Source organism: Talpa europaea (assembly GCF_964194135.1).
Source record: "Talpa europaea genome assembly, chromosome: 6".
NCBI lineage: Eukaryota > Metazoa > Chordata > Mammalia > Eulipotyphla > Talpidae > Talpa > Talpa europaea.
In genome coordinates this window covers 53929890-54180803 of record NC_140072.1, presented here as the reverse complement: position 1 = coordinate 54180803, position 250914 = coordinate 53929890, and the positions used below count along the sequence as shown (strand labels likewise).

Below are 250914 nucleotides of genomic sequence, written 5' to 3'. Positions count from 1 at the left end.
CATGCTGGCAACAGTTACCACAGTCACTCTTCCTTCTACTTGTTACAAAAGGAAAAGTCTCTGAACCCCAAGAGTATCAAGTTCAATAGTGGCCAGAAGCAGAGAGCTCCACTTTCCTGTGCACCACAAGATCCAGTCCATCTTAGCCACCTGCCCCTGGTACTCTTGGCCTTGGCTCCCAGAAACAATGAAATGACTTATTTTCTACAATTCTGTGTTTACAATATTTCTTTAACAACCATTGCATTTTATATAAATTATAATTTATATAAATTTGTATTATATTTTATAATTTAAAATGTTTATTAAGGGCCTCCCTGGTGGCTCAGGGGGTTAACCACCGCACTATGAAGCAATCCGCAGCCTCTGCAGCACGAGTTCAATCCCTAGGCCAGCCAGGGAGAAACCCACATGGCGAGGCAGACCTCTCCTGTCTTGCCCACTGCTCCCCTCAGCAGTGTGGTTCAGTCAATCTGCCTGTTCTGTTCCCCACTCTGTCTCTGGTGAATCCTCTCACCTCCTGCACCTTTGGCCTATAGCCCAGTTCTTGTATGCATAAATAAATAAATCTTTAAAAAAATTTTAAAACATTTTAAAAATTAAAAAAAAATAAAATGTTTAATAAGATTATGTATGCTATGAGAGGTCTCCAGAGAACTATGTAAAAATACCACTTCTATTTCATTTACCTACCTAACATGGGCTAGGAAGCAAAGAAACCGGTTCGATCCCCGGCTGCTCCCCTGCCACCGGAGAAGGGTCCCACATGGCGCGCAGACCTCTCCTGCCGCCTGCTGCTCCCCTCAGCAGTGTACTTCGGTCCTTCTGCCTGCTCTGCTCCCCGCTCTGGCTCTGATGAATTCTCTCACCCTCCCGCGCTTCTGACTGTACCCAGTGCTTGTATAAATAAATAATTAAATAAATATTAATCTTAAAAAAAAAAAAATACCAGTTCTAGATGCAGGTTGCTTATGTTCAATTCCCAGCTTATGTTCAATTAGTAGCTACATAAACATAACATTTCTGTACCTCAATTTCTCATCTGTCAACTGGGAACAATCAGTGAAGAGATATCAGAGTCACTGTGAGGATGGGCCAAGATAATCCATGTAAAACACTCAGGACAATGCCTCATATTTAGCAAGCACTCAACAAAAGTTAGCTAATAACAGTGTTACATTCGTATTTTGTCATCATAATGACCACACAGAGAGGCAAGCCAGGGAAAACAGTGACAAGGAAACCAAGGGTACCAGAACAGAACAACTTCCCTGAAGTTACATGGAAGAGAAGGAATGGAGCCAAAACTGCAACCAAAGCCTGAACCAGAGACCTCTGTGCTTTCTACTATCCTTCACTGTTACTACATGTCTCCAGGCTTCTAAAGCCATGTTCTTCCTCTAGATCACACCATCTTCAGAGATTCAAAAATATTTAGATATAAGAATGGTCTTAAAACTCACTAGTCACACAGGCATATACAGTCACCTAACTGCTTGGAGGTTGTTTCTTCTTAATATGGGAATATCTGCCAAATCTGTTTAGCGTTATGAGCTCAAGTAGATAAAGCACATAAAAGCACTTTGTAAAAAGATCAGAAGCCGTTAGAAGCACAAAGAATTACCTGACACAACACATAGCATGTAAGTCTTAAAAGGTCTAGATAATAAATTTCTAAGGAATTACACACAGGAAAAAGAACTAGGAAGAAAAGGGGTGCTTGATTATGCCTTGAAATATGGGTTGTTTCTGGCTATGCAGAGAGGAAAGTCCTATGAACACTGTAAGTTATAAATGAAGTATGAATAGAGACCAAAATAATTTTGTTTGACTAGGGAATATTGAAGAAGATTAGCTTGGCTGAAGTGGAGAATTCTAGTGGTGTTCTATCTAACTATAAGTCTTTTAAAGCAGAACCCACAACTTTTCCTTTATGATCCCATTACTCTTAGCTCCAAGTCAAATATTTATTAAAATGAAAATAATACTGAAATTACTAGAAGGTAAGTATGATGAGGAGTTTAACATTAGCGAGAGGTAGAAGGACTTGATCCAGTAACAAAGGAAGCCAGTTTCTTCCTGAACAGGAGAATGGCATAGTGCAAAGTATTTCAGGAAGATTAAAGTAGTGGCAGAGCAGGGCAGAGTGGAAGCAAGAGCACGTTGGTAACCCAGGGGTAACAACAGCAAACAGGCTACCACAACAAAGAGCAAGGGGTGAGAAGGGACTGAACCCGGCTAATGAAAGAGAAGAGGAAAGGGGTCAATGCAGAGACATACAAAAGCCCTGAGGAGGCCTCGTGATAATCAGGCCTGGGGAATGAGGCAGCAGGGCTGCATGGGCTCCAGAGATGAACAGACCTGGGTACAGCTCTGGTTCTTCTATTTCCTCGCTTGTATTACTCTGGATAACGTATTTAACTTTCAGAGCCCCAATTACCTCAACAGAAAAGAGGGGGAAATAATGCCTGCCTCACAAGGATATTGTGAGTGTTAAATAAAATTGAAATAAAATATTTAGTGCAGCACCCACCAAAGAATATATGCTCAACAAACTGTAGATATCATCTTCATCACTGAGAGAGTATATCATTGATAACTTACACGCCATACAGTAGGGACTCAAATGTTGCACAAGTAAATGGATGCATGTGTGTATGAACAAGTAAATGAATGAATAAATTCTGGAGTTTTCAAATACGCATAAAGGAAAAATGATGATTGAAAGCATTAACAGAATGGGGAAGAAAATGGGAGAAAACTGAACATGTTAGGAGAGCAAAGTATTGTTCTTAAGGCCTCTGGAACAAATTTAACTATGTACAATAACACAGGCATTTCACTGTATTCATTATATCCTTCCAAATGAATTGTGATGCAGACAGAACAGATTTCATTTATCTCCATTCTACATGTGATAGAACTGGGTCTCAAAGTCAAATGACCAACCTGAGTTTCACAGTGAAAAAAACGCAGGGAGGCATCCACTGGTAAGTGCTCCTTCAACAGCATCCATGGGCCCCACCCACATCACATAGGACAATTCTGAGTTTTAGGTTCCCTCAGCCAGGGAGTAAAGAGATACTTGCTGAATTTCCAAACTATTTTTCTCCCCCGGTGATATTTAAAATACTGCTAAAATGTCTAGGAAAATGGGGAAAGTAAGAGAAATCTTACTTTAGCAGACTAACCAGTCTGCTAAACTGGTTACAAATGGTCTTGGAGAATACTTCAGAAAATGATAGGGAAACAAACTGTTGAGAATTAAAGAGGAACAAGTGAGGAAGAAGTCTCTGACACCCAGCCTGCACCATTTCTATGTACCTTTTACCTCAGCATCCATTGAGCCCCTGGTCACCTCGTCTCACCTAAACTAACCTCGATCCTGAGCTAACCAAACTGCTTTCCCTGACCCCCTTCAAAAAGAATTGGTTTGAAAGCTAGGCAATCTGAGGCCTCCCTAGTGGCGCAAGGGTTAAGACGCAGCACGATGAAACTATCCACAGCCACTGCAGCATGAGTTTGAACCCTGGCTAGGGAGCTGACCTGCATAGCACAGCAGACCTCTCCTTTCTTGGCAGTATCCACACACAACTGAACTGCATCAGGCACCAGGTAGAGTAGTTTGGTTGCAAAGAGATAAAAGGAGACAATAGTAATTAGCAAGATTCAGATTTTTTTTTTTTACCCTAAGACTAAGGCTAAAGTTGTAAATCTCTGAAAGCACTAGTAGGGAAGAGGTAAATCCCTCAGAAGTCAGGAAGGGAGAAGGTCTGCTCACTGAATGGAGGCTGGGGGACTGGAATCTTGGAAGGTTAGATTCCAGATACACAAAGGAATCCAGAAAGACATTACACAGCCTTTGTTCCTAGGTCCCACTCCAGTATCTGCCCTACCAATCTCATACAGATAGGGTCTACACCATAAATGGACTTTCTTTACCTTTCTAGTTAATTGTCCCCAGAAATGTCTGCAGCCCACCTGCAATCTGAATGAAGCTCTACTGCCTCCCCTCCTCCAGGAATACCCAGCAATTCCAGGCACACCTCCAGTGGGCCCAGACTTCCAAAGGCCAGAAAGGCTGCCTATACAGTATGTCTCACTTATCCTCAATAAAGTAACTTTTGCAGAAATGCAAGAGGCACTTGCTTGCAGCTCTGTACTCAAAAACTGCAACCCTCCCAGTGTTAGCAGGAGTTCTACTTAATAGTTCCTTGGAAGTTCTGCGGGTTCCTCTCCATGAATTACCCAGCAAGTCCCTAGCACTAGGACCCTGCAGACAGGGAACCTTGAGCCTGCGCTCTAAAGCTAGAGATGCACCATTTCACAACTTCAGCAAAAGCCAAAGCAGCCAACAAAGCCACAGTCGCCTCAGCTGTGCTAGGTTCTGCCTTTTGGGCAGCTCACCGGCCACTCCCCAGAAACAGAGCATTCTGTCCTTTCTCTTTTTAAATCCACGTCATCATCTGATCATAATGAAAAGCAATCTCAAGTCACCACGCAAAGGCGTATCCATGGCAACCTCAAGAGGAAGGACACGGAAATGATGCTCCAGTGGCTGCAGCAGGAAAAGGTAAGTCCGTTTCTCTTCCATCCATGCCATCCCACCATTCTCCCCTTTCACTCAAGCCAGGTGTGCACCTTACCTGCAAATTCTACCTATCATACAACAGGGAAAATACAAAAAGTGTTAATAATCTATCTCATTACATAAGGTTATAGATCTGCCGAGTCCCATAACTGGCAGAAAAAAAATTTCTTTCTGGTAGGGACAAGATCTCTTTTCTTATCCACTGTCTCAGCTGACAGTCTCAGCATGCAATAACTGACAAATCACCACCACTCACTTGTCTTTCTAGTCAGAATGTTGGGAAATCAATCAAGAATCTGAGAGTTCTCTACGTAGTTGCAGAAAGCCAACAGCAACACTGGCTCCTCCGCTCTGCCCACCCATGCCCCTACGGTGCCACAGACTGGCTGGGTAAGACTCTCTCCTTTAGCAGCCCTCGACTCCTACCCCTCAAGGTCCAGAAATTGGGAATTGGGATTAAATTCCTGCCTGCTCTGATGCCTCAGGGGAAGGAATGCCATCTCTGCTGAGATAGGAGATTCATCAAATATAAGTACTAACAATCCTCCATGCCTCAATTTCCTCTTCCATAAAATAGGAATAATAACAATCTTTCTAACAGGGTTGTTGTAAAATCACGTGAAAATGCCTGAAAAGCACTTAGAATGCTGGTGAGGCACTCAATAAATGTCAGCCATTATTATTATGAGGAGTATGGCGAGGCCTACAGTGCAGGCCTTAAGTTCAAAGGATACTCAACATTCTTAGAGTCAGTTTCAAAACTATTCTCTTTCCCTTTCCTCTGGACAGTTGTTTCAAGCGACTGTTCCTGTCTGAGCCCACACCAGCATCCTCACCCCTCAACAGAAAAGAAGCCTATTAGATAGAAAATGCCTTTGAAATTTAGATATATCTGCAACCTGTCATTGCCTCCTTCTTCCAACATTCTTTCTATCATTTCTCTTCAAAGGAAACGATTTGCCCTTCTTTCAAGGACAACCCTTCTATACTCTTCTGAGGACTTAATTTAGCAATCATCTTTTCTCTTGTGTCTTCAACTGCACCCCCTCCAATGGCTCCAACACATCAATAGATAACCATGCTCAAGACTCTTCTATTCTAGGAAAGGTTGTCTCTAGTCTCTCATCTCCAAGCTGCTACCATTCCAGTCCTCCCTTCTCTGCCAGACTACACAAAATGAGTACCCCCTTGCTTCCTATCCTCACTTTCCAGTCACTGCGCAATCCATCAGGCTCCTATCCCTACCACTCCACTGAAGTTGAGCACACTAAAAAAGTAAAAACACCCCAGTGACCACAATCTCCTAATTGCTAATCTCCGTGTGTATTTTCTAAGCTCATCCTACTTGACCTCTCTGTAGCAATGAGGCTACTGATACTCTTCCTAGACCTCTTTCCTCTTCTAGCTTCCTGGACAACATTCTCTCTTACTTGCACACCAGCCCTCTCCTCTGTCATCTTCAGCCCTCTATAAGCATGACTGGACTCTACCATTCCCACAGCATCAATTACCACCTACACCTACCACCCTGAGCACAAGCTTCCTCCTGTACCTCATGTCCACAATTCCACTGACCTGCTCAGTGCCACAGACTTCATCTTACCTCCCGTGCAAATTCAACAAAACCCAAAATATGCTTGTTATCTTTCCCCTGAAAAATGTTCCTCTTCTATATTCTCTCTTTACCACTGGCACACGATTCAGTAAACTGATCATGAGTCAACATCAACTGTCCTCTCTCCCTCTCTCAACAACCAATTAATAAGTCAAGTTAATTCTGTCTCTGCAGTTTCTCCCAGATTATCTTTCCCTCTCCATCACCACTGACCTAGTCCGGAGCACAGCCCTAAACCATGCCAAGGTTATGACAAGAAGTCTCCTAATGTCCCTGATCCAGATTCTCCCCCTGAGTCTATTACTACAGGTAGTTTCCAAAGTCCCCTCTCTGCCTAAAAGACTCTCAAAATCTCTTACCATAGCACTGCAGGCCATTAAAAATTCGGCCTTGTTATGAATCTAGTCTCATCAATCCTCTCTCCTTTGATCCCAAAATTCCAGTCACTTCAATCTACTATTTCCCACTTATGCCTCTGCAAATGTTACAAATGTCACCAGGGTCATTCTCACTCCTTAGCTTCAAGGCTTAGCTCAATGACCACCTCCTTCCTTGAGATCCTCCTGACAATCTCCATGTAGATATCACTCATCATTCTCTCCTCTGCCCTCACATAGCACTGGACATAACTCTACCCCAATATCACATTTTATTTAAAATACTGTCTCCCTTATCCCATCATGAATTCCTTCAGGGCAGAGAGTTCTTAATCCATCTCCATATCCTAAGCACTAAACACAGAAGACACTCAATGCTGAACAGACACATGTACCAACACCAGGCTCTAGGGATTTGACTCTGAAAGCTTTCCCAAAGAGTAGCCTCACCCTTAAAACCCACCACGAGGAAGAGTAACAGTCATATACCCACACTCACATAGACAAAGTACAGGATGACGCCTGTAGACTCTAGGAAGTGGAAATCTTTTCAATAAATGGCTTTAGTGAGGTTTTGGTGGTGATATGGGTCCAGTTTCTGTTTCAATGAAGGCCTTGTGGGATATGTAGGAGCTTCAGGGGATTAGATAGATCCTCCATGAGTCAAGTGCAACTAATACTAGCCAGAATTTAAAAAAAAATTATAGGAAGCCAAATTCAGAGACTCAAGGAGGGTCAGTACCCTAACACAGATTTGAATCAGTTGCTGCTCAGGACTTACTTCCTCAGGAACACTGAGGAGTTCTCAACTCCTTTGGAATAGGACAAATTACCCAAGTCCCCACAGTACCACCCAGTAACTGTAGACAAGTCAAGCAACCTGGGAACCCCCTACTATAATCCCTCTAACCTATAACTCCAGACAGTCACCAGCAATGATAGAGCTGGCAGAGTAAAATCTAGAGTGGCAACTGTCAAGGGTGTTATGAGTCTCCCTATCATTCTGTTGTTTTTTTAAAGATTTATTTTATTTATTTATGCATACAAGAACTGGGGTATAGGCCAGTGGTGTGGGAGGTGAGAGGACTCACCAGAGACAGAGAGGGGAACAGAACAGGTGGATTGACTGACTTACACTACTGAGGGGAGTAGCGGGAGAGAAAGGAGAGGTCTGCTGCACCATGTGGGTCAGCTCCCTAGCCAGGGATCGAGCTCGTGCTGCAGTGGCTGTAGATAGCTTCATAGTGCTGCGACTTAGCCCCCTGTGCCACCAGAAAGCCCCTCTCCTGATTATTTTGACTCCTTCCTAACAACATCTCTTCCTTTCTACCCTCATGTTCAGTCAGACCCCACTTATCAATTCTTTCTTAGTATTGTCTCCTACTTCCTTCTCCATTACAACTGTCATCACTTTGCTCTGCCATTTAATAGCTCTGAGAATTATGGCATTCATTTACTTTAGCCTCTTTGGTACCTCATTTATAAAACAGGGTAACAGTTGCTCTGCCTACCTCACAGGAATACTAAAACAAATTAAGTCATATCTGGGAAAGGTTCTGGAATCTGTAAAATGTTATGCATGAACAATTCTATTAGCATCAATCTAAGTACTCTATTATTGAAATATGAAGTATAACTTACTCCCTATAGCTCTCCTTCCCCACCTGGAACCATTATACACCACAGTAAGACAATTACCCTTTCTAAAATATTGCTTTGCCAGTATATTTACCTTCCCCAAATCTTTTACTGACATACCATTTATTTTTTTAATCAAAGGATCTGATATATGCATGCACCACCATCACCTGTTTAGGATGTTTTCCCCTATCTTGCAAACCCTACCTACCCTTCAAAATCCAGTAAAGCCCCACTATATTCTACAGAAAGAGTAAATTTAAAAGAGAGAGATTTGTGGACCTCCCTGGTAGCGCAAGGGGTTAAGATGCAACCTATGAAGCTATCCACAGCCACTGCAGCATGAGTTTGATCCCAGGCCAGGGAGCTACCCATATGGCGCAGCAGACCTCTCCTGACTCGCCCGCTGCTCCCCTTAGCAGTGTATTTCAGTTAGTCTTTTTGTTCTGTTCCCCACTCTGTCTCTGGTGAATCCTCTCTCCCTCCACCCCACACCTCTGGCCTGTACCCCAGTTTCTGTGTGCATAAATCTTAAAAAAAAAAAAAAGACAGATTTGAGGGGCTTCCCTGGTGGCACAAGGCATAAGTCTCAGCACTATGAAGCTACTGGTAGCCACTGCAGCAGGAGTTCGATCCCCAGCCAGGAAGCTACCCACATGGCACAGCAGACCTCTCCTGTTGCCATGCTGCTCCCCTCAGCAGTGTATTTCAGTCTATCCACCTGTTCTGTTCCCCACTCTGTCTCTGGTGAATCCTCTCACCCCACAACACACACTTCTAGCCTATACCTCAGCTTTTGTATGCATAAATAAATCTTTTTAAAATATAAACAAAAGAGATTTGAAACAATGTCATGGAAGAATTAAAGATCTTCATTTTGGAAAACACTCGTGACAGCTGTCATTTAATACTTTGAGTACCCTTTTTAAAGAGGGATTACACTTTTTTTCCCCATTTGATTCCAACAAGATGGAAGTTGCAGAAATATATATTTCAGCAAGATGAAGTGTTTTCTTACTGAGTTATCCCAAAGTGAAATGGGATTCTTTACATGTAATAAATTCCCCATTATTAAAAATGCTCAAGTTCTAAGTGGCCATTTGGTAAGACTATGACGGAATTCAACTATCCCAAGGCATTTTAGATCTGAAAGGAATCTTAGACATCTTCTAGTTCAGCCTCCAGTTTTCTAGGCCTGGACAGATGAGGTGACTTGACTCAAGGCAGCAGAGTTTGTTCTCCAGAGCAGAGAGCAAAATACCATTCCTGTCAATTGAGTGATCTAAAACCTTGCTACTCAAAGTATAGTCTATGGACCAGCAGCATAGCATCAACTGGGAACTTGTCAGAAATGTAGAACCAACCAGAATTCCCAACTATATTAAAATTTCAAAGCACTGACTAACACTGTCCCTTCCAAACTTTGAGTGTCTAACTCTGGATCTGCATTTCCCAAACTGTTTCAAATGTTAAACAGAGGCTGCACCTGGAAAAATAGTATTTCCTGTTCAAATGTGGCGAACTGTTCAAGTCATATTTAAAATGGGAAATTCAAGGTAAATATGGGCCTCCCGGTGGCGCAGCGGTTGAGCGCTGGGTTGCGAAGCTGCCCGCAGCCTCTGCAGCGCCGGTTCGATCCCCAGCTGCTCCCCGGCCACCGGAGGAGGGTCCCACATGGCGCGCAGACCTCTCCTGCCGCCCGCTGCTCCCCTCAGCAGTGTACTTCGGTCCTTCTGCCTGCTCTGCTCCCCGCTCTAGCTCTGGTGAATTCTCTCACCCTCCCGCGCCTCTGACTGTACCCAGTGCTTATATAAATAAATAAATAAATCTTAAAAAAAAACAAAACAAAAAACAAAAAAAAAAAAAAAGAAATTCAAGGTAAATATAATTAAAATGCTGAAAGCTCTAAAATACTGGTAAATGAAAATTTAACCCTGAATTTTTCAAACATCTTTGAGTACAAAATGCCTTAAAAAAAAAAAAAAAAGGCATTACATCTTTTAAGACCCCGTGGTTCAGGCTTTCGCAATACATCAAGTAAAGAATATTCAATCTTGGGCCTCCCCGGTGGCGCAGTGGTTGAGTGCTGGGTTGCAAAGCTGCCCGATCTCCGGCTGCTCCCAGGCCACTGAAGGAGGGTCCCACATGGCGCGCAGACCTCTCCTGCCGCCCGCTGCTCCCCTCAGCAGTGTACTTCGGTCCTTCTGCCTGTTCTGCTCCCCGCCCTGGCTCTGGTGAATTCTTGCACCCTCCCGCGCTTCTGACTGTGCCCAGGGCATGTATAAACAAAACAAACAAACAGATAAAATAAATAAATAAAACATGCCTCTATTAAAAAAAAAAAAAAGAATATTCAATCTTGATCTCATAGATTTTTGACTCTTAGTACTTTAGGTACACTGGGTTAGTAAGTGGTCCATATGAGCTTGCAATAAATGAGATTGTTTCTAAATCACCACCTCTTTGAAAAGAGCAGAGTTCCTCATTCGTGTGATTTACCTGTGGTTGGGTCTAAAGACAAGAGAGATGCACAGGGTGACTTCTCCGGGGTTATTCGGCCAGTTAGGGCGGACCCCGGGGTAGGCGACACAGACACCCCAACCCACGTCCAGGCCTCCATATATGAGTCCGCTATGCTTTTTTTCATCTGACACAAACTTCTCAAACATGTATGTGCCCGCAGGAAACCTGTGGCCTCGGTATGGATACAGGGGTACCTCGGAAGCTACCAGGAAAGGAGGGGGACCTTGCAGATCTGAGGTGATTCGAAGGCGCAATCACTCTAACCCCGGGAGAACACTGTCAGGCTGAAGAGCTCAGGTGGGTCCGACTGGCCCAGACCCAGGCGGGCACCCACCCGCGCCGTGGTCCACCCCTGCCGTCCCCCGCCCAGCGCACCGGGGTCCATACCGCGCCCCGGGCTCCAGGCCGGAACCGCGCCTACAAGCTGGGGCGGAGGCGGGGGGCAGGGTCGTCGCCTCCATACCTTGTCAGGGACTCCGTGGCCGGCTTCGGCCCCACAGGCGACCGACGCCCAAGACCTGGCCGGTTCCGCCCCGCCCGCCCCGCCCGCGTGGGCTGCCCGGCGCGCCGCCCGACCCCTCCAGGGCCACCCCAAATCCTCTAGCGCCTGAGTCCCAGCGGCACTCTGGGTGCAGAGAACACGTTACTCTTTTCCGAAAGCCAGCCGCGTCAAAAAACTGCGCGCTTAGTGCGGCTGAGACACATCGATCAGGCACAGAGCCGGACACCTAGAGCGAGGCGTGCGCGTGCGCACTGTGCCGAGGACGCCCATTAGGACCATAGAAGAGCGGTGCGTCGTCGCCAGCGCCCTCTGCCGGCGGCGGGAAGACAGCGCAGAGGGCCTGGAGGACGCTGCCGCTCGTCAACCGAATGGTCCCCGGAGGGACGCGGGTCTTCAGTGCTGAGCAGCTACTTAATTCAGATCTCGTCGGTTAGCTTCAGGAAGAAGTTAAATTTTGCTGCTATTCAGTGTTATTCATCATATGAGGATACAGACATTCTCTTGCCCTTCGAATGGAAACGTAAAAAAACACAAATTTACATAATGAAATTTAAAAAAATTAAAAGAACAGTTAATACCCTCTCCACTTCTAGCAATACAGAGTACTAAATATCACCATTGATGTTTTGAAAATCACACACACGCACATACACACACACACACACCCCTATTTGCATAGCCTGAGTGGACTGATAGGAGAGTAAAGGAATTTCTAAGAAACTAGAGATGCTATGGAATTGGGATGATGAATCCCAGATGATGGAGTCAGTGTTGCTAAACCACCCCCCGGTGCGTGGCTCCTGGGTTTAAAAGGCCATAAGTAAAGACAGAAGATGAAATCTGGGTTTGTGTAGACCAGGTTGGAACAGAAGACTGTTCCACAAGCACATAAAGCAAGGTTAGTCAAAGAATAACACCCCCAGAAGTGAACTTTATAATAACAGTGCCTCACAGACACAAACAGGACAAAAGTCGATTTCCTCTTTCCTTATGAGTAGAGCTGTTGTGTCACAACTCAGGTGTACTTTGAAATAGCCTCCCCTCCCTCTGTGAAGGACAAGGCGCGACTAAAGAAGGCAGGCCACTCCATATTGGTAGGTGGCAGTTTTAATAAACAAGGAAACTTACACAGAGGCTTTATCTTGGATGGTTGCAAAACAAGTAGTTATCTGTATCTACCCACCAAATCTTAAAAGTTTATATAGAGACTACCTGGGTCTAATGCACTGTCCAGATGGTCTTAGCAACACATTTTATCCTAGAAATGTGTCCTTGGTTAGCTTCTGGGAACTGAGTAAGCAAGCAGAACTTACACTGGGGTTGCGGTACAGGTGTTATTTGTGGGTGAGGAGCCTCTAAGTGCCCGGGTCCAACAGTCAGCTTAGCAGGTGGCCATATTCTTTTGATTGCCTTCCTCAATAGCAGTGGGGTTTAAATCCTCTCTGATAATTCAAAATAATAAACTTATACTCACACAAGCTACCATAAACTGCTTGTCTGCAAAGATTATAGATTTTGGAATTTTCAGTCACATTACATAAAATAAATGTTTAATATGTCGTTAAAAACAAAAGGTCCTCCGATTCCTGAGTCGGATTTGTTTCTCTTTCTTTGACTGATGAACCCACCACCAGGGGCAATGAGAATACTCATACCAACTCTGGCAAGTCCCCCACCACTGGGCATCAACAAAAGAACCATTGAGAACTTCAAAAAGGAAGCAGCCAAGATGGGCAAAGGCTCCTTCAAGTACACCTGGGTGGTGGACAAGCTGAAGGCAGAGCAGGGCCTCACCATCGACATCTCCCTATGAATGTTTAGGACCAACAAATACTCTATCACCATCACCAATGCCCTCGGCCACAGGGACTTCAACAGGAAGACAATCACCAGCACAGCCCAGGCAGCACAGCCCAGGCAGCACAGCCCAGGCAGAACTCATCCATGGATGAGTTCAACGTGGGCAGTTCTAAAAATAGGCAGACCCTGAAATATGCACTGCTGGCCTACACTCTGGGCTTGAAGAAGCTGGTGATGGCCATCAACCAAATGAACTCTACCAAGGTCCCCTACAGCACCATGAGATTCCATCAACTAAAAAAGAGTTTTGTTGATGGCATAAAAGAAAACACTGAAGAATATCACCTAAGAGAATGCCTTATATTGTTCATATTTTGAGCAGTATGGGGAAATTGAAGTGATTGAAATCCTGAGTGACCAGGGCAATGACAGGAGAGGCTTTGCTTTCATAATCTTTGATGGCCATGAGGCCATAGAAAAGATTGTCATTCGGACATGTCATACTGTGAATAGCCAAGCTGTAAAGTAAGGAAACCCTATCACAGCAAAAGACGACTAGTGCTTCATCCACTCATAACAGTCCAAGTGGTTCTGGAAACTTTGGTGGTGGCTGTGGTGGTAGTTTGGTGGCTGTGAAAGCTTCAGTTGTAGAGGAAATGTCAGAAGTTAAAGTGGCTTTGATAGTAGCTGCATGGGGAGTGGGGAGAGGATGTGGTTGCAGTGGGAACGGCTATAATGGATTGGGTAACCATGGAAGCAATTTTGGAGGTGATGGAAGCTACAGTGATTTTTAGCAATTATAACAATCAATCTTCCATTTTTTAAAAAAATATTTTTGGGGGATATAGAAGTACTCGGGTGTAGGCCAGAAGAATAGGGGGTGAGAGGTACAGGGGGTGAGAGGATTCACCAGAGACAGAGGAGCAAAGCAGGTGGATTTACTGAAATACACTGTTAAGGGGAGCAGCTGGCGATACAGGAGAGGTCTGCTGCACCAGGTGGGTTAGCTCCCTGGCCCTGGATTGAACTCAGGTAGCATTATGATAGCACGGAGACTAGGCCATCAGGAAGGCCCCCAATATTCCAATTTTGCATGCATGTCTGGAGACAGACACTCTGGTCCCCATGCTGATGGGTGTCAATACTTTACCAAACCATGAAACCAAAGCGACAGTGGTGACTCCAGCAGCAGCAGTAGATACAGTAGTGACAGGAGGCTTTAATTACTGCCTGGAAACAAAGCTGAACTTGAGCAGAGAGCCAGAGTCACAACAAGGAAGCTACACGTTTAGAACAGGTTTGTCAATTCAGTCATACACAGTGGTGGCAGGACCAGTCTACAAAGAAGACATGTTTTAGATAACACTCGTGTGTATGGGAAAAACTCCAGGGCTGTATTTGTAACTCCTTGTATAATAGGTTATTTTAGTTTCTTTTCTGTGGAAGGTGTGAAGCATTACAACAAGGATTTTAATGTAGATTTTTTTAGAGGGTACCCATGCTGCTGATTGTTATATGTAATAGTCTGATCATGATGGTGAACATCTTTTTAAAAATAAAATAATACTATATCTGATTTGTGAAATTAATGAAAAACAATATAATAAATATTGGGTTAGGAAGTCTTAAATGCAAAGGGATCAATTAATATTAAAGGCTTCTAAGATCTATGTATTGCTTGACAGAATAAATATATTGACTACATATATTTATTTAATAAGCCAGTTGAAACTTTTAGATTAATTAAAAAAGCAGATTAAAACTTTCAGACTAACCACCAAAGATCAGAAATAAATTGTATACTTTCAAAATAAGGAGAGTTTAAAACTGGAAATATGAGTTTAAAAATGAAAAAATTACCCCACTGCACCCTAAGATGCTTTCAATCAACCTTATTTATGAACACAGTAAAAGGTTCTAAAGAAAAGCACATGTACACAAAAGCAACATTATGACCAAGTTGATTTTATTGCAGAGATGCAAAGTTGGCTTAATACTAGAAAAGGTATTAGGGTTTTTTAGAAAAGGAAATCAGGGCCTCCCTGGTGGCGCAGCAGTTGAGCGCTGGGTAGCGAAGCGGCCGCAGCCTCTGCAGCACCAGTTCGATCCCCGGTTGCTCCCCGGCCACTGGAGGAGGGTTCCGCATGGCCCTTACAGACCTCTCCTGCCGCCCGCTGCCCCCCTCAGCAGTGTACCTCTGTCCCTATGCCTGCTCTGCTCCCCGCTCTGGTGAATTCTCTCACCCTCCCGCGCTTCTGACTGTACCCAGTGCTTGTTTAAATAAATAAATAAATAAATAAATCTTTTTTAAAAAAAGAAAAGGAAATCAAAGTTATAATAGTCAAAAGGTAAGAAATATAACTGTTATTATTCTTAGATAACGTGGTTTTCTGTGTAGAAAAACCACAAGAATTTACAGATAACATATTAGATAGAATTAGATAACAAAGTTGTTTGATATAAGATAAACTTACAAATTTTAAAATACAATTTATAATACCATAAAAATGCATACCTAGAATTAAATATAGTAAATATTATAAAAGATCTTTATGGCTAAAATTACTTAAAATTTGTAAATATATTAAGAATATTTTAAAAATACACATGGCAGAAAGACAGGTAAAGACACTTGAAAGAGATATGTGGGAAGAATCTCATTGGGAGGCTGTTTCTGGTCTGTCAGAGACAATACAATAGCTGCTGTTATCTTGACTTCTGGGGGATTCGGTGGTATGTTTTGAATTTTGATTCTCTTCTTCTGCCCCAGCTCTCTGGAACTTGCCTTACACCTTTATTGTGATTCCCTGCCAGAGGACACCTAAGACTTGTGGCAAGATTTCAGCCCTTAGCAGCTTCAGGTCCTGCTTTAGGCCAAGTCTGTTTTACTGGGCATTTGCGCATGAAGTGATGGATAACTTTTGGAGTTTTATTAGGAAACTGTTGTTTTAAATCCTTCCTTTTCTCTCTCTATGCATACCAATTCTATTAAAAATCTTTCACAAGATGTTTTTTAAAGATTTATTTATTGATGCATCCAAGAACTGGGGTGTAAGCCAGAGGTGCAGGGGGTGTGAAGATTCACCAGAGAGAGTGGGGAGCAGAACAGGAGGATCTACTGAAATACACTGCTGAGGGGAGCAGCAGACAAGACAGGAGAGGTCTGCTGCACCATGTGGGTTGCTCCCTGGCTAGCTGGGGATCTAACTCATGCCATTATGTGAAAGTTGATAGACAAACAAAGATGCCAAAAAAGAATCAATAGACCCATATTTCCAGAGTTCACTGGTGTTATTGCTTGATTCATCACCCAGGAAGACTTGGTTTGATAGAAAGTTGGACTGATTTATCTGCAGGCTCAGTTACAGTACCAGTTGGAAGACAACACCCTGTGAAACTGGGATGCTGTTGTACAGCATGTGGTATATTCCTTAATTCAGAGGGTGCTGTGTGATGCTATCTCCCCCCAAATCAGGAAGCATGGGTCTAGGAACCAAGGGGTACAGGTGGGTGTTTTTCTTTTACTGTAACACTAGTGAAGAAGTCTAACTCCCTGTCACCACCATCTGGGACTCAATAGGTTTGGAAATCCTTGCATTCAAAGGATGAATATTTCCATTGGAGAATGGACAAGAAAGAAGAAACTGAAACTGTCACTGGCCTAATAAATCTGACCCAACAGGAAGAAGAAATGATCATTCTACTGGACAAAGTGATTGATCCTTGAAGAAACAAACAAAAGGCATAATCAGAGTAAGGGCTGGGAGTTTGGGTGAGGGTGGCAAGTTAAGGCCAGAGTCAGAGAGAGGCTCAGCCCATCTGATCTAGCTTTGTTAGTTGGACTGAAGCATTCCAGAGGCTTTGGGCCACATGAGGATCCTGACCAGCTTCACTGGGAAGAGTTATCAAACAGGAACTGCTAAAATATCTTCCAGAAATGCCCTCCAGCTCCTTTGCCAAGCTCAAATAGAGGACTGGGATCATTCCTTGTTTGGCATCCTGTGGAGACATTGGGGGGAACGGGTTGGTGGAGTCATACCAGAAAGGCTTTAGCCTGCTGGAGACACACCAAGAAGTGGCATTTCACCCCAGTATCTTCAGGCTGAGTCTGCTCTCCCCTACCTACCTTAATAAAGAAGCTGCAGAGCCAGAAGATGAAGCGGTACATATAAGAAAAATTCTTCATAATGTCTGTGTATACAACACCTGGATCCACACTGTTCACAGTCACACCTAAGAGGATGAGCCACACAGAGTGCAACGTGAATTGAGAGGAGGCCATTGGGAGAAAGGACGTGTGGTTCTAAAGTGTGCAATATGGGAAGGATCCTACCAGGTCTGTGGGGTAGAAACTACTAGAGACTTAGAGGAGGTGGGGGGAGGGGGGCGGCAGTCAGTGCTCTATAACCTGCAGGAATGTTGGGAAACAAGGTAGTAAGGACACACAAGATTTGAAAGTGTTGGATGAATTGTGGGAGGAGCATGATGGATGTTATGAGAATTGGAGAATACTGAGAGGAGGAGGATGTTGTGGGTGATAAGAGAATGAGAAGAGGTTAAAAAAGAGATATGAAGACAAAGTTGAGAGAAATATAGAGTGCACAGATGATAAATGGAGATTGCAGCCACTTGGGGGATCTAGAGGGTATTTATGGCCTTGACATGTGGGAGGAGATGTGAAGGGTTGGGATTAGAGGATTAAGGAGTGTCAGAGTCAGGTACCTGTCCCTTGAAGTCTCCGGGCGAGCTCCCCAGTGAATGAGACCAAAAGCAGTTTACTGCAGTCGTAGTTCTGGTTGAAGGCCAAGGGGGCACCGGCCCCTGTCAGGTGCTCCTCATCAATGTACCCACATGCATGCCGAAAGGAAGACACATTCACCACCCGGGCTGACCCTGCCCGCTGTAGGGCCCCTGGGTGGAGAGAGGATCATACTCCTTCATCCAAGTTCTGGTGTAAACGCTCATGTCCATCCCCACCCTGCTTCCCCTGGAGACTCCAGGAAAGGAGAACCATCCAGGGCTTTCAGGAGAGGGTCAGTAGATAGCCGACCCAGGAAACCAGACCAGGTGCAAGAGAGTGAGACTTAATTTTCATTCTCTGCTTTTCCAATGCCCTTCCACCTCTTTTAACCTTTGGAATTTTACCTTTTCTCCCACTTGCCAGCTGGAGCTGATTTAAACAACCCTTGTTTATGTTTTACCTCACTGATGGCCAAGTAGAGGAAGGAGAGGCTATTTTATTTGGACATTCAATAGTTTACTTATTCACCCCACAACAAAATGACAATCAATAGAACATGTTAAATCTTATTTTTAATGAGCACCTATCTATATTTTAAAATCTAAATTATATAAAGAAAACTAGTAATCACATGTGAGTTTACAGTATTGTTTTCAAAATGTAAAACTATTTTGAGACCTACGTTCAAGAATCATAAGTGAAAAATTAGCAGATGGTATTTAGTAAGTTTGTCGGAGAAAAAAGTATTCACAAAGAGAACAGTGGAGCCCAAGGTTGCAGACATGGTGATATAAAGCCCAAAGTGGCTTACAGCTTAATTAGAGACTGGTCTCACAAAGCTATGTCAGTGCAGGAACAGAGAAACCCTGTAAATGGAAGTGGCTGGGAAGGCAGAGGTGTCAGACAGGATCCACAGCATGGGTGATGTCTGGGCTGAGTCTTGGCAGATGAACTAAAGGTAGCCAGGCTAAAGGAATGGGAAAGGATATTGCAGATGAAGGAAACTTCACGTGCAAATGATAAATGGAGATTGCACAAGGGATCTTAATCTCCCAGCCAGAGGGAGGGAAAAGAAAAAGATTACGGTCCAAAAGCTACAGATAATTCCTGGGTTATGGAAGGGTAGAAAGTGTGGCTCTCAGTCTGTAGGGGGCCTTGTAGGTGGAAAGAAGGGGTTTAGAGCTTATCCTATCAGGAGACAGTACCTTCAAAGGATTTTTTTTCCTTTTTATTTAAAGATTTATTTATTTATTTCATACAAGAACCGGGGCACAGGCCAGACGCGCAGGAGGGTGAGAGGACTCACCAGAGACAGAGTGGGGAACAGAACAGGCAGACTGACGAAATACACCGCTGAGGGGAGCAGCGGGCAAGACAGGAGAGGTCTGCAGCGCCATGTGGGACCCTCGCTGGCTGGCCGGGATCTAACCAGTGCTGCAGAGACTGCAGACAGCTTCACAGCGCTGCCCTCAACCACCTGTGCCACCATGGGAGGCCCACCTTCAAAGGATTTTAAGCAAGAAAGTGATATGATGAAAGATGATTTCTAGAAGTGGTGGAAGGGAGATTAGAGAAGGGGAGACAGGAGAAAACACAGTTTTAGGAACAGTTTACTAAGCAAAGTATAGATAGAGTGTCAGCATGATACAGTTGGGGGAACGGGGGGGCAATCATTCATATTTACAAAAGTATGGAGTTTTGCCTTGCTTGTTCACTGTCTAATTACTTACAGTAATTGCCTCCCAGGAGAGGATAACTGATTTACAGGGAGCAAAAAGGACATTTCCCCCAACATATTCCCTATTGTACTCTTTCAGTTTTGTACTTTGGGTTTTTTCTTTAAAGATTTATTTATGGGCCTCCCCCGTGGCGCAGCGGTTGAGCGCTGGGTTGCGAAGCTGCCCGCAGCCTCTGCAGTGCCGGTTCCATCCCCGGCTGCTCCCTGGCCACCGGCCACCGGAGGAGGGTCCCACATGACGCCCTCTCCTGCCGCCCGCTGCTCCCCTCAGCAGTGTACCTCGGTCCCTCTGCCTGTTCTGCTCCCTGCTCTGGCTCTGGTGAATTCTCTCACCCTCCCGCGCTTCTGACTGTACCCAGTGCTTATATGTATGTATGTATAAATCAATTAATAAATAAATCTTTTTAAAAAAATCTTTAAAAAAAAAGATTTATTTATTTATGCATACAAGAGATGGGGTGTAGGCCAGAGATACGGGGGATGAGGGGGGTGAGAGGATTCACCAGAGACAGAGTGGGGAGCAGAACAGGCGGATTGACTGAAATACACTGCTGAGGGGAGCAGGGAGCGAGACAGGGGAGGTCTGCTGTGCCATATGGGTCAGCTCCCTGGCCAAGGATTGCACTTGCGCTGCAGTGGCTGCTGATTGCTTCATAGTGCTGAGACTTAATCCCTTGTGCCATCAGGGAGGCCCTACTTTGGATATCTATTAACAATGTTATTACTCTATAGAAAAAATTTGTAAGAGGACAAGTGTCTGCCACCCACTCTCCCCACCCCCAACCCCACTCCAAGTCAAAGTTCTACCCAAACCACCTTAATTAAAAAGAATTAAAAAGTCAGGAAGTTGGGGGCCTCCCCGGTGGTGCAGTGGTTAAGCTCTGGGTTGCGAAGCTGCCAGCAGCTTCTGCACCGCTGGTTCTGCACCGCTTGTTCGATTCCCAGCTGGTCCCACATGGTGCGCATACCTCTCCTGCTGCCCACTGCTCCCCTCAGCAGTGTACTTCGGTCCTTCTGCCTGCTCTGCTCCCCGCTCTGGCTCTGGTGAATTCTCTCACCCTCCCGAGCTTCTGACTGTGCCCAGTGTTTAAATAAATAAATAAATCTTTAAAAAAAAGTCAGGAAGTTGGGCCTCCCTGGTGGCCTAGGGGTTAAGTCTCAGCTCTATCACCACTACAGCCTGAGTTTGAGTTTTCCCTTCCAGAGAGCTAACCCACATATAGAAAAGCAGACCTCTCCTTTCTCGACCCCTGCTCCCCTCAGCAGAGTATTTCAGTAGATCTTCCTGTACTGCTCTCCACTCTATTTCTGGTGAATCCTCCCACCCCTGGCATGGTATAATTGTCTATCTCTCTCCTGTATGCTAAGCTCTTTGAGAGCAGGAAGTCATGTTCTTGGAGGTGAGCTGTCTCTCTGAGGAGGCTTTTGAGATGGCTGACTAGTCTAACTAGAACTCAGCTGTGGAAAGGAGAGGTGGGATCTTTTTTTTTTTTAAGATTTATTTATTCAAGAATTGGGGTACAGGCCAGATGCACAGGAGGGTGAGAGAATTCACCAGAGACAGAGAAGGGAACAGAACAAGCAGACTGACGAAACACACTGCTGAGGGGAGCAGTGGGTGCGACAGGAGAGGTCTGCCACGCCATGTGGTACCCTCGCCAGCCGGCTGGGATCAAACCGGCACTGCAGAGGCTGCAGACAGCTTCACAGCGCAGCGCTAAACTGCCTGCGCCACCAGGGAGGCCCAGGAGAGGTGGGATCTTATATTCCCTTGCTGATTGTGTTTTGGCTTGACTAACTCCATTACCAACCTCCTACTCCTGATTTATGCCACGTGATTTCTCCACCATGTACAACAAAAGTACACTAGGTTATCACTCACCAAGCAGCTGAGTGAAGACAGTAAGTCACAAAAATACCAGGGTTATGGAGAAGCAGGGACAACACAGAAGGTAGACACCTGTCCTCCCTTACCTTGGAGTAGATTTGTGAGCAGAAAAGGCCCCATGTAGTTGGTCGCAAACGTGAGTTCAAGACCCTCTGGGGTAAGTGTCTTGGGTAATCCTGGGAGGAGATTACAACACAGATGGTAGGTGATAGAGGGAGATAAGGTCTGGGGGGAGGTCATATACTGAGGTTCAGTAGAAATGCTACAGGAACATATATGCAAAGGTGGGGGCAATGAAGTGTGAGGCTATAACTTGAGACAGGTTTTTCAGGGTAGTGTATGAATTAGAGTGTTTCAACAGGATGAATGAGTTAGGTTTTGGGAATGCCTGTTTTGGGGTCCCTGAGCTAGAATTAGAGGCTCCTAAAATGTGTTTGGAGAAGCATGGGAAGGCACGTACCAGAAACTGCAGCATTGTTAACCAACAGGTGTATCTCACGATGCTCCTGCAGAAGCCACTTGACAAAGCTCCGGATAGAGGTCATAGAGCTCATGTCCACCTTGCCAAGCAGAACACGGCTGTTGCCCCTTGTGGCTGCTCGGATCTCAGCCAGGGCTCGCTGTCCACGCTCACGACTGCGACAGGCAAGGATCACACAGGCCCCTCGGCGTGCCAGCTCCAGGGACACAGCCTTTCCCAGGCCTGTGGGAGGGCAGTCTGGGGCATGAGTTGCTCAGTGGAATAGAGGGAGGGACAGGATGCTTAGAATGACCTTCTTCCCTGCCCTCCCTGTTGAGACTATTGGGAGCTGAGCCCCTGGCGAGGTGACCAGATGGGAGAAACACTCACCACTGTTGGCCCCCGTCACTACTGCAGTCTTCCCTCTCAGATCTGTGGAGCAGCGCTGAAGGTTCCAAAGAGGAGTCTTACTCCAGAACCACACACATAGTCTTTGCAGGAGGAAAGCAATGGTGAGAACATAGCCAGCTCCCCGGCCTAAGGTGCTAAACTGAGACCACCGAGACATAGTAGAGACTGCTGCCCTGGAAAAGCTGCAATGGAGTAAGAAGTGGTAGGTGCTTGTCAGAGTTGAGGACAGGCTACTAGGTAGGAGTGGGGTTGTAATTTAAGGAGGCACCCACTCTCAGGCTTGCTCAAGCACCCTGTTTGAATTCAATGATTTAAGTTCCTCCTTAAATCATTTGACCTAGTTGAGGGATTGCCTCACCTTAGCTGCTAACCTTAGTGAAAAAGCTAGTAAATATGAGATTCCCTCAGTTCTGCACAGGCCCAAATTTATTTCCAAGTGAAACTTGTATTTGCGCTGTAAGGCAAACTGATAGAGCTCCAGGAATTGGTGAAGCTCCAAATAAAACTTCTTGGGGGATGCAGTTGAGGAGTGGGATGGAAGGGCACCAGGTTGTGCCCTGACCACATGGCCTTTTCCAGCATTATCTCCTCTCTCACCCCACCTGCAGCTCTCTGGTCAGGGCTTGCTCATGGGACTCTGAGCTGAGGTGGTGGAGCTGTCTGGAGGGACCACGGTGGGTACAATAAGAACCTGAGGTCGAGAGTCTCCCCCACCCAGCATCAAATTGTCTCAAGCCACAGGAAAAATGGGAGAAAATTCATAGATGCCATTGCCATAAAGAGCATTCTATGACTTGTCCTTTTCTCTCTTTTTAAAAAATTGTTAAAGATTTATTTATTTATGCATACAAGAACTGGGGTATAGACCAGAGGTGGGTGTGTGTGTGAGAGGATTCACCAGAGAGAGTGGGGAGTAGAACAGGCAGATCTACAGAAATACGCTGCTGAGGGGAGCAGTGGGTGAGACAGGAGAGGTCTGCTGTGCCATGTGGGTTGCTCCCTGGCTGGCCCAGGATCTAACTCATGCTGCCGTGGCTGGCAATAGCTTGATAGCACTGTGTCTTTAACCCCTGCGCCACCAGAAAGGCCCTGACTTGTCCTTTTCTTAAGCTCCCAATTTGGCTTCATACTTTATATTATTTATTCCTGAATCTTGGCTCAACTCCTAGGGCTTAACCTATTGGCCTCAAGCTAGTGGGCATTTTGCATTGCCTTTCTACTTCCTCTTTTTTTTTTTTTTGGAAATTTAATTTTTTTTATGATTTATTTATTTATACAAGATCGGGGTACAGACCAGATGCACGGGAGGGTGAGAGGATTCACCAGAGACAGAATGGGGAACAGAACAGGCAGACTGACTGAAATACACTGCTGAGAGGAGCAGCGGGCGAGACAGGAGAGGTCTGCTGTGCCATGTGGGACCCTCGCCAGCCGGCCGGGATGGAACCAGCACGGCAGAGGCTGTGGACAGCTTCACAGCGCTGTGCTCAACTGCCTGCGCCACCAGGGGAGGCCCTACTTCCTCATTTTTATAGTAATTGGTTATGTACTTCTATTTGAGTGAACATGATGATGAGTACCTCTCCACTCAACTCCATTCATACTATCATAGATCACTCACTATGCTAAAATTCAACAGCAGAAGAAATACCAAGAAGAGGTCATCCCAGCATTAAGAGATATTCCTATTAGTAAAGCAAATGTTTTCTTGCAGCCAAAGAACTTTATTACACCACAAACTGAATTGTATGTAGACTAACACCAGGAATTTGCTATAAGTTTTTGACATAATTTTTGACCACAATTATTTCAACTCTCTTATTAATAAAACAGTATAGAAACTTTTTTTAGAAAGTTGGATTTCTCTTAAAGTTCCATTAATATAAATGTTCACAATTATTAGTCATTAATGAACAGAATAAATTACTGCATTACCATATAAAAGCCTTCAAAAAACAAAAAATATCTGTTGGAAATGATATGGCCTCAGCTTCAAGCCATCTAATTCCTCATGTATTTGGATCACTTTGTGCTTAAGCAGAGCTGTCTTCTTCCTCCACACCCCACAGGCATCCCTTAAGTCTGCTCCTTTGTGGAGTGGAGGATGGTTCTCAGGAAGGCCTCTGCTGGGGAACAGCCTTGGTCTAAAGCCAGTTCTCCTAAGGGTGGTAATGGGGTTACTCTCTGGAGTCAATGTCAGTCTTCTTGGCCTGCAGGACAACTCATTTATGGTTCAGTAAGAGTAGACACATTTGGAAGAAACTGACAGAGACATCAAGCCAATTCTTAAGGCAACTGAGGAGTTTATTTCTAGCAAGCAGACAGAAGGAAGGTGGGATTCCCCCTGCCTGAGGTTCAGGGCTCAGAATCGGGCAGGTGCTTGTGTGGGAAGTGACCACACTTTGGGGGTTGAGTCTCTCATTATCTGTGCCACAGTCACCAGGGGCTTTGGGGCAACTGCCGGGATGGGCTGCTGCTCATTGGGAAGAGGGGGGCTGCCTTCTTTGCCCTCCTGCTGGGGTTCAGCAGAGTTGAGCAGCACCTGAGTGGTTGGGTTCCACACGCTCACACCAGGAGCCAGCTTCATTACTTCTGGCAGAAGCATAGGCTTCCACATCACCTGAGACGTGGCCTCGAGGATCGGAGGCGCAGGATAAGGCCACCTGTGAGGATCCTGGTCCTCCTGGTGCCCAGGGTCCCGGCCCTGCGGAGGTATGTGGGCGCGGTCCGCCCACAGCTCGCCCAGCAACTCAGCCTCCCCATCCAAGCCTCTAAGCCACTTGGCACCTGGCCACACTTTGGGGCTGCGGCTTTGGGCCCCGTCTGTGAGCGCCGGGTGCGTGGCAAGAAAACGGAGGCCGGGGGTGGGGAAAGGCAGTTTAGACCCGACGCCTGGCAACGGTAGGTCTAAGCTTGAAGTGGAGAACTGGCGTTTTGGACCGCGGTCCAAGGTGCAGAAAGGAACGTCCAGCGAGAAAGGGAGGAGGGCTTGAGGCTCAGCCGGGCTTTCGGTGTTCCTGCTCCGCGGGCGCCCGCGGGAGGCTTCCAGAGGGCGCGCCTCGCAGTCAGGGATCAGAACCTCGGAAGTTGGGCGCACCCAGTGGCGCGGCAATCGCGCGGGGTCCAGGCGCGCCAAGGCTGCCCTGCGACCCCCTCTGTGGTGAAGGCCGCTCGGCCGCCTGTCGGCGCGCGGGGGCCGCGGCTGCGGGAAGTACGCGCTGGGGCTGAGCGCGTTGGAGCCGCCCACAGAGGGGCTGGACGCCGACCCGCCGGAGGCGGCACCCGGCACCTCCCCCTTTTTGTGCTCCTGCAGGTCCCCAGTGGCGCCGGTCCCGGATGCGCAAAAGTACAGGTCCTTGAGAGAGAACTGGGGGCTGAGGGCCTGTGCCCTCGCGGCGGAGGCCTGGCGGCTAGCTACCCGGGACAGGTCCAGAGAAGGCCGGGGGCTGCCCGCGGGAGTCGGCTCCACCGACTGTGGGAGGGTCGCCGTCAAAGACCGGTCAGAGGGCTGGAGACCTTTGACTAGGTCGTCCAGCTCTTCTAAAGAACCTCCGGGCTCTGCCTCCTCAAACAGCTCCGGAGTGGGTGGAGGGCCCGTGCTGATTGTCAGCTCGGGGGAAGGCTCTGGAGAGCCTTGACCCATCCACGATCTTGCTAAAGGGGTGTTGTCCATGCTCTCTCGGTCCTGGAGAAATGCAAGAGGGTGAATGGCAAAACAGCAGAAAGGGGAAAAGGAGGAGGAGTCCAGAGAGATCCAGAGGGAAACTTAGAGCCCGGGGCGGGGGTTGCGGAGGGAGCTGGGGGCTGGCTTACTTCGCCTGGGAAGGTCTGTTCCAGTCCGGGCGAGGTCGGTGTGCGCAGCACCGGCACGGATCCCTGAGCCCAGGCGTCTGTCGTGCACACCGAGGGCTCCTCGTCCTCAGCCCACGTGGGGTCCTCGGCCACTGCACGTTCTCCCTCGTCCCGGCCCAGGAAGCGCCACTCGATGATCTGCAGCATGGCCTCCCTGGCCTGGTTGATGGTGAACGGAATGCACTGCGGAGGCGAGAGAGAGTCTCAGCTCAGCAGAGAGGGCTCGGGAAGAGCGGGAGATGGGTCTGAAGAATCCAGATTCAGGCGCACCTGCCGTTTCAGGTAGACTTTGAAGGCGGAGTCCATGACTCGCGTCAACAACTCGTCCAAGATGTCCACCACCACGCCTTCGCCCTCCTCAAGAGCTGTGAGCGCTATCCACTCCGCTTCGTTGAGCCTCCCAGGCACAATGTCCACCTGCGGCACCGGCACGGTAGGCGGCCTCGACTTCTCTGCTTTGGATCGGGTCACCCCGCGGTCTCGGGCCTGCCTCTCCTGCCTCTGTGGGAAAGGAATGCCAAGGAAGTCAATCAGGGCAGGAAACCGAAGTGTGAACGGGAGAAGCAACTACAAGCTAGAAGAAAGCTTTCTCAATTAGTCCAGTAGGAAGGAAAGTCTTTTGAAAGAGACAAATTATTAAGAGCCTACCATGTGACACATACTTTTTAGGTTTGACCTATCTAATTTAATGTCCATATAGTCCGCTAAGCCCATTTTGTATTCAAACAAACTGAAACTTGACAGAAGTCAGCCATTACTGGCTTGGGTCACACAGTAAATCCAGGCTATTTATAGCTCTAACTCACAAACCTTGTTTTTACACTAGTTGAAAGTGTTCAAAGTTCTTGAGAGTTCAAAGAATTAGAGAATGAGGAGTCATTAAAAGATGCTGGAATTGGGCCTCCCCGGTGGCGCAGCGATTGAGCGCTGAGTTGCGAAGCTGCCCGCAGCCTCTGCGGCGCCGGTTCGATCCCCGGCTGCTCCCCAGCCACCGGAGGAGGGTCCCACATGGCGCGCAGACCTCTCCTGCCGCCCGCTGCTCCCCTCAGCAGTGTCCTTCGGTCCTTCTGCCTGTTCTGCTCCCCGCTCTGGCTCTGGTGAATTCTCTCACCCTCCCGCGCTTCTGACTGTACCCAGTGCATGTATAAACAAAAACAAACAAATAAATAAATAAACAAACATGCCTCTATTAAAAAAAAAAGATTTCTTTAAAAAAAAAAAGATGCTGGAATTATTGTTGTTTACAGTCTCTTTTCCTCCCCAGTCAAAATCAACATACACCTCATTTCAATACACACACGTTCTGAAGTGCAAATAAAAACACCCAACATATTCCCTGGTTGGATATTGAAAACATGTCTAACAAAAAGAACAGATGGCTAATTGAGTGCTAGTTACATGATGGCTAATTATATATATGTATAAATTCTAGATGGATTAAAGGATTAACATACCAATAAAACAAAAATACAAACAAAAAATTACAAATAGGAAAAATAGGTTAAATTGTCATATAATTTCTGGATGAGAAAGCCACTGCCTAAAAATAAAAGCAATGTGAGAAATAAATAGGTAGATAGGTGTAAACATATAGACCAAATTTTCCTGTACTTACATTTTAAAAATCCTAATTACAAGCTGATATTAGTTACCACTTACTGATATACTTAAAATGTGCCTAATTTACATATTTTAAAAACATTGTAAATATCACAAATATTGACTCAATTCCTACATTTTTTAGACTGTATTCTATTTTTATCCCCATTTTACAGAATCTTCCCAGAACCATCCAACAAGGAAGTAGTGGAGTCATAATTCATAAGCAGATATGGCTGACTCCAGAACCTGACTTTATCCTTCCTCCCAAACAAAATATATTTGTGACAAAGATAAAAGAGTAAATATCTCTAAGTATATAAAAAATTCATATGATAAAAATCATAAGATAAAAGCAAAGGGCATAACATTTTACAAAAGTGAAACCGTAGATGACTAATGAACATTTGAAAAAATGTCCAACATTCAAAACTATCAATTCCAGTTTTATAAATACACCCAAAGTCATATTATATGATGACTAAAGGTAATACTTAGGAATACTTTGTAATGGCATAAGAAAATAATGTGAAGGGCCTCCCCTGGTGGTGCAGTGGTTGAGTGCTGGGCTGCGAAGCTGCCCGCAGCCTCTGCAGTGCCAGTTCGATCCCTGGCCACTGGCGAGAGTCCCACGTGGCGCGGCAGACCTCTTCCTCAATCTGCCTGTTCTGCTCCCCGCTCTGGCTCTGGTGAATTCTCTCACCCTCCCACGCTTCTGACTGTACCCAGTGCTTGTAAATAAATACATAAATCTTTAAAAAAAAAGAAAAGAAAAGAAAAGAAAGAAAGAAAAGAATGTGAAGAAAAGGAAAACAACAAAATTGTAATATGGATATGTTTCCTATTTGCTTCACTTCTCTATTTTATAAGTGCTTTACAATGAATCTGTTTCCTATCATAATCAAGAAAAATACACTTAGAACAAAAAAGTATAGTCCCCCAAAATTCATTTTAGGGACATTGGAATTTACTAGTAGATTCTTGAGAGCCTCTTCAACCTGGTTTCCCTCAACCTGGTTTCTTCCAAAATTTACCTACAAACACAATCTTCCCAAACTTTTGCCTCCCCACCCCAACTTTATTACCTCATACCTAATGTTCCACTAAATTAATTCTTCCTCATATCTGATGTTTCCTAAACCTCATACTGAACCCCAGTTCCCTTAAATCTCATTTTTCCTCACTGCTGGTGAGAACAGGCCCAGTGGCAAGCCCAGGGGATGGCCCAGAGCCCAGTAAAGGTTTGGCCAGAGTAGGGCAGATTGGACAAGAGAGGCAAGTAGGTTTCTTGGCCTTCCCCTCCCAGGTTCTCATGTGACATCCATGATAGCAAGCTAGACGTGGCCTAACCAGAGGGACCAGAAATATTGTTCTACAAAGACCCTTCAAACGTTTTCTTCTAAAGTTTCTTGGTTTTTAAACAATTTGACTTTCAAATGTAGTCTCAGAATTGTTGTTTCTCAGAATCTATTTCTTCCTTCTGAAATTCTCAAAATAGATCATTTGTCTCGTAGTACTCTCCCAATACCTGACCAATTCTGATTTATTCATTTAAACGGGCTTATATGCATTAGCTATATCCAAAGTCTTGTCCTGGGACTGCACCACCCATTTGATCCTTTCCTTCAGGTCAAAGCATGAGTGACACGAAGTAGGCGTAGGTTTTCTGCCCCAGTACCAAAGAAGCTTCCAAGGTCACCCTGAATGACTGCGAGCTTCGGGTGGCGCGGGGCTGCACTACGGTTGCCGACACCGCCCTGAACGACTGATCCCGGTCCTTGTGCACCCACAGCTGAGCTGAAGCTCACCGAGCCTTCGTGAGCCATCGCGGTAGCTGTAGCTCCAATCTACGCCCGGGTCTCAGCAGTTTTCCAGCGGGCTGTGTCTGCCGCCGCCTAACGGTCGCCCCAGCAACCGCGCCGCCCGCCGACGGCTAGTACCGCCCATAGTTGCCTCAGCAACCCCGCCGCGCGCTGCACGTTCGGGTGGTTCGCCCCGCCCAATGACCGTGCGTACGTGCGTCGTCTCTAGGGTGGCGGCGGATTCAGAGGGACCGAACCATCCCCGAATCAGGCAAGCCGACCTAGGGCTACTAGTGTGACCTCTCACCCGGGCTGGGTCTTCGGGGAGTGGAGCCGAGCCGAGGGAGGAAGGAGTCGGGACTACCCTGCCTCATCCCTCCTTGGCTCGGTCGCTTGGAGCCACCGGGTGCTGTGCGGTCACCATGCCTCTTCTGGGATTATCCCATCGCCCATGACTAAGCCCGGGAGCTCCCTTCTGCTCCGCGAGAACCTCCCCATTGCATGCGATCCCTGCCCCCCCCCCCCCAGTCACCGTCCTCAGGGTCCCCATCACCTCATGACCCAGTCTGCGAGGTGTACCTTCCCACCCCCTCAGGAATCTCGGCTGTTGTCTGTTTCGCCCTCGCCTGCTCATTCCAGCATCTCTCCCCTAGGATGTTCCGCCGAGAGCGCTGCATCCCTCTTCGAGGCTCGGCTGCCGCCCTGTGCAACAACCTCAGTGTGCTGCCGCTGCCAGAGCGCAACCTCACACATTTTGGGGTAGTGCATGGACCCAGCGCCCAGCTTCTCAGCGCATCCCCCGAGGGTGTGTCCTTAGCCCAGCGCCAGCTGCACGCTAAGGAGGGAGCTGGAGTGAGCCCCCCACTAATCACCCAGGTGAGGCAGAGTTGGGACTGGTGTTGCTGAACCCAGCACTAACCACTGTTCTGTGTTCCAAATATCAAGGAGTAGGCCTTCCCTAATCCTCTGAACTTTCATTCTTCTGAGTCCTCTTGTCCTCTGCTCAAACCATTTCTTCCTACTCCACCCTACCTCCTCCAGGTCCACTGGTGTGTACTCCCTTTCCGAGTATTGCTGGTACTCACCTCACATCGCGGAATACAGGTAAGAAAATGTCCTCCCTGCCCACCCCCCACTACAGGCTTTTCAACTCTTTAAGGGCCCTAGGCCCTTCTCCCACTTGCCTCTAAACACTTCCAAGCACTACAAAAGTGCCCAGCCCACTTTTCCCGATTTCTCATTTTCATTCCAATTTCCCACTTCCCAAGTGCCATCTGTAATGTCTGCCGCTTTACTAGCTCTGAGACCTTGGGCAGTTTAGTTAGCTCCTCAGAGCCTCGGTGTCCTCTATAAAATGGGAATAAATGTAGTGCCTCCCTCGCAGAGTTGTTCTGATTTAGTGGGCTAAGACTAACGTGAGTATGTAACGTACTCAGCACAGAGCTCAGCAAAGGTCAACTAGGTTGTCACCTCATCCTTTCCCTCATTTTTCAGATGTATGAGTCTGATGGCTCCGTCATGGTCTTTTGGCATGCACTGGACTCTGGAGATGCCTCTCCAGGTATCTGCAGGACTGAGTGTGATGAGGGTAGGAGTTGGCGGGGGCTGAGGGAGGCACATTTCTGATAGTTTTCCCCTTTCATACTCAGTACAAGCTGTGTTTGCCAGAGGAATTGCTGCCAGTGGCCACTTCATCTGTGTGGGTGAGGGGGCCAATACCAGGCATTGGTGGGTGCTGGGGTGTAGGGGTATGGGCTTTAACTGGGAGGATGCTGAACATCTGAACACAGTGTGCAGGGTTAGATGGAAGAGTAGGAGTGAAGAGAGGTCTGAGAGATTCCAAAAAGCTATGGAGGGGTTCAGAAGGGCAGGGTGGAAATGGATAAGGGTAATGAATAGAGGAGCAGGGCTGTCAGAGTGGTGAGTGGTGCGTTTGTTACTAAGATGCCTAGGATGGAAAAAGTGCAGAGTGCCTGGAGACCTGGGAGGATCAGGAAGCCTTCAGTGGGGGCCCTGGTTCTACAGGAACATGGTCAGGCTTGGTACTGGTGTTTGACATCCCACCCAAGGGTCCCAACATTATACTGAGTGAAGAACTGGCTGAGCATCAGACACCAATCACAGACATTGCCACCGAGACTGCACAGGGCCAGGTGAGTGGATTCCCTCAACCGTTCCAATAAGCTGGAAACCTTTCTTACCCTGGGAGGCAGGGGACCTGAATTTGAGTCTTAGCTCTTCCACTAAGCAGTTAGATGACTTTGGGCAAAGGCAGCACTCTCCTAGGCTCCAGCAATCTCAGGTCCAGTGATGAAACCAGAGATACTTTACAATTACATGGCATTTAATAGTTCACTAATACTTTTCAATACTGGTGTGCATTGAGGAGCTCTGACAGAAGATTTCCAAGATGCTTTCCAGCTCTGACTTGTGCAGCTTCCTTCTCTGAACTTGGACAAGTCCTACCTTTTCCAGCCCACCCTCTCCAGAAAACCTTCCCCAATTCCAGCTCCCACTGATCTCCCTAGCAGAACCCTGAATTGGCACTGCCCTCAGTGACAACTCTTGTCTCCCCAATTGGATTGCAAATCTCTGGAGAACTGAGTATGTATCTTTTAATTTGTATCCTTCACTGCACCTGGCCCAGAGTGGGGACCCATGGGTTTTGTAACCCTGGGGTTGGAGTTATCCAGAGACCCACTCTAGTCATGACTGTGACCTGCTCACTGCAAAGCCTCCAAAAGATCATAACACCATGACTTCATCCATGCAGTGAGGACAACTCTGTTGCTCTCTGAACACATGGTGTGTATAGTGCAGGGGCTGGGGAACGTGTGATGACATGAAACTCTAAGGAAAACACAAAAAGCATTTGTGCTCCCTGAAGGAACCTCAGGCCTACAACCAGGATGCCATCCCTGTCTCTGGAGAGGCAAAAATGCAAAAAGGCAAAAATGCTGCCTCCTTCCCCCTCCCACCCTGTAAACAGGACCTAGCAGAGGAGAAAGGGAAGGTGATCTTGCCTTTTCTCTTAGGACTGTGTGGCTGACATGGTGACAGCCGATGACTCAGGCTTGCTGTGTGTCTGGCGGTCAGGCCCGGAATTCAAATTATTGACCCGAATTCCAGGATTTGGGTAAGTGAGGCAGAAGGGGCTGAGGCTTTCCTAAGGTGGCCTCAGAATGGGAAGTGGGCTTGGGTCTGGGGAAACTAAAGTGGGTATCCCCCTTGCAGGGTCCCGTGTCCCTCGGTGCAGCTGTGGCAGGGGACTGTAGCAGCGGGCTATGGGAACGGGCAGGTACGCCTGTACGAGGCCAGTACAGGGGTGCTACATGTCCAGATCAACGCCCATGCTCGAGCCATCAGTGCCCTGGACCTGGCTCCCGAAGTGGGCAAGGTCAGTCTCCTCCATCCCCACATACCCTTGTTCCTGGTCTGGGAGGTTGAGAGGAAATTCACACACGTGTCTCTACCACTCAGTGTAGCCCTGCCCGGGCACTCCCACCTGTGCCAATCCCGTTGGCATGCTCCAGATCTCACTCATCCTCCTTGTCTTTTTTTTATAGCTACTCTCAGCAGCTGAAGACACCTTTGTACACATCTGGAAGCTGAGCAGAAACCCAGAGAGTGGCTCCATTGAGGTGTGCGTGGTGAGAGGAGCAGAGTCGGGGGGTGCCCAAGCAAGCTGCAGCAGTTCCTGAGCAGCCCTTCTCTCCCCTAGGTGGAACACTGCCATGGTGAGTGTGTAGCCGACACCCAGGTGTGTGGTGCCCGGTTCTGTGACCCCTCAGGCAGCTCCTTTGCTGTGACTGGCTATGACCTCGCTGAGATCCTGAGATTCAGCAGTGTGTGAAAGAAAAGTCACCCTCCTTTTTCCCTGTGCTATTTATAAAGTATGTCCTCCACCCAGTCCTTGTCTGGTTGTTCAGTATCACAGTCATACTTCATAATGGGTGAAACAAGCTCCAGGGAAGAGGGGATAGGGCAGATCCCCAGACCAAGCAGAGAGGCAACCTACTGGCAAGAACCAGGTAAAGGCTGCAGTTAAATAACTTTAATGGTGATGTGGGAGTCACAAGGGAGGTCCATTCCCTCCTAGGGCTCTTCATCCATCCTCAAAGCTGGTTAGTGCAGGGAGGTAGGGCAGGATTGGTTCCAGTTTTCTCCCAGGAAGGGTTTGGGGGATCCCAGCCAGCCCCAGGAATGAGTCCCTCAGCACCATGGCAACCATAACTTAAGAGGGCCTTCTGTTCCCTTTCTCAGTCTCCCCCCAGTCCAGCAGAGGAAGGGGAGGCCAAGATGGCCAACCTGCTACAGACAGTGCCATATCCAGAGCCCAACTGCACGTAGGCTATCTCCTCTTCTGGCCAGATCCTGTTGCCACCACCTGTCTCATACTGGTGACTGGAGCCAAGTGCGGGGTGGCCCTTTGCTGCAGAGACCTCTGGACCGTGGGGATCGCTGTGGAGGCAGAGGGGCAGCCGAGCGGGACACCCCAGAGGAGTGGTCTGGGGGAACAGCATCCAGGGAGAATGTTCGGGGTCGCCCCCAGGGCAGGGGTTGGGTCCGGGCTGGGGCTGGGGCCACTGATGCAGGCGAGCAGGGGTTAGGCGGGGCAGGCTGGTCTGTAAACATTGCTAGCCAGGGTGGGGGCGTCTCCAGTCTCACACCCTCCCGCTGGGCCAGGATGTCTGTCACCGCTGCGATGTCATCCAGCGGCTCAATAGCTGTGGCACCAGGAAGGGGTTAAGGGAAGGGGGCGAGTCAGAGCTCAGGTCTCAGGCCTACCCAGCCCTGACCATCACCTGTCACTGTAATAGGAAAGCAAAGCCCGGATCTCAGCCGAGATTGTATTATCTTGTAGGAGCAGCCCTTCAACTGGACCTCCTGGAGCCCCGGGTTCTGATAAGACTATAGGATATAGGGTACAGGGTGGTCAGGCATGGGAAGGGTGTGGGCAGAAGTGGGTGAAGAAATCAAGAAAGAGGAGGAAAATGAAAGCAGTGCCAGGCAAGTGAAGCATCAGAGGAAGAGACAGGAATCCGCATGCAGAAAGGGAAACAGAAAAGAAGAAATTAGGAAGGATATTCATGAAATGAATCTGGCTTTGGGGGGGTTTTGTTTTGAACTTTGTTTAGAACTCTGAGAAGAGCTGGAGAAGAGAAAAAAAATACTACCTAACTGGGTGGGTCTTGGGTTCCCAGAGATTTTTCTTAACCCAAAGTGTGCTTTCTCTCTGTTTCCATTATCTGGGTCCTCCTGAAGCCCCCAGTCCCACTTCCCTTCAGGTTCCCAGAGGACACTTTCACTCACCCATTTCATGGTACAAGGACCCCTGCTTGGCCAGTGCTGGGGGTGGTTTCCGAGGAGCAGGGGTTTCAATTTTCATGATTTCATCGCAACACTGCTTCCACTGACCTGAGGAGAGAACAGTGATTGGGGATAGGGAGGGGAGAATTGAGTAAGAGCCAGGCTATCCTCTCTCCTGCAACATCCCCTTCCCCTCATTCTTGAAACAGAGGCCTTTTGTAAAAGGCCAGTGTGTGCGTGTTCCCCCACGCACATACAACCCCTTCCAGGGGGTCAACCCAGCCCCTTCCTCTTACTCATGTCAAAGAAAAGCTGCCACAGAGCCTCCATCCAGCTTTGTAGGGCTCCCCGACTCTCTGTCTGAAGGGTGTGTGTCACTTCATCCTCTGAATACTGGTTACTGATGCTCAGGGTGAAGGGCCGGCCTGCAGCCTGGTCCTGCTCCCCAGCCCGCACTCGAGTCTCCTGCAGGAGAATGAAGGGGTCTGCTTTCTCCTCGACCCTGGTCACAGAAGTCAACAGTGACATCAGGCAGACTTGATCCCCGGCCAGGGAGCTGATCCACATGGCGCAGCAGACCTCTCCTGTCTCGCCTGCGGCTCCCCTCAGCAGTGTATTTCAGTGGATCTGCCAATTCTGCTCCCTACTCTGTCTCTGGTGAATCCTCTTGCCGCCCCCGCCACACACACATACCTCTGGCCTGTACCCCAGTTCTTATATGCATAAATAAATCTTAAAAAAAAAAAAAAAGTCGGCAGGACAGCCAGCAAAAAGACTGGGGAACAAAGTGGGGTCACTGGACTTGGGTTTAGAAAATAAACCAGGAAAGAGGGAAGTAGGTGGAGAAGGAAATCTGAGGGGAAAGCTGAAAGGAGGATGAAAAATCCTAAATCGGGGGTGAACCTTCTTGGAGATTTGGCAATAAAAAGGATGATCCATTTCCAGTGATGCTAGTGAGGGGGAATATGGTCCCCAGCTGGCCCCACAGCTGTTGTGCTGTTAAGAGCAGGAGGTTCACTTTGATGGCTTTGAGCTCTGCACCCCCACCCCCAGGGCCCTAAAGGAGAGGCCCCCTCAGGCCCTGGCACTGGTGGTTTCACCACTAGGGGATCCATCACCTTGTTGATTGCAATAGTAAACAGCGGCTCTTCCCCAGTGTCTGCATCTTCAGGTCGCAGGTAACAGAAGAGGTTCGTGCCTTTCAGGACTCCATGCACACGAACCCAGTCCTGCAGCTCCCCAGCTTGCTGCATAAATGAATCATGGTTTTCCTAGGGGAATTACAGCCCCCAGTACCCTTCTTCCCAGGCCCACAGAGGATCTGCTCGTTTCTGCCCACCCTCTGTCTGATCTTTCTTGCCATACCCCTCCTTCCTCCACCCAGATCTTGATTTTTTATTAGTCCTACTCCTAGGTGATCTAGCTCTTCTCTGCTTTCTCCCTGTTCACTTCTGATTCACAGGGCCCCCTCACCTGTACCCTGAGGGTACCACTTGCAGTAGGCTGAGTCATGCAGAGAGGCTGAGCCACCAGGCGGCAACACACGCTACCATAAAGGGGCAGCCAGGCGGGGTTCTCTTCTGGGGGAGGAGGAAGTACAGCGTGAGGGTGAGGAATGAGAAGAGGACCATTCAACAGCTCCTCTTTTCTCTATCCATGGTCCCCCACGCACATACATACTCACCATGGCTGGCGAGGGTGAGGTCGTGTGTGCGGAACCCATCTTGCACTGCTGCCAGGGTGAGTGAGGTGTGAGCCAAGAGGTGGTAACGAGGGCCACTGTAGAACAGATGGAGAAATGGGCCTCAACTGAGTGAGGAGCATGTTGGAGAGCAGGAGCTGTAAGGGCCAAGAAGGCCTGCTGCATTGTCCAGGCTGCCCCATGGAAAACTAGCTTGCCTCCCCCATAGGGGTTGGGAACAGACATTTATTGAGTTCCTGCTGTAAGTGCCTGGCCCTCTGGTTTATATATATTAGCCCTCTTATTCCCACGACAACCCTGTCAGGTTGGTGGCATTCTTCAGTTAATACATGAACAGCTTGAGGCTTAGAGAGGTTAAGATATTTTCCCATAGCTTATAACAGGTTGGTGGAGCTGGAATTTGAAAACATCTCTGTCTCCAAAATCAGCATTCTGTCCATTACTCTAGAGGTTCTCAAACTGCTCCTTAGAGACCCAATGGTTTCATATGGTGCCTCTAGGTGCCTTTAGGCACTAACTACCACAGGGCCCAGACTACCCTCCTCCAGCCAGGGTACTCTGTTCTATTCGCATAAGATATACCTGCTGCTGTAAAAAAGCTAAGACCCCTAGCTGTCCCTGCATTCCAGGTGGTCCTCTCAGTTGGCTCAGCACAGCTCTGGGGTACAGGCTAGAGTGCCTTCCATCTATGTGGCTACTGCTCATACTTGTCTGATTTCACATCCTGGCAGCAGTGCATGGATTCTCCATGCTCAGCAAGTTCACAGGTCACCTACAGCCAGATATAGGCAGCTGAGGGCAGTGGGGGCTCAGGGTCTTACCCAACGGCCGGGGTGGGGAGCAGGATGGGACTGCTCCCTGAACCTCCAGCATTCTCCAGTGATGCCCTGATGCGTCTCCCAGAGGAGCGGCCCAGAGAGCTGCTGAGTTTGGTGGCAAGCCTCTTGGGGGCTCCAGCCAGGGCCCCCTCTTCTTCCACGCAGGCCCCATATAGCTCTAGCCGCAGTTCAAAGTCCGGCCCTGCCCCATCACTGTAGGAGTGTGGGAGGAAGAAAGGAAGATGGTCCTGGGGAAGTCCAGAGAGGCAGGAAGGGTGTGGTACAAGTACAGAACAGTTCCACAGGACGGGCCCATCTCCCTCTCCTTCTCCCCACTCCCCTGTGGCTGCTGCACCTCAGGTTTGGAGCAGAGCAGAAAAAGGAAGGAGCTACAGGAATGAGGTACTCACAAGAGCACATTGTTTTGAAAGGAGATGTCGGTGAGGGTCCTGTCCACCAGGATCATCTCTGTGTCCTGAATGTGTTCCCCTAGCTGCAAGAGCAGGAACACAGCCCAGCGGTGCAGGTCTGGGGACAAAGACTAAACTGGTCAGGACGTAGCCCCACAGGAGTCTCCAACTTCAAGGTCACGCCCTTGAATTTGTCCCAGGGTGTGGAACTCACCGCCTTTGTTCTTGAAATACTCTGTGTCCTTCCACATGAGTGGAATCCGGAGGTCTAAGGAGCATAGAGGTAGGAACAGACGTTGAGACAGGGCAAGGGCTCGCTTGTGGCTGGGCAAGGGGTCCAGCAGCTGGGATAGTTGTGCTTCTTACCAGAGATGCAGACCCTGCCCCGGCAGGGGGAGCGCTCAGCAGGGGGTCCGCTGTCAGAAGGCCTGTAGGCAAATTATAATGTCCTAGACTGCACTCCCCCTTGTCCCAAGGGCTCGAGGGCACCCAGCCCCAGGTCCCAGCCAGATTGACAAAGCAGGGCTGAGGGACTGTTAAGGAGATTTGTTGATTAAACCCAGGAGGTGGCTGAGCTTGGGGACACTATAAACACATTATGACAGCTGATCATATACACAGTGCTCAGGGCTCCTCCCCATCTGAGCACCCTCCCTGTCCACCTCCCCAGACCCCTGGACAAGTGAGGCCTTGAGGGGACAGATGCCCACAGAGAGACTCCCTTTCAAGGGCTCTTCTCCATTAAAGCCCAGGCTTAGAGGAGTTTGCAGACTTTTCTTTCAACAAGGGAGGCTGCTCATCTCTGCTCTCTCATCACTTCTTTGACATAAAAGGGCACTGGGTCAGTCCGCAAAGCAAGTTGACCAGCTTTGATGAAAGGAAAAAATGCAAATAGGGAACATTTATGTTCCATTTGCCACAAGCCCCCATACTTCCCTCCCCCTTAGCTTTGATTTCTCCCTTACCCTCCTGGCTAGATATGCTAAGCCTTCCCAGTGTCCCACATTCCCCAGTCCCTCACTGCAGGGCTCCAAGCACCTTGCCTTCCTCCCCTCCCTGCCCATCATGAGGAGTGACAGCTTGTGTCCCCCTCCTAAGGTGACAGCCAGTTTATCCAAGCTAATTCATAATGCCACTAATGTAATTGGTGACTTAATAGGGCCTTAAACTAAATGATGTGATGCTGATGACAGTGTGTTTAGTTTTCAGGGTCTGGGGATGCACCTGCAGTCACACTATCTAGGCCATGTGGGGACTCAGGCAGGGCAGAGCACATGATGGCCAACTCCCAAGAGACACAAACTCATAGGAGAAGTTGTCCTCCTATCTGCTTGCCCTCCCTTTTCTGTCTTCCCATGGGGCTTCATGGGTAAGCTGTGGACTGCTCCCAGCATCTTCTTGTGTCAGCCTTCACTGATAAGCTGGGGGGGGGGGTGCACCATGCCAGTGAGGGCTGGGACTTTTCCCCTCTCAGCCTCCTGGGGTCACTCAGGCTACTCTGCTAGAAGTCAATTCTCCAATTGACCAATTCACACAATTCCGAGAATTGACCAATTTGCCAAGCATTTTCTCGAACATTTTAGTTTTACCACAGCTTCACCTCAACCACTTCACTGAGATTTAGCCAATCAGCAGTCCTTGTCAGTGTAGCTTATGTTTCACATTCAGAAGCTGAGCCCTTTTAGAACACACAAACTAGTTTATGTGAAGGGATAGGTTTTTCCTTAAGCAATTTGTTCATTTCCTTTATCAGTTCCTGCCTCTGATGGTGAACCCCAGAACTATGTCAGTCTGTGCTAAATTATCTTTCCAGAAACCAACCAGCCAGTCTCATCACAGGCTGGGCTTAGCAAATTAGCGCTTTTGCATTACTGCCCCTCAGACTCCCAGCAGTTCACCTGAAACACTGGCTTTCCTGAGTCCAGCCCTAGTGACTCGCCAGTGCACTCTGGGCAGCACACCATGTGGTGAGACACCAAGGTATCTTCCGGGCCCCAGATGGGGAGGTCATCTTCAGAGTAGTCCCTACTCTGTGGACACACACGCTACCACTTACCCCAGAAGGCCTTGCCACCCCTTTGCTTACCTCCGGCCTGTCTTCTCCAGCACCTGTGCCTCCTTACGCCGCTGCAGCTCACCCATGTAGCTGAGGATGCGGCTGTTGCACACCAATAGGCTCTTGGTAGCCTCCAGAGCCTGCTCACGCTGGGAGCAAGCTGCCAGCAGCTTGCAGGCCCCTTCCCTCATCCGAATCTCATGGTCTAGCTTTCTCTGCAGCTCTGTGTCCTAACCAGAGTGGGCAGAAGAATGAGAAGGAAATGTGAGTTAGGACAGCCGAAGCACCCTCCAGTTCCCAAATGGTTGTGGCCCATGAGAAATTGACGAGAAGCTTGTTTCAAGGCAACTCAGGAGCAAGGTTAACTCAACCACAGCTACTTAAGAATAACCAGTGAAACTTCATAAAAATACAGATGCCTTCATGCATTTGGTGGTGGAAATATAAATTCCCTCAGCCTCTTTTGGATGCAATTTAGAAAAATCTGTAGAAACTACAAATTCACCTATCCTTTGCTTCAACAGTCCAATATCTCAGAGTTTATTCTACAGTTTCAGGTATGAACAAAGCCATATGTACAAAAATATTCACTGCAGCATTGTTTTAAACACCAAGATTTAAAGTCTTTTAGTCTGCATTGGTTCAATAAGCTATAGCACATCTATAGTGTAGTACATTGCAGACTTTAAAGAGTGAGGTGTGCAGATATGAAACAATCTTCAAAACATATGAAGTGAGAAAAGCAGAACAGTACTATGGCATGCGACCACTTGTGCCTGACATGTACATGCATATACAACACAGAGATTCATAAAACAGTAGTGGTTACAGTCAGAAATGGAAAATAGATTTATGATACTTGATATATACCTTCCTTTACTATGTACTATTGAAAATTATCTTTCCTTAAAAAAAAAAAACTTCTGAGTTAAAAAAAAAATTACCAAAGGGCCTCCCTGGTGGCGCAGGGGTTAAAGTCTCAATGCTATCAAGCTGTCGCCAGCCACTGCAGCTGACCCACATGGTACAGCAGACCTCTCCTGTCTCACCCACTGCTCCCCTCAGTAGTGTATTTCAGTGTATCCACCTGTTCTGCTCCCCACTTTGTTTCTGGTGAATCCTCTCACCCCCTGCACCTCTGGCCTGTACCCCTGCCCTTGTATGCATAAATAAATAAAAAATTAAAATCTTTTTAAAAAATGATCAGGCCCCAAATCAGACTTGAATGCATTTTATTTTAATTCCCCAAGTGATTCTGAAGTGCAGCCAGGACTGAGGACCACCAACTAAAAGGAATGAAAACATAATAAAAGTCATCATGGGCTACCCCAAAGATTTAAGTGATGAGGAGGGGACATCTTGATAAGGGATAAGTAGAGAAGGGACATACCACCTGAAGAGTTCACCCCACACTGCACAAAACCCTGAACACCCCCCAAATTAGTGATTCAATACCTGCTAACCCTCTGAGCTTAAGAGGTGAGGAGAAAGGCAAGAAACGTGGACGGAAAGGCAGGTAAGTAGGAGGTCAGGAGTAAGGGGCTGAGCAGACTGTGCATAAGGGCCAAGGGGAGGCAGTGGAAGAGGCCCCAATATTCTCAGGAACATTCATTCAGAAAGAAGGCCTAGAGACAAGAGCACCAGTTTGACAAGATAAGTCTGTCCTACCAGTCTTGAGACACTGGGAAGAAACATTTTTAAAGCCCCGGGCATTTTACTCAACCTCACCAGGACTCAGTTTCTCCATCTACAAAATGAGGATGGAAAAAGTCCCTATTTCCTAGGGTTATGAGTGTTCAGCAAGACAGCAGTATAAAGCATTTAGCACAACATCCAGCACGTGGTAAGCACAAGTGGTAGGGGTGCTTATTTTAATGATGTTACTTTGCCCAACAAACACTGGACCATCTCTATGCTGGCCAAGGCTCTACATTTAAAATCCTGCTGGGAGGTGAGAGATGCAGACATTAATGGCTGCTCTCTAAGTGCAATGTCATGGCATAAACATACAGAAAACAGACGTTGTTCGTTTCTGGCTGAGGTGATGGGGAAGACTTCAGAGAGAAGGTGGAAGACTAGCATCATTACAGTGTACAGAGCAGTTCAAGAGAGAAGCCAAGTGGAGCCACTAAATTGGAAGACAGGAGTGAATGTGACCACCCAAAACTTGTCTTCTTCACATCAGCTCTCTTCTGCAGCCTGTCCTTGCTTCTGTCCTTGGTGGCTCTAGCCTTCAAGTCTCTAAGACCTGAACACCCCAAATTCCTGCTTCCAGAAGCTTGTCCAACCTTCCTGCAGATTCTTGCTTCACCATCTATTTTCTCATTCATTACCCCTCACCCCAGCTCTATCCACCTGCTTCCGTTCCTGACCTTTCAGAAATATGCCAAACCAGTTCCAATACTACCTCTACCAAGAAGCCCTCCTAGACTACAGCCCTCCCTTCTGCGTACACCTGTCTCTGCATCAGTGTCCCACCTGTACCAAGCTTAGCCACTTGCCAACCTTCATCCCATCCTACCTCCAACTTCTACCACAAACATCCCTAAATGAGTGAGGAGGGGGACAGAAAGGGGTCCTCAAGCCCCTCCTGCCCACCCTCTTAGTCCCGCCCCAGCACTCACGGATCCTTCCCTCTCCCTGTCCATTGCACGAGTGGCACCGATGCAGGTGGCGAGCCAGCCGGGTCTGGGGTGCCTTCTGCTCGCGCAGCCGCAGCCGCCCCCGCCGCTCCTGGCGGGCGTCGGTGACATCAGCTCCCAACTGCCGCGAGAGCAACCAAGGGGTTCCCGGGTGCGGACGACGGCCCCTCTGTGCGCCCGGCCAGATGAGGCGCTGGACTCTGGAGGCGCGACCACCGACACCCGGCAGCGGCGGGGCGGTGCCCCGGGACTCCCAGAGTCCGGGAAAGGAAAAAGGCTCCTGGTCTTGGGGCTGTGCTTGACTTCAGGAGGCGAGGAGGCCCCTCCTGCGTTGTGCTTGCCCCTCAGAGTGACCTCTCAGGAAGGGGATAACTGGACTAACTGGGGCAGTAGAGAAGTCGCTGGCCATGGAGAAAGCCCTGAAAGCGTAGGAATGCCGACCCAGAAGCCCGCACCCCACACACACACACACTCGGATTCCACCCCCACTGCAGGGCCTTCTGGCAAGAATCCAATCTCCCATGACCCCACAACAAGGAACACTCTAGAGAACCCCACTCCTGCCCTGCAGAGTGGGCAGAGCAGCTTTGAAATCCTGTAGCAGGCTCCAAATCACCATACCTTGCCCCATCGCCCCACTCCAGAGATAATTCCTTGTTGCCTCTTAACCCACACACCCCCTCTCCCCAGGCAGGCAGCAATTTCACCATGCTCTCCTGGGAAAGAGCCCAGAACTGGATGTCAGCCAGACCTGGGTCAGGGCTCAGGGGGCTGAAGGAGGATGAGTCACGGGCAGATGCTGCAGCACACATTAGGCGCTCTGTGGACATCCTTTCCCATCCCTCCCCTTCTCTTCTGTCCCTGACTTCCTGCTCTGCCTGTCATCACCCCTGTCCCTTCGGAATCTCCCCAGGGCTAAGTTCAAATCGTGGCTTAAAAGCTTAACTCGCTGTGAGAATTTAACCTCTGGAGCCTCAGTTTGTAAACCAGGGAATATTTCATCTCCTTCATAGCTTAGTTTGAGGATCAGTGGGAAAGTCTAACCTCAACTTGGGTTCAGCACAAATTTAAAAACAACCTTTCTCATTCTTACCTCCCATTTACTTGCAGCTTAAGTCACCTTCTCCAGAAAGGCTTTCAGATTTATTCTTCCATGACTACCACTCTTGCCAATCTCTGAAACATCAATGTCTCCCTTTTGGGGGGAAGAGGAATTGCTGAACAGCACCCGCATGGCTGAAGCACAGGCAACCAAAGTGAAATCTAAGCCCCCACCTGTACTACAGAACTTGGGCACACCTCCCATGAAGGAAAAATTACATGGAGGGAAGGTGCTTAATTTAAACATGTAAGTAACTAGACCGGCTCTATACAATAAAATCTTCTGCAGTGATAGGAATGTCCAGGGGTCCTCTAGCACTTGACACACAGCTACAGCAACTACGGTACAATATTTTTTTAATTTTATTTCACTTTAATTTCCTAAAATTTGAATTTTTAAAAAAAGATTTACTTATTTATGCATACAAGTACTGGGGTACAGGCCAGAGGTGTGGGGGGGAGGTGAAAGGATTTACCAGAGAGAGTGGGGAACAGAACAGGCAGATTGACTGACATACACTGCTGAGGGGGAACAGTAGGAGAGTCAGGAAAGGTCTGCTGAGCCATGTGGGTCACCTCCCCTGGGGATCAAACTCGTGCTGCAGTGGCTGCAGGTAGCTTCACAGTGCTGTGTCTTAATCCCTTGCACCACCAGGGAGGTCCCCCTAAAATTTGAATTTAAATAGTCACCTGTAACTATTAACATGGATGGAGAGGATTATGGATGGCAAATGGATTTTATCTCATGGGCCAACACTGGGTAATCTGTAGTGTTGGAGCCCCACTGGCTCATTGGGTACTTTTCTACACATTCGATAAAGGTGACCCTCTCCAGGCAAATAGCTAGATAAAAACAGCTCCTCTTGACGCAGCCCCAAAAGAGGCCAGGACTCCTGCCTTTGCTCAGCACCTTTGCGAAGGTCACAAAATGCACAATTTATGCCAAGGTTGTGCTGGAAAAGATTCTGAGGCCACATCTGGACTTGTTGGTGAAGAGTGCCACAGTTGACTAGTAATGTCTACTATGACCCAGGGAGGTGTGGCGGTCTAAGGGCCGCAGGACATGTGCAATAAATTGCCACTCCTGATCTGAACGTGTTACACTCCTGCCTTTGACCTCTCTCAACAGCAACCCCCTGCAAGGTCCAGGCAGTCATTTCCACAGCTACATCCATCTTCCCCACCTCAGCAAATGACCACAACACCCACACACCTGGAAATCATCTTGGAGTCCTCACTTTGCCTTAACCCCCATGTCCCATCTGTCAGCAACCGGCCAAATGTACCACCATCATTTGAAATTCAGCCCCTTCTCTGTCTCAACCATGAGCATTTTAACCACATAGCCAGGTTCACTCTCTTAATGCTGTAACAGCCTCCTATCTCTCCCATCTAGTGGCCCTAGATGGGCCACTCTCCCATGCTACCTCTCATGTCAACCCTCTTCGCTCCCACCCCCCAGCCTGCCTAGCCTGTTCTCCACAACATTCATCATTTAAAAACATGGTGAGGGCCTCCCTGGTGGCGCAAGGGGTTAAGACACAACCTATGAAGCTCTCCGCAGCCACTGCAGCACAAGTTCGATCCCTGGCCAGGGAGCTACCCACATGGCTCAGCAGACCTCGCCTGACTTACCCACTGCTCCCTGCAGCAGTGTATATCAGTCAGTCTGCCTGTTCTGTTCCCTACTCTGTCTCTGGTGAATCCCCTCACTCCCCACACCTCTGGCCTGTAGCCCAGTTCTTGTATGTATAAACAAATAAATTTTTTTAAAAGAATAAACAAATTAACAACTCTACCATTTCCAGGGCCAGTAGAAGATTTCCATTCTGCCCCAGAATCCCCTTTCCTTTCTCCAGTAGGTTCATACCCTTCCCTCAAACCTCTCTCACATCGACCTCCTCTCTTCTTTCCATCCCTTGCAGGAGCCCTCTGTTACAGAACACATAGACACACCCACCCCAGAGCTTCCATATATAGGTATAAAGACCCTATCACCAATATGATGCTCTGATTGGCAGCACTGAGCTTGGGTCCACACACAGCACCCACTGCAAGGCATTCAGAACCACACATCCCTCTCCCCACTTGGAGCATGCCCTCCCCCCTCAACCCCAGCTGGGAAGGGTAAGACAGAGGCAGGACTGGGACACATGCAAACGAGCTGATGTCCAGGGGTGGGGGGCGTTACCTCCAGGCTGAGCGCCATCTGCCGAATGTAGAGCATATTCAGGTCCTCCAGGATGTGCAATCTGTCCTGCATCTCTGTGCCCCCTAATGCCCCTTCCCTTGTTGAGCCCTCCAGAGGGGATGGGGGCGGGCAAGCTCTACTGTGCCCCACAATTCCTCCTCCCACTGCTCCCCTGGTCTTGAAAGAAGTGGGCAGTTCTGGAGCAGAGGCAGCCCTTGTCTCTGCACTGGTGGTAGACCCCTCTGGCTGCACACTTTCCTTGCCTACCGCTGTTCCAGGACCCTGCTGGGAGGCAGACCAGGCAAGAAAAGAAAGCGAGGTGAGGATGAGCCCAGCTCCAGGAAGGGAGGCCTGCTGCCGAGGGGACTTTGGGCACAGAGTGTCCAGTCTTGCTTTGGTGGCAGCTGTTCTCCCAGCTGTGGAAGAAAAAGGCCCTTTCATTCCGACTCTGGTCCCTGCCCAGCCCCCGCCCACATCCCTGGCGGAGTGGACAGAGAATCTGTGTGCCAGTATAGCGTGAGGGGCAGGCACAGCTGGAAGGGGGCAGGGAGGGGACGCCTCATGCAGGTTCCAGAGAGTCTTGGGGTTTGTCCTGAGGCTGAAGTTTTCTGAGAGGGGTTCTGGCTTAGTTGGAAGAAGAGGGATTGAGGTGAGGTCTTGAAGGGAGAGTGAAGCCTTCAGGAAGTGGGACAAAGGGGCAAATGAGGTCCAATCCCCAGAGCCACCTCTTCCAACTTGGAGCCCCCATCCAGCCCGCCCCGCCCTGGACTCACAATTACCTCGTTTTTTCCAGTGGCAGGGAGGAGAGGGAGGGAGAAGGCAGGGGTGTGCCTGTCTGCTGCTGCCCCCGCTCCCCTCTGCGGGCCCCTTCCCTTCCAGACAGGAAACCAGCCCCGATTCCCAGCCAGCTGCAGCTTTGCCTATCCCCTCCAGCCCAGGCTCACGAGTCACACTCCCCTCGGTCGCCGGCCGGGTCCTGCAGCTCCGCCCCGCTCCACCCGCGGGCCCCGGGGGCAGGGCTTATCCCGGGGGCCGCCCCCGCTCGCAGGCGCCTCCTCCGGGTCTCCCGGCCTCGCCCCTCTCTTCCCAGCCTGGGTCCCACGCGGAGTTGTGGTGCGGGGCCCGAAAAAGTCCACTCCTCCAAGGCCCGCTAGCTTCTGAGTCAGTGCAGGCCCGGGGCGCCGGGACGCGGGAGAGAAAGGGCCTTTGTTCTGCCCAGCTTGGGGGGAAAGGGCAGAAGCCAGGCCTGGAATCCCGGCCGGGAGGGAGCCGGGGGAGGGAGGAAGGCCCCCTCACTTAACCCTTTACAGACCCAGAGGGAAGGGGAAGTGCCCTTGGGGACAACCGCTCCGCCGCGGCTACTCAATCTCTCAGCCCCACAACTTTCAGCGCCTCCCAAGCCTCTTTAGGGAGTTACAGGTGGGGCTCGGCCCGCGCCGCGTGGGGTCGTCAGATGGGAGGCAGGACCCCTCTCTGGCCCTCGGGGAGGAGGCTGAAAGTGCAGGTGGGAGGAATAACCCCACTTCGTTCAAAGGGCGCGCCCATACACACAGCACCCCAGTCCTCCCTCGGGGCCACAGGAGCGCAGCAGGTGGCGAGGCTTCAGCCTAGGTAAGGCGCAACCTGCCCTAGCAGCCGGGATTGCTGGTGGAGTCTGACCCAGAAGGCTGAGACAGCTGTGGGACGGGCCCGGCCGCCGGAAAGGGCTCGGCGCCCAGGGCGAGAGTCCGAGCTCTCCGCTGGAGCCCGCCTACCTGCCCACCATCCTTTGCCAGGAGTGGCCGGGAAGCGGCCGGCGTCCAGGCATATTTTTGGAATAGGGCCTGAGGCCCCTTCAATTGAGGCCAACCCCGGGTTGTTCCAGGCGGAGGCAAGCCACCCCGACCGGGCCGGGGAACGGCTGGGGTGGCACGGGTCCGATCAACGCGCAGTCGGTCGGCGTCTTACTTTTTAAGTCCACCGCAACCGGTTCCTACCCGGGCCGCGGCGTCTCCGCCCCTCGGCGTGCGCAGGGCGGGGGCGGGAGGCCCGGGCGACCCGGGCAGCAGGAGCCCGGGCAGGGGGAGGCAGAGACGCGGGACACGCACCTCGGGCTGGTCGCAGAAGAGGCTGAGTCGGAAGCGGCCGCGTTTGAACTCCATCTCCAGGGCCGAGCCCCTGGCCACGGTGACCCGGCTCCGGTGGTTTCGCGCGAACATGCTGGAGGCTCCGCGCTGTGCCCGCGCCGTGCGCTCCGCGCCCCACCGGGCTCTTTGGTCTCCTTGGTTTCTGTCCTTCGACGATCCTCCGCCTGTCCGACCGGGAATCTCCCGCTGCTCGGTTCCCAAACTCCGCCTCCCGAGACGACACCTGGGCCGGGCAGGGCGCGGCACCCTGCTCCTCCACCCCCGCCAACGGCCCAGCTGGCCCAGCCAGTCCTCGGGGCGCCAAGCACCCCTGGCCGACAGCCCGACGGCCAGCGCACCCTACACCTCCGGAGGACTGAGGGGGCGCGCCGTCCCTTCCGGGCTGGGTCCCAAGCACCTCACCTGAACAAGGGGTGGCCCCAGAGAAGCCCCACCCCCCGACCGCCCCACCTGGCAAGTTCGACTACCTGGGCGCGGAAAATCCCGGGGCCAGGGGAACGCGTCTCCGCACACAGTGGCTCTAGCCGGGCCGTTCGGACCGCGCCCAACCTCATCGCCTGGCAGCTTCGGACTATTTCAACTTCCTACAGTCCCGAATGTCTGTGCTTCATGCCCCGTCTTCCCTAGGCTCCATTCCACGGGGACCCGCCCATCCCGAGTGGCCACAATTCTTGGGGCAGTGCTTTAGCACTTCTTGGAACCGGGTTCTGTCGCTTACTAACCGCGGGTCCTTGGTTCCGCCATTAACTTTGAGAGCTTCAGTTTTCTCTTCTGTTTAATGGGGAACAGTCATTTTCCCCACTCCTCAGGTTGCTGTGAGGATTACAGCCGAGAAGGAATGTAAAATACCCAGCATAGTGCCTGGCACAAGACAAGTGCCCCGCAAGTGACGCTACGGAGAAAAGGAGCAGGCGCCGCATTTTTTTGCCCTTGGATAGGGCGCCAGGGACCTCAGCTCCCTGCACCCAGCTGGACCTTAAGTGCCTTAAGAGTGCCAAATGGGAAAGAAAGAACGGGCAGAGGAATAGCTTGCTCACCACCCATGTGAGGTCTCCCAGGGCTTCAGAACTTTCTGGGGAGAACTTGAGCGATGGTGGGGCTCTATTTCTCTGGGCTGGATGAAGAGAAATAACAGCCTTTTGCTGTAGAGAATCTAGGTTAAATTTATTGCTCTGCTATTGCAAATTACTCAGTATGATTTTAGAAGCTCTGACTTCAGCAAAAGGGAAAATGTATTGGCTTAAGTACTAAAACGTACAAGAGTCTGGCTTTAGATGTGGTTCAAAAGCTTGCTCCAGGCATCCAGTGTCATGAGGATCCTGTCTCTTCCTATCATCTGGCTCTACTTTCTTCCACATTGGCTTCACTCTCCACAGCATAACAAGTTTGCTGCCAAAAAAATCTGCACCTATATCTTTACAGGCTTAAATTCAGCGGAAAAAGAATGCATCTGTTTCCTGACATGTCTGGGATTCACGATGGGTCACTTGGGTCATTTTTCTATCCCAAACCAATCTTTGTAGCCAGAGGGGTAACCAGACATGAACCAATCAACTGTGGCTAAAGAGACTTCTGTGTGCCAGTGGGCCAGGCCTGGGTCACTTGCCTATTTTGGCAAATCAACTGGAACACAGTGAGCTAGGAGAGAGAGCGAAGGGGAGGGAATGGTGGTTACCCAAAGACTGTTCAAGGTGTCACCACCAAATGGCATGGTGATGGATGCTAGACAGGAAAAACAACAAATATCCACCACATACAAAAATTTATATGGAGATGGGCGTTCTGCCATGAAAGGCAGATCAAAAGATTCTATAATACCTGTGATTGTTGAGATAAACCGCAATGGAGAGGAGAAAGGACAGAAAGAGGGGCCTCCCTGGTGGTGGTGCAAAGGGTTAAACACAGCTCTATGAAGCAATCCACAGTCTCTGCAGCAGGAGTTCCATCCCCAGCCAGCCAGGGAGCTACCCACATGGCACAGCAGACCTCTCCTGTCTCACCCTCTGCTCCTCTCAGCAGTGTATTTCAGTAGATCTGCCTGTTCTGCTCCCTGCTCTGTTTCTGGTGAATCCTCTCACCCCCCACACCTCTGGCCTGTACCCCAGTTCATGTATGCGTAAATAAATAAATCTTTTTTAAAAAAGAAAGAAAGGACAGAAAGGGAAAGGCATTGTTTCTTATTTTTTTTCAAGTATCTATATTTAGTCCTTTCCCAGCTCCCCAGGGAAAGACAATCTGTCCTATCCACTGTTTTATATCCAGAGCCTGGCACACAGGAAGTGCTCAATAAACATCTTTTGAAGTAAACAAACAAAGGAACTGCCCACAGGAAGTAGTAAGCAGGCTTGAGAGTATTTGACTGGGATGAACCACGCTGTTGAACTAAAACAGTTCAAATGCTTGATTTTAGCATTGGCTGCGGAAAGTTTCAGCGCTCTGTGCTCAACCGCCTGTGCCACCAGGGGATTCTGCCACCTACAGAATTCATCTTAAAGACCTCCCCTAAGAACACTTTACCAATGAAATCTTACCTGGAATATGTGATGGAAGTAGGGGCTGCAGACTCACACCTTGTCCTCCACATAAGCCCTCAAGTCCTCAGTGGAACCCAGGTTCTACAGAAGGGGTTGGAAACCCCTGACAAGAGGCAGAGGGATGGAAGGCATTTGAAAAGTAGACCAAAAATCTTGTCTGAGAATTTGTAGTTGTCTTGACTGAAGATTTTGAGAAAGGACTGATACTACTAAGCTGTATTTTAGAGATCATAATCTGGCAGTCTTTTGCATAAATCATTTGAAGGGGGGGTTTGTTTGTTTGTTTGTTTGTTTGCTTAGTTGAAGGAGTTTGTCACTGGGATTAGGGAAGCCAGCTGGCACTATTCTCAAATGAGTGTGGCTAAATAAGGGCCAAAATGTATGTAGATTTATATATATATGTAAAGATTTATTTATTTATGCATACAAGAACTGGGGAATAGGCTAGAGATGTGGGGGTGTGTGTGTGAGAGGATTCACCAGAGACAGTGGGGAACAGAACAGGCAGATTGACTGAAACACACTACTGAGGGGAGCAGTGGGTGAGACAGGAGAGGTCTGCTGTGTCATGTGGGTAGCTCCCTGTCCAGCCAGCGTCGAACTTGTGCTGCGGAGACTGTGGATAGCTTCTCAGGTTGCGTCTTTACCCCTTGTGCCACCAGGGAGGCCCCGATTTATATAATTTTTTAAATTGAATTCTTATCTGTAAACAAACATACAATTAAAAAAATATTCATTCTAGAAGGCTAAAGAGAAGCCAAGAGAGAAGCAAGAGAAGCAGAAAAAAAAATTCATTCTATTTTTAAACTAATAAATATAAATATTATTTAAAAGTTCAATGATGTCACAATTGAAGTTGGCCATGGTTAGAGTATTTATACAACAGAAATAGGTGGACACTATAAATGAGGACTGATCCCCTACCTCTCCTAACCAGGGAACTTTTGTTAACCATTCATCGGCATGCCATTCATTTGCTGCATAATCTTGCTGACTTTCCATTGCTTATGTCTGTATCTCTATGTCTATCTTATGTCTGTATCTCTATGTCTATCTTATGTCTGTATTCCAAACTATGAAGTAGATATTTGGGAGAGGGATTGTTGGTCACCCAGTGTTCAACTCATCTTCCTCTTCCTGCATAATCTCCTACTCCAAGGTATACTACCAATAATATACTGTTGGTAGGCTCATAAAGAGGCTCTATCCTCTTTATTGCAGATGGAGAAGGACATTCCATTTCCCTCTACTTCTTCACATCCCATGGGCAGTTATATGGCCTAGAAAAAAAACTGGAATGGTCCCAACTGGACTTTAAATCTTGAACAAGTGAAAACAAGACCCAGGGAGGAGTCATGATATAATCACTCATATGCTGCCCATGAGGAGTGGGTGGTGGTGAGAGCAGGGAAATCCTCATCAGCAAGTTTCTGTGGGGTGACTTTTGTAGGGCCAGCCATGTGTTTCTGCTGTCTGCTTCCTGTGGGTCCTACCCCTTATGCAGGCAAAGTAAAAGATGAGCCCAAGATATTTTGTAGTGCTAGGTAGTAAAAAAAAAAAAAAATGCTCTAAGTATGATGAAAACATGTCCAAATGACACAGAATCCATCTTTTTTTAAAAAAAAAATGTGTTTATTCATGCATACAAGAACCAGGGTACAGGCCAGATGCATGGGAAGGTGAGAGGATTCACCAGAGACAGAGCGGGGAGCAGAACAGGCAGACGACCGAAATACACTGCTGAGGGGATCAGCGGGTGAGACAGGAGAGGTCTGCCGCACAATATGGGATTCTCGCCAGCTGATCAAACCTGCACTGCAGAGGCTGCGGACAGCTTCACAGCTCTGTGCTCAACAGCCTGTGCCACCAAGGGAGGCCTACAGAATCCATCTTAAAGACCAAATCTAGGACAAAGTTGAGCATCAAAATAATGATGGTAATAGATTACAAACCACTGACTAAAACAGGAATCCGTACTGATGTAAATAAACACATAATGTAAATGAATATAAAGAGAAGAGAAAGTTTTACTAGTATATGTACATGGAATAATGAAAGTAGAAAAATCACCAGTTGGTAATTATTAGAGTTGATTTATACAGTATTCATTAACGAATATTACGATGGAGGGGTGAAAGCTTGATGGAGAACAGGATATCAGAGTATTTTCATAGTTTTTTCCAAGAAAAAACTTATAATTACAAAGGTAAAAATGGTGATTTTATAGTGGAGCAAACTGGCAGACACCACCTTGACCAGTGGCCAGCATCACAGTGGTGACATAGGCTGACATCACATGCTTCCTAAGGTGATACCTCAGAAGAACCCAGGAAGATCTTTCCTGCATGTAGTACTCCTGCTAAGAACTCATGAGTCTATAAACAAGGAAACATCAGTTGGATCCAGGTAGAGCAACATCCTACAGAATCAGAGACCTGTACTCTTCAAACTGTCAAGGTCACAAAAGACAGGGAAAGAGTTGGGAAATGTTTCAAATTAAAGTAAACCTCAGAAATGTGAACACTACCTGTTTTGAGGAAATATTCTGAAATATTTACAGGTGAAATGGCATCATGTCTGCAACTTGCTCTCAGGTTCATCAGAAAATGAACAATGATAATGGTGGAAGGTGGTAAATGGTAACAATTGAGGAATCTGATTTACAGAGATAAGCGAAGTCTTTTTACTCATTTTCTTTTAAAGTTTTATTTAGATATGCATACAAGAGCTGGGGTGTAGGCCAGAGGTGAGGGGGGCGGGGAGGTGAGAGGATTCACCAGAGACAGAGTGGGGAACAGAACATGCAGATCTACTGAAATACACTGCTGAGGGGAACAGTGGGAGAGACAGGAGGGGTCTGCTGCGCCATGTGGGTAGCTCTCTGGCTGGCCAGGGATTGAGTGCTACAGTGGCAGTGCATAGCTTCATAGTGCTGTGACTTAACCCCTTGTGCCAGCAGGGAGGCCCCTCTTCTTACTCTTCTTGCAACTGGTCTGTATGTTTGAAGTTATTTTCAACTAAATTATACATAGTTATTTGGCCTCTTTCAGAAGAACAAAATTCTTCCTTTCAATCTACAAACATGCTTGAGCCTCCTCTACTCTAAACAAATCAAAAGTAAAAACAAAACAAAATAATGAGGCCAGTGGCTCCCTGCTGTTGCCACTTCCTCCCTGCTGTGCATCAGGATGTTGAGGAAACATCACTGCACTGTCAGGAAGCTTCTGTTGAGGCTGGCTCTGCTACTCCCTAACCATGTGACTTTAGCCAAATCATTTAAACTCTTGAAGGCTCAGTTTCTTCATAAGGGTATACAGCATCTCCTTTCTGGAGCTGCCATGGGTGTCCAGGGAGAGAAGGTATATGAATGCAGGGTCATAACTGTAAGGTGTTCTCTTTAATTCCTGGTGATATAGAGTTATCACCTTTACCGGCTGCTAGAATGTGAACCCCTGCTAGGATATGTCCTTTTTTTGGAGCTCAGCCCACCCTTTGCTGACTTGTACCCTGCTGCTGAATCTGCTGATACACTCTGCCCTCGGATGCCTTTCTTGCTTCTCTTGACCTCTTCTCAACCCTGCCTGGCCCTTGTCTGTTTCTCTTCATCTACTTGCTCTTTCTGGTCATCTAGTCCCATCTCTTCAGGGAACCCCATTATTAAACTAATGACAGCCCCACTCATTCCTGTCTGCTTTGACTCTTCTCAGTATTCCCACCAGGCACTTTAAATTCACCTTGAGCAACACTAAATGATTCCCTTCTTATTTGCTTCTCTTCCTATGGTCTCTTATTTAAAACATTCCTTCTAGGGCCTCCCTGGTGGCACAAGGGGTTAAGCACCACACTATGAAGCAATCCGCAGCCTCTGCAGCATGAGTTCGATCCCCAGCTGGCCAGGGAGCAACCCATATGGTGCAGCGGACCTCTCCTGTCTAGCCCGCTGCTCCCTTCAACAGGGTATTTCAGTCAGTCTGCCTGTTCTGTTCCCCACTCTGTCTCTGGTGGATCCTCTCACCTCCCCACATCTCTGGCCTGTACCCCAACTCTTATATGCATAAATAAATAGACATTTAAAAAAACATTCCTTCTAAATGTGTGGCTAGACATGTAGAAGTTATTATTGTTGATTACTTATTGAACATCTCTACTATGTAGCAGATATTACCCTGGGGACTTTGCAGTCTTGATTTGCTTTATTCCTTGAAAGAGTTATGAGATCTCACTTCATCCCATCTTACAAAGTTGGAATCTGAAGTCCAGAGAGCATAAATAACTAAACTTAAGGCAACAGCTAGTAATGGCAGAACTGGGATTTGATAATAGGTTTATATGACTCCAAAATCTATTCTCAATCTTACTGACTATACTGCATTAACTTCTTCCTGAATTCCCACATAAAAATGTTCATTGATTCCTTTTAAATTTTTTACAAAATGTTTCTTGAGTCATTATCTCTTTTCTTTGTTCACTGCTCCTACCTTGTTCAGACACACATCATATGAATTTAAATATATGTATATAGGTGGTGCTCTTTTCTAATTAAAAATGTCATGTATAACTGACTGTAAGACAATTATTACAGATCTAAACAGTGGAAGTTTCCCAACTTCAACTTCTAATGATGACTACCATTAACCAAATAGTATATATTCCTCGATATTTTCATATATCTATATATTTATACTAATAACTCTCGGGACCCTCTTTTTTTTTTAAACAAAAACTGGGGTACACATCAGAGGCACAGGAAGGTGAGAGAATTCACCAGAGATAGAGCGGGGGACAGAACAGCCAAAAACGACTAAAGACACTGCTGAGGGAAGCAGCGAGCAAGATAGGAGAGGTCTGCTGTACCATGTGGGGTGCTCCCCTGCAGGCCAGGAATCCAACCCGTGCTGCGGAGGCTGCTGCGGAGGCTGCTGCGGATTGCTTCACAGCGCTGCGCTCAACCCGCTGCAATGCCACCAGGTAGGCCAGCGGCCTCCTTTCTTTTAATAGCAGCAAAGCTTCTCATTGTATGGAGATAAGGGATTATTTTGGTTTTTCATTAGAGGGACATTTAAATCATTTCCAGTGACACTGTTACAGGGCAGCCCCGATACAAAACGGGTTGCCTGACTCTGGGTCCTCACCCGTGCGCTTAAAGGGACTTATCAATACTCTACTGCAGGCACACACAAAAGGTTAATAAAAGGTTTATTTACAAGGGAAGGGCAAATGAGCAAATGTACAACTCAGGGAGAAAAGTGGGAGATAAAGTCTTAAAGATGTCCTACCCTATCCACTGATCTGGAATCCCAAATGGCTCTCTGAGAGCTGGCCGCGAGCCAGGAGCCATGAAGCCAGGAGGCAAGCTAGAGAGAGAGAGACCCCAAAGCCCACATGTTTGGTTTTTATTCCAAATCTGGCTGCTTAACTCCACTCTCAGGTCCCAGCAGCCTTCCCTTTGGTGGTGATGGGATTTGTCTTTCCCAATATCTTGATGGCTTTGGTCTGGAGTGGGGGTGGAGTCCATAAAGCCTGTATGGAGTTAGCTCAGGACATCCTTTCCCCCTAACAACACTACTACCCACTGGTATCTAAATTCCATGTCATAAATTAATTATCACTGACTTTTGTTAGTAACATGGTGTTGTAGATTATAAACATACACGGTAATTCATTTATCCATTTCTCTGTGGATGAGTTTAATTTAGGCTTAATACCATATCCCCTGCAACTTGGGCCATGGTTGTTAATTAAACTCTTCTGTCATTTTGCCAGCAATACAGGAGAGCCAAACCAAACTGTGAGCTTCTCAAAAACAGGAGAAAGCTTTCGTATTTTTCTTTGTAGCCTCATAACCTAGCGCAGGATTTGGTCCTGAGTATCCGTTCACCACGTTTGAATGTAATAATAATGGAATCGCCCGCCAAGATTTTTAGAGTAGGAAGGCGGAGCGAGCGGAAAGCCGGTCTCCTTTCGGCGGTCTCAGAGGGCCCGGAACTTTTGTTAGAAGGATCGCTGTTTCTCTCGGAAGATTTTAGCCGCAAAGCGTGCCCCGCACAAACATGGTTACCACGCACCGGAAGTAACCGGTTATTTTGCCGTAGTCAGTTCTTCCACCGAGCGGAAAAGGTATGTCCGCTTGTGTCTCGACCATTTCCAGCCCCTCTACCTTGCAGGACCCCATGAGTAAGCTGTGGCGGCGCGGGAGCACCTCTGGGGCTATGGAGGCCCCTGAGCCGGGTAAGTGAGGACCGATAAAGCAACTACGGCTTTTGCAGAAAAAGAGTCCCTTTCTTGCTGCTCGGAGCTCCCAGGGTACTTATCCACAGGTGGGAAGGAGAAGGGCGGGGCTGTTGTTATGGTAACAGCGAGTACTGCGGGAAGAGTGTGACACCCCCGCCCCCCTCAGGGATACTGGGTTCCTCAGGGCTACTTCTGCCGGCTTCTGCTGTACGCCAGGGTTGACAGGATCTCATTCTGCAGGGGAAGCGCTGGAGTTGAGTCTGACTGGTGCCCACAGCCACGGAGTGCACAAGAAAAAGCACAAGAAGCACAAAAAGAAACACAAGAAGAAACACCATCAGGAAGAGGAGGCTGGACCCACGCAGCCATCTCCTGCCAAACCGCAGCTCAAACTGAAAATCAAGCTGGGTGGGCAGGTCCTGGGCACCAAGAGGTGAGGCCAAGAGAGCAAAGATTTTATTTGGGGAAGGTTAGAAGCTGGCAGATAAAAGAAGCTGGCCGGACATTCTAAAATACACAGAATGGACACTTGTCAGGGCTCAGGTTAAGGCAACAAGAACCCAAGAGCATGTAGGGAACTATTTGTAACTACTGAGCAGGATAGAGACACTTGGTCAGCTTACAGAGTGGTGTTGCTTCTCTGCAGTGTTCCTACCTTCACTGTGATCCCTGAGGGACCTCGCTCCCCCTCCCCCCTTATGGTTGTGGACAATGAAGAGGAACCTATGGAGGGAGTCCCCCTTGAGCAGTACCGTGCCTGGCTGGGTGAGAAGGATTTGGAAGTGGGGGAACTGGGATTCTCCTTAAGGGAAGTGGGTTGGTGGGCCTCCCTGGTGGTGCAGGGGTTAAAGTTTCAGCACTCAAGCTATTGCCAGCCAGCTACTACAGCATGAATTCATGAGTTTGATCCCCTCATGAGTTTGGCATGAGTTCGATCTCTGGCCAGGGAGCTAACCCACATGGTGCAACAGACCTCTCCTGTCTCATCTCTGCTCTCCTCAGCAGTGTATTTCAGTGGATCCACCTGTTCTACTCCCCACTCTTTCTCTGAGGAATCCTCTCACCCCTGCACCTCTGGCCTATACCCCAGTTCTTCTGTGCATAAATAAATAAAACAAAACTTAAAAAAAAAAAAAAGGGAAGAAGGTTGGTTCTGAGGAGGGTAAGAATTTTGAGTGTCCCAGTATTACTTCACCAAGAGTGTGCCTCCTTTGAACAATTCTAGTTTTAGCTCTCCAACTTTCCTTTCCAGATGAAGACAGTAATCTATCCCCCTCCCCACTTCGGGACCTGTCTGGAAGCTTAGGGGGTCAGGAAGAAGAGGAGGAACAAAGGTGGCTGGATGCCCTGGAGAAGGGAGAGCTGGATGACAATGGAGATCTCAAGAAGGAGATCAATGAACGGCTACTCACTGCTCGACAGGTAAATTGTTTCATTCTTTATTAACTTGTAGAACACACATGGAGAACTAACCATGTCCCAAGAACTTCGATAGGCAGCTGATATTTGTGTGTGTGTGGTGGGGGAGAGGATTGGAGATTTTTAAGAAATAAATAATTTGTAAAAACTGTAATAAAAATAATCTGATGAAACAGAAAGTGGTAGAAAAGAGAAAACATTAGATAGGGTAGTTGAGGATAACCTCTCTGAAGAGATAACATTTCCAATATCAGAGGAACTTTTCAGGCAGAGAGACTAGCAGGCAGAAAAACACTGAGTGGAACATACCTCACAGGAAAAAGGAAAATAAGCATGACTAAGTCACAGGAAGTGATGTATATAAAGAAGTGATGTATTTGCTTTTCATTTTAGTAGATTTCTTTGGCTTCTTAGTGGGGGTAAAGGAGACCCACCAAGGCAGGAGAGAGCAAGGAGACCCACCAAGTCAGGTGAGAAGATGAAGTGAAGTTAAGGTGGCTTGAGCCACCATGAAGTTACCGAGATAGAGAAATCAGGTGGTTTCTGAATATATTTTGGAAATAGAGACCGTTGGGGATGAAGACAGGGAAGAAAAATCAAGAGTAACTCTTGATTTGGGCATGAGAACCTATCCAAATAATGCTATTCATTGAGATAAAAAGATTAAAAACAACAACCAAAAAATCTCAGAAGTGGTACAGTGTGGTATTCAGGAAAGGCAGGTGACATCACTCATGTTTTTCCCCTTGCTTAAGGGTCTAAAGCTGACTGTCTAGAGACTTGGGAGCAGTCACTAGTAGGACTCCTCCCTGGTTCCTCCAGACCCTGCTTTCCAAGTCCCCTCCTTACCTTTCTCGGGGACCTTCTTCTTCATTTTCTGTTACCACCCGGTCTGTCTTTCCCCAGCGAGCTCTGCTCCAGAAGGCTCGAAGTCAGCCTTCCCCAATGCTGCCATTGCCAGTTGCTGGAGGCTGTCCGGCCCCCGCCCTCACGGAGGAGATGCTGCTGAAGCGCGAGGAGCGAGCGAGGAAGCGAAGGCTGCAAGCGGCGCGGCGTGCAGAGGAGCACAAGAACCAGACTATCGAGCGCCTCACCAAGACCGCTGCGCCCAGCGGGCGGGGAGGCCGAGGGGCCTCAAGGGGTGAGCGACGGGGAGGGCGGACAGCCGCCCCGGCCCCCATGGTGCGCTACAGCAGCGGGGCACAGGGTTCCACCCTTTCCTTCCCACCCGGCGTCCCTGCCCCGGCGCCAGTGTCACAGCGACCAGCCCCGCTAGGCCCTCCTCCGCGATGCTCCGTCCCTGGCTGCCCGCACCCGCGCCGCTACGCCTGCTCCCGCACCGGCCAGGCACTCTGCAGCCTTCAGTGCTACCGCATCAACCTGCAGATGCGGCTGGGGGCGCCCGAGGGCCCGGGATCCCCCCTTTTAGCTACTTAACCCCTTGCCTAACCCGGACTCTGTGCCCTCCCCCTTACCCAGTTTTCAGTGTCTAACCCGCCCTATTAAATTTCAAAAAGTGCCTCAACTTGTTTGACTTGGGGAAATGGGCCAAATCCGCGGACACGCATATTGCCCCTGCCAGAGCTTGCGTCGACACCTCGGGCGGCCCATAGGCCGCCAGGAGACTGGCTGAGGAGCACCCGCGCTCGGCCGGCTTCAGGGACCCCGCCTCTTCTCGTCGGGCCCACGCGGCGTGGTCAGCCCTCGCTGTCAACGCGAAGACCGGACTCGAGCCAATCAACGGCAACTTTGCTCTTCTGGGCGGCCGCTCATTGGTTGCCAACCCAAAGCCTGTTCTGTTGTCCACATTGGCTATTGTCGCTGTCAGTCAGGGCCGTGGGTCGAGCCTCATCCCCCTCTTTGTCTGTGCGAGCTCCTGTTGTCCCGGAGAGTGGCGGGGGCGCTGCCGGCGATTGGCCACGGGGAGAATCCTCTGTTCCACTCCTATTGGCGGCTCCGTCGGAGGACGATGCTGATTGGCGGAGCAGAGCAGCCTCGGTGCTCGTTGGCAGAGCTCTCCCCGGATGGAAGCTCCGGCCGCGGAGTGATGGTGGCGGCAGCGAAGATGGGCCGGGCAGGGGCCATGGCGGTGGCGGCAGAGGTGGCAGGGGCGGGGCGGCTGGCGGTAGAGGAGGCTGTGGTCTTCAGGGGACTGTAAGTGGAGGAATGGCTCGGGCCAGCAGCGGGAACGGCAGCGAGGAGGCCTGGGGGGCACTTCGGGTGCCGCAACAGCAGGTATCCTAACAGCTCCGCAAGCCCATCGCGACAGCCATTTATTGCTCTTTCCCCTTTCCTTGTCCCTTCCTTTTGGAGGGTGGGGGCGGAACTCACGGAGCCAAAGGTACGGTGAAGTTCCTAAGCATGTCCCTTCCACTCTTTGTCTAAACTTTGTAAGGTAGATGCAGTTGACTGTGCCTGCAGCCTCCTAGACCCCCATCCCCTGGCTGCAGTGGAAGCTGGCGGTGGCTCGCCAGTGACCAGAGGCGTAGTGAGGCCCCAGGGAAGCTCCCTCTGTCGTGCAACAGTTATTTGTGATGTTTTTCTGTGTGCCTATTGTCACAACAGAGTCCGGCAGCGTCTTCTCTTGAGGGAGCAATTTGGAGAAGAGCTGGAACCCACACTCGCGCCCTGGATGCCATCCTTTATCATCCACAGCAATCCCATCTGGTTGGGAGCATTGCCCTGGGTCTCACACTGCCACTCTGCCCTAGGAAGCCTGAGACCCAGGGGTGGAAAGATGGAGCGTGGGGGTGGGAGATGATGAGAGCAGCTTAACTTAGGAAATTATCTTAAAGTCCATACCCATCGTCTAAGACTGGGGGATACCCCTGACCTTCTTGGCTTCTGCCAAAACAGTCCCTTAACAGAAAATACCCTGGGGGACTAGCTGTGTGGGCAATAGTTCTCCTGTATGCAGAGCTGATAGCTGCCTCTTTATATGTCCACACCGTGCATCTTGTTTTCTGGATGGATTCTTGCTATTGCAGGTGTTCTCCCATTTGGACAGCCCTTCAGATATTTGAACACTCCTCCCAGCATCACTCTCCCCTCTCCCCATAGAGCTCTCTGAGCTTCCCAGGGTGGGATTGTGTATGTGTATGTAGGGGGAGGGGATGAACAGTGCCCTGGGCAGGAGCCCCCCTTGGTTCTAAGTGCCTCCTTGCTCCCAGCTTCGAGAGCTGTGCCCAGGAGTGAACAACCAGCCCTACCTCTGTGAGAGTGGTCACTGCTGCGGGGAGACTGGCTGCTGCACCTACTACTATGAGCTCTGGTGTGAGTCTCCAAGGGGGCTGTTCACAGGTCCCTCTGCCCACCCTCCTTTGGACCTCAGAATTCCAGCCTTCAGAGACCCTTCTCTGCATGGGAGGTATCTAAGACACTCCCTCCTCACTCCCTGCAGGGTTCTGGCTGCTGTGGACTGTCCTCATCCTCTTTAGCTGCTGTTGCGCCTTCCGCCATCGAAGAGCCAAACTCCGACTGCAGCAGCAGCAGCGGCAGCGTGAGATCAACTTGTTGGCCTACCACGGGGCATGCCATGGGGCTGGCCCTGTTCCTACCGGTTCACTGCTTGACCTTCGTGAGTGACTTGAGGCTTTGGGCTCAACTGCCAGCAGGCTTTCCAAACCAAGTCAACCCCACATTCCCTTTCCAGACATTTCAAAACATACTTTTCCCTAATAGGAAAGAGACCACCACCCAACTCCTGGTTGCCTTCAACCAACGATGCCATTCTTTCCTGCAGGCCTCCTCAGCGCCTTCAAACCCCCAGCCTATGAGGACGTGGTTCACCGCCCGGGCACACCGCCGCCTCCTTACACTGCAGCCCCGGGCTGCCCCTTGACTGCTTCCAGCGAATGCACCTGCTGCTCCTCTGCTTTTAGCTGCCCTGCCCACTTCGAGGGAACAAATGTGGAAGGTGTTTCCTCCCACCAGACTGCCCCCCATCAGGAGGATGAGCCTGGGGCAGGGGTGAGCCCTGCCCCCACACCCCCCTCCTGCCGCTATCGCCACCTGACCGGTGACTCGGGTATCGAGCTCTGCCCTTGTCCCCACTCCAGCGAGGGTGAGCCAGTCAAGGAGGCTAGGGCTAATGTTACCCCACCAGATCTGGAGGACCACACCCCTTGTGCACTGCCCCTAACTCCTATACCCCAGGTCTCTCCTGTGGGGCTGGCTACTTCCAGTGACGGGGACATCCCATAAGGAGTTTGGGGAGGGTAGGTGGGTTACTTGCCTACCAAAAAGAGCCCTGATCCCAACACCTCGAGTTCTCGGTCTCTCCCCAAATTCCTAGAATCTGTCTAAAAGAGCTGGAGCTCTAATGAGAGGGGCAGTGTTTGGGGGGCTGTGCTAGCTCTATTCCCCCCCAAGATATACACAGGAGCCTTTGATCTCATTAAAGAGATGTGAACCAGCTACTTGTGGATTTGGGTGGACTAGTGCTCAACTCACTACACTGCACTTGACCTGACTGGGTTTGGAGGGGAAACATCTCCACTTTTGGGGGGGGTAATGGCCACTTTGCCTGCTTTTCTCTGAAGAACAAGAGACAGCCCTAAAACCTGGACAGAGCCAAGACCTTTTGGTGAGGCAAAGTGCCAGCAAAAGCAATAGTTTAGCATGGTTTCCCAATTTATTAGAAAAATAGACTCTGAATTCACATTCATCCCAGGGCTATGTGGGATGACAGTAACAAGACACCTGAGATGAGCTGAGGGTTTGAATTACTGGTATCTGAGGGTTGGAGCAGAAACTAAAGACCACCTAGTCCGGAGTGACACAAGGGACCCAGTACCTATCCTACCCCTTTAGTAGTCTTCAGCCATGGCCAGCAGGACAAGGCTGGTCCAGCCCTGGAAAGGGCGGCAGCCCATGCCCCGCCCATCCCGATCACTGTACTGCTCCCACAGGAATCCTGTGGCCTGGTATTGCCGCTTCACATTGCCCACCACATTGGCACGAAGCTCATTGTGCAACTTGGCAGCCCGGGCCTGGTGGGGACCCTCCAGATGTCCATAGTGGTGCAGTGCCCCCAAGGCTAGATAATTGATGTTGAGCCACACGGCACCCCGCCAGTAGGGAGGATCATGCTCTGAATTGCGCTGGCCATAAAAGGGGCTGGAAGCTGCAAGGGACCGTAAACCAAAGGGGCTCCAGAGATGGCGACTGTCAGCTAGAACATCCAGCAGGGGCCCAAGATGGGAAGAGTTGGGTTCCAGCAGCCGCAGCAGCAAGGGAAATATACTGACATAGCCCAAGGCATCCACATACTGCAAGCGAGGGTGGGGCCGGCCCACCACCCGCACCAGGCCCTGAGGGGGCTGAGGCTTCAGATGCACTGCTTTTGTGTGGTTCCCAAAGTCTGCAAAGACTCCCAGCTCCGGAGCCCAGTGCAGCTCATCCAGACTCTCCTCTGCCTCCAGTGAGGCAGCTAGCGGGCCCAGCTCTGCAGCTGCCTCAGCCTCTCCCAGATGAGATGCCAGCCGTGCCAGCACACGGGCACCCAGTGCCACCCAGCACCGCAGGTCCAAGTGCCGCTCAGTGGCTGAAGGGTGTGAAGCCCTGGGATAATCATCTAGACCCGAAGGCAGTGTTTTTGGGTTCAGAAGGGTTGGCAAGGCCGAATCCCGGCCCCGCCAGCGGTAAGATAGTGGCACTGGTCCTGCCTGGCTCTGATGGAGCCAGGAAAACCAGGCACGCAAACGGGGAAAAGCCCTGTGGAGGAAGGCCAAGTCAGCAGGGTCACCACCCTCCAGCATGTGAGCTATAGGCAAAAGAAGGGTTGGAGGGTTGGCATGGGCTGCCCGTTGCACCAGGAATTCTCGGGGCACCCGGGCTCGGGCTTCATCCCCCAGCACCTGCTCTCGCCCAATCCAGCCATCAGCATTAAGCAGCCCCAGCCAGTGTCCTAGGGCCTCTTGGGTGAGGCGGGGATCCCACCGCTGGATCACCAGCTGGTGAAAACCCTCATCCCAAAGGAAGCCTCGTGGGAAAAACGACCGTGAGGGGACCGCAGTGAATAGAGGGACAGGTGGAAAGAGGGCTGGGTCTGCCTTCAGCTCAGGCCCCTCAACCCCTGTATCCGGCAACACCAGACCCTGTCCATAGAAGTAGCCAATTCCGCCAAGGAGGCCACTGAGGGCAGTCTGTCCCAAAGCCTGCTCCTCAAGGCTCAGGCCCTTTTCCTTCAGCTGGAAGATCTTCTCAAAGCGCTCTCTGAAGGATGCAGCATGGCTCTCCAAGGCCTGGGTCAGTAAGCTGCCAGACAGTTGCGTCAGGGCTTGGCTTCCTCCTAATCGGGCACTGCCTGATTCAAACACCAACTCCATGGAATAGGGGACTTTCAGTGTCACCTGCTGAATTAAGAATTGCCCTTGTCCCTGTCCTTGCCCACTTTGGCCTCTGTCCTCCCACTTAAGAGATCCTGGCAAGCCGAGGTAGCGCTCAGGGGAGGCCCCTGGGGGCCGATGTTGAAACCAGCTATTTAGGCGACTCTTCACCATCTCTGTCAGCAAAGGAAGTCCTGGGTTGGAGGACCAGAAGACATTGTAGCTTGAAGGTGAGGGGGAAAAAAAGAAATATTATTCAAGAGGAAGTGATGGGAATTATAAAGAGAAATTCAAAGTGATCAGGAGTCAGGGTAAGAAGGTCTCAGCAATGCAGGGAACACAGAGCCTAATGAGAGTGGACTAACTGGTGGAAACAGGGTGGAGGTGGAATGAGGGAGACAAATTGGGCTAACTCAGTGTCTGTACCACCCCTACCATCAACTCATATACTCTTCCCCACTTACCTGCCATACTTGGGAGCAGTATCTCCTGGACTGGTTGGTGTCAAAAGTGTAAGTCGGAAATCACCAAGTTCAGTGGTGTGCCCACTGATGAACTTCAACTGCCCTTTGGCCACAACTTCTGGCACTAGGACTTCCTTGCCGTCTGTTACCACATAGAAGAACAGGGACACCAAAGGGAGAGCAGAGGTACCTGAGGCCTGGGTGACCAATGACAGACAAAAAAACAGCATTAGATTGGCAGTTTCTCTTGCGAATCAGCCTTAGTGAGGGAAAGGGACACTAGGCTGGGCAACTTGGTAAACAACATACATTTGGCGGTGCTGAGAGTCACCGAAGGTAAGCACCCAGTGGGATGACATAAAGAGCCTTGCATGGGGTTCCCTGGGGGAATAATAGAGTACTTTTTGCTATGTACTATGCTAAAAATGCCACATATTATTTAAGTTCATTCTTACAATCCTGTGAGTTAGGTGCTATTTTCATCTCCATTTTATATACAAGGAAACCAAGGCTTAGAGATAGTAAATAGAGACAGTCACAGGAAAGTGTTTAAAACAGGATTCAAACAAGCAGCCAGACTCAGAGCCCCTGCTGTTAACTCCCACTTCATATTGCATTTGCTGGCAGCAAAGGAAGGGTGGAGGGAGTCCAGGCTAGGGGAAGGGTGTCCTGAGGCCCTGACCTGAGATTCTACAGTCACTCTCCAGCTCCAGTCCCCTCCGTGCTGACCCCCAGGCCTCTTGACGAACTCAGTTGTGAGCCTCAAGGCCCCATCCTGGATGTGTTGCCGCCCGAAGGAGACACCGTCATGGAACTCCCAGCCATAGGGACCCACGCCGTCCCCCTGCTCACACGTGTGCCTGAGCTTAGGGGTCCCTGCGGTGGCGCCTTGCTGCGCCCACATCAGTCCTGGGGGTAAAATGGCCACGTAAGTCAAAGAGAGCATGGGATCTGGGGCTCCGAGAACTTCAGGGTCATCCCACTTATAACTCTCCTGATCCGCTCCTCCCCACCTAGCTCTGGCGTGAAGCTGGGGCGCCCAGATTAAAAGAGTCCGCCTGCCTGCCCGCCCCGGGGCCCGGTTACCAGTGAGAAGGGGCTGCGGGCTGCGGGTCTTCATGCCGAAGTAGACATGAGGACGGTAGGTGCCCCAGAAGAGGTCTGGGGCCACTGCGGGACTGGAGGAGTCAGGAGGCAGCGCCGGGGGCGCAGAGAGCAGCGTGACTGCCCGTCGTGCACGGTGCCAAGCCAGCAGCCAGCGCCCGGAGAGGCCCAGAGCCAGAGCCAGGACAACGGCTAGAGCCACTCCCCGGGTAGCGCCACGGGCCCCGCCGCCCCTCCCGTCCCGCCGCGCCGGGCCGCCCCGCCGCTCCGCAGTCCGCGGCGTGTCTGTCGGCACCGCGCGGCGCCGCCGCTCGCCCCGAGCCATCTTGGCAAGGAGGTCGGCGTCGCGGGGCTGGGACTCCTGCCTCGGATCCCGGGTTCGCACGCTGCTCCCCGCAGCCCGCTGATCTGTCAGCGGCACCTGCTAGCCTGTGCCTCCGTTCCGCTTCCGCCGGAAGTCCCGCCCCGCCACGTCATTGAAGCCCCGGCGCTCAGAATCGCTTCTCCCGCTTGGCATAGGCGCGGTCCCCCTGGCCGCTCTCACTGCCTTGGCGTCTGTGTGGCGTCCTCTCCGAGTTCACAGGCTAATAGAAAAATCTAACATGGGGCTCTTCAAACAGTACTATAGATTAAAGACCCGAGTTGCTATCTTGAGTGTTTTACATTTAATCGCGACGCCCCCCACCCCGCCCCGACCAGATAGCAAAAACCTATGCTTCAAAAACTTCAAGTAACTTGGTCCTGGTCAGAGATAGGAAGTGACTGACTTGTAATCCAGGTGTATTTAAATTAGACTGGACCATTTTGCCCATCTCCACACCTTCTCTCCTAGTAAAATGGAGGGGTACAGCAGTGGATCTTAGAAGAAATCCGAGATGTATTCCAGCACTATCTTTAAGCAACCCTGTGTCTCCACTCATTCTACTATTCCTTATCTAAATGAACCTTTGAAGAGCCATAATGGTGGAGAATGCCCTTAGAGACTGCGTATTTCCTCCTCTCCCCCACATTTTTTTTTAAAGATTTATTTATTCATGAATACAAGAACTGCAGTACAGGCCAGAGTTGCAGGGGGGTGAGAGGATTCACCAGAGACAGTGAGGAGCAGAACAGGCAGCTCTACTGAAATACACTGCTGAGGGGAGCAGCAAGTGTGACAGGAGAGGTCTGCTGTGCCATATGGGTAGCTCCCTGCCCAGCCAGGGGATTGAACTCGTGCTGCAGAGGCTGCAGATAGCTTCATGGTGTGGTGCTTAACCCCTTGCGCCACCAGGGAGGCCCCCCCACCCCCTTCTTTTCAACAGCTCATGAAGCAAAGGAGCATAGGGAAAGGATAGTTTATGTTCTGATCAGGGGATGCTGTAGGAAGGAGGTAACATCAGCATCTCAGGTTGACCTAGAAAAATTAACATATTTGATGGCAGTTCAGAAATGCAACTTAGAGGCCAGAGTTATTTTCATTTTTTTATAAGATTTATTTATTCATGCATAGAGGAACCGGGCAAAGGCCAGATGTGCAGGAGGGTGAGAGGATTCACCAGAGAGAGAGCAGGGAACAGAACAGGCAGACTGACCAAAACACACTAACGAGGGGAGCAGTGGGTGAGACAGGAGAGGTCTGCTGCACCATGTGGGTATCTCTGCATGGGGCCAGGATGGAATCTGCGCTGCAGAGGCTGGGGACAGTCTCACAGCGCTGCGCTCCAAGTTATTTATTTCTTAACAACAGGTCAGCATAAAATCTATTTGGCAAAATTCATAGCAGCCAGTGTCCATACACTGGACACTTGATTGCCTTGATTGCCTCACAGAGCATTCTGAAGTTCTCCTCCAAACCAGTGGCTATTAACCATTTTTGGGATCTACAAAAGGCCTCCACTTCACTAGGAAAGGCAATAGTCCAGTCCATCATGAAGTACAAATTCTTATCCTTTATAACTCTATTACCACACCTCCCATCCAAACTCAATACTAGTAAAAGTCTTATGCTGCATATTTGTTGGAGGCGGCCACCCTGCGTAGTGAGCAAAAGGGCCTTGACCCGAGTCTCTAAGGCATGTGAAAACACATGTGTCTCGGAGGAAAACCTCTGAGTGACAGGACTTGGTGTTGAGAGCCTGGAAAGTGACCTGCGTGAAGTCGGGCTTCTACATCTCCACAGCCTGAGAATAATAAAATGGAGAGATCCTGCGCAGTAAGCAGAAGGGCCTTGACCTGAGTCCCTAAGGCATGTGAAAACACATGTGTCTCGGAGGAAAACCTCTGGGTGACTGGACTTGGTGTTGAGAGCCTGGAAGTGAACTGTGTACATCTCCACAGATTGACAACAACAAAATAATGAGCGAACTTCCCAGGCTCAGGCTAGGAGGCGATAAGATTATGTGTGTGAGAACTAACCGCCTGATACCCTACTGTCTGAAGTAAATAGATAATAGTAAGAAAATAGACTAATCATTCATGCATGTTATCATTATGTGGTATGCTTTGATGTTACACCTGCTGCAATTAAAATAGTATATAATGAGCACTAAGACAATAAAGATTTACTGCATGCTGGACATGACAGTCCCCCATGTCTGATTTCCCTCACCGTCGCGGTTCAGGCTCGGACTCACTCAAGTCCACACATATTCAAGTCCTATTTCACTACAATCTAATTTGCAGTCCTACCCTTTACTAGTAGACCTTTTGTTTGTTCAATATCACCTTACCAAACTCAATGGTTAACTCTTTCTTGCCACCATTGCACTTGGTACACATCTCTGGTGGCACTTTTGACATACCTGAGTTTCATTATTTACCTTATATCCCAGTATACTAGCCAGTATACTAATCAGCATCTACAAACTGCCTTGTAGCATTTATAAGGTAGATGCTAAATATCCGTGATTCAAACAAATGTTTATTGCATGGTCTATACTAGACATCTCTGCAAGGTGCTGGGGACAGAGAAAACAGCACCAATTTCAATACTTATTCCATGTTTACAGCAATGATTAAACCATCCCCATTTTTACAGATGAGGAGAGTGGTAGTTAGGCCTGACCAAAGATTAACAGGCCAGTCAGTCAAAGTTGGGCAACTCAAATCTAGGTTGTCAGTATTCTTTCAACTGCAGCAAAAGGCCTCTTAGATAACAACACTTAAGTTCTCAATAATGTTCCAAGTATTTTGCACATAGCAATTCATTAAATACTCTAAAGTGTTATATGAGGTAGGTACCATTGTCGCCATTTTACAAATGAGGAAACAGGCAAGTAGTTTGCCCAAAGTTATTTGGCTTCTTTAGGAGAAAGCTGTGATTTTAACCGGAGTCACTTTGACCCTTAACTACCCGAAGGCAGTAAAGGAGTAGTGTTCTTTTTTAAACGAGTAAGGGGGAAAACATCCTTTTGAGCAGCCTTTTGAGTTGGGAAGTAGTACAGAAATGTGAGAGAGTCATGGGAAAATCTATTTGGCAAAATTCATAGCACCCAGTGTCCAGAGACCCTTGATTGCCTCACTGAGCATTCTGAAGTTCTCCAAACCAGTGGCTATTAACCATTTTTGGGATCTACAAAAGGCCTCTACTTCACTAGGAAAGGCAATGGATATGGGCAATAGTCCAATCCAAATAAAAGACATGGGTTCCAAAGCAGGGTTCTACATGGCAGAGTGAGAAACAATTCCATATTGCAACTGAGTACACAGATACACATATATACATATACTGTCTGTCTGTTCATAATTATATGCTTAAAACGTTTCTTAAAAAGAATACTTCCCATTTCATGAACTGATACTTTTTATTTTACTTTGTTTCTTTTCTTTTCCCTTTATTTATTTATTTTTTTAAGATTTATTTTGTATTTATACAAGAGCCGGGGTACGGGCCAGATGTGCGGGGGAGGGTAAGAGGAGTCACCAGAGACAGAGCAGGGAACAGAACAGGCAGACCAACGAAATACACTGCTGAGGGGAGCAGGGGGAGAGACAGGAGAGGTCTGCCCGCCATGTGGATTGCTCCGAGGCCTGCGGGGATCTAACCCACTCTGAAGAGGCTGCGGACAGTCCACAGCGCTGTGCTCAATAGCCTGTGCCACCAGGGAGGCCCTCCCTTTTTTTTTTAAAGGCTAACTTAACCCCCTAAATTGATTTCATGATCCATACCAATGGGTGGTAACCCTGTATGAAAAACTTTAGACATAGTGAAGAGTACTTTAGGCTCTGTTCTTTGAAACAAGCAGTAGTGAAAGATACACTTAACAAAGTGATACACTTAACAAAGATAAAATTAAGCAACAGTAAAAATGATTAGGAAAAAAAGAGACAAGATAAGAGAATACAATACAGAGTAAGCGCAAATGGAGAGAAAATTTCAGAAGTTTGTGTTTACCACAATATTCTGAGCTTAGTGACTGGATATTCAGGGAAAGGGCAGAACCAGAGATAATGTTACGGTTTCTAGCCCAGGTGGCTAAGCAGATGAAGCACCTTTAAAAGGTACAGAGAAGTCAGGGAGGGAGGTTTATGTCATACTGTCAATTCTATTTTGAGTAAAGAGTATTGGTGGAATTTGGAGGAATTGCTGAAAACCTCTGACTAAAGAAAAATAAAGAATTAAATCAGAGAGGTTAGTTCAAGTTATGACAGAAGAAAGACCAAAATAAAGACAAGAAAAAAGGTACGAGTAGTATAACTTTATGGTTAAAAGAAGAAAAAAGGACCAGAAAGGAAGAGAAGTTCCACAAAAGAGTGAATTGAGAGTGGCAGATGCTACTGGGATGGAGAGAAAACAGCAGTGGATTTAGCGGATAAAATTAAGAGCCACCTTGAGTGAGTTGTGAAAGAAGCAAATTCAAAAAGGTTAAGCAATGAACCTTTGGAAATGGAAACAGTGAAATAACGTTTGTCCAGATCCCTTCCTGATTTTGTCTTCCTCCAAAAACGATTCGCTTTGTAGTCACAGGGCTCCTGGAGGTTTTGCTGCTTCTACGTGGAACATACAGCTGATGGTCTGAGTGAGTAAGTTCTCAGTTAAGTGCCCTACTAGTTCCAGAATAAAACAGGCTTGTTGGGCTTTCTTTTGCGGTGTTAGCGCCCGTTACCAGCGCCCGGCTTGTCCTCGCTCCCTGCTGTGCCCCGTGACTGGATGTGGGAAGCGAAGGCAGTGAACATCTCCTGGGCGGAAAGGTGGGCGCCGCGCATAATCAAGCGATGCCCGTCTCCTGGGGAAAAAAACAAACGAGTCAGTCACCCAGGGCAGCGGGCTCAGGCTGAGGGAGCGGGGGCTGCCTACCACCCCTTCCCGCCGGACTCTCCACTGGAACCCACCGAACAGCACATCCACGCAAGGCTCGGAGCCGTCGTGCCTCACGTCCGCAATCACCGCGCAGTTGAGGTTGGTGGAGCGGACTTTCTCGCTACTCACTGCCTGGAGGAAGGTCCTGTGGTGGGAACAGGGCTTGAGCACCCGGCCGAGGGGGCTAGACCCCCGGCGGGCAGACAGCGAACTCCTTCCCGTCCCCACAGCAGCCCTCTCGTACCTCGTCGACTCCACGTTCTTCTCGAATGGGCAAAACTGAACCCGAACCTGCTTCACCGACCGTAGCCCGAGCCGAGCCAAGGCCGCCGCCATGATGGCCTCCGCCCCGGAAGGGCTCGCGCGGGCGGAAGTGACGCCTTCCCGGCGCTCCTGGGGCGGTCCGCAGCTGTCAGCCAGCAATGGCCGGTCCAAGCCGCCTGCCTGGACCTTCAGCCCGAGAGAAGGAAGGTCAGGCGGGAACGAGATGCTTTCGGCTCAGGGTATGGAGTGGCCCAAAGCGGTCAGTTAAATACTGTTAATGAACAGTCCTCTTGTGCCACGGTGAAGGCAATAAATAAAAAGTGCAAAAGCCTCTTGCATCTGACTGCAGTAACAAGCCGGTCTTCTGGAGCCTTTCCCCCTTTTTACTCACTTATGCCAGATCTTAGTGGGCGCCTCTTAAGTGCCGGTCCCTACCAGGTTACCCCACTCAGGGAACTGAGGGTAAAACATGTTGAACTCAGAATAACCAAAGCTTAAAACGTTTAGGGCCTACAGCCCAGTATTCAGAAATGACTGAAAATAGTAGAGGGGAGACAGCCTTTGGGACTGGTCCAGGTGTAGAAATGCCTGTTTCACTTCTGTGGTTCCTCATAAATTAACTAGGTGGTTTGCCTGGTTCCTGGATCATAAGAGAAGCATCTAGGCTCGCTGCTTTCTACTGATTTTCCTCCTCTCCTTTTCCGTAGGCTCCAACCCTGTAGCCTTCCTCCCAGTCTCTAGCACAGAGATATCTTCACTGATAAGGAACTAAGCTTAAGCCTCCCAGGTAGGCTGACCTCTGGGTTCCAGGCTGCGGTTTTGCCCTCTATTCAAGGCACTGAAGTGGAATCGGATTCTTAGTTTGTAAGTGCAGGCTCTTCGTAGCTTATGGGTATGCTTTCTTCCAAGCTCCCAATTGTAGACTTTTTCAATATGCATTTCCAAAGGTCTGGGCTTTTCCAACCAAAGATGGGAAGCTCTGACTTTCTGGCTGCTAATTGGGCTCCTTAGGATTCAGGACTGAGCCCCAAGCAGAAAAGAAAAGGCAGGTACCAACGAGGGCGCTGGTGCTGTCTCAGGGCCAGCCAGGCTTGCTGGTTTCCCACCAGGTAAGCCTCAAGGCTAGGTCCCCCTCCCCACAGTGTGCTTAGCAACTGAGCTGTCTGGGCTGGGGGTGCTCCAGATCGGAGAGGGGGCTCCAAGTTCTCCAGGCTGTTGAGGCTGCTGCTGGGCAATTCCATGGTTTGGACCTCATTACATGCACCTGGTAAAGCAGAGTAGAAGACAGGGGGAGGGAGAGGGGAAAATGCTGAAGCCACCTTAGTGATGAGGGTGGGAAAGTGGGGAACATAAAGTGAGAAAGGGGTAAAGAGCCTGGAATGGGAGGAGGGAGGGGCGTGACTCACAGCAACAAGGAGACCTCCGCTGGACTCCAGTCTTGGGCAGGGGCTGCTGCAATAGACACAGCAGGGCTCCATCCAACCTCTGGAAGATACTGAGCATGAGCAGTGTCTGGCGAAGTTCAGGGCACAGTTCCCATTGCTCCTCTTCTAGCAACTCCCGGACCACTCCAAAGTCTTTTCTGAGCTGCAGTGCTCCCTGCAGGCTAAAGGCCAAGGTACAATGTTGCCACCTGATCCTCCTGCTTTACCAAACTCCTCTGCTACACCTGTCCCCTTCTCCCAGTTCCACTCGTCCCCCTGCCACTGTCTCCTTTTCTTCCGACCTGAACCGGATCTCATGGTTGAGGATGTGATCAAGCCAGGCACCCAGGATGGCTGTCAGCGCCTGGCCCAGGGCAGGGGCCTGGGCTTGGGATGGCAATCCCTGCAATCCTTGTAACACAGGCTCCAGTACTGTGCGGACCACCAACCCAGCATACTCACTAGGAACACTGGGCAGTTCTGGAGTGAGAAGAGAAAGGACAGGATATGTTATGGGGTGCTCAGGGAGAGGGTAAAACTTTGGGAGGGGGGCAGAAAAGGTGAGGACAAGGATGGAGACAGAAAAGCCAAGGTTTGGAGGGGTTGGGGACACGATCACCCCACTGGGAAGCTGGGATATGGCATTACCAGGACAGAGATGATGCCGCCAGTACCGACCCCGGGGCATGTAGAGTTCAAAGCCATGTGTGGCTTGTTTATGACATTCTTGAAAAAAGAGATTTAGTGACTCTTCAGGCAGAAGCTGTGGAGACAGAAAGTAAGAGGGGCTTATCTATTTAGGGACTTGTCAAATTATGAAACTTCTAAATCTGGGCCATTTAACCTGGAATCTATAAACTCCAAAACAGAATTGTATGTATAATTGAAGGCCTGGATATTTTCTGAGGTGATATGCCATAGTTTTTATTGAGCTTTCCAAAGCATCTGACCCCAGGAAAAATATGGACAATTGCTCTAGGATTATAATGCTCTCCCCAGTTTGGCTCAGATGATGGAAATATTCTAGGTTAATTTTATTCTATAAGAATGGGGGGACCTCCCTGGTGGCTCAAGGGGTTAAGCACTGCACTGTGAAGCAATCCAAAGTTTCGAACCCGGCCAGGCAGGGAGCAACACACATGACGCAGCAGACCTCTCCTGACTTACCTGCTGCTCCCCTCAGCAGTGTATTTCAGTCAGTCTGCCTGTTCTGTTCCCTACTCTGTCTTTGGTGATTTCTCTCACCCCCTGCATCTCTGGCCTGTACCCCAACTCTTATATGCATAAATAAAAATGAATCTTTTTAAAAAAAAAAAAAGAATGTTGGAGGGCCTCCTCAGTGGCACAGCAGGTTGAGTGCAGCGCTGTGAAGCTGTCCACAGCTTCTGCAGCACGGGTTCGATTCCCGGCCAGTCAGGGAGATACCCACATGGCACAGCAAACATCTCCTGTCAAGCCTGCTGCCCCCCTCCGCGGTGTTTTCGGCCCATCTGCCAGTTCTGCTCCCCGCTCTGTGTCTGGTGAATTCTTTCACCCTCCCACGCCTCTGACCTGTACCCCAGTTCTTGTGTAAATAAATCTTTTTAAAAAATAAAAATTAAAAAAAAATGTTAATAGGGAAAAAAGAGACCATCACCCATATTAAAATTCAAAAACAGATGTTAGAAACTGTATGATCTGCTAGCTTAGTTAGCAATGACTAACTTTCTGAGATTAGGGAACCTTTGGAATGTACTTAACGCAATAGTCTTGACAGCCCCTTCCATTCTTTCAAAGCAATATAACTCAGAAAGCAAGAAAAGGCCAATGTGCTGGCTTTGTTTGTTTGTATGATAGGTTTTGTATTGGAGAGAGAGAGGACAGCAAAAAAGAGTGTCTCTGTATCCCATTTTGGAAGTGAGGAACCCTCAGCATTAGAACATGTGGCGGCAGCTCTGTAAAAAGGTGGCTGGCTGCCAGCCTAGAGAGTAAGACGCTTGAGGAAATCTAGCACGGAGGGACAGGGAAATGAGAAGCTCATGTGGCTCCTGATACATATCCTTCCAACAGCCCATCTAAGTGCAGACTCCCCTTCTTCTGAAAACTAGAATACCCTTCTCCTTCCATATTTATGCCAAGGCAATGATCATTTTGTCAACTGACATTTACTAGGAGAACCTCTGCGCTCAACATTGAGGAAATACAGGGCACACACTATGAGACAGTCATTCCCTGTCAGGCATAATCACCCAGCTAGGATGATTATGTACCCGATTCTTCTTTTTCATCCAGTGCCATATGTGGTGGAATGCTCCAGATGCACAAGGCACTCATGTGGAGGAGCAAGGTGTGTAGACTGATTTGCAGTGTTGGGTTCACATGGTAATCACACTCTTGCTCTTTCTTTTGTTCTGTTCTCACCACAACCACCAAGAGCTGGACCCTTCTCATACTATGTCTCCCTGATCACTATAGCTGGTCAAATTCTATCAAGGTCTTCATAATTACCCTCCTGCTCTTACAATGGCTTCCTATCACTCATGAGATAAAGCATGTTGTGTGGGCTGGTGTTTGGTGCCTCCCAAAATTTGATGCCAACCTGCCTATTCATCCACAATCTCCCCACCCCAAACACCAGTATGCACACACATTTAGTCTTCCTATTGCTCCCCCAAGGTACTATGAACTGCCACCTCCAGTAAATCCTTCTGTTTCTCTGAGGTTGCCCAGCTGTCAACTTGAGCCACAGGCCTTGTATGGAGCTTCTGTACCCACATGCCCCCCACTGTCTTCCCTCCTTAGAGTGCCTGGGAACATCATTCTCTGTCCTACTGATGAGGGGGTTACTCTGGAGTGTTCTGAGTTGAAGGAGGCAGCAGTAAACTGAGGTGGACATGCCCAATGGGAAGATACAGATACTGGTATAGAACTCTGGGAGCAGGAGCGCTAAAGTGTGGGGGTCTGCAGCACTGTGGATAAGCAGGAATGCAGAGAGAAAAGCAGTAGAGGAACAGGACTGAACTCTACAGCCATGCCCCTATTCAGATGAAAGAGGAGAAAATTGGATAGGAAGAGAAAAAAGAAAGACATCTCCCATAGTAGGAAAATCTGCAAGATGGGAGAGGGGGTTATAATTTATTCATCATAAATTAGAAGAAAATGTTAGAAGAAACAACCAGGAGTGGGACAGAAATCACAATGGAACAGAATTCAGAGGTGGGGGGGGGCAATTAAAGTGCTAGCTTTTCATTAAGAGCCTTTAAGACAATATTCCATTTTACTTTTGAACTATGTACATGTATTTAATAAAAATACAAATTACATGTTTTGAAAGGAGAAATGTATCAAAAGCTAGAAAGTAAAAGGAAAGAGTGAATCATTTATCTTGCCTTTTCTCTACAAAATTTACCTCAGAGTATCCAAATAATCAATGAGGGAAAGTTTCACTTTAAAGGAATTATCTAACTCAAAAGTGAAGAAGGAATGACAGAATTGGAATATCGCCACTTTGTAATCCTAAAGAAATAATAGAGGATGTAGGCAATGATCTTTGCCAGTGGCTGCTACCACAAAATGACAGCCTAGCATTATAGGGGATGGAGGGGAAAGGAAGGGGGAAGAGGAGATGAACTAGATCAGGAATTAACTGTTAAAGCCTCAGTAGTAGGGGGCCCTCCCTGGTGGGCAAAGGATTAAGATGCAGTACTATGAAGCTATCCCTTAGCCACTGCAGCATGAATTTGATCCCCAGCCAGGGAAGTGACCCACATGGCGCAGCAGATCTCTCCTGACTCGCCTGCTGCTCCCCTCAGCAGTGTATTTCAATCAATCTGCCTGTTCTGTTCCCCACTCTGTCTCTGATGGATCCTCTCACCCCCCACACCTCTGGCCTGTACCCTAGTTCTTGTATACATAAATAAATCTTAAAAAAAAAAAATGGGCCTCCCTGGTGGTGCAAGGGGTTATGAAGCAGTCTATGAAGCTGTCTGCAGCCTCTGCAGCATGAGTTCAATCCCCATCGTGCAGCAGACCTCTCCTGACTTGCCTGCTGCTCCCCTCAGCAGTGTACCTCAGTCAATCTGCCTGTTCTGTTCTCTACTCTGTCTCTGGTGAATCCTCCCACCCCCCTACACATCTGGCCGGTATCCCAGTTCTTGTATGCATAAATAAATAAATCTTAAAAAAAAAAAGGCTCAGTGGCAGGAATATGGGGGTGCTTATACTCTTCTACTTTTGTATATATAAAGGTTTTATACATGTCTGAAAATTTCCATAATAAAAAGTAGATAAAAGAAAAAAATGAACAGAGTAAAAAAAAAGATAAATTTAGCAGAGGCTCCAAGAAGAGTCCAAGTCACTAAGATATCCCACCACCATCCCCCTACCAAAGCTGGGCACTGTCAGGACCCCTGCACTTCTCACCTGGAACTGTGTGGTCAGTTTCTGGATCTCCAAGCCCAGCTGCTGCTCCACATCTGGGACCAAGCTTTCCTCTGAGGCCAGACTAGACAGAACTTCCGCATCATGCAACAGAGGCTTTAGCAGAAACAGGGAGTGAGGTCTGAGTCCAACCCAGGCTGCTCCACTCCCCACTCCCAAGCTACTCACAGGTAAGTCCTTCTGGGTCAGGAGCAGGAAGGAACCAGGGGCCCACACTGCCAGCTGCTGCTGAGCTCTGCCCCAAAACCAGAGCAAGGTGGTCTGCAGAGTACAGAGCCCGAGCGCAAGGGGTGTAGGACCTGGGGATGAGGGGGAAGCAGAGTAGCTGAGGAGGTCATAGAGCACACCTTTGGGAGAAGGTGGGCTTCAGAACAGAATTGAGGAAATCCTCAACTGTTCTGTTCCCCAAGCCCCTCATCTCACCTGTAGGCCGACAGAGAATCGGTCCTGACCTGGTTTCTCTAAGGGCATCCAAGAGAGGAGGGAAGAGCTGTTGCAAAAGTTTAGTGGTGTGAGAGGATGAGGGAAGGTTGCTCGTCTCTCCACCAGCAGATCCCAAGGCCTGGCAGAAGCCTGAGGATGAGGGTTATGGTTTGACAGGGAAAGGGCAATCTGGGGCTTGTTTACTCCCAATGCCCATTCTTCCTCACCTTGGTCCCAACTCCAGATAAGAGAATGATGAAATAGGCTGCGACACAAAGAAGCCAGCTCCTTCTTACACTCCTGAGGCAGGGATGCTAGTGAGAAAAACGACTCAAACCTGAAAACAAGGTTTTTCTTTTCCATAACCACTGCCCACTCAATTGGGGAAGAGGAGGGGCAGCCCCCAAGACTCAAGACTGGAGTGGAAATTAAGACTATGTCTTGAAAGCCCAGAAGCTATAGCCTGAAAAGGGGTGGTGGGGTGGGGGGAGTGAGTGTTCATTCTAGAGGGCCTGCTTCTGTAGTCAGGCTGGTAGGTGAATGAGGTGGCTATGGAGAAGGAAGAGACTCTAGTCTTCCCAAATGCCCACCAAGGCCCGTCACTCACCCTGACTCAGTGCCTGATTCAGTTGTTGTGCCGCTACCTTGGGGTCCCTCCAAGGTCTTACACTTAGGTCCAGACTCTGAGCACAGGCTGCCCACAGCAGGGTCCAGTATTGGCTCCACAGGGCTCCAGCCCCTCCAAGTCCCAATCCACTGCTGGCTGAAGCCGCCACGCCCCCCAACAGGCCCAGTAGCCCTGGCAGTAGCTCGCGCTCCTCCTGGCACCGCCTGTGGAGCTGGTCCTGCAAACCCGATCCCCAGAGCGCCTCCTCCAACAGACCTGCCACCTGGTAACCCCGCTCCCCTGTCAGGAGGCGGAGCACACGGGTGGGAGGGAAAGGGTGCGCAGCCCCTGGGACGTGATTCAAGGTTTTCCTCTGCAGTTGGTGGTAGGTGGGAAGTGCCACCAATAGGTCGGCGAGTTCAGATGACACACCAGGGCTGGCAGGCGCCCGACCCAGAGCACGAAGCTGCATCTCGATGGTAGCATCCAGGCGCTGGGCGGCCAGTCCGACCGGGCGCGCCAGAAGTAGCGGCTCGGGAGCCTCCCGCAGGCCGATTCTCAGGACGGCCCTTCGGGAAGGGTGCGGCAGCAGGTCGCGACACAGCTGAAGCAACTGGTCAGGGCAGGGGGATGGCGCGCCGGGACCCAGGATCCTCAGGAAGCGCACGACCGCCTGGAGGTGGCGGGCATAGTCCCGGGCTTGGAGGAGCTGCTCCCGCTCGCGGTGCAACCGCAGCAGAATGGCCCGGAGACGCTGCAGCGCTGGAGGGATTGGGCCGCCGGCTGTCGGCTCCGGCCCCCAGTCCGCAGCGCCAGTCCGATGGCGCTCACCGCTGTCCGCCGGCGCCGCCCACCACGGCTGCCCTCCGCTCGGGTCCAGGCAGGGGACGCTCCCGGCAACCGGCAGCCCCGGCCAGCAGCGAACGTCCCCGCGGAGAGCGCCCGTCCGCCTTCCCCTCCACGGCTCCTCCACAGCGCCCTCGGGGTGCGGCCACAACGGTGGCGCGGTAGCGAGCGGGGGCAGGAGGCCACCCGAGCGAGACGCGCGGGCCATGGGGTGCTGTGGCAAGGACTAACCTAACGACTCCCGCTTCTCCGCACAGCCCAACGCCCGCGGGGACCCGGACTCCGCCCCAGCCCGAGAGCCGTCCCCGCCTTCCGGGGAGCCGCCAGGGCCGTCGTGGACTCTCTCGCCTTCCGTAACCGGAGGCTTCTGCCCCTAACAAAGATGGCTGCCCCCAGGCCCACTCCGCCCCTCCGCGAGTATCAAAAACGAGACTATCTTTCGGTTTCGGGTCACTGTTGACGGGAGATGGCGCCGATTCCGAGGGCTGTGGGGCGGATCGAGCTAGGTGAGCAGGTGTGACCCGACGGGAGGGAAACCTAAGAGGGCAGTGGCAACCGTACTTGGGTCTGCTTGCAGTTAGGTTTTGCGCTTCGCGCTGTGGGCCCAAGGGCTCAGGCTCCGGCGTCGCCAAGCCCCCTGACCGCTGCCGCCTTCTTTTTCCGTAGACTGCCCGCTGCGGCCCGGCTGCCCGCTAGGGGTCGCTGATGTCCCCAGACTCTGCAAGGAGTTCGGTCCAGAGGACTACGGCGAAGAGGTAACTCCTCGTCCCCTCCGCCTGTCCCCGTGCCTTTTTTCAACCTTGGGTGCTGAGTCCGGGTAAAGCGGGAGAGTCGGAGTATCGGGCTGGGTCTTCCAGAATGCTCAGCTGGTGGAGGGCGGGCCGAGGACCCGGGACCACGCTGCGACCAGTGCTCGGAGTGGGCGGGATCTGGCAGATAAGGGTCTCTGAGTTAAAATTTGGGGAGTGGGTGGAAGTTCCTTGGGGAAAGATCTAATGAAGACAGGGAAACTGTGAACCCAGACATAAAACAAGGAAAAGTTAAGAGGATCTCATTCAATTGAGATCTGAGTGGTGAATTTTGTTGGAACCACCAAAGATGAAGCGGGAAAAGAAGGCAGCAAATGACTTCGTCTGGCACAGAAATTTTTGGATATCCTCAAGGAGGGAAGGGCAGCATCAGATTTGAGAGCATTGAGAAGCTGTACTTCCAACTGCTTCCTGGTTATCTCAAACTCAAGTTCAGAAATTAATTCATCATCTTTGCAAATTGGTTCCTTCCCCCATCGTAATTTTGATTAATAACACAAATATCCATCCATTTCCTTAAATCCAGTATATAATAGAATATATCCCCCTTTCCTTTACACATTTAGCCACTAAAATCTATTTCTGAAATGTCTGGAATCAGATCCATCATTTCCACTCCTGCTTCTGCTGTCACTGCCTTAACTGAAGGACTCATTCTCAGTAGCCTGAAAAGGTGTAATGACCTCCTAACTAAACGATCCACCCCTAGACCCTTCTGCTACCCCAGTACTATTTTCTTTGAGTGTTTTGCTCTCCCAAGTCACTCCCATCACTGACAGGACAAACTCTGGGTCCACACCTGATTCTTTAGATACAGCTCCTGCCTGCTTTCCTATTAGAATAGACTCCCCACCAATCTCTGTATTTGCTCAGTCATCACACTCTTATTGAGTACCAGCTATTATATATCTGAGGTGCTCTTTCAGGCACTGGGAAGAATAAGACTTGATAAAAGTGCCCAGCAGTATAAATAAATTTGCTTTTAAAACAGGACTATCTCCTGAGGGGAGAAAAAAGTTCTGAAATTGTTTAGAAAGATGACAACGTGATCTGAGTTCCTGCCTATACATTATTTTAACACTCTGGAGTTTTACATAACTTCTAAGTTTCTCAGTCAGTGGGCCACCCCCTGTGTTGGTATGGGTATGGCTGTGGGTATGGGACTTCCTCTCTGTTTAGGCCTGATTAGGCCAAATACAGATGTGATGATTCCTGTCCTCCTTAGCTTACACTAACTGATTAATAATTCTCATCAGAATCACAAAAGTACAGGCCAAGCATTGAAGAGTCTTGCCTCATTCTATGAATGTGGAAGCTGAGATACAAAATCAACAGGCCAGGCAGTGACAGAGCTAGGACAGGGATACAAACACTTACACTCCAGCGCAGTATCTTTGCCAGTTCCATGCTGCCTTACAAGTTAAGAGAGCAATAAAAAGCAATGAATAATAATTGTAATTGTATAACTAAGTTTTATAATTAGCTATGTGAGTGCATTTTGGTTGAGCAAGGGCAGAGATAACTGGAGATAAAAGGGTCCGGGAAGGCTTTTGAGACAAGATGGAATTTGAACTGGATCTTAAAGGTGGAACAAAATGTGATGAGAAAGAAGCTCGGAGCCAAGAGAGACTAAAAGACAGGCAGAAGAGAGCTCTGAGGCTAGAAGAAAGCCCTCTGCCATCAGGACTGCAGTTAAGGGAGGATGCGAGGAAAGATGGGGAAGGTCATCCAGGGAGCTCTGTGGAAAGCTTAAATCCCAGGCTGAAGAGCTAGTTTCCATCCTGCCTATGACCCTGCCATTGGGGGGTTACTGGATGTTTTTGAATAGGGGAGTAATCACTGAGACCTTGGTTCTGGGGGAAAAGAGATGAAGTGCAAGAGGAGAGGCCGGCCAGGAGCTGCTGCACTTGAGTAAGCATGAGCAGGCTCCAGGCTCCAAGGGGCTTTAAAGGGGGCTGTTCGTTTTCAAGGATATGGCAGGGTAAGAGCAGGTAAGAGAACTCTAACTCTGTGCTGCTGACCTAGTAGCAGGCCAAAGGGAGAGGAGGTGCTGGATGGTGGAGAAGGCTGGGGTGAACACCACACCCAGTCCTTGGGAAGACAGGAGAGTAATGCAGGGACGTGAACTGCCATAAAAGTTGGGAACAACATATTTTGAGGTGCTGGGGGCGGGGGAGGATAGCCAGTGGGGTTCTCTGGACTGTGTGGCTGGTTTGTGGTTGCCATGGTGAACGAGTCAACCCAGACAAGCCCCTTGCTCTCTCTCAGAGAGCTCCCCCCAACACCAGCCTCCCCTCCCCTCCCCCTCCCAGGACATAGTGGATTTTCTTCATCGGCTTGTGGAGAGTGATCCCCAGGGCCTGCACCGGATCCAAGTGGATGGGAGCAGCGGGCGGCTGCGGCTGTGGCACCATGGTGGGGAGTGAGGGGCAAGCCAGGGATCAAGGCTGGTACCCTGGGGAGGGCTGGCCCTCACATGCTCCTCTCTCACCTTCCTTTCTTTTCCCTTCTCTTTCTCCCTTCTGACAGATTATCTCCTGGGCCATTTCTGTGATGAGGGGAAAAGGAGTGAACAGAGTGACAGGGGCAAGGGGACTGAGGGACTGGGCACCTATTGTGGTCTCCGAAAGTCCTTCCTATGCCCACCCCAGCGGTCTGAGCCCTGCCCTCAAAGCCCCTCTGCCTCTAAATCCTTCCCCAGTGATTCAGCCAGCGTGCTTCAGGTGACCATGCCCCAGAAGCTCCTGCTGACTGAAGAGGTAAGTCTACCACAAGGTCCTTTCCTTGTTCTAGGGTTCTCCTAACCCCCATATTCCCAAGTCTATATCCCCCCTAATTTGGAGAAATCCCCCCTTGTGAGATCCTTTCATACTACTTGCCTTTCATTCTCTCTTGTTTTTTTCTTTTTCCTGTCACCTGATCTTCCCTCTCCAGGAAGCCAACCACCTGGCTGAGGAGCTGGTGGCTGAGGAAGAACGTATAAAACAGAAAGCTGAGAAGAAAAGGCTCAAGAAGAAGGTAGCTGGCGGGTAAAGAGGGTGGAGGCAAAGGACAATTTGGGGAAGGGAAAGAGAGGAGATTTATGTGAGCTCAAGATGACCCGCAGTGGGTCTTCTTGCTGTGGACCCCAGGAGTTGAGGGACTGGAGGGTCCCTGGGAGGCCACATGGGACAGTGGTTCTGGAGTCACACTATACTGCCTCCTTCTTACCATGAGAATCCTCTCTGGTGACTTTTTTTTTTTTAAAGATTTATTTATTTATACAAGAACCGGGGTACAAGCCAGATGCGCGGGAGGATGAGAGGATTCACCAGAGACAGAGCGGGGAACAGAAGAGGCAGAAGGACTGAAGTACACTGCTGAGGGGAGCAGCGGGCAAGGCAGGGGAGGTCTGCTGAGCCATGTGGGATTCTCACCAGCTGGCTGGTATCGAACCCGTGCTGCAGAGGCTGCGGACAGCTTCACAGTGCGGCGCTCAACTGCCTGCCCCACCAGGGAGGCCCTTTGGTGACTTTTGTGTCAGCTTTTTCACCTGCGAAATGAGGCTAACCACAAAATCTACCTTGTAGAGGACAAGGAGTAAAGGATATTATCTTCTCTGGGGGACTAGATTCCTGCCTTGGGGCTCCTGGCTCAATCCTTTTTGTATTAAAAATAAATAGGGGCCTCCCTGGTGGCACAAGGGTTAAGTACAGCACTATGAAGCTATTTGCAGCCTCTGTAACATGAGTTCGATCCCGGGCAGGAAGCTACCCATATGGCGCAGCAGACCTCTCCTATCTTGCCTGCTGCTCCCCTCAGCAGTATTTCAGTAGATCTGCCTATTCTGTTTCCCAGTCGGTCTCTGGTGAATCCTTTCACCCCCCCCCCCAAACACACCTCTGACCTGTACCCCAGTTCTTGTATGCATAAATAAATAAATCTTTAAAATAAATAAATAAATAGGAGATAGTGTATGTAAAACTCTTAGTCTATCATGGACATGAAAAGTTGGTCTCAATATATAAATTGTGTTTTGTGTGTATTTAAGTACAGTGCTCAAAATATACCCTCCTCCACCTCCTTGTCATTATTATTACAGCGTCAAAAGGATCGAAAGCGACAAGAGCGCTTGGAGCAGAGTGGTGGGGAGCCTAAGGTAAGTGTCTACAGTCAATACCAAGAGCCTGGAAAGTGTGGGCTGTCAAGGCAGAAGGCTCAAGGGGATCCCAACTCTGCACCTATCCATCTTCCATCCAGGCCAAGGCCAACCCAGATGGGGATGGGAGTCCCCCGCCAAGCCCTGGGAACCCAGCCCAGGGACAGAGTGGTGAGGAAGAGGTGAGAGCCCCTTTTCTTCCCTGTTTGGTCTCTGCCTAGCCTCTCCTCCCCTTCGCTACAGCATACTTCATCCCCATCCCCTCCCTAACTTTCCTTGCTGCTTACAGGACTTACTGGATCTGTCTAGCACCTTTGTGTCTATGGCTTTGCGCAAAGTTGGGGATTGGCCCCCTAGTACCCACCGAGAAAAAGGATTGAACCAGGAGCCCCAAGACAGGAACCCAGGTCCCCCAGAGAAGATAAGCCAGGAAAAAAGAAGCTCTGCAAGGAAAGAAAACCCCAAGCAGAGTCCTAAGAAAGAGGTGAGGTGCACAGAAGAACCTTAGCTAGACCTGGTAGAAGGGTACCAGAGGGCTCTGGGGAGTCCAATGTCTAAGGGCAATGCCCAGTGGGTGGAGTTCTCTGGTGCTAGGATGAAAACACCTGAGGTCAGGCTCTGCCATTGGCACCTGAACCTTGGATAGTCTCCCTGACAAGCAGGTAGGGAGGATGATACCACCTGGCCGAACTGCCATGAGAACTACATGAATTGGGTGAGAGTCATTACAGTGTTAATTGTTTGAACAAAGAAGGGGGATTTGGGGAGGATGAGACCTTGAAGCCTTCTTGACTTTGCTCCCCATCCCTAGGCACCCCCAGGACTGCTGGCAGTTGCCTTACAGCAGAGCCAGGAGCTGGCAAGTGAGATTCTTTCTCTCTCCTTCTTCACCCCACCCTCCCTGGGGTAACGCCATCTGAGCCTTCCCATCCTCTTGCCTCCCCAGAGTTAGGTACCAGCTTTGCCCAAAATGGTTTCTACCATAAAGCCGTGGTCCTCTTCACCCAGGCCTTGAAGCTTAATCCCCGGGACCACCGGTAGGTGGGGGCTTGGCCACCGTGCTGGGAGGTCAGGGTAAGGCAAGGTGTTGAGGACTTGGACTTTTGGATACTTTGTCTTTATCAGGTTATTTGGAAATCGTTCTTTCTGCCATGAGCGGCTAGGTCAACCAGTGTGGGCCCTGGCTGATGCCCAGGTGGCCCTTACCTTGCGGCCTGGCTGGCCCAGGGGCCTCTTCCGTCTAGGCAAAGCCTTGATGGGACTGCAGGTAATGGTCTGAGGTTGGAAGCAGAGGGATGTGGGTGGGATGCAGTGGGGATGGGTCTGTGTTAACCTTTTTTAAATAAGCTCCTCATACAACACCATCGCAATGTTAATGGTGCGAGGAGCTGGGGCCGGTGTTGGAGAGGGGCCACTCTCAAGTTCCTCTGGTAAGTCCTCTTTCCTCTTTCAAATCCCTGTGGGACCAAAGCGTTTTGAGGAGGCAGCTGCTGTGTTCCAGGAGACTCTGAAAAGTGGGTCCCAGCCTGATGCAGCGCGGGAGCTCCACTCTTGCCTTCTGCACCTTGCTCTGGTAAGGGAACCATGCCCACTGTGGTGCAGAGGGGGCTAAAGGGAGAATTTGCCAGGGTTGCAACACCAACCAGTGTTCCCTCTCCCCTTGAGCAGGTAGGGGTACGGGGGGTGGTGGAAAGAGGAGCAGGCTGTACTGCTGAAAGGCGTATCAGCTGCCCTTCTTCGCTTCTCAGCAGGCTCAGCAAGGAGGAATTCGTGTGCCACCTCTGTCGACTGGGCTTCTCCAGCCATTTCCACATGCTGAACCCAGGGCCCCAGGCCTCTTCTCCCTCAGTCACCCTCAAAGCACTGCTCCAAGGGCCCCTGGCCTTTTGTCTCCACCCCTGCATTATCCCCCACGTTCCCTGAGCCACTACAACTCGCCCCTCCCTCAGACTCAGAGTAGAAGACCCCATTCTTTCCAACTCCAGGACTCCTCAAAGGGCTGGGGCACCCCAGGTCTTCGGCCCCAGCATCTACCTCAGGCCAGATGAGGGAGGACCTGTCCCTCATAGGGCAAGGCCATGTGCGCATCTCACAGGGATAGGGGCACTGAGTAATGGCAGTTTACTGCGTATTTTGAGCCCTTGGACTCAAACCACAGTCATTTCTCTCACCATGGAGACCTTGGGATTGGGTCCACTGAAACAGCCTTTCTTTGATTCTCAAGCAGATAGGCCTCTTCTGGGAGCAGTAAGGGAAAATGAGATCCACCAACACTCAAGAAGGGAACCACACAAAAGTTCAGGTTTTCAGACTATGACAGACCCAGCAGGGAAGATTTGGGGTTTGCTCTACCTCTTGATCCTTGGGGAAACTCATTCACCATCCAGAATTCTGGGCCCAAGAATGGGGTCACAGTGATGAATAAGGTGTGAGTCCTTTTCTTTACCTTGATGAAGGCTCACCTCTTCTTAATTCTAGTTCTTGCCCTATTTTCTCAGCTCTAGCCCCTCATGCCATTTCCTGCCCACATCTCTATGCAATATGCTGACCTCTCCTATTCCCAGTGGGCTGGTGTTCACCTCCTCCCATTGCTAGAAGATTAACCAAGGGTTTGCATTTAGGAAGTGCCTTGCCAGCTGCTGCATGAAGTTAGCAGAACCCATGCCTATCCAGGCTCCCCGACTGCTGGCTCACCTGGTGATGGGGTTCCACAGGTGCCCAGGCTGCTGTCCCTGTGACTGCGCTCCTCCACTCGGACACTGCATGTTGTAATTTGCCTCTCCCCATGAATTTACTCAGTTTTTCCACCCACAATCCCTGCTTCACTGCTCCCAGAAAAGGCTACAATTCTCTACTTCCTGTGTGAAGATCATGATCTCCTTTTGACTTTTCCTGTAAGACCCTAGCAGCTTCCCCTGGTTGATCCTTCCCTATCCCTGTGTGGGACTCTCAGCTCAGTTAAAAGTGAATCTTCAGGGAACTTTTGGGCCTCCTGGAATGTCTTTCCCAGAGGAACCATTCATCAGGACAAAGGATTCTTGCTGCCCTATGGGTCTTGCTCAACACCACTCACACCTGGATATAGGAGGGGTTGAAGTACCTCCTTTGTGTAGGGGTTCCCTAAATTCTTCTCATTGTTCATAGTGAAAGCCCTTAGATACTATACGGCATATAAAGTCTGCCAGTACTAGCTGGGTCATCTTGGGCAGGTCCTTCAACATCTGCGCCTCAGTCCTCTCCTCTGTAAAATGGGGGCTGTAGTGAAGACTGAAAGAGTGTAAGAAAATCCCTACCAAGTGTCTGGCATATAGTGTGTGTTAAATAAATTGATTTTCGTAACTATTCTATGTATTCATGATTGTCTTAGTTTGAAGGGAGGAGACTGGGCCTGTGGTTCTGGACCAGTAGCATCAGCATCACAGAAGATCCTGTTACAAAAGCAAACTCTCAGGTCTCACCCAAGACCTTCTAAATTAGAAGCTGCAAGAGTGGGGCTCAGCCATTTGTGTCTTCTTACTAAGCCTTCCAGGTGATCCTAAGGTACCCTTACATTTGAGAAGCACTATTTCAGGACCTAGCAGGGAAGACACACATCCAGAGGCCATTTTGGTGGGACAGGTTTGAATTTGGATTTAAGACTTTATTATAAGAGGTGGCAGCACTGGGTTGGAATTTAGGGAAACAAAAGGGAGTTATAGCTCAGGGCCAATTAACTTGACTGGATCCTACCTTCCTCACTAGAAGTATTTTCCCTGGGAATTCTTCGTTCATCCCACAGTTTATTCACCAAGTGGGGAAGAGGTGGTTATATTTATTTAAGGGTCTCTTATATTACAGTGACTCCATAAGAGACCTGCCTGTATGGCCTTCCCAGATTTGGGCAGAGTGTCTTGTCTACTTTGAGGATTCCCGTAAGCTTCTGGCCTCTCAAAGGATAGCCACCCACCACTGCTGTGTGATATCTTTGCTTTCAGGCTGAGCTGGCTTCTTGCTCTTTCAGCCTCTCAAAGAAATATCCCTTCCCCCACTACCTCTTAGCCTATCTGGACTTGACTCTTTTGCAAGAGCCACAGGACACCTGACACCTTGCTTTTACTTTGCTTCACGTTCATGCTGCTAACTAGTAGGGTTCTGATCAAACAATTTGAGTTCCCAGGGATGGAAAGCAAGGGACCAACCATCCTGCTTTTCCTGGGACTGAAGGGCTTCCTGCACTGTGGGGCTTCAGAACTACAGCTGGAAAAACTCTGGGCAAAGAAGAAAGAGTTGGTCACCTCAGTCTAAAGGCAGATTAATCAGAGAGGCAGCCTGTAGAAGGGGATGAAGAAATAAGGAATGGGGTCCTGAACAGAAACCAGGGAGTTATATGTATTGTCTATGTGTATTGAAGAGGCGAAGAGTGTTTTCTACACATACTGGCTCACAGGTTCTTAACTCTACACTAGAGGTCATTGTCTTTTTCTAGTCATGATACTATTTTTCTTCCAGTTGCCCAGGTTTACAAGTTTGTCACTAACTCATGCAGTCATTGGTCACTGGGGGACTCAATGATTTTTTGGTGACAACCTCCCTCTCGCCTCTGTGCTCCTAATCTCGCCCTGAATTTTTTCTGCTGCTTCCTTCTGCAGTGGCCAGAGAGTCACTCCTTCCTCAGTTCTCTGCCAATCTCTAACCCATCTTGCACATACAGTCAGATTAGCCTTTCCCAAGCATTGCCCTCATGCCTCTCCTCCCTAAAACCTTCAAGGACCATGCTCTGTACCTCAGTACATGCCTAAATTCCTACCTTTGGCCATTTCTGTTCTCTCTGTTAAACCCCTTCTTTCAGTTTCACACAGCCATAGTTGTAGGAACAGTAGTGGCCAAAAGGATGAGCTCCTGAATGGGACAAGTGAGCAGGTTAGTCCCCATCCCACCACTTCCCACCACATGGTCAAGTTTCCGTGATTGAGGCAGTCTCCTTGTCCTCAAAATGAAGTTTAAGTCTCATTATCTCATGGGGTTATTATTTTTTTTAAGATTGATTGATTGATTGATTGATTTATACAAGCACTGGGTACAGTCAGAAGCGCGGGAGGGTGAGAGAATTCACCAGAGCCAGAGCAGGGAACAGAACAGGCAGAAGGACCAAAGCACACTGCTGAGGGGAGCAGCGGGTGGCAGGAGAGGTCTGTGAGCCATGTGGGACCCTCGCCCAGCAGCTGGGGATCAAACTGGTGCTGCAGAGGCTGTGGGCAGCTTCGAAACCCAGTGCTCAACCACCACGCCACTGGGGAGGCCCTTCTCAGGGGGTTATTGTAAAGAATAATCCAGGCAAAGCACTTGACTATGTTCAGTAAATGGTAGCTATTGTCTGAAAATGTCAGGTTCCCTTCTGCCTTCTAGCCTTATTCACTATCCCTGAAATATCTCCTCCGGGGAACTTTCACCTGCAACTGAGGTCCTAGCTGACTCCTTCCACCTTTGAAACCTCAGTGGATTATTCCCGAGGCCCTTGAGAGTGGGATTGTGGCCGCTGTGCAAAAGCATAGGAAGGTCTGAAGTGACGGGGACTACTGACTAGAAGAGGGATGATGCGGAAAAGCCTCTGGAGCATGGTCCCGCATCCAGTCAGGCAAAGCCTGTAGCAATACCATTGTCCCTCTTTCCTTACGTCAGGCTGCCGCAGAGTGACCTCTGAAGTTGCCAGAGGAAGGCAGCACTAAGCTCCACCTCAGCATGCTCTTGGTGCCTTCCCACCCTCCTGCCATGGCCACTATCCTGGCCGGGACATTGCCTCCCAAGTGCAGGTAGAATTCCAGGAAGTGGAGGTTTGCCCGTGTGTCACTTTGCTAGTGTCTCCTCTTAGAGTCACTTTGGTGAAGCAGGGAGAAAAGAGAACGCAGACCCCTTGAATGACGTAAGGGTTGGGAAAGAGGAGAGAATCAGGCACAAAGGCGGCACTCTGCAGTGGGGAAGAGGGGCAGACATGAGGACCTGCGTCTGGGAGGAGGAGGCAGGGCAGCGGTGTATTAAAGGCCATGTGGAGTCCAATGGCCACTAATACCGCTAGAGCCCTGCCCCCATCTCAGCCTGGAGTCGCCCTAGCAGGTCGATGAGCTCTGGTCAAAATCCTGTCCTAAGGGGAATCCCTTTGTAAAACAGGCATAATGATATCACCTTATAATTAACCTTGTAATTAATTTAACCTTGTTGAGAGTTAAGGAAAGCCACTTTTAAAACGCCGGGCCAAGCGTGGACGGCAATCAGCTTTTGCTCTCTCTGGCTCCTGGCGCCAGGACAGAGACCTCCTTCGGTAGAGTCTCCACTTTATTTTCAACAGTTGGAGAAGGTGGGCGTCCGAACTGTGAGCTGGAAAAGGCCCGGGCCCACACCCTCCCTTCACCCCCAAATCCCAGCAGGACTGGGATCGCGAAGGCCAGGAGTCCAGGGATCCAGAGCCAGGGCTGGCGGCTTGCCTTGTCTTCAGTCGTCCACCTGTATCTCCTCGTCTGACAGGTGGCGCCCGGAGTCAGGCGGGGCAGGGCCGAGGCCCCGGTTCCGGCCTGGGCCCGGGGCGCCGTGGGCCACGGCGAGGTGGCACTGGCCTTCCGGGGATATGGCGCGCAGGGAGGCCAAGTCCGCGCGCATCTCCTCCACTTCGCGCTTGAGCTTGGCGCGCCGGTTCTGGAACCACGTGACGACCTGCGCGTTGGCCAAGCCGAGTTTCGCCGCCAGCCCGTCGCGCTCTGACGGCGCCAGGTACTTCTGGAAAACGAAGCGCCGCTCCAGCTCCAGCACCTGCTGCGCTGTGAACGCCGTGCGCGACTTCCGTCGTCTGCGGCTGGCCCGGCCCGGGCCCAGCGCGCCTGGAGAGGCACCTCCTGCGGGGATAGGGCGAGGGTCTCCAGCCTTGCGGGAACCAGGCCACCGCCCCAGAGGAAAAGCTCGGGGTGGAGTCCAGGCAAGGTGCGGGTTGGGGGAGCGGGGAAGCAAAGCCAGAGCCGTAGTCCCTTACCAAACTGCGCTCGGTGGGGCAGGTGGGGCGCAGAGGGGATAGGGGTGGGCAGAACGGAGGGGAAGCGGCTGGTGAAAGAAGCAGTGGGGTATGGGAGGCAAAAGCCCAAGAGTATCTTGAGGGGACAGGGGAGCGGGAGGAGAGCGGTACAGGCCCCGAGGGGCAGCTAATCCCAAATGGCTGAGTGTCAGAGGACTCTAACCGTGGCCGTCCTTCGGCTCGTGGGTTGTGTCGGGCACCCGGAGTGTTCATCTTGAGTACTACGGGCGTCCCCTCCTCCAGCCCAAAAGGGGGGTACAAAGGGCAGGGAAAGATGGAGTCGGGAGCCTCAGAGCCCTTGCAGCTCCGAGGATCTTCTCTTGTTTTTATTGCTCCCCCAAAGAGAGAGCGGCTTGCAGAGGAGCTGGGTCACCCCGAGAGGCCTGGGCTTCTCCTCCCCGCACCTTCTGGACCGCCCTTGCCCTAGCTCACAAGTTTACTCTCCAGTTCAGGCCTTTTGTCTCCTCTCCGGCCTTTCGTTGTCGCGATTGCCCCGCCTACAGTGAAGAAACCCAAGGGGCTCTCAGTTCTCGACAGCCAGACCCTTCCCTTCGGCGCCCGCGACCTCCCGAGCCGCCGCGGAGCCTGGGAACTAACGGAGGGGCGGGGAGGGGCGGGAGAGGCAAGTCCTGGCACGTGGGCTGAGAACAGCGGGCGGATTAGGGTGGCGACCACGGTTCAAGACCGGGAGCCTAGAGGAGAGAGGTGGGGAGAAGGTCAGGTCACTGTGCGCAACATACCGGGCGCTACGGCTTCCGAGGGTGGCGGAGCGCGCAGGTCAAGTCCGCGAAAAGTTTTACTAGTCAGCTCCTCCAGCGCGCACAGCGGCGACGTGGGGCCGGGGACCGACTCCCGCAGCTGCAAGGCGGAGGGCCCTCGGGGGACCATGCGCGGGCCTAGGATGTCTGCGATGCTGAAGGGTGTCCGGGGTGTCCGAGGTCCGGAGCTCATGGCCGGACCGACCGTGGCGGCCCGACAACCCTCTGCGCTTGGCTCGGCAGCTCCCGGGGTCCCAGCCTGCGGCTCCCGATCTGGGCCCCCAGCCTCGGACCCGCCCCCAGCGCTGGGCCCCAGCCGGGTGTGCCCCTCCCCCTGAGCCCTCACCCCCAATCCTGGGCCACGGTGGGTCTGTCGCTGGTAGATGTTGGGGTAGCGGTATTACTGCAGGGTGAGTAGGCGCGGAGAGCAGCTGAGGGAACAACCCACCACACCCGTCCAAGAGGCTGTTCTGCTCTGGGAGGTAAGGTTCCGTCCACACTCGGGCTCAACCCTTTGAGGGCGGCCCCCAGATTCTGTATGCTAGGGACTCCTCGCCTCGCCGCCTCTCAGAGTCATAAATTCTTCGGCAGTAAAGTTGCTTTCCCTGGCTTCAGCGACTGGGACTTTGCAAAATCCTGAGGGACATCGGAGCTGACTGGGCTAGGATTCCCCAGCCCACCTAAGAAGGACCTCATTCTGCAACCCCCTTTCGCCCCACCCCTGCTCTTAAAGAGGTCCTGCCGGCTGGAAGTTATTAGTACAGCGAGGGGAGGGGGGCCGGAGACCTGGAAGAACCCGGCCAGGCAGTGTGACTGCAGGGGAATAATGGGGGAGCCAGGAGGAAACAGCACAGGTGAGTGGAGGCTCCCTGGCTGGAACTGAGGCTGTGCCACCGTTGGCTCAGAGGCCCCAAGGAAGTCAAAACACAAGAAGTAGCCAGAGACTTGGTCATCCAGAGAGGACACAACTAACAACTAATAGTTACTGCTATTGTCCAAGAAGAGTCTTTTCTAACGAAGCCTGACCTGTCTGGAGATCCTCTGGTTTACCAGCTGGTCTACCAGTTGATCTGTTTTTGTCTCCTCATGAAACACTGTAGTTACAGTCTTGGGTTCCCCAACCTGCCCAGCAGCCAGCAGCAGTGGTTGGGGACACGTCACTGCCTAGGAGCACCAAGCTCACTCCCTCTTGAAGCCTGACTTGAAGGACAAACTGTATGCATCCAACCAGATCCGGAGGCAGAAATCTCTGCCAACCTAGGACAAACTCTATGGCCTGGGATAAGCATTCCTATTTTATCTGTGTCCTGTTTCTTTTCTCTTCCATGCCTCTTCTAGTCCTGGTTTCACAACCCTATGAGCATTCTACAACCCTTCTTTGTAGGAAGAAAGCAACTCTGGGACAGTATAACCCCACTGGTAGAAACCCAGCCCAGCAAGGCAAGGGCTTTGCTTGAATATTATACCCCCAAATAGCCTGGGCATTCTCTGGGCTTAAGTCTTAAGGTCATAAGGGCATTTTGATAATGGGGGTCAGGGAACCTCACATGGCCTGAGGCATTGGCCCACCCATTAAAGGTAGAGATCACAGCATCTTTAAGGTGAAGGGCTCCCTCCAGGGACCCTCACCCCCCTCCCCGACACTCACATAGTAACCCCCTGGCAGACTGAGCAACACACTCAGCCCAAAGGACCATTGCTGGGTCAGAGAGCAGAGTCAAGCCACAGAAGAAAGCTGAGATGCCTCAGGACTTTGTTAATTGATTATTAATGGCGGGATGCAGGGGAGGCTCAGGAGAAATCCTCCTGGCTGGAGCCTCAGCTCTCTGTCCATCCTCGTGGTTTCACTTAATCTGCAATTAAAGAAGCTCCCAGGAGGCAGCAGAACTGTCTAGCCCATGTCCTAGGTCTGTCACCAAACAGACACTGCAGCCTTCACCATGCATCTTCTGTGTGGCTCTTATGTCATCTCTTCTTCTGCTCTCAATTACTAGTGTGTCTGTGGGAAGCGTAGGTTTCTCTCTAGGGGCATTGTTTTCCTCTCCTTATATCTCTCCTGCTTACTGCTCCCCTCCACCCCCCAAAGCAGGCCTCAGGTAATGGAGTTGGACAGTCCCCAGATGTGGTTTGGGGGAGGAGAGGGAAAGGGAAACTAGTAAAGGGAGGAGGCTGCTGACAGCAGAGCCAGACTAAGGTTGTCCCAGCGGCCAGGGACTTGTCCAGATAACAGTGGGGCCACAGAAGGGGACTTTTCCCAGTGAAACCTGGAACCTGAGCTGGCAAGAAACCAGATCCTCAGAGGGAGGTAGAAGGAGGGTGAGTGATTAATGAGGGAGATTAAAAGATTAAACCTGGGATCTGGGCAGGGTGGGAGGCACTCAGCTGTCTCATAGGCAGCCCCCCACTCCAGTTTGGGAGCCCAGATGCTCCGCAGCATTTGGTCAGTCATTGGGCACCTCTTCTGGCTTCCTACCAGGGTCTAACCCTTCCTGCCTGGAATGCTTATCAGAGTTATCTGCCAGCACCATCACCCCACAGCCCAAACTGAGTCAAATGACTTTCCTCACCATGTGGGTATCTCCCTGGCCGGCCGGGATCGAACCTGTGCTGCAGAGGCTGCAGGCGGCTTCACAGCGCTGTGCTCAACCCGCTGTGCTGCAGGGAGACCCTGGCTCCCACTTTCTTTTAGACCCTTCGGAGGACATCTCAGGGTCCTCCACTCCCTCCCTCCGCAGTACTCCTCACATTCTGACTTTCACTACCTCTGGAAGACGCCTCCACTCCCACTTAAGGAGGCTTTCTCACACCATTCATCTCCCGCTTTCAGATTTCCCTCCACCTTAGCTCACTCTTTATTCCCTTTCGTCACCACCCCACATTATTTCTCACTCCCTGACACAGAACCTCTTCCGCTGCCCCTCACTCCATTGTCTCCCTCAGCCTCTCACCCAGGCCTGTCCCAGCCTGATCCCCCTCTTCTTGGCACCAGCTGTTCAATCCTGTCCCCAAGCATTCCTCTGAATTCTGTTTGCATGGTGGGGGTGGGTGAGAAGGGAGAGGATAGGGGATCTTCAGAATAACCCTCTAGGGCAGTGGAGGGAGAAGGTTAGGCTCAGAGACTTGCTTGTCCTGGCCCTCCCAGCCCTGTAGGAAAAATCCGTTGCCCAGATTGCTAGGGCAGTGGGAGTTTGGGGAGGAGTTTCCAGGCAGAGGGCACTGGGCTCCTCCACCTGCCTCCCACGCTGCTGGGCTTAGCTTCTCTTTCAGAAAGCGTTACTGTGTAACTATGGAGTAAACCCATTCAGACACTTAATTTTTTTTAGTTTTGTTACTTCTAGGGCCTGGGGTTAGGAACTCCTTCCAGATCTTTAATTCAGAGTTCTGTGTGCTGGTCACCTTTGGGGGTGGAGGTAATGGCTGGGCTGCGAGCAAAGGGATAATTCAGACCAAAACCCCACTCCTGAAACATACATACACATACACACCCTGAGACCCACTTTTCCAGGCAAGTCCCTTGTCTCCATCCCCGCCACCCCAAGCCAGTGGGTAAGACTGGCCAGGCTGAGAGGGACCAATTCTCAAAATCAAAGGCTGGGGCAAATCTGGGTTCTCGCTCCCAGGTGAGTGTGGCCCTTGGAAACAGCTCGGTGAGAAAGGTGGGCAGGGACAGGGACTGCTGCCTCTATTCCGGCAACGCCTGGAGGTCAAAGGTGCTCGAGGGCCAGCTGCCAGCGCCAGCAAACTTGCGGCCCCCTCTTTGATCGTTGCGCCACGGCCCGCACCCTAGATAACGAAAGGCTTGATTAGCCTGACCTGACTCAGATCGAGACCCGAGTGATCTCGGGTACAGGGTCCACATGGGGCAGCCACGGGGCGGGGGACTGGACCCACAGACCGAGGGAAGCGGGGCAGAGCCCGCAGCTGGTCAGCATCAGCACCTCCCGAGACACACCGCAGCTGCAACCGCCTCCGCTGCTGACAGACAAAAAGAAGGCTCCGCCGAGCTATGGCGGAGAGGCTCCACCCCCGACGCGGGCCAGAGCGTCTTCAGCTCAACTTGGAGTCAAGCCCTGTGTAGTCAAGGGCCTCATCCTTAGGTTTGGTCCTCAGATCTGGGGCTTCGGGCAAACTTGCCATCTGACTGTGCCTTCTAGATGCAAAGCTGCAGCCAAGGCCCAACCAATCAACTCCCTAACTCCTACAGTTGATTGAGCCCCGAAAATTCTCCAGGAGTTTTTTTTTTTTACTCTTCTCCCCTCCAAGTCCATACCTCTCCCTCCAGAGTCATTCCTTGGGAACACCCTTTCTCCACCAACTGAACTCCTTCACAGCAGCCTGAGTGGGGCATGCTCAGTGGACCGTCAACTCCCCAGATTTTAAATAGGGCAGAAGAGAATAGGAAGTCCTCAAATAAATATAATTACTCCAAAACCTCCAAATATATGCTGGTATAGAGGTATGTCCAAAAGCGGTGGCGAGGTCCTGATTCTGGCTGAGGTGGAGTTTCTGGGGGGTGGTAACCAATTCAGGAACAGATGAGTATAAAAAGAGAAGGGGCAGGGAGAGGCATGAGACCTGAAACATGGAAGGCTGTGGGAATCTTGGAGATCATGTCAGAATCAGGAATCAATCGTGTTCTGCAGTGTCCCCAATCTGGTCCCTGTAGCCTGCGCAGGACATGGAGGCTCTTCCTTGCAGTCTGCAGCCTTTCACTTGTCCCTTTCTCTTTGCCTTCAAGCTTTCTCTGTGCAAGAAGGGAAGCCCAGGCTGTCATAGGAAAAGAGCACCTGACTCCACATGAAGTTTTGCCCCCAGGCTCCCCATAACCCCTTGAGCGTACCTCCCCCTCACCCCCGCAAGAGATTTAGGCTTTAAACTCAGATTCTGGCAGCATTTATGTCATCTGCTTGATCAGGCAGATCAAGCAGCAGCCCATTTGCTTCCTTCAGGAACTCGTTGCTTAACCTTCATCTGTTACTTGCCCAGTAGGGCAAGTTTTGGCGACTTCACTGAGAGTTCCACAGGATAGGGAATCTGGCTGAATTTATTTCTAGAACCCTGTGCTAATGGCTAAGCTCAGGTAAGGAATGTTTGCTAAATTAAGCGAGTCGAGCAGCTTTCCTTTTGTTCCTTGAAGATGTCGTTGCTTTCCTGGACAGCAGCTCCCACTCCTCATTTACTCTCTGCCCATCCTGGCTTTACCTAGCTCGGATACTGAAGATCTGTGGAATCTTGGTATGGACAGCCAAGTCTCCAGCTCTATCGCCATGTGCTCCCTGCACTCCTCCCCCCACATTTTTTAAAGATTCCTCCCATAGTGTAAGTTTTTAATTTGTCCTAAAATATCACTCTTCTGCAGTCCTGATTACTATCCAATCCTAGACTTCTCGGGCCTCCCTGGTGGCGCAAGGGGTTAAGCACTGCACTATGAAGCAATCCACAGCCTCTGCAGCACGAGTTCGATCCCCAGCCAGCCAGGGAGCAACCCAGGTAGTGCAGCAGACCTCTCCTGACTCACCCACTGCTCCCCTCAGCAGTGTATTTCAGTCAGTCTGCCTGTTCTGTTCCCCAATCTGTCTCGTGAGTCCTCTCACCCCCCCACATCTCTGGCCTGCACCCCAGCTCTTGTATGCATAAATAAATAAACCTTTAAAAATAAAATCCTAGACTTCTCAAAACTTGTGAATACCTCTTATAACATGCTTTAACATTCAACATCTAGAGCCTCCCTCCAGAAAACCTTCTCTTCACCAAAAGAGCTCATGTGAGTAGCCTGGTTTCACTTAGCATGCTTTCTCAGTTTTACATTGTAGAATCCTCTATCTCTTTCCTCTGGCATTGCAATGAGGGACCAGGGGCATAGAGAGATCCTCCTTCATGATGAAACTCAGGGTTTCTGAGGGAAGTAGAACACAGGCTAAAGTATGAGTATGTGGTAGGACAAGGAGGAAAAAGAGAAATGCTTTTTAAAAAGTTTTTATTTCAAAAAATAGAGCCACAGTTAATTTCACATAAATATCTGGGGAGGGAAGGGGAAAGGGATGGGGCAGGAGCTTGGCCCCTACCTCCTCTTCTCTTTCACACTGTATTGTAAAAGCAAAGGGGATGGCTAAGGAGAGAACACGGGAAGAAGTGATCAGTTGGAGTATTCTTACCCACAAGGCGCCCTTAGCCCACCCCTGTGCCAGGGACTCCGTTGGCCTTGTCTTACCTTGCCGAACCAGCGGGAAAGCCATATTTGCTTCATGGTCATATGATCAGGGAGAACTTCATTGTCAAAAAGGAGCTGCACCTAGAAGGCAGATGAGGCACAGTTTTCTTGCACAGGTCAAGAACTACCCTAGTCCACCCTAGACTGTCCCTCCCTGCTTAGTCTGCCTCCCCCCCACTTCCCCTCTATCCCCGCAAACACCAAAACCTACTGTGGGAATACTCACATGCTGGGGATTTAGCATCAGTCGGTGACACAGGACCCTCCGGAGATGGCGAACCTCCGCTCTAACAGAACATCGGACATATTTGTTCTGGGGATGGGAAGGGAAGGAAAGAGGGCAAGGCATATGAGGGAAGAAGCCTGGGAGGTGAGTCATTTAAAGAGGTCCTCCCCTCAGTCCCTCTCACCTGTAAGACACTTTTATTCTTGTCTTTGCCAGAACTAGGGGGAAACAGACACAGGTTAGGGAGCCCTGTGTTTCCCCTCTCCCTTACCCTTAGCCATGATATAGCCTCTCTTCAAGAGAACATGCCCTCCCTTACAGTTCACACTCTTCCCAAGCCCTTCCTGGCTCGAGGGTGGGGGAGCGTTGGCAAGGTAAGACAGCATCTTACCTCAATCGCTCCAGGCATAGGCTCAGCTGCTCATCATAGCGATAGTAGTGGGCTTTAGAGTGGTCGAAGCTGCTGAAGGGAAGGCCAAGGTTGCTCAGAGCTGGCTCTAGAAAGACAGAGCAGTGAGAAGGGTAGCACAGGTTCCTTCCCCCTTTTTCCCCAGAGAGCAAAAGTGGACAAGAGGAATGCTCTGAGGGCTTTTCCTTACCCTCCTGCTGCAAAGGGACATACCTTCCCCACTGGGCTGGGTGACCCGGTCTAAGCCTCGTGACTGGTAGAATTCTCGAATCCGCTTCTCTTCACCTAGAAGGGAGTAGAGTATGGGAATTAGATTACCCACTCTCACTCTTCATTCTTTGTCAAACTACCTGCACAATTCCCACCAAAGCTCTTGTCACCTCAAGATCCACCCAGCATTAGTCCTCAAGAGGACCCTCAAAATCACGCTGGTCACTCACTGTCTTGCAAGCCAGGCACTAGCTTGTATACGATGTCCTGCATGACCCGGTCCAGTTTAAGGTTGAGCAGTGGCTGTGTCTCGTGGATCTTGATGTTGCACATGGGGCAGTACTTGCTGGTTTGTAGGTACTTCACAATACAACTCTTGCAGACTGCAGGAAGAGAAGCGAGACTCTCAGGTCCTCTGGGAATCCAGTTTACAGGCAGTCAGGATGCCTGGGTGGTTGGGACAAGCTGCCCAGGGGCTGGCGGCCAGTTTGGCAGGGATTAGGGCCTGGAAGAACCAGTCCAGGGCACTCACAAGTATGAAGACACTCTGTGATAGTGGTGGCATCCACGAAGTAGCCAGCGCACAGGCAGCAGACGATGTGCTCATTCAGGTCTTTGATCTTCACTCGGACCTCCTCCTGCAGACACACCTGTCACCGATTACCACCCCAACCCCCACCAACTCCAACCCACGCTTCTTCCTGTCTTGGGAGTCCCCTCTTTCTTCAGATACCACCCTCAAGTCCCAAGTCCCGCACCTTGCGCCTTCAGCAGGAGATTATCTCCCGGGGGTTGACACTCCCCCTCCGCCCAGCAGAGGGCTCCGCAAACAGAGGGGGCTCCCCTCACGTGTACTCGCCCAACCTTTCTTTCCCAGGGGAGACTACAGGACGTGGGCGGCACAATGCGCAGGCGTCTTAGCCCAGAGTTTGGCAACCGGGCTGCAATCGCGCAGGCGTACTGGGAACCCCGTCTTTGCGCAGGCGCACTGGGCGCCTGTCCAGCCACCGCCCGTCCTCTAGCCGGCCCCAGTTCGCACCGCTAGCCGACCACAGCAGTAACCCTGCCGCCCCTGCACCTCGTTCCGTAGTGGGTCCATCTTGTACACTGACTGGAGCTGGTTCCGAAGCCTCATCGCGATCGCAATCTGGCCCCCCTGAGGAGACGCCATCTTAAAGGCTGAGTCCGGCCTGCCACTTCCGGTGCCGCCTGCGGGGCGGGACTTGTCGCCCAGCAACGGGGCCTTAGGTCCTTTCGGATTCGCTGACCCTCTGTAAGGCCCCGCCCATGCCCCTTTCTCCCCGTGTGCTCACCTGAGCCCCACAGGCCCCTCCCCCTCTCCCCTCGTAATTGGGGAGTGTGGGGGGGCTGTGGGGAGGGGTCCTATCACTTTGACCTCCCGTGGTGATCATCATAATAGACCCTACCTGACCTCAGGACTAACTTTTAGAGCCTGCAAAAGCCGGCCCCCGCCTATCCCCAAAAGGCCCAGCGGTCTCCGCTCGCCAACGCTCTGGGTCATCGATCTCCTGTGACGACGACCTCTCTAAAGTAGCCCCTCCAGGGCCTTCTCCTATTAATGCCGCCCTTGTGGGCTGACGCGGCTGCGTTACGGAGCTTCATCCCGATGGCGGGCCTTCTCCCGGTTCCGCAGCAATAGTTTCTCCGGCTTCGCGGAGTCTGGAGAGGATGGTAGGGTGGGAGAGAGCCGCCCCCCCTCCAGGGACTTGGTAGTGATCTTACGGCGCTCCCCCACCCTCGCCCGCCTCCCTCTGCCGCCGGGGATTGGGGGGGCAGGTCCTGGTTAATGATGATGATTCAATCATCGGCGCCTGCGGAGGCCTGGGACAGACTAATGCAGAGCAGATGCCTTAGGAGGAGGGGTGGCCGGCTAGGACGCTACCGCACACAGACTCGCCGAGCGCCTGCGGTAGCATAGGCCCAGCCCGGAACTTTGGGAGGGCTCGGCGTCCGAGAGCTTGTGCACCACCGGCGTAGGTACTTACAGTGGGATCAAAAAACAAGGATAAATTTACCGTGTAGTATTAACACCGAATGCAATTGGAGACTCGAGAAGGGAGACATCCCAATGGGGACCTCAGAAAGGCTTTCTGGGGGGGGGGGGGTGGGACTTGGTGTGGGCACAATTTAGAGATGGGGTGGGGGTGTAGAAGTATGGTGAAAACAGAAAAGCAAAGCCTAGTGCAGGGAAATAAGCGGAAAGGGACCGGGAGGAGGCCAAGGTGTGGATTTGAGACACACCTGATAGAAGCTGGCCTTTGAGGAATCGCAACTTTAGGCCTGAAGCCAATAGGGAGCTAGCTGGCTTTTTTTGACGAGAAGGAATTACCCTACGAAAGAAACATTTTTCTCCTTTTTGTTTTCAGCGTGAACTGGAGTGAATATACGTCAAGAAATTATGCGATGACTGATTTTTTAATCAACTTGTCAATAATATATAATAATAATTACTGCTCAGTAATATGTACTTCTCCCTATAGCCACTGCTTGCCTCCTTGGCACAAGACACCATCATCTCCCATCTGGATGGTTGCAGTGTTTCTTGCCTATTTTCCTTGCTTCCATTTTCACTTATGGTTAGCCTAGTCTCAACATAGCAGCTTAGAGTGAGTCTAGTAAAACATGAATAAAACAGGATACAAGGAAAATTTTTCAGTTGGATGTTTATTGTGATTGTATGTGTACAGATATATACACACACACAGGCTTCGAGGGTACACATATGTCGAAACTTATCAAATTGCACACTTCAAATATATGCAGCTTACTGTAAGTTTTACCTTAAGAAAGCTGTTAAAAATCAAATTTAAAAATCAAATGTCTTTTCTGTTCAAAACTTTCCAATAGCTTCCTTTTCAGTGAGAATAAAGACCAAAGTCCTTACAGTGGTCTTCAAGGCCTTGCATGGTCTCTTTGAATGACTCAATGTCTCCAGCCACATTGGATCCATCACTTTTCCCCACAGACACATGAGAATACACTCACACTGCATTCCCAACTTGAAATGCTTAGATACCTATATAGCCCGGTTCTTCCTTCAGTACTGTCTGCCATGAGCCCTTCTGTGACCACTCTAGATAATCACAACCCCCCACCTTACACTTCTTTCTTCCTTATTTTTCTTCTTAGCATTTACTATTATTTAATATATGTATAGTATTTTTTCAGTCCTCCCCCCCGCAATGTAAGCCTCTCCATGACAGAGACTTTTTATTCCTGTTGTGTTTACAACTGTATCTTCATTGCTAGGCACACAGTAGGCATTCAATATAAATTTTTTAAAGATTTATTTATTTATGCATACAAGAGCAGGGGTACTGGCCAGAGGTGTGGGGGGTGAGAGGATTCACCAGAAACAGAGTGGGGAACAGAACAGGCAGATTGACTGAAGTACACTGCTGAGGGGAGCAGCAGGTGAGTCAGGAGAGGCCTGCGACGCCATGTGGGTTGCTCCCTGGCCGGCTGGGGGATCGAACTCATGCTGCAGAGGCTGCGGACAGCTTCATAGGTTGTGTCTTAACCCCCTGCACCACCAGAGAGGCCCCCAATACAAATTTTCTGGATGAACAAATGAATGAATGTAGGTGGTGGTGATTATAATCTAAATTAGGGTTTTATCAATGGAAATGGAAAGGAAGGACTGTATATGAAATATTTCTTTATTTTTAATTAATTTTTTATTTATTTATTTTAAATTTATTTATTTATACAAGCACTGGGTACAGTTAGAAGCGCGGGAGGGTGAGAGAATTCACCAGAGCCAGAGCGGGGAGCAAAGCAGGCGGAAGGACCGAAGTACACTGCTGAGGGGAGCAGCGGGCTGCAGGAGAGGTCTGCGTGCCATGTGGGACCCTCCTCCGGTGGCCGGGGAGCAGCCGGGGATCGAACCAGCGCTGCAGAGGCTGAGGGTAGCTTCACAACCCAGCACTCAACCGCTGCGCCACCGGGGAGGCCCCTTAAATTTTTTTTTTAAAGATTGATTTATTTATGCATACAAGAACTGGGGTACAGGCCAGAGGTGCGGGGGTAGGGGGAGAGGGTGAGAGGATTCACCAGAGACAGAGTAGGGAACAAAACAGGCAGATTGACTGAAATACACTGCTGAGGGGAGCAGCAGGCGAGACAGGAGAGGTCTGCTGCACCATGTAAGTCACCTCCCTGGCCAGGGATGGAACTTGTGCTGCGCTAGTTGCAGTTGCAGATAGCATCATAGTGCTGACACGTAACCCCTTGTGCCACCAGGGAGGCCCTGTATATGAAATATTTCAAAGAAAAGCATAATAGGAAATGAATGAGTTTGGGAGGCGAGCACATCCTCTGGCCTGATAGACTTAAAGTGACTACAGCAAAGGCAGGTAGAACTGCACGGAAGGCTAGAACAGTAGGGCTGGAACATAGGTGTCAGAAAAGGGATTGAGATCTGAGAGTTTTCTGGGTAGATGTAATAATTGAGATGATTGGAATGGATGAAGCCTGAATAGATGAAGAGAGATAAAGCTAAAGCCTGAGCTCTAAAGAATTCTGTCTTCAGTGGAAGAAGCAAAGTCAGAGAAGGAAAAACATGACTATGAAAGGCCAAAGATAGAGAATAAGACAATATAATAGAAGCCAAAAGAAGGAATTTTTCAAGAAATTGTTTGTGATGAACAAAAATATGTCAGAGAACTCCTGGATAAAGGACTCTGGAGCGCTATAAGAGCCAGTGTAGTGAAACCGGTTTACAAAGGGTTAAAGAATAAATGAGGAAATGAAAGCAGCGGGTGTAGGCAGTGAAAAGGAAATAAAAACAATTTCTCTGGAAGAGTCAAAGATTTTGTGCAGATAATAAAGACCTAAGACAGTTGGGGGTAGGAAGGACGAAGTCAATGAAATGATTACGGGGGGTGAGGACCATCTCAAGGGACTAACACAGCAGGAAGGAAGGAAAGAAGCAGGAGCACAAGCTGGGAACTTGGTCTTTTCTGTGAAGTTGCAGGTTGGAAGGTCTGAAAACATGAAGAGCTTTTGGGGGAGGGGGGCGGCGGTTGTCAGTAACATGCATGTATGATATGGTGAGAGAGATTCCAGACCAGTGTGTATGGGAGATGGGTAGCCCCAGGGCCTCCATCTTAAATATAAACTAGCAGGAGCGAGCCTTTTCTGAATATCAGGGAATCAGACAAATGGAGGTAAACAGAGAAATTCTAGGACTGTGGTGGACAGAAATGGATGTCCTTTATTCTTTAAATGGGGCACTGAAATCTCCACCCTTCCAGATGATTTGTATGTATCACTTGGGTTTGTGATTATTCTCCTCCAAGGGGTTGGGCAATCTCTGGGTAGCAGTAACATCTGTGATGACCACAGAAAGCAGGATGTACAGTTAGCAGATATACAGATCTGCACAGGGATTCCTTCTTTTCATTCACTGATCCACTGAATCCATTGATTCACTCAAGAAGGATTTATTCCACCACACCAGTACTAGTGTCCACCTTGTTCTCAGAGGTTCACCTGTCAGGGTGAAGAAAGGGACTAGAAAACTCCTAACCTGCAGTCCAGCCCCCTTCAACAGGTTTTATTTACTTTTTAAAAAGACTTATTTATTTATGCATACAAGAGCTGGGGTACAGGCCAGAGGTGCAGGGGTTGGGGGAGAGGTGAGAGGATTCACCAGAGACAGAGCCGGGAACAGAATAGGTGGACTAACTGAAATACACTGCTGAGGGGAGCAGCAGGCAAGACAGAAGAGGTCTGCTGCACTATGCGGGTCAGCTCCCTGGCCAGCCTGGGATCAAACTCTGTGCCTTGCTGCAGTGGCTGCGGATAGCTTCCTAGTGCTGTGACTTAACCCCTTGCACCACCAGGAAGGCCCAGGGCCCATCCTAGGCTCTGTTCTCATGTGGAGGATCCAGTCCTTAAGGTTTCCTAAAGTTTTGCCTGAACAGCAAAGGTTTCACATTCCCTAACTGTCCCTTCCCTCAACTGCAGAAAAAGGACGCTTGAATTTCTGTGAAGGATTAGTGGAGGTGATGTTTGTGTTCTCTACCACAGGAAAAAAGAAACAAACAAACAAAAAAACACAGATGCCAAATAGGCAAGGACAGCACCCCACTACAGAAGGGCGTTGGCAGGGTAGAAGGGTGGAAAATTCAGACGATGGAGGTGACCAAGACTGAGGAAAGATGTCACATTCTAGTGTCCTCACCCCTGCAGTGGCTCAGCACCTTCAGACTGAGGCTTCTAAAAGGGGGTTGTTGATGGTGGTGAGGGCTTTAAGTGGGGAGAAAACCCACTCTCTTCTTTTTTTTCTTTATCACCCTGCCCAGATGCCCGGTATCATTCCTGGTTCCCCCCGAGGGAAAACAACAACAACAACAAAAACCCCTCACCCTGCCCCAGGCGCCAGGCTGCCAGCCCATCTGCTGAGGAGAAAGGAGGGAGCAGAGTCTCCCAGGGGATTCTGGAGAATCAACTGGAAGATCCGTGCTCCCAGGGAGACCTCTCTTACTAGACTTATAAGACATTTCGGTTCACACGGGCAATGTCTGCGAGGAGCTGAGCACTGGAGTGGGCTGGGGTCGAGGGGCTAAAGCTGGCACAGCAGGGCGGGGTCATTTGGTCACCACGTGTTCAAGGCAGGCCGGGCTGCACGTCGGTGCCCGGCAGCCCCGGGATGGCAGCAACGTCCCCCTCCCCGCGCCCAGTCTCACCGGCTCAAAGGCGCCAGGGCCCCCCCGGGGCCGGGGCGGGCCGGGGAAGGTAATGTAATTCTGACCCTGCTAACCCGATTATGGCAGCCTGCACCGGGCCGGGCGGCGGCGGGGGCGGGTCTAAGGCGCAGGGGCCCGCCCGGCGGGGGTCCCATCCCGGGGGAGGATGCGGAGTTCACACACTCCCAGTCCCCGGGTCCGCGGCCGAGGTCACAAGGTCACTTAGCGACTCGGGCTTTCCCCACCTTCCTTCTCTAACACGCTCTAGGCAGTTTCTGGAGCTTGGGGCGGGGCGGGGACTAGGGGAAATTAGGCGACCGGGACCCTCCGGAGGCTTCAGTGAGGTCCCGCATGTCGCCTGTGGCGATTTCGTCCTTCCACTTTTGGGGTGGGGAGGAGCGTGTAAGAGCACACTTCCTGGGCACCGAGGGGATGGGCAGGTACCGCCGTGGTGGTCCCCTGTCGAGAGCCGAACGCGCGGGCCAAGCTCCCACCGGCCAAAGTTGGCACAGGCTGAGCCACGGGGCCGCTTTTCACCAATTTCAGAAATCGAAATCCTAAGAAACACGGGACACCCCATTACTGGCGCGCCCAGCAGGAGCCAGAGATCCTTCTGGAGAGGCGCGGGTCAGGGACGGCGGTGCGCCCGGATCACCCGCCCGCGAGCGGCTGTTCCCCGCCCCAGCCCACCGGCCGCGCCCTGCCACCCCCTCCCCACACCTGTCCTCTTCCCGGGCCTCCAATTCGCCAGGCGCCGTTCCCCAGCCGCTTCCCAAGACAGCCAGGAGGCCACAACGAGATTTGGTCTTCGAGGGCACTTAGGCCCGCGCCACAACGAATCCGGGATTCGGCAGGCAGGACCCTTCGGGAGGCGCAGAGGGGGGGCTGTGGGAGGAGGCACCTGCGGAGGAAGCCGGGGAGGCCGAGGAAGCCCAAAGGCGGAGGCCGGCGAGGATGGAGTGGCGGAGCGCGTCTGGGCTGACTCAGCGCGCAGTGGCCAGTGCTCGGGCCCCTCCCGTGCCGGGCCTGGTTCCTAACACCCTCGCCACCTCCCTCACTACCCCACCATTGCCCGCCGGCCAGACTTCCCAGAGCTTGGCGCAAACAGGCGTCTCTTCCCCTTTAACGGGCCCGGCCCCGCCCCTGCCCTACCCCCAGGCCCTCTGCCCACCCCGGGCTGATCTGTCAGTCACTGCCCCAGCCCGAGCCCGTCCACCCTCTCCACCCTGGACTCGCGCAGAGCCGCCGGCTGCCCAGCATCCATCCGCGCTTCAGAAGCAGCAAGGACGCTCCTGGGGCCCCGGCAGGTCGCGCTCCCCCGGGATGCGAGTCCCTGCGCCGACGCCCGGCAGCGGCCGGCACGGGTGCGGCTATTCCGGGCGCACTGGGATGAAGCTGTCCTGGGGGCCCCGGCGCCCCGCCGTGGCCAGACCCGCGGGCCCCTGAGGCCGCCGCCCCGAGCGCGCCGCAGCTGGGCTCCCAGAGCTGCCCGGTGCGCTCTCCCCAACCGCGGAATCTGCTGCGGTCCTTCCTGACCCGGACCCATGGAGCCGGCGGTGCTGGCCTCGCACAACCACCCGCACCACGAACCAATCAGCTTTGGCATCGATCAGATCCTGAGCTGCCCAGAGCCCCCCGGGAGCGGCCTAGGCCCGGGTCGTGCGGGCCAGGGCCATGGGGAGAGTGCGGCGTTCTCGGGTGGATTTCACGGAGCCTCCAGCTACGGCCCCGCGGGTTCTCTGACCCCGCTGCCTGGAAGCTCCAGCGTGGGTCCGGGCGGCGTGATCCGCGTCCCGGCGCACCGTCCGCTGCCCGTACCGCCGCCCGCGGGAGGCTCGTCTGCCGTGCCTGGACCCTCGGGCTTGGGCGGCGCCGGGGGCCTAGCCGGACTCACCTTCCCGTGGATGGACAGCGGCCGCCGCTTTGCCAAGGACCGGCTCACGGGTGAGGTTGCCCGACCCCTCCAGCTTCATGCCCCACACTAATCGCATTTCCTCACCTTTGATCCTTAAGCTCCAACTCATGGTCCCCTTTAACACACCTCCGCCCCCCACCCCCGTCCCCAGCGCCCCAGATCATCCCGGAAGATGCTCCTCCAACATGTACCTTAGACCCGCTGCGCAGGAGCTCTGCGGAGAAGGCCGCCGTCGAGGCCCAGGCGCGTGGGAGGGCTGATGAAAGTTACGGGGGACATCTCTGCCTCATCCAAAAGGGAGGGTCATTTCTCCCGAGGCCCTTTCTTGTCCTGAGACCTGGACCGACGCGGCCCGAGCCTGGGGCTCCGGGTAGGTCCAGGTACCGGAGCTTTCCGCCCAAGCAGCGGCACTCTCAGCGTGACACCTCGGCCACCCCGCCAACCCTGCCCTGCTCTTTCTCTCTCCCCATAGCCGCGCTTTCTCCCTTCTCCGGGACGCGCCGCATAGGGCACCCCTACCAAAACCGGACCCCCCCGAAGCGGAAGAAGCCGCGCACGTCCTTCTCCCGCTCGCAGGTGCTGGAGTTGGAGCGGCGCTTCCTGCGCCAGAAGTACCTGGCCTCGGCCGAGAGGGCGGCGCTGGCTAAGGCCCTGCGCATGACCGACGCACAGGTCAAGACGTGGTTCCAGAACCGGCGCACCAAGTGGCGGTGAGGCGCGGGGTGGACTAGGCCCCGCGGGCAGGGCCGAGCGCGGGGAGGGCGCGGAGCCGCGGGCCTGGCCCAGTGGCGGGGAGGCGCGAGGCCGGCGAGGGCGGCCCTGCTGACCCGCGTCTCCACTCGTCCAGGCGCCAGACGGCCGAGGAGCGCGAAGCGGAGCGGCACCGCGCGGGCCGCCTGCTCCTGCACCTGCAGCAGGACGCGCTCCCGCGGCCACTGCGGCCGCCGCTGCCCCCGGATCCGCTCTGCCTGCACAACTCGTCGCTCTTCGCGCTGCAAAACCTGCAGCCCTGGGCCGAGGACAACAAGGTGGCTTCGGTGTCCGGGCTCGCCTCGGTGGTGTGAACGACGCCTGCCCGACCCGCCGAGCGCTCTTTTTCTTACCGAAGCGCCGCGCAGGGCCTGGGGCCCGGGAGCACGCGGCCGCCCACGCCGTGGCTTCGTGGCAGCGGAGCCCGCGAGAAGCAGCTGACCTGCTGGCTGTCGTCTAGGATTCCTCTGCCACCCGCGGGTTCCTAGACCGGCGTGGAGCGTTTGCCCCGCGCTAAGACGCTGCCTTTCCCGCCATTTCCACTTGACGGCAGCGCTGAACCTGAGCCGTGGAGGGGGCGGGACCTGCAGTAACATAGCCAGTGAGCAGCGGGGAGGAGGGCGGGCCGGCCAATGGGAGCTGTTGTCCTGAGGGACTCCGTCCTCCCGCGGATGGGTCAGAGCTGGGGTTCACCCCGCCCATCCTCGCCACAGCAAGTTAAAGGTGGTACGTTGGGAAGCGGCCAAGGATCTGTACCAAAGGTGGGAAGGGAGGAAGACTCCAACAACAGCAGAGTAATGGGAGGTGGTGCTGGAGAGCTAGAGTCTGTGGCAGGAACCAGAGGGTTTTATGCACGCTGGGCATCTCATCCTTCAACTGTAAAATAATCACTATGGGTTCCTTCTTAACTTTGAGCTCATGTTGTCGGTGTCTGTTCAACCTGCTGTGTGTTCAAGTCTTTTCACTTGAGCCTCATAATGCACTTGGGGGGCAAGCCAGATACTAATACTTAAACACGCAAAGAAATCTGGGAAGACTAATCTGACTGGTGCCCTGCGCAGACAAGGGGGGAAAAGGGAAACCGTGGACAAAGTTAACTTAATGGGCCTAGTGGAATTAGGGTGAGCAGAATTTGGCAAATAGTTAGGAAGTGACAGGTCTAAGAGGAATCAAAGCTAATTACACAGAATTGTAGTGAGTCAGGAAATCAATGGTGTTGTGGATGATAAAGGGGGCAATTGGCAAGTTTAGACAAGATTAGCTGCAGGCAAAACTGAATGCTATATCTAGAAAGAAACCATTCTGGAAAAGTGCCTTTGGCGGCCAGTTGACATTCACATAGAGGTAGAGATGGAATGATGAGACAGAATCTCCAAGGGAGGGTACTTTGAGGACAAGAGCAAGTTCTAAGGATTAAATCCACAAAATTCTACACATTTAGCACATGTGCAAGATGATGAAAGGATATCAAAGTTAACAGTCCAAGGAAAGAAAAGGGAAAGGAATACTCAGCTAGAAAGAAAGGTAAGCACAGCATCTCTGAAATTGTTGGACATTGTAGCTTGTGGGCGAACCAGGGGCTGCTGGGAAGTTTGTTAATTGAAAGTTGAGAGTTTGGGGGTGTTTGCAGTAGCCTCAGGTTTAAGAAGGAGCAAGATTTAAGTGGCATGAGAACAAAAGGAAAGATCTTGTCTGATTCCTATAGCACTCCGATTCTTCCCCTGGAGGCAGAAGCAGTGTGTGAGCAATAGCTAGGGCCAGAGGTCAACTGTAGTCAGACTAATCATGTTCTGTATTAGTGACAGCTACATCTGTCAGTGCACAGAGGCTTGACCAGAGGTGAAACAGGCAAAAGCTACCACTGGAGGAGTCAATCCCTGAGTCTTTGCTGTTTTGTCATCTCTAACCCCTGGATGTTGTATATGGTCCTACAGAACCAAACTCAAATTTGGCACCACAGAAAAATAACTTTTATAGAACAAAAGAAGTACAAGAATAGGTTTGTTATAAATTGAGGGTACAGTAGGGTACAGTCGGTCCCTCTCCAACAAATAGGAGAATACAGCAAGGGTCCTGCCCCGTGTAGAGTAGCTTACCCTGTCCATTCCACTCTTAGTCCACCATTTCTTGAGACTCAGGTTCCAGGCTTTACATTTTACCCTAAACTTTGGGCTTTGAAATCCAGCTGGCTTCCTTGGTGCTAGCTTGAGGGAGGATCACATGCAATGAGATGAGTTGTTCCAATTGTTAGGTAGTCACTGCAGGACACAGGGATCTCCAAACTCTTTGGTGGAGGTAGATTCATTCCCTGTTGAAGCATCTGCTATTTCTTCCCTCAGATGGTTTAGAAGGTCTCTGCTCTCACTGGGGGGCAAGTTACTCAGGAAGTACTGAGGGGCCAATTCTACCAGCCTGACAGAGAGAGTCACAGTTAAGTGATTTCTGTAACTTGCTTATAAAGCAGACTTTTAAACTTCTTACTACCCTTTCCACAAACCCTCTTTCCTCAAACCCTATGTTGCCACAAACCACTAAATTCCCTCCTCTTTTTCAGGCTCTCTAATGCCCCAGTCATAATTTTGACCCTGGGAATAGGAATGGGCAGTGTAGTGGGTATTTGAGGGAACTCACATCTGTGGTTGAATCTCAGAAACAATGGAAAGGCAGTTGTCTTTGGAAATGGAGAAATTGTGGTAAAGCACCCACTGCGGGGGTCTGGCTGGAGCCCTACGGTTTCGGTAGCAGCAGTATGGAGAGAGCTGGGCCACGTGCTTATGGGTCAGGAGCAGGTAATTTCCAGTTCCATCTGTGTCTTGGGCCACCTCATTGAAAGGCAAAAATATTTTATAAGCAAGAGAGGCAAATAATAGAAAGAAAGAAAAGGGAACTAAGAGAATTAGTAAGGGTGGAAAGAGTATTAAAATAATTGTGTCTAAGTGTAATAGTCCCTTACCATACTATATGGCACTTTCCATACCCCTGTACCCCAAAACCTCAAAGGAAAGTTTCTCCTGGTTCTAAAGAATGCTGTAGAATGGCGACCTGGACCCCAGTTTCATAGGCAGCATACCAATTTTTGGTCCCTTTGCCTCCTGCACCTTTGTGACCCTCGCCCCAACTCTTTCCCCTAACCTTAAGGAAGTATCCAGACACCAGTGCTTTCTGAAGGTCTCTTCGATTCTGCTCAGAACCAAAGGCTGGTTGGGACAAGGGAAGTTCAATTCGTTGCATGAGTTCTAGGAGTTCTCCTCGAAGTTTCTGGGCTTGGCACAGTGCTGCCCAGTTTAGACCCCGAGCCTGGCACCAAGCCTTGTCTGTTCCACCTAGGAGGTGAAAGGACACAGCTGCAATTAAAGTCCTTGAGGCTCTGAAAGAACACAACCCTTGACTAAAGGGCCTCTGAGTAGAGGGGCAAATGTGAGGTTGTCTAAAAGATGCAGAGTGTGCCACTCACTCTGTATAAAGGCTTCGTACACCTGGATCAGAGAGCTATGATCACCATCCGCATGTTCCAGGGCCCGACGCAAGGCAGCTTCTTCTGCACAGAGAGGAGGATGGGTATACCCAGGGGCAGCTGGAGGCAGAAGAGAGGAAGGTCATTGTGGGGAATGAGAAAGGATACTATACAGATGGAACACAGGAATGGTACAAGTGTCATTTTGGGAAATGCCTCCAAAAGACACAGATAACTTTTCAATGCTATGCTCTTGGTTAGATATTGAAGAAAAAGTGATAAAAGACAGTTTGCCCTCAAGAAGCCCAGAGTCTGGCAGGAGAGACCAACAAGTAAGCACACGTGGTAAGCACGAATGGTATGGGAGCCAATATGTGAGGTTTGAGTAAAATTAGCGCAGTGGAGAAGGGGAAGAAAGAGTTTTCTAGCCTGGGTATGGCATGGAACAGAAGTTAGTAGCATGGCGTGTTTGGAGAACTTCAAGTGCCCAGTAAGAGTGGAGAAGATGGCAGAGTAGCAGAGTGTCAAAGTGGAAGGACATAACGCCTGAGAGGTAGGTGTGAGCTAGGTCCTGAAAGGCTGGGTGTACTGTGCCATGGAAAATGAGTTTACATTCTGTTTGGGAGGTGAAGAAAAGCTATTGGAGAAGAGCTTTTCAGTAAGAGTCCATATGTTTGAGGAAGCACACATGATTAGTTAGGAGGCTACTGAAGGAGCCCAGCTAAGCAGTGATGGGCTCCTGTAAGATGGGCACCTCAGTGAGTACGGAGAAGAGATGAATTTTAAAATAATAAGATAGGGCCTCCCTGGTGGTGCAGGGGGTTAAGCACCGCACTGTGAAGCAGCCCGCAGCCTCTGCAGCATGAGTTCGATCCCAGGCTGGCCAGGGAGAAACCCACATGGCACAGCAGACCTCTCCTGACTCGCCCACTGCTCCCCTCAGCAGTGATTTTCAGTCAGTCAGCCTGTTCTGCTCCCCACTCTGTCTCTGGTGAATCCTCTCACCTTCCCGCACCTCTAGCCTGTACCCCAGTTCTTGTGTGCATAAATAAGTAAATCTCTTAAAAATAAATAAAAATACTGGAAGATAAAAATCAAAGAACCTGGAGGAAGACTAGCTTAGAATGATGGTCGTGGAGCTACAGAGATGATGATATGATCGGGTGATTGTGGTGAGGTGGCAGTTTCAGACAATGCTTACTTGAAGTACTGAGTACCACCTGGTAGAAATGTCTATCAGGAGGTCAGATATATAAATCAAAGATTCAGAAGAATGGTATTGTCAGGGAAACGTAAGTTTTGAAAACTTTAAGTGTAAAGAAGACCCCTTAGACCACAGAGTGAATGAACTTGCTCAGAGAGTTCAGGGAATGAGAAGGGAGGCAATGATACAACCCCAAGATCCAACTTATAATGCTCAAGTGCAGAGGATTAAGATGATTGAAGGAATGGTCAGAAAGGAATGATGAAAACCAGGAGCAGCATTGACAGAGGCTTAGGGAGTTTCAAGGTGGGCATGGTCAGCATTCTCAAGTGTCAAAAGAAGTGTCCTTGGACTAGGGCTCGGGGAGGTCACTGGTGAGCTGAAAGCTTCAGTGTTGTGGTGGGCCTGAAGCCAAATGTACTGAGCAAGGATGGCATGGAGAGAACAGTGTAGCACTTACTCTGTAGAGCTACAGGGTTGAGGAAGAGAGGAGTGGAGCTTCAGTACTAACAGATTTGAGCATTGTGAGGGGCAATAACCAGCAGTCTAAAGAGAAAGGAGAGTGATAAATGATTAAGCCTGGTTCCTTGGGTACTTTGAGGGGTGGAAACTGGAGCACAGGGGAAAGGCTAGCCTTAGGAGTACCAAACACCAAGGGGGAAGGACTGCAGTGGCCATAAGAACCAGATCCAGAAGCGATGTATACCAGTGAGCATGGCGGCGAGGGTGAGCATCTCATCCACACACTCAAACTCGCAGGAGGCCAGCAGGGCTTTTGCCAGCTCAGGGGGCAGGGGAAACTCTGAAAGGATGATTCCCAGGTCTGACAGGTCCCCATCATCATCCAGGGCTGCCAGATAGTCTAAGTCTTCCAGGGCCTGCATCAGGGCTTCTGGAGCTGGGGAGGAAATAGGACTTACAGGGCAGGGGTCTGAGAGACTAGTAGCAGACAGCGAGTCTTGGGCTTAAGGGGTGCTCACCTGGCCGATCCAGGAAGTGACAGTCCCCTGGCTCTGCAATCTGTTTCCTCTTGAGCAGTAATACCAGGGGGCTTAGATTCTCCTCACACACCCTGGGTTGGGGTAGTAGAGGAGCCACTTCTAGGAAGGACTTAGGATATAAGCAGAGGCAGGATCCTGAGGGGAGAAAGACCGGGCAAAGGGCCACTAGAGATTTTTCAGGACTTGGGTGTTGATGACTCTTTGTGTTTGATCTTAGCGAGGGCAAAGACTCTTACCTGGTGGGAACCCTCTTGCCCGAAGTTGTCTTGCCTTTGCCTGGCACTTGCTGATTGGCCTCAACACTTGGGATTCTGCTCGGATCTGAGGATTGTAAACCTGGCACCATACCCCAATGAAGGCCAAGACAGATCAGCGTGGGCCATTTATATCTTTAGTCCCACATCCCCTCATCTCTCTCACTCACATTTCGAAGCTCCAGTCCTGAGTCAATGACATGTTGGATGGAAGGGAGCGAGAAGGAGAAGTCAGCCAGCCAGTGAGTGACTACCACCTTTTGGGCACCCGAGTCTGTGTCCTCGTATACAGCCTGAATAGCTTGACCAACGCCTGAGTGGAGGGGTAGCACCCGTGGAGGGGGCCTTTGGAGAGCCATGGAACCCACCTCTCTGGACAAGGATTCACAGCACAAGGAAATTTCCTGAGGAGAGGGGTGGGGTGTTAGGGCACCTTTTGGGGTCACATACCCCTTTGAAAAACATGTAAGCTACGGCCCTTCAATCTGAAAAAAATGCATAAAGTTGGGAATTTTTAGGAATTCACTGAATTACGTCTCTGCATTAGATGGAATCAAAAGAGGGTGGTGGTAGACTTATTCTGAAATCCATGAGTTTTCCTGTAGGGCCCAAACAGTGAATACTATAGCTCCCATGTTCCTAACACCCACTGTTCCCATTCCCCCACAACAGGAAGTTGGCATATATGAGTACCTCCTTTTGCAGTTGTGTTTTTTTTTTACCTCCTCACTGGGTAGGTACACTAGCACGTCTCCTGGAGTCTCCTTCTGACACAATTCAAGCACAGCTTGGCAGACAGCTTCCACACGATCCGTAGGGACAATGTCCCTATAGATGGGGATGGGACAACTGCCAAGTTCTCCAGATACATGCACAACGGGAGGATTTCCCCAGAAGGCTTGGAGCTTAGGCTCAAGGGCTGGATCAGTAACCACAACAACTCTGAGGTCCCCGGGAAGGTTTCCCAGCCTGGCATCACACAGCAGCCCCTGAAGCACATCTGTGGCCACTGACCGCTCCTGAGCCTCATCCAGCACCAGCACACCCCAGGCTCCAGTGTCCCGGGTTGAGGCCACCTCCTGCAGAAGAAGTTTGTCCCAGCAGAACCTATTGACATTGGCAGTGGGCAGAGGATTTAGTGTCAACACTGATCAGCTCCAGAAGTTCAGGGGATTTTTCTCCCCTGGGTGCCTAGATTTTGATAGTGAATGTCAGAAAAAACCTCTTGTGATTGACCTCTTAAGCATGGAACCCAGAACTGTGACCCACAGCTCCACTGTTTACACTTTGTTCACAAGCCGAACTTTAGCTGGGAAAGTAAACTTTCATGGTGAAAGTGAGGGTGAATGTTTGTGGTCTCTGGCTGAAAATAAAGAGCTTAATTTAGGGCCTCCCTCATGGTGCAAGGGAGCACCACACTATGAAGCAATTCATAACCTCTGCAGCATGAGTTCGATCCCCGGCCGGCCAGGGAGCAGTCCACATGGCACAGCAGACCTCTCCTGACCCGCCTGCTGCTTCCCTCAGCAGTGTACTTCAATCTGCCTGTTCTGTTCCCCACTCTGTCTCTGGTGAATCCTCTCACCCCCCATATCTCTGGCCTGTACCCCAGCTCTTGTATGCATAAATAAAACTAAAAAAAAAAAAAAAAAGAGCTTAATTCAGCAGTTGTATCATGTATGGTTTAAAGCTTGAGATGGATTGAGGATTTGGTGAGATGTTAGAGGACTGGGCTTGTTGCCACAGGGTGAGGGGGATTCAATTTGGGTCAGGCCTGAGGGAGGCCCCACCTGAGCAGGGTATCGGGCCCGGTGCAATCCTCCTGAGGGATACTGTATCCAACTTCATGACCCAGGGCCAGGTCCATCTCATCAGCAACACGCAGAGCCAGGCTTAGAGCTGCCAGAGGATGGGGCTGAGTGACAGTTACTCGGCCCTTCTGGAACCCCCTGGCCAGCGCAAATTCTGCACACCACTGAGGGATCTGGGATGGGGCAGGGAAGAATAACCAGTCAGCAGGACCCAGGGCTTTATCAGAAATGCTGGGGAGCTATGGCCAATTTAACCTTCCCTTGTTTGAGAAGTCCCTTCATCAGTCACCCTGGGGCCACGCTAACCTATATCCCTTTGCCCACCTCCCCTAAAGGTCCACATAACACAGTTCTTCCCTCACCTAGGGAAAGGCCAGTTCCCCAGACCCTCCTTTGTTCATACCCAGAATATCCCCCCACCTGAGTGCTCTTGCCAGAGCCAGGCTCTCCAGACACCAGCACTACTCCAGTGGGGCTACTCTCCAATTGCTCCAAGAAGATAAAACGAGTGGCCCAGATGGGCAAAGCTCGGCGCTGCTCAAGAAGCTCATAGTAGCGGGTAGAGAAGGGAAGCCCATCAAAGGGGTTCACAGCCAGTTCAGACTCCCCAGGGCTTACACCAGACTCTTCTGCCAGCCTGAGTAGCTGAGAGGCCATCGTGGCTCAGGCAGGACCTACAGAAGCAGGGCAGTCATTAAGGCCTTGTTTGTAACAGATACCATCTCCCCACTTCAGTGATCCCTGACCTATATGCTCAGACTACACGGACTGGGCCCATCTTTCCCAGCAAGTTTTGCCTGCCAGGAACTGGTGGAGATTTGCATCTTCAAGTAAGGGGCATCTTAAGAGGACTACTGCCTCATGGTTTGGCAGTAAAAATCTTGTGACTAGCACAGGGTCCTCAAGAGCAACAGGAATTATGTGAGAGCTGTACACCTGAGAACATCCCAAGAGAAAGGATAGAATAAAAGGGGGCAGGAATCCAGATGCAGGGCCCCAAGGATCCTGGATTCAAACCTGCTTGCAGTTCTGAGATGATTCAGGACAGCAGCCAGTTCCAGACGCACCCAGCTAGTCACCATCAGGCCAGTCACCAACTCTGACCCGAGTGAAGTACAAAGGTAAATTCCGGCCCAACCCTGGGGTTTGGCTCAAACACCAATCCTAAAGACTGGTTTTGGGGTGGGGCCACTTGCTCCTCCTTATTTAACTTAGGCAAGAACCTATGGAAAATAGGCTTCAGCTACTACACTGAGCATGTGTGAACTCTTATGCAGACACCATATAGTGTGTTCATTAGTGAAAGGCATCCTGGGACTTGTAGTTTTACAGCTGTTTCTTCACAAACCTGGGCCAGATACCCAAGTTAGGGTCTAGTTGCTGCTGGATCTTCAATTACATTTCCTTAATATCACGCATCTCTTGACACGAAGAGTTGATTTCCAATACTTCCATTCTGACAATTCCCCATAAACCAACCTGGAAATCTTCATAGCCCTGTTCTCCCCCAACTAAGGGAAAAGGCACTTGTTCAGGGGGCTTTTGAGACCCAGAGAAGCAACAGAGACCTTGAGTGAAAACCCTGAATTTAATGTGATAATGGGGGAAGCCCCATCCCTCCCTTTTGACCACCCACCCATCCGGCCTGTTATGAGGTGGATGAGGGCTGCCCCCAGTCTCCGTCCTGCGGCTCTGGGTACCATCCTGTGCTCAGTCTGCCTCCTGGGCCTGCCTCTCTGTGAATCTCCTGTGGGACATAGAAGATGTGTGGGCTTTGCCATATTAGTTCCTTAATTAGCTCCCTTCTCCAAAATGCCAGTTCCTACCCTTTGTTCTCTAAGGCCCTCACCTTCTTGCGTATTCATACAGTGCCTGCTTGCGTTCCTGTAGGCTCTCCTGCCGGGCCCAAGAGGACTTGGCAAATGTTAGGGCTGTGGGCTGAGGGGTCACCGGGCCAGAGCTGGGAAACTGAGGTGATCAAATGTCAGAAGGCTTGCGAAGTCATCATCATTTAACACGCACCGAATGCCTACTTTGCAAAAGAGGCACTATGCTAGGGTCTCAGGATCAAAAAAGATATGTCAAGGATAGGGAGTATGTAGACTGAACCTAACCAATGCTGGGGTCTCACCTTGGGGGAAGAGGTTGTGGAAAGGGACTGGGTCCCCTCAGTGATATCTTCAGGCATGAAAGCTACAGCTCCCTCAAGCAGATTAGTGATGGTCAAGTCTACACAGCCAGTCCTTGCTGGGGAAAAGGGAGAAGACAGTCTTGCTTTCTACTCCCCACCTCCCCTCACCATCCACTCTGCAAGTTAACATCCTGTTTTCCTTCTCTCCATGCCCGTCTCCTTGTGAGGGTTTACTCTTTCCCATACCCAGGTCTCTCTGGATGACACCCAGTGGCACATGGGGTAAAACCTCCTTGACTCTCTGAGCCAGAGTTGCCAGCTGCACATCAGGAGAAGGGCCAGGGGAGGGATGGAAAGACTGGGCTGCAAAAAAGAAATTCAAAATATGGTGAGTGGAGAACCAAGGAGATGCTGACTAGCACAGAATAGGAAGGAGGTCACAACAGGCTGAAAACAAAATGCTTTGTGTACAAAGACCACACACCTGACTGGGGGCGCAATCTGGGATGTCTTTGTCGCTTCATGTGCTCTGCTTTGTCTGCTGGAGTGAGTCGTGTCCCTGTCTGGCCCAATTCTTTGGCCACCAGCTAGGAAGAACTGTTAGGTTGGAAGGCTCTCCAACCATACCTCTTCCCCCTCTATGTGAAGAAAGACCCCACTCCACCCTGCCCATGTACCCTACCACCTGTTGTACACGGAGGGCAAACTCCTCATTCCCCTCCCCAAGTTGGCGATGAACAGGATGGAGCCACCTGCAAAAAATAATCCAAGTGGCATTAAGGGTAGATTCTATATGTCACCTCTTTTCATAGAACAGTAGTGATAAAGGTAAAGAATTAGTAGATAATATTACCCCTGGGGTAGAACCTTGGTATTAAAAGACCTGCAAACAGACATGACAGAGGCGCTACCTTCCTGACCTCAAAGTAAGCTTCTCCCAGCCACCAAAAATGTGAAGGCAGTCAATACCTTACTTGATATACCGTGAAAGGGACGAAAAGTGACCACAGCAGTTCTGAGACCCAGGAGGCATCTGACACCGTCTGAGAGGAGGGCATGAAGAAAGGTCTGTGTATGGGCGGGGAGTAGGAGAGTCCCCCTCTAAGCCCCAGAAATTCCCTTCCAACATACACTCACCACAGAGACAAGGGGTCTCTGGACTCGAAGAGTAAGAGGTTGTACCACATCCTGGATAGAAAATGGCCAGGAACTAGAAGAGGGAAGAGAAGAGAAGATGGGATACCAGTGAGCCAGTCAACAGTCCAACCTTACTTAAACCAGAAAATTTTCAAACTGTACAAGTAGATAACCGAGATAGAAAGGTATTCAGGAGAGAGATGTAAATGTGGACAGAAAGGAAAATGAACTAAGGATGGAAGGGGTAGGGCTGAAGAAAGTTGTGAAAATGGCCCCCAAGTCTGAGCACCTACCCAGTTGGAGACCGATACCTGTGCTCACCTGAAGCGCAGGAGCCCCTCCCGGCCATTGGTGGCCTCTTCCTCAGGGAATAGCAGCAGAGGGGTGGGGGGAAGCCTCGTGGAAGCACAGAATCTCTTGAGTGACTCCACCAACTCCCCCCGCCCATCCATCTCCATGAAGCCCCGAGACCAGCACACAAAGCTGGGGGGACTATTGAGTAGAGGCTGGGAAGGGGGAAGAGAGAAAGCAAGAAGAATATTGGGAAGTGAGAAATACTAACATATGGCATAAAGAAGTGGTGTTAGGGGTAACGCTCGGTATGTCGTGGCCCCAGGGAAACCTGGACAGGCAGAGGGGAAGTCTTGTGCTGGGTCCCGAGGAGCCGCCCAAGGCTCTCTCCATTTCGCCCCCCACACCTCGGCTCTCTCCATCGTCCCCCCCTCCACCCCCCACTCACGGTGCTACAGCTGGTGAGCAGGTTGACAATGTTGTGGTCGAAAGGTGTAACGTGATTGGAAATGAGAACCCTGACGCGTTGATCTCGGAGTTCGGAGTCCTCTTGCCGGGCCACGAGCCCCAGCACCGCACACATGGTCCGCACCACGAACCTGCGGACGCAGGCAGTGGTGACTGCACGGCCTCGGCCGGGCCCAATCGTGCCCCTCCCCGAGTCCCCGGGCCGGAACCTGCGAAGGACGCTGTCTGGGAGTGCGCAGCTGACCAGGAAGACGTGGATCCCAAGAAACAGACGCAGGACCAGGAGGCAGAACCCGACGGGAGCGTAGAGCAGCAGCGCGAGGAGCAGGAAGCCGTCACCCGGGAGCCTGCGGGCGACAGGCGGGTTGAAGCGGCGCCGAAGGCCGAGTGGGCTTCGGAGCCAGACTCCTTCCCTGGACTCTTACCTGTGCGAGTCAAAGAGCCGCTCCGGCCCCGGAGCCGGGGGAGGCTCCATCGCTGCTACTTCAGGAGTGTCCGGCCGCCGCCGGCGCCGCCGCCGCCGCCATCTTTGCGCCCCGCCGCAGTGGCTCCTGGGAAGGCGGAGTCTTGGGCATCCGCACAGGCTATCGAGACCCGAAAGCCTGAGGCGCCCCGGAAGGGCTAGCTGTCCCAGTATGCCTCGCGGCCGTTGGGCCGCCTCAGAACTGCCAGGACCACAACTCCCGGCATTCGCAGGGTGGGGGCGGAGTCGGCCTCGGGAATCCTGGGTCGGGGCATGCTCTTCTGGAGGACTTCAGGTACCGGCGTGCCCCGCGTCCACTGTCGGCCGGATCGCGTCCCGGGCACCGCCTCTGTGTAGGGCGGGCGAGGAGGCTGCCGAGGCGGAGCTGATGGCTGCACTGAGGGCGGGGCGGGGTGCAAGCTGGAGCCTTCGGGGATGGCGGGTTTTTGGGGGGGTTCGCTGGGGGAAGGGACCCCTGATGACCCCTGACCTCCGGGCCTTGCTGACGTCAGGAACGCCTGACCCTCGGGCCCGAGTGACTGATGGGGCCCCCAGTCTCCTAGCCCGGTTGTCTGGGGGGGTCCCTGAACCACGGACATGTCTGACGTCGGAGACTTCGGATTCCCTAGCACGGCTGACTTCGGGAACCCCAGATCCTCGGGTCCAGGAGGACTCAGGGACCTCTGGAACCCATCCGCGCGTGTGGCTGGCCGTGGCGCTGGGCGCTGGGGGGGCACTGCTGCTGTTGTTGTGGGGCGGGGGTCGGGGTTTTCCGGCCGTACTCGCCTCGGTCCTCGGCTCGCAGCCCCCGTCTCCCCGGAGCCAGTACAACTTCATCGCAGACGTAGTGGAGAAAACTGCACCTGCTGTGGTTTATATCGAGATCTTGGGCCGGTAACGGTGGAGTAGACCAGGAGGCACCGAAGCAGCGGGCTGGAGGGCGGGCGAGCAGGAGGGGGGGTCAGAGTCTCCTCTTATGCTTGTTTTCCCCTGTCCCAGGCATCCTTTCTCGGGCCGCGAAGTCCCGATTTCGAATGGCTCAGGATTCGTGGTGGCTGCCGACGGGCTCATCGTTACCAACGCCCATGTGGTGGCTGATCGGCGCCGAGTCCGTGTGAGGCTGCTTAGTGGAGACACGTATGAGGCCATGGTCACAGCTGTGGATCCCGTGGCAGACATCGCCACGCTGAGGATTCAGACTAAGGTGGGGTTCTGGGAGGCCGGGTTTGGTTGATGCTGTGAGTTTTCTTGTATCTCTGGATGACAGGACTCTTGTACCCATTTTCCTTTAGGAGCCTCTCCCCACTCTTCCCCTGGGACGCTCAGCAGATGTCCGGCAAGGGGAGTTTGTTGTTGCCATGGGAAGTCCCTTTGCACTGCAGAACACCATCACATCCGGGATAGTCAGCTCTGCTCAGCGTCCAGCCAGAGACCTCGGCCTCCCCCAAACTAATGTGGAGTACATCCAGACTGATGCAGCTATTGATGTACGTCCTGATGTGAAAAATGATATGCTAGGCTGGGGGAGGGGCTGTGTATGGGCATCAACTGAGGTAGATGGTGGATGAGCCTACGCAGAGATTGGGCTGCAAAAATGTGGCCACTCATTCATGTGATGGAATCGAGATTATTTGGAGAATGTGCCTAGATCCTGATAAACCCCTAAGGCATAGAGTCCCTGGATCTCTTCCATATTTTTTCCTCATCCTGCAGTTTGGAAACTCTGGAGGTCCCCTGGTTAACCTGGTGAGTGGGACAATCTTCTTTCCAAGAATCCTGGCCCCAGGTCAGTGTGGGATGGCATGGGTTTTTCCAAATTCAACAATGTTTGGTTAAGTATCTAAGCAGTCTGTTGTTGGCTAGCTCCCAGAATCCAACCTCCTCATTTCCCTAGTACTTCCTGCTATCCTTGTACAGGTGCCCCCCCATCTCCTTCTGTTTGTGTGGGCTAAGAGAATAGTGGGCTCTGTCCCTGCAGGATGGGGAGGTGATCGGGGTGAACACCATGAAGGTCACAGCTGGAATTTCCTTTGCCATCCCTTCTGATCGCCTTCGAGAATTTCTGCATCGTGGTGAAAAGAAGAGTGAGCCTGGCTTTAGGGGGGATGGGGTTCCTTTGTATGGTGGGAAAGTATTTATTGGGCCTTATTAAAGGGGGCCCATTGGAGAAGAGGGAGGGGAAGAAAGGAGACAGCTGGGAGGATCTCATTTGTCCCACTGTTACAGATTCGTGGTTTGGAACCAGTGGGTCCCAACGCCGCTACATTGGGGTGATGATGCTGACTCTGACTCCCAGGTATGAGCTTTAGGGGTAGTTTACATGTAGGGCCACAAGTGTAATGAGTGGGGAAAACTGGCACTTCTGCTGAGCTGTGTTCTCATTTCTATCACAAGTTGCTTCAGAGGAGCTGTCCTCTTTCATCATTGTGACTTTCTCAACCCACTGCATTTTGCACACCTGCCACCAGATTGATTTCAGGCTGTTACTGCTTTGACTGCAGTCCATTAGCCTGGTGTTTAAGGGCCATTTTCCTTTTGTCTCTATTTCAGCTTTCCAGATTGTTTCAGCCAATCTGAATTCCAACCTATGGGAGTATTTCCTATCCTCGTGATTTTATTTATGCCGTTTTTGTTTTATGTAGTTAAATATCAGACCCATCCTTGTAGATGCCATCTAGCTTAAGTTCTACTTCACTCCCTCCTGAAAGTTCCTGTTGGGATTGTAGAATGACATTAGTGCTATTGATTTAACATCATGTGTCACTTGGAATTAGTTACCTTTACACCTCATTTCTTCATGGCCAGAAGGCAGAAAGGGAATTGCCTTTGTATCTGGAATATCTAACATACATCCTGTCCATGCAGTCATCATGTGTTGATGAGAGATTTGAGGTGAACCCAAGATGGGAAGAGTACTCTTGGTGTGGTTAACAGGGTGCTCTGTGTCCTTTCAGCATCCTTGCTGAACTACAGCTTCGAGAACCAAGCTTTCCTGATGTTCAGCATGGCGTGCTTATCCATAAAGTCATCCTGGACTCCCCTGCACACCGGTGAGGGAAAAACTGCACTGTGAGATGGGCTGGGTACAGTGTGTATATGCCCTTGAACTGGGCTGTAGTCTACCCCTTCTTTTCTTTCTGTTCATCTTTCACCATAGGGCTGGTCTTCGGCCAGGTGATGTGATCTTGGCCATTGGGGAGCAGTTGGTACAAAATGCTGAAGATATTTATGAGGCCGTTCGAACTCAATCCCAGCTGGCAGTGCGGATCCGGCGGGGACCAGAAACACTGACCTTATATGTGACCCCTGAGGTCACAGAATGAATGGATCAGTAAGAGTCTGAGGCTCCTGCTATAATTCCTATGTTGCTTTTCTGGCCTAGGCTCTAAGCGCACCTGGACAGAGGGTTAAATGAACCAGTTGGGGGCAGGGCCCTGCAACCACCAGCACCAACCCCTGGGCTCTGAAGAATCGCAAAGACACTTTTTATATAAAATAAAATTATACCTAGCAACATGTTATAGTCAAAAATTGGGAGTGGGGGATGATCTTTTCCCCCACCAAAAGGCTAGAGGTAAAGCTGTATCCCACCTGCACTGAGAGGAGGATACTGGAGCTGACCATCTTGACCTCCCTATTCAAGAAAACCAGCTGCTGCTGTCGTTTTGGTGTGCTCGACTTGATGCTGGGCCTGGGAGCACAGATCTCTGCTTGGCAGTTCCATATCCATAGCACATATTTGCTTGGGCCTGCTGACATCTAGGGTTCCTTGGTAAGCTCCTGAGGTAATGGCAGCCTCAGACCCCTACTATTAGGGGCCAGTGGTGGTTTGCCGAGGAGGTGGTGGCACCTCAGACGATCTGATTGCTGGTCTGGCCAGGGTAGCGCTCGAACCTTCTGTTGGCCTCTTCACTGAAGGCATCACCTGTAAAATGAATGGGTGATTTGGGCTGGAAAACAGACCCATTGTAGAGAAGTGTGGGTAGAATAGGGAGGTGTGGAGGTGGGCAGAAAGATGCAGAAACAACTTAGGGGGAAGAGAATGAAGGCCTGTCCTGCCCATCTCCCTATTCCACCCAGTGTTTCTAAGCTGCTTTTCCCACCAAATACCAATGTGGCAGTTGTGCACCCAGATGCGATGTCCATCATATTTGCAGTTACATTTCATTGCATTATTTGTGAAGTCACTCTCTGCTACTTCGAAATTGGGGTTGATGACCACCTGTGAGTGGGAGAAACGCAATTTAACCCAGCTGCAATTCTTAAATCCAAAGGTGTCTACAATAAACACTCCTCCCACTTGCCATCTGGAAATCCAGACCCTAAGCACCTGCAGAATATAGTTTCCTGGCTTCACATCTGTGATGTCGATCCACTGACAATCAATATCATGTCGGTAGAGATCCCAACAACCCACGGTGATGCCCTGCTCTCCAAAGTTGGCACACTCATACCTCTTGGAGACATCTGGAAGGATTGGTACATGTCAGTGTGAGGAAAGGCTGTGAGATAGATGCTGTAGTCCATGCTAGGTCCCAACTCACCTTCCTGACACTCAGTGTCTTCTAGACAGAAGCTAGCTTTGTGGCCCTCAGCCACCTTGGTGCCATTGGGGGTCAGGATATCATAGTGAGTGAAGATGTCCATACTGTGGTAATGCCTGTGGGGACAAGGGAACCCCTATTTCCTCCTGGCCCCCAGTAGTCTTGCCCCATCCCTAGTGGCTTTGCCCTTCTACTTGCTCCTCTACCCTCTCACCCATGACACTCATGCCACACCCAGGAGTGGCGCCCAGCTTTGGGCCTGAAGTCGGCTCGTCCCAGGTTGTGGATCTGGGAGGAGAATCGGAGCAGACGCCGGTGGCCGTAAGGCCAGTTGGCTGAGCGGGCTGAGCTGGCTAGGCAGTTCTCCTCTGCAGCACAGTACAACATGTGGAGGGGCCGGTCCTCAATGTAGGCCGTCTCCTGCACCAATGCTGAGTGCAGCAGCAGATCTGATGCAGCTGCACCGAGGAAGGAAGGAGAGTGGTAGAAGTTACTACTGAGGAGTAAGGACAGAAGAGGGTACTTCCACCCCTTCCCCCCCGCCCCCTGCCCTGCCCTGATAGTATGTGAGGCTGGTTTACCATGGTGAAGAAGTGCCCACCCAGATTACAGCTCCCTACTTCCCTGCAAAGGGGTGGCCTAGAGTTTCCATTCCCTGGCTTCTGTCATCCTATCCTTCACTTACTCTCAGAACAGATAACTCCAGCAGTGAAGCGGGTCTCTGTCCTCTTGCAGGTGATGTGGATGCCGTGATGAGCACATTGGTCCAGGGACAGCTCCGTCCCTGTGCAGCGCACTCCACTCATTACTACCTCTGTTATGTTTCCTGAGTCCCAATACCAGGTCTCCTGGGGACATAGGTAGGTATTCTGTAAGGTCACCCCATCCAGTCCTCCTGTGCCAGAGAACTCATTTCCATAGTCCTCTTCCTCAAACACATGCTTTGGAAGTAATAGTCTTGGCTCCCCTCCTTCCCACTCACCTGCAGGCCATGGTTTGCATAGCCCAGTCCAAGTTGCCTACAGGCCACCATAGCCTCCAGTGTCCCCCAGTCATCCCCACAGATGAGGCCCCAGCGAAGAGGCCCAGGTCCTCCTATTTGCACCTCGACTCGCCCTTCATGTCGGCTGCGGCCCCCGCTGAGTCGGATCTGTACTAACAGAATAGAAATGCTGGGGGAAGCTTTGGGGGACAGGATGGTAGAAGTCTGAGCTGGTGTGTGGCTGAAGAGTGATTCAGGGGCACATAAAAGATTAGCAAGTGGTGGCATCAGGTGAGAGCTGCAGGATAGGGGTCTGGGGCAGTGGGCGAGGCGATCATCAGACTGCTGCAGAACGTGAGCAGGACTGGGCAATTACGAGATACCTGAACCAAGGTGGAAAGCACAAGCACAACTGACCTTTGTCTCTACCCCAGTGTAGGGCAGGTTGCATCGAACGCCTGCATCCTGGCTATGGGAACAATCCTCAGCTGTGATGTTCTTGTGGGGGCACCTCCAGAGGGAGGGTTCTTGTCCAGAGCATCGAACTTCACTCAAGTGGATGGCACCCATACCTAGGGTCAGAGGTCAAGGATCAGGAGGTTGTAACTGGATCTCCTTCCCAAGGAATCTACCCCTCAGGAATGTATCTCTTCCTTCCCTCTCCCTCCCCCTTCCATCTCCTCACCCTGTCCCATGCGGGCACCACTAAGAGCCTCTCGAGCAGTCCCAAAGCCCAGCTCCCGACACACCACACTGGCTGCATGTAGGTCCCACTTGCGGTCACAGACTGTGCCCCATGTGCCAGCCTTCAGAACTTCCACTCGGCCCTCTCCAGGATGGGACCCACCCTTTAGACGCACTCGGGCCTATAGAGAGAGACACTGTGAACAGCACGGAGAGGACACAGTAGACCTGGGAGAGGAATCAGATTCTGGTGGGAGGGAGGGGGTGTTTTCAGGTCACTGGCCCACCCCCTACAAGGCTTCTCTGGCCTCAAAGGTCAGGACTGTGTTTGATTTGGTTAGGCTAAGGGGTTCTCCACCTGGGGTGGGCAAAGTAATAGTCACTGTCTCAACACACCTCCCCCTGCGGCTTCAACTGTTGTTGCTTCTTCTGGCCACTGGATGCTGCGTAGAGAGGGCCTGGCACACAGCTCACCACCGCAGGGGCCCCCCCAGGGCACCTGGTGGTGTCATTGGCTCGATAGAATTCCAAGGAGCAGAGGGAGAGGTGGGCTTCCGTGCCCATGCATGCCACCCCATGCAGACCAAAGGAGTGTTGCTGCCGCTGGGCCAGCAGCCTGGGGGGACAGGAGTGGGGTACAGTATGGTAAAACAATGCTCCTGCCTCTCCGCCCACAGCCCTCCTCCCATTCCATGCCTCCACCATCCCCCAGCCTTTCATGACCACTTGATCCCATTTTCTTCCTCTCTTTCTGCTACATTTCCCTCTGAAAGACAGAGGGAATGGTGAGTTTCTGAGCTGAAAGTGCAGCCTAGGTTACTCAGATGGGGGTCCTTGGGGACCTTCTGCAGCAGAAGAGCCCTGTGGGAAGGATGACTAGTCTTGACTTGCCTGACAGAAACCTTGCTCCATATGGTTTCAGGCTGCTGGCCCTAATGGAGGCTGAGGCTGATGCTGCTGTGCAAAGAGAACGGGAAGCCAGCGTGGCCCAGTGGAAGAGAGGGGAGGGAGGGAGTGGCTGACACAAACAGGAAGTTCGAATAGCCAGTGTGAGCAGATCCTTCTATTATACTGAGACTGAAATAGCTGAATGAGTCAGGATACAAAGGCATAAGTCAGTCCTGGGTCTAAGTGGCTTCTCAGAGGCCAGAGTATGATGGGCAGTTATGGAAAAAACAGACTAGATGGTAGACACGGGAGAGATGGACTGGCATATGCAGGAATGAAGATGTATCAATGCAAGAGAGACAAACATTAGAGGGACCTGATGACCAGAGACAGTGCATGAATATGAACACCAGAATGGTAAAGCTATCCCCAGACCTAAGCTGAGCCAATCTTGAATGTAGTAGTCCATGCTTCTGTGTTTTTGAAATATAACAGAAAGAACATTCTAGTTTCCAGAGCAGGAACACGGGACTAAAATAGAGCTGGTAGAGCCTGGAAACACTGCAGAGAGATGCTTGAGAGAATGAGAATTTATTTATTGACACCAACAGAAAGAGCGATTGCAGGAAGGCTTGTGAGGAGAGGAGTACATCCTTTCCAGAACAGCTGGTTTGAGCCAGAGAGGAGGGAACCGGGTGAGGCTGGTTTGGTGCGGGTTGTTGGAGTAATGTGCCCCATCATTTAATGTCAGAGGAGGGAAGCCACTGACTAGGAAGACACAGAGAAGAAGTTAGGAACAAAACAAAGCCTGAAGACTTTACAGAATACCTTTGGAAGTTCAGGGTAAGTGGATTCTGAAGTTCAAAGAGATCAGGTACTCTCCCAAAGTCCTGTTTGGCTGAAAATAAAAGTCAAAGAGGCCATGGCAGGAAAAAGACATCTCTCTCCTGTACTCCCCCCCCCATCCCCCATAACTAATAAAGTAAAAACTGACAGTGTGCACTTCATTGTGGGTTGAGGGAAAGCCAGAGTGTGGCCATGTTGGGCAAAGATGACACCAAACCAGGAGGGCACAACACCACCCTCAAATTCCAAGCTCCTTTGAAGCCACAGAGGAGGGACTGGGGATTGAGGAATACCAAGGGGGACCACTGACTGATCCCTGAAGGTGCTGAAGAGCAGAGGGGACAATGGAAGGGATGCTTTCTCTGCCTCTGTCACTGCTGAAGAAGTTGTGAGGGAGGTTTTTCATATGCAGATGGCCTTTGGAAGTGAGATTGACCAGAAGTGAGATTGATCACGGGATTGGAAGCTTTCTATTCCCTTGGGTTCTGAAAGAACCCAGGAGGAAAATGATGGAGCTGGCTGTTACTGGGCCAGAAAGACTGGGACTGTCAATCTGAATCCACTCCTGGTAAGGTTTCCAGAGAAGACCTGGAGTCTCACCTCAAAGCAGGTAGCATTTAAAAAATAGTAATCAGGTAAAGGTAGAATGGGAAACTTAACTTCTCAGGGGAGAGGTAACTGTGGTGTCTGAAGGAAAAAACTGCCAGAGTATCTACTAGGATTCCCGGCGGGGGGAGAAGGGGAAGGGAATAAATAAGCCTGTGGAACAAGGGTAATCAGTGGATAAACTTCAATTGAGATTTAAAAAAAAATCCTGTGATGAGCACAATTCCAGCATAAGGCCATAATTCCAACACAGAGACCAACATAAGGGCCATCCTTACTTTATGTGTTAGTGACTCATCTGGAAGGTGGTTTGTAATTGCTGCTGCTTTTACCTTTTCGGAGGCCTCTTTTAAACCCCTCCTGACCATAGCCCACTTCCCCAACTCATCACTAGATGCTCCCACTCTTCTCCACCCAACTTCAACTATATTTACCTCTTGATTGGCCCCCTGCCCATTCGGGGTTTGGGTATGACTTTAAGTTTGGTGATTGGTCTGAAAAAAGAAGAAAGAAGTTAGTGAAGGTAGTGGTTAGATAGGTGGCCCAGAAAAGGTAGAGTGTTGTTATTATTTTTTTTCCTATTTCTAGGAAGGACCCTTCATGCAAAGTGTGGAAGAGCCAGATTTTCCACCTACACTGCTGCAGATAACCTACAACATTTTAGGAATGCATGCTGCACAGTGATGAGAAATCTGATTATATCAACCAAGGGAGAGGAAATAAGTGTAGAGGTAAAGGGAGGAGAGAGGATGGGAATACGGGTAAATCAAAGTAGGTGAGGAGCAGGGGAAGGGGAAGAAGCACCACAGGTGGCTGAGGCTGGAGTCAGAGCTGGGGTAGGGGGAGGAGGGAAGGAAGAATAAGGACTTGGAGGCTTCTCAGCCATTCCTACAATATTCTTCCTTGTGCTCCTTGAGATCAAAGCTTGATCAACCCCATGCCTCCCCTCCCCTCCAACCTGGAACAGTCATTTCCAGTCACATCCCTAATTCATCAGCTTGGGTTCTGGGATGGATATGGATAGGCTGCCTTCCATCCATCCACCTCCTGGGGCCACAGGGGTCAAGCAGGAGGTCCCGGGGCTCTTGCCCCATTACCTTCCAAGGGACTTGGGGCGTCGGGCCGATGTTTTGGCCGCTCGCTTCCTCAACTTTCTGTGAGGGTAAGACAATAGCAGAGTCAGGATCAGTCTAAAAGCAAGTGGGGAAGACTGGTGCAGCTGGAACAAGGGCAAGATTAACGCCCCCGCCACCATCCCCCCAACAGCAAAAGGTTTTCTAGTGGGAGGATGTCCTAACAGCAGAGAATTCTAAGGCTCTCCCCTTCACAGCTGTTTAGTTTCATGAGCATGTCACCAGGTGGGTGAGCAGTAGTGAAGGACATGGACTTAGGCTCCACAGAAACTAGGCTAACACAGATGGAGAGTAAAGACTCATTGGCCCATAGTAGAGCTTACCTAAACCTGAGGTGAGGATTGGGAGGACAAGTGTAAGTAGAAGGATGTTAGGATTGTTAGAACCAACAGACTGACCAGGCTAGGAGAGAGAACTGTCTTGGTCTTTTATTTTATTCTTTGATGCTCTTTGGCTGCTGGCATTTTCAGGCCTGAGGCTAGGGACCAGGACCAAGGGCCCAGGTGGGATACTGAGGATGTTTAGTTGGGATGATTGGGGAGCATAGGCCAGGTTGATTAGGATGAGAGCACCCTTTCTGGCCAACTTAAATCCCATATGCTGTGGTCATTCACAAACTGAGCTCATTTCCCAATTTAAAGTTCCCGATGAGTTCTAAAAATAAATGCTAAAACCTTATTTCTTTTTAATTGGCCTAAATATTTGAGCTATTTCATTCTTCAAGAAGTTACCTTAAACATACTGTCTGAAAATAGATGTTACTCCTTTCATTCACCATGTGATTTTAAAGACTAACTCTGACCTCTCTCTCCTGTCCAACTACATATCGTTGAATGCAGGTCTTCTTTGTTCATATAAATGTATGGAATTCCCTGTTATCATGTTGGTTATCCTTCCCTTGAACAAACTACTATCTTTCCCTTGAACAAACTACTCTGCAGTTTCTCTTGAGGAATCACATTTGGATGTAATATACTATATACAGATACACTAGGAATTTAATACATAAATTCTTAACAGGGCTGATGCTGTTTGGCATCTCCTGCCCTGGCTTCTTCCTCAGGATGTATTTAGTGGGTCTTTTTGCCAAAATATCCAGTAGGGGCAACATTCCTAACAATGAGGCTATAGTAGCTCTCAGTTTCCTTCCCTAAAGCATTACTAAGAGTTTAAAACTTTTCATCTTATAGATATGGTGTGAAACTTTTCCTTCACATGTATTTTTCTCAAACATGTCTAAAATGGATGGCCCTGGCACCTTCTTTCAACAGTAATCCAGAGTTTTTACCTTGAGCTCCAATCTAGAGTAGTACTCAGAAAAATGCAGTATTTTCATGAATTTTGAAATATTTCTTTTCCTAAGTTATTTAAGGACCTTATAAGGTCCTTATGGACCTTATGGCTATGTTTTATATGGTATAGTATATTATGTTTTATATGGTATAGTATAGGCAATATTGTGGAACTGGTTCTTATTTATATATCTTGATTTACATTATTTTATTCACAAATGTGCTTGTTTCCCCTACCATTTATTTCTTTAACAATCAGACATGGAAACCTACACCTGCACAAGCTCTTCTCATTTCAGTCATCTCTCTTCTCTAAGGCCACTACCCCCAAATGTTCCTGAATTCTACCCCTATGGTCCCTTTCTCTCTTCAGTTGAGAACTTGCGCAACCTTCTCCTTCTCAGTTGAGTTTTTAAACATGTTGAAATCTCCACCCACCCTCCAATATTATTGATACATACCCTTCAGCCCACCAAAAAAAATTTCAAGCGTTGTCAATACTCAGTATCTCCATCTGCTCTCTTCCCATTCATTCTTTAATTAACCCCTTTCTGGTTTCCTCACCTACCACTCACAATAATGATCCAGTAGACACTTCTCGGTCTTCATCTTAATGGCCTCTTGGCAGCATCTGATGCTACTCTTCTCTCTCTCCCTCCTTGGTGCCCATAACACTACTGGCCTAATTTAATTTCCTAATTCTGGTTGTTCTTTCTTGGCCTTCTTTTCGAGCTCCTCCTTTATTTAGTTATTTAAATTTTTGGAGCTCTTTCTTAGGCATTCCTTTTTTTTCACTCTGTATTTTCTCTTTATATGTTCTCATCCAACTTAACTCTATCAACTTTGGATATTCCATTGCCCTCTTGATGTTCCTACTTAGATATCTTAAATGTAATGTAGGACCCAAACCACAAATCCTAATTTTCTAAACAAAATCTACTCCAGAAACCTGAGAGTCAACCATGACCCTTTTTTCTTCTTCGATCCTCAAAGTCATCCATGGCCAAATCTTGTTAGTGTTGTTCCCTTCAGTCCTTCTATTATGGCTCTTCTCCAAAACATTCTCAGAAATGCAGTCAAAATGACATTTTGGAGCCAGAGATCATGTCCTCTCACAGTCCTCCTTATTAAGAGTAGTTGCCCAGTACTTTTATCATAAAGACCTACATTTTTAAAAAAGATTTATTTATTTAGGCATGCAAGAACTGAGGTACAGGCCAGAGGTGTGGAGGGTGAGAGGACTCACCAGAGACAGAGTGGGGAACAGAACAGGCAGATTGACTGAAATACACTGCTGAGGGGAGCAGCAGGCGAGTCAGGAGAGGTCTGCTGTGTCATGTGGGTTGCACCCTGGCTGGGGATCGAACTCGTGTTGCAGAGGCTGCAGATAGCTTCATAGGTTGTGTCTTAAAACCTTGTGCCACAAGGGAAGCCTAAGACCTACTTCTTTAACATAGCCAATAGGTCTTCTACAACCTGGTGCCTGACCTCTCTCATCACTGCTGTATTCTCAGCACCTTGCTCAGTGCCTGGCAAATGGCAGAAGTTCAATAAATATCTGTCAAACTGAAATGAACTGAACTGGCTTTTTTAAGAGTGGCTTTTTAAACAGCACTTAAGCTCTTAGAACCTCATTTTCTTTGCCTGCAAAAGAACAGTAAAGTAAATGGCTCAAGTATATATACATCCCATTCCTCTTCTAAATTCTCAACTTTGACAGGTTCTAGGGCAGAACCAAACCAAATTTTAAAACGACAAGTACATTACATTCTGACTTTCTTATTCCCTAAATCTTATTTCCTCTAAAAGCTAGCAGATGTGTCTTCTTTTCTAAGAAAAGCAGACTTGTTTCTAACTATCTTGCCTATCCTTTATAATTATATTTTCTGTGAGAATGCTCTTGTCTGACTTGCCCTGTTAAAGATCTGTAATATATCTCCACTGAAACTTCCAGGACTCCTGTAATCTCTTTCCTGCTAAAAATGACATCTGTAATTAATACATCTCCTTCTCCAGCCTTCATATCCCAGACTCAGTAAGAAATTCCAATATGGGCCTCCCTGGTAGCACAAGGGAGACTAAGTCCCAGACTATGAAGCTATCCGCAGCCTCTGCAGCACAAGTTCTATCCCCGGCTGGCCAGGGAGCTACCCACATGGCGCAGCAGACCTCTCCTACCTCGCCCGCTGTTTCCCTCAGCAGTGTATTTCGGTCAATCTGCCTGTTCAGCTCCCCACTCTGTCTCTGGTGAATCCTCTTACTGCCCTCCCCCCACTTCTGGCCTGTACCCCAGTTCTTGTATGCATAAATAAAATAAATCTTTAAAAAAAACTCACAAATTTAACAGAGCCAAAAACAAGTTCAAAAGATACACACACTTCCATCTCTACACAAAACATGCTTCACTCACTGTCTTCCTTATCAAATGAAGCGGACTCCTACCTGGCTCAAAGAAAAGATCTTGGATTGATCCTTTATTCCCCTCATGCCACACTGACTCTATAAGCAAATCTTGTCAATTCTACTTTTTACTAGATGAAGAATTTGATAATTTTTCACTACTTTCACGATCACGGTCACCTTTCACTTTGTATACTTGGCTTTTAGGAACCAATAACCTTCCAGTTAACCTCCCTGCCTCCTTTTCTAAAAAATTTAAAAAATAATTGTTTTTCAAGGTAATGTGGCTTATAACACTACATGTGTTAGTGGGATAGGTTCATAGGTGTGAATCTCCACACAAATGTATGTTATCACCCCTCCCCACTTCCTTGATTCTACTGCCTCCCCTATTGGCTAAACAAAGTTATACTTTAAAAATGAGGCCATTGTGTCACACCTCTGCTCAAAACCTTATTTCACACAGAGTAAAAAACCAAAGTCTTAGGCCTATATGATCTCGCTTCTTATCCTTTCCTTATCTCCTACTATAGAACATCTTTTATCATTTTCTCCCTTGTTCACTCAGTTCCAACCCCAGTGGCCTCCGAGACCATTCCAAGATGCCTTCTCCTTTCCTTGCCCACCCCCACAATCTTTTCAGTTATGATCCCTCTTGCTGGACATGCTCCTCTAGATTTCTGCATAGTTGTATACTCTCCTCCTTTAAATCTCTTTTCAAATGATACCTCTTACATCAAGCCTTTAAAGCCTTTTAAAGAGGCCTTCTCTAACCACTCTCTTTCAAACTGCAATCCTACTCCCATTTCCTAGCCTCTGCTCTATTTTTATTCATTTCACTTTTTTTGGCCGTTCTTACATTTTATAACTTTACTTGTTTCCTGATTCCTCTCTAGCCCATGGAATCAAGAAATTTTGCCTGTTTTGTTCACTATTGGATGCCCAGTGTCTACAACGGTCCCTGGCTCACAGTAAGCACTGAATAAATGAATATTGTGTGAATCTTTACATCTCTGTTCATGCTATGCTCTTCACTTGGAATGCCTGCTATTTAAACCCTACTAATCTTTCAGAATCTGGTGTTTAGATTAGGAAAGGTGAAGAACAAGCAAAGAGAAAGAAATATAGCTCCAAGATAGAAAACAGTAAAGGAGCACAACATATAGCTGTTTAAAAATATTCCAAGTCTATAGAGCAGATAAAGTCTTGGGGCTCAGAGAATTCTCAGATATATTTCAGAGGCAAAGGAAATGTGAGCAAGTATGGAAAAAGATTGGAGATTAGATAATGTACTGAATTTCAAAAAGAAAAAAACACAATGTACAGGTAATTAATATTGTAGAATAAGTGATTAAATAGAAAGTTTGTGTACATTTAGAGGGAAAAAGGTAACCTTTAAAGAACTAAAAGGATATTAAAAAAATAAATAAAAGGCTATCACTAAACACTAGCTCAGTTAAAACACCATGATTTCCTTTTTGGATAAGACTGGCTGCCTGCAGAATAGTAGAGAACACAGTATATCTGAAGTTTAGCAAAGACTAAGAAAACCTCCCACCATTTTATTATAGATAAAATAGTAAAATAGTGCTACATCATTATAGTGTTAAATTTGTTCCCTATTGGTTGAAAAAACATTTCACAACTAATGATTAAAGGCTTGATGTATGAGGAACTTTTCCTGAGAAGAGTTAGACTTTGGTTTCAAAACATTTCAACCATTTTATCGGTCACTCTGATGAACCCAGAAGGCATAACTATCATGTCTATTGAGCAGAGGAGGCTGGGAGGGACCACAGATGGAAATAATGTTAATATTCGAGATATCATTAGATCACCATGACTTATTAATGACATACCAAAACTAATTTAACAGGGTATACGCGACATAGATATAGGTTCAAACAGGCCACAGTAGCAGTATCAAGGATAATGGAAGACCTGAGCTGGTTTCAGGTGATTACAAATTCAGTACAAGCAGTGGGATGCCGCCTCAACAAAAGACGATGCAAAATCTAAGCAGGCTAATTTAGTCACCGTCAAACATTTCTACTAAACCCTGTCCCGAACCGACGATATCTGAAGTAGTGTTTTCGGTGGAAGTTTGCTTACAAGTCAAGTGATCTTTCTGCAAAATTGATCTACGGAAGAGCTAAAGAAAATCAGCATTTTTAGCCTGCAAAATAGATTAGAGAGGGACTGTAAAGATTTCCAAGGCTCCCAACGTCTGTTTCTCAAAATGACCAAATCAGAACCTCCAGGGAAGCCAGATGCTGTCAGCACAGCGCCGTGCCGCTCACCAGTGGGACTGCTTATTCTGGAGGCCGGCGCCTACGCCCGCGCCGCAGGGCAGACGGAGAGGGCCCGCGCCTCTGCCCAGGGGTATTCCCGAAAGCTCGCTCAGGAGTCCCGGGAATTGCGCGCTCACAGCCGCGCCTCCCGGGCGGCCGGGACCACGGGCGGGGCCGGCCTCCCAGCGCGGGACACACCCCGGCGCCGCCCCCGCGCCCCCCAGAACTCGTGCCTCGGGGGCTGCGCCGGCGCCGTAGCCGGACCGCAGGGCGCGGGGCGTGGCTTCGCGGGGCGCGGCGGGCGCCCGGGGCCGGTCCCTCTGCCTGCCGACCGAGAGCGTCACCGCACCCAGCGCGACCCGCCGACACCCGTCCTCCGGGCGCCGCACCCCAAAGGGCCGGCGTCTCACCGGCCCCACCGCAGACCCACTCATAGGGAGCCCTCACGGTCCTTCGAGATGTCTAAGCTCCATTTCCTCAGTGGCCTCCACATTTTCCCACTATTCCAGAGCCTTGGGCTCCCCCAGCGCCCCGGGCCCTCGCAGAGACTCTCGCAACTGCATTCCTTAGTGGGCAACTCTCAGCCCCAGCCTGCTCCGTTCAGCGCCCGCATCCCTTCACCTGTAGAAGGCCGTGTTGACCCTCTTTTCGCTGGGGAAGCCCAGCATCCCGCAGACCACGTGGCTGTTGTGGGCGCTCCAGCCTTTGTCACACACTTGCGACCAGCCGTCGGGGAGTCTGACTTCAACGAGTCCTTCTGTCACGGGCAAGGGTCGCCTGCCCCGCCCAACAACAGGTCGAAGTCGCACCTCCTCCACTTGCAGGTGATGCTCTACCTGGGGATGGGACCACAAGCAGAGGAAGGAATCCCAGTAGCACCTTTCATTTGTCCTTGCCACCTTAAGGAACCCTGGTTGTGTTCGCTGTCAACCCTGTAGCGGAGATGGGCCTGAGACCTGAGTGATGTGTGCCTGCCTTCCGTGGTGTGCCCGCTGGAGTGCGGGCTCTCCCCGCAGCCAGGAAAGAGAAGGCCTTGCTGTGCTCTGAGAAATGACCAAGGGTGCTGAAGACGCTGAGGGAGGAGCAAGCAATTCTGCTTGGAGTATATGGGAGCATTACATAGAAGTGGTATTGAGGTGGAGGAGAAAGAAGGGAGATGTTTCAGTAGAGTAGGTGAGGTGAGAGAGAGAGCATAGGATGCCCTGGGAGAACAAAGTCGGAGTTTAACGCCAGGTTTAATAGATTGAATGCTAGTGCTAGAACAAACCTGGACTTTACAGTATCCATCATATGCTCCAGTCCCACCCCTCAACCTCCCATCAATCCTGATTATCCCATGGGGCTTATGATCCCCTTCCTTCCAGTGTCTCTTACTACATATAACCACCCCACAGCCTTCTCTGGTGATCCTGGGTGATTGTGTGTTTGTGTGTGTGTGCACTGCAGACCTCGATGACATTGGAGTCCAAGAAGCCGGGGAGGCGCTGGTTCTTGCAGACGACCCCAGCATCCTCATCATGGGTACAGTCACTGTTTCCCCAGCCCCGGGAGGCACATTCATTTACACTCTGTTCAGTCCCACTGCAGCTCAGGTTGTCCAGCCAGATGCGGCCTGTGGAGGTGGGAGAGGAGGGGACAGACAGGCTTGGGAAAGTAGGATGAGGGAGTGATGGGGATGTTGGCCTCACATCTGGCAGTGGTGATGAGGCCTCACATCTGGCCATGGTGATCTGATTTTTCTGGTAAGATAATGGGTAGGGATGGGACAGGGGGCCCTGGAAGGGAATAGGAAGTGGGGCACAGGATGGATAGAGGTTGGTAGTGATCTGAGGATGCTCAAGAATTTGGTAGGGTGAATAAAAAAACAAGAGTCAACACTGATCAGTCTTAACCCACTCCGTAATAGCTATACTTCATCAAGAACCTTGTGTGTTAGGCCTACATATGTGATCATTCTTAGAGCAGAGCTGCCAGAAGATATTATCACTACTTCACATAAAGAAGCTGGGTTTCAGAGACATTAAGTAACTTGCCTAAGAACACACAGCCCAGCATGGGGCTTTAAGGGCTTGAACCACTTGGGAGACTTAGAAATCTAAGTTCCTTTCACTTCAGTCTCACATTCTCCTGTGCACCTGCCCTCTCTGCTGCTGTGTTGCCTCTAGTTCTTCTCCCCCTGGACCATACTGAAATGAGTATCACTGAATTCCTCTCAGAATTGGGTGGGCCCTCAAAAGTCATCTGTCCCAGCCAAAGTGCAGGAACCCTTCATGAATATACTGAAAGAATGCAGCTTCTGCTGGGACACCTACCTTTTGACCCACCAGGCTGCTGGAACCATCAAAGTCCAGAAAAATACTTGTCTATCCTGTATGTCTAGCCTCACATTTTAAGACAAACATCATGTAATTGCTGTGCAAGCCTTTTTCTTTTTTTTAAGATTTATTTATTTATGCATACAAGAACTGGAGTGAGAATGGGAGTGGGTGAGAGGATTCACCAGAGACAGAGTGGAGAACAGAACAGACAGAGCTACTGAAATACACTGCTGCAGGGAGCAGCCAGTGACGTCTGCTGTGCCATATGGGTCACCTCCCTGGCCAGTGATCGAACTTGTGCTGCAGTGGCTGCAGATAGCTTCATAGTGCTGTAGCTTAACCTCTTGTGCCACCAGGGAGGACCCTGCAAACCTTTTTCTTTTCATACTGAACATCCCTGATTTCTTCAGCTACTCCTCCTTGAAACTTATGTTTCACAGGCCTCCCTGGTGGCCTAGGGCTTAAGTCTCAGTGCTATCACCTCTATGACCCTGAGTTCGATCCCTGGCCTGGGATCTAGCCCACATACCAAGCTGCAGACCTCTCCTGTCTCACCTGCTGTTCCCCTTACCAGTATATTTCAGTAAATCTTCTTGTTCTGCTCCCCACTGTCTCTGGTGAATCCTCTCACCCCCCTCCCCCACACCTCTGGTCTATACCCCAGTTCTTCTATGCAAAAATAAATACATAAATAAACCTCAACAACTTATCTTCTAGTCTTTCATATCTGGGTATCTTTCCGCTGAAAGTATTTCATTTTCATGGGCTAAAATGTGGCATGTACAAGTGACTTTTTTTTTTCAGAAGGGTCTAACCAATGGGAATTGAGGGATCAGCTGCAGACTATACCAGCTATTGTCTATCTATCCCACGGTGGGATCTCACAGGGCAAGGACCCCCAGGTCTGAGAATTGCTCCTAAACCCAATTGCAATTCACATTTATACTTGGCCTGGACTTTGTGCTTGCTTTCAGTCAGTTCTAGTTTGTTGCTTTTACTTCTGGCCTATTATCTGATTTTGTCAGCTGCAGTATCTGAGATCCCTTCTGGATTCAGGACATCCAGACATCATGTGGGATCTCACAGGGCAAGGACCCCCAGGTCTGAGAATTGCTCCTAAACCCAATTGCAATTCACATTTATACTTGGCCTGGACTTTGTGCTTGCTTTCATTCAGTTCTAGTTTGTTGCTTTTACTTCTGGCCTATTATCTGATTTTGTCAGCTGCAGTATCTGAGATCCCTTCTGGATTCAGGACATCCAGACATCATGTACCTGCTCTCAGCTCCCATGAAAGCAGCTATATTTAAATTGTACAGGGCTCACCTGTATTAGGGGTATCCTTGCACATGGCTTTGTGGAGTCCTATTTTTGTATCAGAATGCAAATTAGAAAGCATGCGATCATTTTGCACATGGGGCATCTGAGATTCAGAAAAGACATTAAGCAGCCTAAGGTCACACAGTTCTGAAGAGACTATATTGATTAGTATGTCACCTATGAGTTTGGTGTCCCGTGTCCCTGTGGCTGTGCCATTCTGATTTCCCTCTTCCTGAACACAGGCAATACTGAGGCTATGTCTGGAGAACTGCTCACCTGTTCCAGGGCCATATTTGGCACTGTGGGTCCAGCCTGTTGCCTCTGTAAAGCCCAGTTCCCGACAGAGGACATGGGCGGCCTGAAGTGTGAAGTCATCATCACATATTGTGCCCCATTCACCAGCTCGCTGTATCTCCACTCGGCCCTCAAAGGGCTTTCTGGGGAATCCGGCCAGCCTGAACCGCAGCCCCTGGCTCCCAGTCTTCTTCCCTGGGGCTGTGGATGGGGATGGAGATCCCAGACACGAGCAGCACAGCAGGCATAGCAGCAGCCCCAATGGGCTCCACTGCCAGGGATTGACAGGTCGCATGGCAGGGAAGGCCTGCCAGAGAGAGTGTGTGAGAGAAACTTAGGTTGAGTCAGGCCCAGAGTCAGAGCTCCTGAGAGGAAAAATGACAGCAAGTAAGACCAGAACAGACAGTGCAAGAGACCCATCCAGGAACTAAGAGACAGCGAGGGAGAAACACACTAAATTAAGAGCAGAAACAGAGTCAAAGGAGCACACGCTGAGAGACCCAGAGTTGGGAGAGGAGGAGAGGGGAGGGAAGAAGGGAAAGGGAAGGAGAGGGGAGGGCAGGAGAAGGGTGGAGAGAAGAGGAGAGATTGTCTTTTTTGTAAAAGGACAATTTTGTAATTGTCCCTTTTGTAAAAGATAAAACTCTGTTAGTTGTTATAGCTCATAAGGTGTTTCTTAGTTTTGTGATCATAACCTCCATCACCCCTACTCACCAGTCTAAGAGATCCAGAGATCAAAAGGCAGTGATTAGAGACCAGGAATCAAAGAGTGGTCGAGATAAATAGATAAGAAATTGAGCAAGAGACACTTACAGGGAAAGACCCAGACAGACAGGATGTGAGAGAAAGGAAAACTGGGGAGGAAAGAGAGCCAAACAGAAAGACAGCACAGAGAAACACAATGTCCAAGATGGAGAGAAGGTGAGGGAGAGAACCAGACACACAAAACTAAGGAGGGATGGAGACAGACAACAAAGGTGAGGAAGAGTGAGATGGACAGAAGCCAAGGAACGGATAACCCTATTCAGTCAGGCAGAAGCCGGCTTCCGACTGGGGAGAGAGGCCTAGGAGATCCTAGCATCTCAGGTCACCTCTTAATGAGAGCCAAGCCTTGTGTCCTATCTGGGCAGATTCTGAGGCAGAGAGAGCAGAGACCAGAATGCAAGGAGAAACGGTGCACACCCCAGCCAGCTCTCAGGCTGTCACAGGCCTGCAGGGTCAAGGGGCCCAGACCTCAGGCGGGGGTGGTGGTAGTGGGGGGAAGTGGGATTGTCCAAGCCTCCTGCCAACATCGCGCTGCTGTCATGGGGCAATGGGAAGGGAAGCCAGGCCGCCTATTGGCCCCTCAGACAAGGCCTTCCCGCAGTCTGGGACTGAGAACAGCCCCTCTACAGTGAGGGGTTCCCCCCCTCCACAAACATGCTACCCCCAAGTTTGATAAACAACCCAACAGAAAAGGTTTGTTCTGAAGACAGTTAGGCTTGGGGGCCCAGGGGTGGGGCCTCGCAGAGGGGCCCCCAGGCTCTGGGCATTCCCTGCTGCCCTATTTGGAACACTCTGCCGTCCCCTCTCCCGCAGACATCTGGCTCCTCTCTCCGCGCTTTTAATATCTTACTCTTCTTTGACAATAATAAAACCGCAGCTGGTAGGCTTCCCCTCTACTCCCTCTCATATCACTCCTTTTCCCTGGTCCCTCCACCATCCTCGACATCCGCGGCTTCCCTTCCCGCCGCCAGCAGCGTGCCTCTCCCTACCTTTGGCTGAGCGGAGCCCTACAGGCTGGGAGAAAAGCCTTGGTCTTGGAGAACAGTCTCAGGACTTGCAAAAAAAAAGTGCTCGGCCAGGGGGACTGGAGTCCCCTCTCTCCCCCCTCTCTGTTCGTCCCTCCCACGTCCCCCGGAGCCCTCCCACATTCCGCCTTCTCCTTGGATTCCAGCCTGGCCAGTTCCCTCCTCCGTCAGGGCCCACCCCTCCCCCGCGGAGCTGGCCGCCGCTCCCCCTGCTCCCCGCCCCACTCCACCCCTCGCCGCCAGCCCCGCTCAAAGACGCTTTCTTTCCCGCGGCCCGGGGCCCGCGCAGCTGCGGCCAGGGAGCTGGGCCCGCAAGGAGCCCTGGGGCCGACGACCGGCCCGGGCGGTGGCCCCTTGGCGGCAGGAGGCCGCGGCTCGGCCCCGGGCTCCGGGAGGCCTTCAGCCCCCGGCCCCCAGCCCTTCCCCCTCGCCCCGGCTCCGTGGAGTAAACAGCCCGCAGGGCCGGGGGCGGACCCCGGCGGGGAACTGAGGCCGCGAGCGCCCACGTGGCCCCTCCGGAGCCCCAGCATGCCCGTCGGCATTTTCGAAGTGATGTCACGCCCTGCACTCTGATGTCACGTCGGGTGTGTGACATCGCACGCGGCCCCCGAGCCCCGGGGCCGAAGCCACCAAGTTTCTCTTGACAGTGAGATGTGCGCGCCCCCGGGAAGTGGGCAGAGGCCTCGAGGTGATCTGGGGACCCTTCCCCTTCCTAGTCGCTCCTCTCCCTCCCGGCTCGGCGCGCGGGGGCGGGAGGCGCGCCGGGAACGCCCCCGGGGGGCCCGGCCCCGCCCCGGCCCCGCCCCCGCCCCGGCCGGCCAGGAAGCGCGGAAGGAACCGCCGGGGGCCATGGACGGGGCGGTGATGGAGGGGCCTCTCTTTATACAGAGTCAGCGTTTCGGTACCAAGGTAGTCGGGGGCAGAGGTCGCCGAGCCCCATCAGGCGCGGGGGCGGGGGGGCGACAGGACCCAGAGGAGGGCGGGGGCGGGCAGCGGCTTGGGACGCGGCGCTCGGGGCTGGAGAGCTCGGTGACGTTCGCGCGAAATTGCCTTGCACCTTCCAGAGAGGGTACGCCCTCCCGGCCCTGGGGGCGCCGCGCCGCGGCCTCTTGGAGGAAGCTTTGCCCCGCGTCGCAAGTCTTAGACGCGAAAGCCGCTGGCGTCCCCCTTGCCTGCCCGGCCGCGCCGCCGGGGCTTGCCCGCTCCCCGTCCAGCTCCCGCTCTCTCCGCAGAGATGGAGGAAGACCTGGGCGGTGCTCTACCCCGCCAGCCCGCACGGCGTGGCGCGACTCGAATTCTTTGATCACAAGGGGTCGAGCTCTGGAGCTGGCCGAGGGGGCTCGCGCCGTCTGGACTGCAAGGTGATCCGTCTGGCCGAGTGCGTGAGCGTGGCCCCGGTGGCTGTGGAGAGCCCCCCCGAGCCCGGCGCCGCGGCCTTTCGCCTGGACACCGCGCAGCGCTCGCACCTGCTGGCAGCGGACGCACCGTCCAGCACTGCCTGGGTGCAGGCTTTGTGCCGAAATGCCTTTCCGGTGAGGGGACCGAAGCTGCGGGCTAGGGGTTGGGACGAGACGCCCTGGGCCCAAGAGGTGATGCGGGGTGGGGGCAGTTACCGCGGTAGAGGAACTGGACAGGCCCGGGTCCTGGGAGCCGCGTTGAGGGAATTACAGGGTCTGTGATACTTTCTCTTTACCTCAGAAAGGCAGCTGGGCCCTGGCGCCTGCCGACAGCCCACCCAAGCTTTCTGCCCTGGAGATGCTGGAGAACTCTCTGTATAGCCCCACTTGGGAAGGTAGATCTCTGAGAAGCCCCGAAAGGGATGGGGTGGAAAGGGTGTCCTTGGGAAAGGGGTGACTTAGAGGGTGCAGGGACCCATGGGGAAGTGGGAAGCGCCTGAGAGCTGGCTTCTAAGTGAGTGCTTGAACAGCCTGCCGCTTCAACCCTTCCCAGTCCCGTCCAGGTGCCAGACCAATTGTGTATTCTTTCCAGGATCCCAGTTCTGGGTAACCGTGCAGAGAACAGAAGCCGCTGAGCGATGCAGCCTGCATGGCTCCTATGTGCTGAGGGTGGAGGCTGAGAAACTGACTCTCCTGACTATGGGTGCCCAGAGTCAGATCCTGGAGCCCCTCCTCTCCTGGCCGTACACCCTGTTGCGTCGTTATGGCCGAGACAAGGTGTGATGATGGGGGAAAGGGTTTGTCAGGGAGGGCTGGCTTTTTGGGTCCAGCAGCTTTGAGGGGTTGGGCCAGGCCTGAAAGGTAGGGAAGCTCTCTCTGCCCTTTGAATAACCCTTCCTTGCTTCCTCATGACCTACCTTCTTCCCCAGGTAGTCTCCTTTTTGGACCTCACATAACTAGTTCAGGCCGTGTGACTCATCTTCTCTATGGCCCTGGGTAATATATTTTTCTCCACACCCTCTACAGGTCATGTTCTCTTTTGAGGCAGGCCGTCGCTGCTCCTCTGGCCCTGGGACCTTCACTTTCCAGACTGCACAGGGAAATGACATCTTTCAGGCAGTTGAGACTGCTATCCACCGGCAGAAGGCCCAAGGAAAACCTGGTCATGGGCAGGATGTTGTTCTCAGAGCTGATTCCCACGGAGAAGTGGCAGAGGGGAAGTTGGCTTCCTCTACTGGCCCCCAGGAGCTCCTGGGCAGCCCTCCAGCCCTGTATGCAGAACCTTTAGACTCCCTTCGCATTCCTCCAGGCCCTTCTCAGGACTCCTTATACTCAGACCCCCTGGACAGCACTTCTACTCGGGCAAGGGAGGGGGCACAGAAACTTTTCAACTGGGACATGTATGATCATGTGCAGCAGCAGCTGCTGAACACCAAGCTGAAGGACCCCAAAGAGGACCCTATCTATGATGAACCTGAGGGCCAGGCCCCCGTTACTCTGCGGGACCTCTATGATCTGCCTCAGGAGCCCAGGGATGCTTGGTGGTGCCAGGCTCGAATGAAGGAGGAAGGCTATGAGCTCCCCTACAACCCTGCCACTGATGACTACGCTGTGCCACCCACTCGGAGCACAAAGCCCCTCCCAGCTCCCAAGCCCCAGGGTTTGGTCTTCTCTGAACGTGGCACTCCAGTGGGCAGTGGCGACAAAGGCAGTGGTTCAGACACTGCCCTGTACAGCAAGATCCAGAAGAGTGGGGCCTCAGGAAATTGGGACTGTGGGCTCACTAGAGCAGGGACTGACAGGATTGGGGTCAAATCAGAGGGTTCCACATGAGAAGCAGGGCAAGACTGTGGGCACTGATAGAAGGACCATGGGGAGCTGACACTGGAACCAGAGGACTTGATGGGGCCTGAGTCAGGCCAGGGGACTAGAGGGATCAGGGATGTCAAGGGAAGAATGATCGAGAAGTTCTACAAGTTGGACAGATGGCAGGAGCTGAGGGATAAATTTTAGGGAGGGCAACACCCCCCCCCTTCAAAGAATGGAGAATTGTTGGACCAGGTCTGTGGAAAGGGGTGCTTGGTCAGATTAAGTATAATTAGAGGAGCCTGTCTGGAGGCTATAGGGGGATGCTGGATTGTTCCTAGATCCTTAGCCCTGCATTGTTCTTTATCAGAGATATATTAAAGTTTTTGAAAAATCCTCATTAAAGTCAGTTTGGGTTTCAGAGGTCTGTGGGTCTATGTGTATGAATAGTCACAAAGGGGACGCAGTGGCAGAGTGTGCCGGGTGGGTGGGTGTGGAGGGGATCAGAAGGAATGTGTTGGGGGCTCTGGAAGGAGGAAGGGACCCCAGGGAGGGGAGCGGAGCAGAGCAAAATGGTCATTCAGAGTCTTGGTTATCCACTCAGGCCCACCTGGGCTTGACCCTGTCTCTGTGACCCTGGGAGAGTTATATAATAATTCAGTTCCCCCTGCCCCTCTGTAAAATAGGAGAACTTAACAGGCTCTACCTTACAGGGATGTTGAATGAAAGAAGTTAAATTTCTCAAGTATTAGTGCAACTTGAAGCACAGATTAAGTGTTTTATAAGCGGTAGTTATTCTGTGGATGGAGAGGGACTAGGGAGGGGATAGGTCTTTTCCAACTCATCCTTTCCCCTGTTCTTAGCTATAACCCCCCCCCCCCCATCTGCATAAGCCCACATGTCCTAGGGAGATACTGAGCACAAACCACTCTTCTCTTTGGAGTCTGAAGGGAACTACAGTGTGGTGGGCGTAGTGAGAAGGGTAGGGCTTTGGAATGAAGCTTGGATTTCAGTCCTGTTTGTTTTTCATGAGTTCTGAAAACCTCATCCTTGTCTCCTGAGGCCCAGTGTACCAAAGGTGACCTGGCATCATCTACCTGCTTACGCAGAGCTACAGGGGGAAAATCGGTGCTGGGAAAGTGCTTAACAATGATGGAGGCTTACTGGGTGTTTAATCTTCATCTGTGTTAACAGTATCAAATGACTCAAAAGAAAACAAGAGTACCTGATTGGAGAAGGGAAAGGCTCAGGTGTGTCTCTTCCTGGCCTGAGGAGTGGGGTGGTGGCAGCCCTGAGGACAGAGGAGGGGAAGGCAGTTTCCCCGTCACCTGGGACTCACAGAGGCTTAAGTGAGTGAAAGGCAAGTGTGACCACAGAAAGCCATTGTATGAACCTTAGCATGGATGTGATTGAGGAGGCAGCTGGATTCTGGTGCTGGTGACTTAGGCCTTGAAGATCCTACGCCTGATCCTCCTCCTCCTCCTCCTCTTCCGAAGGCTGGAAGAAGGATTCCGAGGAAATTTTGCTGGCAGCTGGCCTCTTGGGGGCTCTGCTAGTGGCTAAAGTCACAGGCAGAGGGGCAACTGTGGCTCGAACTCGGTTCATCAGCAACTGCCCAGCCTGCAATGAAAGCAAACAAAGCCTTCTCTGAAGACCAGGGTGGTGATGGTGGAGTCCCCTGGGCTCCAGCCTCCAAAGTGCTGAGTATCTCTCCTCTGTTAGCTTGCCCACCAGCTAACAACATGTCATGGGCTCTGGTCACTGTGGTTGGTAAACATTCTCTTGTGACTTTAGCTAAGACAAAGTGAGAGCTTTTCTAAAGGTTCCATGACTGAGAAACTAGGAAAGGATTAAAAAGGGCAAAGGAAGCCCAAGTATTTTAGAATATGGATCTTATAAAAATAACCCCACCTTTAGTTACTCTTCTGTTTTCAACCCTAGTCTCCAAGCTACTTACCTTGGTCAGCCTCTCTTACCTTGCACGGATGCTGTGAGGATTAAATGAGAAAAACACGTGTGAAAGCACTGTCACAAAACCTGGCAAATGACGTGTGTTCAGTAAATGCTAATTTCCCTTCCCTGGGGCCTTTCTTTTTCTAACTTCCCTTTAGCCTTTTCTTTCAAAGAGAAAGCTGTGTTGAAGTTCCAGTGCAGCCAGTTTGCTTAGTGGGACAATGGTCTATTACATGACTAACAAGGTATCATAAACACTACAATTAAGACACCTAAACATTATCATATGTAAATGCTCAAGCAGAAAAGCCCTACCAGGTAGGGGTGTAACTTCCTTTGTCTAGGGCAAGGTCCATTCTTTTTGTTCCCTGGTTGGTCCGTTGGCCAGGTTCTCCCCTCCACTTGGGGGGGATCCAGGCAGAAGGCTATTCCCTTGGAGGAGGGGAGAGTTGGGGTGAGCAGGGGAAGGCTCTCTGGGATCTGAGCATAAAAGGGAGGGAGGGAAGTAAGGAAGGACAGGTAAGGAGGGGAGCTGTACCTTTCTTGGAGCTCTGCTCTCCCAGAGCCTCCCTGGAGGCTTGACAAAGGTGCTGCTCAAGTGTGAATACAGGTGGCTCCAAACCTGCAGGGGGTTGTAGGTGGGCTCTAGCTCCAGGCCATCCAGCAGGCTCTGAGGAAAAGAGAGGAGGAGACTAAATCAAAGAACTCGGAACTCTGGGTTGCAGAACACAAGTTGTGTTCATACCTGGAGGAGATGTGCAGACCCAGGGTTTCACGGGAGCCGTGAAATAGATGTGTGTCCCACTGGGGGTTCTGGTCCCCAGTCTGAATGCTAGTGAGCTATGTGTTGAAGCGGGAGCAACCCAGGGTGGCTAGAGACACTGAACACTTTGACCCTCAGAAGTGTGTCACGGGGCTCTGAGAGGGGCTGGAGAGGGCTAGCAGGGGTGCACGCGGGTGTGCATGTCCATGCACACTGTGAGGGAGGCCATGCCCATGGCTTGGGGGTGCTCAGTTTCAATACACTGAGTCCTCAGCCTGTGAGGTGAGCATAACGAGAGGACACACGAGCACAGCATTCCTAAGCAGTCAGGTTTTCCGGCCACAACATCCTGTGCCAGGAACCGTTGGCCCCAAAGTGAGACGCTGAGGGAGCCATGGCCACTCGTGCCCACCGAGAGCACAATCCCAAGCTTGTCCTCTGCACATAAGCTAACCATCCTGCAGCAACATGGCTTCAGTCCTCCCTGGTCAGAGCCCACCTCCCACCCTCAGCCTGGGAAGCTGCAGAGGAAATCTGAGAATCCAGATCCAAGAAGAGAGGAGACAGGGAGAGAAAATGACCTTAAGAGCTGTTCCTTCCTTTGCATCTGAGCCTTATTCTGAACCCCTTCCTATTCCAAGCATCTCCACTGGCTACCTTTTCCTCAACCAACAGAAATAGACACAAGCGCACATGCACACACACACACACACAATGCAGAGAAAGAGCCGTGAGAGCACACCATCATGCACACGTTTACTTCCTTTTGCTAGGTCTCAGTTCCTAGCCTTACTTTCTTCTATGTCCTCTTTTTTTTTTTTAAAAAAGATTTATTTATTTATTTATACAAGCACTGGGTACAGTCAGAAGCGCGGGAGGGCGAGAGAATTCACCAGAGCCAGAGCGGGGAGCAGAGCAGGCAGAAGGACCGAAGTACACTGCTGAGGGGAGCAGCGGGCGGCAGGAGAGGTCTGCGCGCCATGTTGGGGACCCTCACCCTGCGGCCGGGGATTGAAGCTGGGGATCGAATCGGATCGCGGCTGGGGATCGAACCGGGTCGGGGCCGGGGATCGAACCGGGTCGGGGCCGGGGATCGAACTGGGTCGGGGCCGGGGATTGAACCGATGCTGCAGATACTGCAGGCAGCTTCACAACCCAGCACTCAACCACTGCGCCACCAGGGAGGCCCTCTTCTATGTCCTCTTACCACACACTTGGAACCACTTCCCCTCACGCCCCACCAAGATGATCCTCAGTCCTTCACAGGCTTGTACCTTTCCCTCAACCCTTTCTCCATTCCATTCTCTCTTCCCTTTTTATCTGTCCCGTGAGATCTGGGCTCCACTTGCCTCCACAGTCTTAAGGCTGTCATCAGGCAGGTCCTCGGACAGCAGAGGGAAGGGGCTGGGTAGCATCAGTTCCCTTGTGGCCACTGCCTTCACCAGCAGAGTGGGAGAGCGTGATGGTGCTATCACATAGAAGGTGCTAGCAGCCTCTCTCAGGCTGTGGTCCTCGCTCAGGGGCTCCCCTTTGGCCAACAGCAACCATTCTCTTTTCTGAAAAAAGGACACATATAGATGCTCGTTCATCTTTAGTCTTAGGCATGTTTTGAAGATCAGTCCCAATTGAGGCTTCCCTGAGTTCCTCTGCGGGTTTGGGGAAGGCCTACTTGTTTCACCCTGGCCTTGGGAGGCAGGGACTTACTGCCTGAACCATCAGTGCCCCAAGGTGCTGCTCTTTCTCCCTGTTCTCCCTCTAACAAAAGGGTTAATTATGTAGAGACAAGTTAAGAGATGTCCTTGAACTCAAATAGGTGTTCACCCCAGATGGGGGGTATATAGAAATTCATGCCTGCTACCTCGTGGAATTAGTAAGAATCTTTTGTTGTACACAGAAAAATTATGACCTCTAGAATTTGAATCTATTGATTCTGAGACAAGATTCTGTTAAAGAGAACTGATATGCAGACACAAGTGAGGTCTCTCAAAAGTAACTCGATAGGGGCCTCCCTGGTGGCACAAGGGGTTAATTCTCAGCTCTATGAAGCTATCAGCAGACACTGCAGCACGAGTTGGATCCCAGACCAGGGAGCTAACCCACATGGTGCAGCAGACCACTCCTGTCTTGCCCACTGCTCCCCTCAGCAGTGTAAGTCAGTCAGTCTGCCTGTTCTGCTCCCCACTGTCTCTGGTGAATGCTCTCACCTTCCTGTCCCCATCCCCCCATCCCCGCAGCTATGGCCTGCACCCCAGCTCTTGTATGCATAAATAAATAAATCTTTAAAAAAAGTAACTTGATGTACAGATTATCAGAGAACTGGGGAGAAACTGAGTTGAAAGGACTTTACAGAATGTTTTAAAATGTCTGGGCTGATTTATAGAGAGATTGGCAGAAACTTCTGGCAGGAAAAGAGACAACTGCATCCTTATTAGAGTTTGATAAAAAATATTAATTTAGCTGCAGTTTTCAAAGCATTCTGGGAAAGCAAGAGGTAGGGAAGTTGAACATTAAGGCCCATATTTTGGGCCCTGAATTTCTAACTTCTTTCTGCTCAGTATTTAATGGCAGCAGAGACTTGAAGTCCAGGATCCACAGTGAAACATGCATTGACCTGTTGGAACAGTCAGTTGTACCTGTGGTAGAAATGGTTAACTGGTATTGCAGGTCTTGGAGGCTGAGAAGAAACACTAGCATGGGGATGTCTTCTGGGGTGCCTTTGGGGTCCTCAGATGCAACAATGTTTAATGACTGTAGATCATTGCTGAGTACTTTAGATTATGTATTTGCTAATCTAAAGATTGGAGCATGAGTTAGATGCTGAATTGACCAGAAGGCAGGTGAAAAGGCATTATGGTTAGAGACTTTGCTATAGAAGGTGCCAGGGAACTTAGATTTTAGGAGGCAGGGTCAGATTCTGTTTTGGAAAGGCATAGACAGGGGCAGAATTGAATAGCATGCTGTATTCCAAGATCAGCCTGCCTAAAGTCATCCTCCCCTACCCCTGCCCTGATTTCTAATTTCTAAGGCTATGAAGAAGTTGGTATGATTGCCATTGTTGGTTTTCTGACTGCCACCTCCCCTCCCCCTTCCCCTGCTCTCTATCCATTTTTCAGTCTTTCAGTGATTGGTCTAGGGGCTGATTGATGTATGACCTAAATTTAAATGATGAGACATAAGTAGAAGTTTCTGGATGGGACTTCTGGAAAAACTTTGTACTATTCTTGTACTGGCTCACAAAATGGAGGCCAGGGGCAGATAACAACCTTCCAAACAGCAGTTTATACATCTTTTTCAAGATGGAACTTTCTTTAAGACCCATCGTATGATAAATCATAAAATAAGCCACAATAAATTTAAAAAGATTAAAATCATTACAACCACATTGAAATGAAATTAGAAATCAATAACAAGGCCTCCCTGGTGGTGCAAGGGGTTAAGATGCAACCTATGAAGCTATCCACAACCATTGCAGCACAGTTCAATCCCCCACCAGGGAGCTACCCACATGGCACAGCAGACCTCTCCTAACTCGCCCTCTGCTCCCCTCAGCAGTGTATTTCAGTCAATCTGCCTGTTCTGTTCCCCACTCCATGTCTGGTGAATCCTCTCACCTCCCCCCCAAACACCTCTGTCCTGTACCCCAGTTTTTGCATAAAATAAATAAATCTTTCTTAAAAAAAGAAATCAATAACAAAAAGAAATTTGGGGAGTTGATAAATATGTGAAAGTTAAACAAACTCCTAAATAATAAATGAAGCAAAGAAGAAATCACCAAGAAAATCAGAAAATAAATTGAGCTGCCCAAATTTATGAAATACAGCTAAAGCAGTGCTTAGAGAGAAATCTGTAGCTGAAAATTTCTCTATTAAAATAAAAAGGACATGTGATGGGCCTCTCCTGGTGGTGCAGGCGGTTGAGCGCCATGCTGTGAAGCTGTCTGCAGCCTCTACAGTGCTGGTTTGATCCCGGCAGGCCAGCAAGGGTCCCACGTGGTGCAGCAGACCTCTCCTGTCTTGCCCGCTGCTCCCCTCAGCAGTGTATTTTGTCAGTCTGCCTGTTCTGTTCCCCGCTCTGTCTCTGGTGAACCCTCTCACCCTACCGTGCATCTGGCCTGTACCCCGCTTCTTGTGTAAATGAATAAATAAAACTTCAAAATAAAATAGCATAAAATAAAAAGGACATGTGGAAAAAAAAATCTTAGTCTCCCATCTTCAGAAACTAGAAAAAGAAAGACCAAACTAAATCTAAAGCAAGCAGAAAGGACATTACGAACAAAATACTAAAGTGGAAAGAAATTAAATGGAGAGTAGGAAAACAATAGAACCAAAAGTTGGTTCTTTAAACAGATTAACAAAATTGACAAGATTTTAGATAGACAGATCAAGGGAAAAAATGAATATCCAAGTTACTGAGATCAGAAATAAAAGTAGTATCACTACAGCCCTACCCAAATTAAAAGGATTATAGAGGAATATTATAAACAATTGTAGAGCCTCCCTGGTGGCACAAGGGGTTAAGCACAGCACTATGAAGCTATCCACAGCCTCTGCAGCATGAGTTCAATCCCGGCCAGGGAGCAACCCACATGGCACACCAGACCTCTCCTGTCTAGCCCGCTGTTCCCCTCAGCAGCGTGTTTCAGTCAGTTTGCCTGTTCTGTTCCCCACTCTGTCTCTGTTGAATCCACTCCACCACCATCCCCCACCACACCTTTGGTCTGTACCCCCGTTCTTGTATGCATAAATGAGTAGATATTCATCAGGTAGTCAGAGATATGGGAAAGGGAGCAGTAAAAAAAATAGGTTGGGGGTGTGAAACAGTTTAGTATACTTGGGAGAATTTATTTTTTTATTATATATTTATGCATACAAAAACTGGGGTGTGTATGGCAGGTGAGAAGATTCACCAGAGATAGAGTGGGGAACAGAACAGGCGGATCTAAAGTACACTGCTGAGGGGAGCAGTGGGCGAGACAGGAGAGGTCTGCTGTACCATGTGGGTCACCTCCCTGGCGAGGGATCGAACTGTGCTGTAATGGCTGCAGATAGCTTCATAGTGTGGATACTAACCCCTTGTGCCACCAGGGAGGCCCTTGGCGAACATTTAATAGTTTATTGGTGTGGCTGGAGTGGAGGATGAAGGGCATGGTAAAAGATGAATCAACAGAAATGGGCAAGGGTGGGTCACAAGTAGCTCAGTGATTCCATGCTAATCTCCTATATCTAGCACCTGTTTACACAGCAGTCTCTGCATTCTAACCTCATTCTGATTTTTCCCCCTCAAATGGCTCCTGGCCTGCCATCACCCTACTCTCAGCTTGGATTCTTGTTCTTGAATCTTCACTGAATAATAACCAAGGACTTTGCATTTCCCCACCCATTTACAGCCCAACCAGGTCATTGCCTGTGTACTCAGACTCCTGCTGGACACATCCTGGCTGGAATCCCGTCACTTCTGTGACCAGTTAGGGCAGACATGGCCTGTAAAATTCTGGAATGTTTCTCCAGAGACTCTGACATTTTAAGTAGGAAATTGAAAGACCTAGGTGGTATTTTCATTTCTTTTTCTAGTTCACACAGACATGACTTTGTAGGAAAAAAGAGGATGTGGAAAGTGAGTCACTACATAACTGGGACTATGCAGAGGATTTGGAAATTAAAACGATGTTTTCCTGGCAATGGAGAGATCCATCTCATAAATTCTTGGAAACATTAATTTTAATTATTTTTATATATTTATTCCTTACTACATTCCACAAAGCAGTTACGCAAACCAAAGTAACACATAAAGATAAAGTAAACAACTAAAGGGTAGGGTAATAATAGAGTCAAGATTAGATAAACTCAGAAAAATGCAAACCACCCACTTTTGCTAGAAGGGAGCCCCTTAGATTTTCTTGATATAAAGCCCTCGAGAAACTCTCTTATGGATCCTTATTGAGTAGTCAATGTGTTTCAGAGAACTGCAATCAATATAATAAATTAACTTCATATGGCTGTAGAGAGGTTGGTTAAAAGTTGGGGTCCTGGAGTCAACCTTTCTGGGTTCAATCCTGGTTCTACATTTACTAGCAGTGTGATCTTGGGAACATACTTAACCTCTCTGGATGTCAATTTACTCATCTATAAAATAGGGATAATAGTTCCTACCTCATAGGCTGGTTATGGAGATGATATAAATTAATATTTGTGACGTGTTTAGAATTATTACAGGCACACAAAAACCCTCATGAGGTGTTAAATTAAAAAAATTAAGAATCAGGCCTCCTTGGTGGCGCAGGGGTTAAAGTCTCAGAGCTATCAAGTTATCGCCTGCCACTGTGGCCTGAGTTCGATCCAGGCCGGGGAGTTGACCCACATGGTGCAGCAGACCTCTCCTGTCTCTCCTGCTGCTCCCCTCAGCAGTGTATCTCAGTAGATCTGCCTGTTCTGCTCCCCACTCTGTCTCTGATGAATCCTCTCACGCCCCACACTTCTGGACTGTACCTCAGAATTTGTATGCAAAAATAAGTAAATTTTTTAAAAATTAAGAATCTATTTAATGGTTATTAATATTTGCTAAATTTTGTTAATTAAAGGTAATTTAATACTTCTTAGATATAGATCTATAAAAGTTCTGAGGAATGCATTAAAAATACATAGTTGGTTTTCTTGTCTGGAATGAGTTAAGAATGAAATTTAAAGGAATGGATGGATGATACATATTTTTTAGGGAAGACTGGGAAAATATGTATTAATAATTTGTCAAGAACCTTCCCTGATGAACTGTTATTCTTCTGAAAAGAAGAATGTAAAAAAATGCAAATAAAATAAAATAATCTGTTAAGAGTACAGAAAAATATAACATTCAATTCTCAAGTAAAAATCAGAGAATGGAATAACATTTAAGACTGTAGTTGACTAAAGTTTAGAGAATGTGTAAAATGTAATCTGAAAATTTACACATTTCTAGTTGATGAGGCCCAGTAGCTGGTACTTATGACTAGAATCTAATTATGGAAATGCAGATTTTGTTCAGAAAAACTGCTCTAAAAGAAGGGTTGGAGGAAGAGACCACATTGAATAAACTGAGCTATGTTTATAGCTATGTTTATACTTGTGAGGAAATCCAGGAACCTGGAAATGAGAACATGGTGGAGCTGGCCAACTGACTGAGCGTAAACTAGAAAGTGTATTATAGGCTGTCTAGCCAGATAAGAGATATAAAGGGAATAAATGAACATTTAATAAGCATCTACTGCATCTGAGTGGGTTGAGGAGGCCACTGGCAGACTAGTGCTCTTGCTTAGAACAACCAGAAAAGCTGGAAAACATATGGCAAACTATTTGAGTGAAGGCAATGAGGAGGTGCTGAAACAAAATGAGATGTGGCTAAGTCTTCAGAGAGGGAAGAATATGCAGAGATAAGAGAGAACTGGTGCAACTACTTTTGTCCTGAGGGCATATGTTGATTTTGAGGTGAAGGGAGGAGGTATGGGAGCTGAAAATCAGATTTCACCTGCTGAGGCACTTGCAAAGGAACAGAGAAACCAACAGATCTCTTGGTAGAAACCAGGCAGGGGCTGTACCCCAGTTCTTATATGCATAAATAAATAAATCTTTAAAAAATAGCAAAAAATATGGAGAATTTTAAGAGTCTAAAAAATAAATGAAGATCAGAGAGCTGTTAACCAATCACTGTGGGCAAATTGTATGCCAGACCTATGCTATGTGCTTTATACATGCATTATTATTTCATCACCTTAAAAAACATATGAAGTATATTTTATTGTCTCTATTTTACTTTGGACAAGAGTTATTCATGGAGGCCTCCCTAGTGGCCTAGGGGTTAAGGCTCAGCCCTTATCACCGCTACAGTCTGAGCTGGATCCCCCGCCAGGGAGCTAACCCACATATGGTGCAGCAGACCTCTCCTGTCTCACCCACTGCTCCCCTCAGCAGTGTATTTTAGTAAAATCTGCCTGTTCTGCTCCCCACTCTGTCTATGGCAAATCCTTTCACTGCACATACATCTGACTTACACCCCAGTTCTACAAAAAAATATAAAAAAAAGTTATTCATGTATGTTTCTCATACACCTTCTCCCTTTTATCTTTCTACCCCATTCCACTTCTACTCATGAAAGGAGAAGCTTATGGCTTTTATGTCTGAAAAACCAAGCATAGGGGATGAACATAATATAGCAGGCAAAGAGAGACACGACTGGAGAGGGAGGAAACTATATCAAAAAGGCTAAACCAATCTACAGAATATATATACATACATACATACACATATATGTCTGTCTATCTATCTATCTATCTATCTATCTATCTATCTATCTATCTATCTATCTATCTATGAATGACTGAGAGAGGGAGCAAGAAGACAGAGGAACAGGGGCCAGGGATATAGACAGAATTTTAGTGTGTGTGTGTGTGTGTGTGTGTGTGTAAGGCTTTTGGAACTCCAGGTCAGATATAACTGAGGATTAGAGAAAGGAAATTGAATGCTATTGTGGGTTAAAAACTATCAATATTACTCTTTGGAATTCTTTGAAAGCATATATAAATTAATTTAAAAGTTTCCTTTTGATCTCTGGATAGTGTTTCTTTATATTCTATTTATGTAGTGACTAAACCACTTGGGATCACAAGATTTGCTAGGGTTACAATAAATGAATACACTGAGGCTTATAGGAGTTAAGTATGCTGCCTAAATTCACAGAGTAGGGGAATAATGAAGATATGAGGAACCTTGGGCCATCTGGTTCCAAAACCCATGCTTCTCACAGACAATTCAAATTACATTTTACCTCAACGAATTAGAAAACTGCCATGCATTGACTTCCAAAAAAGAGTGGTAACAGAGAATTTCTACTCTGCACCTAAGTTTGATGGATTAATTGGTAAAATGGGGAAGTGCCATAAATGCCAGGGAAAGGCAAGTACATTATCCTGGAGTCTGGGGAATCAAGTTTATATCATAGAGATCATACATTTAAAAAATTTAATTGAGGTCCTCCCCGGTGGCGCAGTGGGTTGAGCGCTGTGCTGTGAAGCTGTCTGCAGCCTCTGCAGTGTGGGTTCGATTCCCAGCCGCGAGGGAGAAACCCACATGGCGTGGCAGACCTCTCCTGCTTCGCCCGCTGCTCCCCTCAGCAATGTCTTCGGTCCGTCTGCCTGTTCTGGTCCCCGCTCTCTCTGGTGAACTCTCTCACCCTCCTGTGCCCCTGACCAGTACCCCAGTTCTTGTATAAATAAAGAAATCTTTAAAAAAATTAATTGAAATATGTTTTACCCTAAAAAATAAAGCACAAGATGATCTAATGATAAATATAGGAATCCTCAAAGGTCTCATTGCAGAAGCACCATTTGAGCTCAGTTTTCAGGACAGGGTAGGATTTGAACACATGGACACAGGAGAAGAGGCAACAATGTTCAGAGGTGGGGCAACTTAAAGTTTGTATATTAACTTGGCTGGATTGTATGATGATGCCTGAAAGGGAATAACAGTATTCAAGGCTGGAGTTTGAATACTTGATTAAAGAATATGGATTTTAAAGTATAATCAAAAGTAAGCCACAGAACATCTTTAAATGAAGAGTGTCACATTTCAAGATAATTAATCTGGTGGCAGTATATACAACAGATTGGGAAAAGGAAACACTAAAGACACTGAGACAAGTAAAGAGGTTATTGCAATACTGAATGAAAAAGGTAAGAAGGGCCAGAACTAGGACAGTGATAATAAGATTGGAGACAAAAAGATATAAGCAATAGAAGGCGGGGAAACAAGAGGCAAGTTACATACCTTGGGTATTAGCACCGCAGAAATGTGATAGCAAAATGCTTCAGGGAGATTAATCTTGTGCCAAAGAGCAAGGGAAATTAGAAGAGGGAAAGACAGGAGGTAGGGACTCTAGTTAGGAGTTTACTGAAGAACTTTTGGTGAGAACAAGCAGTGGGAACAGGAAGGAAAAGACTCATCTTATGAGAAGATTGATAGGACTTAGTGATGAAGTGGGTGTGAAGGGCAAGAGCCTGAAAGGGACTGAGGTTGCAAGCTTGGGTGAGTAGACAATGGTGGTGCTGCTATTAACAGAAAGACAGAAGTTAGAACGAGAAGTTAGCAGTGGTGGAACATCGCAAAGAGGGTTAGACAGGTTGCTGACCTCGTCAGATTTTAAAAGAGCATATGAAAATGTGTTAAGAAAGAATAGCGAACAAGAGATAGAGTTAAAGAAGTGCTAGAAACTATAAAAACAGGGTCAGAAAGATAAAACTCCAAATAAGGCTTTCTCATAGTAGGCACTCAAAAAATATTTGTTATTGAATGAATGAGATGAAGCTTGTGAAATTTTCCCCTGTATTACACACGACCTCTTAGGCTTTTGCTGCTTGGAGAGGTCATGTGAAAAGAAGGAAGGGGCATTTAAATAGTATTTTGTTTCTCTCTTTTCAAGAGAAGGAGACTGGTCTTTAACCTGGATGAAGTGGAACAAACACAGAGTGGAAAGATCAGCAGCACAAGATGGGTGAGGAGCTATTACATGTCCCCAGTTACTTTAAGTGAAGTCAAGATCAGTAAAATATGGGAGGTTAAGTGAAGGGGGAAGTAGCCGTGGTGGTGCTGTCTGCATTTACTTGGCAACATCTACAGTGGGGAATTTGGCAAAGAATTTAAAGGCATGGATTTTGTAGTCAACACAAGTAGGTTCAACTTCTGACTGAGCCACTTTGGTAATTGTGTGACCTTTGGTAAGTCACTTGATCTCCTCTCCATCTGTAAAAATAGGAACAACAGTCCCTCTCTCACAGATCGACTGTATTAAATGTGGTAAAGTATGCAAAAACATGTGGTTAAGTGACTAGCTCTTATTAAATACCCCTTGCCCCCATGAGTATCCATTAGTGGTGGGTCAACAATATACTTGTGAGTTTCCATGAGAGAGGACTGATAAAGGAGTAGGCTTTTTGGTCCCTAGAACAGTACGTGGCACATAGTCCTCCATAAAGTTATGTTAAATAAATATAGATTTTCAAACCCTGAGTTCAGAGGCAGGGGGATGCTGATCTTATGTATGTAAGCCAGGATGGAAAAGAATACTATTTCCTGTCCTTATTTTTCCAAATTTATTTTTGTGTAGTCAGTAGGATTCTGCCCTTATCTTTTAATGACTACATGATATTTCATTGCTTGAATTATAGTTCCTATAACCCTTTCTTTATTTAGGACATTTAGTTCTTTCCAAAAACATTTTTTTCTACCATTGTAAAAAGCACTGAGATGGATATACTGGTACATACATCTACATATATCTTTGCTCCCTTTTCTGACTTTTTTCTGGGGGGGGACATGGGGGGGTACATGTCATCAATGGAATTTAAGTTATGAAGGACCTCATTTTCCAGAAAGTTTACACTGACTCTAGCAGTGTATTAAAATGCTAATGTCTTTAAAATATCATGTGCAATAAGAATGTAAGAAATTCCTCCTGAGTGAAAGCACCTCTGAGAACTATCTGAGGAATTGGGTGGTGTAAATAGTGATCTGAGTTGTTGGGCTCTAACAGTCAGAACGCCTCTGTCATCTCTGTTCTGCAAAGATAGGAGATGGGTGTTCTTCAGATAGGAAACAGGAACTCAGTGGGTGGACCTAAAAGGGGAATGTGAACTTTGAAACAGGAAAAAAGAAGTTGGCCTTTGATAGTAAAAGAGACACATTGCTATGCTGTCCTATTGCCCATATCTAGTAGGTCAAACTTCTATTCTATATCCACTTAGCAGTTATACCCATTCTGGGATTTTGTTTGTAGTTGTTTCATTTTGCTTTTTTTTTTTTTTTAAAGATTTATTTATTGATGCATACCAGAACAGGGGTACAGGCCAGAGGTGTGGTGGGTGAGAGGATTCACCAGAGACAGAGTGGGGAACAGAACAGGCAGACTGAAATACACTGCTGAGAGGAGCAGTGGGTGAATCAGGAGAGGCCAAGTTTGTAGGCCAAGTTTGGCCCTTAAGTATGAAAAGAAATCGTGAGAAATGATATCATCTATTTAATTTTTAAAAACATTACTTGTCCTAAGGATATGGGTGCTCTGATTGTGGGTGTGGTATGGAGATATACATCTAAGGATGCATGAATCTATTCCCCAGTCTCCTGCACCATGTGGGTAGCACCCTGCCCGGGGATGGATAGCTTCATAGGTTGCTTCTTAAACCCTTGCACCACCAGGGAGGCCCTCAATTTGCTTTTTAATTGTTATGTTACTGTGCTCTTCTATTGTTTCCATTTCAGGAAATGGCATCTACTTAGTTCAGATCAAAACCCTGGTAGTTATTGGATACTTTCCTTTTCCTCACTCCCTATTTCCAATCCCTTGCCAATTTCTGACTTTCTCTAAAATATATCTTTAATTGATTTAATATGCTCATCTTCCAGCATTCTAGACCAAGGCACATTTCTTGCTGAGACTATCTAAATGCCCTTCTGCCTCACTTTCTTTCCACTCTTGCCTCTGCCAGTTCATTTCCAGATTTTAAGGCAAGTGATATTTTATTTATTAACTTTTGGTTTTTAGTGCTGCGCATGATCTGGGGAATAGATTCATGCATCCTTAGATGTATATCTCCATACCACACCCACAATCAGAGCACCCATATCCTTAGGACAAGTAATGTTTTTAAAAATTAAATAGATGATATCATTTCTCACGATTTCTTTTCATACTTAAGGGCCAAACTTGGCCTACAAAGCTTTGCACGATTCAATCTGTTTGCGTCTCCAACCCTACCTTTTGGCTCTCTCCCCTGCTCTCTCAATTTCAGTCACAATGGCCTTTGTGTTCTTGATTCTTCTCTCAGCTCTTTACAAGCTTGCAGTCTTTACATTTTTTCCCCTGCACCTGAAATGTTCTTTCTGCCACCATCATCTGTCAAATTCTCATTTGTTGGGCCTCCCTGATGGTGCAGCAGGTTGAGCGCAGCTCTATGAAGCTGTCCACTGCCTCTGCAGCGCGGGTTTGATTCCCGGTCGGCCAGGAAGATTCCCACATGATATGGCAGACCTCTCCTGTCGCACCCGATGCTCCCCTCAGCAGTGTATTTCGGTCGGCTCCCCACTGTCTCTGGCGAATCCTCTCACCCTCCCGTGCCTCTGGCCTGTACCCCAGCTCTTATATAAAAATAAATAAATCTTTAAAAAAATTCTCATTTGTCTAGAGATGTTCTTATAGTAGCCTTTTCTTTTCATAAATTTCTCTTCCATTAGGGAGTAAGTTTCTTAAAGTCATGGATAATGTCTATTATGATTTTTTTTATTATTACCACCTGCACCCCTATGTTTATAGCAGCACTATTTACAATAGCTAAGCTATGGAGACAACCCAAATGCCCAAAAATAGATGACTGGATCAAGAAGATGTGGTACATATATACCATGGAATATTACTCAGCATTCAAAAAAGATAAACACATGCAATTTGCAGCAACGTGGATGAAGCTGGAAGGGATCATGCTCAGCGAAATAAGCCAGAAAGAAAAAGAAAAATACTGGGCCTCCCCTGTGGCGCAGCGGTTGGGCGCTGGGTTGCGAAGCTGCCCCCGGCCTCTGCGAAACCGGTTCGATCCCCGGCTGCTCCCCGGCCACCAGAGGAGGGTCCCAGATGGCGCGCGGACCTCTCCTGCCGCCCGCTGCTCCCCTCAGCAGTGTACTGCCTGCTTTGCTCCCCGCTCTGGCTCTGGTGAATCCTCTCACCCTCCCGCGCTTCTGACTGTACCCAGTGCTTGTATAAATAAATAAATAAACAAATCTTTAAAAAAAAAAAAGAAAAAGAAAAATACTGGATCATCTCACTCATAGCAGGAATTTAGAAGACCTAAATAAGGGACCAGGAAAAAGACTAATTATAATAAAGTAAAAATCAAAATCAACAAGCAACTATAAACCAGAGACACACTATAGGGTGGGGAGGAGGGAGTAGGATAATGTTTATTATGTTACCTCTAAACATCTAGGGCTTAGCACAATGTCTGGCATAGACTGGGTGCTCTTCGCTTAAATAAATTATAACTACTAGCACAGCATGAGGAAGAAAATAGATTCTAAAATATAGTAACTCAAGGAAAATTTCCTGCTGCCATTTAAATATACAAAACCAGGGATTTTCAAGTATAGTGTCATATGATTGAATTCAAGAATTATTCTTTAGTGCATGATACCAACAAAAGCAGTAATATTTAATCCACATGTAAGATTTTCAGTCTTTTCCCTGTCCTTTTGAGGATTGGAACGGGTTTGGGATAAGGGTGGCTGCTTCTCTGTGGTGGGGAATTTTAACACTTCCTTTTCCTCACTGGGGGCATGGATACTCACCAGTAGGCTGTGACACAAAGCATGGAAATGCTGCTGATTTGTCTCCAGCTCATCCCAGTCCAGCTGCCAACAGCTGGTGGGTCTGAGGATGAATGGGAGTCCATATGTCAATGACTCGCAGACCGCACTGGATTTTAGAGCCCTGGGAAGACAGTGGCAGTGAACAGCTCCTCAGTAATATCCAAAACCTCCACCCAGATCCACTTAAATTCAGCTTAAGTCTTAAGACCTTACTGTGAAATTCTTTAGGCTGGGGATCAGAGTTATTCATCCTACTATGGCCTGCACCTAGCAAGGTATTTAGCACATAGCAAATCCTCAAAGGCTGTTAATCAATAAAAGAAGCAGTCATCATGAGGGCTTAAGAGTCTGATGGATTTTCTTCTGTGCTCATTCCATTCTATTAATTTCTGCTGCAGCAAGCATATTACACAATAGTATGTAACCATCTGTGTTCAGTCCTGGCACTTCTCTGGTAAGGTGCTAACAGAGAATGCATTTAAAAAGAGGATGCATTTAAGAAGGTTCCCCAGCAGCAGCCATGATCACAAACCAATGGATGAGCTTACTCAGATACCTGTGCATTTGCACTCTGATAGGGACTAGGTATCAGTAAAAATGGTGTTTGCCATCATTAATAATTCTATCTTAGAAGTGGCTCCCCTGGAAGCAGGATTCTAGTACTTAGAGAAATGGGGGGTGGGAGGGGAGGATAGATTCTATGAACTGCTTGTTCTTTGAAGGTCAGATCTCTCTCCTGGTGCCTAAAGACTGTAGCTATTCAATAAACATTTACTGAATTTTTATAATTCAGTGTTTATAATAAAGGTGAAACACCATTTTTTGGCTGATCTTTTTCTCTGCATTCAGAGACCTTCTGGATTTCCAATCCTCCCCAGACCTCAGAACGTCCTACTGAGGCCCACCTTACACCATCTGCTCCTCTGCCTCCACAATGAGCAGCCTGACCTTGTTCTTTCATGCTCATACCCGTAACTGCTTTGGGACTGACTCCTGTCTTCCTGGTATTTGGGGGTGGGGGAACCTCTGGACTGCCTAGCTGGAACCCATAAGAATAAGCATTTGCATGGATTGGATGCAATCCAACGGACCATACTTGACTATCTGGAGCTTGTAATGACAGGCTGGCGACTGGGAGGCCATCTGGTAGAGAGTGCTGAAGTCTCCTTTGGGGTCATCCATTCTCAAGGAGCCATCAGCTGTGCCAGGGAGCAGGGAAGGGCTGAGAAATCTCTCTTGGAGATCACATTTCAGGCACACTACAATAAAAATGGCATTAGGGAAAGGATTGTTTGTCGCAAGTTACCTGAGGCTGTGTGATTAAGAGGCAACATCTGCCTTTCATTCCACCTCCACTGGCAAATAAAGATTGTGAGAAGGCAGGGGAGAGGGAAGAGGAAAGTATGATTGGTTTTCGAAAGCAGAGCAGGTCTGGACTACAGTATTGCGTTAGCTTATTTTCGGAGTCTAACATGATTTTTACTTCCTTTACCTCTGGGCTGGCTGAGCAGCTGCCTCACAGTGAGAGATCTGGTTTGTGATCCCAGTCTGGGAGGAGTATGTACATGTTCTCTGTGGAGGAGGCAGTTAGCAGTATAATATTCAGAGCCCTTTGGCAGCTGCTGCTTCCCTGTGGCTAAGTTTTAGCAAGACTACAGGTCAGAAGGAAGAGCAGGAAAGCAGAAGTCAGTCAGATGACGGCTGGTTTCTCTGTGAGCTCTTCTAGGGACACTTGGGGGAAGGGAGGAATAAGTTCCTGAAAATAGTTTATTTTTTAATTCCCCAAAGAAACCAAACCATAGAACCTTCTGGACCTTGAAGCATCACTGTGGCACCTGACAATAGTTCTGATGGGGCTTCAACTAGGTGCGAATTATTTACTGAGGAATGTACTCTTCTGTGTTAAGCTTCTGCACCAGAGGTAAATGCCACACTGTGCAACATTTGATTGCATTGGGCTTGAATCCCTGACAATACAAACTTTTTCAATAAACTTTCTGTGTGTAATGAATACTGCTAACAAACTATGACTATATGAATGTCGAGTATTTGTGAGGTGGCTAGTAGCTGGTGTTAGTGATTTATGAAATTACTGTACAAACTGCAACATGAGGTAAAAACAAAAGCAGAAATAATCTAGAAAAAAAATAGATGTCAGATCCAGCTGGTCCCCCTGGGTCCAACAATCGGACCTAGACAAGAATTCTGGGTGAGACAGTTCCTAGCCTGGTGTGTCTCAGAGCTCAGGATGACAGTAGGGGGGAACTTGCCTAAGACTCCAGCCCTCCACCCCTCCTATTTTCTCTGTGCCCGACTTCTCCATTTTGGGTCCCTGGGCTTTGGGATTAGACAGCTATGTTCCTCTGTCTCAACTGTGACAACAGCAAAATCACCTAGGGAACTTTGAAAACATACTGATGTGTGGGTCCTACTTCACATCAATGAATTGGAGTCTCTGGTGATGGAACTAGAATTCAAACAATTCTTCATGTGATTCTTATTGCAGCCAGAGCTGAGAACAACTGATGTCTAGTTTCAGCAGCATTCCAAATCTAGGTAAGCTGTTTTACGAGAGCGTGAGTCTAGGATCAGATATGCTTCTTACTGCCCAGAACCTGATCAGGTACAGAGGAGGCAGACCCCAAACCGAAGCAGTGAGAAAAGACACTCACTTGAAGATTACTATGCACTCTGTGCCTCAGAAGGGGATCTGTGAGGGAAGCACCTAGATAGGGGATGGAGGGCCTTGGGCAGCTACAGAACAGGTGGTGTGGGGTGGAGAAATTTGCAAGGAGAGTCCAAGTCAATATTTGAGGAAGAGTCATCCAAAGATCCTATAGTGGGAAAGATCGGGGGTTTTCTTTTGTTTCATTGTTTGTAGTGAGCCACATTTTCAGAAAACCACATGTGGCAAAGCATCAGTTTTTTTAAACAATGGATAACTACTGTGTGGTCTTTATGGTCTCAGATGGGTCATACCCACCCCAGAGGGGGCCTGCTTTCCTCAGAAGTCTGAGTACCTGATTCCAGTGAAGATCTCCCCAGTGGGGATAACTCTAGATCTAAGTTCTACTGTATTCCCTGAGAACCTGCAGATTTCTGAAAATGATTGCTAATATACATTCTGGCTCTGACCCTGGTGCTGAAAGCCATAGATGGGCAGAACAGAGCACAGAATTTTTTCTTATTAAGATTTATTTATTTATGCATATAAGAACTGGGGTACAGACCAGAGGTGCAGGGGTGAGAGGGGTCACCAGACAGTGGGGAGCAGAACAAGCAGATCTACTGAAATACACTGCTGAGGGGAGCAGCGGGCGAGAACAGGAGAGGTCTGCTGCACTATGTGGGTTGCTCCCTGGCAGGTGGGGATCTAACTCATGCTGCAGTGGCTGGCAATCGCTTGATAATGCTGTGTCTTTAACCCCTGTGCCACCATGGAGGCCCCAGAGCATAGAATTTCTTAACAGAACCATGTGCAAAGCCTATGTGGCAGTGGAGGAAAGGCTGGTTGCTGGAATTCCTGGCTTTTGAGATCCCCCTCCCCAGTCCTAATGAGACGAATGTGCCCAGCATGACACAGCCCCTTTGCTCAAATTGCCTGGCATGAGGCAGGGCTCCTGCTCTGGAGGAAGATAGATCTAAGTTTGAAGAGTGAGTGATGAACTGAAAGGAGTCAAATGTGCAAAATGCTATATAAATATCTAATCCTAAGGGTTAAGGTTGGCTTTGGAGTTGCCTGGCTTCAAATATTGGTTCTGCTATTAATTTTCTGTGCATTCCTGGAAAAATGTTTAGTTCTTTTAAGTTTCTGAGTCTCTAAGTCTCATTGACATTGATTCTAAGACTTTCTTCCCCCCACATACTAACATCTCTTTATATGTCTTACAATTTTATTGGCCAGGCAGACTCTTAACATTTTCTTACTACTTTAACTTAAAAGAGCTCTTTCAGTATGAATAAAATACTATTTGTAAGTGATAAGAAAGCAAGCATCATGTTTAATTGGCAATGTTTTTCTTTCTTAGTGAGATAAAATAATGATGTACCTTATAATTGATAACATTTTAGATCCAATGATGTGATGACAGCACCTGTGTCATGGTGCTGTCTGAAGATGAAATGGGATAATGCAAGACAAGGAGTTAGCACAGTGCTGGGGGTAAACAGATAAGAAGTGGACTCCAAGGAGTGTGGACAGAGAGAAGTTGGTATTATTGGCCTTGGACAAAAGGAATAGAAAGGAAGATCTGGAAAGATTTTATACATACAAAATCACAGGAAGTTGTCAAAGGTATATAAGGCCCTAGATTAAAATAGGGCTGGGTGGGTGAGTTAAAGACGAAATAGCTATCCCTGGAAAGAAAGCTACAAGGTATGCCATCTTTTTTAGGGGTTGGGGTATGTACCCTTTTTCCTCATTGAACTCATATCACTAAAGGGGAGGATGTACCTTAGTCCTCTCCTTTTGGAGCTGGGTCCTGAAGAGTCATCTTTCCCAAGCCTAGTGTGGCTGAGTATGCTGATGGACCCATTTACAGGCCTGCCCTGCACCCCAGGCCCTGAGTTGACCTTCAGGGGATGGGAGAGTATAAATAGTCTTATCCCTATAATCTAGTGGGACTTGGAATGAAGTATTACTGCCAGTCAGGACAATATCTAGCGTCCTGCTGGAATGCCTGAAACATTAGATTCATCTGTCGGTCTCAGTAATTGCTGGAATGAACTTGGTTTGGGGTCACTCATTGTCCTTCCTGAGGTGTGCCTCTGTAATTGCTTTAGTTCCCCTCAATTTGGTGTGTCCCTAGTCAGAAGACTTCTATTTAATCTTGGTTTAATCTTGGTTCTTTTTCTGTCCCCACAGGCCCTGTTGATGTTGTTGAGTACACTATACCTCTAATTACAATGTCAATAATACCTACTGCGTAAAAATTGAATTGGGAAAAATATACAGTAGTCCCCTCAATTCATGGAGGATACATTCCAAGACTCCCAGTAGATACACTTTAAACTGTGAGTAGTACCAAACCTTATACATACATAGCTGATAGCCACTGCAGTGCGGGTTCAATCCCCAGCTAGGGAGCTGACCCACATGGCACAGCAGACCTCTCCTGTTTGACCCGCTGCTCCACTCAGTAGTGTATTACAGTCAATCCACTTGTTCTGTTCTCCACTCTATCTCTGTTGAATCCTTTTACCCTCCCGCACCTCTGGCTTACACTCCAGCTAGCATAAATAAATAAAATAAATCTTTTAAAAAATTCATTTTCTAGCTGTGGTCACTCTTTAGAAAATCTTTTCTTACTCTTCATATTTACACTGGACAGCATCATCAGATCCTACCCCAATCCCAAAACCTCAATGACTTTGTATTCTGATTTCTCACCAATCTAGAGACCTAATCCTAGACTAGGATAATTATAACCTCTATAACATGTCTTTTTTGGGGGATGGTGTACTTGGATTATCTCTGGCTCTCTTAATGTTGTCAAAGCACTGTGAAGGAAGAAGAAGATGGATGTGCTCTTGGTCTGTTCCATTGTTTTGTAACCAAGCTTTGAAGAAAATCTCCATGCTGACAATATCATTGTCTATAGTCTGAAGGTCAATATCAGTCCCCAGGATACAACTCTCTGAAAAGAAAGGGAAACAGTAGTTAGTGTTTCATTCTTGAGTTGTAAATTTTGAAAACAATAAAATTTTAAATGCACTCATTTTTTTCACTTATCAATTTGCCCCTAGATATCTAGACTAGAGACATTCCTGGAGAGTACACAAAGAGACTATACAAAGATGGCCAGTATAGCCTTGTTAAAATTACAAATAATAAAAACCTCAAATGGGAGGCAATTCCAATGTCCCTCAAACAGGAGATTATTGAAATAAATTAAGGTATACTCAAACGATTGGATATCATGCAACTGTTAACAAAGTAAAAGTCAAGGTGCTGACAGGGAAGGCTGTCAGAGAGAATAAATGAATAAAGAGTTGTATAACATATGTATATCGTATGAGCCCATTTATATAAAAATAAGACTATTGGCCTAAGTATGTACATATGCATGTAAATACATTTTACAAAGGTCTAGAAGGCTACCACCAAACTGTTAACAGTGAGCAGGAGTGGAAATGGGGCAGAGCTCTGACATATGTTCCCTTTTTATTACTCATACTTCTGTACTGCTTGAATCACATTGTAACCATGCATTTTCTATATTTAAAAAAATATTCTAGAGTACAAAACTACCACAAAATTCTATAGCAATGCAAGTTAAATACTTAGTTAACAAGGGGAACTTCAGCTTTATGTTGTTTCACAGTGAAAACACATTCAATTATTTCCGCTACCAAAAAAATCTTAAAAAGACTATAAAAGAAAAAAAGAGGAACTCCTGGGTTCCACCTTCTGACATAGATTACACAAGTTTGTCATTGGCGTATTGTATCTCACAAGTGTGATTAGCAGCCTAGAAGACAGGCATGTTCTGGTGGAGTGCGATTTGATCCAAAACTAAATGAATGAAACTGGGCTGGTGGGATAATGAGGCGTTGCTGGTCCAGCTCAGGATTTGGGGTATGGGTTTGCAGTTAAGGTTGTCAGTAAAAGCCAAAAATAAGGTGGTGGAAGAAGAACAGAGAGGAAATGAGGCAATAGTTGGAAAGAAACCTAAGGTAACCCAAATTTTTTCACCTTACCATGAGGGACTCTCTCAAATACCTTAACAAAGGGCCTAAGAAAAGCCAGTTGCTCCGATGAATTAACCTCTGTGTATGACTCATGGACCCCAGGGAGAAGGCTGGTTTATTTCTAGTACATTCCTGAGGACAAGTCTGCAGAGGTGGCAGGCTCTCCACAGGGAACAAAGAGCTTCAGTTCAACATGTTGGTACCCACACAGGGGAGGTGTGGTGAGACTTAGATGAATGACTTTGTCCTATTTAATGGCTGTGGCTGAAAAGGGGCTCCAGATGCATTTCACTTTGACCAGTGTGATTGAAACTCTGTCTTCTATGAAGAGTTATGAGGGCTCATTAGCTAACTATTCCATTCATTCCCCTCCAGTACTTCTTATGTACTACTACCAGGCAACTTTTCTAAAACATGTTTTTATTTGCTTTCTCCTTTGCTAAAGGACATATTTCTTCCTTCTGTCATCTTCTTTATTCCCTTCTCTTATCTTGTACCACTTGGTATTATCATTATCTTCCTGTACCCCATCCTTCCTTTCTTCTGTGATGGTTCATATAATTCCTCCCAAATTCTGTTCAGGTACTCTATTCCCACCCCTACTTCTGAGTTTACAAGCTTACATAGCTGATACTTAGCAATGCCTGCTGAGTTAAACAATTGTTCTCTCCTTTTCGGCTCTCATTGCTTTTCCGTGTAACTCTCCTGCTTCAACTAAACTAGTCTCCTTGCCACATGACTTCCTTCCTTCCTTTGTGCGTTTATTACTCTGTCCATCTATGGCCTGTGCCTCTTCCAAAATTCAATTCAGAACTTACTTGTCCAGGAAGTTATGCTTAATTACATCCTCCCCTATTAGGCTTTAATCAGCACCCCTTGGGTATCTGTGAGTTTCATCTGGACAATGCTAATTATACTTGTTAATTTGTTTCTTCTGATGCTTTCCTTCTTTTTCTATGAGTTTATGAAAGACGATGGGGTGTTGCGGAAAGACTAGGGTTTGAACTGTGGCCTGAAAGTTTGCCTATGTAACTTTGGGCAATGTACAACCTATTTCACAATTATAGCGAAGCATAAGAAGTGAGATGATTATCTGTAAATGGCAAGCAGTAGGTCCAACAAATTTTTTTCCTTTTTGTTCATCAATAAAATGATGTGTACCTACAAGGTAAGAAAGAATGTGCTTTCCTTTTATTAAACTTTTTTTCCATGGTCACTCCTTGGTGACTGCTTCCCCTTCCCCTGCCCCCCCCCCCCACTACTAACTTCCCCCCAACCCCCAACACACAGAAGAACATTAACACCTGGTGCTGTGTTCCTTACAAATAGAAGTAAATATGCTAAACCTGGGTAACAGGGAGACTTCTCATTTCTCAAAAGGTGAAGGGCAGAGTCCACAATAACAAGGGTGAAGGACACTGTGCGCTGACTGAGACAGGTCCCACCAAGCGTATGAATAGCAAGGCCACCAGAGTTGAAGTGTCTGAGTGTCTGGTGGTTTTGACAGTGAGGAAGGCCTGACTTCCTGCAGCCCAGCTGCAAGCAGTATTCACATTCCGTTTTTGGATTTACCCTGCCCCCCTGTGGCCACAAACATTGACTTCCTTGACTGAGCTTTAAGATTTTTTTTGGAAAGGCCACAATAATGGGAAAAACTAAGAAAGCTGAATGATTGACAATAAAGTCGTGCCTAAAGCAACCCACAAGTCAACCCGAAAGTAGGGTTACAAAATGCAAATGTCTTTAAAAATGACAGAATTTAACACTTTAACATACACACCTACATATACATATACCATGGCTGTATTTCTTTCTTGACATAGAATGTCTAAAGCGTGGTCCAGGGAAATGGTACTCCTGCCCAGTCCTGCACATCCTCCCCAGTCTCACAAGGCTCTGACCTATAGGCCAGACTATTTCTTTCCAAGTGGCCCTCATATGACCTGTCCTTTGGCATTATGGGTGAGCTTCAGTTCTGGGAGCCTCCGATATTGTGTACCATTTTATCTCTGTGTGTATAGGTGTATGTTGGTGGGGTAGAGGCAGAAGAAAGGCCTTTAATTTTTATCAGCTTTTTCAAAATAGCTCTGTGACCCATAGAAGGTCAAGAACCCATCGAAATCTTGGAATTATAGTATCTTAGCCACCAGTGCTATCTAATCTCTGAATGCAGGGGTAGCTACAGGGTAGTAATAAGTAGGATAAACAGCCAAAGCAAAGTCTGTGCAGGAACAGCTATGCAGTCACTCAACCACTGTCCTTAAACCAACAATGCCATGAGAATAATCTCCAACAGCTCACAACATTAGGGGCAGTTCAACCTGCTTTTCTGAATTCATTTGCTTCATTTGTAGAGGTGATGCTTGGTCCTGTGAAAGCAGAAGTCCTTGAAAGGAGGTGGTAGAGATACGCTGGGTATGGCAGTGTGGATTCTGCAGAGAAGTGTGGGACTGACCAAAGTGGTGGCCATATTCTTGGGGATCTAGTTTACACAAGGGGTTAAAACATCACTAATTCTGTAATGAGATAATTTATTTCCCAGAACTTTCTTAGGGAGAAGAGTCCATTCATTTATTCACTTATTCATTCATTTCCCCACTGTTCATTTGTCATTCAAATAATTATTTATTTAATGCCTTCCATGAGCCAGGCAGTGAGTGGTGTCAACTGTAAAAAAGAAAAATTCTCTGTTTTCACGACAATAGAAGAACAAAACAAACAGACATTTCTAGCTGATAGCTACTATGAAGAAAAATATAGAACAATGGATGTGTGTGTGTGGTGGTGTGTGGTGTGTGGTGTGTGTGTGTGTGTGTGTGTGAATTTTTAGCTTGGCTGGCCAGAAGTATTGTCTAAGAAGGTGACAGCTGAGCAGAGACTTGAACAAAGTGAAAGAGTCATGAAAATGTTTGTATTCCTTATAGAGGGATCAGCAAGTTTAAAGATCTTGAAGGGGGAGTGTGCTTGATATGTTGGAGGACTAGCAAGAAGGCTAAAGCAGAATAAGGGAGGAAGTGAGGCCTGGTAAGCTGTGGGGTTGAAGGGTGAGACTCCCAAAGGAACATGCTGTGTAACAACAGGTAGTGACTGTACTTGCTTCTGAGACGGGTGGGCTCCATTATTGACAGGCCTTGGTTTTCCTTAGGGAAGTATTCAGGACTGGCAGGAAAGAGCAGGCACACCCTTTCTTTCTCTTTCTCTTTGCAGATTTTGGATCCTAAACAATTATTGAATTAGTATTTTGAAATTATTTGTTTGAAGGGGTGCCATGTGGGGTCTCCCATGTCTCAGTACAGCCTCCCCAGACACGCTTTCCTTTCCTGGAGGTGGTGGGCAGTGGTTGGTAGAGGGGAGAGGAGCTAGGTAGACCCACAAGCAAAGCTCAAAGCAGACCCCTCAGCTCATAGTGGACATGCCTCCTTTCCAGCTACTTAGGGACTCTATGGTAGAGGATATCCACTCACTTGGCACTCATCAAGTGGGTGCAGTCTCAAGTGGACTAAAAAAAGACTTGACTACTAACTAAGGAATTAGAACTAATGATCCACAATGGGTAGTTTATATCACAAGTGATAAACTAGGGATCCCCTAACTCTGAGACAGGTCCCAACCTAATTTCAAATGTATTTTTTCAGCCCTCAGTAAACAGGTAAATTAAGAAAAAAAAGTTTCCAGAGCAATTACTTTGTCTGGTAGAGTAATCTTTACAGAATCTCTTTTTCTCAGGTATGTGTGTTTTTAAGGGGGCAGAAGTCTGTGATTGCCCTTTGGGAGAAGCTGCACTGTGCCTTCACACATTTGGGGCCATAGGAGCAACCTTGAGTGACAAGGAGCCGACAGTATTCTCTGCCAGCCAATCCTGCTTTGAGTTGTACACTTGCTTTGCCCTGACCAGTCCGTGCAGAGAGGAGACCCTGCAGGTGTGGGAAAGGATACTGGTTAGGCAAGGATACTGGTTAGGCAAGGCGACACCAGGGGTAGCACCTCATCCAGCTCTGCACCCCAACACCAGCACAGTGTCTGGCATATAACAGGAGCTCAGTAGATGTTGCACTGTCCAGAATAAACTAATTCTAGTCAGCCACTGCTTTCGTTTTCTGTAACCTTAGGCCAGTCACTTCATCTCTCTAAGCTCAATTTCTCCATATGTAAATGAGGAATGATAATAATGCCTACCATGGGCAATAATACCTACACTGGAGTATGAAATTGTCACACCGGAAGCTATCTTGTGGACTTGAAAACATCATGCAACTATAAGGATGAAAGATTAGACAGCTATTTCCCAGCTGTCTATATATGACCATTTTAATCACCAAAAGTTACACTGTTTGCTTGCTTTCCCCATCCCTCTCTCTTCCCTCTCTCCCTTCTCTTTTTTTGCTTTTTTTTTTGGTGACATTTTTCTCTTCAATAAAATATTTGACCCAACTTGTAATAAAATACATTTTTTCTATGGGTTTCAGCTCTTAATGGAAAAAGAAATGCAACCTACATGCAAAAGAGGTTGGTCACTACTAATTAAGGTAGATCAAAGTCTGAAGAATAGTTTGATTTGGGGACCAGTAGACTTAGATGGTATTGAAAAAGTCCTCTCGTGCAAATTAATTTACATATTCTATACATAAAAAAGTTTAATGTAACTTTGAAAAGCTGATAAGGAAAAAGTGTTTTCATAGGCACTACAGTGGGGGAGGAGAGCAAGGAAGTGGGTTATTTAAGAGAAGTTTGAATGAAGAAGGAAGTGGGTCAAAGAAGGTGTTAAATCTGTTGGCATGGCCCTGAGAACCAGAGCAAGTTTTGCTTTCTTATTGCCCAAAGGAGCTGAGAGAAAGATCTTGTTTTCACTCTGAGGTGAAAACAAAAGAAAAGAAGGAAAGACCAAGAAAGAATACGACCTATGGAGAGTCAGGTAGAGTAATGCAAGGTCAATAAAAGACACTGAAACCAAAAAAAAAGTCCTAAAACACACCCCAAACAACAAGGAAATTTACTTAGAGTGTGTAAGAACTTTGTGACCCTGTGTCTGTATATTTTGAATTGTTGAAGGTGTATCTTTGGGTATCTGGTTCCTAAAAGGGCCTCCCAGGTGGTGCAGTGGGTTGAGCGCAGTGCTATGAAGCTGCCCACAGCCTCTGCAGTGTGGGTTCGATTCCCGGCTGGCCAGGGAGATTTCCACATGGTGCCACAGACCTCTCCTGTCTCGCCTGCTGCTCCCCTCAGCAGTGCTTTTGGTCTGTCTGTCTGTTTTGTTCCCTGCTCTGTCTCTGGTGAGTCCTCTCACCCTCCCGCACCTCTGGCCTATACCCCAGCTATTGTATAAAATATAAATCTTAAAAAAAAAAAAAGTAAATGCATCTGTAGTTTTGTGAGAGGTTGCTGAATTCCCCTCCGGAAGGGTTGTACGACAGTACATTCTATCAGCAATGCAACAGCACATGGAATTGCAGCTTCGCCAATAGAATGTATTACCAATTTTTTTTTCTTTATTGAGGTGACATTGGTTCACAACACTGTATATAACTTATTGAGACTGGTGCAATCTCCTCACATGTATGTCACCACTCCACCCCCACCACACAGGCACCCATAGTCCTTTACCCTAGATCATTGGGGTCCCTCCTCCCTTTGTTCACTCCCCTACTTTCCCTCCCCCTCCAGCAGTCATTTTTTTTTTTTTTTAAGATTTTTAAATTTATTTTTATACAAGAGCTGGGGTACAGGCCAGAGGCGTGGGAGGGTGAGAGGAACCATCAGCGACAGAGTGGGGAGCAGAACAGGCAGATGAGTGAAATAATGGGGAGCAGCGAGCATGACAGGAGAGGTCTGCTGTGCCATGTGGGAATCTCCCTGGTCAGCCGGGAATTGAACCCGCGCTGCAGAGGCTGTGGACAGCTTCATAGTGCTGTGCTCTACCCGCTGCACCACTGAGGAGGCCCGGTCATGTATTTTTTTTAAAGATTAATTTATTTATGTATACAAGAACTGGGGTGTAAGCCAGAGGTGCCTGGGGTGGGGGGGTGGGAAGTAAGAGGATTCACCAGAGAGTGGGGAGTAGAAAAGGCAAATCTACTGAAATACACTGCTGAGGGGAGCAGTGGGCAAAACAGGAAAGGCCTGCTATGCCATGTGGGTTAGCTCCAGCAGTGTCTGGTGATAGCTTGATAGCACTGTGTTTTTAATCTCTGTGCCACCAGGGAGGTCACTCTGACAGTCATATTTGAAGTCATATTTCTAGTGTTGGTTTTGCCAATTCATTTGGTTTTTTTCCCTTCTATATTCTGCATATGATTGAAATCATCTGGTATTTGTCTTTTTCTTGACTTATTTTGCTTAGCATAATGCCTTCCAGTTCCATCCATGTTGTTGCAAATGGGAAGAGTTCATTTTTCCTTTTTAATATAGCCAAGTAGTATCCCATTGTATATTTACACACATCTTAATCCACTGCTCTATCAATGGGCATTAGGTGGTTTCCATAATTTGGTTGTTGTAAATAGTGCTGCAATGAACATAAGAGTGCATATATCTCTTCAAGTTAGTGATTTTGTATTCTTCGGGTAGATACCTCAGACTGGAATTGCTGGGTCAGATGGTAGGTCTATTTTTAATGTTTTCAGAAACCTCCGTCATGTTTTTCATTGGGGATGGGTCAGTCTACATTCCTGCCAACACTGAGCAGGGTTTCCTTTTTCTCCACACCCTCACCAACATTTGTTGTTTCTGTTTTTTTCTTTTTTCTTTTTTGATATGGGTCATCTCACAGGTGTGAGGTGGTATCTCATTGTGGTTTTGATTTGGATTTCCCTGATGATAAATGATGTTGAGCATTTTTTTATGTGCCTGTTGGCTATCTGTATATCTTCATTGGAGAAGTGTTTATTTAGCTCTTCTGCATTTTTAAAAAAGATTTATTTATTTATGAATACAAGAACTGGGTACAGGCCAGAAGTGCTGGGGGTGAGAGGATTCACCAGAGACAGAGTGGGGAACAGAACAGGCAGGCTGACTGAAATACACTGCTGAGGGGAGCAGCGGGCGAGTCAGGGGAGGTCTGCTGTGTCATGTGGGAAGCTCCCTGGCCAGGGATAGAACTTGCACTGCAGAGGCTGCAGACAGCCTCTTAGGTAGGTTGCATCTTAACCCCTTGCACCACCAGGGAGGCCCTGCCCATTTTTTGCTTGGGTTCTTTTTTTCTTTTTGTTGAGTTGTATGAGTTTTTTTTGTAGCTCTTGGATATTAGTCCCTGTCAAATGTATGATGTGCAAGTGTTTTCTCCCATTAAGATGTCTTTTTGTTTTCATGATAGTTTCTTATGCTGTACAGAAACTTTTTAGATTAAATTCAGTCCAGGCACCTAGCTGACCCTTGCCCCACACATGTATGAAGAAAACTGAAAGCAGCTCATAATTTAGGCTTAAAGGATGGAATAGAGATTTGAGTTTCTGCCCACTACAGGCCAAGAAAGGTGGTAGTTTGAGTTTTAACAAAGTTAAGTGTATGACAGAATAAATACTTTTCAGAGTAATATAATAGAGTCCAGAGCATCTATAAAATACAATCCAAATGCTTTTGTCTCACAAAGAGTCAGAGAAAGAGACCCAATCACAAAGGAAAATAGTCAACAGATGAAAACTCCAAGATGAAAAAGAGGTTAGGTTTATCAGATGAGACTTTATAATAGTATAATCATAATCAGTGAGGAATAGAAAATAAAAAAGAACCAAATGGAAATTTCAAAACTGAAAAATACAATATTTGAACAAAAAAATTCACTACAGGGGTTTAATACCAGAATTCAGATGAGAGAACAGTCAATGAACTTAAAGGTAGAACAATAAAGATGATTTAATCTGAAGAAGAGAAAGAAGAACATTTGTACAAAACCAAACAAACAAAATCCTAGAGGGACTATGGAACAATTTTAAAAGGTTTAATGTGTGGGTAATTGGAGTTCTAGGAGGAGAGAAGAAAGGGAATGAGATAGAAAAAAATATTGGAAGAAATAAAGGCAGAAAATTCTCAAACTGAGTTAAGGGTATATAAGTTTACAGATTCAAGAGTTAGGTGAACCACAAACAAGAAATCCATGCCTAATCATATCATTGTAAATCTGCTGAAAAACAAACATAAAGAGAAAATTCTTGAAAGAAGCCAGAAAAATGATCCTTTATATATAAGGGAAAGTGATTTAAGGACTGTGACTTTTAATCAGAAACCATGGAAGGCCAGAAGACAGTGGAACAATATCTTTAATGTGCTGAAAGAAAAAAAAATCCTATCAACCCATAATTCTGTGTACAAGGAAAATATACTTCAAGAATGAAGGTGAAATAAACACTTTCAGATAAATAACAACTAAGAGAATTTGTTACCACCAGAACCATGCTACAAAAGATACTAAATTTCTTTGTGTTGAAGGAAAAAATAAAAGGATACCTAAGGGAGGGCCTCCCCTGGTTGAGCGCAGCTCTGTGAAGCTGTCCGCAGCCGCAGCCGCAGCCTCTGCCGCGCAGGTTCAATCCCGGCCAGCCAGAGAGGGTCCCACATGGTGCGGCAGACCTCCCCTGTCTCGCCCGCTACTCCCCTCAACAGTGTATTTCGTCAGTCTGCCTGTGCTGTTCCCCGCTCTGTCTCTGGTGAATCCTCTCACCCTCCCGCGCATCTGGTCTGTACCCCGGTTCTTGCGTAAATAAATAAATCTTAAAAAAAAAACACAGGTACCTAAGGGAAAGATGGATCTTTAGGAATGAATGAATTTGTAGATAGTAAAGAAAAAAGATTTTTTCCCCTCTTTGCTTCTTTAAAATATATGTTTAAAACAAAATTTATAACATTGTCTAGTGAAGTTTATAATGTAGATGTAATATACATGGCAACTATCACATAAAGACTGTGTCTCTGTCTAGTGAGGGAATAAATGGCCCTACATAGCTGCCAGGTTTTTTATTTTACATGAAATGGTACTACATTAATTCAAAGTAGGTTATTAAAAAGTTTTAAGGGCCTCCCCAGTGGTGCAGCGGTTGAGCGCTGGGTTGCGAAGCTGCCCGAAGCCTCCCTGGCGCCGGTTCGATCCCCGGCTGCTCCCCGGCCACCGGAGGAGGGTCCCGCATGGCGCGCAGACCTCTCCTGCCGCCCGCTGCTCCCCTCAGCAGTGTACTTCGGTCCTTCTGCCTGCTCTGCTCCCCGCTCTGGCTCTGGTGAATTCTCTCACCCTCCCGCGCTTCTGACTGTACCCAGTGCATGTATAAATAAATAAATAAATCTTTAAAAAAAAAAAAAGTTTTAAGAAGGCCTCCCTGGTGGCACAAGGGGTTAAGATGCAACCTGTGAAGCTATCTGCAGTCATTGCAGCACGAGTTTGATCCCCAGCCAGGGAGCTACCCATGTGGCGCAGCAGACCTCTCCTTACTTGCCTGCTGCTTCCTTCAGCAGTGTATTTCATTCAACCTGCCTGTTTTGTTTCCCATTCTGTCTCTGGTGAATCCTCTCACCCCCCCACACCTCTGTCCCGTACCCTAGCTCTTGTATGCATACATAAATAAATCTTTAAAAAAATAAAAAGTTTTAAGATATATTTTAATCCTTATGAGGAATCTATATTTTATATGAAGTGGTATTATATTGATTCTAGTAGACTGAGAAGTTAAGGATATATGACATAATATCCCCAGAGACAGATAAATTAAAATAGAATTCTAAAACTAATAATCCAAAAGAAAGCAGAAAAGTAGGAAAAAGATAAATATTACCTGGAGAAGACATACAAAAAATAAGATGATAAATCTAAGTCCAACCATACCAATACTTATAGTAGATTTTAATGGACTACACTCTCCAAATGAAAGGTAGAGAGATTAGCAGAACTGATAAAAAGAAATTCAATTATATGATGTCTAGGAGAAATACACTTGAAGTATAAAGATAAAATTGGTTGAAAGTAAATGAATGGGAAAGATGAACCACAAATACATTGAGACCTAGGAGAAATAAAAACATATGTCCACACAAATACTTTTGTATGGATATTTACAGCAGTTTTATTTACAACAGTCAAAAACTGGAAACAAACAAAGTGTCCATTAACAGATGAGTTCATATACTACTGCTCTGCAATAAGAAGAAACTATTGATATAAACATCAACATCTCAAAATCTGAATGAAAAAAAGTCAAAGAAGCATATATATATATATATATAGCATAATTCAATTTATACAAAATGCAAATGAATCTACAAAAAGCAAAGCAGTGGTGTATGATGGGGTGGAGGGATGGAGTGTAAATGGGTAAAAGGAATCTTTTGTGGCTGATGGAAATGTTCTATATCTTGATTGTGGTGATGATTTGTGGACATACACAACTGTTAAAACTCAAAATTTATTGAGGCAAAGTTGGTTCAGACAATTGTATCTGCTTTGGAGATTATAAGGTCCAAACCCCTACAAATGTATGTCTTCAATCAATTTTTAAAAATAGAAGAGTTGCCATTTTTTTTTTCTGAGACCAGGGCTTCTGTTAATGAAATAAACAAATATCTCTCTGTGTTAAAAATCTGTAGGTAATAAACACATCACTGGTTCTAATTTAGTCTTAATGCCACAGGGAAATTATTTAATGCCCTTATCAAAGATAAATTCAATGAACACTTTATTTTCTGGTCTATTTTCTAAGACACTGAAATGGTAAAAAATCAATAGGACGAGTCTGACAGTGCACTGAAGCACGAAGCATAAAAGAGTTTCTTTATTTATTTTCGAATCTTTTAGGAAGCAATGAATCTTTATCTCTATGTTTGGGTTGTTAACATTTGGTGTTTCCTGAGAACACATATGGGTAAAATAACTTTCTAAAAGAGCTGGACATCGATCCCTGACAAAGTAGGAGGAAATATTAAACAGATGGTTTGTGAGCACTTAGAAAGGGAATCTGATATCCTTGTGTACAAGGCTGAGAAATGCAGGCTGGCTGACAGCATCATTAGGTTGATTTGTAACCCGTTCAAAGACTGACATACCCAGGGGGTGCACAGTGCTGTCAACCTGGACAGATGCCCTCTGGATGCCAAAGTGCACTGGTCACAGTGCCATTTTAGCCTTGGCATATTTATTACTTAGCTATTCTTTAGAAAGCTATTAAAATTTTTAATTATATGTAACTGAACATAGATGTAAGCTATAAAGCATAACAACAAATGACCATTCCTGAGTCGTTTACTCAACTTAAGAGGCAGAACATCACAAATACATCTGTATGCTTTTCCCTGATCTTCTTCAAGGAAAAACCTTAACATACTGAATTTTGTTTTTTTATCATTATTTTGTTTTAAAAGTAGTTTTATTGTTGTACAAACACCTTTTTACTTTTGGTTCACATGTGTTTTATTAAGAGGTAACATATTGCATAATCTTGGTTATCTGCTTTTTTCTCAACATTGAAAAGATTTAACCACATTGTTATACATAGTGTGGTTCATTCATTTTCAAAACTATCTGATGTTTCACTTTGTGATATATCTCATAATAATTACTCATGTCTCATTCAGTGGATATTTGAATAGTTTTTAATTTTTTGTTTTTTTGAATAATGTTAATATTTACATTCTTGTATAAGTCTTCCAGGTGCACATTTATAAAAGTTTTTTTGGAGACATTCTCCTAGGAATGGAATTGCTGGATTACAAAGTATTGTGAATGTTACTTAAAACACAATGACAATTGTGTACCAATTTACATTCTTTTTATCAGTATATAAGAGTTCCCATTGCTCTGCTATTATTAACACTATAGTGAGACTTCCTAAATTTTTGCATTGTAATGGACACTCCCTGCAGCTCTGGCCTGTACCCCAGCTCTTATATGCATAAATAAATAAATCTTAAAAAAAAAAGAAAAATAGGTGACAAATTTTATTTAATTGATGATCATGGTTGCCAGAGTTTAAAAAATTATAAATATATGCAAGAAGTATTTGAATTAATTAATAGTACTATGGGCCATGAAGGAAAGCAGTGGGTGTTTGGATATGCCCCTATTTGAGTTGATGTCAGAGAGAGTAACCAAGACCTCTTCTAAATAATTTGATTTTTTCCAATCATTCATATATTTATTCAAGAAATATTTACAAAGAATCTATTACCTGTCAGGCAGAATGATAAATGCTGATGATACAAAGGTGTATAATACCTAGTCTGACCTTTAGGTTACTCACAGTCCACCTGCTACCTGACCATTAAAAACAAATCTCAGAAATATTAAACAACACAAAAAAATTCAAAAATATTAATAAGAAGAATAGCTAACATTTTATTTTTTAGCCTTTTATTTATTTATTTAATTTTTAAACATTTGCTTTCCTCCACCCCCTCAGATTGAGTCCCCATAGAATTTCCTTCCCCAAGGCACCCATGCACCATCACCACAGTCCCCTGTGCTCCTCCCTCCAACCCTCTCAACCCTCTCCCTCCTCCTCCCTTGCAGTATGTCTCTGATTTATAATTGTCTGTTTCTGCTTTGCTGTGTTTTGTACTGTTATTTTTTTTACACTGATGTTTTAGAATAGCTAACATTTTAAATGAACATTTATTTTGTACTAGGTAATTAACATATATGACCTCATTTTATCCCCAAAACTATTGCATGGGAATTAATAGCTGAGGCTTAGACAGGCTAAGTACCATGTCCAAAATCATGTAGCTAACAAGTGATAGAACTGAGATTTAGACTTAGGCTAACTAGTTCTGGAGCACTTATCCTTCTGAGGATGGGAGAGGTTGATGTTGCTCATCTCTTAATAAGGATACTAAAATGAAGTAAAACATTAATGGAATAAAGCAAATCTTTATTAGGAAAGCAAAGGCAAACTGGGAAGATTTCAAGTTGTGAACATACATACACTTAGGCCACAAAGAGGAATTACAAGCAATTTATGGGATAATGTATTATTTATAAGCAAATAAGAAGTTACTGGAAGAATTATCAGTAGTGACAGAGGAAGAAAGCAGCTTTCCTGCATTTAAAAGCTCTTCTATACAGCTCTAGTAACTACCAACTTCAAATAAAGGCATCAGGAGGCCTCAAGTTACTCTGATCTCTGTGCCATTAGAGAGAGAATAAGTTCTTTCTGGAGATGGTCACTGAAGGGAGAAATGGACACTATCCATTTCTGATCTATTCTGGAATGGTCAATGAGAAAGAAAAGGAGCTTCTGTCTCACAGCTTCATTTTGAGAACTCACCCAGAAGGACTCTGACTGATGGTCTATGATTGCTTCCTTGGGTCATGGTCTACTCGTGACCAGGAAGGTGGAGGTGTTACCGGAGAAAGGACATGTAGGGCAAGTTGGGCAGACTAAGAAGAGCCTCCACAGTATCACTGTCACTAATTCATTTGACAAATACCTACTAACAACCTAGGCTATATTATACACTGGGACACAGAATTGACTAAGACAAATTTTTATTCCCAAGGTACCTACAGTTTAATACAGAGAGAAAAGATATCAAGTCATTCCCAATTTACTGAAGCAATGGTGAACAATTCTGCATGGCATACAAGAAATGTCAAAATTGTGTGTTGCTGACCACAGTGACATGGCTGTTCTAAGAAGAAAATCAACACAGTAGTCACAAATATGAACCAGACATTTAAGGATGGGGAAGATTTGGCTGGAAGAAGATAGAGGACGGAATTCAAAGGAAAGAAGCTGGAATGTGAGGAGGGATGGAGATAGAAAGGACAGTCATGAGAAAACTGATTTGAAGAATTCAGTGTGTATAGTTGGTGAGAGCTCAAAACCACATAGTTTAGACTGATTATCTTCCCTTCCCAATCAGAACATTGTCAGGGGTCTCATGGTGCTGGCAGGATCCACATATGTCAGAATTTGAAAGAAAGTATACCAAACCTCTGACCTAATTAGGGGGCTAGGGGGAGTATGCTTAGTCACATGGGACCAGGAAGAGATCAATGGTATCTGACAGTGGGTACCTCCTCAAGGGTACAACCTTAGAGGAGGCTGGTAACTGCCAAAATACTGTTGGAGAGTGAACCACAATTTGAGTGTTGGATAAATGAAAAACTCTCAAACTCATAATTTAGGAATCTCTATTTAACTTCCTAACTGAAATCTATTTATAAGTTTCCATTGCCTTTGAATGAAATCCAAATATCTTAGAATGGGTTTAGGGCCTATATTGCCCTTCTTGATCTAACCCTTGCCTATCTTACGGCCTCATTCCAGGCTCTGTCTGATAGGCTTCATTCTTAAGGAGCCATGGGTAGCTCTTTGAAAGCTGATTCTGGCTTGCTTTCTCATGCCCTTGGGTTTTTTGTTTTTTTGTTTTTTTGAGCGCACCTTCCTCTTTGTCTGCTTGACTAATTCCTACCTGTCATTTTAGACTCAATTTGAGTATTTTCTCTTCTAGGAAATGTAGGATTATTGGTGATTTATGTGATTATGGGTGCTTTGCATAGGATTTATAGACAAAGTCCTGGGCAGCAGTGGCCTGTGGTTACGGGTGTGCACATTGGGGACACCAGGGTTGGAAATGTGGCAACCGAGGACCCAAATGTGGCAACCGAGGGAGCATGTAGGAGGCAGGATATGTATGAGTTGAGACTCTAATCCCCTGGCACATGTTCCATTGTTCCATCAAAATTTACTTATAGAACACAAATAGGACCAAGCATAGGGCCGTGTGTGACTCCACTGTTCACAAACCCATTAAGCCAGCCCTATATATACATCTGTTCACAAAGCTTTGGTCATTACAGAAAAATGTAATAAACCAAGTTGTTCATTAATAAGTCACTACACAAACAATGGTATATATACACAGTAAAAAGACCATGTAGCCAATAAAAAATGAGACAAATCAATAGACCCTGACATAAATAGCTGTCAAACACATAAATTTTTAGAATATTTTGTACATTATAATCCCATTGAAATATTAAATACTTACTTGTATATATGTTTATCTCTATAAAGAAACATTGGGGGATATACTAATGTCTGACTGAAAAGGAAGGAGAGTTTACTTTTTTTGCCTATAATGTTCCAAGTTTCACACTTAAATATAAATGTTTTCTGAAATGAAAAATATTAAAAAATTCAACACCTAGAGATAGATCTGAACCACATAATAAAATCTGTTTATTTTTATTTATCAGTTAAGAACATAAATACCATGTAAAATAATCCTCATGATCTATAAAATACTACTCAATAAAGTTCTTACCATTTCTTCCAACTTTTCTTTTAACTCTTACCATCATTGCTGGGCTCTTCAACAGGAGATGCTGAGTCCGCACATTCTAGGACTCCCTTTTTGATCTCAACCACCTGCAGCCTCCTGACTCTTACTAGGTCTGTATCTTTTAACCCTTCCTCCAATTGTTTGACAACTTCTTTTCCAGGCTGGGAAGTCAGAATAGTAATCTGGAAATAAATTCAAGAATCAATGTGTTGACTTTCTCTGATGTACAAAGAAAGGAATGAAACAGGTTAGCCTTGGAGAATAAAAACAGCAGAAGTCTATGGTAGTTGCTATAGCCATTAGGGAAAATAAGAGAACTGAAGTGTAATTAAAAAATAAAATTTCATTTGACAGACTCTGGTGGAAGATATAATCATGGGACCCTCCAAACAGGCTGAATCTATCCCAGAAAGTGACCATTAAGAAGCCATCCTGCATTTTATTTTTTATAGATTGCTCGAAACACTGGCAGTATCTCTTTTGCTCAAAAATACTTTGATATTATGAGGAAATAAAGGAAATAGGATCCTTACATCCCACTCATTAAATATGTATGAAGTACATATTAGAGAGCTTATACTTGGCTTTCTCACAGTGGTGCTTCCATGTAGATTTATCTCTTTGCTCAATCTCGATCCTGTTGAGCTGTTTCTTTTGCTCTCTTGACTCTAAATGAACTCATCCTTAACCAATACATTTGACCTGTAGGAATTTAGGTGTCTGAGTATAATTTTCACATTTTATTCTACTTAAATGAATATATTATATCATATATATATTTTTAAATGATATCCACTTTCTTTTTTTTAATTTAATTTATTTATATAAGCACTGGGTGCATTCAGAAGCATGGGAGGGTGAGAGAATTCACCAGAGCCAGAACAGGGAGCAGAACAGGCAGAAAGACAAAATACACTGCTGAGGGAAGCAGTGGGCATGACAGGTGGGGTCGGCACACCATGTGGGACCCTCACCGGCGGCCGGGGATCAAACCGGCGCTGCAGAGGCTGAGGGCAGCCCAGCGCTCAACTGCTGCGCCACTGGGGAGGCCCTATTTTATTATCAGTTTTATCTTGAATCTGAAACTCTGGAAAGCAAGGAGTAAATATATTTAATTCTTTTTTAGGACCTAGACATTTTTGATTGATGAAGAGGGATACAAATGAAAACATGATTTTTTTTTAACTCATCTGTTTAATACCTGAGGTTAGAAGACTGCAAGCGCATTCACACATACATTCAATGTATCCACTCATGACGTGTGTGTGTGTGTGTGTATTACATCCAAAAGTGTAGGTTTATTATAAAAAAGAGGAAAGGAGAAGACACATGCACGACACAAGCAGCAGGAAATGCTGCTGCTGCTATTTCTTTTCTTTGTGAAAAGAAATGTCTGCATAGTCACAGGTGGGCAGGAAAACTGCATGACTTGTATTTTTAAGCTTGCCTTCATCTGGCACCAGAAATTCAGCACTTTTTACATTTGCTAATCCCAAAATGTACTGAATTTGTTGCTAAGATTTGATGAAGAACAATTGTAAATTCTTTTTTTTAAAAAGATTTATATATTTATACAAGAACTGGGGTACAGACCAGAGGGTACGGTAGGGTGAGAAAATTCACCAGAGACAGAGCAGAGAGCAGGAACAGGCAGAAGACCAAAACACTGCTGACGGGAGCAGTGGGCAAGACAGGAGAGGTGTGCCGCTCCATGTGGGTAGCAACCTGGCTGGCCAGGAATTGAACCAGCACTTCAGAGGCAGACAGCTTCACAGCTCTGTGCTCAACCTGTGAGCCACTGGGAAGGCCCAACAATTGTAAATTCTTAATATAAAAATTTAGTTTGTCTTAGAGTTTCTAAAAATCCAGAGGCAGATAGCATATTCAGATTTTATTTTGATTTCAGTTTTTCTTTATAATTCACTTCAGTTCATATTTTTAGAGCTCCCCTCTATGGTTAGCTCTGTATTAAGAATTGCATTAATTAACGTTACAGCTTAAAAGGGAACAGCTTAAAAGTTTACTACTGCCTGTAGTAAACTAAAAACCTAGCCTTGAAAATTACCTTCATTATATATAAAATAGAACACCGTATAGATGATAAATAATGAAGCACTTATATGGACTGAAGTGGGAGTGTGGCTCTGAGTCCTACGACAGCATCTCTTACCTCCAGGGAAGTGCAGGTCAGAGCTGTACCTAAGGCCACATGTCTGCTGTACTGTTTGAACTGCTGGAGCCCGTCCTCTACTGCCTGCTGCAGAGAAGTCCTTTGTGGTCTGAAACAACCTTCTCTCTGCAACATGCGGAGTTCTGAGATGCAGGCCTGCAACCTAGTAAAGTTTCCTTTCACTTGCTGTAGAGAAAAATGAATAAAAGATACATTTGATTATACTTTGATTTGTTTCAGATTAATTGGCAGTTGAATTTCATTATCAATCACTCCTCAGGAGTACCTCCCTTTTCTGAAAATCTGTTTATTTGAGCAACATCTAATGAATACCTACTGTGTTCTAGGCATTCCCCTAAGCCAGAGGAGGGAAAATTGTAGCCAAAGACCTTTCATTATGTGGAGTTATCAGAAACTTAAAGGAAGTATTTTAACTCATTTTCTTACCCAAAGGAAGGTCTAATTCCGACTGCTTAGTTTTACTGGGTGGTAGCCTGCAAATTGGAAGCCTAGGAGGGTCATTCTTAATATAATCTTAATTTCTCAATCATTTTAGGCACTGGGAATGTCTGTCAAGAGTGATGTCTTCTCAGAATTGAGGATTTTTTTTAAAGATTTATTTATTTATTTATTTATTTATTTATTTATTTATTTATTTATTTATTTATTTATACAAGCACTGGGTACAGTCAGAAGTGCAGGAGGGTGAGAGAATTCACCAGAGCCAGAGCAGGAAGCAGAAAGCAGAGCTGGCAGAAGGACCGAAGTACACTGCTGAGGGGAGCAACGGGCAGCAGGAGAGGTCTGCGCGCCATGTGGGTCCCTCCTCCGGTGACCGGGGAGCAGCCAGGGATCGAACCGGCGCTGCAGATGCTGCGGGCAGCTTCACAACCCAGTGCTCAACTGTTGAGCCACCGGGGAGGCCCTCAGAATTCAGAATTGAGGATTTTAAGGGAGGGATGTGTGTGATCATTTTAGAATAGATAAGGTACAACCTAATCTGCTCCTCAGAATTGCTTCAGTAAAGAACAGATGCTTGCTTAGTCTGCAGTCATTCAAGAAACCAACATATAAACCTCTTGGTTATCCTCACCTTCCTTTACAAAAACTTGTGCTCAGGAAGTAATCTATTATAATCTGTATTAAGTCTATGCTACCTCTCCTATGGTATATAAAATTTTAGATAAAGGGGGAATGAAAATTTGTAATACTATTTAAAGGAATTCCAAGCATTAATAGTGGGTGCAGGAATGTAGGAAAAAATTATAATTTGGGATGAGGAAACTTTCCTAACCAAAGAGCAGAGCTGAACAATTTTTGCAAAATTCACATAATTTACAAGCAGGAACTACAATACTGTTAGAGTACAAAGACTGCTTAAGTCAGTCCCTGCCCCTTATTCCATAACTGCTTATTTTGTTTATATGCTGCAGTTCAACTCTCTGGGAAAAACACAAGAAATAGGACATAATCCTTATACAAAGAGAGCTTGCAATCCAAAAAGAAAGAAAAGAAACCCATTCAAAACAGACATGAGAACATATGAGATCACAGGTATAGACTAGTAGCCTTGAGCACTTTTCTCATATACCTCCTAATAGAATATGAAGAACAATATATTTCTTTATACATTTTTAATTTGACATGTAGATCTTAAGAGTCTGTGTGTAAATAATTGGTAGGGATGTAACTTCCAGCATATTTTAAATATAAAAACTATAACATTACTCTTTAAAATATAATCCAATAGACTCTAAATACCATAGCAATTTGATACTTTTATTCAGTTTCAAAAGGACATGACCAAATTCTTTTTACTTTTTTTTAAAAAAAAGATTTATTTATTTATTTATACAAGCACTGGGTACAGTCAGAGGTGCGGGAGGGTGAGAGAATTCACCAGAGCCAGGGCAGAGAGTAGAACAGGCAGAGTGATGAAATACACCGCTGAGGGGAGCAGCGGGCAGCAAGAGAGGTCTGCGCGCCATGTGGGACCCTCGCCCGGTGGCTGGGGATCGAACCTGCGTTGCAGAGGCTGTGGGCAGCTTTGCAGCCCAGCTCTCAACCGCTGTGCCACCAGGAAGGCCCTCTTTTTACGTTTTAACAAATGTAAATTACATTGTTCCTTTTTCTCCTTGAACTCATATTTACATTTTACTTTTCCCAGAGTTTGGTCACAATGTAAGAGAGTTTTATGGCTGACTGGCAATATTTCATCTATCACCCTTTCATACTTCTCTGCATCAAAAATACCTATATATTCTAATATTTTTTATTTGTTATGGCCATAGGCTCTCAGGAGTCATGCAGATTGCATTGTTATTAGAATTATTATCAAATACAACTGATCAAAACAAGTATATTAACAATTTTGATAAATAATTATTGGCATTGAGCATAAGCTTTAATTAGAAATGCATGTTTTAATGGCATGGACATGCTGGGTTCTGTCTTCAATTAGTTCAGGTATGTGTGAGTAAATAAATAAATTACTTAATGCTCAAATGAAACAACAGTCAATCAATGCTATTCCTATTTTCTATTGTTTTAATAGTGAAAAGTCTTGTTGTCATAAGTATAAAATGGGATGTCAATGAAAGTGTCAAGTTCCTTCCAAGTTACATGCCAAAAATCATGTAGAGACCTACCAATAAAAATTGATTTTAATGATCTATCAGCTGCTACTTAATTTGGTTTTCCTTTAGTTTTGTTAACATTAGAAAATAGATTTTAAGGGCTTCCCTGGTGGCGCAAGGGGTTAAGCACAGTACTGTGAAGCTATCTGCAGCCTCTGCAGCCCAAGTTTGATCCCGGCATGGGAGATACCCACATGGCGCAGCAGACCTCTTCTGCCTTGCCTGCTGCTCCCCTCAGCAGTGTATTTCAGACAGTCTGCCTGTTCTGTTCCCCACTCTGTCTCTGGTGAATCCTCTCATCCCCTGCACCTCTGGCCAGTTCTTGTATGCATAAATAAATAAATCTTTAAAAAAAAAGAAGAAAATAGATTTTTAGCCTGGTTATAAGTCATTTACTTTCTTATACTAATACAAACATTTAAAATTATTCCTTTCTTTTGGTGCTTCTGAAAGTTTTAAAACTTCATGGTAATGCATCACAGTAAAATTCAGAATGGGTAAAAGATAGGCCCTTTCAACTCTTCCTTTTTATTTTGGATTTTCTTTATGAAATGAAAGAAGGGTAATTGTGAAAGGGATGGTGGGGAAGGAGAAGTAGCCTGATATCCTCATACAGGCATATAGGAGCTGAGGATCTGTATATCAGTTCTTTAAAATGACCTATTATTATGTATTCTGGGAAGTTTTCTTGTAGCCCTACTGGTATATGTATTCTGGTTTGAAGAGACTAGCATAGAATATTAGTGCTTTAGAAATTTAGAAAAAGAAAGGTAAGTGTTGTTAGAAGGAAGGTGAGACTGAGCTGACAACTGGAAGAGGAAGATTTGTGGAAAGAATATAGTATACTGTTGTGGGAGGGGTACAGAAAGGCAGAAAGTTCAGTATAAGCAATGGTATGGAGGTTGAAGATAAATATGATGTGCCAGAGAAAATGATGAAATGTGACTACAAGAGTAGTATCAGCACTCCTTGTTAAGGAGTAGTGGGCATTTTAGTTAAAAAAGTAATAGGTCTCACCTCAGGTTTTATATTCAAATAGACTTGAGTTCCAAACCTGGCTCTCCTCTTATTGGTTTTAAGTTCTTAAGCCTAAATTTCTTCAACTAGAAATTGGGAACAACAGAAATAATCTCAAATTGTGAGTGTTAAATGAGTTAATTCATGGCACAGAGTATGCATTCAGAGTTAGCTGTGGTTATTACTTTCATCACTATCAAACCCTAAAAGCATTTAGGGCATCACTGATTACACAGAAGGAGTTTCAATTGACTTAATAGTCCTGTTTTATAATTAGTAAATAAATGAAAGAAACATGTATCTATGTAAATGATTTGGATATATATATTAAAAAGTTCTTATATTAAGTTCTTATGATGTATCAGTCAAGTAAAAATACAACTTCTGGGCCTCCCCTGGTAGCACAGCAGTTGAGTGCTGGGCTGTGAAGCTGCCTGCAGCCTCTGCTGTACTGGTTTGATCACCCGCCACTAGTGAGGGTCCCACATGGCGTGCAGACCTCTCCTGCAGCCCGCTGCTCCCCTCAGCAGTGTATTTCGTCAGTCTGCCTGTTCTGTTCACCACTCTGGCTCTGGTGAATTCTCTCACCCTCCTGCACTTCTGACTGTACCCAGTGCTTGTATAAATGAATAAATAAAATCTTAAAAAAAAAATACAACTTCTGCTTTCTACTAACATTACAAACAAGTTAAATAAATAGCCTTAGAATACAAAGAGATAAGAATCACAATAGAATGACATTTTCCAAAGCATGTTAACCAATTATTGTCTGTTACTAGAATATAAGCTCAATTAAAGGAGGAAGCTGATCTCTCTCTTCATTGCTTAGGATAGTACTTGGCACACAGTTGGTGTTAAAAAATTATTTTTGAATAAATGGATGCATATATAATAAATTTTAGGGGGATAAAAAAAGTAAGTCAGAAAATAAAAACAAACAAAATTTTATATATTATCTTTGTGGCAGCTTTTTTATGAATCTAAATTATTCAAAAATAAAAAGTTCATTGAAAAAATAAACTAAAAAAATGATAGGGAGAAAAGGGAGATTATCTTGTGGTAGAGAAGGCTTTTCTAAATATGACAATAAAGGTACAAAACCATAAAAGGAAAACACAAAAATCAAAATTTTCTGTGAAGGGAAAGAGAATATGAATAAAGTTAAGGCAAACAACAAATTAGGAAAATATTTACAACTATATGATTAATATGATATTAATATCCTTAATATGTAAAAAGCACTTACAAATAAATAAACTAGATATCTGAAACTCACCTTACTAGCAACTAACAATATACATTAGATACATTAGATAAGTCACAAATATCTTTTAAATAATAGTTGAACTAATAAGGAGTTAAGGGAAATTCCCAGATATCAAAGTGATGGAAAAGAGGAAGCGGGAACCACAGTGTTTAATAGGTATAAAACCTTGGCTTTGCTTGCTGATCTTTAGAATCTAGGGTTTTGCCTTTCAAGAGAGTAGGAGACAAAGTCTAAGGCTCACATAAGGGAAGGTTGTAACTATCACCCTGCCCTAAAGTTAAGACTGTAACAAAGGTTATTCTCTTAGTGAAAAGGTGGGCTAGATGAATGTATCTGCTGGTAAAGGGAGATGACAACACAGCTTGCTAACTGATGTCCATTCTGAGTAGAAATAGAAATTGCTGCTGAGAACCAGAAACCACATGCCTCCTCTCATGCGGCTTCCAGATTTGGTTTTCACCTGTATGGTCTACATAACTGAACATGGTCCTAGATTGCGAGCACCTCAGGGGACCTGGCTCAAGCAAATACAAATCCTCTTTGGAGGTGTACTCTCTAAACTTAGGCCAAACAGAATTTTCAGACAGTAAGATCAACTAAACTTAAACTCACAATCCAAAATTATAAAAGTAAAGAGAAAACAAATATCATACATGAGAATCAGCAGAAAGAACAAACATCAACCATTTCAGATATTGGAATTATCAAATTCATTTAAGTACCTTTAAGATTTTAAAGAATTAAGAGGGAATCAAAGCCATGAACAGAGTAAAACACTCTCCAAAAAATATCAGACATATTTGAAATACTGCAAAGTGAGATTTAATATTCATCTAATCAGAATCTCAAAAGGATGGAAAAGAAATATGGGAAAGAGGCAATACTCAAAAAGGTATGGATGGGAATTGTCCAGAATCAATGGAAGGGCATGATTCCCATTTTCATAAAGCACAACAAACCACAAATAGGAGAAATAAACAAAAAAACTATATTTATACACACTAAAGGGAAATCAAAAGATCTGTAAATCAGAGATTTAAAAGATTATTTACCATGAAACAATTACTAGACTGATAGAAGTCTTCTGAATAGCAACAATGCTATCCAGAAGGCAGTAGAATAATATCCTTAAAATGCCCAGAAAAAAATAACTTTCAATCTAGAATTGTTAATTTGGAAAAACTATCACAGTAGATATATTAAATTTTTTTTTTCTTTCTTGAGATAACTATCAAGATGAGTTGGATGGATCTGGGACCTAAGTTGTTTGCACACCAGGGAAACTCTGGCTAACCTGTGCTTGTATTCTTCCAATTTATGCTGTTTCTCAGCAAGGGCTTCCTTTTGACAATGAAGAAAATATAACATTTGAGTGAGTTGCTTCTTATCATCTACTTCAACTGCCAGACTGCCATTATAATTTGCCAGCAATATACAAGTGTTCTTTATGGTATTAGAAAGCCTTTCTTCAGACTTCTTATCTGTTATTTATTTGTTGGGCTTCAACAGGCCCTCAATATTTTGTAGAAATATTTGTTGGGCTTCAACAGGCAAAGAAGCTATTCTTCAACTGCTGCCATCTGACCAGTGGGATGAAGACAAGTGAAGTGCTGGGAGCAACTTTTGGTAAATGTTTTTAAAGAGTAAGGGAAAGCCTTTTACTCTTCCTTTTCCTTTTGCTTGCTGGCACACAGGCCAAGAGTGTCCAGTGGCCATAAGATAGTACCTGTGCTGGGCCTCCTCGGTGGTGCAGCAGGTTGAGCGCCGCGCTATGAAGCTGTCTGCGGCCTCAGCAGTGCTGGTTAGAACCCCGCCGGCAGTGAAGCAACCCACATGGTGGGGCAGACCTCTCCTGTCTTGCCCACTGCTCCCCTCAGCAGTGTCTTCGGTCTGTCTTCCTGTTCTGCTCCCTGCTCTGTCTCTGGTGAATTCTTTCGCCCTCCTGCGCCTCTGACCTGTACCCTAGTACTTGTATAAATAAATAAATCTTTAAAAGAAAAAAAAGATAGTACCTGTGCTGCAGGTGACAGGAAAATGGACCAAAAAGCTGGAAGCGTGGTTCCTTTTTGATTACAGAGTAGCCATACCAGCCCTAGAATGCCTAATTTACTTGAGAGAAATGAACTATCTCTTTAAGCCACTTTTGTTCTATGGTTTCTATTACAGTGGAACATAATCTTAACTGATTCAATGCTACAAAAAAAAAATCCTACTTTTTTGGGTATGTTTTGGGAGGAACCAACAGTAAAAGTGTGTTTCCAAAAGCCAATTATGCAAAAGTCAAAAGACTATATACTTCTCTGCATTTAAATTTTCTAAAATTAGAACATATTTTAAATAAAAAAACACTGCATATGTTTTTATTTTGAAAGCCAAAAAAGTTTAACTTGTCTTCTTTAATTAAAAAAATATTTATTTTATTTTAAATATATATATATATTTATTTATGCGTACAAAAATTAGGGTGTAGGCCAGAGGTGCAGGATGTGAGAAGATTCACCAGAGACAGAGTGGGGAGCAAAACAGGCAGATTTACTGAAAGGCACTGCTAAAGGGAGCAGTGGGCAAGACAGGAGAGAGAGATCTGCTGCGCCATGTGGGTTAGCTCCCTGGCCGGGGATCTAACTCAGGCTGCCACAGTGGGCTGTCATGGTGGTAGTCGTGCGACAACCCTTAGTCCACAAGGGTGGTGCCTAATTAAAAAAAAATTATTAAATGACCTCCTGATATCTCTGTCAGGAGGAGACAATAACCTTTGGGAAAAGGAAGTGACTTAATAAGGTCTAAAAATAGTATCAATTTGCGTGCTAGAAAATTCTTCCAAATGCAATACATTTAGAAATAATGAAATTCACCTGTCTTTCACACAGTAATCGGGTGATAGGAACAGTTTCTATAGGACATTTCTGGGTTGATGGAAGTAAATCAAATGACCAAGATATAAGAGGATATTTCCAACTTGCTATAGCAGGGGGCCATGCATGCAATTCATCTAAAAGATGGCATCATTTAGAAACAAGCTATATAGAAAGTAGGCTAAAACCCACTATGCTTTACATGTCTTGAAAATGGAATCTGATCTCTCAGGAATTCACTCCTAATCACTTTAATTTTGGAAGTGATTTTAAAATGCAAGCTTTGCAGAAACATTAATTGCCTAGGATCTGAAGAGCTCATATAACTTGGCCGAGAAACAATTTCTTCATATCAAAGGTTGATGATAGATAGATGAATGCTACAGAAAGTCTTATATTGTTCTTAGCTTCACTCCTCATGAATTACCTTGGCCGTATTGTATCCAGCAATAACTATTTAGTTGATAGCTAAGTTCCAAATCAGAAGATGAGGTCAGGGACTTACGGGGAACTGTTAGATAAAGAGGGTGAGAGTGGGTGATAGGACAGTAAGGTTTGGTGCCCCTGAGCTGGAGTTCTGCAATCTATAGTCTGAGCGCCAAGTCCCACAACTTCCTTTCCTCCTTCTCTGGATGGGGTCTCCATTGTGGGTCTCCATTGTGGAAGATTAAAATGTGCTCTAGGAAGTTCCTGCATTGAAATGTGGGATCCCTTTCCAGTGAATCAGGTAATGAAGTTTGCTATAACATTGTTATAGCAACCTGGCAAACTCAGGTTCTCGGCCTTAGGTAATTTGGCTGTGTTTCAAGGTGCAGAATGGGGTCCTTGATTCGGGTCAGTGAGCTTTGCACAAAGGTGGAAGTTGAGAAGAATGGGTAAAGATTAATGGATGCTCATTATGTTTCTTTCAACTTTTTGTGTAGAGTGGTGGAACAAATATGCCTAGCGGGCATTTTCTCCACAGGTCAATGCCAGTATGTTTTTCTTGTCCTAAGTAGTTTAGGACAACTCCAATTGAGGTCACATTAAAGGCGGGTTGAAAAAGTATAGTTTTCAGGTCAGTGATTTTCAAAATCTATTTATCAATAGAACTCCCTTTTATTTACTCATTTTTTAAAAAGATTTATTTAGGGCCTTCCTGGTGGCGCAGCGGTTGAGAGCTGGGTTGTGAAGCTGCCTGCAGCCTCTGCAGCACCAGTTCGATCCCCAGCTGCTCCCCGGCCACGGGAGGAGGGTCCCACATGGCGCGCAGACCTCTTCTGACGCCCGCTGCTCCCCTCAGCAGTGTGCTTCGGTCCTTCTGCCTGCTCTGCTCCCCGCTCTGGCTCTGGTGAATTCTCTCACCCTCCCGTGCTTCTGACTGTACCCAGTGCTTGTATAAATAAATAAAAATAAATCTTAAAAAAAAGATTTATTTATTTATGCATACAAGAGGTGGGGTATAGGCCAGAGGTTCAGGGGTGAGAAGATTCACCAGAAACAGAGTGGGGAGCAGAACAGGCAGATGTACTGAAATGCACTGCTGAGGGGAGCAGTAGGCGAGTCAGGAGAGATGTGCTGCGTCATGTGGGTAGCTCCCTGGCTGGGGATTGAACTTGTGCTGCAATGGCTGCGGATAGCTTCATAGGTTGCATCTTAACCCCTTGTGCCACCAGGGAGGCCCTAGAACTCCCTTTTATAAAAAATAAAAATTTATAGATTCTCCACATACTTTGTATTTATTAATATTCAAATGCCAGTGTATTTTTTGTTTCATTTTTACTTATTTATTTTCAATATATAATACATTCATATGGTTTAAAATTCAAAGGTTACAAAAGCATATGTAGAAAAAAGTCATCTTCCCAATTTTATCCCTCAGCTAGCCAGGAGTTTTCTGGAGGCAGTATTACTAGAGAGAATTCTTTGTATGAAAGAAATGTATGATTAATTTTATCTTTCTTACCAAAATAGAAGAGACTATGATACTCTTTTGTGTCTTGATTTTATTGAACAGTGCATTTGAGCAATCATTTCATTCAATAGATAAAAAAGTATTTTAATTTTCACCACTGATAGTATTCCATTAATGGATGGAACATAATTTTATTTAACCTATCCCCTATTGCCGACATAATCTTGTTTCCAATCTTTTGCTGCTTACAAACAATGATGAATATATGAAAATATATTCTTGTGTGTAATTCATTTTTGCACATGTGAAAATGTGCCTGTAGGATGTTTCTAAAAGTAGACATGCTAAGCAGGGTCCGAGAGTATGTAAACGTGTGATACTGTCACTAAATTGCCCAGGATAGAAATCATGTCAATTTATAGACCCATAAATTGTCACTGTTTCTTTATAAACTCACAAACAGCATGTCATTAAAATCTTTTAAATCTTTGCCAAATATGTAGGGGAAATAGCATCTCAATGTAGTTTTAATTTGCAGTTCTTTTATTAGTAAGATTGATCAGATTTTTATATGTTTATCAGTCATTTGTATTTCCTTTTCTGAAAACTATGTATATCCTTTATCATTTCCTACTGGATTACTGGTGCTTATCTTGGTGATTTTTATTCTTAGTGATGCTTAGTGATTTTTAGGGAGTTAGGGAAATTAGTCCTAAGTAATATAGACGTAAATAACTTTTTTCATATTGTCATTTGTCTTTAGATTTTACCTATAGTGTTCTTTCGGTCAAGCATACATTTTTCTATTTTTATACAGCTGAATTTATTAATTTTTTATTTTCAGAAGTTTGGGTTTTATTACCATTAGAAAGGCCTTTCTTATTCTGATATTTCCCCCTATGTTCTGTTAACTAATTATCAGTTTATTGCTTCTCAGTTCCAAATTCACCCTTCAATATATTTCTTTGAGCACTTCTTTATAGTAACAATGATGTTAAGAGTAGAGGTCACTGGAGAGACATTGTTGGAGGTGAGGTATGTGATCTTCTGTTGTTACAGGCAACTGGGGTGAGCAATGTAGTGTAAGCACATTTGATATGCTCCACTACATTCCCAGAACTAGCAGGGCCCCACTGTTATAGAATAAATGTTTGTTGTTTCTTAAAATTTATACATTAAGACTCTAGCTTTCAATGTGATGGTATTTAGAGGTGAAACCCTTGGGAGGTAATTAGGGTTAGATGAGGTCATGAGGATGGGGGCTCCATAATGGGTTAGAGCCCTTGGCGGGGCGGGGGGGTAGGGAGGGGGGGAAACTCTGTTAACTAGTCTAGGAAGGTGAGAATTCAGGCTTTCAGATGGCTTCTATGGACACTGTGGGGGAAGAGGTCTTCTTCCTACTAGATAGGGTTAAAAGTCCTGGTGCGGGGCCTCCCTGGTGGCACAAGGGATTAAGACAGCAGCACCATGAAGCAGTCCGCAGCCACTGCAGCACGAGTTAGATCCTGGGCTAGGGAGGTGACCTACATGGCGTAGCAGACCTCTCCTGTCTCACCAGCTGCTCCCCTCGGCAGTGCATTTCAGTACATCTGCCTGTTCTGCTCCCCACTCTGTCTCTGGTGAATCCGCTCACCCTCACACCTCTGGCCTGTACCCCAGTTCTTGTATGCATAAAGAAATAAATCTTAAAAAAAAAAAAAAGTCCTGGTGCTCCACTAGGCCTTATGTGGCTGTCTCAGCGGCAAGGCTGCCTCATGAAGGGATGTACTCTTAAGTCTTTCCCAACCCTGAGATTCTCAACTTTAGATAGAGGAGAAAGTGAAGATCTGAATTTGTCTGAGGAAGAAGAAAGATAGTTGTCTTTGTGTGAGGGAGTTTTGTAAAAGCATTACTGCTGGCCCAGGTTTTGTCTTCTGAAACCCTAGGAAGGAGTTTCACCTGAGTCCTAGGTGTAATTATACAGAAAATATTTTCATGTTTTTGCACAGATAGGGCTTTCTGAAAAAAGAAAACTGGAAATTTGGTTAAAGGATAAGTCTTGGAAGTCAAAGGGTGGATAAAATAGCCAGAGCTCTAACAGATTTATTTCCCTTTCTTTAAATCTCAAAGGGGAATGAAAGGAGTTAATTGTTTACATTCCAAAGGACAGTAAATGCCAAGGTTTCTCTCACTCTCTCAAGATGTGGCCTGTTAAACTCCTAGAGCTATAATTTAGGAGTTACTCTCCTGCAATACAAACTTCCTTATGTGCAGAATGACATCTGGCTCTTATTGTGTGGCCTGTGGGGTTACTGGGTATAGAGAATGTGTCCAGCTGTTGCATAATTAATAATAACTGTGATCTCGCTGCTCCAGAAACCTATTTACTTTCAAGATTAAATGACCAAATAAAGATATACTCACCACAAAGGGGAGGAGGCACTCGTGCTGATTTTGTACCATGTATAAGCTGAAGAGGGACATGCGGCTAGGGCCCATCAAGCTGCAGGCTAGACAGAAAAAGTTTTGTAGAGCCTTACAGAGGTTGGAGGAGATGTCAGCCCAGGATGGTAAATCAATATGCACAATGAGAATCCTTGGTGGTTGCTGGTAAATCTCCATAGCAGTAGAAGGTCTTTTAGCAGTAGTTCGCCCATGATACATGGCAGCCAGACCAGAGATGGAACTGCAGCCACTATCTGGATATTCTCTATACCTTCAGGGAAGGAAAGATAAATCACTAGCTTTCATGAACTGGATTCTATGCTCTTTTGAAACAATGACCACATGTCTAGAAGACTAAATTCAGGAAGTCAGATTGGGTACTAACTCAATTTTGTCTAGGCTATCCCAAGTTAACACCTCCTAACAGATCTAGATGTTTGTTTCTAATTAAGGCAGAGCATTCATAGGGATGTTGAGTGTAATCAAAAAGTTACATAAAAATCAAATTTCAATCTCACAGTAAGATGTCTTCCCTCATAAACTTTATTTATCAGCATTGTAATTTATTTTATCTTTCCCACTCTAATGTGAGCTCCTCAAGATGGAGAACCTCTTGTCCACTCCATCAGTGTTAGCACAGGGTTCATTTAGTATACATAGTTATTTCATTTAAGAATTTAAAAACAGAGATATGAGTACATTTTCCTTTTGGTTGTCTTCATCACTTATAAAGTAAATTTAAACTCTAAACACCCTTCTTGACTTCACCTTCACCTTCAGGCTATTCTTCACCTCAGGCTTTTCACTGAAATAAAATCAAATAAACCATTCACTTTTACCATATATTTGCTCATGCTGCTTTCTCTGCCTCTAGCACCCTTGCCTTCTTTCTTTACTGACTACTTAAACTTATTCTCAGGACTCAAATTAGGGAAGGAGAAACAAATGAGAATATAGAACCAATATCAAGATGACAAGGGGCATCATTAAAAATACTCAAACATGGACAGGGTTATATGAGGATTTAATGAACAACTTTCTGTCCAGTTTGACAAAATGGACAAATTCCTAGAAAAATCTAGGAATATCTAACCAATAGTAAATCAAAAAGAAAAAAAAACCTAATTTATAACCATTTAAGAAATTTAACTTGCAGTCATATAGCTTCTCATAGAGTAAACTACAGGGCCAGATTCTACTGATGAGTTCCACCAAACTCTCAAAGATCAAAAATTTTAATCTTAAATCCTTTCAGAGAATGGGAGAGGGAACATTTCTTATTTTTTTAATGAGGTTAATTTTATGAGGTTAGCATAACCTTTGACACAAGAACCAGATAAGAGATAAAAGGAATAATTTGACAAAATATGTCTACAAAAATCTAAAGCAAACACCATTCCTAATGGTGATATGTTGAAAGCTTCCATCCAACACAAGTAACCTGCTATCATCACTTCTTTTTAGCACTTCAGTGAAGACAGCAATAAAACAAGACAAATTAAAAAGGCACTGCAATGGAAGAATAAAACTATCACTGTTTGCAGATGATAAGATTATATATATATAAAATATGAAAGAGTCTACAGTTTTAGAATTTTCCCAAAAGATCTCTTCATCTTTTGTTAGGTTTTATTCTTAGAGATGTTATTTTTCAATGTCAACTTACATGACATCTTTTATAATATCATTTTTAATTTGTTGCTAATGTAAGAAATAAAGTTGATTCTTGCATATTGATTTCGTATTTAGTAACTTTGCTGCACAGATAAATTCTTTGGATTCTTTTGGATATTTTGCTCACAATCATATAATCTCCGAATAATGACATGTGCAGGTTACAAAGTCACATCATAAAGACTATTCATAACAGTCCACAATTCCCCTAATTGCAAACAATGCAAATGTCGATCAACACTAAGTGGGTAAATTTTGGTATAGTCACACATTTAGCGATGAAAATGCATGAACTACAGTTACAGGAAACAACATAGATAACACTAAGAAACATAATATTGAATAAAAGAAGTAAGACACAAAGAATATGTGTGGCATGATTTCATCTGCATGGATTTAAAAAAGCAAAAATAAACTATATTATTCAGGGATGTGTATATAGTGGTAAAACACTAAGGAAAAGCAAGGAAATGATTATTAAAAAAATTAAGGTAGTGATTTTCTCCAGGAACAAAGGAGAGCAATAATTAGAAAGGACAAAACAGGGAGGTTCTGGGCTTTGTTCTATTCAATAACCTTTATTGTGGTTGCATGGGCATTCACATTATAATCATCAAAGTATATGTTTATGTTTTATGAAATTTTTTCTGTGTTACATTTAGTAATAAAGATATTTTAACGAGTATTAGGATAAGCATAAGAAAGAATATGTTTTAGGTAAAAGAAACACATCCTTTGGGAACTAAAATGATTCCATATAATTGTTTCTTAGCTAAAGAATACAGGGAATATAAAAGCTTTGATTTTTCTGCTGTGTCAAAGAGAAAGAAAATTATGGTAATTTTCAGAAACACTTTGGAATTTAGGATCTTTAAAAATGATCCAAGAGTATATAGATAAATGTGTTTTTCAAAATAATCTGTAAAGTTATCCCTTCAAACTTCCTTTTTTTGCATAGTGGAAGTCAGCATTTGTTCAACAATTTTTTACTGAGCTCCAGTTACATGCTGGGTATGTTAGGGGGAAAAGGATGTCCCAAAGCTAATTCCACATAGGCTTTGTGGACTCCACCCCCCACCCTAGGTCAAAGTCAAAGACACTGGGAACTCCAAATCCCATCACCACCAAAGGGAAGGTGGCTGGGACCTGAGGGTGGGGTTAAGCAGCCAGGTGGATATAAAAGGCAGACACGTGGGCTTTGGAGGATCCCCCACTTTTGGCTCTCCGCCAGCTCGTCAGGCCAGCTCTGAGAGTGACTTTGGGTTTCCAGGTCGTTGGATCGGATAGGACACATTAAAGACTTTATTTCCCTATTTTCTCCCTGAGTTGTACATTTTCCTTATTTCCTTTTCTCTTGTAAATAAACCTTTTATTAACCTTTTGTGTGTGTCTGTAGTAGAGTATTCATAAGTCCCTTTAAAGCGCGCGGGTGAGGACCCACAGCCAGGAACCCGTTAAATATCGGGGCTGCTCTATAACAGCTTGGCGCCCAACGTGATTTGCAATTTCACCCGTGGTTGACCAGCCCAAAGTAATTTTTCCTTGCGTTGGTCACCATAAAAGCGCATTAGGTCTGCAGGACTCGCAGTGAAACTCTTTGTTTCACGTCTTGAAAAGTCCCCCCCCCCCCCCCCCCCCCCCCCCCCCCGCGCATACGGCTGTTGTGGGTGTGGTTTTGACCCAAACGTGGCCTCAACCATGAACTTCAGCAGTTTAATCCCTAACTTGAGTTCTTTCAGTTTTTTTCCGGCCTTGAATTTAAGTAGCCTTTTTCCATTAAATATTACCACCAGTTTGATAAGTGTAAATAATTGGATTAGACCTAGCTTATGGGACATGATTTTAATTCTGTATACATATGTGAATGGTTTACAAGCCATCCCTTTGCAGTCTGTGCTTCTGGGTGTTTTTTTGGTAATGTGCATAGGCGCCATGTGCTACATTCTTGTTTCTATGAGAAGTAGTGGTTATACTTCACATACTGAGAATGTGCTGCAACAAATTCAAGCTCTTAACTTAGCTATGAAACAACAAAATCAGGCTTTTGAGTCAGCTTTTCAAAGCGAGCAGTATCAAGTGCAACAACAAGATCAGACTTTTGAGTCAGCTTTTCAAAGCATGCAGGATCGAGTGCAACAACAAAATCAGACTTTTGAGTCAGCTTTTCAAAGCATGCAGGATCGAGTGCAACAACAAAATCAGGCTTTTGATTTAGCTATTAACAGTGTGAGGGATGAAAATCGTAACGTTTTTGAGTCCGCTTTTAAAAGTATGCACGACCAGATACAGGCTGCCCTCCATAAATGGGATACGGCGCAGGAGAAGGCTAGGATAATGGTGCAGAGAAGAGATAAATGTTCTCCTTCCCATGAGGACTGCAGAAGGGCAGAGTTAGAAGAGGAGGAGGAGATTCATTTGCTAAATACCTTAAACTCTTCGGGACAAAGGCCTTTTCCACGTGAAGAGGCCCCTCCCGCACAGACTCCTGAGGCTTCAGGACAAAGGCCTTCACCACGTGACCAGGCCCCTCCTGAGGCCCCTCCCGTACAGATTCCTGAGGCTTCACAGCCTCCATTGCCCTACGGGGAGGAAATGAAAATGGCGTCTCCTCCCCACACTAGACACGGCATCCATTTTGGCAGGAAGTATCACCCTGAGGCAGGACAGGTTCTTCTTCGCACGGTGCCGATGGGTGGCTTGAATGAACAGGGGCGACCTGCTGGGTACTTTTGGTCGCACCATCCTTTTTGCACCGGGGACCTCTTAACTTGGAAGAACTCTGTTCCCTCATACCGGCAGGCTCCTAAGAGGATGGCGAACTTGTTTGCCTCCGTTTTTCTCTCCCACCGCCTTAACTGGGCAGATATACAGTTGATGTTACAAGTTTTACTAGGTCTAGATGAGCGGAGGATAGTAGTGAGGAAAGCCAGGGAGGAGGCTGAACGTCTCCGCCAACAGGATAGGCAATCCCCAGAGCCAGAGATTGCTGTCCCAGAGGTAGATCCTGAATGGGACCCCAACAATGGAGGACTGGCGAAGTTGAATCTGTATAAAAAATGTTTATTGGTAGGACTGGAGCAGGGAATCCCCAAACATAAAAATTTTAACAAAATATTGGAACTTACACAAGGGGCTAATGAGGATCCATCAGAGTTCCTTGAGAGGATTATTCAGACGTGTACAGACCACACGGATATAAATCCGGATGCCCCAGAAAATGCTCGTGTGTTCACTATGGCGTTCATCACAAATAGTGCTCCGGACATAAGGAGAAAGTTAGCAAAGGTAGACGGCGTCACAGAGATGAGTCCATCCCAGGTAGTGGACTTAGCATTTAAGGTTTATAATAATAGAGAGGACAGGAGACCGAAACCTGTGACTGTTGTTGTACAAAGAGAGCACAGGCCAGGGTTTCGGGAAAACAGTAATGGACAGAGACGTGAACCCCTAGGAAGAGATCAGTGTGCTTTCTGTAGGGAAGAGGGACATTGGAAGTACAGCTGTCCCAGGTTACAGGGAAGCGGCAGACGCAGTAATTACAGAAGGCAGGATAGAAGACTGAGAACACCACGACAGGATGATTCACGTAGGGGTTACAGGAGGGAATATAGGAGTACACAGAACCAGGAACCAAGGAGAGAGGAAAGAAGACAGATGTTAGAGGCTCAGATGATGATAGGGAATACGGACGGAGGAGGAATTGAGAGCCCAGCACAGAGGACAGACCAGTGATAGCACAGAGTAGGGTCTCAGGTGAAGATAGGAGGGAATATAGACAGAGTAGAAGGAATTGGGAGCCAAGTGTGGAGGAAAGGAGACAAATGATAGTTCATGGAGAAGGTTCAGATGAAGAATAGGGGTGCCCAGGGGTTCCACTAGATCTTAAACCCATCAAAATAACCCCCTCAGAGCCCTGGGTAACCAACCCTCGCTGTGAGGGATCGTCTGATTGATTTCTTGGTGGACACTGGAGCAACATACTCAGTTTTGAATTCGAAATTAACTAAAATGAGCAAAAGACTGCAGCAGTCATTGGGGTTACAGGGAAGTCACAACAGACACCCTTCCTGCAACCTTTGGAGTGCCGGCTAGGCACCACACAGCTCCAGCACAGCTTCCTATACATGGAAGGGTGTCCAATCCCTCTCCTTGGTCGTGACCTTTTAAGTAAGCTCAATGCACGAATTATATTCTCACCCAAAAATCAGAGGCTTCACCTACAGGTTCCTCCAGAGCATGCTCTGCGGTTCCAGATGTTGCTTACTCAAGATGCTCCACCAAAAAGTGAAATTTTACCTCCAGAAATTGTTGAAAGAGTAAGTAAATGGGTATGGGCTGATGGAACCCCAGGACGTGGGAAAAATGCGGAGCCTGTAAAGATAGAAGTGATAGAGGGGAGCAAAACCCCGAGAAGGAAACAATACCCCTTAAGGGAGGAGGCCTTGAGGGGAATTGAGCCAGTATTAAAAAGGTTCCTTCAATCTGGACTCATTCGGCCCTGTCGCTCACCGTACAATACTCCAATTCTGCCAGTGAAGAAACCCCATACAGGCGAGTACCGTTTCGTCCAAGATTTAAGGGATATTAATGATATTGTTCAGGATTTACATCCCACTGTGCCTAATCCGTACACCCTATTAACTGCCATACCTGGTGACTATGGGTGGTTTTCAGTATTAGACCTGAAGGATGCCTTTTTTTGTATTCCAATTGATGTCCAGGATCAACTGCTTTTTGCCTTTGAGTGGCAGGACCCTAAGTCCAGTATTGCTGGACTGTGCTTCCACAGGGATTTAAGAACTCCCCAACTATTTTGGGGGAAATACTGGCCAGGGATCTCAGGAAGGTTCAACTAAACCAGGGTATCTTATTGCAATATGTAGATGATTTATTGATTGCAAGTCCAGACTACGAATCTTGTCTGGAAAATACCATAGTGGTACTGAACCACCTGGCAAAATGTGGCTACAAGGTGTCACCTAACAAGGCACAGATATGCAAACAAACTGTGACGTATTTGGGGTTTGAAATCAAGAAAGGCAGACGGAGCCTGATGACGGAAAGAAAACAGGTAATTTCAGCCCTTAGAATCTCCAGTAACCGGCGACAGTTGCGCGGATTTTTGGGTATGGCTGGGTTTTATAGGATTTGGATTCCTAATTTTGGACTAATAGCAAAACCTTTATATGATGCTCTCAAAGGCCTGGACTCTGAACCTTTGTCTTGGACTCCGGAATGTCAAATGGCTTTTGATGAAATAAAAGTAAAGTTGATTTCAGCACCAGCATTAGGACTTCCGGATCTTAGGAAGCCATTCAGACTTTATGTACATGAGAGACAGGGGGTTGCCCTAGGAGTGCTGATCCAATTGTTGGGACCAGAAATGCAGCCCATTGCATATCTGTCCAAACAGTTGGACCACACCACTAAGGGATGGCCTCCATGCTTGTGTGCTGTGGCTGCCACTTGTGACCTCCTACATGAGGCAGAGAAGTTTACATTGGGTCAGCCCATCACTGTGTGTGTGCCACATCAGGTCTTGACATTGCTGGAGCAGAAGGGTGGACTTTGGTTAACTGCTGGGCGAATGGGAAAATATCAAGCAGCTCTGTTGGACAATCCTAATGTGAAACTGCAGGTTTCTAATTCCCTGAATCCTGCCACACTGCTTCCAAGCAATGCAGACGGACTTGAGGATGACACTTTAATCCATAACTATTTAGAAACCATAGACACAGTGTATGCCAGCCGACCAGATCTAACGGACCAGCCTCTGCCGGATCCAGAGTGGGAGCTATTTACAGATGGCAGCAGCTTTATGGATCAAGGCCGTCGATGTGCTGGATATGCAGTGGTGACACTCCAGAAAACCGTGGAAGCCAAGGCTCTTCCGGCAGGTACATCAGCACAGAAAGCCGAATTAATAGCCCTGACCCGTGCCTTGGAACTCTGAAAAGGTAAAAGAGTCAATATATTTACTGACTCAAAATACTCTTTTATGATTCTCCACATGCATGGGGCCATTTGGAAGGAGAGGGGACTTCTTACGGCTAGTAACAAGGACGTCAAACACCCATTAGAAATCCTGGCCTTGTTAAAGGCGATAGCTTTACCATCAGCTGTCGCTGTGATGCACTGTCCTGGCCACCAAAAGGGTGGGTTTGACTTGGCAAAGGGCAACAGGGCAGCTGATCGAGCAGCTAAGGCCGCTGCCCGTTCTGCCCTCCAGGGTGCACTCATCCCTCTTGTGGACCTGACTCAGTATGCTCCTGAATACACTGAGCGGGATGAGGAGAGAGCTCGTGCATGGGGATTTACTGAGTTTGACCCCAGCTCTACTTGGAGAGTAAACTCCCATGGGATGATACTCCTCCCGGAGGCCCTGGTATATCCGGTGCTAAAACATCTTCACGAAGGATCCCACTATGGGAAGGATGCCTTATTAGACACTGTGCGCCCATATTTGAAGGGACCATATTTGCATAGAATAGCACAACGGATCACCTGAGGTTGTCAACTATGTGCCAGGAATAACCCCAAGACTGACTCCCACCCTAAAGCCATTGGGGTTCAATATCGAGGCAAGTGACCTTTTGAGGACTGGCAGGTGGACTTTACACAAATGCCTAGAACAACAGGCAACTTCAAATACCTGTTGTTTTTTGTGGATACGTTCTCGGGATGGGTGGAAGCATTTCCCACAAAGACGGAAAAAGCTTCTGAGGTTGCAAAACAGCTGCTGAAGGAGATAATTCCTCGCTTTGGGTTGCCGGATTCTATCCAGAGTGATAATGGGCCAGCATTTGTCTCTGATGTTACTCATGCAGTAAGCAGTGCGTTACAGATCAACTGGAAATTGCATGCTGCATGGAGACCGCGGTCTTCTGGACAAACGGAGAGAATGAACCACACCTTAAAGAAAACCTTGGCAAAACTGTGCCAAGAAACACAGCTTCGTTGGGATCAGGTACTATCCCTTGCCCTCCTCCGCATAAGAGTGGCACCTAGAAGTGGGCTACAATTAAGCCCCTTTGAAATTGTGTTCGGAAGACCCTTCCAGGCCTCAGTTCTGAAAGCCAGTCCAGAAATAGCTCAAGATTGCCGGATCACACAATATGTGAAACACATCCAGGAGGTTCTGGCAGTAATTCATAACTTTGCAACCTCGAGAATCTCTATGCCTCCTGATCAACCATTGCATCCCTTCAAACCTGGAAATCAGGTCTTACTGAAGACCTGGCAGAGTGGGGATGCCCAAAACCAGCTGTCAGAAAAATGGACTGGTCCATATGATGTTTTGCTAAGCACACATACTTCTCTGAAACTTGCAGGTATAAAACCCTGGGTACATCATTCCAGAGTTAAGAAAGCGCCAGAAGGAACTGACCCAGAGACGAGGTCCCATTGGTCTTGTGAACCCATTGAAGACTTGAGATATTTATTTAAGAAACAGAAAGAAACTTGAATGTTACTGACTTCTTTTCCAGTTATTGCTGCAGGATACCCAAGAACTCGTTTTTTTTTTTTCCTGAAGAAACCCTGAGGAAAAAAAAAAACTAACATGCTCTAACCAATCTCTTCCTTTCAAAGTTTAGGAGATGTGAAATAACATCTAGGATCATGCATATGCTGACAGTATTTTTTTTTTACATAGAAAGGTTTTTAATCTTGATTTTGTTATTTCCTATCAACTTTTGTTTTTTTTTACTTTGAAGTTTTTTTTTCTGCTTGTTTTTTTTATTGTTACTTTGGCCTATCAGACAAACTACAGTTGTATGGGATATCCCACACGTGATGAATGGTAACTAAAGAGCTCTTTGTGTCTATATGTTGTCTGTCTGTATGTCCTTGTGTCTAACCATCTTGACCTCCAGTGATTGACAAATTGGTATACATGGTGCCCATAGACGTTGGAAAGGGGAAAAAAAAAAGAGTCTCCAGTTATGAGAAAAACAAAAAGTTATGGTTTGATTGTCAACATTGTGCTACTGAACTAAGCCAGTGCCTTCATAGAGATTGAATATTGTTGTTTCTGTTAATTTTCTGATATTTATGGCAAAGCTTCCCAGAAATCTAAATTCAAGTACAAATTTGGTAGCCTGTCATTTGACTGATGCAAGGAAATTTTGTGGAACCTCAGTAGAGCTCCTGAGACACTCCACAAAGTTTCTCCCTTTCCTCCTGGGAAGGCATTAGATGAATTTGTTCTATTTGGCTTTTACCTAATGAAGTAAAACTGGAAGGGAAGCATTGTCACTTGGGAAAATGGTAAAACTTTGGTATGTACAAAATGTTAACAGTAGTTTTCTAAAATGTGTATGAAAAAACCTCTCAGTATCTGGTATGTATGTAAATTGTCAATGGTGATTGTCACCTTGTAATATTGTATAATTCAATTGTTTCACATCTACAGAAATTGTTTCTGGAAATATAGGGAGAAAAGGTCTCAACAGATTCCTATTGATGGAACTGTTGAGAGTAAAAAACTTTCCTACAAAGGACTGAATAGACCTGGAAATACACCTGACATTTACTAAGGTTTCTTTGACATAATACTGGAAATTTTTTTATGCATTCTGTCCTGAATCCACGTAGTTTTTGTTTTGTTTTGTTTTGTTTTGAGTAACCAGGATCTGCAGAAAGGTTGCAATTTTTTTTTCCAGCAAAGCTAACTTGTCACATTTTCTCTCCCCTTGATACCAACACGGCATACAAATAGTGGTAGTAATTTTGCTACTTATCTTAGAGTCTGTTTTTGCATAACTTACATAGGGATTTTGCCTGTTTTAACAAAAAATTGGACGTGAGTTTGATTGTGTGGCTTTGTGTGGAGTTCTTCCAAAAAGTTGAAAAAGAGCTGAACCAAGAAGAGGAGAACCTGTTTGCCTTGTTTGTAGGGTTCCAGAGACCTCCAAAGAAGGTGAGGAAGCTTGCCTCCATTGGCAGGACTGGACAACCCGGCCAACGAAAATGCCCTGGTACCCTTGAGAAGAGGAAAGCCCAGGTGGAGTCTGATGAGACCAACTTTATACCTGAAACATACATCGACTGGATGCCACCGGTTCGCTCTGATCCTGTATGGAATATTTCAACAAAGCCAGTTAAAAATTGCTGTTAGTTATTTCTGCCCTGTGATTTTATGCAAAAATAGTAAAAATGGTTTAAAAGTAGATTTAGTTTGCAAACTTTTGCTTTGCTGTTAAAAGTTTGGGATCAAGGTTGAGAAAATTTGTGTTTTTACATCAGTTGAACCATTTTAAGATTTTTTTTCCTGTAGTTTTTACATATCTGCTGTTTTGTTTTGGCTAATGCCTCCAGATTTTTTTTTGGCTTAAACTGATGAACTATTTTTCCTGGAGTGGAGGACTTTTGCTTTCCACAATGGACAAATACCTGGAGAGACTGGTTTTCTTTCACACTGGAACCTGACAAAATGTTCATCTGAGACTGCATCCCAACCTCCATATATTCGATCTTCATCACCATGGAAATGGTGGCAAAAGTGAAAGGGGGGAATTGTGAGGGGGAAAAGGATGTCCCAAAGCTAATTCCATATAGGCTTTGTGGACTCCACCCCCCACCCTAGGTCAAAGTCAAAGACACTGGGAACTCCAAATCCCATCACCACCAAAGGGAAGGTGGCTGGGACCTGAGGGTGGGGTTAAGCAGCCAGGTGGATATAAAAGGCAGACACGTGGGCTTTGGAGGATCCCCCACTTTTGGCTCTCCGCCAGCTCGCAGCGTCAGGCCAGCTCTGAGAGTGACTTTGGGTTTCCAGGTCGTTGGATCGGGTAGGACACATTAAAGACTTTATTTCCCTATTTTCTCCCTGAGTTGTACATTTTCCTTATTTCCTTTTCTCTTGTAAATAAACCTTTTATTAACCTTTTGTGTGTGTCTGTAGTAGAGTATTCATAAGTCCCTTTAAAGCGCGGGGGTGAGGACCCACAGCTCTATAACAGGTAGAGCTGAACAAATAAATGAATATGCTAATTAAATAATGAATATGCTAATTCGTTGAAAGCAATCTTGAACTAGCACTCCAAATCAATGACTATTATATTTACCAAGAAAGTACATATCTTAAACTCTTTTATCTTTAATTTAAAATTAAAAGCAGGGGTTCAATGGAAAGCTCAATTTGAGACTGACAGATTCACACTGATGAACAGGTACCCAGAGGCCTTATTTAATGAAGAATAAACTCCCTCTGCCCATACTCTCACATCTGAAACTCTTGTCCTTTTAGAGTACAGGCAATTTTAACTTTGCCTGGTTTCAATGTACAAATTTCAATTACTTGTTAATTAGCTACAGTTCCTCCAGCACATTGTTCAAATTTTAGTTACTGTGGAATGTTGTAATTACATAAAGTACAAGCCACAGCTAGCTCTTCATTCCACAAATCACTACATAAATAAGATGCACATCATGATCAGTGATTATGTCATTTTTTTCAAAGTTCATTGGTGGGTTCTGCAGATCTCTTAGTATAAGCACAGACAGCAAGTATTTAGTTGTATCTCCTGGTGATAAACACGTAACATTTTACAAAAATGGATATTAAAAAGAGGGAATTGGCCAACAAAGATGAAAGTGTGGCAAAGAAAGGATAAGTGGTCATACTGAAAATGAAATTTGAATCTAACATAAATGGAGTCACCGCTGACTGAGAATGTTGACAATGACACTATTTGATAGACTCTAGATAAGCAGTCAGAGGAATTTAGTGAAGGCAAGTGAGGAAAAGTGGTTGTGACAAAAAGTCTGAGGATGGTCCAGAAAAAGTGTCCCTGGCAAAAGAAATTCTTATTAAAGGAACTCTTGGAGCTCTTTTACAAAATTAAAAGCATGAAGGATAAAACGTTGGAAGCTGATTGAAACTCAGAAGTATAACAAATTGTAAGACATTGAAAGAAGGCTTGCCCAATTATAAATTAAACCAGAAGACAAGCACAAGCACTGTTCAAACTACTCTTGATAAACTTCCTACAAAGAAATAAAACTAAATCTAGATATTTCTAATGACAATGTGCTCAATAGATACTAGTTTTACTATTTTCCATTTCCCTATACACTAACAACCAACAAAGATTCTACCGTTTTAACAATTTTGAGAGGTCAAAACAAATGTGATTCCCTCCCCGCCCAATTCATTTTGAACGATTTCAGCTTGCACAGGTTTAGATCCCACACTTGTGTGCAATTCCAAGATTGTACTTTAAATAAGGTAAGAGGCAGGTCTCTTCCCTACATCCTCAAATATGACCAATTAATGCAGCTGATGTGTCTGGACATAGTATTAAAGAGGATCTGACAATTTTTGACTCTGTACTCTCTATTTCGCCAAGTACACCCACTTACGGGTTTCCCCCTGCAAACTTGTTAAACCTGGAACTGGGACTTGAACCACCAAAGTCATCAAGTTACTTCCTACTTCAGTGGCTTCCAATTACATTTGGAACAAAACCCAAACCCCTTATTCAGGTCGCCAAGTTCTCTAAGTATCTCCTGACCCGTTTTCCATCCTCACACCCCGCCATCCTCCACGGATCCATATCCTCCTGCCCTTGGGGCTCTTTTCAAGTCTCAAACACACTGGCCTCTGGCTGTGGCTTCTGCTGCTTGCCCTTCAGGTCTTGCTTAACCGGTTAGGCCTCTTTACCTGCCCTCATAAAAGCGCCCACGCCAGGCTTTCACAGCCCGAGGACACTCTGTGTGTGACAAGCGGCTCAAAGGTTCACCCTCACGCTGGGCTGCATTAATACTTTGGTGACTCCTCAGCACTTTTGCCTTCGTGGGCCCTGCCCCTTCCTCATAAAAAAAAAAAAAAAAGTGAATAAATTAATATTCTTTCGTGGGCCCTAAAAATTTAATTTTTCTCCGTCAGGTAAGAAAAAGAAAATCAAAACATTTTCTTCACCCTAACGATTGACTGTGTTGTTGTTGTTTCCCCCGCTAACTTTACAAGATGTTGACACATTTTCGTGGGCCCCCAGGCACGCCGGGACCTCGGCGTGGCGCCCACCGCGCCTGACTGGAAGCCTGCGGAGGAGACGGCGACTCTGCCTCAGCCGAAGGCCGGCGCAGACCTGTGTGAAAAGGGACGCCTACGACAGACCCGCAGAAGGCGGGGGTGTCTGGGTGTCAGTCCAGACGTGCCAGTAGCTGTCTGAGGGGCCTCCGGCGCCCCGGCCCACCCTGTGAGACGCTGCCCGGCGTTAGGGGCCGCCCCACTCCCAAAGGCCCTCAGTCATTCGCTTGGCCAGGCGCGCGGTGAAGCGAGCGTGACACCCTTTTGTTCGGGAAAGCAAAGACCCCATTACCTGGCAGTGCCCGGCTCTCCGCGCGCGACTTGCTTCTAAAAGCGCCCCCTTAAGGCCGGCGGCGGCCGGGCGGTTGGGCTCGCTACAGGCTCCCCCTCAGGACGCTGGTCTCCTAGGCTCCAAGGGAACAGCCCTTCTTTGGTTCTTATTATGCTAACCCTGACACTTTCTCGTTAGTGCCCCTGCTCCCCTACCCCTCCCAAACATTCCAGCAGTGATTTTTCTCCACGTGGGGATCTCAACCCATTAATAGGCAGCAAAATCAATTTTGTGGGCTGCAACCATCATTAAAAAAAATCAAGTAGAATAAAAGGCAAAACAATCGAAACTATCTGTATTTAGCTCCAGATTCAAAGATAAATGTAGTGTATGACTTTGTGCAAATTTTACTATACTAGTATATTATGAATGTATGTAGTTAAGTATGACTAGGTTGGAATGTAAAATAAACTTATTGTGCGTTGCTGTTAAACATTTGAAAGAGACTTGAAAAAAATAAAAAGACAAGAAAAGATATTAGCACCAAGCCAGTTCAGAGATGGGAGTAAGATCTAGGCTAGATTGCTGAGAAGTAACTAGGGAGAAACTCAGAGGAGGATCCTATTGTGCTAAGGCTGTGTGTTATAAAACTTTGGAGAGAAAATTTGATATTCCAATCTCTAATGTCTAATTTCTCTTCTAGACTAAGCAATTTGAATTTAGGGACCATGTTTTAATCATCTTATCTCTGGTACTTAGCAAAATACCTAATACATTGTTGGTCCTCAATAACTATTGAATGAATACACCTGAATTGTTACTATAGAAAGACTACATTGGCCCTCCCTGGGCTCAAGGGGTTAAGATGCAACTTACGAAGCTGTCCGAAGCCTCTGCAGCACAAGTTTGATCCCTCCGGCCAGGGAGCAGCCCACATGGCGCAGCAGACCTCTCCTGGCTTGCCTGCTGCTCCCCTCGGCAGTGTATTTCGTCAATCTGCCTCTTCTGTTTCCCACTGTCTCTGGTGAATCTTCTCAACACCCCCCCCCACCTCTGGCCTGTACCCCAGCTCTTGTATGTATAAATAAATAAATCTTAAAAAAAAAAAGAAAGGGGAGAGATTGGAGGCAGAACTTTTGTTTTTAAAAAAATGAAATTATTGCATACTCTAGGTAAGCAATGATCAAGTCCTGAACTGTGATGATAATAGAAAGAAAAGGACAGATTTAAGTTATTTATGAGGCAGAATTATCAGGACTCGGTGACTGCTTACATGTGGATGTGGCAGCCAGTCTCCAAGGTGGCCTCCTGAAATCCTCATATTCTACCATTGTATAGTTCCTTATCTCAGTGCATCAAGATTGGCCTGGGTGATCAATAGAATATGGCAGAATGCTGATATGTTAGTTTTGAGGCTAGGTCATAAAATACATTGTGGTTTTCACCTTGCTCTTTTGGATCACTTGCTTTGAGGAAGCCAAGTGCATGTTGTGAGAACATATAAACAGCTCCATGGAGAAGTCCATGTGGAGAGGAACTGAGACTTACTGCCAGCAGTCAGCATCAGTTTGATAGGCGTGGAAGTAAACCATCCTGGAAGTGGACTCTCCAGCCCCACACAAGCTTTGAGATCACAGCAGCCCCATCTGATGCCTTGATAGTAACCATATGAGAGACTGGGAGCCAGACCACTCAGCTAAGCTACTCCTGAATTCTTGACACAGGGAAACTGAGAAATAATAAATATTTATTTTTTTAAATTGAAGTAACACTTGTTTACAATTTTGTATATAATTCAGAGGCATAGAGTCATACCTTCTAAGATGCATATTGTCAAACCACACCCACCACCATGTCACTCATAGATCTCCACCATAGTCCATTGTGTTCCCTTCCCTATTGTATTCCTCACCCACCTCTCCTTGTGGCCTGGATTCCACAGTCAGTTTTCTAGGGTTTATTACTAGTCTGGTTTCTTCTGATTCTTTGCTTTGTTTCTTTATATTCCACAAATAAGTAAAACCACTTGGTATTTATCGTTCGCCTTTTGACTTATTTCACTTAGCATTGTCCCCTCCAGTCCATCCATGTTGTCACAAATGGTAAGAGCTATTTTTAAAAATTTTTTATTTAATTTTTTTTTATTTCTTAAAGATTTATTTATTTATACAAGAACTGGGGTACAGGCCAGATGCGTGGGAGGGTGACAGGATTCACCAGAGACAGAGCAGGGAACAGAACAGGCAGACTGACGAAATACACTGCTGAGGGGAGCAGCGGGTGAGACAGGAGAGATCTGTCACGCTATGTGGGACCCTCACCAGCCAGCTGGGATCGAACTGGTGCTGCAGAGGCTGCGGACAGCTTCAGAGCGCGGTGCTCAATCGCCTGCACCACCAGGGGAGGCCCGCTATTTTTTTTTAAATAACTGAATAGTATTCCACTACATCTGTGTACCACATTTTTCTAATCCACTCCTATGCCCTTGGGCACCTAGGTTGTTTCCATAACCTGGCTATTTAAAATAGTGCTGCAATGGACATAGGGATGAATTACTTTGAATTATTGTTTTTACATTCTTTGGGTAGATAACTAGGAGTGGAATTGCTGAATCATATGGTACAGCTATTTTTAACATTTTGAGAAACCTCCATTCTGTTTTCCATAGGGGCTGGATCAGTGTAAATTCCTGCCAACAGTGTAGATCCAGAGGTTCCCTTTTCTCCATATCCTTGCTAACACTTGTTTTATCTGATCTTTTTGATATGGACCATTCTCACAGGTGTGAGGTTGTATCTCATTGTGGTTTTGATTTCTATTTCCCTAATGATATGTGATGATGAGCATTTTTTTTTTTTCATGTGCCTATTGGCCATCTGTATGTCTTCTTTGGAGAAATGTCTATTTAGCTCTTCTGCTCATTTTTTTTGATTGAATGTAAATAATTGATGTTAATTATGTAGATTGTGATGTTAGTTTGTTGTGATTTTTATACAGCCTTGATAACTAGTATAATAGGAGGATGAAAGAGAACAAAGCAAGGATTACTTGCAATGTTATAAACTGGAGGACTAACGTGCTTAATGAAGGAGCAGGAGTTGAGATGAGGGAGAGAGTAAGTTATGTCCAGGTGCTTTGTTTGTCTCGTCTGTAGGATGCCCGAGTGGATCCAGACTTTGTCCCTCATCCTCAAAGGCCTGCTCATCCTGAACACTTCAATATGTTCAAGTGACAGTTCAAATATCAGTTCTGTGAAACCGTCTTAATTTGCTCAGGCAAAATCTATTCCAACCGAGTACTTACTGCACATTATTATAGCAATCACGAATGACTCTGTAATGCAATTATGTTTTTGCAGTGTTTGACACATAGACTGCCCTCATTAAATTCTTGCAAAAATAATATTTTCGAGAAATTTTGTGCCTGCACCCATTTACCCACATATTATCCCTGTTAATGTAGATAAGTCACTGGCGGTGCTGGAGTGACACCTCCAGTCTATTTCAGAGGTAGAATTCCCACTTACACCTGGGAAGCTTCCTTCTCTACCTGGGTTGGGCTTCTCCTCTCAATAGCCTCGCCTCCACTCTACCCCGATTGGCTGGAGGAGGAAATCAATCCAATCATTATTCTTTTCTTGAACGGGAGGAGCTGAGTTGTGCTCCCTCCCGCAGCCTCGGCGGAGCCGGGCCGAGTAGATCCGAGTGGGGCCGATGCCTGCGGCGCCGCGGCCCGGAGCTGAGGCTGCTGGTGTACCCGTACCCCGAGGCCGGGCGGAGCCAAAGATGCCGGTCCCTGCCGCCCGGCCCCGCCCGCCTCCGACCTCGCCCTTCTCTTTGCTGCTGCTGGCGATGCTGAGCTGCCCGGTGTGCGGCCGCGTCCCCCGCTCGGTGCCCAGGACCTCGCTGCCTATCTCCGGTAAGGCGTGGGCGCCCTCGCCTCAGCCCGTCTTGTCGCGCCCCGGGCCCGCCGGCAGGTGCCCGTACCCACCTGCCCTCTTAGAGCCCGGCAGACGCACCCGGCGGCCCCTCAGTGCGTCACGGGGACCCCCATGCGGGACCTGGGCGGCACCCCCATTCGGGGCTGCCCTATCGCGTTCCTGGCCCGGGCCTCGCGACTTGGTTTCCATGACTCGCCCAGACGACTGCTGCGGCTCGGTGTTCGCAGAACGGTGGGACAATTAAGCCTCTGGTCTTGCAGACCCAAGGAGGCCCAAGGAGGGAATAGGGGTTGCCCCAGCTGTCCATTTGGTAGTTCCCTTTCTCTGTTCCGGTACATAACACCTGTCTTCCTCGTGCCAGCTCGAAGCCTGTTCTACTTCCACATCCTTCTGTCTGCTCAGTCAGCTCCAGCACTCATCCTTTTGATTACCAGCTCAGCATTTCGTCCGCCCACCTTTCACATCCATTCCCTTACTATCAGTTCTCCCCCAGTGCAAGCCTTTTGCCCTCCTCACAACCCTAATTTCCCTAAACCATCTCTCTGTCCTCACATCTCTGACATCAACCCCTCATCCTCCTTCAGCGTTCCTGTTCACCACTGCACATTCCCTCCATTCAATATTGAAACCATTCCGTGAATTGATTTGTTTTATTTAAAGGATTTTTAAAGTCAGAAGGGAAAAAGGAGGGAGATATGGTCCCTTTAAAAGCTGTGGAAGAAGCCAGGGATGCCACAGGGTTAAACGTGATCATTAGAGTAATCCACACTTTAAGGCCCTCTGCTGAGGGCTTGGGTGGGCATAAGCATGACCCTGGACTTAATTTTCTTCTCAGTGGGCACTGAATGTTAGAACGTTGGCAGACAGGACCTGTGAAGCCCGGCATATAACCTGTTCGTAAACCCCACAACTGGATAGTAGTAATTTAGAGTCCGAACTTCATACCAGTGACATATAGGGATGCTAGAATTAAGACGACAAAGTTGTGGTCAGGGCCAGGGGATTCAGTTTGTGCTGGAACAATAGCCACAACACAGAATTAAGGATGATGCAGAGCAGTGTTGACAACCAGGAAACTAGAGAGGTCTAGCTGGCAAAGTGAAGCAGATATTGGGGTAGGAAGGAAGATCCAAAGCTTATACTAAGCATGAGCAAGTAGGTGGACACAGCACAGACTTGAGTATGGTTGTGGGAGGATGGGGTAGGTGGTGCTCCATATTGGCACATCTAGAAATGAATGCCTTGTGGCCATTCTGTCAGCTTTGAGGCTAGCTGAGCAGAGACAGTAGGTAGGACAGAGCTGTATTGGTGCTGGGCAAGGATCCCTAGAGCTAAGAAAATAATTGCACGCTAACTTATTTGTTATAATTTTTAAATGGGTTAGAGTTTGAAATGTTGATATGAAGTTGAGATTTGGCCAAAACAGAACATACACCTAAGGAAGGAAGAAAGGAACCATTTGTGAAACATGTAGTAGGTGTCAGGTGCTTTCGTATACATTATCTTACATAATTCTCCCAACAACACTGGATGCTGGTGTTTACAGGTGAGGAAGGTAATGCTCAGAGAGGGCAAGTAACTTACTCAAGATCATACAGCTGGTAAGTGAAAGAGTCATGTTTTCCATCGTCAAATCATATACTCTTGTCCACTGAGCTCTATCTCTTTGGGTGGTATGTGGGAAGGTCAAGGATAGTGGGGAGAGAGGACATAGCCTCCTAACGTGTTGGTAAAAGGAGTGAAATACTCTCCTTCTAGGTAAAGAGATGTGACTATTAAATAGTCACTTTAAAATAAGGAAATCTAGGAAGGAAAGTACTTGTATCTTTTATTGCTATTTTCAAATTATGTATAATGTTGCTATGAATAGAACACAGACTTAATATTTGTGCTGCTATTTTAATAAAGTGCTCTGCTTTTATAGAAAAAGCATACTTGACTGGATTGTATACTAAATATTCTGACCTCCTCAGTTATCTATCTGTGGGGAAGTTAGATGGTTGGCTGTCAGATCTCTGTTCCCTTGAGGGCTGTTAAATAAATGGGACGTGGAAGAAAATAAAAATTGTACCCTTTGGCTTTGTCCTCATGGACCCAACCCTTATGAGGTGATGGCTGATATTACTCCACTCTCACCCTCTCTTCCTGCCAGAGGCTGACTCCTATCTCACCCGGTTCACCGTCCCTCAGACATACAATTACTCGGTTCTCCTTGTGGATCCTGCTTCCCACACACTTTATGTCGGCGCCCGGGACACCATCTTCGCTTTATCTCTACCCTTCACAGGGGAGAGACCCCGAAGGGTGAGAGATGAGAGTGGGGAAGATCCTGGACTTCAGCGCATGTGATTAGATTCATGGTTTTATGGGATGTGGTAGGGAGGAAAGGGGGAGGGGGTGTGCTCATAATATCTGAAAGTGTAAGCATGGTGTGGTAGTTGGGGAGTATTCCTGAAAATAAAGAAGGGGAGATATCCAACTTCATTGTCTCAGCAGAGGGTGATGGGGGGGGGCGGTTGTGGTGACTGGGGAGGCTGTGAGAAAGGCTCATGATGATGGGGAGAAGACCAAGTGACAAGGTTTCAAGTGACAGTGGACAAAGGAGTCATTAGAATCACATTACTCTAAAGTCAATAACTTTCAAACTTTTTTGACCGCTCCTTAGAAATAAATGGTACATTTTGATCTAGTACACAAAGTATATGAAAGAAAACTCTTGAAACTATAGCTATCCTTTATAGCATATATTCTCTTATATTGTATTTCACTAAAAATAATGTTGGTTGTGATTTCATTACTCAGTGGATGGAGACTACAGTTTGGAAAACAGTGCTCTTGGTGGGAGGTGTCTCTGAAGTTCTCAGATTGATGGAGGTTAAATAACTGTCTCACCCACTCTCACTTGGGAAGAGTTTGGGTAGAAATTGGGGCAAATGGTCACTGTTCCTTTCTTAGATTGACTGGACGGTACCTGAGGCCCACAGAGAGAACTGTAGGAAGAAAGGCAAGAAGGAGGTAGGTATAAACCCAGGTCCTGTTCTGAGTGACAGTTGATGCCTTGGCCCTGCCCTGACTGTCTCAGTCCCCTGCAGAGCTGCTGCCTCAGTGGACCCAAGCTGGGACTCTAACACTGTGTCAGCCCCTACCATCTCCGATCCTGTAGCTGCATCTCATCCTGACACAAACTTAACCTTTCCTTGTACCTCCTACTTCTGATTGTCTTTAATCATCTCTGATCCCCAGGGCGAATGTCACAATTTTGTCCAGATTCTCATCATTGCCAACGCCTCTCATCTCCTCACTTGCGGCACCTTCGCTTTTGACCCGAAGTGCGGGGTTATTGTGAGTGACAAGGGTGGGGAACAGGAAGGGTCTTCTTTGAGTGACTATGATGGGGGGCATGCTCATGGCAGCCCTTGTGCATGATAAGCATTAGGGTGCTGGGTGTCCTCACTGCAGGGAGCCTTTGTCTGCCACTGAAAGAGCATATGAAAGGGAAGGGAAATTGTAGAAGATGAGGTGTACAAAGAGTGAAAAGAAAAAGAGTAGGATAGTGAAGAAAGTTGGGGATGCTGGCTGGGCTGGGGAGAGGGTAAATCCATAAGAAATTTCAGAGACTAGTAACTCATGTTCCCCTAAATGCTTTGTCCAGGCAGTCTAGGTCCATTTCTTAGTTAACATAGTCCATGCCTGTTTCTTCCTCTTGTGGTGTATGAATGTCTCTCACCATCTTCTCCCACCTCTGCTCTCCTCATTCTTTGTTGGCTGTGATCTTCTGCTCTCATGGCTTCTGAGGTCACTGCCCACTAATGTACTAGCCGCTGGCCCCATATCCTGGATCTTTAAGGTGGGCACTCTCAATTATGTTTCCTTCTGGGTCCTGATCATTGCTACTAAAGTGCTGGGTATCTCCACCTTCACAGCCAGCCAGATTTGGGCATGTATACCCCTAATTGCATCTAAGCTAGTCATGAGCACAAAAGTCGCTGAGTCTGGTGACCTTTCAGGAAATGTCTCAATGTGTTTGTACCCTCAGTTTTTCCCATTAGTTATCTAGTCAGTCACTGGTCCTCTGGTAGCATGCATTTGTGACTAGGCCCTGGAGTGAGTTGAAAGCCTCACATGACCTTTGTATCCTGTGAATTCCATTTTCTGCTTATGGCAATAAGAGGAATGAAATAGCTCCCTTTCTTGACCTGATATTTAACTATTACAAACTTCTGCAATCTGCTAGTCAGTGTGTATCTCCTAACCCCTCTTTTTAAAATACCATTCTGCTATCACTGCTTTAGAATTCTGTAATTATTAAATGCTTGATTCTCCAAGTCAGTCCCTCTGTGTTGCTTTTAGGGTTAGTTGGGCTTTCTATTGACATTTTCATAATACGGGTGGTTATCTCTCTACTGGGCTGTGGATAGCACTCACCCTGGGAAGATTTCCCAGTTTAGGGTGTTCTTAAAAATTTCTGGGTCCCATCAGATAATGTTGAGGGCTTAGTTTCCCTAGAGCTTTCAGTACATTCACAAAGATGCAGTAGAAGTGCCATTGCCATGTTTGTCCTTTTCCAGTTTGCATAGGCTCAGTGAGCTCATGCTATGTACACCAGAGCCATAGCTTTTAGAAGTGCCCCCACTCCCAGTGAGTCTCCCAGGATCTTGTAGTCTTCCTTAGCTCATTGAGATGGGACCCTAATGGTTGTTAGATAAGCATCTAGACAGAAAATGTTCTGGTCATATCTTTAGGAATTGGTGTGGTTGGATCCCTATCCACTTTTGACGAACGTTAGCAATCAAGAGTGAAGGTCTGTGTCCTGCATTCCCACAACTTTTAATGCTTTTTGAACCCTCTTATCTAGTAGGCTCATGAAATGAAGGACTATCCTATGGTGAAGGCTTGCTTGGAGGAGAATATAGCCCCCCAAAGACCAAGCATGTTAACCCTGCAAGCCATATCCCTAGAATGCTTTGTAGACTTCCGGGGTGCTTTCTTCCGGCTTTACTTGTCTTACTCTGCATCCACTCTACTTGGGCAAGTTTTTGCCTTATCCTTAGTGCTGAGCCTCTCATGACCCAAACTGATGACTCTGAGACAATGTGTAACTGTTAACTGAAAGCTTTGACAAATTGATCCAGTCACAACAACTTGCTCAGAGTTGATTGCTCAGAGAAATGAAGGTTCTTACAAAAGGAAATTCAAGCATTGTACCTACCAGTTCCCACAATGTAGAATGCAGCCTTTCAATGGCAGCTTATTGGACATTGGAGGAAACTTTTTTTAACTTGTTTTTTTGAGGGAAACAAACAAAAAAAACAACAAAAATGTTAGAAAACATTTGTTTGCAACAGCAAACAACAGTACTTCTACTCAGCTGAGGCTCTGCTGTCCCAGGCTTGGTGCCAGGTACTTTTTCACTCAAGCTTGAATTTACTTCTCATCACCATATCATGGTATGTAGGTATTATTTATTTCCATTTCATAGGCAATGGAACAGAAATTTAGAAAGTGTAAGATTATATAGCTCGGGCCTCCCCTGGTGGCACAGCGGTTGAACGCTGGGCTGCGAGGCTGCCAGCAGCCTCTGCAGTGCCGGTTCGTTCCCTGGCCGCTGGCGAGGGTCACACCAAAATAAATAAATAAATAAATAAATAAATAAAATAAAATAAAGTACCCATGAAAAACAAATGTTTAAAAAATTTTTTAAAAAAAGATTATATAGCTAGCAGAGGCAGAGCAAGATTAAAATTCCAGGTTTCTCTAGTCCAGCCTGCAACGCAGTAGACCTTACCTGGCTTTAGTTTCTTGTGACATTTCAACAGTTTCATGTAGCAGTGACCATCTATATTTCCTAGCCATCTGGTAAAGGGCCTTCATATGGCTTATCTTTTTCTTGGCCAAGAACAGTGAATGGATTCCAACCCCACAACTCAATGGTAGCCTTCCTACCTAGCTCTGGATTTCAGCTTGAGGGATTGCCTTCACCACAACTGACGATGAGAGACTCATGACTGACACAAAGATGACATAATGAAGGAGCTGATAGAGATAGAGAATCTCGGATAGAGAATTAGTGGAGTGCTCTTGCCCCTTTTCCATCCTGATAAAATGTGACTTTGACCATACAGTAATCAAAATCCATCTCATAAGAGGCTCACTTGCTCAAAGGATGTAAACCTAGATAACATGATGGTACCATTTGAGGGAAACTAAGAGAACTGCTTTTCACATGTTGAGTTTTAAGGGACTGACTGTTCATCTCTGGAAATTGAGCAGTGAAGTGCAAATATCAGGCTCCAAGAGTTTGGGGGATGATTTGCATAGGTTGCTGGAAATGTTAGAATGAATGAGATTTTTGAAGTATATGTAAAAAAGACTAAGGATAGATCCTTAGGATACACAGTTAGGGCTAGAAAGGAAGGAACAGAGAAACAAAGGAGACAGAGAAACAGTTAGATTTGGCAGAGGGGCTCCAGAAGGGTAAAGTTTAAACAGAGTCAAGAAATAGCATATTTCAAGGAGGGAAGTGAGTCAAAAAGTATCAAACGATGCATAGAGATTAAAGACAATGAGATCTGAGAAAAGCCTCATTCTTTCACTTCTCAGTGAAATGTAAGGGAGTAGTTTCAGGCTTAGAGGTGGGAGAATAATTTGTTTTGTATGAATAATAGATGATCCGGGTTTGGTTAGAAAAAAGTTCATTTCAAGAATTTCTAGAAAATAAATAATTTGGGCTAAAGAGCTTGTACTCCAGGAACCAGTGATCCATTTTGTCATTCTCTTACTCAAAAATATACCCAGTTCAGTGAATGATAGTCTAGGAATTAATCTGGGTTGGATATTAGAGTAAATTGGGGGTGAAACTACGCCATGTGGAGAAAACAAGGGACTGCTGTAGTTTAGATGAGAGGTAAGAAGGGCCGTAGCAGCATCTCTGGGGTTGTGGGAAAAGTCATGACGTATTTTTTCTATTTTTCAAACAAAAAATGTGTCATGACTTTTCCGACAACTCAGTATTACCCCCATCTCCAAAGTGCCCAGACATCATGATCACCTCTCCCTGACTGTCATTTTCTCCTCAGGCTGGGATGTGCATGTGCCTCTGTGGGGTCCTCTATCCAAGAGACTCTCGACCCAGTATTTCCTTTTGGGGACCTCAGATCACATCTAGTTTCAACAGGCCTTCAAGGCTCTCTTAGGAAAATAAAACCTTATTTGCCAACTGTAACAAATAGATGGTCAGAATGGGCCAGTAGTATACTTTCACTTGGAATATATATCTGCAGTGCTATTGCAGCTACCATCAGTCATTAGGTCCCAGCAATACCATCTGTTCATTCTAGTGTATAAACTAGAGATATCATGCCTGGCACTTCTGTGCCATAAATTTGATTTCCAACCAGCCACAGTCAGGGAAGCCATTCCATTTGTAGGTGTTATCTTGAAGACTCCTTAGTGCCAGATATTCAGCTAAGGAAACTTCTGACTGACCCTGGTGGACTCTTCTAACTCCTCCCACCCTCACCCACCCCATCTTCACCCTTTACCCAGGTTAGTCCCTCTGGAGTCTCTGGACAAAGTAAGCACTTACCAAGTTCTTAAATTTGGACCTGAGCTTCAGGTCACTCATTGACTTTGTAGATTCCCTTCTCCCCTTCTATGTGTCCTCGACTCTGCTTCTGTCTTTCATCCTTGGTATGGGAGGAGGGGAAAGTTGGCCTTTCTCTAGATTCAGAACTTCAGATGGTCCAATATCAGAAATGCTTTTCTTTACACTTTCTCAAGGCACCATCCTTCAGGCCAGCTGCTTCCCGGTTCTCCTTGTCCGTGGAGCATTTTCTCCAGCCAGTGGTAAACCCTACCATTTGGCAGCTTTTCAGAGGAAAGATCTGCCTGCCTCTTGGTGTCTTCTAGGACCATCCGTGGTGTTCCTTCCACAAAGCATGTGTTTGTGTGTGTGTGTGGGTGGGTACCAGAGGAATTGAGGGAATAGGAATCAACTGATCAGAAGAGGGATGGCAGAGATGGGAAATGTGAACTGGATGGGGGGATCAGGAATAGAAGACTGGGAATGTGGGGATGGTGACAGGGAAATGGAAAATGAATGGGAATTGGGCTTTTCCTTCATCTGACCATCTTTGTAATTCTCACTGTGAACCTTCCCATGACCCTTAAACCCTTCTGGTCTGTAGGATGTGTCCAGTTTCCAGCAGGTTGAAAGACTTGAGAGTGGCCGGGGGAAATGTCCTTTTGATCCAGCTCAGCGGTCAGCAGCTATAATGGCTGGTGAGTAGGGAGAGGCAAGAATCTGACTTCTTGCTGTAATTGCCTCCTTCCCACCCCTGCTGTTGGAATTTTTGTGTCCTTTCTTTCCTTTCCTTGGAATGTCTATTATTTCCATGTCTCTTTCTAGTCTTTTCTATTCTTCCCAGAGTGCCTGCAACTTTCTGCTTTTCTCCAAAGGCCATTATTTCCCTGGTTCTCTCTAGAGAATGTGTTCTCTGCTCTTCTAGTGTGTTTCCTTTGTTAACCTCATTTTCTTTTTTTGTAGTGGGTTTTTTTTTTTTCTGTTTATAAGAGGCATGTACTACAATGCATATTGTAATCGATTTGGAAAAAGAATGAACATAAGAAATCTCGTAGAACAGCAGTCTGAAAGAACTTTGTGTGATGATGGAAATGTTCTGTCTGTGCTATCCAGTACAGCAGCTAATAGCTTCATGTGACTGTTGTGCCCTTGAAATGTGACTAGTGAAGCTGAAGGAAAGATTTAAAATTATCTTTAATTTTAATTTAAAAGGAAATGGTCTCGTGTCTAGTGGCTATCATATTAGCATATTAGACTTATAAGGGTATCCCTACTTAGAAAACCACTGCTAATATTTTAGGACATTTGTTTCTTGCCTTTTAAATGTGTGTGTGTGCACATGTATCTACAGTCCGCGCACATATATTTAATTTCCAGCCCTTTATTATTCAGAGAAATCAGTTATGACAATTAAATACACTTCTGCCATTACTTTTGATTATCTGCAGTTGCTCAACTGTGGGAATCTTTTGGAATCATGGATTATGCCTGAAATTTTCCTGGAAAAGGACTGTTTAATTCTTTGGCAGCCCAAAGTGAATTGTGTGTGTGCTACATAGCCTGAATTGTAGGTCACCAACCCCCCCCCATCCCCTCAAATAAGTGAGAATTCAGCTGTTGTTTTCATGACAGTGTACACTAAGCAAGTTAATAGAAATTTTATAAATGTCTGTATTATAAAACTTTTAAATGTCATGCTGCATGAATATGTCTGAATTTTGCTTTGTAACTTTATATCACAGGTATTTCTATAAAATGTAAAAGTTCTTTGTAAAGAGAATTTTTAGTGGTGTTATGCCACTCACCTGTGAACATACCATAATTATAAACAATTGCAAATCATTTATATAAATTTATTTCCAAGTTACTTCAAAATACTTAGTTACTTCATATATTTGTTATTATATACAACACTGTGATGAACATTTTTGTGCATCAATTTTTGTCCTCATATTACTGTCTCCTTAATATTCCTGGTAATGCATTACTACTAATACATCAAAGGATGTGAACATTCTAGCATATTATCTGTTGCTAATTGAGTTTTCAGAAAGGGTGTACCAATTTACACCCTAAATAATCAGTGAATGAGTTTATTTCCTCACCAGAATATAGTCATTAAATTTCACCAGAATATAGTCATTAAAAAAAAAATCTGTGCTAATTTGAGGCTAAAATTACACCTGTTTTAATTTGTATTTCTTTGAATATTAGTGAAGTTGAACACTAGTCATGTTTTAGTACTTATTTTTATTTCTTCTTTGGCAAATTCTCTGCTTATGTTCTTTGGCCGATTTTCAGGTAGGATGTTAGTGTTCCGATCTATATTTTCCTTTGTGGTTATATTTTTAAAGGTAAATCATTCTTCATTTAGAGAGCAGATTGGAAAAAAAAGTTCTTAAATTTTGTTCTAACCATTTAATTCTTTGATTTATTTGGAACTTATTTTGGCAAATGGCATAAAAGGGAGCTCTAAGTGAATTTTTTCTATGCAGTGATCAGTTGACTTAGCATCATTCATCATGTTTTTTTCTTTCCTCACTGATTTTTACTGTGAATTTTATCATAAAATTAGTTTTTTCCAATGCTTTTGGATAATATTTTATGGAAAGCAAAAATTGGGATACTAGCTCAAACAATGAAATTTTTTTGGCATGACTTTTTTTGAAAAGTCTCAAAAGCTATACAGAAGAAATCACTTAGTCATACGTAAACGACTTGCCTTTTCTGAAAAGTAATTACACAATGCAAAAGCTTTTGAAAATGAATATAAAGTAATCACCTAGTAAATACAATATTTGAGCTGTCGTTTTGCTCATTCATTCACGGTTGAAACAAGATGAGACCTTGTTTATACTTATACAGTTTAAATAAAACAATTTAGTCAGTAGTTTGTTTTTCTTGACTTTTTGCCAGGCAAAACTCTGAGCCAGTGATTGGGATCATTAAGAAAGATATAGCAGTTGTGAATGCCTCTTGTTTCTACAGTGACTTCTCCATTGTAACAGTCCAAGATGATTAACGTTCAAACAATAATCTTTAGGTACATTTGACCTTTTGTGTGTAGTTTCTTTGAGTTCAAGAGGGCAAGTGGATTCATATTTGCATGTGGTTTAAGACAGATTTCATAAGTAAGATCAATGTGTGACAAAGAGCATTTTCAAAAAGACTTCAGGTTTTTTTTTTAATTTCAAATAATGAAATTCAGATTTTCCTTCAGCTGAAAATTGTTGGGGTGATCAGAATTCACTTTCTAGTGGTTTAGAATGTTTAGGTCTAGACATTTAACATAGTGCCTGTGGCTTTTTCTGTCTCAATTGTATATCTCAGTCACTACCAATATAAAGCTTCCTCTGAACGTTCTTACTTTATAGGGCCATAAATAATTTTTTTCTTGGTCTGATATAAGTATCAGTAGTCAATTGGAATTTTCAGTGTTGATCCATAATACCTGTTCCCTTCTGTTTTAGAAGTGTCACTATCCACTATAGAAAATAGTGTAAGAACTAGAGCCAAAATTCCAGTTAAGATCTATTAAAAATTTCTCTATGGTTCATAGAGATACTTTGAAATAAAAAACAGCCTTTAGTAATGTTAAAATATTATTAGACTGTAATAGAAGTATTTATTTTAAATTATAAAATTATAATGTGCATTGTAGAAAATTTAGAAACTATAGACCTGAATAAAGAAAGTGAAGTTATTTTTATTTTTATCATCATCAGGTAACATCTATTTTTTTTTAGTATTTTTTTACTCTGTCTATATATTTGTGGATTTATAGTACATTTGAATTATCATGTGTGTTTACTTAGTATTATATACTGAGCATTTTCTCATAGGAGTTATTTAATTATTCAAATTGTGATTTTTAGTGATGTATACTTTTTCATCATATGTATGCAGCACAATTTAATTATTCCCATAAATTATGCATTCAAATTTTAAAATAAATTACTGCTTTTATAAATAATGCGGTAGAAGAAATCCTTTTACATAAATGTTTATGTAAATCCTTTACATGAATCTAATCAATTGCATGAGTTGGTCTAATATGTGGGGTTGCTGGGCTAAATGGTGTAAAGGTTTTTATAGTGCTTGATGGATTTGCTCTCTAGTTAGTCCCACCAACAGTGACAAGAGGACCTGTAATGTCACCCGTGTGAGTCCCAAGTATTATAGTTAATAAACACACAAACAATGAATCTCCTCCAAAGTCCAATTGGATGTATATTTTGATTTGTATTTCTATTAGTGAAGTCGAACAACTTTTCTCGTGTTTGTTGGTGCTTGATATATTTAGGAAAAGCCCTCCTAAATCTTTTCTTCAAATATGACATTTATCTGTATTGCCCTTATGTAAAATTAAAAGAAAATATTTCAGTGTCTTTATTTGCACTGTTCAAATTTGGAAAATTGCAAATATTTGAAGAATAATGTTATCATTAGCCTAACAACATCTACAGTTTCTCCTCAGTCTCCTTTAAAGGGTTTTTGTCTTCTGTTCATCCTTTAAATGTTGGGGTTCCTTAGACTTCCACCCAAGATCCTCTTCTCTTGCATTCTAAGTAATTATATTCTCAACCAGCCCTGTGGATTCTGTTTCCACTGTGTTCTGATGTCTTTCACATCTCTCATATTCTGTGGTTTTCTGTTTCCACACTTTCTGATGCCTCCCAGACACTTATCTGGGGCTACAGACCACACATCAACTGCCTTTCAGACATCTTCCCTTGGATGTCCCACAGAAATCTCAAAATCAGCATGTCCTAAACAGAGCTCATCACCTCCCCTAAACTGCTCCTTCACTAGTGTTTCTACCTCTGAGTGTATGTGCCATTATCCCCTCTGCCCTCCAGATACCCAAGCTAGAGGCAGTAGCCAGTCATTTTTGATACTCCCTGTCACATCCAGTAATAAATAGGGCTTTTTATCAAGAAGAGCAGGAGGAGTTTTACTCTCTGTCTTTGGGAACCCATCCTGTGTTTTTATCATCTCCTTTTGGTTTCATTGTGTTTTGTGACTACTGCATCTGCCAAGGAGTGCCACATACATTCCAGATGCACTGGGTGCTGCCAGTATTTTGAGCCAAACATACCTCTAAATCCAGGTATATCTACCCCAAGCCTAGCATTCACACACAGAAACAAGACAGTTACAGAAATCCTGTATAACAGCAGGGGAAAAGTAAACATTGCATCAATTATTGAATTATGTCCTATTTGTAGACTGTTAAAAAATTATCTAGCTTTTTAATTTTTTTTAAATTGATTTTTCATTGTTTTTTTTAAAAATTTATTTATTTATTTATGCAAGCACTGGGTACAGTCAGAAGCGCAGGAGGGTGAGAGGATTCACCAGAGCCAGAGTGGGGAACAGAACAGGCAGACTGACGAAATATACCGCTGAGGGGAGCAGTGGGCGGCAGGAGAGGTCCGTCGCGCCATGTGGGACCCTTGCCGGTGGCCGGGGATCAAGCCAGCGCTGCAGAGGCTGTGGGCAGCTTCTCAGCCCAGCGCTCAACCGCCGCACCACCAAGGGAGGCCCCTTGTCTAGCTTTTTTAGATAAGGAATTAGATTGTTAGGGTAGGACCTATCTATCCTGCAAAGCTCTGACCTTCAGAAGAAAGGGAATGCAGGAAGGAAGGCGAGGGCATACTAAAAATCCTCTTTTAAAATTAATGCGCGTGGGCCTCCCCGGTGGCGCAGCGGTTGAGCGCTGGGTTGCGAAGCTGCCCGAGGCCTCTGCGGCGCCGGTTCGATCCCCGGCTGCTCCCCGGCCACCAGAGGAGGGTCCCACATGGCGTGCAGACCTCTCCTGCCGCCCGCTGCTCCCCTCAGCAGTGTACTTCGGTCCTTCTGCCTGCTCTGCTCCCCGCTCTGGCTCTGGTGAATTCTCTCACCCTCCCGCGCTTCTGACTGTACCCAGTGCATGTATAAACAAAACAAACAAACCAGCAAACAAATAAATAAAGCATGCCTCTATAAAAAAAAAAAAATAAAAAAAAAATTAAAAAAAAAAATAGAATTACTGCGTGATATTTCCTATTGCAAACCATCTTTAAAAGTGAACTTTTTCATACCAGAGTGAAAAATGTTTAATATTTACTGATTTGACCCTTTTGGTAGTAATTTGCCAGACAACTACACACTGAGGAATATTTTATTGTATGAACACGAAACAGAATATTTGAAATTGAGACTGTCCCGGAGAATCTAGGACACATGTTGTTCCTGTGTCCTGTGGATTCCTGGCATCATAGTTGTGATAGCTGCTGTCCCTTCGTGTGTGTGTGTGTGTGTGTGTGTGTGTGTGTGTGTGTGTGTGTGTGTGTGGAATACCCTGCTGTTTCCTTGGAATACCCTGCTGTTTTCTCCCAAAGTGTCTAATCTCCCCTGCTGTCCCAGCTCTATTTTCCCTCCCCTGAGCGAGTGTGCTTTTCTGGGCTCCGGAGTTGCTGACTGCTCCTATTGATGCCCTAGAAAATCTCGGGACCCTTTATGTTCATCCTCTGCTGATGGATGTGGTTATCATGGCCTAGTTATCTGTGGTCCTTCACTGCTTCCCAAATACTTATGATTATCACCCTTGCCCTGCACTCCACACTAAGTCATGCTCCCAGAGCATTCTTCTGGATGCTTCTCCCTGCATTCTCAGGGTATCCATAACAAAGCTTTCTCCGTAGTTTTGGTTACAGTGTTTGATTCCAATGCTGCCGTCTGTATCCATGTTTTTTTCTCTCCCAAAATACAGAGGATTGGCTCATTTGCTTCTCCACTTGCTACCAGTACCTTACCCAAAACTGTGTTCCCCTCCTGAAATACTCTGGAATGGAATGAGATGCCATTTTATAGCCCGCCTTTTCCTTTTCTGGCAACAAACCAAGTGTATTTGGTCACATCCATCCCTTGAGTTTTCATAAGTTGCTGAAACTAACACTTAGTGAATGCCGACCGAGCTCCGGGCCCTCCCTGGGGCTCTCCATTTGTTACCTAATTTAACCCTCAGCCCTACTCTGAATGGAAGCTGGCATTACCCCCTTCTATGTTTGAGGAACCCGAGTCTTAGGAAGGTTAACTTGCCCAAGATCATAATACTACCAAGCATTCAGGGTTCAAACCCAAGATATCCTGCTCCCAAAATGCTTGGATTCTTCCCACAATCTCAAGTAGCCCTTCCCACAAGAATATTTCTAACCCTTCGCTGCTGCCTCTGAGGGCTCCTGACCCTTTTTTCTCCATTTAAAGTGTTTTTTCAAATTGTCATCTTTCCAATGCATCTTTCCTTGATCATCTGTGACCCTGAAATGATTGGGATTTCCCTAAAGTCCTACTCTATGGCTTCTTAAATGCGCTCAAGCTCCCATGGCTCTTACTGGGTTTTCCGTGCACCAACCTCCAGCACACTGATCTTTCTTGCTCCTCAGTCTCTCTTGCTTGATCTCAGTGGCCTTCGGTAGCCTCTTTCCTGGGTGGTGGTACCCCCAGGGCTCTCTTGTCATGTTCCCTTTCTCCCTGGCTGCCCCATTCACATCATGATTTCCCATAACCCCAGGGTTGCCTGACTCTAGCCCTGTGACCCAGACCCTCCTGTTTGTCTTCCAGTGTTTCTGACCAGTTGCTCTAAAGGTGCTCAGCTTTAGCATGGCCAACAGTAGAACTCGCCTGTTCTCTGGCTACCTCCCATACAGGTCTTCTATCATTTCCCGACTTGGTTCATAATATCTATCTTATAAGCTGGAACCTTACAGATGTTATTTTATTCCATTCATTCATACGGTGTACTCAATTGATTTTTGAGTCTTATTTATGCATTCTACCCCCAAAATATCTCCCAAAGTCTACCCCTTTAATTCCCTCTGCCACTGCCTTACTTTAGACTCTCTGCTTTTGCCTAGACTGTGTGAAAGGCCTTTTACCTAATAGCTTTATCTTCTTAAAAACCAGAACTGATTCTGTCACTTTCCTCAAGAAAATCTCTACAGTTTTAGGACAAAGTACACCTTCCTGCTATGACAAAGCAGACTCGTTACAATTGGGTGCTCACGTCTCTGCCTCCTGCTTTGTCTTCTTACTTGCCCCCAGTTCTGTGCCCTGAGGGAGCTTCATCCTTGGGAGTGCCCCACATCCCTGAACTTGGCTCCCCTCTTCTCCACTTGCCTCTCTCCCTCCCTGAAGTTCTCCTTCAATGCAAATTGCAATGCAAATTGCTCATTCTTCAGACATCCCTTCTGGGGTGCTGCTCCCCTAGTAGATGTAGCTGGGTTTTCCATGCTGTCACATGCCATTTGTGAGCCCACACCTGGTATTGTTGCACATTTGTCTTCTGGGCTCCAGTGGGGGTACTTGCGGGCAGTGATGTGCTTGGCACCTGGCACAGTGCTTGGACATAGTGGGTGGTGAAGGAATACTGTTCTGTTCTCCCAGAATCCCAGTGCTGCTTGGGACACCTCCAGGGGTTTGTGACCTACTATCCCTGGCATCATTTCCTCCTATTCATACCCAAGCCTTTGGCCATATAACTCAGAGTGGCCAGATTTTTCTCACATTCAGCCCACGGAGATGTGCTTCCCCTTCCTTGCAAGAGTTTCTGTGATTTCTCTCTTCTCTAATCCCTACCATCCCTACATATCTTCACTATATCAGGACAGAGGATCTGATTTCTAGATGCTTTCCCTGGCTGCCTGAAACTGTTATCTTTTAGTGTTTCTCGACTTGAGAGCCTGAATCACCTACATCAAAATAACTGCAACTGCTTGTTAGAAAGGCAGATTCTTGGCCCAGCCCCTAAGTCTGCGGAGAATTGCTAGACCCAGGAAGCTTCGTTTTGATCACTTCCCCAAGTGGAGCTAGAGTCTCAACTCTAAAGTTGGGACTCGTTCCAGAGTCGTGTTCCCACTAATTTTCAGATAGGGCACTAGTTCCCAGACACTGTAGTGGGAGAATGAGGCTGGAACATGCCATCAAACAAGACTGGAGAATCACAGTCTAAGCATATTACAGGGCAGGGAAGTCCCTAAACAACAAGAAAGTAAAACCTAAAAAGGCAGCCTTAATGTACACAACAGAAGCATCATACACTGATACATCCTACATTCCCTTAGCACTGCTTCCCCTTACTGCCTGGAACACTTGTTTTTACCTTTAAGTCAAGGGATGCCAGTCATGTGCTTAGCAGTGCCACTGAGAGTTCCTGTCTCTGCTTTATGCTCTGCTCTGCCTGTCACCCCTTTTGCTTTCCTCAGTGCTTCTCTGATAGCCCATCTCCTCCTTGTCACTTTGCAGGGGGGGTCCTCTATGCTGCCACTGTGAAAAACTACCTGGGAACGGAGCCGATTATCTCCCGGGCTGTGGGTCGAGCTGAGGACTGGATTCGAACAGAGACCTTGCGATCCTGGCTGAGCGGTGGGGAGAGGGAGAGGGGCGCCCTGGGGCAGAGTGGGGTGGAGACTGGGTGGCCCCATGCTGTGTCCATGGGATCTGAGGCCACTGGGTCTCCCCAGCCCCAGCATTCGTTGCAGCGGTGGCCTTGAGCCCAGCCGAGTGGGGGGATGAAGATGGAGACGATGAAATCTACTTCTTCTTTACGGAGACTTCCCGAGTGTTTGACACATACGAGAGCATTAAGGTCCCGCGGGTGGCCCGCGTTTGTGCGGTGAGACCCCAGTCCCGGCTGTCTGTCTGTCGTCTTCTGCTCTGCCTGTCCTCCTAGCTTTTCCTCTCTGGATCTGTCTTTGCATCTTTCCTCTGCCCTGACTTCTTTTCTGGGAACTTAAAGCATGTGCCCCTTTGACCCCCACAAGTACCCTTGTGATGCACTGTCCACAGCAGGTGGACAAGTGGAGAGGCTATGGCAGGACTGTTGACAGACCTGGGTTCAACACCCTGCTCTTCCTCACTTACTGCCTCTGTGACTCTGGGCAGGTTCTTTGGCATCTTTGAATCTCATCTGTAAGATAAGGATGCTAATGAAACCTAGCCATTGGGGTTATTTTGAGGACTAAGTGAGGTAAGTTATACAAATCACATAGTACTGTGCTTCATAAGTACACAGGAACTTAGTCATCATCATTGTTACTGTGACCCCATCCAACCCTGTATCTCATTATCTCCTACACTTTCTGTCTCTGAATCTGCCCTTGCATTTCTGTGCATCTGTCTCCCCATCCGTCTGTGTCTGCCCTGAAATCAGGGGAAATTTGTATTGGTCACCAACTTCTCTCCAGATGTTATTCTTCTATAGAAGAACTTCTAAGAGAACTCCCTATATACTTGTCACCCCAGGGGGACCTTGGGGGCCGGAAGACCCTCCAGCAGAGGTGGACAACGTTTCTGAAAGCTGACCTGCTTTGTCCAGGGCCTGAGCATGGCCGGGCCTCCAGTGTCCTGCAGGACATGGCCATTCTTCGACCTGAAACTGGAGTGGGGACCCCCATCTTTTATGGCATCTTTTCCTCCCAGTGGTGAGGAGGTCCTGGTGTGGAGGAGAATTATGGGGTGGGAAATACATGGGGTTGGTGCAGAGTCGGTGCTGCCTCCTCCCTGGAGCCCTGCTCCGTCTGCCCTGGAGCAGGTTGCATGACTCATGGGTCGTCTCATCTGACAAAGGAATGAGTTGCTGTCCTCTACTTCCTTCCAAATATCTGGCTCCAACCTGTGACTCTCCCAGGGAGGGGGCTACCATCTCTGCTGTCTGCACCTTCCGACCCCAAGACATTCGGACAGCACTCAAAGGTCCCTTCAGAGAGCTGAAACATGACTGCAACAGGGGACTGCCTGTCCTGGACAATGATGTGCCCCAGCCGAGACCTGGAGAGGTGAGGGGGCTGGGACCAGGACTGAATTGCCCCCAATAGGGCAAGAGTCCAACAAAGCATCACAGACACTTCCTGGCCCTGGGAAGCTTTGTCACTCATCCTTTGTTTCCTTTAGTGCATCACCAACAACATGAAGCTCCAGCAGTTTGGCTCATCGCTCTCCCTGCCTGACCGGGTTCTCACCTTCATCCGGGACCATCCTCTCATGGACAGGCCAGTCTTTCCACCTGATGGCCGCCCCCTGCTGGTCACTACTGACACAGCCTATCTCAGAGTTGCAGCGCACAGGGTGACCAGCCTCTCTGGGAAAGAGTATGATGTACTCTACCTGGGGACAGGTATGTTGATAGTCAAGCAAGTTGCCCACCCAGGGCATACATGTTCTCATCACAGAGAGGATTCCAGTCGCAGACACGGGTACTGTATGTCCTTATGTTTTGCCCCTTGCCTGCTTCCTAGAGGATGGACACCTGCACCGAGCAGTGCAGATTGGAGCCCAGCTCAGCGTCCTCGAGGATCTGGCTTTATTCCCAGAGCCACAGCCAGTTGATACTATGAAACTGTATCAAGTGAGTTGTAGATCTTGGGGAGTTTGATGGGGAGACATCTGAGTCTAGGGCCACTTTGTAACCCTGATGTCTGGGAGACCCATTTCTGCTCTTTCTCACTCCCTTCCCATAGGGCTGGCTCCTGATTGGCTCACGTACTGAGGTGACACAAGTGAACACAACCAACTGCGGCCGTCTCCAGAGCTGCTCGGAGTGCATCCTGGCCCAAGACCCTGTCTGTGCCTGGAGCTTCCACCTACATGCATGTGTGGCCCATGCTGGGGAACATGGGGGGTGAGCGTGGCTGCCCTGGTCCCTTGCCTGCTTCCCTGGGCACTGGACCATTCATGGGTCTGCTGCTTATCTGTTTACACAGCCCTGTAATGTGGAGATTTACGTAGCCCTGTGTGTGTGTTTCTTGTACCTGTGTATGACTTGTGTGTCTGTCAGTCCATCTCACTTATCTGTCTGTACAATATTTTAGAAGTAAAAGTTCTTATTTTCGGGAATTAGTTTTTGTTTAAAAACTGTGACCTGGTCTTTTAGTTTATTTTAGGAGAACTTTTAAATGTCTAAGACAAAAGTAAGTGCTTTGTTCCTTCCTTTATTATAGTAATATCCATTAAAACAAGAATTTCATTGCTCCTGAACAATCCTAGACACTTGAGCTTCAAGGTCCCCATAAGCTATATATGTGGGGGCTAGAGGATATGGAGTGTCTTACATGCCAGTGTATTCTTTTTTTTTTTTTTTTTAATTTTTTATTTATTTATTTATTTATTTTTTAATTTTCTAGAGGCATGTTTTATTTATTTATCTATTTGTTTGTTTGGTTGGTTTATACATGCACTGGGTACAGTCAGAAGCCGGGAGGGTGAGAGAATTCACCAGAGCCAGAGCGGGGAGCAGAGCAGGCAGAAGGACCGAAGTACACTGCTGAGGGGAGCAGCGGGCGGCAGGAGAGGTCTGCGCACCATGTGGGACCCTCCTCCGGTGGCCGGGAAGCAGCCGGGGATCGAACCGGTGCCGCAGAGGCCACGGGCAGCTTCGCAACCCAGCGCTCAACCGCTGCGCCACCGGGGAGGCCCATGCCAGTGTATTCTTGATAATACAAGAAATTATGAAGCTGCTACTCCTGTGCACTTGACCCTCTGTACTTCAGTTCATACAAGGGAGGAAAACATAGACTATGAAGTTCCCACAGCTGGAGCCGTACTACTCTATTAGGGTGGACTATCTGCTGGACTAAGCAACCTTGGTTTTACCCACACACTGTAATGCATTCATACCAGTCTTGGAGTTCATTTCAGGGCCTCAGTTCATGTGGAACTGTTCCCACTCAAGTGGAGTCTATCTTTGGTATATTCAGACTGAACTTTTACCTGGTCTTCTCTGACAGCCCAGTAGAGGTCTCCCTGGCTGCCTCCCTCTGAGTTTGGTGCCAGGGAGTTCAAAGTGAGCAGTCTGTCTTGCTCTCCCTGTCAGACACATTCCACCCAAATCCTGGAGGTAGTGGGGTTGTGTTGTTTGAGACAGAGCTGTTAGATTGTTGAAGCAAGTTCCTTTGTAGATATGAGCAACTTTTTTGACACAAAAATCATCTCACTGAGCTTTTACAGAAAAGAAGCTTGCTCTTTTTCTTAAATCTCTCTCTCTCTCTCTCTCACTCTCTCTCTCTTATATTTTTCCCAGAGAAGTCTTGTAGTTGTGGGCAACCATAGCTGTATTTCTTGGGAGGTTTCCACGTTTCTTTTAAATCACCTCACCAGACATCTTCCCAACAGATCCAGTACACATTTAATTCTCTGTGGTCTGCTAGAAAGATGTGTAGAATTTGATGTGGCAAGTGTTGTGAGGAGTGTCAGAGGTGCTGGGGTAAGTTTTAGTGATGAGGAGAATGTTAATTCTTCCTTCCAGGAGTGACTCGTGAGAGGACAGGACATGGAACTAGTGAGTGAATGTTCAGTGCTACTGAGGTGGGTAGAAGGGAATGTTGACACTGGACTTACCAAGTATTCTTTTCTTATAGGCTGGTCCAAGATATCGAGTCAGCTGATGTGTCTTCTTTGTGTCCCAAAGAGCCTGGAGGTGTGTGTGGTTCAGGGAAATGTGGGTGCAGTGAATGGATCCACTTTGGACCCACTTTAAAACATGGATCCTGGAAGATAAGGCAGCCAGTGACCTGGTACTTTGCCCTTCTTGGGAATCCCCTTTTTAGCTTTGTCCCCATGTCCCCTTCTCATATTTGATGTAAGTGCATGTTTCTCTCTTTCCTACCCCCAGCTATGACCTCACCACCTTTTGGGCTTTTGCTGTCTTTCTGCAGAATATCCAGTGGTGTTTGAAGTTCCTGTGGCTAGAGCTGCTCATGTGGTCTTGCCGTGTTCCCCGAGCTCAGCCTGGGCATCCTGCGTGTGGCACCAGCCTGATGGAGTGACTGTACTCACCCCCCGGCGGGATGGGCTAGAGGTGGTGGTAACCCCAGGAGCCATGGGTGCTTATGCCTGTGAGTGTCAGGAGGGTGGAGCAGCCCGTGTGGTAGCTGCTTACAGCTTGGTGTGGGGCAGCCAACGAGGTCCTCCAAGCCGGGCCCACACAATGGGGGTTGGATTAGCTGGCTTCTTCCTGGGGGTTCTTGCAGCATCCCTGACTCTCCTCCTCATTGGTCGGCATCAGCAGCGACGGAGACACAGGGAACTTCTAGCTAGAGACAAGGTGGGCTTGGACCTAGGAGCTCCACAATCTGGGACCACAAGCTACAGCCAGGACCCTCCCTCTCCCTCTCCTGAGGATGAGCGACTGCCGCTGGCCCTGGCCAAGAGGGGCAGCGGCTTTGGTGGCTTCCCTCCACCCTTCCTACTTGACCCTTGCCCAAGCCCAGCCCACATTCGGCTAACTGGGGCTCCCCTAGCCACATGTGACGAAACATCCATCTAGGTCCAGGCAGTGCGTGACTATTAGTGCATCAGTGGCCTCTGGAATGGAATGGCCATTGAGATGTTGGGGGTTGCTGCACCTGGAAGATCATCATGGCCACTGAGTTCTCTTTGGCTTTTGAATGATCACTTGGTTTCAGTGTCTGTCCGCTCTGGGCCTGGATGGACTCTGGGCCAGGCCTTTGCCTGAGTCCTGATTCCCACGAGAGATCAGAACTGTTGCAAATCAGGACTTTTCTCACCTCTGTTCCCTGAGCCCCTGTGACCCCAAACCCCCTATCTTGGGTCCCTTAGTTTGGGGAGTGGGCACAGGACATGGCTGCGACTTTGCCTTCTGGTTGGGCCCCGGCTAACGGAACTGTGAAGGCGGCTGGCGGCTAGTGTACACTGAGTCCTTCTGCTGATTCTGCCAGTTTATCTCAATCTCTGTGGGGAGTGCATGATCCCCTTGTTGCTACATGGAACCTCTGCCCTGAGATCTCCCTTCCCTCCCCTTCCAGTTTTCCTTCATCCATGAAAGAGTGTGTGTAAATACATGAGTGTTTGTAGGAGACCTGGCCACGCATGCATGAGTGACTGGGCCTATGCTCAGGTGTATCCCTGGAGGTAAGGAGCCGGGAGGTTGGAACCAGGCCATTGCCTGCAGCACTTTAGACTGTGTAGCCAGTGAAGGAATGGCTTTGTTTTCTAAAAAGAAACAAATCACTCCCCCGTCTCCTTTACCTCCCATAACTGTTCTCTTGAGTAGAGAAAAATGTGCAAAGTGACCTTCTGGATGGGATGGCAGTGATACATGTGACCCCATCTTTCTCTTTGTGTTTGCCTCCTGGCTGCCACCACTGCCATGCATAGCTGCTCTTTTTTCTGCCTGGAGTATAGACTGAGCCCCCTTTTCTTGGCACTAATTAAAAATAAACTTTATGACATTATAAAATTAGCAGACAAAAGGGGAAGAGCCACAGGAAATATAAGCAGCATAAAAATAGGTTTGTATCAGAGACTACTCAGGGTGACACCCTTGCCCTAAAGCAGGAGTTCTCCACCTGGGGTCTGTGGACTCCCTACAATTGTATGCAAAATGTTGTCTGTATCTGTGTATCTGTATTTTTCTGGGGGTGGGGAGGGAAGAGAGGTTTTATGGTTTTCATCAGATTCTCAAGGCCTTAAGATGGTTAAAGGACCACTACCCTAAGGTTACCACACATTGGCCAAGAGGAGACGGTGCCTGTCAGCAGCAGCTCTTCCTGACCCTGCTGCACCCACGCTGTGGCCAGCCCTGAATTTGTGTCTCCTGGGTGGCCTTTGATTTCTCCATTCCTGGAAGCTGGGCTCTGTGCATAATTGAAGACACTGTTGACTCTCAGCAAACTTAAAGACCTCTTGCTGCTTCACAGCTCCCAGATGCTCTTAGCTGCTTCTGCTGAGTTCCAGGCTTGGCCTGTGAATGTGCCTCGTTCATTCCCAATGAGGGATTCCCTTGAACGCCAATGACGATCCAGTCCTCCCCTGTGGAAGTTTGCAGCTCTACTTTCCTTGGCAGCAGCCTGTGAACTACTCAAAAGAGTCCCCTTGGGTTTGGAATGATCAGTGGATTTGCCACTATTAAGCAGATGATCTTCAGCAAGTAATGTAACCTAGAACCTTGGTTTACTTATCTGTTAAGTGGGGATAATAATACCTACCTCAGGGTTGCTGCAAGGATTAAATGAGAAAACATGTAAACAATAAAGCACTATCTGTATCAGTAGAGATTGTCTCTGTCAACTTTGACTTGTTATGCCATCATCAGAAAAACGTAACCACATGATAGCTATGACACTTGCAATCACATGAAGCCATACTCAGTGGAAGAAAGGTCAACGGCTCACACAGATGAACTGTCCTGCTTTCTCTGGCCCGATCTTAACTGCCAGCGTCCAGGTTTTGAGAGGCAGGGCCTGTGCTTATTATGATCCTCAGATGTGTCTAAATTAGTGACCTTATTAATCTTTCTATAATGGGAATGAAGGAAGGCTCTGTATTCTTGGGTTTATCCTTTTTTATTTTTGGTTTGTTTTCTACTTTCTTGAGGTTATTGGTTAGTTCCATTTTGGGGGATAAGAGAGATGTCAGAGGGAGCTGCAGTCTTTGAAAAGAGAAGTTTCCCAAGGAGGGGAGAGGCGAGGTCACAGTGGATTTGAGGCATGTAATCCTTGGGTAGTGGCTTTAGTTGGAGGAAAATAGGATGGAAAATGTAGGGAAGATGAAGAGTTAGGGAAACAGGTACAAAGAGAGGAAGGCACATTTAGTTGGTGGAAAGTTTGAGCTCCAAGTATAAGTTATAGCATAAGAATGTGGGACCATTTCCAGAGAAATAGTGTGAACAGTGATTGTATGATCATGGGGCTGTGAGTGTGGAAGGGAAAGGATCCATGGATAAGGGCCTGAGCAAGGGTGCAGGGTTCCTGCAGGGAGAATTGTTAGGATGCTGGTTTGAGAGCCCTGCCTGGCTTCCCACATTAAAGCAGCCAGCCCTGGGAGGGTGGGGTTGAGGATTTGTGTTTGTGTTTACCCCCAGAGTCTAAGAATTGCCCACTTTCTGGCCCTCACTGTTTAAATTCCCCTGTTTTTGCTTCTGGTTTCTGGTCTATAAACTGTGACTCAGCTTATTATTCCTAACTAGTGCATTGCTACTGCCCATGTGACTTTCCTGAACAGAGAGCCAGAAAGAGATGCTCACTGTTGACTGCGGGTCAGGCTGGCTTGAGCCCACCCTGGACCAGCCCTTAGGAGGCAGGAGGCAGGCTCCTTTTCCTTAGCAGCACCACATGTTGATTAATGGTCTCTGTCATAGCAAGAAAGAGCTCCTTTCAGCATCTGTTGGGCCCTGCCACTCCTGGCCACTCTGACCCTCAGAGGAGGGTCATGATGGCTACAACAAATTCTTCCTGGTCCACTGGACACAGATTCTGTCAAGGATGTGGGGATAAGGCTTGTCTTTTGTTGTAGCAGAGGCAAAGTTGGAATTTGAAAGATCATTTCACCAAAGGGAAGAAAATCTAGCAATATAAACAATAAGATGTCTTTCTGCAGTTTTAAAATTTTCCCTGGTAGGGCCCAGACACATACCCTTCTGTGCCATGGCCATTTGTGTGGAAATTACACAGCAGGCATGCTTCCAGGAGGTTCATCTGGATACAAAACACCAGGTCCTGGTTGAGATGGGAAAGGGGAAGCAACAGAGAGAACATCTAGCTCCCAGAGGGTGTTAGATGGGGCAAGTTTGGTTAAAGAGCCCATAGTCGGAGGGCTGCTCCAGCCCCTGTGGAGAAGTAAATATAAGCCAGGAACTCTCTCCCTCTCTTTTTTCCCCAAGAGTTCCCAGCCAATGGGACTGGGGTTTGTGCTAGATGTACTGGGCCTGGTGAATGCTGGACCTGCCCTTTGGTGGGGATGGTACTTCTCATTTGTTACAGTTGGCATCCTGCTCATGTACTTCAAAATTTGCAATGCTACATCGCAAGCTAAAATTTCACCTCTTAAAAAAATCTTTTTTCACCTCTTGTAACTGGCACCACTGTTGGGGTAGGGATGGGGGGTGGTTCATCCACTGACACAGGTTCAACCTCAGGATCAAGAAAATCCTTTAAGTTGAGGAGGTTGCCATTGAAATTCTCTCAGGGCTTAGGTTCATGCTAGGGATTCTCTAAAAGTTGTGTTGAAGAGGCAGATTAGACCTCTCTGGTCAGAGACTGAGGCAGAGAACTATGGGAAGCTCAGGCATTTGGCCTTTGTAGGTACATTTCAAATCTGTCAGGGAAGTGGCTTTTATCAGCTTCAGATGGATTCAAAGGAAAGCTCCCAGGCAAGTCCAAGAATGCAGACTTGCTACACAGCCTCGGCATTTTTTCCTTTCAATAAACACTTAATCGTGTGTAATACCTAAGCTCCTATTCCTTTCTCTAAAGAAGTGAGGAGGCAGAAGTGGCCTTCCCCTGTGACTGATGTAGATTTGTGCTCTCTTTCCATGCAGCCTCTCCGAAGTAACAGGAGCTCTGGAGGGCAGAATGCATGGATGCTGCAGGCAGTCATGGCCTTGAGGATTGTGGGGAAGTGTCTACGTGATTTGCTGCAAAGGATAGAACTGCTTCTCCTTTTTGTGGGTTCAGATGATGAGCTTCTCAGCAGAGGCAGTCATAGGATACAGAGACTGTTCTGCCTTTGCTGAGAGCCACTCAAGTCCCCTGAATTCATGTTCAATTCTAGGGAAAACGATGACCAAGTTGGCTGAGATAGAATTATTTACCCCCCTGAAGTGACTGAGAACTCAGAACTAGTTAATTTGATTTATAGGGGAAAAAGTATTTTTGTGCATTTGTAGAGAAAATATTATGTGTGTTATAATATCAACATTTCTGAAATGAGCTGAGTCTGGAGCACCACATTATGAACTGTCTATAGGCAGAGAGCAGACCTGGCTGCAGACAGGGTGGACTTGAATGAGCATTAGGTGCCTGAAATGAAGAAGTTGGGCCATCCTTTAACGCTTTGCAGGAGTTATTCTCCCTAAGATATGTAGCTTTTCCCCCCACATATCCACCAAATTAATCTTTTGCCAGACTCAAAATGCACCACCTCTCAGATTTGCTGAGTTTATGCAGTTTTTCTATAACTTCACTATAATGCTATATAGTTCATTATAGGCTGTGGTCCCCTGTAATTCCCAGGAAAACATGGAAAGAAGGAAAATGAACCTGTGGGGTCCTAGTTGACCAAACCATGGTGTCCATAAGCTATCTATAAAGGTTTATGACAAAGAAGCCGTTAGGAGAGCTCTGCTGGAAGATTTCTTATTGTTTTGGGAGTTTATCGCTGTGCTAGACAGCACAGGCATTGCTATGACACAATAAAAAATGACCCCATCCTCTTAGTGGCCTAAATCAACATGTTTATTTCTTACATTAATTTTTAAGGAAGAGAATTCTGATATACTTTGCAGCACAGAATGAAGCTTGAAGATGTTATGAAATAAACCAGTCACAAAAAGACAAATACTTTATGATTCTACTTATATGAAGTACTTAGACAAAATCACAGAGACAGAAACCAGAATGGTGGCAGGTAGAGGATGGGGGGGTGAGTGGAATGCGGGATTATTGATTAATGGGTATAGAGTTTCAGTTTTACAAGGTGAAGAAAGTTCTGGAGATGGAAGGTGGTGACGGTTGCACATTATGATGAATGTGTATACTATACACTGAAAAATGGTTAAGATGGTAAGTTTTATGTGTTTCTTACCACAATAAAAAATTTGGGGAAAAAAGTGAGTAACACACAGTCCCTGCCTCCTTGAAGCTCCTAACTTCAAGGAGGGAGGTAGATGAGTGAGCAGATAACAACACATTTGGAAAAGCACTAGTGTCAAGGTAGGGCTCGGTTGCCACCGAACCAACCCAAATGTACTTCATTCTGCTTACAGCTCTATTTAACTGGCAGCTTAAGAAACAGACCTGAGATAAAAAGAAAATACTTTGGACTCCCCTGCAGCTACTGAGACAGTCTGATGGAACCTAGTAAGACATGTATATGCCTCATTAGATATTTCCGTGTGAGTCTAATTTTCCACAATAAAACTTAAAAACAAGATTTTTTTTTTTGTCTACAAAACTTGCAAGGATAAAAAATCGTTATATTTTGTGCAGATAAGGTTTTGGGGGAAATGGGATATTTTTCTATTTTATTGTGGGAAGTGAAATTAGAACTAAGTTTCTGGAAGTCATCCTGGCACTATTGAAATAATTAATATGTTTATATCACTTGACCCAGTAATTACACTTCTAGAAATTTATTTTAAGGAAATAACAGTGTCCGAAGATTTATTTTGAAAGGTTTTCATTTTAGGATTAATTATAGACTTAAATTATTAAAAAAATCTAATTATTCAACTAGAGAAATAAGACCCAATGTTGAGTTGAAAAAATATCCACAGCATTATTAAGTGGAAAAAAGAGAAAACCATGAGGAAAGGAAGAGCAGTTGCCGACAGCTGGGCTGGTCTGGCACTCACAGTGAGGCCGCCAAGTCCTTCTGCATCACAGAACACCAGCATCAGATAGTGCTGCTCTGTGACATGATGGATCAAGACAAAAACAAGAGCAGTCTGTAATTTGTCTGCACACAAAGCAAGAACATTGTCCAAACCACCAAATGACCGAGTGCCCATCTGTACTGGCTAATAGAGGTGACCCCTATTTCTTTATTAATTCCTCACCAACTTTAGAATCACACTAGTCATCCCCTCTTTCCAAGAGAGATTTATTAAGATATCCAGAGCAGAATTACTCTGCTTCCTGGCAACACCCAATGCAGAGCAAAGCCCTTATCCTTAAACCTGCCTGTAAACCTAGCACAAGCCCAAGTCTGCTGGTAAGTTCCTTCGAAGAGCTTCTTACAAGAACACCCCATATTTCTCTATGGTGCCTTCTCCCTCACCACGGAGTGGAAAAACCCAACTACAGGACTGTTCCTGGTGGCGGTGGCTGGAGAGCAACGACAACCCCTATAGCTCATTATTGTTTGTAGTAGATGTGCATCCCATTGTCATAAAAGTGTGTGGAATAATTCACAACAAAGGCATTGGCAATGGCGATCCTTGATGGGTTTAACTTGGGGATGAGAAGAGGGGGAGGATGGGGTGAAGGACCCCCCTCCACGTGGCTCTGGGCCAGCGATGCAGCCAGAGCCATAGGAAAAGCAGAGGCCGTTTTCCTCCTGCGCCTAAAGTTACTGCAAAAGTTACTGCCAGTGGGCGGCCCCTCCCCCACACCATCCTGGTTTGAGCGCCCGCAGGTTCCCTGAGGTAGCGCTCTGTGTGGTCTGGCGTCCAGTACTGTTGCTGGGGGTTGCTGTCCTGTCATCTCAGTGACCCCGCATGTATGCACCTCCAACTGCCACCTGGCCCACAGCTTGCCCGGCCGTCACGAGCTCCTGGCCTTTGTTGACTGGCTGGAGCCATCTTGAACAAGTGGACTTTTGTAAGGGACTTCTGGAAACTGTGGCCACTACCTGGGTGAGATAGAAAGCCGCTTGTGACCTTAGAAACTCTTTGTTTCCCCTGTTTGTTAAAAAAACAAAAACAAAAACATTGTTATTACCTCAACTGAATGGTCTTGCAATTATGCCCTCCAGCAAAACCCCTCAGGGACACTGCCCATTGACCTGCTCTAGCACCCCTGTAGTTCTGTTTCAATATTATTAGGTGATCTTTCTTTTCTTCTTTAAATTTTCTCAAATTAATGTGCAGTACATTTGAAAATGGAAAATAATAGCAGTTTTTGTTTTATTTTTTAAGTATTCATTTATTTTATTTTTATTTTTGCGTAGAAGAACTGGGGTATAGACCAGAGGTGGGGGGGGGGGTGAGAAGATCCACCAGAGACAGAGTGGGGAACAGAACAGGCAGGCTGACTGAAATACACTGCTGAGGGGAGCAGCTGGCAAGTCAGGAGAGCAGCCAGCAAGACAGGCGCCCCCTGGGGGCTGGGTATGGAACCTGTGCTGCAGAGGCTGCGGATAGCTTCACAGCGCCTTGTGCTACCAGGGAGGTCCAGCAATTGTTTTTAAATGGAAAAAAAATTGTGTTTTTTTTTTTCCCCAAGGAAAATAGTATATGACTATTTTTAATTTTTATTTGTGCAGTGATATCTTGTACCTGACTGAAATTGTACCGGAGTCATGACTGAAATTTGAAGCCTTTTCCCAGGTCAGTTGCAGTACAGTTTGGTTGCAGTAGGTGTTGCTCTTTCCTGAAAATGGCATATTGTTGATGTATGCAGAAAGTCTTCTCTGGGGCCTCCCCGGTGGCGCAGCGGTTGAGCGCTGGGTTGTGAAGCTGCCCGCGGCCTCTGTGGCACCGGTTCGATCCCTGGCTGCTCCCCGGCCACCAGAGGAGGGTCCCACATGGCACGCAGACCTCTCCTGCCGCCCGCTGCTCCCCTCAGCAGTGTACTTCGGTCCTTCTGCCTGCTCTGCTCCCCGCTCTGGCTCTGGTGAATTCTCTCACCCTCCAGCGCTTCTGACTGTACCCAGTGCTTGTATAAATAAATAAATCTTAAAAAAAAAATTAAAAAAAAAAGAAAGTCCTTTCTGGGGAGTGCCTAATTCTGAATCAATTATTTGTCTGTGAGATATAGCTAATCTCTAACCTTTGATTAATATGTATTTGTAAATTTCCTTTTCTTATAATTTGAATCCATGACTCAATCTAGATAAGAGGAATTACCTCAATAAAACACACTCCTGATTCCTTTCTATAGATAAAACTTTCATACTTTCTGTAGATAAAACTTTCAGTTATATTGTGTGTTGGTGTGAAACAATTCAGACAAACATTATATACTGTATTTTACAGAAAGTAACCAGAAAATGTTAATCATTAACAGTTAAGTGACCCAGTTTTATTTTCTCTCCACTAGCTAGTTCTAGTAACTGACACATATGCAGTAAAACAATACTAATGTGCTTTAAACATATTAGTTTATTAATGTATAAGAGTAAAAATCCACAGGGATCACTTGCTGAGAACTGTCATTGAAACAATGAGAATTCGTCCATGTTGCTTGTTGCAGCGTGGTTGTGCAAAAGCTTCAGATGAATGTACAGCAAAAAAGAGCCCTCTCAACTTTGGGCAAGGTGGGCAGCTTTTAGGGGCCTGCGAGTTCTTTGCAAACAACGAGTTATCCTTGGGGGGCATGCTGAGTATGACCCATGTTTGTGCGTGACTTGGGTCACCATTACATATCAGTTACATTGTGTGTTGGTTATTGTGCTCTGTGGTCATTTCAGATGCACAGTCCTGTGCTTCCTCCCTCTGAGGTCTCACAGCTTTCCAACCATGTTCTCGTGTTCAGGCTGTTACTTCCTGATGGCTGCCTCGTAGTTGCTGCTTTCTTCTTTTTAGTTTGCTTTGTCTCAGATGTTAGGGAGTTAGAAATGAAATAATCAAGGTAGCTAAGAAATGAGTATAAAGTTTACCAGGTTCATGGCAAATTTGTTTGAAGGCATTTGTATATGTATGTTGCTTCCTGGTTCATAATTTAATAATGGAACAATGAGACTAATAGTGACTTCATTCTGGATTTGGATGAAGAATGCCTATGCCAATGTTTTTAAAATCCCGAATGACCAAGGTTAACCCTGATCTCAGTCTATTGGGTCATCTGGGCCTTAGTCACTCACTCCAGTGCTGCAGCAATTTAAAAGGAATGCATCAGGCTTGGTGAAGGGTCTAGCCTTAAGGAGGTAGCCTACTGTTTCTGATGGTATGGTGAGTTCTGAGGCAGGAGGGAAGCTGGTGGGGCATGGGGTGAGTATGAGGTATAAGAAAATGCTCTAGAGAGGGGCTAATAGGTTATGACTCAAGTAGAAATAGAAGGATAGCAAATCGAGCCCTCTTCCCAGCAGGTGTTGAGACCCACTAGGGGCCTTCTCAAGATCTCTAGGATGCAAAATGGAGAATCAGTAAGGATACTTGATGCACCCACATATAGCAACGACCTATCCAGACAATGTCTCTATATAATGTGGTGGGCAATGATAGATACAGGGTTCAGACAGGAAATTGTGGCAAGTGGGAATGGGGATGCAGAACGGACCCAACCAGCTGTTTGGGTGGAAGGAGGAGGCACAGGTGAGGGACATTTAAGGCCTTCAAAAGACCTGGGATGAGGTTACAGGTTACTAGACCTGGCATGCTCTGCTCAGTCCATTAGAGGGGCAGAGAAGACTGGCATCAGGAGGCTTCCAGAGTGACTGCCAAATCCACTTATTGGGGAGGAAAAAGCTTCTGCTTGATGACTCCAAGGAAGAGTCCTCTCAACCCTGGGGCAAGGTGGGCAACCTTGGAGGGTTGTGTGTCTTTGCAGACAGGTAGGCTGGGGCTAGTATTGGGTGTGGTGCTGACACTAGTGCCATGATCATCTGGGGCGTCAGTCCCAGTTTAAGCTTATCTGACATCCACGTATCAGGGGACACCTTTCAGATGGTGAGGGACCATGCAAAGCAGACCTATTTGGTCTCTCAGGGAGGTAAGCTGAGTTGGGAAGTAGTTTTAGGTCACAAATCACTTTAGGAGAAAAACAGCTTATCTGTGTCCTGGAAATGAGTCTTGTGTGGATGTTCATGTTCATGTGTTTGTAGGTAAAAGATTTATTTATTTTTGATTATATCAATATGATTATTATAAAACATTCAGAAAATCCCAAATGCATAAAAAATTAAGAATCTTTTGAAACCCTAGAGATCAGAATTATAGTCTCTAAATGTATTTTGGTGAGTTCCCTTCCAGACTTTTCTCCATGTATATATTCAACACAATTGTATACGTATATTTAATTAAATCATAGTATAAACTGTTTTGTAACCTTTTTCTTCCCATTTGCTACTGTATCTTAGATACTTTTCCACAAAAATAAATGTAGTTCTACACTATCGTCTGGTAGCTACAGGATTCTATTGCCTGATATTTCTTATTTTAATCAGTTCCATATTGCTTAATACCACCATCATTTGAAAATAATAATAAATTCTTCCTTTTAAACAAATTTCAGCATGATTTTAACTAGAACTTCAGATCAAAATCAGATGAAGTTCATTCTTGACTTGAAGCTGATTTTAATGGCAGTGTCTTTAGGATTTCACTGTTGCTTCATACTTCCTGTTGGTTTCTAACCTGTTTATAATATTAAAAGAGACTTCTGTATCTCAAGCATGAACAGGGTTTTTTATTTTTCTTTTGAGAGTGTCAGGATGAATGTTGAATTATGTGAATTACCCTTCTAGCATTCATTAAGATGAGGGTACAGGGCCTCCCCTGTGGCGCAGCAGTTAAGCGCTGGGTTGCGAAGCTGCCCGCAGCCTCTGCGGCGTGGGTTCGATCCCCGGCTACTGGCGAGGGTCCCACATGCTGCGCAGACCTCTCCTGCCGCCCGCTGCTGCCCTCAGTAGTGTACTTCGTCAGTCTGCCTGCTCTGCTCTCCGCTCTGACTCTGGTGAATTCTCCCACCCTCCCGCGCTTCTGACTGTACCCAGTGCTTGTATAAATAAATAAATAAATCTTTAAAAAGAAAAAAAATGATGAGGGTACAACTTTTCTCCTTTAGTTTGTTAATGTCCTAGTGTTAAGCTTGCTTTGGTTTCTTGGAACAAGTTCTGGGTAAGTGATTCTACAACCTGGGAAGGGGAAGTTGCTGCTTTCAGAAATCTTGCAGAAAGACTTATTTCACACCCTGTGCTTAACCTGCTTATTTGACTGAACAAAACAATCAGGAAATTGTCCCCTACCAGCTCAAACGGCATTTCCTTTTTCTTTTTCATAGTTATATTCACATTGTGGTTGTGCCTTATTCAATCAGTTCCCTAGTGATTGACTCATAATGTTTCCAGTTTTGCTGTGTAAGCTGTATTTTGTTTTTCTAGGGAGTAAACTGATAAATACATGATTTTGTAGGTGTGTGGGTATGCTTTAAAGAAATTCTGCTGTGTGTGTTAGAATAAATTGGGAAGTGTTCAGTCCTGTATAGGTAGATAACTAAATAGACAAGCCCTTGTTCAGATAAACAGAGTTTAGATAAGTTGGCAGCGGTTTATTCGCATATTTGATAAATGTCTGCAGCAAAGACAGTTGAGTCTGTAACGGTTGCATGCAAGTGTGTGTGCATGTGGTAGGCAGTGGTTGTTGGATATCTTCCACCATCCTTCTTGATATTCCTGCTTTCCCATAGCCATGAACATCCTTTAGTCTCTCAAGGATTTTTATCCATTTAGATTTTCCAGGACATAATGGGAGGAAGGAAGATGACAATTATCGCTCATTGCACACCTTTCCTGGCCAGGCACCATGCTAGGCACTTTGAGTGTATTATTTCTAACCCTCATTTCAATTACACCAGGAGCTCTTTTACAGAAGAGGAAATTAGACTCAGTTTGCTCAAGGTCCCCAGGTGGGATGTGGTAGATGGAGAATTTGAAGCCAAGTGTGTCTGCTCCACAGCTATGTGCTATTAGCCATGCCCTTGGCCAGCTTTGCTGGCGTTCCTGTGCCACTGCTTACAATGAGCTGGAAGAGGCTGAGTGTGGGGATATGTCCCCTCCAATTTCTAGATTATTATTTTAGATAACCACTCTATACCCTTTCCTTCCTATGTAACATCCATTTTGATGTTAAATCAGGTCATTTTAACACACGATTGTGAACGTCTGCCACCAGAAGGCACGAGGCTAGTTGCTGTAAGGAATCTAGAAGAGTAAATGAACTCTCAATCCAGGACACACTGAAGTCCAGTCTTGCAAAGCAAGGTGCACATTGATTGTTAACCTTACAAATAGTCCCACCAGGTAATGCTGCCAAACCGACTTTCTAGAGGTGGCACTATGTATGTTGAAAAAAAAATAAAGGCATTCAGTAAAGACTGGTTTCTGCTCCTTCCAGGGGCCCTCATACCACACACCAAAATAAACTACAGTTCAACAGCTTATTAAGAACGAAAATGAAATCATGGGAAAATTAGCAAAGATTAAAGTACTCACTTCCATTGTGGAGGAATAACTTTTT

At 47.0% G+C, this 250914-nt stretch overlaps 20 protein-coding genes across 40 annotated transcripts; 8 read left to right on the top strand and 12 right to left on the bottom strand.

Moving 5' to 3' along the window:
* Positions 1-16856: 16856 nt before the first annotated feature.
* On the bottom strand, positions 16857-22441 carry LOC311171776 (retinol dehydrogenase 12-like; the record flags this gene model as incomplete). The annotated part of the gene is made up of 6 exons (XM_084234834.1): positions 16857-17045; positions 17173-17279; positions 17769-17957; positions 21500-21589; positions 21874-22116; positions 22264-22441. The coding sequence occupies 6 exons, from the start codon at positions 22439-22441 to the stop codon at positions 16857-16859; spliced, it is 996 nt and encodes a 331-aa protein (XP_084090960.1).
* Positions 22442-24646: 2205 nt separating this feature from the next.
* On the bottom strand, positions 24647-29561 carry LOC311171775 (uncharacterized protein C2orf81; the record flags this gene model as incomplete). Its single annotated transcript, XM_084234833.1, has 4 exons — positions 24647-25969; positions 26098-26319; positions 26407-26637; positions 29544-29561. The coding sequence occupies 4 exons, from the start codon at positions 29559-29561 to the stop codon at positions 24647-24649; spliced, it is 1794 nt and encodes a 597-aa protein (XP_084090959.1).
* Positions 29562-30191: 630 nt separating this feature from the next.
* Positions 30192-33390, top strand: WDR54 (WD repeat domain 54; the record flags this gene model as incomplete). The annotated part of the gene is made up of 9 exons (XM_084235892.1): positions 30192-30413; positions 30579-30641; positions 31032-31098; positions 31187-31240; positions 31563-31690; positions 32573-32673; positions 32772-32934; positions 33104-33178; positions 33259-33390. 9 exons carry the CDS (start codon positions 30192-30194, stop codon positions 33388-33390), a joined length of 1005 nt encoding a protein of 334 aa, XP_084092018.1.
* Positions 33391-33929: 539 nt separating this feature from the next.
* Positions 33930-47965, bottom strand: RTKN (rhotekin; the record flags this gene model as incomplete). Of its 6 annotated transcripts, none has more annotated exons than XM_084235278.1 (12): positions 33930-34264; positions 34851-34955; positions 35144-35312; positions 35966-36094; positions 36321-36427; positions 36532-36626; positions 37371-37580; positions 37778-37895; positions 37992-38045; positions 38144-38205; positions 39864-40063; positions 47855-47965. In XM_084235278.1, 12 exons carry the CDS (start codon positions 47963-47965, stop codon positions 33930-33932), a joined length of 1695 nt encoding a protein of 564 aa, XP_084091404.1. The 6 variants fall into 6 exon arrangements, with proteins under 6 accessions (XP_084091404.1, XP_084091405.1, XP_084091406.1 ...); XM_084235279.1 differs by lacking the exon at positions 47855-47965 and adding an exon at positions 45768-45839; XM_084235280.1 differs by lacking the exon at positions 47855-47965 and adding an exon at positions 42458-42481.
* Positions 47966-56582: 8617 nt separating this feature from the next.
* INO80B (INO80 complex subunit B) lies at positions 56583-59633 on the top strand. Its single transcript, XM_084234553.1, has 5 exons — positions 56583-56655; positions 56899-57091; positions 57305-57423; positions 57911-58080; positions 58984-59633. Exons 1-5 carry the CDS (start codon positions 56598-56600, stop codon positions 59512-59514), a joined length of 1071 nt encoding a protein of 356 aa, XP_084090679.1. The 5' UTR covers positions 56583-56597; the 3' UTR covers positions 59515-59633.
* A 610-nt stretch (positions 59634-60243) lies between these two features.
* On the top strand, positions 60244-62280 carry WBP1 (WW domain binding protein 1; the record flags this gene model as incomplete). Of its 2 annotated transcripts, XM_084234328.1 has the most annotated exons (5): positions 60244-60312; positions 60643-60744; positions 61248-61350; positions 61478-61654; positions 61820-62280. In XM_084234328.1, 5 exons carry the CDS (start codon positions 60244-60246, stop codon positions 62278-62280), a joined length of 912 nt encoding a protein of 303 aa, XP_084090454.1. The 2 variants fall into 2 exon arrangements, with proteins under 2 accessions (XP_084090454.1, XP_084090455.1); XM_084234329.1 differs by lacking the exon at positions 60643-60744.
* A 605-nt stretch (positions 62281-62885) lies between these two features.
* Positions 62886-66299, bottom strand: MOGS (mannosyl-oligosaccharide glucosidase; the record flags this gene model as incomplete). The annotated part of the gene is made up of 4 exons (XM_084235891.1): positions 62886-64629; positions 64871-65067; positions 65553-65779; positions 65957-66299. The coding sequence occupies 4 exons, from the start codon at positions 66297-66299 to the stop codon at positions 62886-62888; spliced, it is 2511 nt and encodes an 836-aa protein (XP_084092017.1).
* A 4748-nt stretch (positions 66300-71047) lies between these two features.
* On the bottom strand, positions 71048-71591 carry MRPL53 (mitochondrial ribosomal protein L53; the record flags this gene model as incomplete). Its single annotated transcript, XM_084235277.1, has 3 exons — positions 71048-71181; positions 71288-71400; positions 71500-71591. The coding sequence occupies 3 exons, from the start codon at positions 71589-71591 to the stop codon at positions 71048-71050; spliced, it is 339 nt and encodes a 112-aa protein (XP_084091403.1).
* Positions 71592-72526: 935 nt separating this feature from the next.
* Positions 72527-79446, bottom strand: CCDC142 (coiled-coil domain containing 142; the record flags this gene model as incomplete). Its single annotated transcript, XM_084235772.1, has 8 exons — positions 72527-72783; positions 72926-73125; positions 73246-73423; positions 73592-73706; positions 77345-77661; positions 77786-77935; positions 78013-78099; positions 78393-79446. The coding sequence occupies 8 exons, from the start codon at positions 79444-79446 to the stop codon at positions 72527-72529; spliced, it is 2358 nt and encodes a 785-aa protein (XP_084091898.1).
* A 258-nt stretch (positions 79447-79704) lies between these two features.
* Positions 79705-86233, top strand: TTC31 (tetratricopeptide repeat domain 31; the record flags this gene model as incomplete). Of its 7 annotated transcripts, none has more annotated exons than XM_084235464.1 (13): positions 79705-79744; positions 79905-79993; positions 82360-82462; positions 82577-82806; positions 82982-83065; positions 84129-84185; positions 84287-84367; positions 84475-84663; positions 84997-85048; positions 85132-85222; positions 85311-85452; positions 85657-85758; positions 85937-86233. In XM_084235464.1, the coding sequence occupies 13 exons, from the start codon at positions 79705-79707 to the stop codon at positions 86231-86233; spliced, it is 1557 nt and encodes a 518-aa protein (XP_084091590.1). The 7 variants fall into 7 exon arrangements, with proteins under 7 accessions (XP_084091590.1, XP_084091589.1, XP_084091588.1 ...); XM_084235463.1 differs by having other exon boundaries at positions 85934-86233; XM_084235462.1 differs by having other exon boundaries at positions 84475-84669.
* A 4417-nt stretch (positions 86234-90650) lies between these two features.
* LBX2 (ladybird homeobox 2) lies at positions 90651-92172 on the bottom strand (the record flags this gene model as incomplete). Its single annotated transcript, XM_084234963.1, has 2 exons — positions 90651-91033; positions 91962-92172. 2 exons carry the CDS (start codon positions 92170-92172, stop codon positions 90651-90653), a joined length of 594 nt encoding a protein of 197 aa, XP_084091089.1.
* Positions 92173-98040: 5868 nt separating this feature from the next.
* PCGF1 (polycomb group ring finger 1) lies at positions 98041-100206 on the bottom strand (the record flags this gene model as incomplete). The annotated part of the gene is made up of 9 exons (XM_084234439.1): positions 98041-98088; positions 98191-98271; positions 98417-98503; positions 98601-98634; positions 98808-98913; positions 99039-99110; positions 99266-99418; positions 99568-99673; positions 100114-100206. The coding sequence occupies 9 exons, from the start codon at positions 100204-100206 to the stop codon at positions 98041-98043; spliced, it is 780 nt and encodes a 259-aa protein (XP_084090565.1).
* Positions 100207-107292: 7086 nt separating this feature from the next.
* Positions 107293-108727, top strand: TLX2 (T cell leukemia homeobox 2; the record flags this gene model as incomplete). The annotated part of the gene is made up of 3 exons (XM_084235460.1): positions 107293-107692; positions 108136-108373; positions 108511-108727. 3 exons carry the CDS (start codon positions 107293-107295, stop codon positions 108725-108727), a joined length of 855 nt encoding a protein of 284 aa, XP_084091586.1.
* Positions 108728-110668: 1941 nt separating this feature from the next.
* Positions 110669-116794, bottom strand: DQX1 (DEAQ-box RNA dependent ATPase 1; the record flags this gene model as incomplete). The annotated part of the gene is made up of 11 exons (XM_084235130.1): positions 110669-110825; positions 111045-111235; positions 111546-111736; positions 111868-111987; positions 113778-113969; positions 114052-114207; positions 114309-114408; positions 114497-114730; positions 115049-115433; positions 116117-116310; positions 116558-116794. 11 exons carry the CDS (start codon positions 116792-116794, stop codon positions 110669-110671), a joined length of 2157 nt encoding a protein of 718 aa, XP_084091256.1.
* A 964-nt stretch (positions 116795-117758) lies between these two features.
* On the bottom strand, positions 117759-120639 carry AUP1 (AUP1 lipid droplet regulating VLDL assembly factor; the record flags this gene model as incomplete). The annotated part of the gene is made up of 11 exons (XM_084234831.1): positions 117759-117884; positions 117987-118105; positions 118269-118384; positions 118515-118631; positions 118753-118855; positions 118954-119020; positions 119238-119311; positions 119406-119478; positions 119727-119911; positions 120145-120511; positions 120590-120639. The coding sequence occupies 11 exons, from the start codon at positions 120637-120639 to the stop codon at positions 117848-117850; spliced, it is 1308 nt and encodes a 435-aa protein (XP_084090957.1). The 3' UTR covers positions 117759-117847.
* Positions 120640-121015: 376 nt separating this feature from the next.
* HTRA2 (HtrA serine peptidase 2) lies at positions 121016-123950 on the top strand (the record flags this gene model as incomplete). 4 transcript variants are annotated; one of them, XM_084234692.1, is made up of 8 exons in its annotated part: positions 121016-121521; positions 121627-121831; positions 121920-122114; positions 122341-122373; positions 122606-122711; positions 122854-122923; positions 123582-123677; positions 123785-123950. In XM_084234692.1, 8 exons carry the CDS (start codon positions 121016-121018, stop codon positions 123948-123950), a joined length of 1377 nt encoding a protein of 458 aa, XP_084090818.1. The 4 variants fall into 4 exon arrangements, with proteins under 4 accessions (XP_084090818.1, XP_084090819.1, XP_084090820.1 ...); XM_084234693.1 differs by lacking the exon at positions 123582-123677; XM_084234694.1 differs by lacking the exon at positions 123582-123677 and having other exon boundaries at positions 122588-122711.
* Positions 123951-124478: 528 nt separating this feature from the next.
* Positions 124479-140520, bottom strand: LOXL3 (lysyl oxidase like 3; the record flags this gene model as incomplete). Of its 3 annotated transcripts, XM_084234550.1 has the most annotated exons (15): positions 124479-124552; positions 124738-124849; positions 124958-125094; positions 125172-125287; positions 125386-125629; positions 125857-126019; positions 126154-126321; positions 126571-126725; positions 126839-127019; positions 127234-127453; positions 129612-129671; positions 130275-130331; positions 136915-137129; positions 137742-137905; positions 140208-140520. In XM_084234550.1, the coding sequence occupies 15 exons, from the start codon at positions 140518-140520 to the stop codon at positions 124479-124481; spliced, it is 2379 nt and encodes a 792-aa protein (XP_084090676.1). The 3 variants fall into 3 exon arrangements, with proteins under 3 accessions (XP_084090676.1, XP_084090677.1, XP_084090678.1); XM_084234551.1 differs by lacking the exon at positions 129612-129671; XM_084234552.1 differs by lacking the exons at positions 129612-129671; positions 130275-130331.
* Positions 140521-142837: 2317 nt separating this feature from the next.
* On the top strand, positions 142838-145245 carry DOK1 (docking protein 1; the record flags this gene model as incomplete). Of its 2 annotated transcripts, XM_084234326.1 has the most annotated exons (5): positions 142838-142924; positions 143248-143547; positions 143714-143807; positions 144005-144189; positions 144439-145245. In XM_084234326.1, 5 exons carry the CDS (start codon positions 142865-142867, stop codon positions 145243-145245), a joined length of 1446 nt encoding a protein of 481 aa, XP_084090452.1. The 2 variants fall into 2 exon arrangements, with proteins under 2 accessions (XP_084090452.1, XP_084090453.1); XM_084234327.1 differs by lacking the exon at positions 144005-144189 and having other exon boundaries at positions 142865-142924; positions 144439-144455.
* A 1431-nt stretch (positions 145246-146676) lies between these two features.
* M1AP (meiosis 1 associated protein) lies at positions 146677-198742 on the bottom strand (the record flags this gene model as incomplete). The annotated part of the gene is made up of 10 exons (XM_084234830.1): positions 146677-146838; positions 147195-147206; positions 147710-147841; positions 149284-149490; positions 162289-162430; positions 163406-163568; positions 167772-167945; positions 184274-184442; positions 186431-186616; positions 198503-198742. The coding sequence occupies 10 exons, from the start codon at positions 198740-198742 to the stop codon at positions 146677-146679; spliced, it is 1587 nt and encodes a 528-aa protein (XP_084090956.1).
* A 17313-nt stretch (positions 198743-216055) lies between these two features.
* On the top strand, positions 216056-238326 carry SEMA4F (ssemaphorin 4F; the record flags this gene model as incomplete). Of its 3 annotated transcripts, XM_084235127.1 has the most annotated exons (14): positions 216056-216420; positions 218595-218746; positions 219398-219457; positions 219686-219784; positions 224629-224722; positions 233310-233429; positions 233528-233679; positions 234309-234487; positions 234694-234841; positions 234957-235179; positions 235301-235410; positions 235523-235683; positions 237419-237477; positions 237716-238326. In XM_084235127.1, 14 exons carry the CDS (start codon positions 216216-216218, stop codon positions 238324-238326), a joined length of 2373 nt encoding a protein of 790 aa, XP_084091253.1. The 3 variants fall into 3 exon arrangements, with proteins under 3 accessions (XP_084091253.1, XP_084091252.1, XP_084091254.1); XM_084235126.1 differs by lacking the exon at positions 219686-219784 and having other exon boundaries at positions 216288-216420; XM_084235128.1 differs by lacking the exons at positions 219686-219784; positions 224629-224722; positions 233310-233429; positions 233528-233679 and having other exon boundaries at positions 216288-216420.
* Positions 238327-250914: the final 12588 nt, after the last annotated feature.

Excerpts from the sequence above, each read along its gene's own strand:
- INO80B (XM_084234553.1), top strand. The coding sequence starts at position 56,598 with ATGAGTAAGCTGTGGCGGCGCGGGAGCACCTCTGGGGCTATGGAGGCC. Across the intron at positions 57,424-57,910 it reads GCAGTACCGTGCCTGGCTGG|ATGAAGACAGTAATCTATCC; the intron begins GTGAGAAGGATT and ends TTTCCTTTCCAG. Across the intron at positions 58,081-58,983 it reads GGCTACTCACTGCTCGACAG|CGAGCTCTGCTCCAGAAGGC; the intron begins GTAAATTGTTTC and ends GTCTTTCCCCAG.